This window comes from Malaclemys terrapin, chromosome 3, assembly GCF_027887155.1.
Source record: "Malaclemys terrapin pileata isolate rMalTer1 chromosome 3, rMalTer1.hap1, whole genome shotgun sequence".
Lineage (NCBI taxonomy): Eukaryota > Metazoa > Chordata > Testudines > Emydidae > Malaclemys > Malaclemys terrapin.
Genome location: NC_071507.1, coordinates 162,175,883 through 162,464,240, shown reverse-complemented (window position 1 = coordinate 162,464,240; position 288,358 = coordinate 162,175,883). Strand labels below are relative to the sequence as shown.

General features: G+C 42.6%; 3 protein-coding genes across 4 annotated transcripts; 2 read left to right on the top strand and 1 right to left on the bottom strand.

Annotated features, from left to right (window-relative positions):
* Nucleotides 1-75,959: 75,959 nt before the first annotated feature.
* HCRTR2 (hypocretin receptor 2) lies at nucleotides 75,960-132,576 on the top strand. Its single transcript, XM_054023795.1, has 8 exons — nucleotides 75,960-76,202; nucleotides 105,534-105,712; nucleotides 107,241-107,484; nucleotides 114,362-114,477; nucleotides 122,175-122,395; nucleotides 124,143-124,264; nucleotides 128,666-128,866; nucleotides 131,347-132,576. The coding sequence occupies exons 1-8, from the start codon at nucleotides 75,977-75,979 to the stop codon at nucleotides 131,538-131,540; spliced, it is 1,503 nt and encodes a 500-aa protein (XP_053879770.1). The 5' UTR covers nucleotides 75,960-75,976; the 3' UTR covers nucleotides 131,541-132,576.
* Nucleotides 132,577-139,504: 6,928 nt separating this feature from the next.
* GFRAL (GDNF family receptor alpha like) lies at nucleotides 139,505-176,740 on the top strand. Its single transcript, XM_054022602.1, is given in 12 exon segments — nucleotides 139,505-139,589; nucleotides 144,501-144,635; nucleotides 147,884-148,036; nucleotides 149,521-149,934; nucleotides 151,403-151,459; nucleotides 154,055-154,385; nucleotides 157,392-157,642; nucleotides 162,003-162,098; nucleotides 170,004-170,085; nucleotides 175,603-175,627; nucleotides 175,629-175,661; nucleotides 175,663-176,740. Coding segments are annotated over 12 exon segments (2,100 nt in total). The 5' UTR covers nucleotides 139,505-139,567; the 3' UTR covers nucleotides 176,164-176,740.
* A 98-nt stretch (nucleotides 176,741-176,838) lies between these two features.
* On the bottom strand, nucleotides 176,839-282,461 carry HMGCLL1 (3-hydroxymethyl-3-methylglutaryl-CoA lyase like 1). Of its 2 annotated transcripts, none has more exons than XM_054022601.1 (9): nucleotides 282,203-282,461; nucleotides 255,019-255,096; nucleotides 253,911-254,018; nucleotides 244,511-244,606; nucleotides 241,676-241,824; nucleotides 227,746-227,809; nucleotides 221,951-222,139; nucleotides 185,274-185,399; nucleotides 176,839-180,982 (listed from the first exon to the last, which is right to left on the bottom strand). In XM_054022601.1, the coding sequence occupies exons 4-9, from the start codon at nucleotides 244,604-244,606 to the stop codon at nucleotides 180,881-180,883; spliced, it is 726 nt and encodes a 241-aa protein (XP_053878576.1). In that variant the 5' UTR covers nucleotides 253,911-254,018; nucleotides 255,019-255,096; nucleotides 282,203-282,461; the 3' UTR covers nucleotides 176,839-180,880. The 2 variants fall into 2 exon arrangements, with proteins under 2 accessions (XP_053878576.1, XP_053878575.1); XM_054022600.1 differs by having other exon boundaries at nucleotides 282,199-282,403.
* Nucleotides 282,462-288,358: the final 5,897 nt, after the last annotated feature.

Here is a 288,358-nt window from a genome sequence, read left to right as displayed (position 1 = left end):
GTAGGCTTTTCTCAGCTGCATTATTTTGGCTAAGTCTCTTCTACTTTCTCTGCTGATGTAGGGATGAAACTTAATGTTGGAGCTCACATCCCCCTTTCCCTCCCTCCCTCCCCCCAACTACCTCCACGGTCATTTTCTTTTAAACCAGCTGTATTGAAGTGGTGGTCCTCCGTTCATTTTAGAGAAACAGAAAGGAGAAAAAAGTAACAGAAAAACAAAAAAGGCCTTTCTGCATTGGTGAGAAAATGTCAGGTGGAAAAAACAGTAAAAGCGTGATGCTCCTGTGTTAGTAGTGTTCAAAGATGGTAAGGTCAAAGGAAGAATGACAGCAACACCTGCTCTTATGAACTGGCAGCCAATGGAAATGGAGTCACTAGTGACGTCTGCATAATAAAGACAGCATATCTCAAGAAGTTACATTTTCATTTGCCTTAACACTGTGGAGCAAAGAAAAAATGATTCAGCTGCTCATGGCACTCCTCAGTTGGTATTTCAAAACCTTGGATGAAAGCCCTGGTCTATTATGTTTTTTCCCCGTCTATAGTCCAGTTTTTAGGGCAGGGGGCTAGGAGTCTGGACTAAGACTCAGTGAAGATTTTGAGTGTATGGAAAAGCTTCCGACTAACCCCATATGGACCCAAATCCAGAAGTGATTATAACACAGGACTAGGAGGCAAGAGATTTTTTCCTGCTCTGACAGAGACTTATTGTGTGACTTCAGACACGTTTCAAAAGAGCTATCTAAATGTGGTTGCCTGAATGTGTACACATCTAGCCTGATTTTAAAGGTGCTGAGCACCTGCAGCTTCTGTTTACTTTAACTAGAATTGTATCATTCAGGATTTCATGAGGCCTTAAATGTCTCAAGCTAGAAACCCAAAATTCAATGGCTGCTTTGGAGACTTTTTTTTTTTTTTTTTTTTTTTTAATTTAATCCCTATGTGCCTTAGTTTACCAAGTCTATAAAATGATTGATATTGCTGTAGAACGGGTATATTTGTACTATATCCAAGGAGTTACTCTGCATTTAGACTCATAGACATTAAGGTCGGAAGGGACCATCAAGTCTGACCCCCTGCATCTTTCAGGCCAGAGAAGCTCACTCTCCCACTCCTGTAATAGACCCCTAACGCAAGGCCGGTGCAAGAAAATTTCACGCCCTAGGCGAAACTTCCACCTTGCGCCCCACCCCACCCCCCCCGCGGCAGCTAACCCAGCCACCCACCCGGGGAGCCCCCCGTCCCCCGGGAAGCCCCCCCTGCGGCAGCTAACCCCACTAGGGGAGATCCTTCCCCCGCGGCAGCTGACCCCGCCCGGGGAGACCTCTCCCCCGCGGCAACTAACCCCGCCTGGGGAGCCCGCCCCAGCTCACCTCGGCTCCGCCTCCTCCTCTGAGCACGCCGGCATTGCTCTAATTCTCCTCCCCTCCCAGGCTTGTGGCGCCGATTGGAGGAGACTTAGAGCGGGGGCTGTGTGCTCAGCAGAGGAGGCAGAGTGGAGGTGATCTGGAGCGGGGAGCTGTTCCCCTGTGCACCTCCCCCCCCGTTACTGCGGGCGGCCCTCCCCGCCCCCCCGCCCCAGCTCGCCTCCATTCCACCTCCTCGCCTGAGTGGGCTTTTAGGTGCCCCCAACCACTAGGCGCCCTAGGCGGCCACCTAGTTTGCCTAAATGGTTGCACCGGCCCTGCCCTAACCTCTGGCTGAGTTACTGAAGTCCTCAAATCATGATTTAAAGACTTCAAGTTACGCAGAATCCACCATTTACACTAGTTTAAACTGCAAGTGGCCCAGGCCGCATGCTGCAGAGGAAGGCAAAAACCCCAGGGTCTCTGTCAATCTGACTTACGGGAAACTTCCTTCCCGTCTCCAAATATGGTGATCAGTTAGATCCTGAGCATGTGGGAATATTGGTATAACTGAAGCTGTCAGGGTCTTCAGCCTGTGTTAGAAGCTCTTCCTGTTTACGTACTTAGATAGCCCTCATCACCATAGTAAAAGATGGTCTAGAGTGCTAAGTTTATCATCCCCCATATACAACGGTGGTCCTTGGGGTATGTAATTGTGTTCTCTGAATATTGAGTAACTCAAAAAGTTGTTATTCTGACACCAAACTCATAGGCGCCAACTCCGTGGGTGCTCAGGGGCTCAAGCACCCATGAGCCACCAGTAGGTGGTAGGAGCAAATACATGGCATACAGAAGTCCATGGGCAGCAGGCATAGGAGGTTTGGGGAGGCTAGCCCTCCCCAAACAGGGCAAGAAATGCCAGATGCGACACACCTTCCTTTGGAGGCATGCTGGCCTGCTGCCTTTGGAGTGCCGCCACTGGAAGCATGCTCTGCCTCTTCCACCCCTACTCCATCTCTTTCCCAGGGCCCTCCCCCCGCCACTCGCTCCTCTCTACCCTCTCCCCCTCCCCCTAGGCTCCCCACTGCCCGCCAATGCAGGGGGCCCAGGGGGTCATGTGGTTTAAAAGTGGTTCTGCCTCTCACTGGTTGGTCCAGTTGTGGGACTCCTGTTGTGCTGATGCTGGAGCAACTCAGGTCAGGGGTTAGAGATGGGTTGGAAGGGGTGGACAGGAGTGAGTGGCAAGTAAAGGGACCTTGTGGGAGGAGGCGAAGAGGAGCAGGAAGGCCCCGGGGAAGGGGCAGAGTGGGGCAGGGCCTCAGGGGAAGAGACCGAGTGGGAGCAGGGTCTCAGGGTGAAGTGGGAACAGGCCACGCTGGTGTCCTTCCCATTCTACATAGCTTCTGGATCTCATGCCTAGCCTCCCCAAATGCAAGAATCACACACTGCCTATGCAGAAGGCAGAAAGCACCCAGTAGGCTAAACCAAATGTCAGCGCTGATCAATGAACAGAAGAATATGTGGTAGTCATATGTATTCTACTGGTTCATTTATTGCAGCAAAATATTAAGAACCAGAACCAATAACATGCCAACTTTATAAACTTCAGAATTCTTATTATATTTTGGTGATAACTTCTTATAGTCATAACTGTGAAAAACCTGCATTGCAGAATGAATATCTATATTGATTAAACAGGAGCATGAGAATTTCAAGCCCACCTAATCTTAATTAAAGGTTGATATTTCCATTTTCTATAAAGACCTTTTCATAATGAAATCTATTCTGGAAAGAATTGCTGTCTCTCTTTTTTATACAATGACTCATTTTTATTTTTTGTTTCTTAAAAAAAAAAAACAAAAAAAAAACAAGGAGACTCCTACTTCCTGGGAAAGTTAAAGATATTACTCCAAATGTGATTTTGAATATTTAGCACTCATATAGTACAGTGCTTTTCATCCATAGATCTTGAAACACTTCACAAATGTTGGTAGGCATCTTTTTCATACATATACAAATGTCACATATTGGCCCCGTTGTAGAGGATTATGAAGAATTGATAGCCTCTCTGTACTTAAGGATGTAATGATTATTTTATTAGAAGCACATTTCCCCACTCCTTGTCTTACCTAAATTCACCAGAAGTTCACCAATTTGCCTGACATTTCTTATTATGTGTTCTTCTGTCAGAGGATTTTTTTTGTTTTGTTAGCAGCTTAGGAGAGGGATATGATAAAGTATTTGTGAGATGACATTATTTTCTTCTTTGACAGGGTACTGGCCTAGTGGATGGGGAGAAGCAGTGATGTGATATATGTTGATTTTAGTAAGTCTTTAGGCAGAGTACCACATGACATTCTCATAAGCAAACTAGGGAAATGTGGTTTAGATGAAGTTACTATAAGGTCAGTACACAGCTGGTTGAGAGACTGTACTCAAAGGCTTATGTGTATGCTTATAACAGTGTGTAGAGTGAAGACATGCTGGATATAGCTACATGCCGCAATGAAAGGTGGCTGCATCCACATTTGTTGTTGTGATGTGTAGCTAGACACCACAGTGAAAGGCTCTGGCAGTGGGGAGATAGCAGGAAAGGCTGACAGCGGGGAACTACCAGAGCCTTTCCCCACTATCTCTCCCCTGCTGTAGCCTTTCCCCACTGTTGGAGCCTTTCACTGCAGCAGGGAAAGGCTCTGGCAGTGGGAAGGCAGCAGGATGCTAAAATTAGCAGTGTAGACATGGAAGGCACTGCTTGGCCATGTAGAGGGCTCATGAAGAGTATATATCTTGGGGGTTCAAAGTGTAGGGCACTCTACTCAGGGCTTGTCTACACTTACCGGAGGATTGATGCTATGGCGATCGATTCATTGGCGGTCAATTTAGCGGGTCTGGTGGAGACCCCTAAATGACCACTGATTGCTCTCCCATCGACTCCTGTATTCCACCTGATTGAGAAGAATAAGGGGAGTCGATCGGAGAGCATCGCCCATTGACATCGCATAGTGTGGACCCTGCATTAAGTAGATCTAAGCTACGTCAATTTGAGTTACGCTATTCCCGTAACTCAAATTGCATACCTTAGATCGACTTTTCCCTTTAATATAGACAAGGTGTTGTGTCTCACCACCTATGCTGTTCTTTATACCCATCCTGGGTGAACACTCAGTGCCTGTACTACACACCACCGTTAAGTGTAGACGTAGCTGAAGAGTAATTGTAATCATCACTATTCACTGTCAAACTGAGAAGAGGTATCTAATGGGGTGCCATAGGGGTCTGTCCTGGGTCTGGTACTATTCAATATTTTCATTAATGACTTGAATAATAGAGTGGAAAGTATGCTTGTAAAATTTTCAGGTGACACCAAATTGGCAAGAGTTTCTAGCACTTTAGAGGACAGGTTTAGAATTCAAAATGACCTTGACGAATTGGTCCGAATTCAACAAGATGAAATTCAGTAATGACAGTACACTTGGGAAGGAAAAAATCAAATGTAGAACTACAAAATGGGGAATAACTGGCTAGGTAGTAGTTACTGCTGAAAGGATCTGGTGGGTTTTTTATTCATATTCAAGTTGTGATCCAGTTGCAAAAAAAATTAATATTCTGGGATGTATTAACAGGCTTGACGTGTCATATGTTAGAGACTGAAGGTAATTGTCCCACTCTGCTTAGCCCTGGAGAGGCCTCACCTGGAGTACAGTGTCCAATTCTGGGCACATCACTTTAGGGAAGATTTGGACAAATTGTAAAGAGTTCAGAAGAGGGCAACAAAAATGGTAAAGGTTTAGCAAACATGACCAATGAGGAACGGTTAAAAAAAACTTAGCATGTTTAGTCTTAAGAAAAGAAGATGCGGTAACAGTCTTCAGCTATGTTAAGGACTATTATGAATGTGAACAGTAGTTTTCCATGTCCTCTGAAGGTAGGACAAATAGTAATGGGCTTACTTTGCAGTAAGGGAGATTTAGGTTAGATATTATGAAAAACTTTCTAATTGTAAGGGTAGTTAAGCTGTGGCATAGGCTTCCAAGGGGTTTTTAAGAACAAGTTGGCAAATTCCTGTCAGGGATGGTCTAGGTTTATTTGGTTCTGCTTCAGCACAGGAGGCTGGACTTGAGGTCCCTTCCAGCCCTACACATCTATGATTATTAAAAAAATGTAGTTTCTTATTGAAAATTATTCTTGATTTCCAAATGCCAGACCTCAAGACTAGGTGGGCCTAGAAACTCAAATTTTGATTTATTTAGTTGGCCACAATAAGGATTATCTTTGATTATTTTGGGGATTATTGTATTGTTATTTCTTTGTAGATATTCAGTTCAGATTTAATAACCAAAAAAGCATGACACATGGTCCACTGGGGGCATTACAGTCCTTTCTGGATCCTGTGTCTGTGCCTCCAAACCTTGTAAGCTCTGCCACAGATCCTAGCGAGTGCCCCTTCCTGGCTGCCCTCTAGGCCTGCTGTGAGGGAAATCCTCACAGCCTCTGTGCTCTGCATCCCTAGGGTGTTTCAAGCTCTTGGAGCCTGAGCAGAGACCATCTCAGGGTCCCTAAGCACCCTGTCAAAGCACAGACCTTCAGTCTAGCACCCGCTGCTGAGTGTCAGAACCCACTGTCCAGCCACCTAGCTCTGCTGGGTGCAGCGCTGACCCTTCAAACTCCCCAGTTACTTAATCACACCACTCTCTCAGAACTCCACCCAAAAGCTGTGAAGCTTTTGTTTTACCATTTCTCTCTCAGGCATATGCAGCAGTTTTACACACACACACACACACTTTGTACTGTCTAACATCTTTATGCTCTTTATATTTAATCCTGTAAATCACAGGTGAGTACAGGTCATATAAAACAATGAAACATCCTAAACACAATGTTCCTCATTAGTTCAATGTTCCTTTGGGAGTCCTTGGGGATCACCTGTGTTCCATCAGGCATACAAGGTCCTCTGCCCCCTTGCCAACTGGCCTCTGCAACATCTTCATCTGAGCCTAAAAAGAGCCTCCCTCATCTTAATCTGCTGTAAAAGGGCTCTTTCCCCAGTTGGAGGTTTCGCCCTGTGAGTTCCTTTATAGACAACTGCTGCAATCACATGCTTCTTTTGTGCAGACTTTCAGTAATTTTCCACTGCACTCAAATGCCCCGCCCCCTTCCGCCCACACACTTCAGACAAGAGGACGAAGTGTCTTCTCCCAGGCAGGGAAACCTATTGTCTCAACCAAGCTGTTTTACTTTGAATAGGTGATTGCTGAGTGCTGATTATTCACCCTTGTCTTCTGAGAGCTTTTCCCGCCGACATAGCTACTGCTGCTCTTGGGGGCTGGAGCAGTTAAACTAATGGGGGAAGCTCTCTCCCGTTGGCTTAGAGTGGCTACTTTAGAGAGCTTACAGTGGCACAGCTGCACCGATGTAAACGCTCTAGGGTAACTGTGCCCACAGAGGTATGACACAGCCCTGCTAACTCATGGGGACTCCACATACATACAGCTTTTCCATGACACACTGATTTCATGATATAATTTCATAAAATCACCCAAATCATCACAATCTCCAGTAGAGAGGCATCCAGCATGCTGAGCAAGGGATAGGATTCAGGAACTCCTGAGTTTTGTCTGGCTCTGCCTCACTGTGTGTTCTAAATCATAAATGCAAAATATTTATTTTATTTGATAATGCCAAGAGTGTGTTAGGTGCTTGAGAGGCATGAAGACAAGGTCCCTGATTTGAAGAGCTTATTATCTAAGCAATCAACCTACAGACAAGGCCTGTGTGAGTGATCTTGGAAGCTGAGCATTTTAGCATGTGGTTCCTTTTAAAAAAATTGTACAGTTGTGTTTATGCTGTACGTTTGGGTGCCATCTCAATTCTGATGGAAGGAGGGCACGTGATGGACATTGGATAAGGCTAAAAAGTACATGTGGCTTAGGCAGAGTGGAAAGAGAAGTTATAGGAAGCAAAAGGAGACGAGAGAAAGGTGGGAACTAGGTTATGCAGAGCCATGAATGCAAATATAAATACCTTCAAATCCTCTCATTTCCCTCTCTCTGTATCACTGACTTTGTGTTTTGTATAATCAGAGATGATCATATCTTCATTTATTGCCTTTTGAAGCAGTCACAGATCATGTGTCACACTGAATTGTGTTTCTTCAGATTTAGCTTTCTGACTCTATTCTGATTCTTCTGGAATATTTACTTTTCATCAGTTTCTGGGCTCTCTAAATCAGTCTTATCTGTGATATTATTTCTCAAAGTCTTTCCAAGGATTTGGCTAGAGTTAGATCAGGTTATTTGTTGAGCTGAATTGTTGGGTGAGCTACAGAAGCTGTGCTTAGCTGAAATTATTTGTTCTGTGAATGTGAAGATATCTTGCTAAGAAAAATCAGTTCTATCTCAGTGCTATTTCTCGCATTAACGGTTCTTCTCTTAATCTACTGCACTTACCGTTCCACAGGGAAATTGTTCGGTTTGAAGAACTTGTTCTATTTTCTGAACCACACTCAGATTCACTTTCAGCTGGGGTAATTGGGGCGGACATGGTTAAACTGCATCCTTAAATGGATTTTTTCTTCCTCTACCAACAGATGAAAAGTTGAAGTCAATGGGATTTAAATACATACTTAAGTCCTTTGATGAATAGGGTTGGATTTAAGTATGGGCTTAATGTTAAGCATATGTATAAATACTTTGCTACATCAGTACCTATTTGAACTTCCATTAACAAAACAAATGTCAACAAACTCCCACAAAATGCAACCCCATCCCTGCGTTTTTGGTTCACAAAGTCTGCTCTTCTTGAAAAAGATCCATAGAATCAAGACAAAAATCAAAGCTCAATGCCCCAAAAGTCCCACCACTGAGAGTATTCTATCAGATGACTCGACAGAATTCAGTCTGCCTGACAGGGATGGTTGTGTTCCTAAACTCCATGCAGTCCAGTCCCAATGGGGGGTAAACGGTAGAAAACCCACCCTTTGGTTATGCTCTCCCTGCCTTTATTTTCTGTTTTGTTTTATTATTAACAAAAACAAAACCAACAAAAACCCAGACAAACAACAAAAAACTGCACCGGTACAGGGTGGCAATAAATTTAATTATTCTAATAAATCTACTTCCTAAATGTTTATAATCTAATATATTGCCTTTATACTGATTAATCTATTTAAAAAAAATCTCCCTTTATTGCTGATTTCTGAATCAACTTGCAGCACTAGACTAATGCACCAATCTTCAGATCTTATGTTTTCCTTTAATATGATGTAACTTTTTTCTGCTACAGTGGTCCACTTGCATTAGATCCTTTAAAATAACAAAATAATCCAAGTCATTCCCCTTAAGCATATTCTTATAATTTCAACATTCATAACCACATAAAATTAACATGTATTTATACTCATGTTTTTCTAGTCATCTTAGTTTCTGCTTCACTAATTAGTTTCCCTTCCTCTTAACACCTCAGCTGAAGCAGTACAAATATAATATTCATTCATGAGAAACAATCAAGTTTAGATGTCTTTCAATTCAAAGCTCTAGTTTCCCCAAAACTTAATGGGTAGGATGTTGTTGTTTTTTTTCAACTCACAGATCTGTGCTATGAATCTCATTCAAACAAAATGACTGCTCCATCTGTGAACTTTCTTGCTCCACCCCCGCATCTTCCTGTATGAGTGATTATCCATAAACTTCAAATGCCTGCTTAGGAAATATCTTTAAAGAAGGAAACCTTTCAAGAGTTACATATGGAAATGCATAGTCTACGAGCTATTTAAACTATAACCCAAACTACTTCAACTAAAACCTTGTAGTCCTGAGAAAATTCCACCTCAAAATTGAGACAAGCCTGCACACCAACTATTGTCAACGTATGCAACACCTCCACTAGGCCATTCTAGTTTTAACATCTGAATGTATATGATGTCACATCTATTATGTATGTGTCACCAGCTTGACTTTGCTAGAAAAGACATCAATATTTCTTGCACTTTGTATTCATTTGTAGCCAAGATCTATCCAGTTCTCATTCTTCTTTTCCTAAAATGCTTTCCTTACACTGAGCATTACATTTTTCACTACCATTTTTACCTGTTATTGTGATCAGGAATCCGTTTCCTTAAGGCCATGGAGATCTGAAACATTGTACATCCTTGGGATTAGAGCCCTGTGCAGGACTAGTGTAGAGTCAGGCAGTAGGACCAGGATCCCCCGGATCCCACAGGACCAGCTGCCATAATAGTAGGAATGGATGGGAATGGGAGTGGGCATTATGGGGTGGGATTAAAAATAGTCCTACACAGTGCTTTGCTTGGGGTTATGCTACATATAGTGGTTCCCATGAAAAAGTCAGCCTTAACCAAGTGTAACCATGCTTTGGTAATGGCCATATCACAGTTTTCTTCTGTTCATGTATTTAGTTAAATAAGGTAGCATTTCACAGGAGCCAGACATGGGGGGGCAACATTTTCAGTAGGACAGCCTTGCTTTGTACAGACACTTGCCCCCATAAATTGTTTTGCTTGCAGTTCAGTTGTGCATGCTTTTTAGCCCTGGAGCCTTAATTATGCACCAGCAATTCATTTTTAAAGTCACAAATTGTCGTCCCTCCCAATACCTAGACTCAGCAATCAAGTTTCTAAAGGACTTAAAGTTAGTTAAAGGTACCTCAAGTCTGCGTTACTCAGCTTTCCCACTTTTTGTTGTTGTTTTTTCCTTCTCAATAGTAGAAGTTTTCATTTTAATTTTCTGACTTTTGTTGTTTGTTTAACCATAACATTCTATTAAGGTTTATTTCCTCACACTGGATTTAGGGTTGCAGATATGTATAATATTTTTTTCTATAAATAGCTATATTATTTCTTCTGTTGTAATTTTGTATAAAATACAATAGTATTCTGGGTTATGGAAAAAACGTGTATTTGCTCTTGGTAAATCTTTAGGCCTATTCACACATAATAACGCGGGGATTGTTTCCTACCAGGAGCAAATTGTGCTTTTAGTTTCATCCATTGGGGTTTTCACTGCGGTCAGAATTTGTGTCTATGAATTAAGTAATCTAACAGCTAATCTGAAACAATGATCCAAACTTCTGAATTGTAAATGTGTTCCTTTATTGCCAGTTCTTCTTAAAATCCAAGTAGACAGAGGCATCTAAGATAGGGACAAAATGATAAACTCACTTCATGCCCCATGAAATTTCTATAGATTAGCCCAACCCTAATACAATTTGCACAAAAAACACAGTTATTTAATGTAGCAAAATTGAGGGTGACCTGTTCAATTAGTACGGAATGGGTGCTCTCAGAATTATTAGCGCACAAGTGGTAATTATTAAAAATAATACAGTAGTGAGAGCAAAAGACCCAGACTATTAAGCCATTGGCATGGTTTCAAAAAACACTATTCATAGGCCATAGTTATGAATGTTGCTAACAATGTAAATTATACAGGTCCCATACCATTTAAAAAGCTCTCTGAAAAGCTACAATATTAAAAAAAGGAAAAAGTACATAGGTCGAATACCACTACAGTTAAACTAAATTGATCTAAAATGGTTGGCCCATAATCATTAATGATTAAATAGTAACATATAGCATAAAACTGCTGGAGCCAGTTAATCTGATACTATTTATTGGCAAAAGAGATAGGGTGACCATATGTCCCATTTTGGCCAGGACAGTCTCCTTTTTAAGCCCTATTATGGACGTCCTGACTTTTTTGGCAAAAATGAGCATTTGAGCCATTTGCTTTTAGCAACTGATCATCGCAGAGAAATGTTAGGGGTTGGGGGAGTAATGATGCAAGCCACTGAGTGGCGGAGCTCAGGCTGTCAGCTCCTGGGCGATCATCCCAGTCCTGGGCGGTGTGGGGCTCAGGCGAGTGGCAATCCCAGGTGTCTCGGACCAGCCCCACACGGTGTCTGGTTTTTACTTTGGGAAATATGGGCACCGTAAGAGGAGGGAGATAAAAATATGACCTATAGAATCTAACAATGCATGTGTTAAAGATGAACTTGAGGACCTAGGGAACTGTTTCACCTTTTCCATGCAAACCCCCTCACCAAACAATATTCATGAATTCACTGGAATTTAGGAGCCTTGTGGACAAGGAGTCGAGAGGTCATTCTACTTTGCTGAAGGAACCGGTCTAAGTTAATTACTAAAGATAATGCAATGAATTTAATGCCCTCCGCGCCAAGAATCAGTACCTCCTATCAATTTGCTTTCAGGAAAGGACAGTCTGCAAAAGGATTTGTAACGGAAAGGTTAATGGGATGCTAATAATGGTATGTTATTAAATGAACTAAGCTCTGTTACTTGCTGCCCAACAGTAACAAGAAAATTATTGTACAAATGATAAGGTTCATATTATCCAAATTTATGATGAATTAAATCTGCAGTCCTTACTCAGGCACAAAGCTAGCATGTAAGTCAATGGGTAGATTAGTGCCATGACTCAAGTGGGATTTTTGTCTGATTAAAGAGTAAGGGATTTAGTTCTTTTGACATAGTTGGGTCATTGATGATCTGCATTCATGGAAACAATTAAATTTTCACTGGTGCAGGGCCTTGAACCTCAGTGTCCCTATTCCTAGGTGAGTGCCCTACCTACCAGGCTGTAGAATCTTTTTCTTTGGCCTAGTGATTATTCAAATATTTTATACAAGGTGAAACAGCCTCAACAGGAGAAACTGAGTGTGATCCACCCCTGTAGGCTGGTGGTTAAGGCATTCAGTTAGGATAGGGGAGACCCAGGTTTGAATTCTCCCTCTAGAGCAGGGACCTAAACTGACGTCTTATCCTTCCAGATGAGTGTATTAGGCATAAGAATAGCAATCCCATTATCTTCTCCCCGGTGTTTGAGAATCTAGACTTTCATTTCCTTTGCTTTCATTAAAAGAAAACTTTGAGTTGACTGAAATGTTTTGTTTGACTTGAAACCAAAAAAATTCTGACTTTTTCTATTAATTGAAAAGTTTTTATTTTGGTTCAACTCAAACTAGATTTTTTTTCTGATTTTTTTTGGAATTGCCAATGAACCAAAAAAAAATCAGTTTTTCTCACAGCTCTTCATATAATCTCATTTATATTAAGTATGCATCCAGCAAAACAGGAAAAATCATACTTGGAGATGTGAAACCTTCCCCATGCCCCTTAATGTAAGGTGGAGGAGACATTAAATGTGAAGTTTAATGTGGATAGAATCCAATTAGTGAATCAGAACGTGAATTTCATGCAGGGTTCTAATATGATGACTTTGAAGGAGAGATCAGATATGGCAGCCTGACCCACCTGACATCCTCTCCTCTACTGCTGTCCCTCTGGTGTGCTGAGACCACTGCCTATCTGACCAGCAGTCTCGCTGTTTCCTTGTACTTCCCTGTCTGTCTGTATCCACCTGTTCTCTCTTGTTTTATACTTAGATTGTAAGCTCTTTGGGTGGGGAACATATTTTTATTCTGTGGACAGCACCTAGCATTATGGGGTCCTGGTCCATGACTATAACCATAAATAACACACACAATCTGCTCCCTCCCCAGTCCTGTTGTTGTTTGCTTCTAGAGCCTGGCTTGACCTCCAGAAAACCCATCTTTTCCCCCCATAATCCCGAAGGCTTCCTACTTCACTTCTCTATTGCCTGTGGGGAAGTAAGAACATGATTAAATATAATGTCACCATTGTGTTGCTAATGGGGCATGTGGCTGCCTCAGGCATAACCTAAATACTATGGTTTTCTTCTTTAAATGTCTTAGTAGGAAATTGGAAAAGGAGATGGTGCTGCGGAGTGGAAGGGGATATGGGTTCACCTGAAGAACAAGCTGTAATGGAAGAATGTCTATCTATTCTGTTCCAAGAAGGAGAAGTGCTAGGCAGAGACGGGCTCCACCTAATGAGAGGGAAGAGTATCTTTGCAAGCAGGCTGGCTAACCTAGTGAGGAGGGCTTTAAACTAGGTTCTCCGGGGGAAGGAGACCAAAGCCCTGAGGTAAGTGGGGAAATGGGATACCGGGAGGAAGCACGAACAGGAGAGTGCAAGAGGGAGGACTCCTGTCTCATACCGAGAAAGCGGGACGATCAGCGAATGCCTATACACAACTGCAAGAAACCTAGGAAACAAGCAGGGAGAAATGGAAGTCCTGGCACAGTCAAGGAACTATGATGTGATTGGAATAACAGTGACGGGGTGGGATAACTCTCAGGGTACATCTACACTACAGCGGGGAGTCGATTTAAGATACGCAAATTCAGCTACGTGAATAGCGTAGCTGAATTCGACGTATTGCAGCCGACTTACCCCGTTGTGAGGACGGCGGCAAAATCGACTTCTGCGGCTTTTTGTCGGCGGCGCTTACTACCACCTCCACTGGTGGAGTTAGAGCGCCGATTCGGGGATCGATTGTCGCGTCCCGACGGGACTCGATAAATCGATCCCCGAGAGGTCGATTTCTACCCGCCGATTCAGGCGGGTAGTATAGACCAGACCTCATAGATGGATATAAACTGTTCAGGAAGGACAGGCAGGGCAGAAAAGGTGGGGGAGTTGCATTGTATGTAAGAGAGTAGTATGACTGCTCAGAGCTCTGATATGGAACTGCAGAAAAACCTGAGAGTCTCTGGATTAAGTTTAGAAGTGTGAGGAACAAGGGTGATGTCATGGTGGGAATCTGCTATAGACCACCAGACCAGGGGGTAAGGTGGACAAGGCTTTCTTCCAGCAACTAACAGAAGTTACTAGATAACAGGCCCTGGTTCTCATGAGAGACTTCAATCACCCTGATATCTGCTGGGAGAGCAATACAGCGGTGCACAGACAATCCAGGAAGTTTTTGGAAAGTGTAGGGGACAATTTCCTGGTGCAAGTGCTGGACGCACTAACTGGGGGCAGAGCTCTTCTTGACCTGCTGCTTACAAACTGGGAAGAATTAGTAGGGGAAGCAAAAGTGGATGGGAACCTGGGAGGTAGTAATCATGAGATGGTCGAGTTCAGGATCCTGACACAAGGAAGAAAGGAGAGCAGCAGAATATGGAAACTGGACTTCAGAAAAGCAGACTTTGACTCCCTCAGGGAACTGATGGGCAGGATCCCCTGGGAGAATAACATGAGGGGGAAAGGAGTCCAGAAATGCTGGCTGTATTTTAAAGAATCCTTATTGAGATTGCAGGAACAAACCATCCCGATGTGTAGAAAGAATAGTAAATCTGGCAGGTGACCAGCTTGGCTTAACAGTGAAATCCTTGCTTATCTTAAACACAAAAAAGCAGCTTACAAGAAGTGGAAGATTGCACAAATGACCAGAGAGGAGTATAAAAATATTACTCAGGCATGCAGGAGTGAAATCAGGAAGGCCAAATCACACTTGGAGTTGCAGCTAGCAAGGGCTGTTAAGAGTAACAAGAAGGGTTTCTTCAGGTATGTTAGCGACAAGAAGAAAGTCAAGGAAAGTGTGGGCCCTTTACTGAATGAGGGAGGCAACCTAGTGACCGAGGATGTGGAAAAAGCTAATATACTCAATGCTTTTTTTGCCTTTGTCTTCACGAACAAGGTCATCTCCCAGACTACTACACTGGGCAGCACAGTATGGGGAGGAGGTGACTAGCCCTCTGTGGAGGAAGAAGTGGTTCAGGACTATTTAGAAAAGCTGGATGAGCACAAGTCCATGAGGCCGGATGCGCTGCATCTGAGGGTGCTAAAGGAGTTGGCGGATGTGATTGCAGAGCCATTGGCCGTTATCTTTGAAAACTCATAGCGATCGGGGGTGGTCCCGGATGACTGGAAAAAAGCTAATGTAGTGCCCATCTTTAAAAAAGGGAAGAAGGAGGATCCAGGGAACTACAGGCCAGTCAGCCTCACCTCAGTCCCTGGAAAAATCATGGAGCAGGTCTTCAAGAAATCAATTCTGAAGCACTTAGAGGAGAGGAAAGTGATCAGAAACAGTCAGCATGGATTCACCAAGGGCAAGTCATGCCTGACTAACCTAATTGCCTTCTATGATGAGATAACTTGCTCTGTGGATGAGGGGAAAGCAGTGGATGTGTTATTCCTTGACTTTAGCAAAGCTTTTGATACGGTCTCCCACAGTATTCTTGCCAGCAAGTTAAAGAAGTATGGGCTGGATGAATGGAATAAGGTGGATAGAAAGCTGGCTAGATCGTTGGGCTCAACAGGTAGTGATCAATGGCTCCATGTCTAGTGGAGTGCCCCAAGGGTCGGTCCTGGGGCCGGTTTTGTTCAATATCTTCATTAATGATCTGGAGGATGGCGTGGACTGCACCTTCAGCAAGTTTGCAGATGACACTAAACTGGGAGGAGTGGTAGATATGCTGGACGGTAGGGATAGCATACAGAGGGACCTAGACAAATTAGAGGATTGGGCCAAAAAAAGTCTGATGAGGTTCAGCAAGGACAAGTGCAGAGTCCTGCACTTAGGATGAAAGAATCCCATGCACTGCTACAAACTAGGGACCAAATAGTTAGGCAGCAGTTCTGCAAAAAAGGACCTAGGGGTTACAGTGGACAAGAAGCTGGATATGAGTTGATAGTGTGCCCTTGTTGCCAAGAAGGCTAACGGCATTTTGGACTGTATAAGTAGGGACATTGCCAGCAGATCGAGGGATGTGATCATTCCCCTCTATTCGACATTGGTGAGGCCTCATCTGAAGTACTGTGTCCAGTTTTGGGCCCCACACTACAAGAAGGATGTGGAAAAATTGGAAAGAATCCAGCGGAGGGCAACAAAAATGATTAGGTGGCTGGAGCACATGACTTATGAGGAGAGGCTGAGGGAACTGGCATTGTTTAGTCTACAGAAGAAAAGAATGAGGGGGGATTTGATAGCTGCTTTCAACTACCTGAAAGGGGGTTCCAAAGAGGGTGGATCTAGACTGTTCTCAGTGGTGGCAGATGACAGAACAAGGAGTAATGGTCTCAAGTTGTAGTGGGGGAGGTTTAGGTTGGATATTAGGAAAAACTTTTTCACTAGGAGGGTGGTGAAGCACTAGAATGGGTTACCTAGGGAGGTGGTGGAATCTCCTTCCTTAGAGGTTTTTAAGGTCAGGCTTGACAAAGCCCTGGCTGGGATGATTTAGTTGGGAATTGGTCCTGCTTTGAGCAGGGGGTTGGATTAGGTGACTAGGGCCGACGAGAGGTGTGGGGGGGAAGCCGGTACAAATTACCAGGGCTTGGCGGTCCAGAAGGGGGCCCGGGGCCCGGCTTCCCCCCCCCCCATCACCGTACCGGGGTCTGGGAGTTCGGAAGGGGGCCCGGCTTCCCCAGCTTCCTCCCCGCCCCCCATCGGCCCTGTTTAGCTGGTCTGCCCTTGCTGGGGGGCCCGAAAACTTTTTTTCAATGGGGCCCAAACCTGCTCTCAGCAGCTCTCTAGATGACCTCCTGAGGTCCCTTCCAACCCTGATATTCTATAATTCTATGATTCGGTGTCATGCTTGCTGAATCATTGTACACTAATTAGATTGTAGAAAATTAAGGGCTTCCACTGCTAAATAAGCCAAATCTAGTTAAATAGTATTGTGCTTTGAAAGAAGGGTCCTGTTAACTTTTGGGCCTCTAGGAATGAGATTCTCTTGTCATTAAAAATAATTATTAATTCCAAATAATGTGTTTTCTATTGACATGAGACCAAATGATATCTGTGTGTGATGAGAAACCACTTGTAAAACGATTTACAGGGAACCAAAGGGCATACTTTTTATTGTAACTGAATGTACGTCTGCTCTGCTTTGCTGACCTTTCTACTGTACATATATTAGATTTGTATTGAAAGATTGAGACCAGCTTGACTCAGCTATTGGCTGCTAACTGGTCATTAAGGGCCAGATCCTGGTCCCACTGATGTCAATGAGAGTTATGAATGCTTACCATGTCTGATCATCAGAATCACTACTGTTGTCAGATGCTACCGGTGTGGTGCTCTGGTTGCTCCTATGTTGATATCACTTGGCTGCGTGCGTGTGTTCCCTCTGTGTGCTGTCCCAGCTCTGCAGATAGCTGACACCGCAAACCTGAAGAGAACCCACAATGACTACAAACTCTAGTAAGGTACGAAGGCACCTTGGCCATGTTTATTGCGATCTCGGACACAATTGCAGTTCCCCGTAGATTACTTAGTCTACCGGGCATCGTACGAGAAAGTGCCTCTTGGCAAGGACCCGGCTCAGTGGCGGGACTTTCCACTGCCCCCGTGGCCGGACAAAGACACCACCCCAGGGATACATTCTTATACACAGGTACAAACAAGTTACACATCACTCCTGACGTATTGAGGTGCAACCCCTCTACGTAGTAAGGTGCCGCCTCTCACCTTGTACATGTTGGTTCGATCAAAACAACTCTATTCATCATTTTACCCTTTTGCCCCTGTCATTGGGATGGGTCAGCCTGTTCCATGTTATCTGTGGAATGTTCCCTTATGGTATGTCTTGGTACCATGTTTATACTTTAACTTTGCTAGGTGAATATATATTTATGCAAATCAGCCCTTTCCTTGCCTGCTTCTGTGGCAGGGCCTGCCTCTGGCTCACAGCTTAACTTTGCTTTATATTAGCAAAGTCTTGACCATTACTTTAGTTTGGTTCAGGCCTCAGGCCTCATACTTGGCCTTTCTCAGGGCCTTCACTTACCACAACTACTGAGGTGCCTGATTTGAAGAATCTGAGTGTGAATATTGTGGCATCAGCTGTTTGAAGGTGGGAGTATTTCTCTGATAAACTCTGGCTGAGAGAACAGCACTGGTGGGCTCCAGAAAGCTGGGGGTGTTTTTTTCTTTCCCATCTCTGTACCCAAATTGTTTGGAGCAATAGTTATACAATGGCTGATGATGGTCAGAGGAAAAAGCAATAAAAAAGAATTTAGTTGTTTGGATTACATTAGGCACCCCAGAAAGGCAAGGAGAACTCAGGACCAAGGCCTACCCTGCTCCTGGTAGCAGAGTGGCCGCAGGGGTGTGTGAATTCTGCACACCCGCAAAAGATGTAGTAGCAGTATGTCTCTGTCATAGAATATCAGGGTTGGAAGGGACCTCAGGAGGTCATCTAGTCCAACCCCCAACTAAATCAGACAGATTTTTGCCCCAGATCCCTAAATGGCCCCCTGAAGGATTGAGCTCAGAACCCTGGGTTTAGGAGGCTAATGCTCAAACCACTGAGCTAACCCTCCCCTCAAAGAGTTGTGGAAGGTACTATGATTGATTGTGTCTTCGACTGCGGAGGGCTAACTGCTAACCACCCACAATGTGGTTAAGTGCTCTATACGCACAATGTGGCCATGTGTTGGTGCTGCTGTGCTCTTCTGCAGTAGGGCTGTACGGTTAGAGACACTCTCTTTATAGTGCTGCTGTGTGTGATTTGATCATAATTTTAATTCCATCCTCTTCTGCATATACATTATGACCTAGATATGTTATTTTTCAAATAATATAGTATGTCATGGTTCTCAGGTGCAGTAGTCTGGGAACCATGACAGTGATATACTATATTTATCATAATTTGGCACCTTCCTTGGACCAATGGGTGCAGTGATAGCAGATAGAAAGAAAGGCAAAACGAATTATGATCCCCACAAGTGGATCAGGGGCCCCTCTCCAGGCCACAGAGATCAGGTAAGGGGTTCCTGGTATGGTTCAGGGGCTGTGCCAAGAGCCCCTGAGGGGTCGAGTTCACAGGCCCCACACAGGGTCCTAGGGGCCATACTAGGGATGTTAAAGAAACAATATCTGCCAGGGATAAACATTTTAAAATCAGCAGGCCATGTGAAAAGAAGTTTAGTGCAGCATAGAGCATGATGGCTCATTGTCATTCTAGGCCAGACCCCGAATAAGTGCAATACCTGGTGTTTGTGAAAATGACCTTGATTCTGTTGAATTTCAAACACCAGATGTAGGTAAAAGCTGCTTGAGCAAGACAACATTGTCATAAGATGTGGGATGGATAAAACTCATTTAATTTCTCTTCTGTGTTTTTCCAATCAGTTTGGTGACCCCAAAACTGGGCTCAGCTTGCATATACAATCTGCCTTGCAAATTTACATTTCTCACATCCTCCACTTAACCAGCCTAAAATAAAAAAAAAATCACACCCCACTTATTCTTTCTTATTTTCCTGGATTTTATGTTTGTTGTAAAGCTTTTTATCTCTGTAAATATTATTTACCAGAAAGGTGCTAATATGGAACAGTGTCTTTAAGGCACAGACCAGAATTGACAAAGATTTGGAAAAAGCAACAGCAGGTCCTGTGGCACCTTTAAGACTAACAGAAGTTTTGGGAGCATAAGCTTTCGTGGGTAAGAACCTCACTTCTTGCATCTGAAGAAGTGAGGTTCTTACCCACGAAAGCTTATGCTCCCAATACTTCTGTTAGTCTTAAAGGTGCCACAGGACTCTGTGTTGCTTTTTACAGATTCAGACTAACACGGCTACCCCTCTGATACAAAGATTTGGAGGAGCACCACCTGAGTGGGAGTATCAGGAAACATTATGATCAGTGTCTGTTGGTAGAATAAATCTGATGACATCTGAGAGATCTTATTTCCTGGCAGCTAACTGTAGGCCTTTAAATTGACAAACTTATCCTGCCACATGTGTCCATTGTCATTGCTATGGAGTGAACAATAGACCTAATTTTCCAGGGTAGGTGCTTTAAAGATCTTCCTGTTCCAGGCACTGAAGTTCAGCCCATAAATATTTTACATTCAAGGATAAGCAATGATACATATTCTAAAGAATGACTGAAAGAATGGCAATGAATGAACATGCTGTCAAAAAGGGTCTGGATGAAAGAATGAACTGCACAACCTGCAGTGTATTTTCTAAATGTTCCAATTCTATTATTGCGCTTTAACAGAAAACACTTACCATTCACTCACTTGGCCTTGAAGTCTGTCATTTACGTAAAATGCAATAGGCAAGCCACAGGCCAAAAGAAAATGATTCAGTGTTTTCTTGGCTACATGCCATTTTCTAAATGAGTCAATACATATATTAGCCAAACATTTGTCAAAACAGATAAAGGAGCTTCTGGTGTGATAGTCACAATTAATAAATCAACATTTTACCACAAAGCTATGTAAGATACACCAGTTTATTCCTATTCTCTCTTTTATTTTTATTTTTTAATAGATAAATAGCAATTTGAGTTATTCACTTAGCTGTTGTGGTAACTGATTTTTTATTGGCAATCACTGAACTTCTGAAGATGGGATTTGCATCCAACTGTAAGGCAGGATATAAGATAAGTAACACCCATCCTGTCAGGGTTTGAAGGCTATGTAGAGAGGTAAAATGGTAGATTGGGCAGAGACAAGCTGGTGGATTGAGCAGACACATGGCTAAATGCTGTCCAGAACAATGCCCAGTAGTAATAGGAAAATTACCTTTGATCTTTTTCTTTGAATGTCCTGCCTTCGGATAGCAAGTATATTCTTCTTTTCCTCGTTTTGATTTCTTGCTGACCTGCTGCCATGCCAGGTGGAAAGCAAAGGGTATTCTTGGGAGCCCAGCTGAAACAGTCTATAACTGGCTCTCAGGAAGGCCTAATTTAGTGATTCTGCCCTCCATTCTTGATTTTCCTTCAGAGGCTGCTAAAACTGCGATCAACTGGACTAGTGTCTACACAATCTAAGCTGCTAAAAGTAGAATTTTAAAAAATCCAGTTTGAAAAGAAGGTGATTCAAGATTATCATGCAAAATTTTGGCACAAACAAATGTGTGATGCTATTTCCATGCTATTTCCACCATGGAACAAGAAATTGAGACCTGTAGAAATGATAAGAAAAAGACTGGGTCCTTGAGAGTCATAGATTCCTACATTCCAAGGCCAGAAGGAACCTCATCTAGTGATCGTCTAGTTTGAAAAGGAAGCAGTCAGGGTGTAGCAGAAGATGCTACTTGCTTTGGCCACAAAAATGACATTCACTTCCTCAACAAAAGCTTTCTTTCCTTTCCTTAAAATGAACGGGACACCTTTTGCTAATTAGCATCTACCAAATTGGCTGCCATGTTCCTTCAATAGCTTTTTGTAAAAAAAGCACTAGTTTTCGATTCCTGATACTTCTTGGTTTCAAGGAAAACTGGAGACTACTGTCTGAATCTCATCATATGTCAATGAAACAAATATATTCAGAAGACCAACTCTAAGTCTGATGTAAAAGGACAGTCTATATTTTTCCAACATTTCTCAGAAATTAGACAAAGTCTGATTATTGTCTGATTATTGTCCCTCCCCATGAATTTAAGAGCATGTAAAATGTTGTTTTACATGTATTACTATTTGGATACAATAGTTACAACTTAGTTTATAGGGATTTAATTCCTCTGGGATATATACATTCACTGTATATCACTGTCACCTATCCAGTTTAAGAATAGTTTTAATACCCTTGTAAACTGGTGAAGTGAGTTAGTATAAGTAAGATAGCAGTAAGAGGTCTCTTAGGGTACGTCTGTACTTACCTCTGGATCTGGCGGTAAGCAATCGATCTTCTGGGATCGATCCCAGAAGTGCTTGCCGTCGACACCGGTACTTCTGCTCCACGAGAGGAGTACGCGGAGTCGACGGGGGAGCCTGCCTGCCACGTGTGGACCCGCGGTAAGTTCGAACTAAATTTGACTTCAGCTATGTGAATAACGTAGCTGAAGTTGCGTATCTTAGTTCGAAGTGGGGGGTTAGTGTGGACCAGCCCTTATTTAGAGTACATTTTTTATAAGAGGTATTCAAAGGAAGCTATTAGAAGTCACTCCTCAGCATAAAGTCCAACCTAGCACTCTTTAGCCCTCTGAACCTGGACCATGTATCCTTGTCTTTCTTCAGCATTCTCCCTATTCTAGCTTCCCAGCAGCCATTCTTATTGCTTCCCCACTGAACATCTGTGCAAGGGTGTGGAGTAACAGAAGCCAGATTTAACTCTTAACTTACTGGGGACATCAAATTGCTCCTGCAGCCTGTCACAGGACATTGCGGGAGGGATTGAACAGCTAATGATGATTGTAAATATGTGGTGAGATTGCCTCATAGCAAAAATATATTTTGCATCTACATGTGTGCAGATACACAAACCATGACCTTAAATCATTTTCATTTTTAGCCTACATCTTCAGAAAGTTGAGACATACTTAAGACAGAGTTTGAATGAATGAGTTAAGTTAGAGAAGTGCCTGGGCCAAACCCCTGGACACAAACAGTCCAAGTGTGGGCTGATCAAAATCCAGGTCCAGAAGAGAATTCTGTGGCTTGAACCTATCATTAATTTAAATTGATCTCAATGAAGATTTAAGAGGAAAAGGCCAGTGTGACTAATTAAAAAGTAAAGAGGAGTAAGATCAATAACAGAAAATGCCCATATACCAAAAACTACTCAGTAAGGAAGGGAGATAGTGTGATCTCTACAAAGAGAGAATGAATTTTAAAGGATGGTTAGAAGAGTTAAATAGAATCTTTTAAACAGACACTACTAATCTATATTTCAAAGCTTTAAAAAAATGTTGGTTTTGATTAATATCCCCTGGGGCGGTGGTTCACAGCCTGTACTCTTTGCATCACTGGTAAATCACAGAGCTGTCTCTGTCACAATGCTGAAAAATCTCAGTGTTGCTTTCTGACAATTAAAGTGTAGTCCTGGACTGTTTTAGGGTTTCCAGTAGATTTTTGACATATTAAACCCTGAAAATCTAACCTTTCTCTGTACTCTGTGAATCTACTTTCTTGGGTTTTTATTTGATATCAGTTGAACCATGATTATGTTTGTGGGTCATGCCAAAATTGGAATAGATAACAAAAAGAAAAGAAGACTGAACTAGAAAGTGACCTGGAGCGATTAGACAAATAGGCGCAGAGGGCAAAAAAGAGAGATTTGGTACCAATTAATGTAATTCTTTACACAGAGAGAATACATAAAAGTTACAGATACAAAATGGGGGACATAATGAAGCCAGTTCACCCATCGCATTCAAATGAATTAACTTTTATAACTTTTTCATAGATTCCGAGGCTACGAGGCACCACTGTAAAAAAAAAAAAAAAAAAAAAAAAAAAAAAAGATGAAAGGTCTAGAAAACATGACCTATGAGGGAAGATTGAAAAAACTGGGTTTGTTTAGTCTGGAAAAGAGAAGCGTGAGAGGGACATAATAGTTCTCAAGTATGTAAAACATTGTTACAAGGAGGAGGGAGAAAAATGTTCTTAACCTTTGAGAATAGGACAAGAAGCAATGGGCTTAAATTGCAGCAAAGGAGATTGAGGTTGGACATTAGGAAAAACTTCCTAACTGTCAGGGTGGTTAAACACTGGAATAAATTGCCTAGGGAGGTTGTGGAATCCCCATCATTGGAGATTTTTAAGAGTAGGTTAAACAAATACTTGTCAGGGATGGTCTAGATCAGTGCTTCTCAGAGTAGGGCCGCCGCTTGTTCAGGGAAAGCCCCTGGTGGTCTGGGCCGGTTTGTTTACCTGCCGCATCCACAGGTTCGGTGGATCGTGGCTCCCGCTGGCCGCGGTTCGCCGCTCCAGGCCGGCCGCGGTTCGCCGCTCCAGGCCAATGGGGGCTGCGGGAAGCGGCACAGGCCGAGGGATGTGCTGGCCGCCCTTCCCGCAACCCCCATTGGCCTGGGACGGTGAACAGTGGCCAGTGGGAGCTGTGATCGGCCGAACCTGCGGACGCAGCAGGTAAACAAACCGGCCCGGACCGCCAGGGGCTTTCCCTAAACAAGCAGAGGAACAGTTTTGAGAAGCACTGATCTGGATAATACTTAGTCCTGCCATGAGTGCAGGGGACTGGACTAGATGACCTCTTGAGGTCCCTTCCAGTTCTGTGATTCCATGATTCTATGATTGTGATCATCTAGTCTGACCTCCTGTGTAACACGGGCCATAGAACTTCCCCAAAATAACTCCTTGTACTAGATCATCTCTTTTAGAAAAAACATCCAATCCATTTAGGATTTAAAAATTGCCAGTGATGGAGAATTCACCGTGACCCTTCTTCTTCCAATTGTTCCAATAGTTAATTACCCTCACTGTTAAAAAAATCATACCTTATTGCCAGTCTGAATTTGTCTAGCTTCAACTTCTAGCCCATTGGTTCTTGATGTACTTTTGCTAGATTAAAGAGCCCATTATAAAATATTTGTTTCCTGTGAAGTCACTTACAGACTGTGATCAAATCAATCCTTAGCTTTCTCTTTGTCAAACTAAACAGATTGAGCTCACTGAGTATCTCACTATAAGTCAAGTTTTCTAATCCTTTAATCATTCTTGTAGATCTTCTATGAACCCAGGTCAAAGTCACAGAAGAAGACTGCCAATGGCTGGAATTATACTCAGATTTCCCATTTCTCAGTCTAGAGCCTAAACCACAAGACAATTTTTATCTTCCTATAACCTAGAGAAAAAGATGTGGAAAAAGCCAAAAACAACTTGTCCAAAAAGTTTTGGGAATATGCGATTGATGGCAAAGAAGAACCAGTGATCACACTTAGGCCATCATTAACATGAATTGGAAGAAAAATGTTTTAAGTGACTAATATTCTATTGAAGTCTGAATGATGTGGAGCCATTTCTCCATATTACCATAAATTCCTATGGAGCATGTCATTCCAAAAGGGTTTCCAAATCTGCTCCCACGTACATGAATTGTCAGTTCTTGTAAAGGTAACTTTTTCAGAATTTGCTATTTCCATGGTGTACACGTTGATGCTATTTATTTATATGTCCATGTAACTAGAAACATTTCTTTCTAGTGAGAGAGATGTGTCAGTGTACTACAAATTCCTCATGGTGCTGGGAAGGGAACTTAACAGCAGCGTGGGAAGAAGAGTTATGTAAGAGTCCCTAATGCAGTCTGTGTATATGGAAGAGTTGCATTCATAGTGGCCACAGAATGAGAGGAGAACATAGATGATATTGCTGCAACTGTCTTTCCCCTCCTGAACATTGTTTTCTCAACAAAGAAGAGGAAGATTGTGGTTTTGCAATTATTTCAACTTCTGAGTCCCTGAAAATAGGATCTGAAAATGGGCACTAAAATCTTAGAGAAGGGGCTTCTTTTTACTTCTTTTCAGACTAATAAATAACTGTTTAATAATTTAGTTGTGTTAATTCCCATTTGGTGTATGAAGAACTGTATCCAAGTTCAATTCATCTAGACAAAATTGAATGTGTATCCCTGAGTCAGATATTTATTGGAATTCCTGCCAGGACTAAGGCACACTGAAATAGTGCTTGGAGAGTAGAAGTTGGTAACTATTCTGTGATAAAGTAGTATTTGATCAATCTTCATTCCAGAGCGGTCTCTTCAAAAATGTCTGCAGCTTGTTTTGAATTTCCTTTTTATTGGAAAATCTTTGATGTTCATGCTTTTACAGACTCATGGCAGCCAACTGCAGACACAACCTCTCTCCTTGAAGCAATTGATATTTACACTTTAAATAATCTTATCTGGAGTCTTGGTGACTTAAACTATTTCTGGGTTATAGTGTAGGTTTCATTGGCAAATTAGCTCATTAAGGAAATGCTCCTATATTTGTCCTGCAAATGAATAAAGAGGGTCAGGACTAGAACATAAAGCAGCAAATTTCCTGAATATTCACTCAAACTTAAAATGAATTCACCTTGGCCATGCTCAGGCACTTTCTGTGTTCACATTTGGTAAACATTCATACAGTCAGGACTTATTTGCCCACATAATTGGTCACTGCAAGTGATTTTTGAGCTGCACATTAGTTGTCTGTAACAAATTAATTTTACATGGGTTTGGATACTGCTTGACTTAGCAATGAACAGAGCCCTGGGAATTAAACAAACCTCATCAGGCTCTGATTACTACATTTGCAACTACGGTATGACTTCACATACCATTTCTCTGGGTAAAAGCTAGAAGAGCAAGTACGTTTAAACCCTACAGTCAGCCAATAAATATCACTGTAGCCTGATTTTACAAGAATAATACTTTGGGCAAGGCTTGCATAGTCCAGAAAGGAAAAAAGTTTCAAATAATATTTTTATTCTTAATTTTTTGTATTTGGCAGTACCTAGAAACCACAGCCAAGATCAGGGCCTCATTGTTCTAGGTGTTGTACAAACATATATAATAATACAGTCCCTGCCTTGTTGTCTAAACCGGTAAAACAGACAAAAGGAGAAAGGAAGTGTCCACCATCTGTAAAAAGAATACTGAGACAGAGAGAGATTGAGTAGGATTTTTCAAAAGTGCCTAAATTAATGGGACTTGTGCTCCTAAATCACTTGGGGACTTATGTAAATCTCACCTTAAGTGATGTGACTAAGGACCCACAAGAAATTCCTTGATGACATACATTTTTTTTGCAAATCTGATGCCTCCTCTTGAGAAATTCACAGAGCAACATCTTTAGTCCTGTTACTGATTATAAATTACTGTCATACAGTCAGCAAACAGGAACAACACCATGGGACTTGTGGCGCATGAACAGAGTTAAGATTTCAAATAGCAACTTCAAATACTTGCTGCTCATTGATGATTTGGAGAATAAACAAACTACTCGATTTTTTTTTTGTGTGTGTGCTAAGTACAAATGGTGACTAAAAATAATGTTTGAAGACATCGAAATGCAGAAAGAGGCTAAGGGCATTGAATAAATTACTTTCTCATTATCAAGACTCTCCATTCCCTCTGGAATTCCAACAATACCTACATTATTTGTTTAATTTTAGTCTGACAGACCATCAGTTTTCTGCAGGGTGGTTGAAAGAGTTACCATGTCAGATTGTTTCTGGCTGACTGTGGCCTGGATTCTGCAGTGCTCTATTGCTGCTCTTGGCAAGGCTGAAACAAAGGTGGATTTATCTCCAATTCTAGGCTATGCCAGGGGCCTGCTTGGCGCTCAGCACTATTTAGAGCAGTCCTAAGGCTGCAGTAAATTAGGCTAGCTCTAGGCCTGCACTCAATTTGGTGGCTAGTAATGGCTGTCTTTACTATAACATCAGCACAGAAGAGCTAGAGCTCAGTACATTCCAGGCACACCCCAGTCTTTGTCTCCTCACCCGTCAGATGGGGTCAGGGAAGAGGCCTGACAGAGCCATTATGCCCACTAACAACTTTGGTAAGGTCAGTAACTATCCTATATGATTTTCTGGTACTCACATTTTAGCCAGTTTTAGCACCTGCAGATGTCAATTACATTTCCCTTCCATTGCCTTATTTTCTAAAGTAAAGTAGCTATTTCTTTTTTAAAAAGCACTTTGCGAACAAGAATAGATTTACATTTCCTACAGGGAGTCCCTCATGCTAAAGTATTGAAGCTTCTTTTGGGTCATTCTCTGTACAGTGTGGGACATGAGAACAACAAAGTGGTCAGGAAGTCAAGACTTAAAAATATAAGGAAGAAGGTTCTGAATGGGGTAGGAGATACAATCAACGTGTATGCCATCCATGTCACTTGCACAGGTTCAGTGACTAAAACACTAGGGAGAAAGATAGGTTGGGTTGGAGGTAGGACTGGTGATGAGTTCAAAGCCAAAAGACAAGACATATTTATTTATTTTTAGCAAAATACTAAGTTTTAAAGCATTACTTATGAACATCTGGAAAAGCGGTTGTCACACTTTCTCATATTACAGATCACTACTTAATATAGAGCTTCAGAGTGAAGATCACTACTTATTCCAAGATCCTGACATGGACCAAGCCTCCTATTCCTATGATGATTATAGTGACTGCTTACATTAAGGTAATATTAGGCAACTATTAAAGAGACGAGATGACATTAGCTGCTAGGACAGTGTTCTCTTCTCCACCTTCTGTGGGGTTGTATTCTGTAGGCTGTCCTTTACTTTAATGTGAGCTACTTATGAGCATAATAGGGTTCTGAAGTGAGTGTTGAGACTGCAATATATCCCCTGTGTGCCACAGAGGAATTCATGTAGCAGCCTCAGTAGATATACACCCTCTATTCCCAGTCCTGATGCTTCCTGTCCCCTGCAGACTGGTACGTGCAGCCCATGCAGAGCTGTGTTATGAACTGTGTAGTAGGCACACATCTAGGCAGGCAGAAAAATTTTCATTCTTCACATAGACAAACTGCACTGTTTCTGCTGCTGGGCATAGTCTGCACCCACAGAGATGAGAGCAGAATCTGCCACTTAGGGGAATTGTTTCCTTTTGCTCCCTTGCAGTGCTAATTTCATTGCCTGGATATGGGCCCAATTAAACCAGCTTGGTCCTTACATTTCGCTACAGTAATAAAGGATATTTGAATGACATTCTTCCCAATCCTCTAATTGAGGACCATTTGAACATTCAAACTTGACTGCAAAAGCATTTCTGTAGCTGATGTACGCCACTAAATATAAACCACTTTTGTTAGTCAGAAAGGCATCTTTTAAATAGCAACCTTTTTTTACATATTTAAATATGCTAAATGCTGAAATGTCTGTTCAATCACTACACTGAAAATTAAATTCAAAAATGTATATTAATGTGATGTGAGCACAAACATCAGGAAATGGAAAAATAAATTTCTTATGGCAGCATTAAATGAGCGAAATTGCATATATTTTGCTTTTTAGGCTTTCTGCATGGCCAAGTTAATATTGCTAAATCAACATTAATTTTTCACTTACTGATACGTCTTTATATTTAATTTACTTGGTGTTGCATAGACCGAAGCATTGCATTCAACTCCCTTTTCATTTTTAAATGAAACGGGCAAAATGTGTGTTACAAGATGAAAAGTCAACATTTTTCAAACAGAATGTTGATTCAAGTTGACATTTCATTTTCAAAATGTCATCTTGAAACAAAATGTCAAAACAGTTTGTTTTGAAAATGTCACAACAATTCCCCCCCCCTTTTTTCATCCAAAACGATTTGCAAAATTTGACTTGAATTCATGAATACTTTCAGAGCCCCCCAAAATGCATTTTTTGGCAAAAATTTTATCTGCCAATTTTTTTTTGCCTAGCTTTATAGCAGACACCACTGTGGTCTAGCCAGTAGTGTGTGACAAAGAACCACTATCAGGGTGGAGTACCACATATATATATTTACACAGTGTCTGTCCACCCATGCACTGAAGATGATTTTTTTTTTAATATAGCCTTAACCAGCCTTCCCTTCTGCTCTCATAAGGGCAGCCTGAGAGGAATTACTGTCTGTGGAGAGGAATGTGAATTGTGAAGGGAAAACTCAATGCTGCTCAAAAGTGATTTTATATAAAACTAACAGGAGTACTTGTGGCACCTTAGAGACTAACAAATTTATTAGAGCATAAGCTTTCATGGACTACAGCCCACTTCTTCGGATGCATACAGAGTGGAATAAATATTGAGGAGATATATATACACACATACAGAGAGCATAAACAGGTGGGAGTTGTCTTACCAACTCTGAGAGGCCAATTAAGTAAGAGAAAAAAAACGTTTGAAGTGATAATCAAGATAGCCCAGTACAGATAGTTTGATAAGTGTGAGAATACTTACAAGGGGAGATAGATTCAATGTTTGTAATGGCTCAGCCATTCCCAGTCCTTATTCAATCCTGAGTTGATTGTGTCTAGTTTGCATATCAATTCCAACTCAGCAGTCTCTCACTGGAGTCTGTTTTTGAAGTTTTTCTGTTGTAATATAGCCACCCGCAGGTCTGTCATTGAATGACCAGACAGGTTAAAGTGTTCTCCAACTGGTTTTTGAGTATTATGATTCCTGATGTCAGGTTTGTGTCCATTAATTCTTTTGCGGAGAGACTGTCCGGTTTGGCCAATGTACATGGCAGAGGGGCATTGCTGGCACATGATGGCATATATCACATTGGTAGATGTGCAGGTTAACGAGCCCCTGATGGTATGGCTGATGTGATTAGGTCCTATGATGATGTCACTTGAATAGATATGTGGACAGAGTTGGCATCGGGTTTTGTTACAAGGATAGGTTCCTGGGTCAGTGGTTTTGTTCAGTGATGTGTGGTTGCTGGTGAGTATTTACTTTAGGTTGGGGGGTTGTCTGTAAGCAAGGACAGGTCTGTCTCCCAAGATCTGTGAGAGTAAAGGATCATCTTTCAGGATAGGTTGTAGATCTCTGATGATGCGCTGGAGAGATTTTAGTTGGGGGCTGAAGGTGACAGCTAGTGGTGTTCTGTTATTTTCTTTGTTGGGCCTGTCTTGTAGGAGGTGACTTCTGGGTACTCGTCTGGCTCTGTCAATCTGTTTTTTCACTTCAGCAGGTGGGTATTGTAGTTTTAAGAATGCTTGATAGAGCTCTTGTAGGTGCTTGTCTCTATCTGAGGGATTGGAGCAAATGCAGTTATATCTTAGAGCTTGGCTGTAGACAATGGATCGTGTGGTGTGTCCTGGATGGAAGCTGGAGGCATGTAGGTAAGTGTAACGGTCAGTAGGTTTCCGGTATAGGGTGGTATTTTTGTGACCATCGCTTATTAGCACAGTAGTGTCCAGGAAATGGACCGCTTGTGTGGATTGATCTAGGCTGAGGTTGATTGTGGGATGGAAATTACTGAAATCATGGTGAAATTCCTCAAGGGCTTCTTTTCCATGGGTCCAGATGATGAAGATGTCATCAATGTAGCGCAAGTAGAGTAGGGGCGTTAGGGGACGAGAGCTAAGGAAGCGTTGTTCTAAGTCAGCCATAAAAATGTTGGCATATTGTGGGGCCATGCGGGTACCCATAGCAGTGCCGCTGACTTGAAGGTATATATTGTCCCCAAATGTGAAATAGTTGTGGGTGAGGACAAAGTCACAAAGTTCAGCCACCAGGTTAGCTGTGACATTATCGGGGATACTGTCCACATATCTATTCAAGTGACATCATCATAGGACCTAATCACATCAGCCATACCATCAGGGGCTCGTTCACCTGCACATCTACCAATGTGATATATGCCATCATGTTTCAGAGTAACAGCCGTGTTAGTCTGTATCCGCAAAAAGAAGAACAGGAGTACTTGTGGCACCTTAGAGACTAACAAATTTATTAGAGCATAAGCTTTCGTGGACTACAGCCCACTTCTTCGGATGCATATAGAATGGAACATATAATGAGGAGATATATATACACACATACAGAGAGCATAAACAGGTGGGAGTTGTCTTACCAACTCTGAGAGGCCAATTAATTAAGAGAAAAAAAACTTTTGAAGTGATAATCAAGCTAGCCGAGTACAGACAGTGTGATAAGAAGTGTAAGTCACACTTCTTATCACACTGTCTGTACTCGGCTAGCTTGATTATCACTTCAAAAGTTTTTTTTCTCTTAATTAATTGGCCTCTCAGAGTTGGTAAGACAACTCCCACCTGTTTATGCTCTCTGTATGTGTGTATATATATCTCCTCATTATATGTTCCATTCTATATGCATCCGAAGAAGTGGGCTGTAGTCCACGAAAGCTTATGCTCTAATAAATTTGTTAGTCTCTAAGGTGCCAAAGTACTCCTGTTCTTCTTTATGCCATCATGTGCCAGCAGTGCCGCTCTGCCATGTACATTGGCCAAACCGGACAGTCTCTCCGCAAAAGAATTAATGGACACAAAACTGACATCAGGAATCATAATACTCAAAAACCAGTTGGAGAACACTTTAACCTGTCTGGTCATTCAATGACAGACCTGCGCGTGGCTATATTACAACAGAAAAACTTCAAAAACAGACTCCAACGAGAGACTGCTTAGCTGGAATTGATATGCAAACTAGACACAATCAACTCAGGATTGAATAAGGACTGGGAATGGCTGAGCCATTACAAACATTGAATCTATCTCCCCTTGTAAGTATTCTCACACTTATCAAACTATCTGTACTGGGCTATCTTGATTATCACTTCAAAAGTTTTTTTTTCTCTTACTTAATTGGCCTCTCAGAGTTGGTAAGACAACTCCCACCTGTTTATGCTCTCTGTATGTGTGTATATATATCTCCTCATTATTTATTCCACTCTGTATGCATCCGAAGAAGTGGGCTGTAGTCCACGAAAGCTTATGCTCTAATAAATTTGTTAGTCTCTAAGGTGCCACAAGTACTCCTGTTCTTTTTGCGGATACAGATTAACACGGCTGCTACTCTGAAACTTATATAAAACTAACTGTTATGCTTTTTGATAAAAAGAGAAAGTGTACCATAGATACAATATTTTTATATGTGAATACCTTTAGAAGTGGTCAAAATTTTTCATATTTTGAAATTTTAAATATTTTTTTGAAATTTTGACAAGAAAAGGAGGGAGGGTCAGAATCTGCCAATAGTGCTATGTTGATAAAATTTGCTTTCACCCACTGACCTTTATGTAAATGCACAGATGTAAAAGAGTGCCCAGATTGGGTCTGTGCTTATCTTTGGTGAATTGTTTCACTCATGTGTGCTCCTTTCAGATATTTTACCATGAAAGAAGAGCGTGTGGTCCAAAGTCTATTCTTTCAGACGCAACAGCTCTGAACTGCCTTTTCAGAATGCAGCAGGAGATTCTAGCTGGAGAAGGGCTAATTTAGCCCCAGGGCCGGATTAAGATAGGGGCTTCAGGGGCTGCAGCCCAGGGCCCTGGCTCAGGGGGGCCCCGCAAAATTAAATCACTGGCAGCAATCTCCAACTCCAGAGCGCTAAAAGTCCCACGGCACAGCGGGGTGCTCAGGCAGGCTGCCTGACTGCTGTGGCCCCATGCCAGTCCCAGAAGCGGCCGCCTGCTAGCACGTCTCTGCGGCCCCGGCGGGGTGGGGGGGAGTGGAGCGGGAGAGGCAGCACCGCACACTGCCCCCACCCCCAGCACCATCCACGCAGCTCCCATTGGCCATCTACGGGGATGGCACTTGCGGGCGAGGGCAGCGCACGGAGACACACTGTCCCTCTACCCCCGGGGTCGCAGAGATGTGCTAGCAGCTGGCCGCTTCCAGGAGCAGCGTGGGGCTATGGCAGGCAGCCAGCTGTCTGAGTCCTGCTGCGCCGCCGGCCTAGAACCGCCTGTGGTAAGCGCGTCCCAGCCACAGCCTGCATCTCGCACCACTCCCGCACCCCAACCCCGTGCCCTACCCCAAATCCCCCTCCTGCACCAAACTCCCTCCCAGATCCTGCACCCCCTCCTGCACCCCAATCCCTTGCCCCAGCCCAGAGCCCCCTCCTGCACCCAAACTCCCTCCCAGACCCTGCACCCCCCCCTGCATCCCAACCCCCCTGCCCCAGCCCCACCCTGCATCAAACTCCCTCCCAGGAAAAAGACTTGTATACAGGGACCCCACAAAATCTAATAGCCCCGGACCCACAGGAGAGTTAATACAGCCCTGCTTAGCCCTCCCATGGACAAGAATGGCTCAAATACAGCAGCATAAGTAAGGAGGGTGAGTTTTACACACACACTTTATATATATATAAAAAATGTGAGGAGTTGATCTTATTCACTTAGCCCCATTGTGTTACCTGTCTAAAAGATTCAAATAGCATAACACATGCTAAATCACATTAGATGCTCATTATCTGACTAGTGTCTAGAATACATTTACCATTATCATATTTTATACCCTGCTTTTGAAAATATTAAAGGGTGCTATGAACATATTGTTTGTACTATATTTTCTAAAGCTGCATGCATAGTTCGCTGCCAGCTACCTATGGGTGCCACCTTTGATTCATTGTGCTAATGAAGTACTTCAGGAAATGCACTCTGCCCATTGCAACTGGCAAAGACATTTTTTTTTTTTTTTTAGCATTTTATCTGAGCAGCAGCTGTTTCTTGGTATGAAAATCCTCGTGGCAAAGCACAAGTCTTTACTTCTGGTGATAAGCCAGGCAGGAGTCCTGCTACTCTAATGACTGAAAATAATCAGAGATTTGCAGGCAAATGAGAAGTATTTCCAATATTTTCTCAGCTGCTCATTTTGCAGCTACTTTATTTTATCTTCATTTGCACTTTCCTTTTTTTGGATGAGGCTTTCATTTTTGATACCTCTCTACCTTCAATGTATTTGACAAATCACAGAGCACCGCTATCTGCTACCGATGTTCAGTTTGTGCAAATTCAAATTATTGACCATTCCACCCATCTGCTTACATTAAGTGGTCTTGTGACTCAGAAGTAAAGCTCTGCAAATATATATGTGGATATATCTTCAAATTTTATAACAATTTGCTTTGATTTTGTCTGCATCTATTTATGTTCAGTTTCAAATATATCATATCATATATATATCATATCTCATATTTAATTACCAGTAGGAATATTGCAAAAACAGATTGAAAGGAAATAATGGTGTAAGCACATTTCAAATTCTTAACCTGATGAATTAGTCATCTAATCAGGAAATAGAAACATACTGTGTGACATGAATTTCAGATTTCATACACTCACAATGAACTGCCTGTGAACAAGCTATGAACCAAGAATTAGTGATAGAGATTAATTTACCATTTTAAAGAATTAATATATTTGAAAAAAAAATTACAATCTGTTCAGACAGTCCACTAATAAAGAGGTATCTAGATTTGTCAAACAATTTAATAAGGACTATTCACCCTGCTCTGCTCAGAGGTCATTCCTTCATTAAAAAGAAAAAAAAATCCCAGTAGCTACGGCATAAGTAAAAACTAAATATGTTAATGTAGTATATTTTGTATGGTATTTAGAAGATTATATGCCTAACACCATCCTCCGTTGTAATTAGTCAACTTCTTAAAGAAGGTGAGGAATATTAGAATGAAACAGTAAAAACAAAATTAATAAATTTCTCTTCAATGTTGGAGAACCCCAGTGTGGAATATAAAAGACTAATTACTACTTCTAATTACGAAGAAGTTTTGCCTTCCCTTATATTTGAAACCTACCTCTCTAGAAACATGGCTCTCAGATTTAAATCTTGCAGTAGGCAGGAACATAGCAAAAGGCAATTCCTTTAAACATAAGTAAAAAGACGTTAATGAGGAAGATGGCACCTTGGCAGACTATATACTAGAATGGAGAGAGTGTGTGTGAATGTATGGGAAAATAGGGACTTACACTGTTGGTGCAAAGATAAATTCTCTTGGGTTTTTATTAAAGATTCATTTAAATTAATGAAGTTGTTAACAATGGTAACTGACCTTATTACATCTGAAAATCCCAGGTCTTATCATGCATTCAAACAGGAAATGAATTGTGTGTGCCTAGTCCAGGCTGGAATCTGGTAATTACAATAAAGCTACAAACACCAGAGAGTGCACATTTTTATGCCAGAAATTGCACCCATCATGGTCTTCACTCTATCTGCACAACAGTGTCTTCTCAACCTGGGCATCCTTTACGAAGTTGTCATTTTGGTGGGATTGTTTGGAGGCAACATAGCTTCTGTAAACTATATGGCAAGTATCCAGAGCAGACCATCCTGCAAACAGAATCTCGAAGCTGTGGTCAATCTTTCTGGCTATTCCTGATGAATAAGTCTCCCATAGGTACAGATTTGACTCTGCAAACATCCTAAATCTCTGTGAGGAGTTTGAGAATGTGGAGAGTCACACACATTGGACCATCTCTTTATTTATGGTGCTAATAATCACCACGGATTTCTGGCAACAGGATCCTGCAAGGGCCAACCCAGGGTTCAGCCAGTCTTCCAGCTCCATCGGGCAGCTTCTGTATGTTTTTCTCAGAAAGGTTAATAAATCTATTGACTTCCCCTGAGACTAACACCACCAATAGCAGATCACAATAAAGCTAGAAGATTGCCCCCATCCTGTCACCCTTGAGTGCAGTAATTCTTATTCCACTAGGTGGCCTGCAGGAACAGGAAAGGGGGTTCCATGCTTTCAATGTGCAGATAGTTTGTAATGCAAATCTACACCTGATGTGGTATGCATGCTAATGAGGAAATTAGACATGCTGCTCTTTGCTTATGCCCTTAGACATTCTTTCTCTTGGTAACCGAAAATGATGAAACCTTAATGAGTAATGCCAATTAGCATATGATTTGCCACTTGTGGATGCAACACTTGTGGCCGTGCTACTGGTTAGCAATGTCTGATTTATGCTGTTAGGAACTTGGGCACAATTAGGCCCACTAAAAGTACCAATAGGGCCTTCCTACCACAATAACAGGATCTCATGGGCAGAATTTCTAACTATCAGATGGTGTAGAATTGTCTGAATCCAGCTTTCATCAGACAATTTTCAATGTCTGTCTCAGATCATGGCAAATTATGGAAAATAATAAGAGGCTGCAGTTGTTATGCTGGAAGGTGTTAATGGCTGCCATCAAGTGGATCTTTGATCTGTAGACAAGTAAAAACTTTGTTAAAGCTGATGGGTGTGCTATGCAGCCTTCTTTCAGACTAAATGTAAGAAGCAATTAAATGCCCCATTATGTAGTGATAAATAAAAAGGAATTCACTGAAGAATATACCTGATTTCAATAATCCATATTTCTTCCTAATGGAAATAATCCTGCAGGGCCCTGTATATTGGCCAAAGGGACAACATGCTAATGAATATTGGAAACTGCCTATATTCTCACTAGCTGATTTCCAAGAGAAGCTTTGTCACTTGTCTAGTTGAATATTTGTGTGTCATGAGGACTTTTACTTTTTGTCCTTTTTTTAAATCAGTGCTTTACCAATATGAGTGGTGGATTAGCCACTGGGCTCACGGGACCCGTGCCCAGGAACTCCAGACAACTAGGGGGCCCACTGCTTCCACCACCTGGTGGGTGCATCGGGGATAGCCTCTGCACCCGTCCCTGTCAGAAGCCACAGGGCAGGGGAAACCGCCCCAGCGGCCTCCCCTACCCTGTGCCCGGCAGAAGCCGCGGGAAAGGGGGAAGCCCCCCAGCAGGTCTCCTGCCATTGTCCCGGGCAGAAGCCATGGGACAGGAGAAGCCCAACCCAGCGGCCTCCCCTACCACATCCCAGGTAGAAACTGCGGGGCAGAGGAAGACCCCAGTGCCACAACCCATCCCCGTCAGAAGCCATGGGGCAGCAAGGGAAGCCCCCGTGCCTGACCTCACTCTCCAGCAGAAGCACCAGGTAGGTGAGGTAGGAGAATCCCCAGTGCTCCAATCCTGGTCCCCTGCAGAAGCCCGGTGGGTGACAGGGGAAGCCCTATTACCCGGACCCCCACTGTGACCCTGGGATGGGAGGAGCTCTCACTCCCTGCTGAAGCCTGGGGGCTGCAGCATGGAAACAGAGCTCTGTGTCTTGGGGACGCAGTGGCGGGGGGGCAGAAAGGAGCAAACAGGTTATGGGGGGACTCTGGGTGGAACAAGGTGAGGCCCCGGGGAAGTGTCAAAAAGAGTTGGGGCTGTGGGCCGGGCCGCAGGTGAAAGGGGCAGAATGGGGGCGGGGCCTCAGGTTGAAGGGGTGGGGAGGGGCCCACCACTTGCTCTGGCCCTGGTCTCTAGGAAACCTTAATCCACCTCTAGAGTTAGTAAATAATGTATAGAATACTTCCTTTTATGAAATGAAGTAGGAGGCTATTGCCTGTGGAACATGCCTGCAGTCAGCAGCTTTGGAAACCTGTATTTTTGTGGCACCAAGAAATTATTCTAAAACAGTAGCACTTTGTATAGATCACTAGTGAACTGGTTGTATTCCCTGGCATCTTTTCCTAGGTTGTTGTTGTATCCACCAAGCAAAGTATTAACAACTCCAACAGAACTTTATTTACAGTGGAAGTCTTTTTTCCAAGCTGTAGCTGCACACTCTGTAACTCTCTCAGCCTCCTCAACTCCTCCTCCCCTTCCTGTTTCCTGTCCTTTCAGACTCCCAACAGCCAGTACTCCCAGTTCTAATAATACAAGCAGCATCTAAACCCCACATTCCCTCCTCTCTTAAGAAACTTTCCAAATTAAAATAAACATTGTTCTAACCACAGGAACAAATATGAAACAAGACACTATACTGTTGGCAGGAATATTACACTGAAAACACTGTAGATACTACATAACATAGTCTTTAGTCCAGGCAGGTGGTCGTCTGAATCTGACCGGCCGTCTCTCAAGCCCCGGTTCCAGTGCAATGTCTTGTTGTGTTGGTTCTACAGTGAAGTCATCCAATGCAGACTGAGTGTTGGCATAATCTCCTCTTGGTGCATAGGCAGGTGCAAGATAAGAAGCATTCCATACCTGCCCATCAGAAAGTCGATAGGTGTAAGGTCCCTTCTTCTCTATGATTTTAAGAGGAGCTGTGAATTTATGGTCTCCTTTGTGTAAGATTCCAGGTTTTCGTATTCTAACAAAGGAACCACACTAAGTTTGAACTTCTCCGTAGTAATTCTCGTAACGGTTCAATGACAGAAGCATAATTGGGAATGAATTTTGCATACCAGGAGGTAAGACCCAAGAAGGAACGTAAGGTTTACAAATCTGTTGGAGGAGGAGCCATTTGAAATTGCCAGGATATGATCTGGATCAGGTTTTAATCCAACCTGTGAAATTGTATGTCCCAGAAAGGAGAGTTCAGTTTGTCTAAATTTGCATTTGAACCTATTGAGCTTGAGGCCTCTTTGCTGATGCAGTTTAGTACAGACTGCAGGTTATTGTCATGCTCCTCAGTAGTATTTCCAAACACAATAATATCATCCAAATAGCACTGAACTCCATGTTGATTCTTCAGAATCAATGACATCATTTTTTGAAAGGCACTTGGGGCTGATGTGAGACCGTATGGAACACGTTTAAAACGAAATAGTCCCTCGTGTAATAAATGCTGTGAGGTCTCTGCTATCTTCATGCAACATAACCTGGTGGTATGCGCTCTGCAAATCAAGAGTAGAAAACATCTTTGCTCCACGGAGTTCTGCAAATACTTCCTCTATGTGAGGAAGAGGAAGGCTGTCAATTACAATAGCTTTATTTGGCTCCCTTAAGTCCACACAAAGGCGAATGTCTCCACCCTTCTTCTGCATCACTACTATAGGTGAAACCCATTCCGAGGAGTTAATCTCTTCAATAATGTCCTTTTGAACAAGTTTTCTAAGTTCCTCTGAAACAGCTTCCCTGACTGAAAATGGTAATTTCTGTCGTACAGGCAACACATTATTCCACATTTTAACTTTATGCAGAAACCCATAAGCACAGCCGAGTTTCTCCTCAACCTAGAGTTGGGTCCCAGCTGAAACTGGTGTGTGTACCGCAAGAGTGCTTTGCTGAGGAAGATCAATTCGTCCATTAACTACCCTGAGATTTAAATCAGCTAATAAATCTCTGCCAAGGATAGGAGTGCCTTTGTGAACAATGTAGAATTCCACAGTTACACAGCGATCACCAAAAGTAACTATTGCTGGCAAGCAGCCATGTACTGGAATATGGTTTTTCAAATAGCATACCAAGTGAAGTTTGGGTTCAGTAAGAGGCACATCTTTAAAGTAATGCAAATAGATGGAATCAGGTAGTATAGATACTGCTGAGCCAGTGTCCAACATTAGCTGAATAGAGTGTGATTTGTCTGAGGGTATGGCAGAAACATTTACAGTGCACTTTATCTGTTCTGGAATATGTGCAGTAGTGATTTTGTCTACACTCAGCAGAGTAACATCTGGTATTGTAACTGCATGCACCTGTTGATTGAACTGGCTACTGCGACATACTTTAGCAAAATGCCCAATCTTTTTGCAATGATTGCACTGAGCTACTTTTGCTGGTCATCCTGTGTAGCTTGCAAGCTGTTGTGGGGATCCACAGCGAAAGCATGCTTTTACTGTATTTTGCATTTGCTGATTCAGTGGCTTTTCATTAGTTTTCCTTTTGCAATTGTTTGTCTGCAGTGATAGTGAACTTTTCTGCAAAGGAGTCACAGCCTGGACTGGGCCTCCTGTACCCTGGCTCATTATTTTGGCTTCAGCTGTAGCTGACTCAATCTGAGTAGCAATGGTTATTGCTTTTTCTAGTGTAAGTTGTGGTTCTAGAAGTAAGCGTTCTCTTATGCGAAACATGGTTGTTTTCTCAATGAGCTGGTCTCTAATCATTTCATCTGCCATATTCCCAAAGTCACAAGTTACAATCAGACTCCTCAGGGAAGTCATATACTGCATTATAGTCTCCCCTGGTTTCTGCTCACGCTGGCGAAATCTGTAGCGATTAGCTATTACATTCACTTTTGGCATAAAAAAGTTCTTTAATGCAGTGAGTGCAGTCTCATATTTATCAACTGCTTAAATTCCATACAGTTATCAGGCCTGTATATCCATCCTTTCAGAATATCCATCTGTTCATTTGGCACCTTTTGGTTTATCTGCAGAGCAAGAGAGAAGACATGATCATTCCGCTTAATATATTGTTTTCAAATTATATGTCTGTTAATGCACCAGGAATATTTTGGCTTATGCACACGTCTACAAAGGCAGCTTTGTACATTGGAGTATGGAGCCCTAAGCATTTACTCTCCTGTGATCTGTCATAACACATTGTGGTTTTTGTTTAAATGCAGCTTTCTGGAGGGAAGACAAAGCAGTTTGATTAACCGTTGATTTCTATGACTTATTTCCTGTTCTGTCTGATTTCATTTAAGTAAGAGCTCAGTCTAGGCATAACACATACAGCACTTGTCACACACAGCTTCACAAAGCACTTCTCAACAGGAACGTACATCTTCTCTGAGTAAATAGAATGAAGTACACCCAACGGAAAAACATTAAAGACACAAACTGTGTGTGTGCCTCCAGGGACACAGCAGGGATTGATCATCAGGAGAGGTCACCGACTGCTCAGTGTTCACAGGATCTTTAGGCAGCTATACGTCACACGCCCTCTCTAGAGAGGTAGGGAACTTGAATCTTGGCTTGAAGCGCCGATTGGCTAGTGACATCCTGGCACGAGGAGTAAGGAGGGAATTTAGTGCTTCAGGCACTTTTCAGTGTGAGCAGGGCCAGCTCTAGGATTTTTGCTGCCCTAAGCAAAAACAATTTTGGCCGCCCCCCCCCCTGTTTTTTTCTTACCCCACCCCCCCAGCCCCACCTCAACTCCGCCCCTTCCCCAAATCCCCAGCCCTGCCTCCTCTCCCCAGGCTCTCAAGCTTAGGAGGGAGGGAGGGAGGGAGAGGGAGAAGCTGCGCGTGCGCCGCAGCCACTCGGGGTCTCCCCCTCCCTCCCAGGCTCTCAAACCTAGGAGGGAGGGGGAGCAGCGGCGTGCGAATCAGCTGTTTCGCGCGCCACGGCCACTTGGGATCTCCCCCTCCCTCCCGGGTTTGAGAGCCTGAGAGGGAGGGCGAGCAGCGGCACGCAAACGGCAGCAGTGGAGGTGAGTTAGGGCGGCCGGGGCACATTTTTAGGGGCGGCATGGCCCGTGCCAGAATGCCGCCCCTAAAAATGTGCCGCTCCAAGGCACCAGCTTGTTTTGCTGGTGCCTAGAGCCGGCCCTGGCTCTGGGGCCTTGACAATTTGTCCCTTATGGACTAAACTCACTCCTTGGATTTAAGCAATTTATGTTAAATGGTCAGATTAATTTACATTTTGATAAAACAGCTAAAGTTTTATAGGTGGGGTAAAATAGGAGTACTGTTAACTTTGTATAGCACTTTATTGCTCTAAAAAAGTTGGTGCCTAACTCCCTTAGGCTATACCACTTTTTCACAGAGGCTTACACATGCTTTATTTGGTTATGTTGACTGAACTGTAAAACCCAGCTCAGCCCTTTGGCCCCCACACCAGTCAGCTGACTCCTGGGACCCGGCTGGATCAGAGGTGCTGGAACAATTTTTATAGTGGGGTGCTGAGAGTCAGTGAACCAATCTGTAAACCATAGGATGGAAACCACTTCAAGCCAGGGGGTGCACTTCAGCACTATGGGCTGGAATGGTAGTGGTGGAGGGTCTGGCTGGGGCGGCACATGACTACCATGATGGGGTGAGAGGCTGAAGATCCTCACTGGAGTGAGAGAAGATAGGAGCCCAAATGACTGGACAACAGAGTATACGATTCACATAGAGTAGAATAAAAAATAGAAAAAATAATACATTTATAAAAAGTGCAAAATAAATTTAAAATAGTAATGAATAAAATACAAAAATATTAACAGACTTAAAAAAGTGAAATAATAACTGAAAAAAGAATTGTAAAATACATAAAAAAAACATAAAAGGGGAAATAAAATAAAATGAAACTTAAAATATATATAAACAATAAAATCAAAAAGGAAATACAAGTAAAATATATTAAAAAGGTAAAAAAATAACTTAAGAAAAAACACACATACAAAGAAAGAAAAAAGAAGTACAATTGTAAAACTGAGGGCGAGAGTCCATGGGGCTTGTGCTCCTTTATCACAGGTGAGGAGCTTTGGTGTGTGTCCTCCCGTGTCCCCCCTCTATCCCCCATGTGGACAGGGCTAGACAGCAGTCTCACTCTGGCCATGTGGCCACCCCAGCCTGGGAGTGAGGGGCGGCGCCCTCCCGGGCTTCTGGACCCACAGACAAAGCCCGGGGGGAACCACTCCCATTTATACTTGCTGGACACAAGGCTCTTGCTCATGTTGTACAGGAGGCAAGCGACACCCCTGTTATACACTGAGCAATGAGGGCTCCCTCCGTGTGGGGCAGAGGCGAGACCCTGTGCTCCAGGGATGAGGTAGCTGGTGGACAGACCCCGCTGGAGCGGGGAATGTCGGCAGGTGCCACTCTGCCTTGGACGGAGTCATCTCCACTTGAGCAAGCGAGACTCCCCGCAACCACCAGGCACCTCGTCCGTCAGTGGACAGTGACCCTGACTCTAGGAGAGACCCCCGAGACAGCGAGAGAGAGACAGGGTGTCCCTCGGCTGGGTCCCCTGGGGCGAGATTCAGCCCAGCCACAGCGGGGTACACAAGGTACTAGGTGGAGAGGGGAAGTAGAGAGAGAGCCAGGCTGGAGGCCTCCGGGCTCTGCTCCCCTCTCTGCACCAGCCTGAGTCCCCCCACTCAGGGCTTTTCCCAGCGTGTACTCAGCTCACACAACCTTGTGTCATGGCTCCGGGCCAAGCCTTCGGAATGAGGGGAGAGAAAAGGGCAACGCTGCCTCTCCCTGGGCTGTGCAGGGAATCACCCCGCCCACCTGGAACTGCCCTCTGGGGACACAGCTGGGATTGTAGCTCATTAAGACTTCCAGAGCCTGGCCCCATTGCGGTCACACCATGAGGAAGAACAGAAACACCTGCCTTTAAAATTCAACTGTATCTAGGGTGACCCCCACCTGTATTTCAAGTTCCCTAATAGAGGACACTGCTGTGTGGGGGGGTGAGCTCGAGGGAGTATTTCGGGGTGCTGGAGGGGTGTGTGTGAGTCCTGGGAGATGGTATTTGGGAGGTACTAGACAGAGTATTTGGGGTGTGTAAGAGCAGGGGCGCCTCTCGGGACCCGGGGACCTCCCGCAGGCATGCCGCCGAAGGCAGCCTGACTGCCGCCCTCAGGGTGACCAGCAGGCCACCCCCCGCGGCTTGCCACCCCAGGCAGGCGCTTGCTGCGCTGGTGCCTGGAGCCGCCCCTGAGTGTGAGGGAAGCTAGTTTTTTATTTAGCCTATTCTGAGCATTTGTGTGATTAAAAATGACTTTGTATCTTGGTTTCATTCCTGTTTCCATTCCTCCCCTTGCATTTGGAACTCCTTCCCTGATGGTGGCTGTGAATCACCATCTGTCCTTTTCAGGAAGGCACTTAAACACACGGTAAGTCCCATTGCCTTCAATGGGAATGGTTTTAAGCACCTTCTAAACATTCTGATCGGCTGGAGCCATTGCACTCCAGCTACCCTCCTTAAACTGCAACACTTCTCTGAACCTAACCAGCAGTTATTCAATAGAGCAAATAATTCATAACTGAACAATTGAAAGGGAAAATTATACTACTGCTTTGGGATGTCATCACTATCTAAAATATTATGAGTCCCAACTATTATGTCAAAGGTGCAGCTTCACTGCTGTTGTTATTTGAGCCAGGTTTGATCTAGTAGGCTCAAATAACAATAGCCAAGAAGCTGCAGCAGCAACAAGCCTGCCCCAGACCTTCACTGCTATTGGTAGAGATAGCTAGATCAAAGCTAGGTTGGGTATGTCTACACGTGCTGCAGTCAGACCTCTGATTGCAGTGTGGACATACCCCGAGTCTCAAAATGCAGAAAAATATTCTAATCCAAAGTGAAACCTCCCCAGAGTCCATATTCAATGTAGCAGTTTAACTCCTCGCTGTAGCATAGGAGTCACAGTAAAAAAAAGTAGCACCTCCCCAAATGACATATGCTTTACTGTCAAAAGGACTCTTGCCAGTATTAGCTGCTTCTACAGTATGGATGTTGCCAGCATAGCTATGTTGATTAGGGGTGTGATTTTGACAAACATTGTAGTGTAGGCCTGGCTTGAGTGGCTAGCAAAGGACTGGTTGTATTAGTCACAGAGCAGATCCAAAAAATTTTGGTCAAAAGCAATGGCTCACCAAAGAGAAACTCAGCATGTACATAACATAGCAGGTAATGACTGTGAATTACACAGACAAGAGGAGTGTAATGGCTAAGCTCAGTTTCTTTTGCTATAGGTACTGACAGGGATTATATTTGAGGACGATATGGGATCAACAAATCACTTATATAGGAAGAGGCTCTAGAAGTTGAGTAATTGACAGTATGTATAATTGCTAGCTAGTGCAATGCTTTCAAAGGCAAAGTAAAATTACCAAGTTAAAAAATTTAGCAGCAAAGCATCAGCGTTTAGTTCTACCTCTAACTGGTCAAACTCGGTTTTAGTACATGAAACATCACGGTCTCACAAGCTAAACAGTTAGGAAGGCTGTATCTGTCTTTTTACTGCTCATACAAGCCAAAACTACTGGAAGCCAGGACATTTTCCAAAGAAGTGTAAAAGGCCTTTAGTTTTCCTTTCTTAACTTCATAGCTTCCCTGATTAGGAGATATAGATATATATGTAGCTTATGATACAGAAAGTCCCCCTTAAATAAGGCATGCTAAGGGGTTATGACACTGTGGTGCAGACATATTAACATCAACAGCAAAAGGAAGCATTTGAGTTGTTGTGTAGATTGTGGATAACCATAGCTTCTTTTGTTCACATGGAGCGTAGAAATATTATCACACAAGCTTGTCACTTGTTCAGAATAATATCAGGATGAACAACCTACAGGTTTCCCAAAGTGCTAAAGGTACTGGGAATTAAATTCAGTCCTGTTCTTTGTAAGATATGCTTACTATCCAATGTGTACTCAAAGTACCACACTAAGGGCTTTTAGTGGGACGGTGAAAGAGTAAGGAACACTGTGTTGTGCATCCATTGAATAGCTTGGTGTCTTGTAAATTAACTTGGAAAAGTTCCTAGGTAATAAAGCTCTGCCTCTAATGTAGTCTGCAGAGGGCTAGGCTGAATAAGAACAAAGTGAGCATTAGTGGATAACTGTGTGACAGACTCTGTGGGGTCCCTTTGCCCACTCAACACCCACATAAAATTTGTTTGCTGCGTACCATGCAAATGCGAGTTGAACTTTCTGTGAATTAATGCTCTGGAACTTTATAGGCAGCTATCAATTCAACAGAAAAACAAACCAGATGCCAGATGCTTTCTTGGGGATCCACAGGGGAAACAGTGAAAAGTACATTCAAGAACCAACATAATGTTCTTATTCCTTCCATTTGAACTCCTCTCCTTCTAAAAGTGGTGATACATGACTTTGACAAAAGGCTTAGTTCAACTTCAGCCTTCCATTTTGACCTGATTTTGTTAGGGTACTAGATGGGAAGATATCTGAGAGTAAGTTACATACAGGTTTTGTTTTGAACATAGGAATTGCCTCAGTGGATCAGAAACAGGGTTCTTCTAATTATATATTATCTACCATCTTTTTATTGGTTGTTATTTTATATACTTTTATGAGGTCCTCTCTTATTTGCTTCCTTTATAAGGTAAACAATCACAGGTTTTTAAAGTCTTTCTTCATGTGAGACTTTCACCTTAATCAGTATTCTCACCCTTCTCTGAACCCCTCTCATTCTACAATATCCTTTTTGAAATGGGTCAACCAGTATTGCACACAATAAATTCCAGATGAGGCATGATATAAAGGCATTATAATATTTTCTGTATTATTTTCCATCTCATTCCCTATGTATCCTAAACTCCTCTTTGGTTTTCTGACTGCAGCTGCATACTGAATCAAGGTCTTCATTGAACTTTAAACACAAAGCAAGTGACAGTTTGGGACATGTATTTTTTTAAACCCTTCATCTCATGCAAATTTCTAATCTCACTGTCTAAACTACTCTTACTCTCTGGCCTAGGGACTAGAAGGGGAAGAAGTAATTCCTTTACTGTTCTCTTATCCTTCAAGGGCAACTAATAGCAAGATCCTCACTTCCAATAAGTTAAGACCAGCCATGTTGAGTTCCATGTGCATGTTAATAAGTATTTTAAGCTCTGGCCCATCTCTGTTTACTTTTGATAAAACAAAACCTGTTTATTAAATCAGTTACTGGAAAAGGTGACAATACATTAGATAGGAGAAAGGATCTGTCGTGCCAGGGATATGTGATGTGACAATTCTTTCAAGTGCCACCATTTACTTTTGACTGTTGGAAAGCACTGAAGCAAATGCCAGAATTTCAATGTACAGGATGTTATAAGAAATGTAGATCTTAACAATCATCCTTACTCCCTTCATTTGAGACACAAGCCACATATTAAGATAATTAATTTTCTTAAAAGGATCCCTAAAGGCACCAAATAAGGTACATGCTTAACAACTGGCATATTTAATAACTATTGCTAAAGGTGGTGGTTTTATTTATTATTGTCTTCATGTAGGTCCGATGAGCCCTTGTGGTGGATCAAGATTCCATTGAACTAGCCTTATTCCTTTTCTTCATGTATTGTCATCCCCTGCTAGGCTAAGTCTAAATTCAACTATAAGTTTGTAAGGCAGAAGCTGACATTTTATTTAAAATACTGAGCACAGCTTTCATGCTATGAAACTAATAACAAAGGTAGCAGATTATTTTGCACTTGAGATTTTACCTGGACTGTGTTTTCTTCATCCCAGTTACAACTTTACAATTGTCCATTTGTATTGTACAAACTATCAACACTCAGAAAGCTATCTTTGAAAATCTTTTATTGTTTCTGTCAGGGCAGGCTCCAGGCACCAGCCCACCAAGCTTGTGCTTGGATCGGCACCTGGAGGGGGGCGGCGCGGTGCTCCGGCTCCGGCCGCCAGGGAGAGCGGGGCCACGGCCGGGGCTCGCCGCCCTCCCCCCGGTGCTCTGGCCGCCGGGGACAGCGGAGCCACGGCGGGCTCGCCGCCTTCCCCCCGGCGCTCTGGCCGCCGGGGACAGCGGAGCCCTGGCCGGGGCACGCCGCCCTCCCCCCGGTGCTCTGGCCACCGGGGAGAGAGGAGCCCCGACCAGGACTCGCCACCTTCCCCCCGGCGCTCTGGCCGCCGGGGACAGCGGAGCCCCGGCCAGGGCTCGCCGCCCTCCCCCCGGGGCTCCGGCCGCCCTCCCCTGCCGTGCTGGGGGGGGGGCGCGGCCGGAAGCTTTTTTGCCTGGGGCGGCAAAAAAGCCAGAGCCGGCCCTGGTTTCTGTTTAAGCCCCTAGGCTACAAAATGTTACACTTTGTTGGCCACCTGAGTGCAGGAACAAAAGCAGCAGTTCTCAAACTGTGGGTCATGACCCCAAAGTGGTTCATGACTCCTTTTTAATGGGGTCGCCAGGGCTGGCATTAGACTTGCCGAAGCCCGAGCCCCACTGCCCGGGGCAGTGAGGCTTGGGGTTTGGCTTCGGTCACCCCACCAGAGCTGGTGGGGCTCGGGCAAGCTCAGGCTTCTGTCTCCCAACCTGGGGTCGTGTAGTAATTTTTGTTATCAGTAAGGGGTCGCGATGCTATGAGGTTTGAGACCCCCTGATCTAATGGAATGCCTAATAGCATCTGAGTGAGCCTGTCTTAGCGAGGAAAACAGAAGTAGTTTCACAAGTGTGAACATTTTACTGTACGTTTAAACCTGCCCACATCCTATTCTGCATTCACCTAGATCTTTTTCATTTCTTTCTTTTCATTCTGAGTCACATTCTGAGTCAAAGCTGAACAATGTCAGGCATAGTTAAAAGAAAAATGTCATGATTTCCTCATGATATTGTTAGTGAATCAGGCCCTGTAATACTAAAGGGTTCAAAATAGAACTAGGTAAGCTCAAGGAAGATAGGTCCATCAATGGCTATCAGCCAGGGTGGGCAGGGATGGTGTCCCTAGCCTCTGTTGGCCAGAAGCTGGAAAGGGTGGGGATTAATCACTTCATGATTACCTGTCCTGTTCATTCCCTCTGGGGCACCTGGCATTGGCCACTGTTGGAAGACAGGATACTAGATAGACCTTTGGTCAGACCCAGTATGGCCATTCTTATGTTCTTAAAGGAGTGGAAGCCCCTTTCTCCTGTCGTTTGGTTTGTACTCTGTACATAGAGTTAGAGAGATATAGGAAGACTAGGGGCATTACCCCTAGAGTAATGGCTAGGTCAACGGAAGAATTCTGCTATCAGCCTAGCTTCCACTGCTCAGAGAAATGGATTACCAATAATGATGAAAAAAACCCTTCCATCGCTGCAGGAAGCATCTACACTACAGTGCCACAGCAACACAGTCACTGTAGTGTTTAGTTCAAGTTCACACAGGCAGGTTAGCATGATTGGAAACTGCATCTAAATATTCCAAGTCGCAGTTTAGTACCTTAAACACAATCTGACCTGCCCACCAGTAACTTCTCTCAGAGGTGGTGATAGGAGGTCAGCTGAGCTTCTCCTGAACTGTGCGCCATCATGAATTAAGAGCAATAGACGAAGGAAGCCACTGAGGGAACAAAGGCTGGCTGGCTAAGGGGAATGAAGCATTTAGAGGAGCCGAGTCAGAGTCAGAAGGGAGCAAGAGTACCCTGCTCTCAGGCCCAGATTACAACCCAATCTCTGCATTCATCTTTGAACAGTGTTGGTGCAAAACCCTAAGTACGCAGTAACTAGCTTTTGGACTTAAATGTGTCAGGACCCCTTTGTTTCCATTCAATTTTGGTACAGTAATATGAAAAATCTGCAGCAGATTTAGCTATAATTTTAAAATTTGAGGAGCTTAGTGAATTCAGTATGAAGTTTAACAACCGTTTGTTGTTTGTTAAACTTGTGCTGAAATTCCATTTATTTTTAACCTGCCCCCACATTATCAATTTTCAATGGACCACAGCTTTTTATTCTGAAAGTAGAGAGCTGTATTGTAGAAGTTGCTGGAGGTTTTAAGACCTGGATAGGGAGCAGCTGGGGCTTTTGGTTCCCAGGAAGGTTTGGGAAGTAGTTTGTGTTCGTGACACCCAAAAGACAATGCGGTATACCTATAACACTGACAGACCCTGGTCGTTGTCAGGCAGGATCGGACCTGGGGCCACTGGAGCTTAGCGCATGAGCTAAAAGTCAACTGGCTGTTAGCTAAGGCTGTAGAGCACACGCAATCTCTCTCTTTCTCTCTAAGTGGTCTCGGTGCCAATAGATGGGACAGAACACCACACCCAGGAGGTGTGTGGGTTACATACTTCTCCTAGCTGAGGAAGCACGTCCTGAGCTTCAGAGACTTCTGAGCTGAAATCCTGGACGAGCTCCCACTTGTAACGCCAAAAGACCCCGGTCATCAGCTGGGGTCTCTGGAGCTTAGTGCACGAGCACTTAACTTCAATTGGATTTGGGGGCCTAACTGCCTTAGGTGCTTTTAAAAATCCCAGCCTTCATTTTCGTAGGGCTTCATGGAAGAACGAGAAGTTACTGGTGGCATCTGGCTGTTGTTCTAATTTATTCTGCAACCCAAGAGTGCTGAAAAACTGATCATTTACCTTCACAAATTATCTAGAAGGTCACACAGGCTTAGACAAGGCTAGTAAGAAGCCTTGTGCATAGAAAAACTATTTTATAATTCACTTCTACTTTAACTCTCAATTTGGAATGTACTTCTCTATTTGTACCCACTAGTATCATTTCCATATGAGAATTCATTATTAAATGAGGCAAACTGCTGAATTCCACAGACAGATGATCAAAACAAGCAAATTAAGTGTTTGTCATGTTGGTGTCCCAAAATGTAATAACAGTGAGAAGGATTACTTACTTATCTTTTCTAGGTGCTGTATGATCATGTAGAAAGGTATGGTTGTTGCTTGGAAAAACTTAAAATCTTGTAATCATGTCTGCAATGGTGGACTCCTCAGACCAACCAGCATCCCACTGACTTCAGTGGGATTCTGGACAGCACAGGGTCAGTCCATGCACATCTGGTTGCAGGATTTGGGGCCCAGGGGCTTGATCTTTCACCACTGATTTCTGTGGGAATAAAGCTGATCCTTAAATAGCTTTTTACAGCCTAATAGTATTAGATGTACCTGACAAGGTTTGTCCTACAAAGTGTCTGGGAAATCTCAGATTAACATTTTGCATGGCTTTTTTTTTTATTTTACATCATTGATATAAGAAGATTTAAAAAGTAGACAGAAATTGAATTATTTAGAACTCAAAGGCTTTCCACTGAGAAAGCAGAGAGAAAAATCTGTCTCTAATGCTAAGGACTGGTATTCGGGCATGAGTAGTAACCAGATTTGATTCATAAAATGCAAGGTGACTTGAATGAAAGAGAGCAATTTGGCATTAATTCATTAAATTAAAGTCTCCTCTGGTATTCAAGTTGGGCTAGATCAGAGGGATGACTGTATTCAGGTTCCATAGTTTTTCCTCCATTCTGTTATAGTGTCTATTTATTTGGAGTATTGTTGCCTTCTTTTGTTTGATCATCTTTTTTCTCTTCTCTTTTTGTGAGCTTGAATCCTCGGTTCACAACGTAGGCAGGCAGAATTAATATCTAAGCCAGCAGCTCTCTAATTGGGTTGTGATTACGAATAGCAATGACAATATTATCTGTTGCACAACCGTGCCAGTTAAAGGTTTATTGAAATGTGTTACTAATGGTTACAGATGAATACAAAATATAATTTTCAATATTTGAGGAGCTGGAGAAGATTAGTAAAGACTCAAGCTTTGAAGTAGGTTATTTAGAAGAGGGCAGTTTTTTCTTCTATCATCATTAATCTGAGCAACTAGATACCCACCTAGGCATGGTTTCCAGACCTCCAGCCAGTGACTTTCTTTAATAAACACACCTTTAGATTTTCAGCATAAACCCCTGTTTCTGCAACTGATGGTTCACTGGGAATTTGTGTGTGATCAGCAGTCTGCCACTGAAATTGATGAAGTGGGGGCAGGCAGAGCAATCCTCCTGGATGCTATCAGTTGTAGGACTGGAATCCAATCCATGAGGACTCCAACCAAATAATGTGAAAAATGCATATCTTTGGCTTTCCTTGGGGATTGTTTGAGCATCTCTTCAAATTCTAATGTACTTGGCAGAACCTTCTTCCGTCACAAGGAGCATAAGAACAGTTATGCAAATTGCTTGAAAAGTTTTGTTCATTACAGAGACAAGCGGTTTCTGGCAGCTTAAATGCTTTTCATCCATATTTCATGGAAAGATTTTATGACTTTTAAAATGTGCAAACAGCACTACATTAAAAATAGGGGGAAAGCAAGATAAGGCAACTCTATTGCATTAGGTGACTTAACTTTTTTACTAGTCAGGAAAAGATGTAAACAAGTCTGAAAATAAACGATCTATGTAGTATTAATGCTTTTAAGTGTCATCTGAAAATACAAGCACACAAATAAAAATATAACATCATATGTAACAAAATAAAATAGCAGTGTACTTAAACCGTGGTGCCAGATTTAGATGCTTGGTGTGGCAAGCACATGACAAAATTGTTTCATGTATTATTTTCCTGTGATGAACTGTATTACCCAAAATGGAAATCAAAGAGGGCCATCAACAAGAGAATAGGTGGGGAAGTATCATAATACAAATCATATGAGAGACTGGAGTATAAAATGAGAAATAGTTTTTTAAAACTCTAGGAAAAATCTGGTATCCCTGGAAAGACCTTATGTCATAAACACAAAGAGGAAGCATGGTCCAGTAGGCAGAACACAAGTCAACAGACATGGGTTCTAGTTTTGGTTCTGCCACTGACCTGTTGTATGACCTTGGACATGTCACTTCAACTTCTGTACTTCTTTTTTTCTTCCCACCCTTGATCTGCCCTGTCTGTTTAGAGTGTAAGCTATTCTAGGCAGGAATTGCGTTTTTCTATGTGTTTGTACAGTGTCTAGCACCATGGGGCTCTAGGCATTCTGTACAACTGTAACACGCTGCTAGGGATACCTAGAGCAGTTAGCCACTGTGATACCTCACTACCTCAATAAAAGTGAGTTTTGCTGGCAACAAGACTGCGTGTCAGCTCCCTGCCATGCCAATCTTTCTTCCTCACCAGCAAACTCCTGAAAGCTCTCCCGGTCCAGACTTTGGCCAAAAGGTAATAATCAGTGAACAGAGTCCTTACCACTGGACATTCACAGAAGATAGTAAGTTACTGCTTTGGTAAAGAGTCAGTACATCATAGCTTATTAATGTAACAGAGGCAAATACAGGGCCGGATTTCCAATTAGGCACAGTAGGCATGTGTCTACGGGTTCCAGTGTTCAAGGGGGCACCTAAAACTTAAAAGTGGGTTAAAAGTTTCATTATTTTATGGAAAAGACGAAGGTCAGCTGTAGGGTGGGGGAGTGCTGAAGATGCTGAGCCTCAGGGCGTGTAAGGTGTAAATCTGCTCCTGGGTAAAAACACCCTTCCCTTCAAACACCGCACTGAATTAGTTTACAGTAAGAGTAAAACCAGTTTATTAAAGAAGAGCGTGGATTAAGTGATACCAAGTCAAAGATAAAGGTAGAAATGGTTACAAATAAATAAAAGTGAAAATGCATATCTAATAGTCTAACACTTAATCTAGCAAGATAGTCTTTTTTTTTCAAGATGGTGTGTCACTCCAGGTTAATTTTTGTCTCTCAAGTTCAGGCTGAAGATAACCCCTGCTGGTTTAGTTTTATGGCTAATATGTAAATTGTCTTGGATAGACCTGTTTACCACCTTTACCTAAGCTAGGCTGTCTTTCTCTTAAACATGTTCTAGTAACATTATCCAAAGGGAATTCATAACATCACATACAAGATTCACACAATGATATTGATATCCAGCATGTTATTAGTTTTTATATGATACCTCACAATGCATACTTTATACAATTATTATAGCAGTACTGTGTAGGGTATGAATACAGGGTGCCTAGGGTCACAAATACAAATAACATATCTATTTTAGAGTAGTAGATATGGTGCCAAAGTCGTCCCAGAGGTTCCTTTTAAATAGCAGAGAGACTTTAGCAATGACAATTCAGTACACACTGTGACAGATGTGAGACTTGGGAAATGTAAAGTGCTCAAATGACTATTCTGAAATGTGCTAGACAAGCGTGGACTTCTGGGACAATATGTATTAAATGGGCTTCCTGGGGAATCCCTGGATAGTGCGTAACATGACAACTCTGTCATGAAAAAAAACCCAACCTTTTAAAGTTACACCCTGAGGAGAGGCTACACCCTGAGAGGACCATTGACTGGTGATTACCTGTTCCCAGAGATTGGAGATCAAAAGGTCAAACTGTATAAAGAAAGGTCCACTCTACCCAGCCTTCCTTCTGGTTCCTGATCTAAAGACTGATATGAATGTCTAACCACGAGAAAAACCCATTTGTGGGGTTTGAAGGACTGACACCTACCAGAGCCCCTTTGTTGGAGTTGTGGGTGACCTTTGGTAAGCTTTTGAGCATGTGTGTAAGTTCTTTCATTGCTTTATATGTATATGCTTTCTCTGTGTGACTTTTACCTTAAGAATAAATAGGCTTCCTTAAAAGGAGCGGTGTGATAATTTGTAACTGCTGGCAATACACTGTTCATAGCTCTTAGAGAGAAAGCAAAGCACAGACTCTGGCTTTTAGGCAGATTGGCTTGATGGGAATCTCGCAGTGTAAGGCAGGGAGCTGCGCAGCCCTCAAAACCCCAGTCAAAAGACTGTGAGATACATCTCCTCCCAAGAGAGGGGCTGTCTGGGAGCTGGAAATCTTAAGTGGGCGCTCTCAAGAGACCACAGAAGGGGAAATACAGGTGCAGTTAACCTGAAACTGTGACACACACCTTCCTAGTGGAAAGCAAAAGAGGGTCCTGTGGCACCTTTGAGACTAACAGAAGTATTGGAAGCATAAGCTTTCGTGGGTAAGAACCTCACTTCTTCAGATGCAAGCCTGCATTCTTACCCACGAAAGCTTATGCTCCCAATACTTCTGTTAGTCTTAAAGGTGCCACAGGAGCCTCTGTTGCTTTTTACAGATTCAGACTAACACGATTACCCCTCTGATACTTGACACTTTCCTAGTGGGTACTCCTCAAAGGAACTGCGGAGATACCCTTGGGAAAGGTGTATCTTAATTTGCTATAACCTGTTTGCTAAACTCACATTTAACTCCAAATGTATTTAGGCAAGTATTTCTAGAGATCCTAACCTCTGGACTATAGTAGGGTTACCATATTTAATAAAGAAAAAAAGAGGACCCTCCACGGGGCCCTGGGCCTGCCCATTTCCCACCCCCAGCCCCGCCCCAACTCCGCCCCTTCCCTGTCCCAACCCCTCCCCCTCCTCCCTCCCACTCCCAGCCACGTGGAAAGGGCTGCCCGAGCAATACCAGCTTCACGGTTTGCTGGGCAGCCCCCAGACCCTGCGCCCCCAGCCGGCGCTTCCCCAGCGCAGCTGGAGCCCGGGAGGGGAAGCGCCCAGCCGGGGGCACAGGGTCTGGAGGCTGCCCGGCAAATCGTGAAGCTGGTAGCGCTTGGGCTTCGGGCAGCCCCTATGCCTCCGGACCCTGCGCCCCCTCCCGGGCTCCGGCGGCGCAGGGTCCGGAGGCATGGGGGCTGCCCAAAGCCCGTAGCGCTTGGCTCTTAAACAGAGCCAAAGAGTCAGGGGAGGAGCAGAGCCGCCACGGCCGGAGTCTCTGCTCCTCCCCTGACTCTTCGGTTCTGTTTAAGAGCCGAGCTGCCCAAGCGCTACCGGCTTCGGGCAGCCCCCATGCTCCGGACCCTGCGCCGCCGGAGCCCGGGAGGGGAAGTGCCCGGCCGGCGGCTGGGGTCCGGAGGCAAGGGGGCTGCCTGAAGCCCATAGCGCTCGGGCAGCTCAGCTCTTAAACAGAGCCGAAGAGTCAGGGGAGGAGCAGAGCAGCCGCTGGAGGGGAAGTGCCAGGCCGGCATTTTCCCAGACATGTTTGGCTTTTTGGCAATTCCCCCCGGACGGGGGTTTGATTGCCGAAAAGCCGGACATGTCCGGGAAAAACCGGACATATGGTAACCCTAGACTATAGCAACAATGGCTCCAGAGTCTCCAGACACCATTTCTTAGCCTGCTTATGGTCCAGGGTAGGGACTTATAGGGTGGAAACTCCTGCAAAAGCCAGTGGGGAACTTTGGATGGAGTGATTTATATAGACAGTTTGCTGAGCCAATGAGGAGCTAGGACTGCTCAGTCCTCAGTGACAGGGGACAGGCTGCCTCAGAGACAAAGGGGTTAGTTTTGGTTTCACTTTGGGGCTGTTTGACTATTGACCGAGTTTGGAGCTGAGAGAGGAGCAGTGCAGTCTGGGGAGTCTCTAATCAACTCCCACTCCCCACACAAAGAGAGATTTTGAACTACTGTGGGATTTAGTACTCGGCTCTCTATGAGCTAAGATCAAGTGTAATCAGGGAGTGCCAGCAATCAGGAAGGCAGAGAACCAGCCCAGTGCTGGCTACCTACAGCCATCCGAGACCTGCACAAAAATATTTGTTTTTAATTAAAAAATGAAAATGTTCACAGAATATTTTAAATGAAAGAAAAAACGTTTTCTCTCAAATTGATTTTACATAACATTCTTACCATTTTTCTCCAGCTCTGTTCACAGCCTGTTATATCAATATATAAATGTTATTAATTTGCTTTTTGGAATTTTGAGTAGAGGATAATCCATCATTATAATAAAGTAATTATTATTGTACTTTCTTTATTTCTCATCAGCTTTGCCCTCTTCCTTAAATATAAGGCAGAATGAATCTAAGCAGTTTAGAGACTGTTAATGTTAGTGTGACGTACACCACCTTCTGGCTGCCTGAGTATACATGTTAAACCAGCTACAGCTTTGTTTACACTAGCACTTTTGTTGGCAAAACTTGTCAGTCAGGGGTGTGAAAAAAACAAAAGTGCTGGTGTGAACAGTGCTATGTTGGCAGGAGAGGCTCTCCTGCCAACATAGCTAATGCCGCTCAGTGGTTTAATTATGCCCGCAGGAAAGCTCTCTCCCACCCGCAAAGAGCAGTTTCGCAGGAGACCTTAGAACGGCACAGCTGTTGCGGTACAGCTGTGCTGCTGGAAGGTCCGTAGTGGAGACATAACTTTAGAGTACGTCTACATTTTGGGCTTGTGAATACTTAAACCTCTGTAGCTCTTCAGTGAAGAGGCTATGCCAACAGGTGGGGATCTCCCATCAGTGTAGGTACTCCATCTCCCCGAGAGGCAGCAGCTAGGTAGACAGGAGAATTCACCCATTCGCCTAGAGTTAGGTCAGTTTAACTGCATTGCTTGGGGGGTGGATTTTTCACACCTTTAAGCAACCTAGTTATACTGACCTAATTTCCCACTATAAACCAGGCCTGAAAATGCTACAGCAGCATAGCTACAGTGCTGTAACTGTGCTGCTGTAGCACTTCAGTGTAGACAATACCGACCCCAGGAGGAGGGGTTCTCCACTGGTGTACGTAATTCATTTCCCCGAGAGGCAGCAGCTAGGTCATCAACCGAGCACTGTCTACATCAACAGTGGGCAAACTTTTTGGCCCAATAGCCACATCTGGGTGGGGAAATTTGTATGCGGGGCCATGAATGTTGGGCTGGGGCAGGGGATTGGGGGCAGGAGGGGTGTGGAGTGCGGGAGAGGCCTCACAGAAGAGGGTTGAGGTGCAGCAGGGGGCTCAAGGCCGGAGGTTAGGGGGCTTGGGGCAGGGGATTGGGGGCAGGAGGCGTGTGGAGTGCGGGAGAGGCCTCACAGAAGGGGGTTGAGGTGCAGCAGAGGGCTCAAGGCCGGAGGTTAGGGGGCTTGGGGCAGGAGGGGTGTGGAGTGCCGGAGAGGCCTCACAGAAGGGGGTTGAGGTGCAGCAGAGGGCTCAAGGCCGGAGGTTAGGGGGCTTGGGGCAGGGGATTGGGGGCAGGAGGGGTGTGGAGTGCGGGAGAGGCCTCACAGAAGGGGGTTGAGGTGCAGCAGAGGGCTCAAGGCCGGAGGTTAGGGGGCTTGGGGCAGGGGATTGGGGGCAGGAGGGGTGTGGAGTGCGGGAGAGGCCTCACAGAAGGGGGTTGAGGTGCAGCAGGGGGCTCAAGGCAGGAGGTTAGGGGGCTCAGGGCAGGGGGTTGGTGTGCGGGGTGCAGGAGGAGTTCGGGGTGCGGGCACTGGCCAGACGCTGCTTACCTCGAGCGGCTCTGGGGTGACAGAGGCACGCAGTGCAGCTAAGGCAGGCTCCCTGCCTGCCCTGGCCCCGTGCCACTCCCAGAAGTGGCCAGCATGTCCAGCAGTGGCTCCTCGGGGCAGGCGGCTCCACTGTGCTCTGCCCTCGACTGCAGGTACTACCCCCGAAGCTCCCATTAGCCACGGTTCCCAGTCCCTGGCCAATGGGAGCTGCGGGAGGTGGTGCCTGCAGGTGAGGGCACCGTAGGGAGCCCTCTGCCCTCCCCTCCCCCATGGTGCCGGCCAGTTCTGGGAGCGGAGTGGGGCCAGGGCAGGCAGGGAGCCTGCCTTAGCCCCACTGCGCCATGGGGCTGGCAATCCCGTGGGCCGGATTGAAAGCCCTGATGGGCCGGATCCAGCCCGCAGGCCATAGTTTTCCCTCCCCTGGTCTATATCCAGGGTTAGGTTGGTATAGCTGAGAGTTGAACCTGTACCAATGTAAGTTTCTAGTACAGACCAGCCATTAGAATCTCTCTGGGCTGCCTTAGACCAACTGAATTAGACTCACTTGATCTTACCAACAAGAAACTCGCACCCACTCTTTGCCATCACCCCTGAGCGATGCAGTTATACTGTCCTAACCTCCGGTGTAGACAATGCTATGCCAATAGGAGAGTTTCTCCCGCCGACATAGCGACTACCTCTCACGGAGGTGGATTACTCCAATAGGGGAAGCTCTTCCAGTGGTGTAGTAGCATCTTCACTAAGACCTGGTCTACATTACAGAGTTAGGTTGATAAAAGGCAGCTGAGGTTGACCTTAGTGTCTACACTATAATTTGGCTCCTACCAATGTAGCTGCCTTGCTATGCCAATTTAGGCCTTGTCTACACTACAGTTAGGTCGACGTAAGGCAGCTTACATCAACCAAACACTAAATTGTAGCTCCGACTGATGTAATTCACCGACTATACTGTCAATAGCACTTAGGTCGATGAAGTTAGGTCAATGCAGTGTCAGTATAGACCCTGCGTTGCTTTCATTGACTATTACTGGTTTTCAGAAGCTGTGCCACAATGCCTCACACTGACAGTTAAATCGATGGAAGTGCTCCTGGTGAGGATGCACACCACTGACACAAGGAGCGTAGTGTGGACACGCAAAAGTGATTTAATTACTGCAGCACCTGTATGCAGACATAACTAAAATAAAAATTCTTTACACAATATTTTAAAATTCTGCAAATTTTATTCGTCAAAATAATACTACATAATCATGCCAGTTTCAATTATTTTGGTAATTTATTACAAAATGCCTCTCAGCAAGTATGTCTGTAACAATACAGACACACACAAATTTTCCCCTAGGAGTAGACAGTTAAAGAAACCCCTATGACAACCCAGTTCCTGTTTCTCTGCCCTCCCCCACCTGGGGGGCCAGACACTCAGAACCCCTCCCCCCAAGTCCAGCTGTGGGGCCCTCCTAACTGAGATACCTGCACTCCCTCCCCTCCAGAGCCCAGCCATGCCCCCACAGCCCAGACACCAGCCCCCTCCCTCTCAGAACCCAGCTGTGGCCCCCCCAGCCAATACTCCTGTCACCCTACTGTGCAGGGATCCAGAAGGAGAAACAGCCTGCTTGTGTGGAGTTTCCTGCATGCCGCTGTCTCCTTCCCTCAGGGCGTGCTGGGAACTGCAACTGTGAGGAACCCTCTAGCTCCCTCTCCCCAGCCCACCTCTCAGAGTCTTCTATGTATAAGCTGGGCTCTGCCGGCTCAGCACTGCAGACCATTTCTGTGGGGGAAAGGAAATTATGCTAAAAAAACATTAATTTCTGCAAAATTCTGCATTGTGAAGTGGTGCAGAATTCCCCCAGGAGTAAAAAGACTGTTGTTCTGCATTCCTCACTATGAAGATTAGTCATGCAAATGGATTCCTCCCATCACTTGAGTTTGCACCTCAGAGCATGTAGCAAGAGGGAGATAAAAATCCCAAATAAAAGGAAGTAGGGCTCTCTATGCTGCTTGGACTCTGGGGAAAAGGGTTTTCTAGACATAAGTAAGAGATCTCCAGCTGCTTATCCTGGGTTAGCCCTAAAGGACATATAAAGCTTCCTTATTATAAAAGCTTCTACTACCATTTGAAAATTAAGATTATAACTTATTTGTATATATGTTTACATGCTTTAACCTTCTAAATAACTCTTGTTTCCCTTTCCTATTTAATAAATCTTTATATAATTTCCTATAGAATTGGCTACAACTGTTGTCTTTGGAGTGAGGTTTAAGGTGCAATTTACCTAGGGTAATAGACTCATCCTTTGGGACAAGAAGTAAACTGAGTATTACTGCAATCTTGGTGTAAGGGACAGACCAGGGAGCCAGGAGAGGACCCTGTCCCACACAGGGGTGAAGACACCATAAGGGAACTCTTCTCTTTTTGTTTAAACTGGCCAGCATTCACAGCCCTGCAGAACTCATTGCAGGACTTATCTGCAAGGAAGGGTGCTGGGGGTTGTGTGCAGTGCTGAATGCAGAAAGGTGAGGAGCACGTTATATTGTTGATGTTTTAGTATTTTTGTTAGTCTTAATCCTCTCCTTCCCTAGAGCCTCTGTGTCCTGTCCTCAGTTGAGTCCCCTGTGTAATATTGTTCTGTGTATGGCTTTTCATTGGTTGATGCTGATATTAATCTGTTGTGTTGTTCATGTACTGGGTTATGTTCCTGGTGAATAGGATAGTAGTATTTTCCCAAGGGAGGGCACCCCTTGTGTCCCAGGCACAGAGAGGAGTCACTTTGGGTGTGGGCATCAGGTGCTGAAATAAAGAACCAAGGACCCAACCCACGTGAGGAGGGGAGAGAAGCCACGGGTTTCTGATTAGCAAGTACCAGGGGAGAAGGCTTGTGGCATGCCTTGGGAGAGAGGCTACATTTAAATTACAAAGCAACATGAATTCATGCTGCAACAAGTGGGAGGCTGAAACAGATGGCAGCCTGCTGAATGGGTTGTTCATCTGTGCATCGTCCATTGTTCCATTTTAAGGTGTACAGATTATCACATTCTTTTCTCTAAAAATCACTATGTTGGCTATTTTATTTTTAATATAGTGCCCTAATCACACAGGAAGTCGCAGCTATTATTACTCTCCCTTCATTTAATATTAATGGCTGTAGGGATTTACAGCCTGCCTCTTTTGTCAGCCTTTCTCCTCTGCATTCCCTCTTCCTCACAATTCATTTATCTTCTTCCCTCTCCGTTTTCTCCCTCTTCCACAGTATATTTTACTTGAGGACAGCCCGGCTGCTTCTCAGAAACTGCTCAGTACTGCTGCCAAAGAAGCCGTGGGATCTGTTTGACACATCTCTTGAAGATAAGTGCTACCAGTGGTGCTTCCTTGCAGCTTGGCCATGGTATTAAATGGCAACTGCAAAGCAGCCAGGCTGTTGAGAGGTACATAGAGTAGGAGAAAGAAAAGGGGCAGGAGAAGAGGGTGAAATTAGAGCAATGGAAAGAAGGAGAGGGGCAGGTTTCCATGGCCGCCTCCACTGTGGTCCCAATTCAGCAGTCCATCCTTATTCAGCAGCATGAGCTTAAATGCTTTGCTGAATAGGGATGGAGCTAAATACATGTTCAGATGCTTTGCTGAATTGGTGTCCATGAGTTCATATGACATTTAAGCAGCAGTTTGTGGACTTCTAACAACTTGAAACTTGCTTTCTGTTGTGAAAAATCAAATCTGGTGCCTCATTCAATATGCTGTCAAGTTAGTACAGAACTAAATCTTTCAGTTCTTTGTCATATAGATTTAAAAAATGAAGAGGCTGATCTGTACTGTAGGAAGAGATGTTGCTTATTTGTGTGATAAATATATGTCTGTCATAAAATTTATACTAGCAGGGGGAAAATGTACTTGAAAAAACAATAAACCCTGGACCCTGAAGTGGGGCTAGATTGTCTTATTTCCCAGTGAATGATGGCAATTTCTTTGAGATATCAGAAGCTATAAAACATAAATTGATGTGGATTCATATTTATATGGTGTAATGTCATATTGTGTGCGTAACATCATAAATTGAAAGCTACAAAGCATTTTACTAGGAATGATAGATTTATTTCAAAATTGGTGGAAATTTAAATGAATGGTTATGGGTTAGGTTTGCATAAATCAGTGTCTTTTCTTTCACCTAAATGAGGTACCAGACATTAGCCTCACTGGGGGAAAAGGTTGACAGATATAAATTGGAATTTAAGCTTCTTAATGCAGATTCGATATATTCTCTGTAGGCTTATAAATTTGAAAATTTCACTTGTTACAGAAATTTTGTACTGATAAATAAGAAACTGAGAGTTAAATGCATCAGGCATTTACAGTTCACATGAATGTACAAGAAGAATAGGGTTTAAATCACATTTGTCTTGATAGAAATGGTGTAATAAAATAGATAAATAAACATGCAAATGCAGCAGGTTAAGCTATTATGCTGATATGATTTGGGAATGTCCTAAAATGTAATAACTGGGGCTGTAACAAAAAAGTGTGTGCTTCCCCCCCCCCCCAGACTATTGAAATGAAAATTAACAATTTTCCATGGAAAATTTTAATGGGACAATACATATTAAATAGATTTCCTGGTGAATCCCTGGGGATTGGGTAATTCTACAATTCCAGTTATGCAAAAAATCCAGTCTTTTGAAGCTACATCTTGAGGAGGTGCTACAGCCTGATAAAGCCATTGTCTGATGAATACCATTTAGGAGCTGCGCCTGGAGTCAAACTGCGAGATTGGGTTGACGTGTCTGACCAGCATGCTGAGACAACAGATGTAACTGATTGGAAGTTTCATTGGTGGATGAAATGCAAGTTTAATGAAGTAAGGATTCTAAGCTTATCTTGGCCAAGTAGGTGCAATTAAAATGACCCCTGCCTTGTCCAAAAAATAAGAAAGGCACCCCCTAGTGCTAGACTGAACTCATTTTATAACCCTGTAAACGTCCGGTGCGGGGGTCGGGCCCTCTCAGGGGCCGTCGGGGGCCAGGCCGCCTCACTACACGGCCTGGATCGGTCTCAGGGTTCCGCCCCTCTGGCAGGGACTAGGCCAAAGGTACACGGCCTCTGCAATGAGCTCCTGCTCTCCGTCAGGGTCCGGCAGTAACTCAGGCCCGGGCTCCGGTCCTCACTGCCGGAGCTGGGGATTACAAAGTCAGTCAAGCCCCCGCGCTAGCTCAGGGCGGGGCAATAAACAGTAGTTCGGGCGCTCAGCTCCGTGGATCCGGAGCTGCGCCCTGACAAACTCAGGACGTCCCAGGCCCTTATTCAGGGGAGGGCAACCCCCAATAGTCCAGGGCGCTCAGAACCTTCCTTCAGGCTGAGCAGTAAAGTCAGGAGTTCAGGCCCGGCCCTCAATCAGGGCGGGGCAGCACACAATAGTCCAGGGGGCTCAGAACCTTCCTTCAGGCTGAGCAGTAAAGTCAGGGGTTCAGGCCCGGCCCTCAATCAGGGCGGGGCAACAAACAATAGTCCAGGGGGCTCAGGACCTTCCTTCAGGCTGAGCAGTAAAGTCAGGGGTTCAGGCCCGGCCCTCAATCAGGGCGGGGCAGCACACAATAGTCCAGGGGGCTCAGAACCTTCCTTCAGGCTGAGCAGTAAAGTCAGGGGTTCAGGCCCGGCCCTCAGTCAGGGCGGGGCAGCACACAATAGTCCAGGGGCTCAGGACCTTCCTTCAGGCTGAGCCCAGGCAGGGTTAGTAGCCCCAGGCCCTCAGTCAGGGCGGGGCAACAAACAATAGTTCAGGGGCTCAGGACCTTCCTTCAGGCTGAGCCCAGACAAAGTTAGTAGGCCCAGGCCCTCAGTCAGGGCGGGGCAACAAACAATAGTTCAGGGGTTCGGGTTCAGGTCTGGGTATCAGGAGCTGAGCACGGACAAACTCGGGACGCCCCAGACCCTCAGTCAGGGTGGGGCAACAAGCACTCGTTCAGGGCAGCAAGCAATAGCTCAGTGGCGGTGCCAGAGCGCTGGCTGGAGGGGGAGACTGCCACCCGTTAAGTGGGGTGGCAGGGGGGACACAGGCCCACCCACTCCACTGTGTCCCAGCCCGGGGCCCTAAGAGCGGCAGTCAGTCTGCCGCTGTGTTGGTGGGGTCCTGACCGCAACACACCAACATGGGTTCGCTCTCTGTTGTAGCTAGACTGGGGTCAGCTACCCCCGGGCTGATTTCCATTTCCTCCTCCATTTGTACCTGCTCCCCGCTGGGCTCGGCAACGGGGTCCCACACCATGGGTTCCTCACTTCGCAGAGGGTCGTCCGGGTCGGGTTGCTCCTCCGGTCTCCGGTCAGGGGGGCGCTCGGGCCCCTCCTCGGGGTACCGTGCTCGGGGCAAGGGTGGCCAGTCTACCTCGGGGTACCTTGCTTGGGGAAGGCTTGGCCAATCCACGTCGGGGTACCTGGCTCTGGGGAGGTCCGGTCGGTCGGTGTCCGGGTATCTGGCTCTGGGGCAGCTCGGTCCGTCCGTGTCCGGGTACCTGGCTCTGGGAAGCCTTGGTCTCGCCGGAGCTCGCACCGGCACGTCTGGCCTCTCCGGCTGCTGGGCTCTAACTGAGGGCTGGGGCCTGGCTCTTATACTTCCTGTCCCGCCCCTTGACTTCCGGGGGGCGGGAACAGGTGGCGGTGGCTCCGCCCACTTGGGTGCCAATTCAGGCTCCTCTCCCTCAGGGGCCGTCGGGAGCCGGCTGGAGTTTTCTGTGCTCCCTTCTCCCTCCGTCCTCCCTGGCCCCTTTCTGCTGCTGCTGTTGCTGCTTTTGCTGCCGCTGCTGCTGCTGCGTGCGTGAGTGAGGAGTGCGGAGGGGGGGGCCTTGCCGGCCTGCCCCCCCCCCTCGCCCTCGCCTCCGGAGGGAGAAGCATCGGCCCCCCAACGCCAACACCGATACCATCTGGGGGCCCACCCGCCTGCTTGCTTGCCTGCCTGGCCGGTTGCCCGGCCGGCTGACTGCCGCTCGCTGCTGCTGCTGTTCCTGTGTGGGAGCCGCTGCCTCCGTCGCGGAGTGCGAAGAGACTGCGTCCCTGGTTCGGGAGATTGTGGAGGGGGTTGTTTGAGGACTGTGTTTTGAGTGACTTTGCCATCTTTGCTCCTGGGGTGGTGGTGCCCCCAGTCGCGTTAGGAGTGTGGACGGTACTGAGCCTCTCGTTTGTAATTCCTCGGACTGGAAGCCGTCGCTTGCCAGGAAGCTCCGAGGTCGACTTGGGATCCTGCTGTCCCGTCCCCCGTAGCGGACTGTTGAAGGGGGTGCGGGGGGGGTGCGGTGCCCCCCCCTTCGTTCATCTACTCCCCCTCTACCACCACCCCCACCGCCGACAGCTGCCGACAACCCCTCCACCGCCCCGCGTGCCACCTGGACCTGCTTTTCGCCCCTCGGCAGGGCTGTTTGCTCCCCCCGCCATTTCCATCGTCCGGGACTGTTTACTTGCAGCAGTGAACGGCGGAGCCTGCGCTTCGCGAACGCTGTGGGTGCACCTTTTCCTTCGCCCTGGACTTCTCCTGCCCCCCAACTACGTTTCGCTGGTGGGGTCCCCTCCCTGTAGCCCCCTTTGTATTAGTTGGCCCTACCCTACCCCCCTCCTTTTGAGCCCCTTCGGTTTATTTTGTTTGGTGCCCATTCCCCCCCCCCTCGGTTCCTAGCCTGCTGGCTGTGTTCCCGGCCCTGTCCTTGGGCTGCGGCTGGCTGGAGTTTTTCCTCCTACCCCTCCTTGTCCTTGGGCTGCAGCTGGCTGGACATTCCATTCTGTTTCCGAGCCGCTGCTCCGGTGCACCCCCCCCTTCGCCCCCCCCGCGCGCGCTTGTGCCCCCGTTTTGTTGCCCCCTCCCCTTTTGCACTGTTCACCCCCCCCCCTTTGTGTTGTCTTTTGCCTAGAGGGGAGGAGCGGCTGCAGGTTGTGATGGCGGGGGACTCTGCCCCTGCCCCTGCCCCTGCCCCGTCGTCCCCGCCCACCCCAGTGGCCGGCCCCTCGGCTGGCCCTGTCCCGGATACCGCCGCTGCCACGGCTGCCCCCTCCACCGGCAGGAAGGGCCAAGGGAGGAAGAAGGGCAAGGGCCCCGCCCGTGGAGCCAGACCTCCTGCGGGCAGGGCTACGGTCCCCGCTGCGGCCCCAACACCGGCCGCGGCCCCTCCCTCTCCTGCCGTCCCTTCCACCAGCTCTGGTGGCGCTCCACCTCCGGCCCCCAGAGCATACGCCCAGGTGGCCGCCGCCTCTTTGCGTGCCGCCCCGTCGTCCGCCCCGACCGCCGCCTTTGGGCCTGTCCCTGGTGACCACGGCCCCTTCCCCTCGCTGACTAGGAGGCATGGCGTCCGTTGCCATTTGGTGCCTGCCTCGCCCCACATTGAGACCTATGTGCGGGCCTTGGCGAGGGTGGTGGGGCCTACGGCCATCGTGGCGGCCTCCAAGATGTACGGGAAGGCCGTGTTCTTCCTGGCGTCGGTGGCCGCTGCGCAGGAGGCGGTGGAACGAGGCCTGGCGGTGGGAGGCGTGTTTGTGCCCTTGGAACCCCTGGAGGACCTGGGCGTACGGGTGCTCTTGACCTCCGTCCCGCCCTACCTCCCCAACGCCGCCCTGTTGCCGGCCCTCTCCACCCTGGGGAAGCCCATTTCCATTCTGAGCTCTCTCTCATTGGGCTGTAAGGACCCTGCCCTCCGGCACATCCTGTCTTTCCGCCGGCAGGTCCAGCTTCAGCTGCCACCGGCGGCGGGTGCCGGAGTGGCGCTCGAGGGGTCCTTCCTGGTGCCCTACCGGGGGGTCCATTATCGGGTCCACTATTCGACGGGGGAGGCCCGGTGCTTCCTCTGCCGGGCGCCGGGGCATGTCCGGAGGGACTGTCCCCTGGCCCGGCCTGGAGGGGCGTCCGAGACCCCCGGGGCCCGGGAGGGTGCCGGCCCTGTCATCGCCGGCAACCCTGGCGGTTCGGACACTGCTGCTGCCGCCGCCCCTCCTCCTTCTGCCGCGGTTCCCGCTCTGGCCGCGGAGACGGCCGGGCGGGCGGGCCTTGCCGTCGCCGACCCTGGATCGGCGGGGCATGTGGAGGAGAGGGCGGGGCGGCTTCCGCCGGCCGCGGGGAAGGGCCCGCCCCAGGGGGAGGTTTCCCTCGCCCCTGCTGTCCCTCCGACCCTGCCGCCCCGAGCCCCGGAGCCATCGCCCTTGCCCTCTGGCCCTGCCCCTGCTGACCGGCCCTCCACCTCCTCTTCCACCTCGGGGGGCTGGGTGACCGTCCGGGGGAAGCGCGGTGCCCGCAGGTCGCGGGCTCTCTCCCTCCCCTCTGATGAGGAGGGAGAGCAGGCCCCCCGAAAGATGCCGCGGGGGGCCGACGTTGTTAGTTCTGTTTCCGCGCCCCCGGACGGTGCCCAGCAGGAGGTGCCGGCCATGGAGACCGTGGATGCCGTGGCAGTGGCTGGGGAAACTTCTGTCCCCTTTGTTGAGCCCACACCTGAGGAGGCTTCCGTAGCGGTTCTCCCGGCCCTTGCTCCATCCGTGCCCCCCGCCGCCGCCGCCGATGCCGGGGCGGCCTTTGTCTCCGTGACTGGCGGGGAGGTCGCCGGGGCCGAGGGGACCGCTTTCGCCTCCATTTTCGATGAGATCGAGGCCCTGGGTCTGACCCCGGTTACCCAAGGGGAGGACGACCCTCTGCCAGCGGGCCCCGATCCGGGTGCTGGCTTAGTCCCGCCCCCTTCTCCTGCTCCCGGTTCCTCGCCCCACTCTGCCGCTCCCGACTTAGTCCTGGGAGAACCCTTAGCCCTACCCGCCAGCCCGGCCGCGACTACCATCTCGTGCACGGCCGCCGAGCCCCTCGGGGCGACGGCCGTTGCTGAGCGGCCGGTTCCTATCCCCGATCCTGCCCCTTCCATCCTTCCTGCCCCTGAGGCTTCCCCTGCCCCTGCTGCCTCCGTCCCCTCGGATGCTGACCTTGGCCGAGGGGAGCCGCAGTCTAGCGGCTTGGCAGCGGGAGATGGGGAGCCCGTTCCCGTTCCCGTCCCTGATCCTGTCCCCTCTCCTGCCCAAGTCCCTGTTCCCGTCTCGAGCCCCGCCCCTACTCCCGCCCTTGCCCCAGATCCTGTCCCCGAGGTGTCTCCTTTTGCCACCTCTGGTGTTACTGCCGCCCCCGGGGTTGTCGCATCTCCGTTGCCTGCAGACAACCCTCAGGGGGCGGTTTTCGTGTCTCCCCTTCCTGCTACTGTTGGGGCTGCGTTGTTCCCTCAGCCGCTCTCTCCTTTGCCGGGGATGGGGACGGGCTGCCCAGCGCAGCAGCGCCGGAGCTCGGCCCCTTGTTTGTCCGTCACCGTGGGCCGCGAGGACCCTTCAGGGGCCCCGCCGGAGGATGGCGGCGGCTTGGCCGCTGCCTCCCCCTCCGCGCTGCGGGATGAGCTGAGCCTCTTTCTATCGGATTCCCGTGGTTCCCAGGGTAAGGTGCAGCTCGCCCTTCAGCGCTGGGGGGACTTCCATCTCGTCCTCCGGGCCGTGAAGGCGCTTTTGGGGGAGGGGCGGGGGTCCGGTCGGCGGGACATCGCGGCCTATCGGCGGGCCCGCAGATTCCGCGACTCCCTTTTGACCTTCGGAGTCGAAACCGGGATCTTGCGGGGCCCGCTGGGGGCCGATGATCCCTCCGCCCGTGAGGATCTGCCCCAGCCCTCCGTATGACAGCTACCACCTTTGCGTCGTTGAACACCCGGGGCTGTAGGGTGGGTTTCCGCAGGAGCCAGGTGCTCTCCTTCCTTCGGGAGGGGGGGTACTCTGTGATTTTCCTGCAGGAGACCCACACGGCTCCGGCCGTCGAGGCTAGCTGGCGGCTGGAGTGGGGAGACGGGGTTTATTTTAGCCACCTCAGCGCCCATTCGGCTGGAGTGGCCACCCTGTTCTCCCCGGGGCTGCGGCCTGAGGTGCTGGGGGTCGCCGAGGTCGTGCCAGGCCGCCTGCTGCACGTCCGGGCCCGTGTGGAGGGGCTGGTTCTGAACTTGGTCAACGTCTATGCCCCGACCACGGGCTCGGAACGCGTGCCTTTCTATCAGCGGGCGGCGGCCTTCCTCGGCACTCTGGATTCTCGCGAGTGCCTGGTCCTGGGCGGGGACTTTAACACCACCCTCGAGGACCGGGACCGCTCCGGGCCTGAGTCTTCCCAGGCAGCCGCGGGCGTCCTCAGGGAGATCGTAGACCATCACTCCCTGGTGGACGTCTGGCGCGACCACCACCCGGACGACGACACCACCTTCACCTATGTCCGGGTGGAGGACGACCGGTCGCGCCACTCCCGGTTGGACCGCATTTATTTGTCCCGTTTTCATCTGGCGCGGGCCCATGCCTCCAGCGTCCGGCCGGCCCCGTTCTCAGATCACCACCTGGTGACCGTGACGGCCTCTCTCAGTTCCGAGCGGCCGGGGCCGGCCTATTGGCATTTTAATAATAGTTTGCTGGAGGACGTGGGCTTCGTGGCATCCTTCCGGGAGTTCTGGCTGGCCTGGCGGGGGCAGCGACGCGCCTTTCCCTCGGCGCGGCGGTGGTGGGATGTGGGGAAGGTCCGCGCGCGGCTCTTCTGCCGGAACTACACCCGGGGCGCCAGCCGGCGGCGGGATGCGTTGTTAGGGCAGTTGGAGCGGGAGGTTTTGGAGCTGGAGAGGCGTCTGGCCTCCGGCCCCGAGGATCCACCCCTCCGCGCGGCGTACCGGGAGAAGCGGGAGGAGCTCCGGGCCCTGGAAGACCACCGGGCCCGGGGCGCGTTTGTTCGATCCCGCATCCGTCTCCTTCGGGAGATGGATCGCGGCTCCCGCTTCTTCTACGCTCTGGAGAAACGGAGGGGGGCCAAACAGCATGTCACCTGCCTCCTGGCGGAGGACGGCGCCCCCCTCACGGATCCGGAGGAGATGCGTGGCAGGGCCAGGGCCTTCTACGCCGCTCTTTTCTCCCCAGATCCGACCGACGCCGAGGCCTGCAGGGTGCTCTGGACCGAGCTCCCGACGGTCAGCGCGGGCGGCCGAGACCGGCTGGAGCTGCCTCTTTCTCTGGCTGAGTTCTCGGCGGCCCTCCGGCTCATGCCCACTAACAAATCTCCAGGCATGGACGGGCTGACCGTGGAGTTTTACCGCGTGTTCTGGGACGTCCTCGGCCCAGACCTCGTCACCGTCTGGGCCGAGTCCTTGCAGAGCGGGGTCCTCCCTCTCTCGTGCAGGCGAGCAGTGCTCGCCCTGTTGCCGAAGAAGGGGGACCTCCGCGATTTACGAAACTGGCGTCCCATCTCGCTCCTCAGCACGGACTATAAGGTCGTAGCGAAGGCCATCTCGCTGCGGCTGGGGTCCGTGCTGGCGGACGTGGTCCACCCCGACCAGACCTGCGCCGTCCCGGGCCGGAGCATCTTTAACAACCTGTACTTGGTCCGGGACCTATTAGAGCTGGGGCGTAGGGATGGTCTGTCGTTCGCCCTCCTGTCTCTGGACCAGGAGAAGGCGTTCGACAGGATGGACCACGGGTACCTCCTGGGCACTCTGCGGGCATTCGGCTTCGGGCCCCAGTTTGTGGGCTTTCTCCAGGTGCTGTACGCTGAGGCGGAGTGTCTGGTCAGGCTCAACTGGACCCTGACCGAGCCGGTCAGCTTTGGGCGGGGAGTACGGCAGGGGTGCCCCCTCTCGGGCCAGCTGTACGCTCTGGCGATCGAGCCCTTCCTCTGCCTCCTCCGCCGGAGGTTAGCAGGGTTGGTGCTCCGGGAGCCGGAGCTGCGGCTGGTCCTGTCGGCGTACGCCGACGACGTGCTCCTCGTGGTCCAGGACCCTGAGGATCTGGTGCGGGTGGAGGCCTGCCAGGCCGTTTATTCGACCGCCTCCTCCGCCCGGGTCAACTGGGCCAAGAGCTCTGGCCTGGTGGTCGGGGACGGTTGGCAGGCGGGCTCCCTCCCACCCGCGCTTCAAGCCATTCGGTGGAGCGCGGGCCCGCTGCTCTATCTGGGCGTTTATCTTTCCGCCACGCATCCCTCTCCGCCGGAGAACTGGCTAGATTTGGAGGCCAGGGTGCGTGAGCGGTTGCGGAGATGGACGGGACTGCTCCGGTGTCTCTCCCTGCGGGGGAGGGCGCTGGTGCTGAACCAGCTTGTCCTGTCCATGCTCTGGCACCGGCTCAACACCCTGAGCCCGACCCCGGGACTCCTGGCCAGGCTCCAGAGGATAGCCCTGGAGTTCTTCTGGCCTGGACTGCACTGGGTCTCTGCGGGGGTTCTGAGTCTTCCCCTGGAGGAGGGGGGACAGGGCCTGGTCTGCCTTCGTAGCAAGGTCCATGTCTTCCGCCTCCAGGCCCTGCAGAGGCTCCTTTATGGTGAAGGTAGTCCGGCATGGAGCACGTTAGCGCACGCCTTCCTCCGCCGCCTCCGAGGGCTCCGATACGACCGGCAGCTCCTTTTTCTTCATCCGAGAGGTCTTCCGCGAGACCTCTCGGAGCTGCCGGTCTTCTACCAGGACCTTCTCCGGACCTGGAAGCTTTTCTCGGCGACCAGGTCCATTGTGGCCACCGAGGGCGCGGATCTCCTCGCGGAGCCCCTGCTGCACAATCCCGATCTTCGTGTGCAGGTGGCGGAGTCGCCCTCGGTGAGCCGGAGGTTGGTCCTGGCGGAAACCACCAGGGTCGGAGACCTCCTGGACTACACCAGAGGGGACTGGGTGGATCCCCGCGCGCTTGGTCGGCGCATGGGGCTCTCCACCCTCGTGACCCCTCTGCGTGTACTCCAGGAGGTGGGCGCTGCATTGTCACCTCCTGCTCTCAGCTTCCTGTGGCGGGCCCTGCGGGAGGGTGTTCCCCGCCCACCCCTCACCCCGGGCCCTCCGGACCTTCTTCTCGGGCCCCTGTTCCATGAGCCCCCCCGGCTCTCCCGCTCCCATAACCCGAGCCGGCTGCGCGCTTTGAAGCCGGTCCAGTTTCGAACCGCGCCTAGGGACTATCTGTACGCGCTCGTGCTTCACACGTTGCATCACCTCACCCTCGTGTCCCGCCCCGACACCAAGTGGAGGGACTATCTGTTACCTGTGGAGGGTGAGGAGCCCCGGTGGACCAGCCTTTATTCCACCTTAGTTCCAAGGCCCGCCGGGGACATTGGTTGGCGGCTCCTTCATGGGGCCGTGAGCACGGGCGTGTACTTGGCGCGGTTCACCCCTATTCCTGAGGCCTGCCCATTTTGTGGCATTAGGGAGACCCTGGCGCACGCTTATCTTGAGTGCGCCAGGCTGCAGCCCCTTTTCCGGCTTCTCCAGAACCTCTTGTTGAGGTTCTGGCTACATTTTTCCCCGCACTTGTTTATTTATGCACACCCTGTCCATGGCCCCACTAAGTCGCGAGACCTCCTCGTCAACCTCTTCCTGGCCCTGGCCAAACTTACCATCTATAATACCAGGGAGAAGATGTTGGACGAGGGGGTGCTTTGCGACTGTGGGGCCTACTTTCACACCTCTTTGGTTTCACGTCTCCGTGCGGAGTTTCACTGGGCAGCGTCCGCTGGCTCCCTTGCCACCTTCGAGGAGCAGTGGGCGCTGTCCGGGGTTCTCTGCTCGGTGTCCCCATTTGGTTCCCTGATTTTGAACCTTTGACCGTCACCTTGTTCCCTGTTTTTTTATTGGTTGTCCCACGTAATCATTTGGTACTGGGTTCAGTGGTCCCTCCCGCTAGGCTGGGGGAGGGGCTTTTAGTAGTGGGCGGCTAAGCCCGCCCACTTCCCGGTTTGCCAATACGGCCTCACTACAAACCCCTACATGTAGAAGAGTAGTGACTTCCTATCTCAGCAAATGACTGTGAGAGGAATCCCTGACAAGGGATGAGGAAAGGGGTTGGGAGGGAGAACTGGAGGCAAAATGGATGAATAACTGGATGTTATTACTTCCAAAGCCCATTTGTTGGATGTTATTCTCTCCCATGCAGGCTGGGAATGGGAAAGACTGTATCTAGAGTGTTGGGGAGGGGAGGATAGTACAGAAGGTGGTTCAGGCTCTCAACCAAGCCATCAAAATTGTCATTTAGCTGACATGGATGGCTGGGATGAAGTAGCTGTCGCAGTTGGTTGGCTTCTTGGTCTCCTGGCTGGTGGTTCATGTGGCCTGTGGAAATTCGAGAAATGAATTGGGAAGATCAATGGGCTATTTGAGACTTGCTACATTTTCTTTTATTTGCAGGTGTATAAATTTTAGTGGCTCTAAGGGTAACTCATCAGTCAATTTGGAGAATAACTTGTGGCCATCCAAAGTGGGATCCTCAGCAGTATTCTGTGATTCCCTAGGGAAACTGGACGCCTAGGGCCAAGATGATCGTCACATTATGATCATGGTGGAAATGGACCAGGCTGCCATATCAGCTGCATGTAAGGAGAACTGTAATAACGCTCTCATTAAGAGTTGCCCTTCATTGTTGATGTCCTTAAATTGTTTGAAGTGCTCCTCCAGCAAATGCACAATAAAGGTGTTGAATTTATTGTAATTCTGATAGCCATATTTTGATGTGAGCACTTGGTGGTTTGAAATGCAATGTTACAGAGGAGTAACTCTTGCAACTGAAGAGATGAAGTCACTTCTGCTCCTTGTTGTAATGAGAAGACTTTGTTTTGTGCTGATTATCACACTTGTTTACTGTTTCCACAACCAGGGAATTCAGTAAAAACTCTGAGTACTTGGCTAGAACATAATAGTTTTGTTGGTACATTTACAGGTAGTGGAAGGTGTAGCTGGAGTCTGCCAGATGGTCTTAGCAAGTTCTAATAAAGCCAGATTCACAAGAAGGGCTGCAGGTGCAGAAGCTGAAGCATCTAAAATATCCAGGAGCTTATGATGAGAGTCTTGGACCTTCACTATAGTGATTTGAAACATATATCCACTATGCACTTCATCAGCTCCTGAAATTATCTAAAGTTATTTGCCATAAAAGGTGGTAGAGGCATTAGAGACTCATCCAGAGATGAGGAGATATTCATGTGAGATGTTATCTCCTTGTCAGCCCTTGCCTTCTGCTCCTCAAAAATTTCCTCTGCTGGCTCTGGTTGGTGGGGTGTGAGTAAGAGTTCAGGGGAATGGGTCTGCCTATTTGCCCTGCAAGAGTGACTCAGAACACTTAGGAATTGTTGGCAGTACATGGCCCAGGGGGTGCAATAAAGACCCTGGGAGAACCCATAAGGTGAAGGAGGAGCCATCCACCATTGGTAACACCAGGGAGACAGAGGACGAGGTCATCAGAATAGGTAAAAGAATGGTGTCTTGAAGACTATACCATTGAACTGAAATCTGAGAATCAGAAAACTCATCAACATTTTTGGCGGGGGAGAGGATGATAACTGTTTGCTCTGGATTGTCAACACTGGGGTAAAAGAGGTTTTAGAGAAAAGTGGAGAGTCTGGGACCTAGAAGCTCTCAGTTACTTCTGGGGGAATTCTGCGCCACTGTGCAATGCAGAATTTTGCAGAAATTAGTGGGTTTTGCGCATAATTTTCTTTCCCCCACAGAAATGGGCTGCAGTGCTGCTGGCTGCTACTAGGCCACTGGACCCGGCAGAGCCCAGATTGCACATAGAAGACACTGCTCAGGGGAGATGGAGAGTGTAGAGAGTTTCAGGCAGTTGCAGTTCCCCACACACCCTGAGGTAAGGAGATGGCAGTGCACCAGGAAACTCCATACAAGCCTGGGGTCCCAGAAGCAGATTGTTTCTCCTTCTGGATCCCTGGGCAGTAAGGGGGCAGGTGTCTGGGCTGGGGGAGCCACACCTGGGTTTGGGGAGGGAAGGTGTGGGTGTCTGGGCTGGGGGAGGCCATGGCTGGGATCTGGAGGGAAACAGGGTGCTAGGGGGGCCCTCATAGCTGGAGTTGGGGGGAGGGGTTATGGGTGTCTGGCCCCCTAGCACGCTTTGTGAGGTGAGGGGGCAGAGAGTTTCTTTAACTCTCTACTCCTGAGGGAATTTTCATGTGTGTCTGTATTGTTAGAGACATACATGCTGACAGGTATTTTGAAATAAACTACCAAAATAATTGAAACTGGTGTGATTGTGGCTATGATTATGTAGTTTTATTTTGACAAATAAAATTTGCAGCATTTGACAGTATTTTAAAATATTGTGTGCAGAATTATTAATTTTCCCCCAGCATACTCCAGATACTGAAATCATCCAGAAAAAACCCTCAAAAGGCAGAAACAACAAATTCCAACTAAACTAACTACAAGTAAACTGTCTAAACTAACTATGACTTGGCAAAAGGGAAGTAGGCATGCTTGACTTTCCATCTCAGGCTGAAGGCGGTTGAGGGTGGTTCACCTGTGCAATCCTATATATCCTTGGTATGGGGCACGAGGATATGTAGGACGCATGCACAGGTTGAACGGGCACTACTAGCAAAATCTCACATCAAAGGTGCAGGAATGCATGTGCCGTTGAAGTAGAGCACCCATTGGGACACTGTGCAAAGAATAATTCCACATCTACTTTAGCCACTTACCCAGCAGGAATTGAAGGGCTTTCCAAGTCACCAGCCACTGATTTCAATAGCTCCCCCATTCCATCTCTCTTCCACTGCTACTGCTCTTTTCTCTCCAAAATTGAAGTTTAATTTAGTGATGTTTAAAGCTGGAACAGGACAGGGGAGACGTGGTGGGGATATGGAGAGCAGACTGCAAGGGAAACTTGGGAGGAAAGAAAACTGGGGTCACAGAGAGGGGCATGAGAAGGGGAAGCAGAGGGGAGGGGCAGTAGCATAGGGAAGGAGCCATGGAGCTAGGGAGGGCAGTTTTGGAGTAACAAGGACAGGTGTAAGTGTACGTCTAAGGATTTCTAAATGTGAGACACACGTTGCATGAGCACACTTGTATACACAGGCAGTGAGGCAAGTATGCTCTTGCTTACAGGTTGGATCACATATACTCTCACATTTGGATGCAAACTGCCCATTCCTCCTTCTCCCCCCAAGGATTTGCTGTGTATTGCAAATGCTGTGCCAGAATGATGCATTCGTAAGCATGTGCTGTGCCGGCTCCCGTGTCACTGCAGCCTCTGATGCCGAGTCCTCATTCCCTCTCCCAGAGCTGCTGTGCGTGCATCTTTGCTGGGAAGTGCTGCAAAGGTAGTAGGAAAAGTTGCAGAGTAAAAGCCTTGGTCATCATTGGCTCTGTAACTTTTCATTCTTTTTCTCCTTCTCTCCCCACTCTGGGTTTTTCATTGCACATCACAAGTGTAAATGGATGGGCTTCACAGAAGCTCGAAGTACTGAGAGGTTTTGATCCAGACCCAGGCTACAACCAGTGATGTCTGAGACCAAACTGGATGATCTCCCTTCTTGCAGGAACTGGTCTTCTGTTCCAGAACTGAATGATACTCAGGAGCCTTTTTCAATCCCCTCTGCTGACTATAATGATGAGGAATTTCTGCAATACCTTTGGAGGGAATATTTACATCCCAAAGAATATGAATGGGTCCTGATTGCAGGGTATATTGTTGTGTTCATTGTGGCTCTCATTGGAAACATCCTGGGTAAGTATTGCTCTGCATTCCTCCTCAGAAGAGTTGTAATATAACCTGTTTGGATTGATTTTCAAACTGCTTAAACTGTGAAGTGCTTAAACTGTCAGCAATGTAGTGGTGGCATTTGGGAACATTGTTTCTTGCATCTGAGAGTGAACATTAGATTTAGACAAACAGATGAGATGAATGTGTTTGTACCTGACAGTTTATTTTGAAATGAAAATTGCTAACTCTTCATGCCATTTGTCATGCTTGTGGTATTTAACAGGCTGGTAGCATCATGTGCTATAATCATTTGAGACGGCTAAAAGCAGCTTTTATGAGTGTTTTAATTTAGAGAGCAACACTAAGACATCCAGGTTTTTTTAGCTGTTTACTAACAATTAGTTGCAGTTGTAATTAGAATCCCAAAGTAAAGAGCTCATCCAAGCTAGGAAGGTTGTGTCAATGAAATGCTAATTCTCTAATCTCTGTCCAGCTGGCAGGGGTGCTGAAATTCTCAAGCCCTATTCAGATCTTTACAGACAGATGTTTTCCCTCATACAGTGCTGACAGCTGCTCTTTCACAGCACTTCTCTGCCTGGTCATCATGCTGCTTTTTTCATTCAGATATTCTCAACCGAGTTGGCAGAGTTTAACTTTGACATTTAAAGGCATAGGTGGTCATTACTCACCTGACAGGAGTTACTCTTGGCACTGATAAATGTGGAAAACAAATTAGATTGATAACTTGTTCTCATATCTACAGTTTGAATCGATTTCTATGCATAGAATGAATGCTAGGATCTAAGGGTGTAACTATGGAGAGTGGGGCACTCCCAACTTTCAGCCAGGGAGGGAGAGGAGACAGAAATATTTGTGTCTGTCTCTCCACACATCCCCACCCACATTTCATTCATCTGTGAAGGAGGAGAGGAGGTAGCACAGTAGAAAGCAAAGAACACTGGCTGCTGCTTCATGCAGAATTGCTCAGCAGACACCTATCAGGAAAAAGGTGAAGACGGTGCTGTTCGGGGGGCGGGGAGTGGGACTTGGAGGCAGGCACCATGGGTAATTTCTGGGAGGTGAATTGGAGAGCAGGGGAAGGCAGACAAAAGAGGGGGAAGATATAAGGCTCTAGAAGGGAAGGAAGGGAAGGCAGAGCAAAGGGGGAGGTTGGAGGTACTTTACTAGACAGAGTGACTGAGGGAGGCAAGGAGGATGTGAAGAAAGGGATGGAGAAAAGCAACATCACAAGTGAAAGTTTTAGTAAACCTTAGGGCACAGAGTAATGGGGACCTTAAAATAGTAAAGACAGGGGAAGCTGGGGAGGGAGAAAAAACTGTGAAGATTTGGGATTGGAATAACTGGGGGAGATAATGGCCTTTGGGAGGAGGAGGTGACTGAAGGGATGTGAAAAGAGGGGGGGTATGGGAATAAGAAGAAGTTTTGAGGTAGGGAGGGGAGAAGAGGGGTTTGAGGAGAGAAGTGTATATTAGAGAGAATGAGGAGTTTGGGAAAAGAGACTGAAAAGGTGAAGAGTGGAAAGAGGAGAAGGTTGACTGAAGGGCATGGGGGTCAGGAAGAGATGTTTGGTGAGAGGTTTAAGATAATATGGGGTTGGGAAAGAGGAGAGATTGGAGATTTGGAAGTAGAGGGAATATTCGGGGAGAGGGAGGGAGGTTTTGCAGAGCAATTGGGAGGAGGACCATGTAAGGTGTTTGAGACGGATGGGTATTGGGGAGCAGTGGAGTAGGGCAGGGGGCTTTGTAGAAAGGGGGTAAAGTGAGATTCAGAGACTTGGGTTTGCCAAGAGGAAAGTGAAGAGAGCCTGGGGAATGAGGAGGTTGGGGGAAGAGGTAGCACAGGCTGATAAATTTGAGGTGGAGGGAGGTAGGGGAAGTGCAGAGACATGGTGTGGAGGGAGCAGAAAGTAAGACAGGCAGGAGTCGGGAGGTAGAGAGAACAGCGAAAGTGGTTGGAAAGTAAAGGCAGAGAGGAAATTTGGGGGGATAGGAAGGATGAAGGAAGAGGAGCTTGTGCACAGCTAGCAGATTTGAAGATAGAGGAGAGAGAAGAATGATGGGGAAGCAGGAAGATGGTTTTGGAATAAGGAGAAGCAGCTGGGGAGCATGAGGAGGTTTATGGGGAGCTGGTAGTGACTGAAGAGAAAGAATGTGAAGGGATTTATGAGGACCCAACATCCTTGGAAACTAAAAGTACCAGCCAAAGGGTAGCTCTCAGGTGAAATTATTGAATAATATCAAGGAAAATATATATATAACTCTTTAGAATCTAATGTAAGCATAGGTTTATAAAGAAACAAGCCAGCAGTTATGTCCAGGGCTTAATTACTAGGATAAGCAAAACATGCCACACAATTGGAGGAGAATTAAGGATGCATTCAGGGACCGATGCTCTAAGTACTTGAAATCACAGGACACCGGATTCCTGGGGGGAATTAAAATACCCAGATGTCTGTTGGGTGTCAGTTACAACCAAACATACACCATCAGCAAGTATCCTGAGTTACACACAGGAAAGGATTATAATCCATGAGCTAAAAGATGCAGCCATAAGAAAAATCATCTTGGACTGACTTGCTATTGATCAGGAGGAACTGATTGAAAATGTGAGGCAAATAGAGGAACGATAAGGAGTGTTCACAAGCTACTTAAATTTAACAGAGTAACAAAGGGGTTAATAAAAGCTAGCACTACAAAGGGATTAGATTTCAAAAAAAGCAGTTTCAAAAAAGAACAGAGTGAAATGGGAGGAATTAGTCAAATCATACTGTGGAAGAAGGCAGAACAATCTGAACATACTGCAATAAAGGCACAACTTCTCAGGTGGAGAGTGGGGGAAGAGAAGAAAGGAGGACTGCCAGAAACAAGAAGTTGCTAGGGTAATGAGAATGGAAAGGGGAGGAAGCCACCCAAACAAAACTGCCTAATTAAGAGTTGTAGGAAAAAATTATGGACAGAAAAAATGGTGCTAGGCATAGGAGTTAAGAATCTGAAAGGTTTTTGTATTGTTACTAATATATTAGAGGTAATGTAAAAGGGGAGAAAATTTCCATACTGAATCTCATTTTAATTTCTCCTCATGGTTTCAATTTTTCTAGGTCCCTTTGTGTAATTTCTCACTGGTAATTCAGATAACATGGTAAATTTTAAGTAACTTCCATTCCAAGTATGGGAAATTCCATCACGGATAATTGACTTTTTCATTCTGTAGTCCACTTTATAAAATAAATCCTTTTATGGATCCAGTGCATTTCCCAATAGCCACATCCCTCACATGTGGTATCCACTAAAAAAGCCCACTAAGATGTTCCTGCATTAAGCATTAAAATGATGTCCTATATTCACCCTGTATTGTAGCTGCTAGTGGTTAGCAAACTTCTGCATAAGTAACTTGTCCTTCTGGCATTTAAAATTGTTTTTCCTCACCTTAGCATGAGTGTCTCTTGGCCCATTTCATAAGGACATAAGATGTCATTGACAGAAATGATGTTTTGTAGTGGGAATTAGAGAATTGCAGCAACAACTGAAGAGACACTGGATCTCTTCTGAGGGCACTCAAAAGGGGTGCTTGAAAGCTGTGTGAGACCCAGATTAATAACCAGGAAGTGTTAGAAAGTTTGAATAGTAATGTACAGACTTAAGGGTGCCTGGATCTGAAGGTCTGAGTATCTGAAGTAGGAATGCCCAGGGAAGCCTGAGATTTGGTGAATCTCACACTAACTAAATTTTCCATCTTAAGTAAAGCTAGTTTGTAAAGCTATTTTCCCTGTAATTTAAGAGTTATTTTAATGCTTTAATTATATTACATTTTTTCTCTCTAAAGAAGAACTTGTACTGTATATTAGGGATTGTAGAGAAAAAAATTGTATCCACAAAAGTTAGGCTGTCACATGTGATCTGCAGCGACATATATTTGGCCCAGTCTTTAGCTGATATATGTTGGCATAGTTCTCTTGTCTTCGATGGAGCTACCACCAGATTACACCATTTGAAAGTATGCCAATAGTTCATTCATGTTCTTATTAAAAATTGTTTTTTTTCTTTTCTGTTTCTTTATGATCTTCTTAACCTGAATAGAAACCCAATAAAATTTCAGTTGAACTTTTGTTCATGGTGTTAGCTATGGAGCTAGGAGTGGCAGAGAATTAGAGAGACTCCTAAGATCTGATTCCCCTCTCATCTAAACTACTTTTACATTGATTTAACTCTTTGGGCTTCAGGACAGTTACCTTGGTGCACATGAGATCAGAATCTGGCCTGTAATCTTGGGATGATTTGACGTATTTTGAGATGTGGTGCTGGCAAAGACTCCTGTGTATCTCCTGAATGGGAAAAAAGACAAGTACCTATGTTAGAAATATTGTTGGAGAGAAGCGGACTCTGATGTTGGAAATTAGCAGACATAAACTTAAGTATTTGGTTATGCTAGGTGCAGAGATGGAAATGCCCTTGAGAAAATTATTATAGAAGGAATGATGGAGGGTCATCATAGAAAGGGATGACCAGCGATGAAATGGGTGGATGGTGTGCAGCAGACCCCTGGAAGATCAGTTGCTGAGTGCTCAAAGTTAGTTATGGATCATGAAGCCTTTAGAATATTCTGCTATCATGTCACTGATATTCAGACATGAATAAATGGATTTATTTACTAGAGCCAGAGTGAGAACATGAATATGAAGGGTATCATACTATGAAGCATATTTCAGATAGCTCTAGCATTGTTATTTATATTGCAGTTGTGCTCAGAGGAACCAACCAAGATCAGGGACCCACAGTGCTAGGTGCTGTACAAACATACATGAAAGTTCAGACCTGGTCCTAAAGATATTTTGGTCTAAAAAAGACAAATAACATGGCAATGGAGGGGGAAGGGCAATACAATCAAACATATACAATTTGTTTATGTGTTTGCATTTTATAATTATTTTTATTATCATGAAGACTTAGTTGCAGATGTCCCCTTTGCCCCTCAATCTAGCCATCATTAACTGCCAGGTTTTTTTGTAGTGCTGCAATGTGAAGGAGGAGAAGGTGGATTTATAATGCTATAGGACTGTTTTTAACTCCTACACTAAATTTCCATGGGCACTGATCACTGCTACAGCTAGACTGTTCCCTGCCATTAAGTTAAAAAGTTCATCTCCTGTATGATATGTTTAAATTGAGCAGACCATCTGCAAAGGACATTCTGATCATGCTGTGGTGTTGTATTTCTGTAGCCCCTCCCCCCCCCCCCCACAGTGTGGCATGAGTCTCCTCCCTGGTGCTTGCTACTTGGAGTCGCTTCTCCCTTCTCGTGGGTGTCTCAGGCAGGGCCGGCTCCAGGCACCAGCTTCTCAAGCAGGTGCTTGGGGCGGCCGTTCCGGACAGGGGCGGCAGTTCCAGGTATTCGGCCGCAATTCGGCAGAGGGTCCGTCACTCTTCCTGGGAGTGAAGGACCTCCCGCCAAATTGCCACCGCAGATCGCGATCGCGGCTTTTTTTAGATCGCGATCGCGGCTTTTTTTTTTGGTTTTGGCTGCTTGGGGCGGCCAAAACCCTGGAGCCGGCCCTGGTCTCAGGAATCAGAGCCTGCAGCAGATCCAGTCTCTGGGCAAACTGTCAAGTGCAGCTAGCCTGTAGCAGGCTGCCTAATTGGCTACACAACCTGATAGGTTGGAAGAGTCAGAAGACCAGCTCTTAAGCCAGCAGCAGTGGCAGCCCAGCAGCTGCTCAAAGCAGTCTCCCGCTTTGTTCCAGCCTTGGCTCCAGCCCTGCACCTGCCTTGCCTCACTCCCAGTGACCCAGTTCTTACCCTCAGCTCTGATTCCTCACTTCTGACTTCGGCTCTGAACTCTTGCTCTGACCCTAGACTCCACCTCCTGGCTCCTGACTCCGCCTCTGACCCTGGGCTCCAATCTCTGGCTGCCTGATGCCTGCTTCAACCACTATGCATCGCCACCCACAACCCGGTCACTGGCTCTTTTTTGTGACACTTGGTGGCTCCATGCAAGATGACTCTTCACTGTGCCCGAGACACAAGGGGTGCTACCCTTTGGGGAAATGAATAATGCTACCACTGCTGGCAAGGAGTATAAAACCAGTACACAAGAAACAATAAAGTACATTAACACAAATCCCATCAAAGAAATTACACACCCAAAACCAACAGTATAACAAAGGGAGATTTTATTGGGAGCAGGAAAATAGGATCTGAGGAAGGAAAGGGTTATGGTTAACTGAGTACTAAAACATCAACAAATTTCCCACCTCCCTTCAATCACAGCTCTTTCTCAGCTCCCTCCCTGCCCCCTTGCCAGGCAGGGAGGAAACTGGGGATGTCTGAAGATGAGTGCTGCAGCAACTGTGAATGCTGGCTGGCTTAAACAAAACCTCTTACATGGGTTTGCCCCTAGGTGGGGCAGGGTCCTCTCCTGGCTTCCTGGTCTGGAGTCCTGTGTAGGTCTCAGCTGACTCTTGGTAGTCCTTGCCTGGTCAGTGCTCTACCTCTCTGAACACTGCTCTCCACAGGGCTGGAACTGTCTGATGCACCAGATCCCACAGCAGTTCAAAGACTCTCTTTGTGGGAAGGGGAATTAATCAGAGGCTCCCTGAGATGTTCTGCTTCTCTCTCAGCTCTCAAATTCAAAACTCAAAACTGAAATGAAAATGATCCTCTGCCTCTGAGCCAGGCTGGCCCCGACCCCTTGGGGGTATGTCTGCACTGCATCTGGGAGTGGGCCTCCCAGCCTGGGAAGACTCCCAGACTTGTGCTCACAGGGCTCATGCTAGTGCACTGCAAATAGCTGTGTAGACACAGGGGTTTTGGCTGGAACTCAGGCTCTCAAGCTTTCTAGACCTGCAACAACAAAGCAACATCCACCCTGCTATTTTTAGTGCGCTAGCGTGAGCCCTGCTAACACAAATCCGGACCCGGGCTGGGAGGCTCGCTCCCAGATGCACTGTGGACATACCCTGAGAGCCTGAAAAGCCCAGGCTCATCATTGGGCCAGCATACTGCTTGTCCATATCAACCCATGCAGAAGCCTCCCTATTGGCCACAGCAGTAGTTTCTAGTCCATTCTGTTGCCACCTGTTACACCAAGTGTGCTGGGAAATGATGTCAGAGGACTCTGGTAGCCATTATTATCATAATTCATAGGGTAGGCCCCCTAGTGGCTCAGTCCAGAATTCCAGAGAGTGGCAAACTCCAGATGGGGTTACATTTGAAGGCCAACAAGTTTGTATTTCAAATAATTTAATAACAACTGTTTCCCATATTTTTCTTCTAAGGAGTAAGGCCTTACATTCTTCCTTCATTGACCAATACTATGATGATTATTTTCTATCTTCCGCTACTGTAGTTCAGATCAGAGACTTAATTAAATTCATGTTTCACCATCACTACCAATTTGATTATTTCTCAGGGATTGTAATAATTTATACACACTCTCTAGGGCATCTGTGTCTTGATTAATTTCTTCAGTAGTTTAGACTCCTTCTCCATTTTACTTTTACAGTTAGATCAACTGATAATAAATTAGTCTTAATAAATTATATATTTATAAATGAGCACAATTGCAACATGAATGCCAGAGACCCAATTAGGCTCTGAGGATCAATTCACTTTGAGGCATGTCTATCTGGATTTTCATTTACTCAACAGCAGCAGTATTGGGGAACAGTGGAGAAGTAGTTTATCTTTTTGACTCTTCTTACATTTTGCATGTGGCTTCTTTTTTCAGCTCTGTCTTTGCAGGGATTTGTGTGTCACCATTGTTTGTTATCATTGTGATATACCATCCTATGTAGATTTATCTAGCTTGGGCTGCAATCAAAAGGCAGAATTTGGCTCTGAATTTTTTAATTGACTGGTATGGCTTTTAATTGGTTTCTAATACCATATGTTTATCATGTGCTAATTATTGATGAAGATTCAACAGTCATATTGATGCAAACAATGAACAATGATTCTTTAGCCAAAAAGTTTGCATTATAATTACTTAGCAGTATCTGAATCTGGTTATCTCATCTATTGCTCATTGTTAAGTTGGCAGATAGAGCAAAAATTATATATAATCTTCTCAAAGAGGATTAAATAAATTAAACCAAAAAGAAAAGTATCATTTACTCTGATCCTGAGCAATAAGAGACTAGTAGTGTTGTGTGTGATACATGGTTCTTATTCACTTTCACATGCTCTGTAGAAAAGGTGGCGATAGCCTTCTTAAAGGGAGAGCTGATCATGGTGGAATCCTATGTATTGTATTGCAGGATGTTTTTCTCTGAAAGCTGTTTCAAAAATAGTGTTGCCCCTTTCTGCATTAAGAATGCAGCTTATGTTGGTGCCAGTGTGGGGTTGTTGCTCCTTGTTATTTTACAGGGCATGCAAGGGATGCATGATGGGATTCCCACTGTCCAGCCATCTTCTACCCTTGAACAATGAGTGTCTGCTCCTGCTGATGTGGTTTGCTGCTTTATGCTTCCTCTGTGTTTAGCATAACAGGAACCTCACACACCAGAAATGATTACTGTTTACAGGCAATAAGCTTTTGGCTGGATCTCCAGGTGCAGATGCTTTAACAGTAATTAAATAATCATTGCCTCAGCTTTATATGACACATCCATATACAAGATGCATCTTTACAGATTACAGACTTGCATGGTTTTAAAATTGATTTTGCTGAAACCTCAAGATGGGCAGAAACACTCAGCTCTAGGGGAGCTCCAAAATCCCCCAGTGCTTTAGGGTGCCATCTTAAAGGAATCATCTATTAGGAAGTTGTAGTGTGCCCTCTTCCTCTCCCCCATGCCTAGATGTTTTTGCTGGGCTAGTGTGGAGCAGGAAGATCAAAGCTTTGGTCCCGCCTCCCTCCACCCATTCAGGGTTGCATGTATCCCCTAGGGTACCATGAGAGAGCCATCCCCGCTACCCCTGGAGTGCAGGGATTAAAGTCATGCCTTACTTTCTATACTTTCTCAAGAGTGCAAAGAGGTTCATTGTACCTACCCTCAACACTTGCACAAGTAGAAGGCACAATGTATCCCTCAGAGACTAGCACTAGACTGGATTGAATAATCCTCATGGTTCATTACCAATCAAGTGTAAAGTCAGAGACTTGAACTGTGATTGACTTCTACTGGGTTCCTTGCTGACCTGTGCCACAGTTCTTGGACTTCTCATCTTTAACATTAGAACAGGACATAGTCTGCATTGCCATCCATCACTAATTCTAATAAGGAGGGATGATAAAGACATTCCACAGTACTGAAAATACTAAATCATTTGAAATTGCCATCAAGTCATTGTGTTGGAATGCAAATCTGGTTATGAAATTTAAATGATTGAATCTACTAAAGCACAGAACTCCTAGTATGTGAATCTGTGATCACCATGAGATCATTAACATGTTGTGTGTTAACTTCTTATTTTCACCTCCAGGCAGTTACTGTTTATCACCTGCTACCCTTTAGAGGCAAGAGAACAATTTTGATACACTCAGTTAGAACCCCTGAATTCTATAAGTTGCCAATGAAAGCATAGCAGAACCAGTAGGGCAATTCTACCCTATCAAATGCCTATTCTGCATTGTTATAGGGCATGTAGGCTTGTTTCTATGATGATTCTATCTGGTGAGTTAGGTGGTTATCTGCAGAAGAATGAACCTTGGGCCTCCATTTAAAACATGATCTTCTAGTATTTGAGCTAAAGGAGCAGACTCATAAACCCTCAATATGTGGTGTAGGCACTACAAAGGGACACAAAGCCAAACAGGGTTAGTATGGTCAGATAAGATTTCCAGTAGAGGAGAAGATTCAGGGCACTTTGTAATAATTGTTGCATCTTACAGTGGTGGAGAACAAAATCGGGTCAAGGTATTAAATGTTGACAATACTTGGGGATACTTTAGCAGAAGTTGTCATTGTTATTCCCCACTGGCCCTGGCTGTCAGAGGCAGAGAAGGGCTCAGTCTCCTGAATGGGGAATCAAATATTTATGCCCCCACGTCAACTTTCCCCCAAGCCATTTCACCCTAAACCCTTCTTCCTGCAGCAAATTGATGAGTCTCATTAGGCTTACCAGGTGTTAGTGATACAGGAGGAATGGTGTGAGAGAGTGAGTTAGGACTTTCACCCAAAACCTCAACAGTGACTTCAACAATGTCAAAGCTGAATCAGTTTCCAAATGAATCCACTATGTTACATTCAGGTGTGTCAAATTGTTGATGCAAAAGAATGTGATGTCACCATCAGGGTTTTGCATTTGGGATTAATTGTTTTTTGGTATGTGTGGGAGATGGAAGTAAATGTTCTTTTATTCAATGGCAGATGCAGTACCCATCCACATCAAATACCCAAATTGAAAGGTAAGGGTTGTGTGACCAGGTGCTTGGAATGGACCACACTGAGAACACCACCTCAGGGCAAACAATCCCCCCAAACAAGTGGTTAATTCTACAATTAGGTTCACCAAGCCAGTAACAAAAGAGTTTCTATAGCATCACACTGGTTAACAAGAAGACAAACACAGTTTCCTTTAGGCACTCCAGCCCTTGGGTCCCATCCAGAAAAATTGATCTAATATAGTGAGAGGTTACTGAAAACCCAATTCATTGTATGTGAGGTTCTAGTGATCCCAAAGGATAAGACACTTACCCCCCGGTCAATATGTACTTCGGATCTTACCCAAATATTATGCTGTCAGCCAGTCCTGACAGTAAACTAACTAAAGATTTATTAATAAAAGAAAAGAAGAGTGTTATTGAATGATTAAAAGATTATATACGTTACAAATGCTTGCGAGGTCCTTGTAGCATTTACATTGGTAAATTTCTTAAAGGATACAGATACACAAACACATTTAGCATCTACCCTTGATTTCTATTATTAAAATGAATGGGTTAGTGATTGCTGGTCTAGTACAGCTCTTTGATATTCACATAGAAGTGAATTGTCCTGATACAATTATAATGCCCCTTGTTGTCATGGGTCATACACAGGTTAGCTGGCTTGCCAGTGTCTCAGGTTGTACATTAGTTAACTTTTTGGGCCATTACTTCTGCAACAGATGTGTCCTATTTGAAAGTAAGGTTCAGGAAAATAAAATTTTAAACAAACCTACTGTATTTTCATATGTTTACACCTGAAGCCTATTAAAACGTATGAATTTCAGCACATCTTTCAGTACTGCAGAAGGCATAATAATAGGTGAGGTATAATCTGCCTGCTGGCGTACCTGGAAAATAAAATATTTGTGTATGGAAAGCCAGTTCTTCCACTTCAGCAATTAGACACTGCCTATAGTTGTATTTTTTTCTGGGACACTACTTCAAGCTGTGGTCTAGGAGGTTAATTAATGTACAGTCCTGCCTTTTTACTGGGTATTTGGTGTGAGATCATATCACAAAAAAAGTCAACTTATGAAAATCTCTGTAAATCAAGAACATGTCACTTCCCACATTTGTAAATAACACCATTTGAAGATGGTATCTGTCCACCCAAATAAGCAAGTGGCTTTTGTAACTTTGACAGTGGTTGCTGGTATTATTAAACTGAAAGTGAAATGTCAGAAAAGACAAGCATGCATTCAACTACTGCAGTGAACATGTCATACAAAAGAAAATGACTATATCATAACAGGATTCTTTTTTATAGGAGTAGGATGGTAAACAATTTGGCTAGTCATCCTCTAATGTCGTTCTGAAAGTCGTTCGTTCTGCTGGAAATATGGTCAATGTCAAACGAAGAAAACTGAATCCTGAACAAGTTGAAAAGATCACATTCCTAAAGGTTACAAGTCCATGGGCTACAATTACATTTTGACTCTTCTCATAGTTTGGGTTACATATATGTTGCCAATGTTTAGCAATGTGGGACTTCTCTGACAGTACTTATGAAAAGTGTTGGAGTGACAGTTCTAGTGACCAAATCCTCCATTTACCCCTTGAACAGATAAAGCATTGACAAGGGCAGTGTAAGCTCCCTTATAGCAGCTTTATGATGTACCTGAACCTCGTACCTTGTTCTGGAGGAACCAGTTCGGCCGGTAACAAGGTAGCTAATTCTCCATGCCTGTTCAGTCATTGGGCCTCTCTGTTGAGATTGCTAAAACCATTATATGCTGGTGGCTTTGTGGTGTGGATCCCTGTCCAACAGGAACTGAACAGAAACACCCCTCTCTATCCAGACTCATCAGCTTTTCAAAATATACCTCAGTTCTAGATCCTTGTACAGTTCTTACTATCTATACAACTTTTTGAAATCAAGTGAAACAAGACTTTTGTTGGGTAGTAATCTGTTCATTTACACCTCTTCATTTTCTATGTTTCTCAGATCTGGAATAGCCTCCTGGGTGCTGCTTCCCAAGGAGGGTTTTCAATCTAATTCTGGGAGCATGTTTTTTGGCTTGTTTAATCTTCATTGTCAGAGGAGTAGTCATGATGTTGAACAGTGATGTGGTTTGTGATTCATAGCTTGAAATGCTTTATGCAAAGCTTTGTGCATGGATATATCTGCAGTAGCACTCAGCTTGTGTGGAGAAGTGTACCTTCCTTTGTATGGTCCATCTGGCTACACTTAAATACACATTTGAGTATTGCCCCATTATCCACCTCCTATGCCTCTACATCGACGTATTTTGAAGGATACAGTTTCAAAGGTGAATCTTTGTTTACTGCCCATGTCCTGTCCATGACTTTTACTAAAAATACCTGTGACTAAAACATAGCCTTAGCCAAAAGGCTATGAGTAGATTTAACTTAGCCAGTATTCATTCTACAACAGGTCCCACGTGCCATTACTAATCTGCCATTAACCTTCCTACCTTTACTAAATCCAAGGATAATCTCTGTTGTATTAATATAAGATTTTTTCCATACCTTTTCTTTATCCTAAAAGACTGCGTTCATCATATTTGAAAGCTTGTTTGAAAGCTGAAATTCAATCTCTGAGTGCACCAATTCATTACACAGAAGTCACTGAACAACAGTGAAATGGTAACAACTTTCAGTTTCTACAAACCTGACCATCATATGAATCTTTGGGAGGCTCCATATTACATAACCAATCCCCTGATACATTCAGCCTTGCTCATAGCCAAAGATTATCCAGTTGACCGATTAACAAACTAGTTTTATGCAGAAAGATCATTATCCCATTACTCTAATTTCTAATTAACAGAGGAGGACTTCCACCATGTAGAATTTGGTTTTTGTCTCTAAGCTCTCACGTAGCATACTTCTGAGGCACTATATAAGAACCTAGTATAGATAGATAAGAGAACATTGGAGCAGCTAGCAACATCTCAAATCAGATTTTTCTTTAAAAGTTATAGATTTATACACATTAGTTGATGGAAAACACTGAAGGAGTTATCTTGCCAAGGACCACCAATGCAGGATTGTTCCTGCATCTATATTTTTGAATGTAAGTGGGAATTCCACTGTGTCACATCAGGGACTATTCCACACTAATAAATTTCAGTTAGCTTGGCAATCAAAAATAGATCCCTAAATTTCCCTTCATTCATTTTAATTCAGTCTTACCATTCCATTAATCCTATAAGTAGCTATCAAGTACCAGAAGCAGGCAGTGGTTCCTTCACATCTGGACTTGGCTGAGAACTCTTGGGAATACTTATATTAAAATGTTTTAATGTTCTCTCTGGCACAAAGGGAGCATAATCTAGCTACTTACTCCTTTGTCACCCTTCTATGAATTTTCTCCAATTTGCTGACATTTTTCTAGCATTGAGAACCCCAGAGCAGGGTGTGCCCATATAAAAAAAAAAGTGATCACCTCCATGGTTGATGATGTGATGCTTTTGTATATGTAGCCCAAAATTGCATCAACCTTTTTTGCCAGCATGTCATATTACAAGGTTATCATATCCTGTCTATTGTGGATTTCAGCATTATTGTTTTTCAACTATCTTATTCCTTTTGCATATCTGTGTTTTTATTACTTTTCTGAGTTGTCTCTCATTTTATTTTGCACTCCTATTTTAGATAAGTTTAGTTATTTAAAAAGTTGAGTGCTCATTACTCATAAAAGGTGACAGATTGACAGCCCCAGAAGTCGATATCCTTTTTCTCCTTAGTAGAGGTCTCTCTGTTATCTCTTTTGTCCTCAGTGCTGTTTGCAAAACCTCCCAATTTACTGTCCTCTACAAATTTAATTAACGTGCTCTTCATCCTTTTTTCCATATCATTAGTAAAAATATTGAAAAAATCACGGATGGCTTTCCTGAAATAAATATAGAGTAAAACTGCTCTTTACTGACCTTATCATGCTACTGATACTTTGTAACCCATTTTCAACTTATCTTATTCCATTATTTCAGGGAGGAAAATTGTTCACTGATACCATCAACAAAATGAGAGAAGTTGAAATGGGTTATGAAGTACTAACAGCATTACAAGCTCAAGAAAGAGCAGACCCTGCTTTTGGTTTTTTTGGCTTTTTGTTTTTTTGGGAAAAAAATCTTGAAATGATTCATAAGCTGCTGGACCTCAATTCTACCTACACCCTCCTCTTCCCTTCCCCGCAGTTCCCTCTTTACTTCCTCTGCCTATTCATGTATTTCTTCTCCTATTTTACTATTGTTGCCCCCCCCACTCTAATATGTTAGGTCTATAAAGCATTGTCTGTTTTTTTAGTATCTGGTTTTTCAGCTTTGACAAGTTGTGAAATTGTGTAATTGCATAATTCTGTTAGAGAGCCTGTGAAACATGCAATATTTGGAGACATACAGGCTGTAAGATACTTACCTTTTTGTACTTTTCATTGTCTGTTTCTTTTTGAAAATCAGTAAAAACACAGTGTGACGGGTTCAGTCACAGAGACCCTTGGGATTGTTACCTGATGTGCTGAAATTACCTCTGAGCCCATTTACTCTGCCAGCTTGGGACTTCCAGAACCCTGTCTTATTGAGCCAGACACACTAGTCTGCTGCAACACAGACCCAGCTGTCCACGCCCCCAAAGCTGCAGACTAAACTGAAAACAGCTCAGCAGGTTACCTGTCTCCAGTACCCAGACACCCAGTTCCCAATGGGATCCAAACCCCAAATAAAACTCTTTTACTCTGTATAAAGTTTATACAGGGTAAATTCATAAATTGTCCACCCTCTATTACACTGATAGAGAGAGATGCACAACTGTTTGCTCCCCCAGGTTTAATCACTTATTCTGTGCTTATTAATAAACAAAAGTATAAAAAATAGGATGTAAGTGGTTTCAAGTAATAACAGACAGAACAAAGTAAGGCACCAAGGAAAATAAAACAAAAAACATACAAGTTTAAGCCTAATACATTAAGAAACTGATTACAGGTAATATCTCACCCTCAGAGATGTTCCAATAAGCTTTTTTTACAGACTAGACTCCTTCCTAGTCTAGGCCCAATCCTTTCCCCTGGTACAGTCCTTGTTAGTTCCAGCAGACATCTCAGGTGGTAATCAGGGGTTTTCTCATGACTGGCAGCCCTTTGTCCTGCTTCACTCCCTTTTTATAGCTTTTGCACAAATCCTTTGTCTGTGCTTGGCACCCACCACTCCCTCTGACTGGAAAAGTACAAGGATTAAGATGGATGCCAGTATCAGGTGACATGGTCACATGTCCTGTGAGAACCCAGCCTCCATTCTTTCTGTGCTGGCCCATACGTACACAGGAAGGTCTGTAAACAGAGCCATTTATAGTTCATTGATTCTGAAGCACCCTTAATGGCTTCCACATAATATGTTTACATCAGTAATACAAGTTTATATCTTATTCTCCTAACTCCAGACATAGAATAATACATTCAAACAAGTAGGATGAACACACTCAGTAGGTTATAAACTTTGTAATGATACCTTACACGAGACCTTTTGCATAAAGCATATTCCAGTTACATCATATTCATAAGCAAACTGGACAGTTTTTACGTAAAAGGATAAATGGACACAAATCAGACATCAGGTATGGTAACATACAAAAGCCAGTAGGAGAACACTTCAATCTCCCTGGACATTCAATAACAGATTTAAAAGTAGCCATTCTTCAACAAAAAAACCCCTCAAAAACAGACTTCAAAGAGAAACTGCAGAGCTACAATTCATTTGAAAACTTAACACCATCAATTTGGGCTTGACTAGAGATTGGGAGTGGCTGGCTCACTACAAAAGCATTTTTTCCTCTCTTGGTATTGACACCTCCTCATCAATTATTGGGAATGGACCACATCCACCCTGACTGAATTGGCCTTCAACACTAGTTCTCCGCTTGTAAGGTAACTCCCTTCTCTTCATGTGCCAATATAGATTTATGCTTATATCTGTCATTTTTACTCCATGCATCTGAAGAAGTGGGTTTTTTACCCATGAAGCTTATGCCCAAATAAATCTGTTAGTCTTTAAGGTGCCACTGGACTCCAAAGAATATAAGCCATAAACAGGTTGGGGGGCTATACCTGGGAAGCAGGGATTCTGAAAAAAATTTAGGGGTTGTGTTGGATAATGAGCTCTCGGTGTGATGCTGTGGCCAAAAGAGCAAATGTGATCTTGGAATGCAAAAACTGGGGAATTTTGAGGCGGACTAGAGACATCTATTTATGTCTGTATTTGGCAATGGTGTGGTAGCTACTGGGATACTTTGTCCAGTTCTAGTGTTCCACAGTTCAAACTGGATAGGGTTTAAAGAAGAGTCATGGGAATGATTAAAAGATTAGAAAACGTGTTTTACTGTGATAGACTCAAGGAGCTCAATCTATTTTGCATAACAAAGAGAAGATTAAGAAGTAACTTGATTAGTCTATAAGTACCCACAGAGGGAACAAATATTTAATAATGGGCTTGTCAGGCTAATAGAGAAAGGTATAACCTGATCCAATGACTGAAGTAGAAGCTACACAAATTCAGGCTGAAAATAAGGTATACATTTTTAACAGAGACAGTAATTAACCATTGAAACAATTTACCATGGGTTGTGGTGGATTCTCCATCACTGACTGTTTTTAAATCTAGGTTGGATATTTTTGTAAAAGATCTGCTCTAGGAACTATTTGGGGGAAGTTCTCTGGTGTGTGTTATACAGTAGGTCACACTAGATCAGGGGTCGGCAACCTTTCAGACGTGGTGTGCCGAGTCTTCATTTATTCACTCTGATTTAAGGTTTCACGTGTCAGTAATACATTTTAATGTTTTTAGAAGGTCTCTTTCTATAAGTCTATAATATATAACTAAACTATTGTTGTATGTAAAGTAAATAAGTTTTTTTAAATGTTTAAGAAGCTTCATTTAAAAGTAAATTAAAATGCAGAGCCCCCTGGACCGGTGGCCAGGACCCGGGCAGTGAGAGTGCCACGAAAATCAGCTCGCGTTCTGCCTTCGGCACACATGCCATAGGTTGTCTACTTCTGCATTAGATGATTACAATGGTACCTTCTGGCCTTGGAATAAATTTCAAGTGAATTTGCAAATATCTGTGTGCCATTTGGCTGTGAGGATGCCCTGTTTAATTAGCACACAGTATTTCTTTTACATTGCTTTGAATGAGATGGTCAAATTTTGTAAAATGAGCTTTTGTAATATCTGTCGCTGGCACCAGCTCCAGATATAACAATCTTGTTATTACTGCCCCGAGGTATTTTGGGTACCTTTACTTAAACATGCCTTTATTTTTAATTATTTGTACTTCTTGACATACATAAATTGGACTACATGTTTCATCAATTTTAAGTTCATGGATAAGTCATGGAGTGGCGTAACTAGCTGTATGTTTACACAGCAATGTAAGCCTCAGCTTAGTGGGACTCGAGTCAGCTGACCTGTGTCAGGGAACCCTGGGCTTGAGTATCTACATTGCATATTAATCCTAGGTAAAGGATTTTCTGACCCATGCTCAAACCTAGGGCTCTGGCATCCACACTGCAGTGCACAGACCTAAGTCAAAGTAAACATATTGGAAAAAAAAAAGCTGCGATCGGCAGCGGTAGTTCAGCGGCAGGTCCTTCGCTCCTAGAGGGAGTGAGGGACCTGCCGCCCCCGAATTGCCGCAGGTGCCGCCCCTCTCCCTTGGCCGCCCCAAGCACCTGCTTGTTAAGCTGGTGCCTGGAGCCGGCCCTGCCTCCCACCAATGTTTACACTCTACCCCTAGGAGCATGGTGCACTGTGGGAAAACTCTGCTGTCCACCTGCTTCCTAACTATGACAGTGCTATTGATGGGACTCATGTGTCCATAAGGAGAACATGAGAACATAAACTGCATAATTAGCTCCATTGCTGGCTGTCTCAGTAGAACGACTGCGGTTTGAGAAGGCTTTACACCGAATTACCATCTAATCCAGTGGTAGGCAACCTGCGACCCGTGGGCCGCACATGGCCCATCAGGGTAATCCGCTGGCAGGCCACGAGACAGTGTTTACAGTGACCGTCCACAGGCATGGTTGCCCACAGCTCCCAGTGGCCATGGTTCACTGTTCCCTCTGAACGCCACTGATCTAATCTGAGAATTGGGATCTCCACCTCTAGGTTGAGTCACATTGGCAGAAAGATGCCCGTGTGCACCTGTTCTGAGGACAATCAGGACATTAGTCTCCAGGGCTGTTAAACTATTAAAAATGAACCTTTTCAATTCTTCATTTTTAAAATGGGACGTTCAATGAAGGAGTTTTTGTTTGGCTGTTTTTTTATGTGTTGTTGTCTGTCCGTTTTGAAGCGTGACATAAGATGTAAGTTTCAGAGGAAAAACGCACACTCCCCAGGGTGGCTGTTACTGGCTGCAGAGCAGTGATGTGCATCCCCAGGGCTTGGGGTGCAGTGTACGCCAGTGCCCCCCAAAGAGCCATTATCCCTGCACTGTGGCAGGCAGGGATAAGGAATCCCCAGGAGGTTATAGGGAAGTTTTGCCCAGACACCTCTGCGCACACAGTCCCGGGCAGCCCAGGAGCAAGGGACACAGATTGGAGTGGGGATCAAGTGGCTGCCCCGCAGGGAGAGGAAGTGGCAGAACTCCTGGCTCAGCATGGCCGGGGGAGGGATGATCACCAACATCCTGGAAGCTGGGAACCACCTCCTGCCTGTCAGCTTTATTCCATGGTCTGGGCAAGCTCTGTATAGCAGTAAGGAGGACCTGGAGCCGCCACCACAGGAGGTTTTGGGGATGGTTCCCACTTGTCACTATGACATTGCATGCTGCGCTGGAACCCCTGCACATGCAGCCCCAGGGAAGACAGGGGGGCCAGAGAGCAGAGAGGGGGGGCAGTTGGCGTGCTGGGGGGCCACCCTTGCCTGGCCATGCTGAGCTAGGAGCTCCGCTGCTCCCCCTCCCTGCAGGGCAGCTGCTTAGTTCTGGCTCTGCTCTCTGGCACCTGAGCAGCATGCACCAAAATCAGGCTGTGCTCTTTTGACCAGGAAGCAGCTCTCGTTGCAAAAAGTTTCTTCTGATCGGTCTCAGTTGAAAACCCTGCAGGCTCTCTGAGTGTGTGCTTGCAGACCTGTGTTCAGCAGACAATGGGCTAACACTGATCTGAGCTGCTGCTGTTTGCAATAGCATGCAACAGTCTGTACCACAGATTGTTAGCACAGTGAGGACTAAGGAAGTTGCCCCAAGGAATTCTGGGATACAAGACTTCCAGGACCGGAGTCAAGCTGGGGTCGTGTGGCACACAGGAAAGCAATAGGGCTCAGACCTTAGGTCCCAGCTTATCATGGTCTTGGACCCTTCAGGCCTGCTGGTCCTGGAACCCTAGGTTCAAGCCTTAGGTTAACACAATTAGTGTGTAGACTCAAGGGGGGTTAGGGTTGAGTCCAGGCTCAAGCCTGCACTTACATTGTTGTGTAGACATATCCTAGGTGGTGTCTGTCTCAACTGGATTTCCTGGTGCCAGAGGGTGAGGCTCCTGCTGTAGTACATTCATTTGGCTAGTATGGTGAGTACTATATCGAACACTTGTGCACACTGTCTACTATTGCCCTTTGCATATGCACATGTGTATGTAGGAGGGACAAGGGAAATTGAGCAAAGCGGTGGTTGCTTATTTTTGGTGCAAAAGATTTGGTCCTATGGTGAAGCTACCTAGTATATTCTCACTCCACCCTCCCTTTTAATGTGAGCAGTGGGTTGTCTGACAAGTGAAGGCGGGGAGCTCTCAAGGGGTCTACTACTCACTGCTCCACAGAGCCTCCTTATGGCTCACCTGGGGAATTAGCTTGCCACTCTTTGTGCCTCTCTGGTGGTTGTCAACCTGTTGCCCCAGGCACTTGTTCTGCAGCTGCTCTCCCGCTAGTCCAGAGCTGCAGCACCTCTCCTTCATGGCTTAAACCTCCAACCAAATCACAATTGTCTTTCCCTTCCCGGGTCTCATCAGAGTCTCCTTCCTCAAAGTCCAGGAAGTCTCCATCTCTACTGTGCTGACTGTGGCACTCCCGCAGCAGCTGCTAGGGGAACCCGATCCTACCCTCTACACTGGGTTCCAATCCAAACCCGCAATTCAGGTCTGTCCCTCTCAGACCTGACTGCTTCCTACCCTGCCTTTTTCAGGATCCAACTCTCCCCCCTTGTATCAGGGAGTGTGACCGCAGGATCACTTCACTGCAGCCCCCTCTACTGCCAACCTTCACTCTTTATAAACCCTGTCCAGCTCCTCTCCCAGCTGGATTTCATCAACAATTAGGCCTTAGCACTCCCTGGCTTTCCTCCAAGCGCAGGGCTTGCGTGGGGCATCACAGGTACCTAATACAACTCACTTCAACAGAATTTTCTAATGTTAAGGACCAGAATTGGACCAAATATCTTTAACCATGACCAACGGCCCTCTGTATATTGCAATTCTGTGGCCATAAACTTTGCCATATAGACTGTCCCTTGCCATAGAATTGTCTAGTATCTAAACTTTCATTTTTTAAAGTTTCTAGCCTTTAAAACATGAGCCAAATGTTACCACAGCAGTATTATCTCTATGCAGACAGCCAGGATGCACTGGGAAAGAAGGGACAGGTTACAGTTTCATTGGCTCCCTGTGACTTGTGATCCTTTTACTTCCTTTCCTGACTTGCATGAAAGCATGCATCACCGGGAGTTTGGCCCTGACCACACCGCTCTTATTTCCAGCATCAAGTCCACTTTTGTTGTGTTATAGTCCATATACAACTGCTTCTGCACATCGTCACGGTCCATTGCAGCATAACATCTGTCAAAGCTGTATCCCCACTTTGAACTTTAGGGTACAAATGTAGGGGCCTGCATGAAAACTTCTAAGCTTAACTACCAGCTTAGCTCTGGTCCCGCTGCCTCCATTCCCAATGGATTCCCTCCCTGGGAAGCCTTGAGAAACTTTCACCAATTCCCTGGTGAATACAGATCCAAACCCCTTGGATCTTAAAACAAGGAGAAATCAATCAGGTTCTTTAAAAAGAAGGCTTTTAATTAAAGAAAAAGGTAAAAATCATCTCTGTAAAATCAGTATGGAAATTAACCTTACAGGGTAATCAAACTTAAAGAGCTCAGAGGACTTCCCTCTAGTCTTGGGTTCAAAGTACAGCAAACAAAGATAAACACTCTAGTAAAAGGTACATTTACAAGTTGAGAAAACAAAGGAAAACTAACACGCCTTGCCTGGCTATTTACGTACAAGTTTGAAATAGGAGAGACTTGTTTAGAAAGATGTGGAGAACCTGGATTGATGTCTGGTCCCTCTCAGTCCCGAGAGCGAACGCCCTCCCAAAACAAAAAGCACAAACAAAAGCCTTCCCCCCCCCCCCAAGATTTGAAAGTATCTTGTCCCCTTATTGGTCCTTTAGGTCAGATGCCAGCCAGGTTACCTGAGCTTCTTAACCCTTTACAGGGAAAAGGATTTTGGAGTCTCTGGCCAGGAGGGATTTTATAGTACTGTACACAGGACAGCTGTTACCCTTCCCTTTATAGTTATGACAACATCACATAATTTTTGTTGTACTTTATAACACTTTGCATCTTAAGACATAGAATCATAGGACTGGAAGGGACCTCAAGAGATTATTTAGTCCTGTCCCCTGCACTCATGGCAGGGTTGAGTATTATCTAGACCAGGGGTTTGTCTAACTTGCTCTTAAAAATCTCCAATGATGGAGATTCCACAACCTCCCTAGGCAATTTATTCCAGTGCTTAACCACCCTGACAATTAGGAAGTTTTTCCTAATGTCCAACCTTAACCTCCCTTGCTGCAATTAAAGCCAATTGCTTCGTTTCCTATCCTCAAAGGTTGATAAGAACAATTTTTCTCTCTCCTCCTGTAACTTTTGCTCCCTCCACATGTAACTTTTGGTTTTTTTTCCTGTTGTGTCATTGTATGGGATGAAAAGGCCATAGAAATTATTTTTAGAAGAGAATATAAGAGCATTTTAAAGCTTGGTAATGTGTGGGTGTGGGTGTGTCTCATGCGCTCTTTCTCTCTCTCTCTCACTCTCTCTCTCTCTCTCTTTCTCCCTGTCTTCATACATTCTACTACAGGAACATGAATGTTTTTTACATTGTAGCACTTTCTGTATATCTGATGATTTCATTGGGGGGAAAAAAATACATTTTGCAAAGTTAACCTAAAGATGATGATGAGCATACCTCAAAATTTGGATGTTCACTTTGGCTAAGCATAGAAAATTTGGTAGTAAAACTACCAAAATGTTCATATGGAAATCTCATTGGAGAAGACTTTCTTGTAGTGTTTCTTGATTCAACTTGTTTTGATAAATGGTGAGAGTGACATTCTACTATCACCCCAACCCACATCAGGAAATGCAAAAACTTATAATTTTTATGGTTCAGCAAATGTTTGTGAATAAACACAGCTTTGGTCTGTTTTGAGGTTTGAGCTATGGTTCTCGATTTAATGCTATTTTTTCCTTTATAATTTTGTACCAGCAAGAAGCATTTCATAGTCACTGATTCTTATTACAATGAATGGAAAGGGTTCTTTCCTTAAAACAACCCACTAATTAACTGCCTTTTGAATACTCTTTTTTAGATAAATAGACATAGGTGAAACTATGGAAGGGGCCTCAATCCAAAATCTCATTTTGTTTTTGTAATCAATTTCAGAAACACTTTGTTTCATTTAGACAGCTAGCTAACTTGTGCTGTCTAAAAACAATCATTTGCACCTATAATTATGCCCACAGTGTATAATGGGCACAATATTATAGACTTTTTAAAAAATGTATCCCGATTTATGCTGAGCTGTTGTTATATAAATATTTGCACACAATATATAGAGTTGTGTAAGAATCTGAAAAATCATACTATAGCTTTCAAAAAAGGTGGTAAAATATTATATGTATGAGATATATGCACTAACAACACTTAAAATGATTTTAGGTAATGATACAATCTTTCCAAATAATCTTTCATAGGTAATATTACTTGGGTATTAGCAGTGTTCTCTATATCCTGCAAATATTGACATAGTGTTATTTAGTTACTACAGCAGATGACCAGTTAAGTGTGACCATTATTAAAGCTTGTGGGTTGTTTTTTAATTAAGCATTGCCTAGACTGCAGCCATGCCACCTTGTGATGTGATTTGTTAGATCTCACAAGCAGAACAAGCTTGAGCTAGAAAATTACTAAGCCATGAAACTTACAAGGGGTCCCTAGAGTAGAGCACCAGGAAGTGGTGTGGTGGTAATGTATCACTAAAGGCATTCTTCCTCTAACAGAATGCATTTATCCCATTGTTGCTGATTATCAAAATGTACGTGTGTAAAATTGAAGCTTTTCCTCTTTTCTTCCTAACGGATACATTTGGAGATGCCACATCAGAATCACTTCCATGGGAGTTTATTGTAAAATCTCAACCAGTGAATGTGATGTCACTGAATAAATTGGATAGGAGGAAGTAAAGGAAGCATGTGATAAAGAAAGAAGAAAATAATAATTCTTTGTATGTATCCAGATTTGTACATCGCATCGGTCAACAAAATAACTCAGCACTGCACCTTTCATTATATAAACTGTGGCAATTCTGGTAAAAATATGCCAAAGCGGTTATGGTTTTATTTGGGTTTAGAGGTCAAATTGGAAGGAAACACATTGAATGAGAGGTTAGCTGGACCCTTCTGAAGTGTTACTGAACTGGTTTAGGATTAGTGTCTAGATCACACACTAACAGCAGAAGCATAGTAGAAGTCAATGGAGGGACTATAGCCCGTACTCTGTGTAATGATAGCAGTCTAAACCTTGGCGGAGCAGGCAGCTGCATTTTACGTTAGCCTGGAGTCTTCATTTTGTTTTCAAATTCAACTTCATATACAATGTACTACAGTAATCAAGTATGTAGCATTGCACAACTATCATTAAAATATCCCAGGACATTTAAAACTTCTGGGAGCACATCTCTTGTGGTAGAACACAGGATCTAAAAGCCCCACTTTACTGTCACATCTGAGATTTTGTAATAGAATGTAATGAAGTATCTGAAGCCTTTTTTACTCACACAATATGGACTTCAGACTATCTTTCTCAAATTTAATCTTTGAGATGGATTTGTTGTGCACTTGTAAATTCTAGTCAAATTCCTCATGAGATTTCCCTGTAAGCCATTTTCTCTGTACTCATAAATATTTTCTGGCAAAATTTGCATTCATCCCGAGTAATCTATTTCCCTTCATTGTGCTCCCCTTGAAGACAGTGAAGTTTTTTGCATTCTGTGTGAATTATGGCTGGAATCCATAATGTATCTCCTCACCAAACTTCAAACTCAGTGCAATCAACCCTCTTCAAAACAGTCTTATGATGGATTCATTTGATAGAGCTACAGCGCATCTTCTAAACAGGGCACAGCATGGTAACTCATTATAGTTTCCAAGCTTTTACTGACACGATGTGGCAAAGATAAGAACAGCAGTCACTTTGAATTGAGTTCCTTTTAGATCTTGTTTCTTTTTGTAAAATCAAAACTAAAACAGAGCAAAAAAAAATTGCAAGGGAGATTCGAGTGGAGTAGCACTGAGATGTTTACAGATTGGGTAGGATTGTGGTTTCAAAGGGAACTTCTCTCATTTACTTATTCCTTTTCCTACCTTTTTTCTCTCCTTTTTGAATCTCTTCTCCTCTTGTCTTTTTTCCCCATCTGAAACTCTCTTCCCTCTCCACTTTCTCTGTCTCTCCCAACTTTTTCTTTTACACTGCAATATGTCTAGGGCTGTTTGAAAGGCTTGTATATAACATTAAATCATGGTTTGTTCAGGGATCCTTTTATTGTTTCAATCATCATCAGGGATCCTAGTTTTGCATGATAAAAAACTCTAATTTCTCTGATTAAAAAAACCCCATAAAAATCCATGTTTTTCTGCAATTAAAATGAAATGCTTAACTTTAGTTTCCCTGGCCAGAGTATCTATAGTGTGACAAAGTTCCTCCTCTATCTTGGCGGGTCCTGCGCTTATTGGCAGATTTTCTTGCCTCAGAGATTCACCATATGGGTTGGGGAACAGCCCAGAGACCTTCCCCTCTGGAAGAACCCACAGTCCAGGTTAACTGGGAGGTTTGGGGGGGAACCCGGGCCCACCCTCTAATCCGGGTTCCAGCCCAGGGCCCTGTGGACTGCAGCTGTCTATAGTACCTCCTGTAACAGCTGCATGACAGCTACAACTCCCTGGGCTACTTCCCCATGGCCTCCTCCAAACACCTTCCTTAGTCTCACCACCAGACCTTCCTCCGGTGTCTACTAACACTTGTGCTCCTCAGTCCTCCAGCAGTACACCCTCTCAGCTCCTTGCACCTCTTGCTCCCAGTTCCTCACACACACAAACTGAAGTGGCTCCATTTTAAAGCTCCGGTGCCCTGATTAGCCTGCCTTAATTGTTTCTAGCAGCTTCTTCTTAATTGACTCCAGGTGTCCTAATTAGCCTGCCTGCCGTAACTGGTTCTAGCAGGTTCCTGATTACTCTAGTGCAGCCCCTGCTCTGGTCACTCAGGGAACAGAAAACTACTCATCCAGTGACCAGTATATTTGCCCTCTACCAGACTCCTTTACCCCAGTGGTCTGGGTCTGTCACAATAGGTATAAGTTGAAGAGAATGTTTTATTGATATACAGTAGAACCCCATTTATCTGAGCTTCCATTATCCTGCTTTCCGTATTAACCAAACCACCTGCTGCCTGCGTACTAACCCCACCCCCACCCCCGCCTTCCTCCACATCTTAAAATAAGGGATAGATTATCCCAATTTTGATTAGCAGATCTGATCCTGGTCCTAATTCAATTGAATAAATGAGGCTCCACTGTAAATTTAAAGCACATTCAAAAATCAACCTCAAGAGGAGGTTGCACGCATTGAATAAATGTAAATTCCAGTAAAATTTAGTGAATAGTCAATATATGTTTTTATTGTTTCACAAAATGTAAAAACAAAAGATTCTCTGTAAAAATGCAAATTCCATGTTTTCCTATGGCAAATAGATTTCTAGGATCCTTGATCATCATCAGCCAAAGTCCAAACAAGTTTGGTAGAGTTGGATGGATTCTTATTGTATAGCTGGTGCCCCCGTCTCCCCAAACAGGACTCTTCCAAATCTTCACTCATTTACAGGCCTCATATTCCTTTCATCTTCGTACTATGTGGCTTGGTGCTCTGTGCCCCTACCTAGAGATTGCTCTCCCAGAGGCTTCAGGGAGGCCGGATGGTCACTTTGTCTGTCTTGTACTTTGGGGTTGCTACAGAGTAAGATCCATTCTCTTCCAACTCCAGAATCCTCGGGGACAGAAGCCACTGCTTTCCCCACCCCACTCCCCAATTGGGAAGGGTGACAAAGATATACCCTCTCAGCTGTACAGCCAGCTGTACACTGCAGTAAGGTCAGATAGCATTACCTAATTCATACCATTCTAGCTTTGAAGTTTCCAAGGGCTTCACTTCCCTAGCATACTACTTTGAGGATTATATGGGTGCTAAGTGCCCCAGTCTCCTTGTAGATCTGGCTGCAGTGGAAGTGGGAAGAAGTTCCCCTATCTATTGGTTAGAGCCTGTTCAGTGGCATACTGATGTTCCTTTTCGCCTCCCCAGACAAATATTTGTTGGACTGTAAGGCAGAGGCTCTTTCCTGGTAGCCGCACTGAAGCTGTAAGATGGCTGGAGACTCTACCCAGCACTCCTTGAAGACCTTGGGCATGGCAGATACCAAGAATGGGGGGGGGAGGCAGTGTACCTGATACACTTATTAAAGCAGTCAAATTCAGTAAGAAGTAATCTAGAATCCCAGTGCTCAGATTAATGTGCTGGGATTAGTCTTCTCCTCCAAATAGCAGGGTCCAGTTAATGTAACTCTCACAAGCAAAATTCTGGAGGGTATATGTGTCCAGACTTACTCTTCTCTAGGGCACATCTAACAGAGAACATCATCATACACTTGAGCAGGTGGGCAATGGCAGCATTTAGAACAGACACCAGTTTAGTGTATTGCTATGTAGATGTAATATATATATTTTTCCAGAAGCTTTTCATTACAACCTCCTGTCAGACATACTAGTTTCCTTTGCACATTTACAAGGGTAGGTTGTTGGGGATCTTGTTAATTATTATGGTAATGCCTGAAGGCTCCAGTCAGGGTCCCATCAGGCTAGACACCACACAAACATAGAAAGGAAGAGGATCTTTGCCCAAAGAACTTACAGGTTAAAAAGACAAGACAGACAAATAGACAAACAACTACTAATCAATTTGTCAGAAGTTTGGTCCTTGTAGAGTGCAATTTCTCCCCACTTTGCTGGGTTACTTCTATTTTTGTTTAAGGGAAATAACAAAACGAAAGTAAAATTCATATAGCCTGGAGCAGAGGTTCACAATCTTTTTCTTTCTGAGCTCCCCCTCCCCCCAACATGCTATAAAAACTCCATGGCCCACCTGTGCCACAACAACTGGTTTTCTGCATATAAAAGCCAGGGCCAGCGTTAGGGGATAAGCAGGGCAATTGCCTGGTACCCCATACCACAGGGCCCCCGTGAAGCTATGTTGCTCAGGGTTTGGCTTCAGTCCCGGGTGGCAGGGCTCAGAGCCCCAGGCTTCAGCCCCATCTGGTGGGACTTTGGCTTTCTGCCCTGGGCCCCAGCGTGTCTAACACTGGCCATGCTTGGAGGACCCTCTGAAACCTGCTTGCAGCCCTCCAGGGGGCCCCAGATTCCTGATTGAGAACCACTGACCTACAATACCTTGAGCCTCGGTGTTAACATCAGTTAATCTAAAGTGGTGTCAGCAACAATCTTATAAATTTGCATAATTTCTTTAGTGTGAATAAGGCTCATGAGAGAGCATAGTGTGCATTTGCCCTGTAACCTGTTGCATCTCCTCTGCCATAATCTTCATGGTTACCAGCTACAGATACCACAAATACATTGGTAGTATGTATCAACTGTTTTTAACCCTACTATTTTTACTTATTTTTGTAATTTAAATTACAAAATACTCTCACTCAAGACTGTGTTCTCCTTAAACCTGAGGTCTGAATGTGTGTTTTAGTGAGCTCAGGACCAGAGCTGTCTCCAGACTAAAACTTTGAAATCCTGCTTTGATTATTGGGAGAGTTCAGATTCAGATCTGCACTTCTCATCTAGCTAATATATCTAAATTGGGCCAAACACTGAATCCCTGAAATTAAGGAAAGTTTGGATCCAGCTTGACATTTGAAGACATGACCCATCTCTGCTCAAGACAGAAGGACATTCTGTGACCAAAGGATTAATACATTTGCGGTGGTGGTAAAATTGTTGAGGTGGTGGATTGGGGACTGTAGGAGTCAGTTTTAAAAGAGGGAATGGAAATCTTTTTAACACTTGAGAAATCAAAAATATTCAGAAACCCAGTCTCTTAGGGTTTTATGTCCTAGGTTATTACACAAAGCTATTTTTTCTCAAGCTGGTTTCCACAACCTCAATTTTTATTTTGCTAGCTTACTGATTTATTGATTTACTGCACTCAGATGTAGTCAGAGTGATTTACCTGGTTTATAAAGCTTTACAGTTTGGATCAATAGGAAAAACAAACTAATTTCTGGGAGCCTTATACTGTATAAAATTTACTGCATGCTGTTGTACCTGTAATAACATAAATAAAATAAACTGATCTACAGATCAAACCAACAATTCCTAAATTCTAGTCTGTGGACAATTGATTGGTCACATGACTTTGGCTCCTCCTTGTTTCTAGCTATTTCTCCATGCTTCCAGGCTGTTCACTATAAATGAAAATTAACTGTCCCTACATATTTATATTATTTGACATATTTAAAACCTTCTTCAGAAAATGTTTCTGCATCCTCCGATTACTTGTTGCTCCTGTAAAGTGTTGTCCCATTGAAGTGTTCCTTCCACATGTTGTTTCAAATGTACTAACCCTTCTTTGCAAATTCAGTTTGTATTGCAGTGTGGAAGAACCATCACATGCGGACAGTTACCAACTACTTCATAGTAAACCTCTCCCTGGCTGATGTTCTTGTCACAATCACTTGTCTTCCAGCCACGTTAGTAGTGGATATCACAGAAACTTGGTTCTTTGGGCAGACCCTCTGCAAGGTGATCCCCTATTTACAGGTATTGTTCTCCATACCACTGTTGTTGTCAAAAAGGAACAGTACAGTAGAATCTGCTTAATTGGGACTTGTGACATTGTGATTTAAGAGCTACTCCACTTTCAATGTCCAACTACATAACATTAAATAAAATACTTTGCTGAATAAATATTATTCTCAGTATTTTTTCTCTTTTTTTTTTAGGCAATAAACACACAGGGACAGATTCTGTGATTCTCTTCACCTTGTATAGTCATTTACATCAATGCAAAGTGGACATAAAATATTAAAATATCAGAACAGTGATATTTTGTGCCCACTTTGCATGAACATAATGACTACCCAAGGTGCCGGGTGACAGAGCATCTGGACCTCTGTAGTTAGAAAGTGGAGTTCAGAATTCCATACGCCTTACTATGTGCTATGTAGAAATAACCAAATGTCCCTATGGGCAGCGGAATTTGCTCATACTCTCCCAGTTAAGCATCAGTTATTGCCATTCACAATTATTAAGTTAAATCAATTCTGAGGCCCTTTCCAGTGAAGTGATTAACAACTGTGCCTTCCTTTTCTCATCAGACTAAATGGCCAATGGGACGTTCCAGTATGGTAAATCTTTGGACCTTTTCACTGGTGTAAATCCAAAGTAACTCAATGGAAATTTAGGTTTACAGTGGTGTAACTGAGGTCAGAATCAAGCCCTCTAGTGCACACAACATTCCAAAGGGTGCAGCACGGGCCATAGTATTGGTCGTGTATAATAGTACCATGAATTGATCCATGGATATGTGTTACCCTCTGCTCCACTGCATAGAATCAAAATTGCCCAACTTATTTCAGAGCCCACAACACTACTACATGAGATTGTTGTTGGTACTTTAACTGTTGGCCTGCACCTGGTTTGGAAGACCCCACTGAATGCAGAAAGGACGTGAAACTGTCACCCAGTGTATTGAGCGGAAGAAAATGAGCAATTGTTTATTGTTTGTAGCCAGTGGAAAAATCCAATGATCCTATTTTTATCAACTACAAATGGATTATTTTTTATGTGACTGTGATTGCCCATTGCCTTTGTGAAAATTGGGAAGACACAATGAAGATACAGGTTCATAGCACATCAAACGAGATAATGTCTCCTACAAAGCAAGATGTAGCTAGTGGGTTTAAAGCTTTACTTTCATATTGCAAAAATATACGCTTTTACAAATAATGCTTTCAAAGTATAAGACAGATGAGTTTATTCTTATGAGGCCTGATTCTGCCACACTTATTCAAACTGAGTGGTCTGTGAGTTGTCCTGTTGATTCCAATGGGATTACACACAGATTAATGTACTTCTGAAAATGAGTTAAGCTGGCAGACTCAGGCCTATATTAATTTTGTATCAAGTGATATAAAAAGGGATTTGTTTTTCTTGGAAGAATCACTGTCCAACAGCCCCTGATCATGGGATATCAACTCTAAATAGATTTCTGATGGTGTTGAAAATATAAATTGTATTCAAGGTTAAAAATCAGAAAAGTTTACACAATGTTTCCTTGTTTCCTTAGACTGTGTCAGTCTCTGTGTCTGTACTAACACTTAGCTGCATCGCTTTGGATCGCTGGTATGCAATTTGTCACCCTTTGATGTTTAAAAGCACAGCCAAGAGGGCAAGGAATAGCATTATCGTTATCTGGATTGTGTCCTGCATTATAATGATTCCTCAGGCTATTGTTATGGAGTGCAGCAGTATGTTCCCAGGATTAGCTAACAAAACTATCTTATTCACAGTTTGTGATGAGCAGTGGGGAGGTAAGTGTGTTATTGATCATAAGAATGGAACTTATACTGCCAGGAGATAATGAAAATAGCTTGGCATGTTAATATACAGTAGGGCTGTATCCGCATATCGCAATGCTTTAAGCTCTTTCTTAATTATATGGTGGTTCTTGAAACTACTGGTTTTTAGAGACAGTTACATTCCATCTTCCTCTGCCTTGCTAATGTTCAAAGTAAATTGGAAGCCAAGTTCAAATGGATGTGCAATAAGAGGCTCTCTGTGTCTTGGCCATGTTAATGTTCCCCATTGGAACAAATGTTCCCATCCTGTAATGCTTATCTTTATATAACTCTTATTGATCAAAGGAAGGTAGAAGTGTACAAGGACTGCAGAAATCAGGCCTGCAGAATTTATCTCCAGAGAATAGACCGTTGGTCCATTTTCCTGGGATCCTGACTTTTGCAGTTGTCTGCATTATATAAATTCCTCAGAAATCTCCCAGAATTACAATTCAAATTGCATACAACTACAGAATTTATAAACCTGCCAGCAATATAGAAAGCAGTTCATTCCACAGTTTGGAATTTGGCCTGGACAGCATTACTAACATTATTTGGAAAATATGATCTATTACAAATGATTGCATCCAAAAAGTATAAATCAGTCCTTCCAGATTACTCTTACATTGAGCAGTGTTGGAATTTGGGCTACTTTCATGTAGTCCAACTTCCTGTTGCAGTTAGTCCTGGCCACTTCCTGGAACTATTGGGGTTCAACTCAGGTGGGCCCTGAAATAATTCCAGCACTAATAGTGCATGTGAGTTGCGCACTGAGACTCTGACACTGCATACAGTCACTACCATAATAATACAATTATTCACACTTGGGAAAGTAATGGCAGGATTGCCAAGACATAGCTAAAATAAACTTGGTTAACATCTTCAAGTCAGACTAAAATACAATCAGATTGTCTCTCAAGGTTGTAATTTTTTTTTAAAAAGTCGTCCATCACTGTGATCAGTTTTGTTACATTGTAATCAGATTGTGTTTTCATGTATTATTGTAATTGGTTACTTTAAGCAACTTTGGACATTAACTGATGAGGGCTCTCTGATGTGATGTTTTGAAGGTTCCATCTTGGTCCTGGTGTAATAATTGAGCCTAATTGTAAACTCAAATTGTAAAAAGTGTGTAACAATTCATAAGATATCACAGTAACCTATAACAATAAATGTTAATGGAAAAGGTACAAAAAGATGTCTCAAAGACTGGATTAGACTAGACCACCGGTGGGCAACCTGCAGCCCACGGACTGCATGCAGCCCATCAGGATAAGCTGATTGTGGGGCACAAGACATTTTGCTGACATTGACCATCCGCAGGCATGGCTCCCCACAGCTCCCAGAGGCCACGGTTCGCCATTCCTGGCCAATGGGAGCTGTGGGAAGTGGTGAGCTGGAGGGATGTGCTGGCCGCTGCTTCCCGCAGCTCCCATTGTGGGGGGCCGTGCCTGCAGATGGTCAATGTCAGCAAAATGTTTTGTGGCCCACAATCAATCAGCTTATTCTGATGGGCCGCAGGTTGCCCACCACTGGTCTAGACAGAAAAGTCTTTTAATATAACCCAGGGAGTGTATTAAAATCATGCCAGTGTAAGCCAAATGTGGAACTGATAATTAATAAACCAAAGTTGGAATGTAGGAAATTAGGCCTAACTGGTGGACAAAATAATATGGGGATGGGCTATTCTACCCATCACTCCCTTTGGAGTCCTAAAAAAAAAGACTTTGGTGGATGAATAACAAGCTGTTTAATAGCAACTATTGGCTGAAGGACAAGTAAACTAGAAGAGCAAGCTTTACCATTATGGCTGCCACCCCCACCATCTCCTGGGACCCATGTAACATAGTTGAACCTTTATTGTCCTAATTCTGAAAAATGTCCTAACTAGACCAGGCCAAAGAGAGAGACCCAGATGACATCATGACCTCCACTGGCTCCAGCTAAATCCCAACCGCCACCTGGAATGCAGGATTTTGTCATCCTTCCCCCTTATGCATCCGAAGAAGTGGGCTGTAGCCCACGAAAGCTTATGCTCTAATAAATTTGTTAGTCTCTAAGTACTCCTGTTCTTTTTGCGGATACAGACTAACACGGCTGCTACTCTGAAACCTTCCACCTTGTGTGTCCATTTCCTTCCCCACCTTATTTCTTCTCTTTCCTTCCCCTCTCTGCATTCTGGCTGGGAAGTGTGTAGTTTAGTTGGCCAAGACTGCATATTGTGCAACACTGCTGTAATCCTGTGACCAAAAAGATGCCTAGAAGCAATGCCCTAAATAACACAATAACACAATAAGTTGGCCAAGTCAGGATGGGATTTTAGCAACAGCAGCAATGACAGCTCCAGCGCATCTCAACTAACTTCTTCCCTTTCCCCCACAAGGACAGTTGTTACCATCTTTAACACCAAAGACTCTCAGATAGAGGTGGAGGTGTTTCATGTTCCTTATGAACATTCTCTACAGCTAAAGGGAAGAGGGAACAAGGGGCACTGCTAAAATAAAAGCCTTATTCAACACTTTACATTTAATGTTTGCCATGGTACTAAGCAGACTGAGGTCTCTGTATACCAAATCCTGCACCTTGTTTGAAACTGTTTAATGTTGGACAGTGGCAGGGTCAAGTTAACACCTCTGACTCTTTGGGCCCATTCATTCCATCAAAATTAATTCAATGGTCCCCCTCTCTCGTGTATGCAGGGCCATTGGAGGGCCATGGTGTTTTCAGTATGTTGATGATACCAACTCCAGTTCTCTATCTCTTCCAACCCAGCCACTTCTCTTCAACTCGTTAGCCAGAGGGGCAGAGATGAGAGATGGCTGACTCAATCCAGATAAAACTGCAGTGAGTTTCATAGGAGGAGAGAAACGTCAGCAGATGTGGCATGAATGATACCAGCACTTTTAACTGAGGGAGCACGCTTGTCATTTGTTACTAGCTTTCTCCATCTGAGGACATTTTTGGAAATATTCATCTCCCCTGGAGATCCTAATTGTTGCTTATAATTGCAGACCTGACTATCATAATCCATGACTTTGGCTCTTCAAGTTTAGATCTACACATTAAATCAACCCAGAAATAGAAAATGATAAAAAAAAAATGCAGCAGCTCAATAATTATCTAGGGTATCTTGCCAGCAGCACGTAATTCTGTGTTCCAGGATCTGCACTGGCAGCCTGTTGGTTTCTAAGAGAAATGTGAAGTGTTGATATTAATCTGTAGGGCCCTAAATGGCTCAGGAGCAGCCTACTCTAGAGACTGCTTCTCACCCCATGCCTGGCTGCTGCGCTGCAGATGTAATCCACAGAGACCCGTGAGCTGCAGCCCCCTCAGTAGAAATGATAGGGAGCTGCCTGGAGAGCATTCGCCAAAAAGGGCCTCATAGTATGTAATTAACTCCCTCCTTTGATCCAAAATATCCAGAATCTGCTGACCTTCGTGGTATGTTCCAAAGCCTGCCACATTTCGCAGGCTTGGAGAAAGGTAGGAAGGGGCTTGACAATGGCTGGTACTTGTGCATAGATCAAGGTTTGGTTTGTGTCTGAATAATTTCTGATAGTTGTTTTCAGGTTTGGGGTGAGGAGAAGTTGCTATCTTTATTTCTTATGCAATTGTACTGTTCATGATGTCAAAGGTGCCTCATCTCCAAAACAGGTATTTTCTTCTGGGTATAAAATATAAAACATGCCTGGAAGTTTTTTGAAACCAGAAGCTTTTTTCATTCCACCTGAAGATCACACAATCCTAGTTTGTACTGCTGTCTTTTCCATGAAATTATACATCTAACCATAGGACATTCACTTCCATCAAACAAAAGTCATACACCACTGAAATTTGATGATGTCATCTCAGTGCTAATTAGTCTACTGGCAAACAGTAGATACCATAAAATAATAATCCTCTCACTACTCTATTTTGGTCAGCACCTTCCCACAATGGCTTGAACTCCTTCACAATGGACAATGAGTGGCAACTTCTATTAATAGATCTCTGTGTGTGCCTATTGGAGTATTGCTAGTAACTGCAAGGGCCGCAGTAGCTCAGCCTCTGTCAACATCCAAGTTTTTTCTAATTGCTTCGGGCTTTCACTCCAGAAAAAGAGGAACATTCACGGCCAACTCTAGGCTGAGGATTTTTCAGGCCTAGCCCAGACTAATAATAATAATTTATTTGGGAATGCAAAAGAGTCCCACCTATGAACTGTGTGGAGTCACTTAAGGAACCTGTTTTGACCATGGATTTTATAACAGTCCATAGTTACATATGGGTTTACACACACACACACATGCACGCAACTTGGCCATGTCAGCTGAGGGCACACCTCTGTCACTGATCTGCTGCAATTATGAATACACAACAAGGGCGCATTGCTTTAGATTTGAATATGCATGCTGTAAATTCTGCAGTGGAGTACCAGGTACCCCTAGAATTATGTGTCACAGAGTTAAAGTTGTTGACTAAAGACTATATGTTTGATAATTCCAGAAATGATAATGTGTGGGGCAAACTTACCAAAAGTTCATGAAAAGCTGATAAATCAGAGAGCTGAGCCACGTCCTCTGTAATATCACTGCTAGATCATCACCATTTCTATCCCACTACTTTTGTTCTAACCTTTCCTTTCAGACCCTTCCTCCATTCCCATCCAACAGGCTGTCCATCTCTCATTCCTCAAATCCAAAGATCTTTCATTCCATTTCTCTCTCTCTCTCTCTCTCTCTCTCTCTCTCTCACACACACACACACACACACGCCAGTTGAGTGATAGGTGGAGTGGGGTGAGACTCTGCATCTGTCATCAAGGATCTCAGGTGTGGGATAAGCACATTGGCAAGTACCATCTCCTCATTCTACCCCCATGAATGCTTTTGAGTTTTCCCCTCTCTTTTCAGCAAAGGGGGTTAGATATGGTGATCTTCCCGTTCTCCTTGGAGAGAGGACCACCACACCTGTGTATCCCGCCTTCCTGTATGAAAGCCCATGTAGTGGGCCATCTAAGATTAGGACTTTTCTCTCCCCCTGGCCATTCCCTACCCCTGGCTTGTGTGGGAAGGATCGGTGTTTTCAGTTAGGCAGCTGAAATGTCACCACTGATCTTTATTCAGAACACTGATGGATGTTCCCATTCAGCACCAGTCTGAGTATGGTGGCAGGGACTAAACCATCTGATAAATGACCAGCATCCCAGACCAGTCCCTCCTCCTGCCTGCTGCAATAATTACTAGGCAGCTTGAAAGCTTTATTTTAGCTTGAGAAGCTAAACAGATTCAAGCTTCTTAAGTAAAAGTTCTGCAAAGCACATTGCCCTGGGTGGAGGAGTAACACAGGTTTCCTTTGATGTTCAGCCGCTAGCACTTTGCAGGTGGCTGAACTTCAAAGGAGAACGCTGGCTTCTTCCTCCAACCTCACCCATCAGTGCTTTGTATTTAGCTAGCCTGCTTTAATGTTTCCATTTTACTCAGACTGCTAAATTGGAAGCCATAAACTCCTGATGATACCTTGCTGCCTGCAGAGCTCTGATGAGGCAGGTGACAATGCCTTGGGAGTAGGAAGAATCTATTCTCAGCTTTCTCATTCACCTCCTGTGGTCTCAATAAATCACATAAACTTAATTTCTCCGGCTGTGAAAGGCGAATGAGGGTATTTCCCTGTCTCACAGGAGTATTGTGAGGCTTAATTCATTTAAATTCATCATGTGTAAAGCATTTTTGAGATCATGGCAGCTAAACAAGTGCAAATTATCATTAACAATAAAATAAATGTTCAAACTACTAGAGAAAAGGTGTTGATGGTATCATTGATGTGAGCGCCACAAACCAAAACATGCAGGGTACACTTACAAGACTTGACAGCTGGTAATAAAGGATACTCAAGAAAGGGTGTGCAGCACTAAAGTGGCACCATTATATACTTAACACCTAAGTGCCACAATTCAGAGTATATCTTATAAATTTATCTCGGGAGCAGAAAGACATCCTTATCTGTCAACCTTAAGTACTTATATGCCCTCATCGCCATCTCAGTACCTGAACACCTTACAGTCTTGAATGTATTTATCCTCACAATATGCCTGTGTGGTAGGAAAATTCTGTTATCCCCATTTTACAGATGGAGAACTGTGGCAGAGAGTTCTATAGAATACTATGTGGTGTAGTATTGCACTCAAGGGGGATGTGATTTCTAAAGCATGCTAACATGTTAGTGCATTAACAGGGTCTGTGGAGACCCTGCTGGTGCTGTTTGAAAAAAATGCTACGTTAAAGAGCCTTTGGTGTGTACCATCAAGGGCTACACAGACCAGTTAATACACAACATGTTAGTGCACTTTAGAAACCACACGCCCATAGGGTGTGTAGATAAGCCCTAAGTGACATCCCACAGTCGCACATGATGTCTGTGGCAGCGCAGGGACTTGAGCATGGGTCTCCCGTGGCCCAAGCTAGCACCCGAGCATTAGACCATGCTTCCTCTCAATGATGTATTAAATTACAATATTCAGTGCAGACAGAGCATTGTAACAAACTGACAGAGTTTGAATACCTGGATAACAGCTTTTAGATAATAGCGTCCTGTATTGATTAAAAATTAACACACATGTAACAAAGGAATGTGACATAGCACTTCACACACCAATGTGACATATTACTATGCAGCAAAAGCCTGTTTAAAATATATGAATAGAATGAATCTAAAGGCAATGGACTAATTTCTGCCATCAGATGCATGTATATATCTCCCATTATAATCAATGCGGCCTGCACTTGAGTATCTGCAGGCATAATGTGACTTAAAGTAATTTTTAAACTATATTTGTATGTACATTCTTTTTCTATTTTGATTCTCTTTCCAGGTGAGGTCTACCCCAAAATGTATCACACCTGTTTTTTTCTGGTGACATACGTGGCACCGCTGTGTCTTATGGTGTTGGCCTATTTACAAATATTTCGAAAACTATGGTGTCGCCAGGTAAGTCATTGATTTATATGGCTTATTATGTTTGTCTATTTGAATAGACAACCTTTTTCTCCATAAATTCAATAATGCCACTCAGGGCCTGATCAATACACCCTTTTGTACCCAACAAACTTCAATAGCAGTTTTGGGTGTGCAATTATGGAAGACTAGGATGTGGACTATTTCATTTATTAATGATGGCAGCCAAGCAGAATGAAAAACTATTTGTGCTCGACTCTAGGGGAGCCATCTAGGACATGGAGGATTTAGGGGACAGAGGAAGCAAAAAGATCAATTAAGGGAAGAAGATGGATCCCCAGTTGTCCTGATTGAAGGTTCCTATTGCGAGAGAATAGCTATTGAGCTCTGAGGTTGATTTTACAGATGTTTTATATCTCCTTGAGCTGCAGAGGTGTATGAAAATTGCCATTTTTTCTCATTTTGTTACAAACTCAAAACTGAGCTGAAATTTTTGTAACAGCTCATGTATTTGTTGCTGAAAAATGTGCCACCATTTTCCAGCAATAATGGGCCCAGTCTGAGAAAAGGTTGCCTTAAAAATCTAAAGTTTGCAAATGTGGCCATTTTCTCAAATTTTGCATTGGAGTGATTGGAAAACGGAATAACAGCAACAAAATCACCTGAATAATGGTGTGAAAATTTTCAGAAACATTTTCACACTTTCATCTAACACATGTTGGAGCATCATTTTCAGCACATGAGTACACTGTGCAGATTAGCAGAGGCTTCTTCGCCTGCTGCTGCAATGCTTTACATAGGACCTGCTAGATCCCTATCCAGCCCCTGCTGCTACCCCATAAAAGACCAATAAAAGAGAGCATTTTGAAGACGTAGGGTGTGAGGTGACCCATATTTGGGGTCGGGAAGGAATTTTCCTCCAGGGTAGATTGGCTGAGGCCCTGGAGGTTTTTCTCCTTCCTCCGCAGCATGGGGCAGGGATCTCTAGCAGGAGGGTTCTCTGCCAATTGAAGTCACTAAAACACAGGATTTGGGGACTTCATCAGCAGAGTCAAGGAAAGGGTAGGGACGGTTTTGTGGCCTGCAGCATGCAGGGGGTCAGACCAGATGATCATAATGGTCCCTTCTGACCTTAAAGTCTATGAGTCTATGAGAGACTCCATATTCCAGACTTTTATGTGGGAATCTACCATTTACATCACCACTTAACCATGAATCATTTCCCTCCTGTGATTACTTCTGATGAGCTCTGGAGATGGGATGTCCTGTTACAGATATAATATCAGATCAGGGACATAGTACATGCAGCTCCATCTGGATCTATCACGTGTAGACTTAAAATTTTCGAGTGTATCCATGTCAAAACAAAAAATGCATAAAAATCAATTTTTTCACATATCCCATGACATATATTACCTGCAAGGGTTGATGAAATCACAAAAGCACAGCACAGAGGTTTGTGATGTCATTGGTACCTGGATTATCCTGGACTCAGATGTTGTTAGGTTTTGGTTTTTTTAACCTTTCGGTTTACAAATGTGTTATCTGTAGTTTTAAGTCTAGCCATGTTCAATGTTCATAATTTAAGATCCTAAAACTTTTTAAATATTTTTTTCAAGTATTTGGGTATTTAATCTTTAGAATAAGAGTGAATCATGTGGACTCCATCAACAAAGAAATGTTTTTTTACGAGTTGGCCCTGTTGTTTAAATCAGGTTAACACATTTTTCAGATGCTTTACCTTGTCCACACTGAAAACACATGTGAGGATGATCCTGATTTGAAAATTGATTATGTAGCAAAAAGAAAGCATCTTTTTTTTTTGTTGCTACTACTGATGGAGAATTACAGATGTAAGTTTTCCAAGTGTAGATGTAGTCAAAGTGTACAAGGGGTCATATTAAGGGAAATTAACACCACTCACATCTATTAATGACTGAATTGGCTTGCAAACATCAGGCATCCTTCTAAGTGAGGTAGGTATGCCACAATCTATTTTTAGTGTAATTGAAATGCATTGTTCTGAATTAGGGCTGTCAAGCGATTAAAAAAAATTATCACGATTAATTGCGCAATTAAACAATAAGAGAATACCATTTATTTAAATAGTTTGGGGTGTTTTGTACATTTTCAAATATATTGATTTCAGTTAAAACACTGAATACAAAGTATGCAGTGCTCACTTTATATTTATTTTTATTACAAATATTTGCACTGTAAAAAAACAAAAGAAATAGTATTTTTCAATTCACCTAATACAAGTACTGTAGTGCAATCTCTTTATCATGAAAGTTGAACCTAGAAATGTAGAATTATGTACAAAATAATAACTGGATTCAAAAATAAAACAATGTAAAACTTTAGAGTCTACAAGTCCAGTCAGTCCTACTTCTTGTGCAGCCAATCACTCAGACAAAAAAGTTTGTTTACATTTGCAGGAGATAGTGTTTTCTGCTTCTTGTTTACAATGTCACTTGAAAGTGAGAACAAGCGTTCACATGGCAGTGTTGTAGCTGGTGTCACAAGATATTTATGTGCCAGATGAGCTAAAGATTGATATGTCCCTTCATGCTTCGATCACCATTCCAGAGAACATGCGTCCATACTGATAACGGGTTCTACTTGATAACGATCCAAAGCAGTGCAGACTGACGGATGTTCCTTTTTCATCATCTGAGTCAGGTGCCACCAGCAGAAGATTGATTTTCTTTTTGTTGTTGTTCGGGTTGTGTAGTTTCTGCATCGGCGTGTTGCTCTCTTAAGACTTCTGAAAGCATGCTCCACACCTCATCCCTCTCAGATTTTTAAACCTTGGGTCAAGTGTTGTTACTATCTTTAGAAATTTCACATTGGTACCTTCTTTGCATTTTGTCAAATCTGCAATGAAAGTGTTCTTAAAATGAAAAACGTGCTGGGTCATCATCCAAGACTGCTATAACATTAAGTATATGGCAGAATGTGGGTGAAACAGATAAGGAAACATACAATTCTTCCCCCGAGGAGTTCAATCACAAATTTAATTAATGCATTATTTTTTTAACGAGCATCATCAGCATAGAAGCATGTCCTCTGGAATGGTATTCGAAGCATGAAGGGTCATATGAACGTTTAGCATATCCGGCATGTAAATACCTTGCAATGCTGGTTACAAAAGTGCCATGCGAACACCTGTTCTCACTGTCAGGTGACATTATAAATAAGAAGCGGCCAGTAATATATCCCGTAAATGTAAACAAACTTCTTTGTCATAGCAATTGGCTGAACAAGAGTGGACTTATAGGCTCGAAAGTTTAACATTGTTTTGTTTTTGAGTGTAGTTACGTAACAAAAAAAATCTACATTTGTAAGTTGCACTTTCATGATAAAGAGATTGCACTACAGTACTTGTATGAGGTGAATTAAAAATACTATTTCTTTTATTTATCATTTACAGTGCAAATATTTGTAATAAAAATGATAATATAAAGTGAGCACTTTACACTTTGAATTCTGTGTTGTAATTAAAATCAATATATTTGAAAATGTAGCAAAACATCCAAAAATATTTAATAAATTTCAATTGGTTTAATAGTGCAATTAAAGCTGCGATTAATTGTGATTAATTTTTTTAGTTAATCACGTGATTTAACTGCGATTAATCGACAGCCCTATTCTAAATCTTTGGTAACAGCCCCAAGTAAGGAATCATGCTGTTTATCAGAATGCCATCTAAATATTCTGAGTACTGCAACGTACCAATGATCTTGCTAGACATACATGATGAAATTCAAAGTACTAACAGCCATGCCATTCCCAGGCCTTGACAGAAAACTTCTTGAAGCAGTTTGTTTTAAAATGAGGGCTGTTTCTAAAGTGAATCTTCGGGTGGTTAAAAGTTAGCCTCCATGACTCCCATGACATTCCTATTGTGTTTTGCCCTCTGTCTGCTCTCCAAGCTATCGATCATGGCTTTGCTCCCAGTCTTTGCAAACATGGTTTTATCATCTCAGAATTAGGAGCTTTATGGAAGACAAAGAGCAACAGCATCAGAGGCCTGGCTTTCAGATTAACCTACATTGATTACTAATAGGCAGGCATCCCTCCTGTTCAAAAGGATTTTGTTCCTTTTTGAATCATGGAGAAGAGATAAAGCAAGAGCTGAACAATCTCCATAGGACTGAATGGCTTTATGCTGGACATGCTGACACACATTCAATAATTAGAGAGTCACATACATGTGCTTAGATTTATTGGGCCTATTGTGGTTTTGTTTTCAAAAATTTTCCGAGTTTTAAAAGCAAGATTATGATGCTTGGCTTTCCAGCTTGATACACATGGGATGAAAACAGCAGTTTTACAACTTCTAGCGCCAGTTCTGACCATTCTAAATGCTGATGTAAAGCTTATTTGTGTTCTGCAAATTGTCTCAGCTAAATGTGTCTCTATAATTCATTGGATAGTAATAATTGGGAAAAGTGTGTGTTGTGCTGGTATGTATGTGATTAAAATGTGCATCAGTAGTACATATGTAAGCCTAGCTTTATTCTCTTCAGGCCATAGTACTTTAGCAACCCGACTGTGAGTATGTATTTTATTTTATTTTATTTTATTTTATTTTTTGCCTGCAACATCTTATGAATTATTTGCTTATCTCCAAAGTGGACATAGAACAGGAACAGGTTTCTTTAGGTAAGTTCTCAGTAGTAACTCCTAGAACACCGGGCAGCTTTATAGGATGTACAAGGAGATCAACTTTGTACCACAATCTGTATCTATGATCCCCTCTTGCTATTAGAAGCATTTGAAAAGCAGATTGGTCATCTCTAACCACAGACTCATCAGTCATGTCTCATGTTTCATTAGAAACAAGCGATACAAAGTCTTGAGGCAAGATTCCATTTCTTTGTATCCAAATTGGATGCAAATATCAATAAAGCTTGTCAGAAAAATTTTGTTGAAATGAAATTTTAATAAAATCAAGAGGAGAGGAAATTGCCAACATATTTGGGGTTTTTTTTGTTTGTTTTCTGATCAGTTCTTGCTATTAATATGATAACTCAGAAAACAAGATAAGATTGAAGTAGAAGGAAAAGCTTCCGTTTTGGAATTAGAAGAACATAACATCAAAATACTTCCCAAAGCCCAAATTCAGGTTTTTGTGTAGCACCTCTCTGTGTAGTTTCTCTGCAGTGAGATGGAAAAGACCCAGTACAATAAATCAGAGTCAATTCTGCCATTAGAGTAGGATAAGTCTCCGGAAATAGGACATACTGATTTCGGATACTAAATTGACAAGACTGTGGATCTTGGCCAAAAGGCTCCGAATCCTCAGTGGTGTGATGTCAGAGTTCAGATTTTATTTCTTGTGTTTATAAAAGCACCTGTAATATATTATCATGTGTCCCATAGTTCCTACAACCAGCTTCACTGCTTTCCTGTTTGTCATTATGGATCTTCACTGGAAGATTAGAGCGAACTTGAATCAAGTTTAAAAAAATAAATAAATCCTAAATTAAGAGCTTGTCTACACAGGGAAATTTTCCAGCGTAAGGTCGGGTTGAAGCATGATAACTATTCCTCAATAACTCCCCCCATGGAGTTATTAGAAGTGGATTAAATTAACCTGGAAAAAAGGCACTCTGATTCCAGAATAGGTATGTGTATACAGGGAGCTATTCTTAAATAATTATTGCAGAATAATGATGCTGGGCACTTTCCCTGTGTAGAAAAAACTTAACTTTTGAAATGTGTATAACAAAGGACTGGATCTTGCAAGCTCTTAAACATGTGCATAACTTTATTCATGTCACTAGTCCCGTTGAAGCTGATGGCACTGCTCACAAGTAAAGCCATGCACGTGCATAACACGAACCAGGGTGTAATATTGCCCTCATATTATAAACCCTCACAGTTCTCAGAAAAAGTCGACCTTTTCATGTGTAGCCTTTCATACTTGGTCTCACCCCTGGAGTATTTTGGGGAAGTTGAAGCAAAATCCTTTTACATGTTTGAATTATGTGAGGGTGAAAAAAAAGAAAAAAAAAGCCTTTTGGTACACGACAAATTAACTAGTTGGGGGAAATAAACCCAGAAACTCTCTTGCTGAACTTAACAGAATTAGTTGAAACTTTCCAAGTGACCAAGTGACAGGGCAGTCAAAGTTTTTAGTTGTGGGGGGATCAGAGAGGGAGAATGTGAGGGGCGGGACGCTATAAAGGAAAGAGTGAGAAGTAAGGAAGCAGGTGTTGGAAAGGACACTGTGGGGAAGCAGAGAGGAAGAATGGGAGAAGGCTGAGCAGCTGGAAGCTGGAGAGTAGCCATGCTTTGTGTGTGTTTTCAACCCAGAAGGATGACACACAAATTGGGGGGGGGGACTAGCTTTGCCCTAAGTCTCAGAAAGGAGAAGGCCGACACAAACAAGGATTTTTTTAATCTCATGATCAGCCCAGTTTTATGATTTTTGGAGTCCGCCTCATGGATTTTTAATACTTTCGGAGCAATTCTTCTTCTAGGCAGGGACCAACACCTCCTTCACAGGAGACATTAACAAATGCTGAGGAGTTTCTGATGCCCTGCTGCAGGAAATTAAAGCAATGAGACATGTGGGCTGCCTGGTCTGAAGGAGAACTGGGGAAATAGCGAACTGGGCCCACATGAGTGCTAGGCAGCAGTGGGGAGTTGACCCAGTGTACTGTGACAGCGGCCCTGACCAGTGTAGCTGTGTCTCTGCAAGAGCTCTTTGCAGTTAGTCAGCTGCTTACTCAGAAGTTAGATGTCCAAGCTTCACCTGGCACAGCACCCACTCCTGAGGGATTCAGTGAGTCCATGTCTGCATTGGTGTTGGGACCACGGACCCCCGGCTAGCTGCTCTGACTAAGGAAATGCAATCTGTTCCAACCCCACCCACCACAGGAAGTGAGAGAGCCAAGCTCCCATTCAGTCTCCATGGGGTGTCTGTACATGACGAGGTGCCCAACAGATGTACTTTCAGTAAGTCCCATCAAGGCATCAGTCAGAAACCTGAGGAGGCCAAAATGAGCATCTCTTGCCCCACAGATCACCTTTATACTCACTGAGAAGCCTTTAACCTGGTGCCCCTTTCCTTTATTCTGTAACCCGTTCTTAGCTAAAATGTCCTTTTTTCACCACACTGACTGGGTTTTCTACCACTGGCCCTCCTTCCTCCATGAGCAGCTTCTCCACCAGCAGGCTCTCTGTGCTTGCCAATCTCCAGAGAGCAATGGTGGGCCAGCACCTACCCATTTAGACATGTCGTGGGATAGCCTAACATGTCATACATCCTGTTATGATTCCCCCACTCCCCCCAACACACACACACCATTTGCAAATCTCTGTAAGGAATACTCTGGGCAATGACCACAGTGCAGAAAAAATAAGTTCATGCCCCCCAATAAATAGAGAGAGCACAGCTGCCTTATGGACACTTAGGACACATCTTTGAAAATGCTATGAGCATATAAAGCCCTGTATGCACACAGTTATGTGCATAGTTCTATACTTATACAGACAATCCCAGCCATGACTTAGTAATACCTTTTAAAACCTGTTTCTCTTAAATGAACAGCAGTGTTTGTTTGACAAGTTACTAAACTGTACTGTGTTATTATGGAGCTTTATTTCAGCCTGTCTTCTTTTTTTGTATTAACTCCCTACAATGCTTCTTTTTACATGGTGATGAATTTCCCTTAAACAGCATTAACAAAGATTCCATTGACTATTTACTCTTTTAGATCCCAGGAACTTCCTCAGTAGTTCAAAGAAAATGGAAGCCTCTGCCCTCTTTAGCACAGCCCCGGGGGCTGGGACAATCAACCAAGTCAAGGATTGGTGGGGTAGCAGCTGAAATAAAACAGATTCGAGCCAGGAGGAAAACAGCGCGTATGCTAATGGTGGTTCTCTTGGTTTTTGCACTTTGCTATCTACCAATCAGTATCCTCAATGTCTTAAAAAGGTAAAGTTGTCCACAAGCAGTAAAGAGTTTGGGGAAAGTTTTCTGTCTAAAAGCATTTCTCTATGACATGGTTTGCTATATTCTTTTTTTGTTGTTTTTAGTTTTGAAATAGATACCGACATATTTTACAATAGAGAAACTGAAGCTCAGTGTGCAGCTGTAAGCAAATTGTTAGCTAAACAATTATCAGGGCAGAAATTTGGGGCCAGATTGTAAAACCCATGTTCATGTTGGCGGTTACTTACTCATGCAAGAAATCTCATTGACCTACACATTCAAACATATTTTTGCGTGAATAGACTCCAGGAGTGCAGTATCTGATGGAGAACACTAGGTGGGTTAGTATTCAGTGGGACTGCCCTGGTGTATGGCATGACTCAGTGTGAGCATGTGTAGCAGAATTAAGCCCAAAGGATTGTGTTCTGGTGTTTTACATATTAATAACTGCTCTGTATATAACTATGCAGAAATTTACCAAAATCGGGGAAGCAAGCAAGCTTTTATTGTTTAACAAACGCAAAAATATAAAGTGTTTCAATTCTTCCAAGCTTGGACGATGCTCCTAGAATATAATAAAAGTCAAAGGAGAATTTTTATGAAGACTTATTATATTGATATCAGAGTAAACAATGAATCAGTAAATAACAGGCAAATCAATGAATTATATGTGTGATTATGTCTGTCAAACAGTATATTCAGTAAACACTCTGTGTTCTATCAGCTCTCTCTCTCTCACTCACACTCATGTACACACACAGAGTGACAAACTGGGGAGAAATTATACTGTCTGACCTCCAATAACATTTATAGTTGCGAAGGTGATGAACATAGTGTCACTGTCTTGGCAGGATTACATTAAGTAAAATGTAACCAAAGAGAACTGATTGTATTGCCCTGATGAAAGATAGACATACAAGGTGGATTAGTAATATCTTTTATGGGACCAACCTCTGTTGGTGAAAGGGACAAGTTTTCGATCTTACACAGAGCTCTTCTTCAGCTCTGTGGAAGCTCAAAAGCTTGTTTCTCTCACCAAAAGAAGTTGATCCAATAAAAGATATTACCTCACCCACCTTGTCTCTATAATATACTAGGATCAACACAGCTACAACAACACTGTCTACCTGAAAGTCCTTTGGCAAATGCCATGTGGATGGTGCCACTTCTCTATTTTCAGTGTATTCCTATAGTCATACTGCAATATATTGGAGGGAAGCTTGTAATCAGAGAGTTAACATGGACATTTCTTATATAATCCATAGTGGTTAAATGCAGCAGCCTCCTGCACAAGGACATGAGAGGATGCTGCTGGAGCCACTGCAGTCCAGCTATTTTGGGCCAGCAGAGAATCCATAGGCAGCCAGTCAATGCCACCCTAACTCTACAGCAGCCCCGTTGCACTAGGAGCTGGGCCCAGAATTGAGAGGCTGGATCCAGAATTGGGAGATTGTCATATTGGCTTAAAGACACCTTTTCCCACCCTTGCCTTGGATGATATAAATTGCCCTTTTGTTATCTAGCTGGATGACATGTGTGCATTAAAGACAAAACTGCTTGTGGCTTCTGCGCTGTGCAAAACCCTCATGGAAGCTGGTTGTTAGGTGGGAAGAGGTTTGTATTTTCTTGGGAAAGCTGGATGTGTTGAATCAGGGCTTTATGTGATATCACAGATAGAATAATAGTACAGCATTTATATTCAGTCTTATGCGCTGTCTTTCAGACTGGCTTTTTCCTCTTTATTTTGCAGGGTTTTGGGGATGTTTAACTATGCTGATGACAGAGAGACTGTGTATGCCTGGTTTACATTCTCGCACTGGCTTGTGTATGCCAACAGTGCAGTGAACCCTATCATTTATAACTTTCTCAGTGGTGAGTTTCCAGATGATCACTGTGTTACATATTAAAAATATGTAGTTAAAGTGTAATGCATAGTAACCAATTAGGTTAAAGCCTGACCTGAAAATTGAGCAGCAGCACAACTGAATCACTGGGCTCTAGGTGCAGGTCCTGATCACAGTCCCTCTATCCTCCCGATCTCCTACACTTCTTGAGTAGCACTTTGCCTTCTCAAGTATCCACATTAATTTTATCGGGAGTGCTCATTTATATATATATGGAGATATACCTATCTCATAGAACTGGAAGGGACCTTGAAAGGTCATCGAGTCCAGTCCCCTGCCTTTACTAGCAGGACCAAGTACTATCCCTGACAGGTTTTTTTGCCCCAGATCCCTAAATAGCCCCCTCAAGGATTGAACTCACAACCCTGGGTTTAGTAGGCCAATGCTCAAAACACAGGGTAGGTCTAAATTTCAAGCTGAAGGTGTCATCCCAGCTCGAGGAGACATACCTGCACTAGCTCTAATCGAACTAGCAAGCTAAAAATGGAGCATAGCCACAGTAGTGGGAGCAATGGGAAGGAATTGCCGGCCTGAGAATGTACCCATCCAAGACTCTAGGCACATACATAGGGTGGCTGTCCCGTCCTGCTGCTCATGCTATTTTTAACATGCTCGTGCTATTTTTAGCAGGCTAGCTTGATCAGGGCTAAGGTGAGTATGTCTCCTCAAGCTGGAATTTAACCCACTATTTTGAAGTGTAGATTTTGGGGTGCAATGATGAGGGATGGAGTCAGGGGCCTAGCCCTCCTTTGGTGCCTGTTTGGAGCTGGAAATTTGACCCAGCTTCCCCCATATGATGGGAGGCAAACACGCCAAATTTGAGTGGTGTTGCAACCCCATGCACTGCATCGCAATGCCACTCCCTCTCAGGGCAGTGGGGCCAAATTTGAGCAGAGCTGTGACCCCATGCAGAGAGGAGAGCTGGAAGGTGGGTGTGGGGCAATGTGTGGGGAGTACCATAGGACTAGGGGCATCAGGAGGGCAAGGAGGAGAGCGCGAGTCCGGGTGCAGAGCAGTGGGTAATGTGTGGGGCTGGAAGCAGCAGGAGAGTGGTGGGGGAGAGCTTGGGGCTGGGTTCAGGGCAGAGGAGGGTGCCTAAGGGTGGCAGAATCTGGCTCTGAGTAAGGACTACAAGTATTGTGAGGACCGCACAATTAAGGGGGAAATTATCTGTTACTTTCAGTTAATCCTTTCCAGGCCTCAAATGGCAGGAATCCCCCTGCAAGTCATGGCCTTGGGTGAGGGAGATAAAGGAGGGGAAGTTGCTGAATCTCAGAAAATTCTCTACCTAGATGAAAAAAAAAAAACCAATGTGTTTTTATTGTTTTACTGCTGGGGATTTTTGAGTCTGTGGTGAAAGAGCTATTTTCTAAAGATAAATGAAGCAGTAGAAAAATATTACAAATTACAATTTTATATTTTTAATATCTACCTGCTTGTTTGTGTAATGATACTGTGCCTTTGTAAAAATATAATAATGTATAAATAGTCTGAAAATATTCCTAAATGATATTTATTTACCAGTCTCTCTTCTATTACCTTTGATCCTTCCGTATTATTTGTATCAGACTGTTTTCAGTAGAAATAGAGCACGTAAAAAAAAAAATCACCAAACATTTCTTCAGCCCTCTTACCATTTAGTTTGGTTTGTTGCAGGTTTGGTCACAGCTAGTGATGAATGAAGTTTAAAGGTGTGGTTCAGATAAGCTTTGGATAAACATTTGGATGCTCATCTGGGTATCCAAGGTCTGCAAAACTGTTCAGGAAATCTAATGAAAATAGGATTTGCTGTTCTTATTATTTCCAGTCAATTCAATGATATCTAGCAAACAATGGCCTGTTAACCAAGATTTCTGGCTAGTGTTGTGACAATTGGGCCTACAAATTTACCCTAATTGTGAGCTCAACTGTGAAAAGGGAATGGAAGTTCATAAAATGTCACAATAACCTATAACAACAACTGTTAATGGGAAAAGGTGCAAATGGAAGACAGACTGAATTAGTACAAACGAAAAAGACCGACTGATATAATTCAAGAACGGTGTTAAGATCATGTCTGGTAAACTAGAGAAGTGTGGGACTGGAAATCAGTGAACCAAAATTGTTAGAGTTTAGGCCTAATTGGTGGACAGAATAATGAAGGGATGGGCTATTCCATCCATTACTCACTTGGGGCAGGGCCGGCTCCAGGCACCAGCTCAGCAAGCAGGTGCTTGGCGCGGCCCAGGGGAAGGGAAAGGGGCGGCACATCGGGCTCTTCAGTGGCAATTTGGCGGCCGGTCCCTCGGTCCCTCTGAGAGGGAAGAACCTGCTGCCGAATTGCTGCCAAAGAAGAAAATGAGAGAAAATCAATGCTGGCTGACCAAAAGCAGGGAATGTGAATGCTTGCTGACAGAAAAACGAGAGAAGGGGAGGGAATGAGCTTCACCACCATGCTGCCACCCCCCACCATCTCTTGGGACCTAATCCTGAGGTGGATCAGGCCAGAGAGAGGGACCCAAATGACATCTTCCCCCACACCACACCCCAACTTGTCCTTTTCCTTCCCTACCTTATTTTTCTTTCCTATCCATTTCCTTATTCTTTCTGTCTAATAAGAGTCTGGCTTACCAGCCAGAACTGTCTTTTCTGCAACAATGCTGTAACTGTGACTAGAAAAGCACCTAAAAGCAATGCCCTAAACAGCTCAATGCTGGTAAACATTTGCCAGGTCTTGGAGTGGCTAATAAGACTATGCTGTGCCTGCAGTGAGGTTGCAAGCAGTTTCCCAGCAATGAAGTGTGTGTGTGTGTGTGTGTTGTTTTGTCTTTTAGGAAACAGAATCAGACTTTAACAACAGCAGCAATATCTCTAGCCCATCTCTACTAAGGTCTTCTCTTTTTCCTGAAAGGACAATTATTACCATCTCTATTACCGTCTCAAAAACAGTCAATCAAGCAGTTTTCCTTCTAAAACTCATTACAGCCAAAAGGAAAGGGAATAAGAGATGCTGTTAAAATGAAACCCTTACTTAAGACTTCACATTTCAAATGATTGAATTTGTTTTCCTCTGCATCTTTTATATAAAAGATTTAAAAATTTTAAAGGCATCTTTGTCCTGGCACTGAGGAGGCTGTGGTCTCTATATACTAAATCCCAAGCTTTGTTTTAAACCTGTTAATGTTGGACAGTTTCAGGATCATGATAACACCTTATCTCTTAGGGCCATTTATTCAATCTAAATTAACACAACATCAGTTATGGGTTCAAGCCTCAAAATTTGGATCTAGAGGCTTAGAACACTAACATTCAGGGTATTTGGATGTGGGACACTCTTATTCCAAAACATCTGTTTCTTCTCCTAGCTTAAACTTATTAACACAGAGACCACATCAAAAAAAAAATGTGTACAAGAGTTAGCCAAACTTTTCCGAATGTGTTTGGGGTTTAAATTAAAGTTTTTACATGGAAGTCTGGGAGCTCTTATGCTATCCAAATGGCTTCATACCAAGCATCTCAATTCTGTTTCACCAGGTGTTTACTTATACTGTGCCATCTCTTTGGTATCTGAGCACAAGCATTCATTTATTTAGCCTGTTAGGAAAGTAAGTTTTAATATCCCCTTTTTACAGATGAGAAAACTGAGACACAGAGAGATTAAGAGTGTGATTCTGATCTCATTTTACATGGGTGTAAATCGAGTCCCCATTGAAGCAACTGTGAAACTGGTGGGAGATGTGAATCTGAGGTGTGAATAATTTGTCCAAGGAAATCTGGCAGAATGGGGAATAGAACCTAGGACTCCTGACTTCCAGCCCTGTTCTTTAAATATAGACCATCTTTCTTGTAGTGAAATTCATTGTAGTAACAATTTCAATGTGCCCCCAATTATTTCAAAGGTCCTGAAAATGGAGAGAAAAGGAGCTTCTTTAAATGATCACTGTAATATACAGAAGATCAGATATTTCTTTATCTTTTTACATCTGGTTTTCTTTGTAAAATGTGCAAGGTAAAACAAAAATTAGTTGTGTCCTCGTATTTCACACATCAAGTAATAGCCCAATCAACCTACTCAATTATTTGTTTTCATGTGTTTTATTTACTCAGCAAACAAACTGGAACATTGCCTTAAGAGCCATTCTAGTCTGCCTTGTAAAAATTAGTTTAGTATAACTGCTGCACCTACTATAAATCCTTATTAAAAGGTGGAATTTTGTTGCCTTTTCCTGAATCACTAAAACTATTCTTTCCTGCTTTTGTCATGTTAGAAGAGTACTTGATTATTTTGGATTCACTTTGGCACTAGCTAACCATGTCTCTTCCATATGCTAGCTTTATTGTAACATGGCTTGTATAATAATGTTTTCATGCATTCTTTTTCTATTGACAGGAAAATTTAGAGAAGAATTTAAAGCAGCATTTTCTTGCTGCTGGCTTGACATTCACCATCACCAGGATGAACGACTCACCAGGGGCCGTGCAAGCACTGAAAGTCGGAAATCCTTGACCACCCAGATCAGCAATTTTGATAATGTTTCAAAACTTTCAGAACATGTTGTGCTGACCAACATGAGCACACTCCCCGCAAATGGTACTGGACCTATTCAGAACTGGTAGTATACTTGTCCCTGTCTTTTGATGCCTTTGTAAATTAAAATTTGATTTTACATCGAACAGTCTTTTAACCAGTGACCACAAGATTGCAGGCAAAGAATATAGGACAAATTGACCCACAACTTTGTTTATAAACTTAAAGAGTTATAATTTCATATCATTTGCTTTGAAACTGTATAAATTGTAATTTCAGGGGAGGGTAATATGTTATTTAAATATTTTCATTGGATTTCTACTTGTTTTGATCTTGCAGTAAAGAGCAAGTATCTGTAGATATATACAGTATTTGCCTTAGAGTTGGGATGTGTGCATGAAATCAGCCTGGATTCAGCTTCGTGTTGATTCTCCGACTATGCCAGGGTATAACAGAAAATGTTTAGAACAGATATTCTCACCAAACTTGGATGGAAATCTTTTGCATTCCCTGAATGTCAATGAAAATTTCAAAGTATCTTTTCATAAACGGCTTTGAATCTGAGCTGGCTGAGTCATGTGGAGAAGTCATATGGTATTTTCTTCTCTTTCTCAGATTGTCTGAGACTACCCTAGGTGCTGAGGAGGACTGGCAAAGACATTATCATTCAGTTTCTCAGAGAGAGGGTGCTTTTAAGTACCCCCTAATTCCCTCATACAATGGACTCTGCTATATATTTTGTTATCTGTCTTATATCCCATTGTAGCTTTGAAAGGGAAATCAAGTGTCTAGGTCTGTGGGATGAGGTTTAAGGAAGGACTTTTGTCCACTAGTCTAATAGTCCTACTGGCAGGTATCACTATTGTTCGTACTTGGACACTGCATTATAGATTTTATTTTACTGGAACTATCTATGCCTCACATGATTAAGTTTTGTTCAGTGAAGGGATATTTCACTGCAAAAAAATCAGAATTTTTCTCTGGAGTCACACTCAGATTCCTGTCTGCTCCTACAGAAACTCCTCAAACTATTAGACCTACTGTCTGAAATTCTTTTAGTGCCTGATACTGCAGCCGTTGAAGACAGCAGATATAGGATGAAGCCTCTAGTTGTTACTGCCTGGGATATCTTTTGTTATTTGATATTATCTTAAACTGCGCTATATAGGTTTTTATACTGAGCTCCTCCTCGTGGTATCTGAGCACCCTCCAGTAATGCATTAAGCAATGTGACTAACATCTGCCATGTGTCATTTGTTCCCCGTGTCATGTTGTTTTTGATACGAGACCTCCTCAAAAATGGAAGAGCAGAGTTGATTTCTTATTTCAGAACAAAGCTCCAAACACAATGAGGCAGTAGCATCAAAAAGAGGGATATAGTTCCGTGATCCCAAACATAGGCATAGGCTGAGCTATGTATGTCAATACCACCTGCAAGCATTACAAACCTATTGTGCACATGTATATCATAAATTTCCCAGATCTACCTAGTATCAAACAACATGTAGGGTGGTGACTCAAACACTGGTCCTCTGGAAAAAAATTGCTGGATTCTTGAGGAAAAGCAGATATGGAAAAGGCTAATTTATTTGTTGCTCCTACCAGAGTTTATTATTTTATTAAGCTTTAATTTTCCCATCTTCAGTCCTGTGGCTGTTTCTACATATGTGGCACGGGTGGGGTTCATCGATGCTACACATTTACACCAGTGAGATCTGGTTGGGGAAGCCTGTCTAACTGTGTCGCTGCAGATGCGGCTCCTGCCTGTGTTCATTATTTTTCATCATTCTCAACTCTGTGCCTGTGTCTGAATGCCACACACTTAATAAAAGTCAGAAGTGCTTTGGGTACACTATGGAATCCTGATAAGGACCAGGCCAGTGTATCTACTGATGAATCCACTTATTGGCTGAATGTTAAATAAGTAGCAACTAACATGTAACAATTGGGAGAGTGGCCGGCTTGAGCAAAGGTAATATTTCATCCCACCTTTTTGAAGTTCTTACAATGCACCCATCGTCTAGGGATCTGAATATTGGATATTTTCAAGTAAAATATAACACTGTAAGAGCAAATCAGGGTTCTAAATCAACAGCCATTACTTGTCAATATCATCATTCAAATGTTTTAAATGTTTGAAAATTCAGAGAGAAATATTGTGACATGAGTTTTTAAGCAGAATTCCCCATAGACTTCAATGGAGGAGGATGCTTAAAAAATGATGGTAGTGTTTACAAACTTTTCTCCAAAGTGATGTTTGGGGGAAGGGATAGCTCAGTGGTTTGAGCATTGGCTTGCTAAACCCAGGGTTGTGAGTTCAATCCTTGAGGGGGCCACTTAGGGATTTGGGGCAAAATCAGTACTTGGTCCTGCTAGTGAAGGCAGGGGGCTGGACTCAATGACCCTTTGGGGTCCCTTCCAGTTCTAGGAGATAGGATATCTCCATATATTATTATTATATGTCAATAGACCTTTGATTGCCTTTATACTATCGACTGAAGACTCCAGTATATAAGCAATAAAATCCATATTATATGTTACAGGTGTCACAGCCAAACTCAGCCCATTGAAGTCAGTGGAATTGCACCTGCGTACACCAGGGATGAACACGACCTCAAGTTTAGATGAAGCAGAAGGAGTTTCTGTGGAAGGCAGTGGCACAACAGAGAATACAGAGTGGGCCAAATTCATTCCTGCTGTAACCAAACTGACCTTACTGGAGTTACATCAGGGATGAGTTTTGCCCTGTACATTTAAAACAACCCGTGAATGGCACTCCAGTGATAACACAACAGTTGGACAAAGGGATTCCTCCAAAATGACTGCTGCTTCAATTCCCAGTCTTATGGAAACTTACTTACCTCATGATGAGCTAAAGATACAGAATTCACATCTTTGCAAGACTTTTTAAAGAATATATTGCATCACACTTTGTAAATACTGTATATATTTATTTTTAATATATTCCAGATGCCATGTAACATTCTCAAATGCATCATGTAAAGAACTGAGTATTTCAAAGCAAGGAGTCATTAACATTTCTTTTATGTACTAATACCATTAATGACTTTAATTTAATTGCAAAGAACACTTGCTCCTCCTATGCATTAGTGGAATTTTGGAATTACCTTTACACATGATACACAAATGCACAGAGTCTGAGCAATAAAATGGAGGATCTGGAATACTAGTGCAGGAGATTAAACCAGACGTAGGGATTACAGAAACATGGTGAAACAGCACCCATGACTGGTATTGAAAGGTATGTCTGTTTAGGAGAGCTAGAAATAAAGACATTGTACACCAATGTAAACTGTAAAGAAAAAAAAAGTGGCAGTATAGACAAAACAGAAGCTATTTGGGTCAAAATCACTTTGGGGAAGGTTTGAAAAAGAGCTTCTGTTGGGACAGCAATAAGGGTCTGCTATAGATCCCCAGGGTCAGACTCAGATCTGGATAGTAGTATGTCTCTTTCTAATAATATTACCATTTTTGAGGATGACAATAAATATTAGAGAGGAAAACACGACTGGGAATTGTGTCATAATAGGAGACTTTATCTTTCCAGATATAGATTAGAGAATAAATGCTTCTTAATACTGGTAGGGCCCAGTTGTTCCTGGCTATGATAGATGACAGTTTTCTTCATCAAATTGTTGCTTAACCAGCAAGGGGTGATGCAGTTTTAAACTTGGTTTTTGTAAGTAGTGAGGAAATCATAGATGAGATGGTCGTAGGAAATTACCGTGGACTGAGTGATCACAAGTTTAAATTAAATGCAAGGATAAATAAAACAAAGTTGTCAGCTATGTCTTTTTATTTCAAAAGGGTGACCTTTGGGAAATCCAGGGAATTAGTTAAAGAAGTCAACTGGCTTGGAATTTCTTTAAATCAGCTATACAAAAGCTATCTGTAACTTGCATCCCATGTAAGGGGGAAAAAAATCAAAGGGAAATACTCCAGCCCCAGCTGAACGACTAACCACCTCAAGAAGGTTAATAGGAGTAAACAGAGAGCCTATAAGGAATGGTAAAGGGAACTAATGAGCAAAGAAAGGTACATCTTGGAGGTTAGACTATGCAGAAATTGCTAAAAGTCAAAATGTATTAGCTCTTACCAAGGAAATTAAAAATAAATCATATGAGTTTTTTAGTTACATAAATAAAAGGGGAATAAGGAAGGATGAGGTTGGGCTGCTATGAGTGAGGCTGGGGAGGTGATTCAAACTAATTTTGGTATGGCCCAAAAACTAAATAAATACTTTGCCTTGTATCAGGGGGTAGCCGTGTTAGTCTGTATCTACAAAAACAACAAGGAGTCTGGTGGCACCTTAAAGACTAAGGGTACATCTACACTACAGGGGGGGTCGATTTAAGATACGCAAATTCAGCTATGTGAATAGCGTAGCTGAATTTGACGTATCACAGCCGACTTACCCCGCTGTGAGGACGGCGGCAAAATCGACTTCTGCGGCTTTCTGTCGACGGCGCTTACTCCCACCTCCGCTGGTGGAGTAAGAGCGCCGATTCGGGGATCGATTGTCGCGTCCCAACGGGACGCGATAAATCGATCCCCGCGAAGTCGATTTCTACCCGCCGATTCAGGCGGGTAGTGTAGACCTAGCCTATCAGATTTATTTGGGCATAAGCTTTCATGGGTAAAAACCTCACTTCTTCAGATGCATAGAGACATCAGGGAGGGAGAAGAACTATTTAAGATAAAGGACAATGTTGGCACAAGAACCAATTGGTATGAACTGGCCATGAACAATTCAGGCTGGAAATTAGAAGATTTCTGACCATCAAAGGAGTGAGGTTCTGGAACACCCTCTCAATAGGAGTTGTGGGGGCAACCAACTTAATTAGTTTTAAGAGACAATTCAATAAATTTGAATGGGATTGTATGATCGAGTTGGTTGTGATGGTAGGGGGCAGGGTTCGGCAGCACTGGGTCATCCCTTCTGGTTTATGTCTTGTGTTCCGAAAGCTCATGCTTCAGGACTTCAGTCAGGCACCTGCAGGAGTCAGGAAGAGATTAGTTTACTCCCAATGTGTTCTGCCATCTTTTTGGTTTCCTTCCTTTGACGTATCGGGGATGGTTACAGCTAGGAAACTGGACAGGTGGGCCAGCGCTCTCAGGTGGCACCAAGCATTCTACCTCTCATGTGTTTAGCTGGCTGGTTCTTGCTTAGGGTCTAGCTGATTTTCTAGACAGAAGACATGCAGTAAATCTAATCTAGCTGGATTTAAGTAAAGTATTTGATACAGTTCCACATTTAGAAATTATTAGTTAAATTGGAGAAGGTGGGGATTAATTTGAGAATTAAAAGGCAGAAAAGGAACTGGTTAAAGGGGAGACTACAGTAGGTCATGCTGAAAGGTGAACTGTCAGGCTGGAAAGAGGTTACTAGTGGAGTTCCTCTGGAGTTGGTCTTGGGACCAGTTTTATGTAACATTTTCATTGATGACCTTGGCACAAAAAGTGGGATTGTACTAACAAAATTTCCAGATTTCACAAAGTTGGGAGGTATTGCCAATATGCAGGAGCCTTCAATATCATATTGGAAGATTTGGACATCTTGAAAACTCGAGTAATAGAAATGGGATGAAATTTAATAGTATTTTTAGGGGCTAACAAGAATATTTGCTATAAGGAAGGGACTTAGCAGTTGGAAGTGATAGAGGAGGAGAAAGATGTTGGCGTACCTATTATAGGACTGAGTTAATTGGTTAAGTGGTGTGCAATTTGCAGGACGTCAGACTAGATGATTATGATGGTCCCTTCTGGCCTTAAAGTCTATGAAGTCTGTGATCACCATATGCAGGGTCAGAAAGGAATTCCCCCCAGCCTCCTCCCTGGTCAAATTAGCAGTGACTTTGGGGGTTTGGCCTTCCTCTGGAGCAGGGAGCATGCATCACTTGCTGGGATTATTTGAGGTGTATCTCACTTAATCAGTTCCCTGCCATTGCAGGAGCTTCAGGCATCTGTGCACCTCAGTCCCGCTTATTCTCTGCCTGTGGCACATAATAGTTTAATCTCCTGTGGCCTGTAAAACTTTGGTCTGGTTTTGGTTGTTGGCTTTAGTGCTGGTACTGAGTGGTATTGGGAGCCTGTGATACAGAAGAAGTCAGACTAGATGATCTGGTGGTCCCTTCTGGCTTTAAACTCAGATGTAATTTTCTGCTGTTAAAACCAGAATAAATTCTGTTTCACATTTTTGCAATTTCTGTTCGGATTGTGATATGTACAGTTATGTTTCTAAGCATGGCTAAGTTCCTCAAACATGAACGCAAAGCACAGTATGTGATGCTTGCTTTTTGCAATGTAATTCTAAATTGAGAATTTGGGGCCAGATTTTTCAAACTCGGGTGCCTAATGTTGGCTACCCCAATAAAAGTGACCTGATTTTCAGAAGTGCTGACAACTCCCATGCAAGTCCAGGGAAGCTGCAAGGGCTCAGTGCTCTGAAAATCAGGCTGCTTTAATTTCAGTGGCAAACTTTAGTCCACAATGTTTGAAAATACTGGCCTTCATCAGGTCTTCTGTGATCTTATGATTAAGTTTAAAATGTTGGTTGGCTTGTTTGTTTGTTTTTACAATTTGCTGTCTTTTACCACTGTACAGGACTTAGATCTTAGTAGTATTAGAGCTGGACAGAAAAAAAAATCATGGAAAATTTTGTTTTCAGCAAAAATCAAAAACCAAAACCTAAATATTTCAGTTTGGAAATGCTGATGAGGTATTTCATGTGCATTGTAGCTCAGGTGCCTTAAACTCTCATTCTCATCTCTGGGAGGGGCTCGTTGGTCTGATGTCTCCCTGCTTGGTCCTAGAAAGTAGTATATCATGACAATTGTATGCCTGCAGTGCATCATGGGAGATTTTGTCTAGCTGGGGAGCCTGGCCCATAGAGGAGAATGGGAGTATAAGACATCCAAACTACAATATCCATAAGACACCATGGCAGCATTTCAGAATCAAAATATTTCAGTTGTCAGATGAAAACTGATTTTGTTTTGTTTTGTTTTATTTGGGGGCATTCAGGTTTTCAGTGAAAAATCAAAAGTGAACACAGAAAGCAGACACTTTTCACAAAAACATTCATTTTGTCAAAAACCCACTTTTCCATTGAAAAACAGGGGAAATTTTAAACCAGCCCTACTCCTGATAATCAATATTTCTAGCCAGGGTTCTGAACAGAGGCACTGATAATGTGGTGCACTCGCTCTCTCTCTCTCGCTGTGTGTGTGTGTGTGTGTATATATCATATGTGTGTGAGTATTTATAAAGTGCCTATCACATTGGGCTTGGCCAGCCTCTTATTTACATCAGTGCTACAATTGTGTAAATTAGTTGTCTTCAGTGCAGTTCCTCCTGATTTACACTGCAACTCCACCATAACTTAAAGCCAATACACTCTCTAGCTCTTTTCTCTCCCCTCAGAGATTACAGCCTGATCGTGGGAAGTGCTGCACACTCCCAGTAGATGTGAAGTGTGCTGAGCTCGTTGTGCTGCTCAGCACCTGGCAGTCCCGGAGCCCAGTAATTAACAAGTTGTTAATATTTTGATATTGCTTTATTGGATCACATTTTGCTCCAGGCAGATATGCCATTGTGTATATAGGTCTGTAATCACCAATGCCTGCAGTGGTAACATGAAACTGTAATATACAGGATACTCTTCTAAGAGTTGTTTAGGTATAGAAAACATGAGTGGCAACGTAATAAAGCCAAAAAAAGATGGAAAGCTGAGAATATTTCCTCACAAACATATGCTGAACTTGGAGTTTAAAACACAATTGGTAATAAAATCTCTATCAGGATAAATCAGAATGAATAGAGTGAAGAGATTAAATATAATCTGGAGTTCTCAAGTGCATACAAAATGGATGAACTCTTGGTCCCATTGAAGTCAATAGGAAAATTCCCATTGATTTCGTTGGGGACTGTACATCTACATCTGCTCTAGGTGTTTTCGAGCATCCTCTATCATAGCATCTGAGCACTAAATCCAATCAAAACATGTAGTATAGGAAAACAAAACTGGCCCCATGCATCGATATTGTAATTGCAACTATGTACTAAGTTTACAAATTTAGAATTTTACTTTGATGTCCTTTTGATGCATTGCCAAATGGCTATGTTGTCTGAGGATTGTGCATGCAGCTGTGTATATATGTCGTAATGTTCCTTTGACCTAGTCTTTTCAGGGAATACATTAAACATGGGAAGAGGAAAACATCTTTTATTTTGAACCTAGTCAACATTGGAAGAGGAAAATATCTTTTGTTGACCTCATTTCTTTACAGCTGTATTCATCTACAGAAGAACAGCCCAGGCTAATGTGTTGTCAATAACATGTTTGTCTTTTTGTTTTGTACCCTAGGAAATCCTCAGTTGTCTGCTCGTTAGGCCAAATTCATTCCTGGTGTAACTCCATCAAACCTCACACTAATGTCAGATTGGTTTCATTTGTTTATATCTGCTCATAATGCTGCCCTTTAACTCCTATTGTTCACTCCTGGTTGATAGGCCAAGAGGGATATTCCAAGATGATGAGAACTGATTTCAGTCCCTAACATATGCAAATTGCTGACAGAAGATTACCAAAGACTATATTCAAGCAGGAGTGGAGGGTTGGAGGGGCTTCTACAAATTACATGATGTGAAACAAGACCCTGTACTAATAATATCATATGAAAGGGCTATGGAAAACTACTCAGAGATTTTCCAAAATGTGACTAAACACAGGTAAGAACCACTTCCCCCAATCCTTCACCCCTCCAGGATAAAAATCAAATTAAAGGGCTGTGGAAGAAAGGAGCAGGAAAGTAGTAACAAAAAATGGGAAAATGAATAAAGAATGGATCAGGTTAACAAAGGGAAAAATGAGAAGACAAAAATACTAAGGCAAGGCACAAGACTTTAGCAAAGCTCTTGTGTATAGCGGTAGACTGGACTAAGCCCCAGAGCTTAGCAGAGCCCCAGAGGTGCTGGACCAGGGAAAAGAGTAAGAAACTAGGCTGTGAACTGCCTTCCTCTTTTATGCTGCAGCTATTGGGAAGATCTGGGAGCAAGCATTCAGCCTACAGCTGTCAGAGAAGGGAAATTCTGTTGTGTAGAGGGATTTCAAATTTTGTTTTTTGTTCTGATTCAGAACAAAATTTCCATGAAAGAAAATTCAGTGTGTGTGTGGGGGTGGGGGGTGGGGCGGAAAATCACATTAAGCGTTTGATTTAGACAGAATTGCATTCTTTGATGGAAAATGGTTCAATGAAAGTTTTTCTTACCCATTCTAATCCAATTTCTCCTGTCCCATTGTTCCAAGGGAAGATCAGGAATCTCCCATGCATTAAAGAGCCTCTCTTAAGTATGGGGCTGGTGGTATGTGCCCAGGAACAACCCAAGAGAGCTCAGATACAAGAGCTGCCATAGCACTGGGATTAGCTGGCATGTGTTATGCTGCATTAGATTTAAAATTGAGTTTATTTGGTGCAATAATTGGCTTTTCACTGTTAATTTATAATAATTCCAGACATTGAATCCTTAATATCTGATATGTTGCCTGGAAGTGTATTCAGTGCATTTCAAGTTTTATCAGTACAGCACACTAGCTTAAGGGGAAACTAACCAAGCTAAAAGAACAGGAGTACTTGTGGCACCTTAGAGACTAACAAATTTATTAGAGCATAAACTTTCGTGGACTACAGCCCACTTCTTCAGATACAAGAAGTGGGCTATAGACCACGAAAGCTTATGCTCTAATAAATTTGTTAGTCTCTAAGGTGCCACAAGTACTCCTGTTCTTTTTGCGGATACAAACTAACACGGCTGCTACTCTGTAACCAAGCTAAATTATCATTCTTTTTCCTCTTCCTCTTTTCCAAGTCCCTTCCTTCCAGGTCGGATGTTCTTTGTGCAGATATCAAAAAAAGCAGATGTAAAGTAAAAGATGAAATCTTTATAGTCAAGCTCTAAGGTTTGCGCTATACTAGCCACCCTGGAAAAGTGTATCCCTCCACTGTGTAGAAGTCCTGTGGGCACAATACAACCGCTACACTACAACCTGCACCTTTCAATATGTGCTGCTGTGGGGGATTCCCTAATCCGCTTCTATGTCAGAGCTCAAATTGCTGCAAGTCTTTCCCTTTAGCACCCGCAGTCATTTCTTTCAGCGCCATTCAGCATGTTTCTTTCCTAAAACTTGTTCTCCGCTAGGGACTAGTGTCAGGAGGTTCTTTTTCAAACACCACCACAGCAGAATATTATCTAAAGCACGTGCAGCATTTGTTCTTAAGTGGCAAACGGACTTGACTTTGGTTTTCACGGTTTGCAACTGTAGAAAGTAACTTGGGCTTTTTGCATCCAAGAGCCATTTCCCTTTGCTGGATCAAGCCGCCCACATTATCATTCGCTATCTCCTTGGCACAGGATTTGATCTGATTAAAAACCCATCCTCACCAGCGTGTCCCTAGCGGGGGAAGGGGCGCATAGATCCAGAGGAAGGGGCAGCAAGGTGCTTAGCGATCCGCCCCCCACCCACACCTGTTGAGCTGGGCAGCTGGAGTCCAAAGGGGGGTGGGATCTCCTGGTGCGCTCTGCTGGGCTGAGCGCTGCGCCCTGCTGCCCAATCGCCGCCCTGGGCTGGCAGCCGAGCGCTGTTCCACCACCAGCAGTGCTGAAAACAGCCTGAGACCTGAGCCGGTGCCTGGCGTCCACCTGTAATCGACCCCGCTCAGTCCCTGCAGCCACGACAACCGCACAATGAGCTCTCTCCTGTTCCTAGGTAAGTTCGCCCCGTTTGTAAGTGCTTGGGAGGAGACAAAACCTGCTAACAGCCAACTTATTTCTGCAGCTCATCTGCATGCACCTACCGGTACCTCTCCTGCCCCGTCTCACCTGGATGGAGCTCACCTGCAGGCTCCCGAGCTTTCTGCATCGCGCCAGGATGCACAGCTGGTTCGTGTGCATGGCTAGCCCATGAATTAACCTCCTCCGTGGGCCTGCCTCTCACCTGTGAGGCACCCACGGGTGTATGCACCTCATTTGGGTGCATCAGCTCCTATCTAGTCATCTCATCCGTATCCATCTGTTCTGTCAGAATCTCCCCTTGGTGCATGCATCCGCCCGGGATGGTAACAGCTCACCTGTGTGCGTGGCTAGCCTTTAGAAGGGAGAAGATTTGCTCTCTTGTAAAAAGTAGTTTTACCTTTGTGTTCCAAAGTCCTCACTCTGATTGCATGTAGCTTTTCAAACCATTATTACTAGTATCATGCCTTGTGGCTGCCTTTGAATGAAATAACATAACGTAGAAATAGCATCTTAAAAACGGGGCATGGGCGCGAACTGAACACAGAGATGTGTTTTTCCCTGGCTCGTATAGATTTGTATTTTATCCTTTCCAGTTTAAGAAGTCTATTCAAATTCTCTCTGTGTTGAACATGGGATTTGTGAACTGTGCTACTAGCCGTCAGTGAAGTGAGCTTAATTCTCTACACACCATTATTAATGCTTCATGTGTTAGATGAATTTCCCTTTCCTGGAGCTCATGCCTGATTTGATCCCTATTTATTTATTCTTGCTGCTGCTGGAAAACTGCAAGGTGTGGATGATGAGCAGGTGCTCACTTCACACTCAAGTGTGATCTCTAGGGCTGTACTTTGCTGAATAGGGCACCTAACAAACTTATTCAAACGAGTCCCTGGTAATATGTTCAAGTCTGTAAACACCACACAGGAACAAGAGTGTTGTTTTGTGACCTAGCATGAGCATTGATAAGAAACTCAGCCATCAAGAAGACCTGCAAATGGGATGCCTTGTCTAAACAAACAGTCACTTGTTTGCTGAGTGGAAAGCATAAGTGCAGGTAGTACCATAAGAAGAGTTATTGACATTTCCCTTTGGTTTTGAATGGAAAAAAAGAAATCAATAAAGCAGGTATATAGGAAGCTGATTGAAGAGAATAAGATGAAATGTTGTTCCTATACATTTAACTCTTTGTTCCTGCTCATTTTTATCCTTCATTTTCCCACTATGTTCTGCATATCAGTACTCTCAAAGCCATTAACTTTCTATTCTGCTGTTTAAAACAACATTCCAGTTAGTTACTTCTGGCCTTAGATCTACTAGCTTCAAGATTCCCGCTAACATTTTTATGTCCGCAATATACAGCACATCACTCCCTTTTGTAGCCTATCCTTACTTTTTTCTATCTGTCTAGATGTTTGTATAGCTAACGCACTGGACCAGGATTCAGGAGATCCAGGTTCTATTTCTAGCTCTGCCAGAGATATCTTATGTGACCTTGGGCAAATAATTTAATTTCACCGTGCCTCAGTTTCCCATCTATAAGATGGAGATGATACTATTTCCTTTCTCTTGCCCTTTGTCTGTTTAAATTATAAGTTCTTCAGGGCATGGACAGTCTCTTACTTCATGCATGCACAATACCAGGCACAATGAAATATGAATTTTGTTTGAGGATTTTATGTGCTACTGTAATACAAATAATATTAATTGTATTAGTTGTAATCTAGCTCCAGCTAGATTCCCCTCAAGTTACTAAGAGAGGAGGTTGTGGTGGGACTTTATCCCTGAATATCCAAAAAATCTGGAGTTCACTACTTACTATAACAATGACAACAGGCTGGGAAAATGTTTAGGGAAATTAACAAAATTAGGTGGGTCTATTGCACATCAGAAAGTTACAGTTACTGGCCCTAACGTTGCATAGCACAGTGGAGTCAAGAGATAATCTAGAGCCACTGTCGTGTCATTAGACATGGAGAAGCCCTGTGATAGGTTTAATGGCTTTATAGATTTTGATAAGGCAGCTCAGTTTAGTAGGAACCAGAACGGGCTGGCAACGGGCTGGATTCTGAAGGGCTAGGTCAGCAGGAGGGAGGTTAAAGATACATTGGCCATGTTCACAGAGCTTTGGAGGCGTGGAACCCAGTTGGAGTCTTAATTCCCCCCACTCCCCACTGCAGGAGGAGCAGGGTAATGTCTGAATTGTCCACTCAGTTAGGCCCCCTTCCCAGAGAAGTTTCTGTGATCCTGATTCTCCACTGGCTTACCCCATCAAAGTGTGTGCAAAATGCTTTCAAATCAGAAGTAGGTCTAAATGCACAGGTGTAAATGACTTCACAAGCAGAAGACCATAAACAGACCCCTGACCCACAGCTGGTATATATGGCAGTTGGGTTATCCCTCAGGGGAGGTGGTATCATCCGCCTTGTCCCAGGGACAGGCTTGGGTTCCTTCTGGCTGAATGCAAGCTGCAGAAAGACGACTGAATGGGTGGTACCAAGCAGAGGTAGCTGTCCTGGCTATGAACTCAGATTGGATCCAGCAGCTGGGAAGGATCTACATGAATTCCTTTTCTCAATACCAGGTCTGTTAGCTTAAGGTAAATGTATGTGACGTCACTAACGAGATATTAAATATTGGTGCACCTGCCAGTGATGGAAAGTTAAATGTTAATACACTTGTAAACCCAAACATTCCCTACAGTAATAACATTGCCTCACAACACAGCACCATTTCCACAATACATGATATCAGTGCTAAACAGTAGCAGTTGTTTAAAATTGTTCTCTTATAGAACCATGTTAAATGTGAGAAAGTCATCCCAGTGCAGAGGGCCTTGGTAAGCCCCTAGAAAGCATTAATTGTCCTTTTCAGTCTTGGATTAAGGAGCACAGAGCATTCTTCGAATGCGCACATAGAATTCCATGAATGTCACCTGGAATGAACAGTAATCTCTGATCCTCTGAGGAACTGCCAATGAAACCACTTCCATGAAGTGCTCAGCTACTTGCCCAATCTGGCCCTAAATTAATGTCTGAAAGTTAATTTAACAGAAAAATTAAAATAACATGTTATCATAGTAAAGGTAGTTTTATCATAGGAATGCTGATTAAAGCGTTAACTCAGACGTGTCTCTTCTCCTCCAGCAAGGCCAATCTAATTTCCTGCTGATAAGATAAGCAACAGGAGACATTTAGATATAAGTCTCTACCACGCGACTGACACCTCAGTCTTCAGTTTTTCATGCTAGGTATGCAGTTCAAAAACAGGCTTTAAGTTCAGTATATTTGGTAACGCTGAAAAATTATTGGAAATTTTATTTTTGACCCAAAATTCATGCATTTCCCCCCCTCCCCAAAATGTAAATAGAAAGAAACTTTTTATGTAATAAGAAGTACAGTGTATCATCGTTCAGTTCTACAGCTGACAAAAAATCTTTAATATTGCTTGATATGAGTGAGTATCCTGTAGCATCTGGCTTTAGCAAACTGCAGGGGAAGTTTCAGAGTGGTAGCCGTGTTAGTCTGTATCAGCAAAAACAATGAGGAGTCCTTGTGGCACCTTAGGCTACGTCTACACTACGGGGGGGAGGGATCAATTTCAGATATGCAAATTCAGCTATGGGAATAGCGTAGCTGAATTAGACGTATCTGATCCGACTTACCCCGCTGTGAGGACGGCAGCAAATCGTCCACTACGGCTCCCCCATCGATGGCGCTTACTCCTACCTGGGCTGGTGGAGTATGCGCGTCAATTCGGGGATCGATTATCGTGTCCCGACGGGACGCGATAAATCGATCCCTGAGAGATCGATTTCTACCCACTGATCCGGGCGGGTAGTGAAGACAAGCCCTTAGAGACTAATACATTTATTTGGGCATAAGCTTTCATGGGCTAAAACCCACTTCAACAGATGCATGGAGTGAAAAATACAGTAAGCAGTATATATATATATCAGCACATGAAAAGATGGGAGTTGTCTTACCAAGTGGGGGGTCAGTGCTAACAAGGCCAATTTAATTAAGGTGGAAGTGGCCTATTCTCAACAGTTGACAAGAAGGGGTGAATATCAAGAGAGGGAAAATTACTTTTCTAGAGCTAACGAGGCCAATGCAATCAAGATGGACATTGCCCATTTCCAACAGTTGACAAGAATTGAATTGACCTTTATTAAATTGGTCTTGTTAGCACTCACCCCCCTCTCCCCCCACACACACACTTGGTAAGGCAACTCCCATCTTTTCATGTGCTCTGATATATATACTGCTTACTGTATTTTTCACTCCATGCATATGATGAAGTGGGTTTTAGCCCATGAAAGCTTATGCCCAAATACATTTGTTAATCTCTATGGTGCCACAAGGACTCCTCGTTGTTTTTGCAGTGGAAGTGAAATCCAGTGTTCCTCTGACTTTAATACTTCCCTTTTACTTTAACCCTTTGTTTAAAGACTGCAATGACCTTACATTTCTGTATTGCCACGAACTGATGAAGAAAGTGGGTCTTGAAAGCTTGTATAACATTATTTTTTTCCATTAGGTCAGACAGAAGATCCTGGGTCAAATTCTGGGCTCACTTATGCCAACACTAATCTGAAATGACACAACTGAATACAATGATGTTACTCTGGATTTACCCTGAGAGCTCACATTGGAACAAAGTTAAGACACTGGCGTTGCATCAGTGCAAAGTCTGCCTAATCACAATTGTTTTGTGATTGGAAAAATAATAGGAAATGTTGTATATTGCTAAGTAATAAAAAGCTACCTTGTTCATTTGTCATTACATGCAAGCTACAATAAATTGCATTGTACAATTCATAGCATGAATACAAGGAGGCAGATGGTTACCTGTAGTACTAACTAATCATTATTATCTACTTTTACAGTATTAGTTGTATACTTCAAAAACACATCTGCTTCCCAGACCACTGACTGTCTGCACCTGAGAGAGCAATGCATTCGTGCTGCAAATGGATGTGAAAGTGTCTGGAATGTAATTGAAGATGCCTGTAATATTTCAGGTAACAGTTACAGTGTATACTGCAATGATTTTTTGATTGATATAAATACAACAAAATTCTTTGCCCATTTATTTTATATCATATTCTGGTCTCACATGAGTGTAGAACTGGAGTGACTCCACAGGTGTAAAAACTGTGCATGTGACAGCAGAATCAAAGATAATTACATGCCTAGGAATTTCAGGACCAGGCCTACAATTGTGAAGTCCTTAGTCGGGATCAAATTCTGCCCTCAGTTTCACTCATGCAAACTCATTTTCAATGCAGTGAATGAGGTTTCAGAGATCAGAATGTGAACCCGTCAACAAGTTCAATCCAAAGGGAATTTTGATACCATATAAGAGCTGAGTAAAAACAAAGTAGCGATTCCAGAATTTAGCCCTCAACATTCTAAACTTGAGAATCATTTTCCAATAAAATACCATCTTCTGTAATTCAGCAATAATGCAGTAGTACACTTCAGGCAATGTAATTGTTAGAATTTTGAAGTAATATTAGCATATGAAATAAATAAATTCTGATATGCCTGAAAGAAATATGCAGAGGTGTCATATTAATGCTGTTCAGTTAACTTGCACCAATATGTCAGAATGAATCATTTCTAGGGAATGATAATACAATAAATTGCAGGTGCTGATTATGACTGATCTCCCTTCAATTGTTTAATGCATAACACAGATTTTCACCTACACGAGAGCAGGAAATCAGTCTCACTGTCTCTGCTTATTACCTTATGGAATAGGAAAATCGTTTTTTATAAACAGTTTAATACTTTCTACAGTATTGTTTATATACATAAAACACTCATTAGAGCCAGTCGCAAGATTGTTTGAAAACATTTTCAATGAAGAATGAAGAATGATGTTTTAAATCAAAATTTTGGTGGAATCATTGAGAATCTTTGGTTTTCAATAAAAAGCCAAACAATTTTCATTTTAAAAAAATTGGGGAGAACTATTTTGGTGCAAAACAATCACCATTTTTGACTAATTCTAATATATATGATTAGTGCATCCAAAGGCTCATGGAGCTTTGCTCCAGGTACATCTTATCTTAATAAAATATGATTAATTTGTAATTGGGGATGAATCAAGTAATACTTGTCTGACTACTACCAGTAATAGAATTGGCCTGAAACTCAGCCTAATCTCTTTTGTAAAGCAAACATGAAACTTTTAAATAGTTCAGTTCAAAAAGTTCTCCCCTCTTGCTGCTTATTGACTTCTTGAACCTACCACATAAAATCCCTTCTGAGTCAGTCAACAATGCATTTCTTTGTAAATCTATCCTAAAAACTCACTTCTTCTGTGAGGACATTCAGTGTTAGCTCCCCAAATAGAGTGGATATGGAAAAAGAGAGAATAAATGATGGGGAGGTGTGCTATTAAGGCTTTATTGGCATGAGTTTGGATTGACCTTCATTGCTGATAAATGGTAAAGCCATGAGTGAGTGCAAACACAGCCCTACCAGTGGAGTAGCACATCACATGTCAGGGAATTTCTTTGTGAACTAGATTTAGGACTGTATTTTGTCCTTCATCTTCAGATTAAACTCCCATTGACAATGATATTCTGCTTGTGGCTGGGGAACAGATGATGACCTAGAAAGTGTCAGTCTCATCTATTTTGCAGTCATATTTACACAAAGTGTGTGTGTGTGTGTGTGTGTGTGTGTATATATAGTTTTTGTGTTATATATATATATATAAATCATTTGTAGGTGCCAAATCTGAAATTATGCTTAGATTTTAAATCAGAGGGCATTTTTGTAAGTGCCCTTGTAATTTTTATATATATATTTAAAGTCTAAGCATAATTTCAGCTTTGGCACCTACTAATGATATATATATATATATAATTCCAACTTTTATATAATAGTTATATATAATAGTTGGAATTATATAATAGTTGGAATGTGTTATCTTCTGCTAATCAGTAATAAAAGGAACAAGAATGGAAAAACAGCTTCAAAAATATTTTTGCATACTTATCACACAGCTGAATCAATACTCTGTATAAACACAACAGTACTGATAATAGAAATATACTTGTTTAGTACATGGTCTAACTTGTTATACAAAGCCTGCTTAATCCTTTTGTGCCACATGATTTTTGACTTCATTGGAGCCAGGATTTCACCCTGGTATCTGATATTTCTATCTATGTCATGGTAGCTGAATGCCTTACAGAAATTACCCTTGGGCAAAAATGTCCCAAGTGCTCTAATAAGAACATAAGAATGGTCATACTGGGTCAGACCAAATGTCCATCTAGCCCAGTATCCTATCTTCCGACAGTGGCCAATGCCAGGTGCCCCAGAGGGAATGAACAGAACAGGAAATCACCAAGTGATCCATCCCCTGTCGCTCATTCCCAGCTTCTGGCCAACAGAGGCTAGGGACACCATCCCTGCCCATCCTGGCTAATAGCCATTGATGGACCTATCCTCCATGAATTTAGCTAGTTCTTTTTTGAACCCTGTTATAGTCTTGGCCTTCACAACATGCTCTGGTAAGGAGTTCCACAGGTTGACTATACATAGTGTGAAAAAATACTTCCTTTTGTTTGTTTTAAACCTGCTGCCTATTAATTTCATTTGGTGGCCCCTAGTTTTTGTGTTATGAGAAGAAATAAATAGCACTTCCTTATTTACTTTCTCCACACCAGTCATGATTTAACTCTCTCCCTGCTTCCCAAGAGCACAGATTTTGGAGCTATTTTATCTTCATCATCAGTATTCCTAAATGTGGCAATGACATACTAACATGCTTAGTACTTGTAGTAGGGAGTTTTATAGTTGCGGGTCAGCTAGTGAGAAGTCTGTGCCTTCTTCTCCTGCAAATCCCACCTTTGTCACTCACTCTTCAGTTGTTCCTGATAAGCACAACTGGCATGCTAAGCCGCCAGTGAAACTGACCCAATAAGTGTACTACATTTATAAGCCAAAAATATAGTAAAGTATGCACAATTTTTGTCAAAAGTAATTGTTACAAAGAGATTATATGCCCACAAAATGAGAATTTAAAATAGACATTTTGGCGATGGGTCAAAAATATGCATCAATATAAATGAAGATAGAATTGTACCCACACCTTCATCATGTCATCCCAAAGATGATGTTAAATTTGTGAATTATGATATATTTAGAAACAAAACCATCTTCTCTCTTATTGTACTGCAATTGACTTGTTTTATGTAGCCTTATTGAATAAGTATTAACAAAATTATATTCTTGATGACAAACCTAGGTAACAGCTGCAAGGCAAAAGATTCAGTTGGCTGTAATACAACCATCCAATTCCTGGCTGACCAGTATCCACAATTTAAAGACTGTATCTGCACCAAAGATGATTTTTGTAGCATCAGACTGTTGCTTGGGAAACAATGTGCCATTAAAAAAGGTAACTTAGGTACCTAATGCCTTAATAATACAAAATAATGGAAATGGAATTTTAATTATGTCTGAAGATAGAATGTAATCCCTCATCATAAGGAAGTCTTATAGATTCCAATTCCTGGATGTGAGTCTCAAATCTAAAAATCTCCCAACAGACTTTTTAATGTTATTTTGCCTTTTCTGAAATACAGTAGAACCTCAGAGTTATGAATACCAGAGTTATGAACTGACCAGTCAACCACACACCTCATTTGGAACTGGAAGTGCACAATTAGGCAGCGGCAGAGACAGAAGAAAAAATACAGTACAGTACTGTGTGAAACGCAAACAACTAAAAAAAAAAAATGAAAAGCAGCATTTTTCTTCTGCACAGTAAAGTTTCAAAGCTGTATTAAGTCAATATTCACTTGTAACATTTTAAAAGAACAACCATAATGTTTTGTTCAGAGTTACAAATGTTTCAGAGTTACAAACAACATCCTTTCCCAAGGTGTTGTATTCACATCCCTAAGTATATATGAAAATTATGTTAAATAGCTATTTTAAAATCAATAATACCAAGGAAAGTCAGAGAAAAACCAGGAAATTCAAATGTAAGGCTGATAACTCTTCATTTAACCTGTTCGGATATGCCTAAACATTGAAGAACATATAACAACATATAGAATCAGATCCTGCAGTCCTTGTTGAACTCCCATTGAAGTCAATGGGCTCAATTTAGCAATCCTTGTTTGTGATGAGTAATCCCTTAAATTTCAACTGGACTACTTGTGAGAGTAAGTACTATTCAATATGAGTAAGATTTGGAGACTCTGGCCCAAGAAGTCTCCTTAAATAAAGACTATAGGATTTGACAAGTGGTGTGTCAAATCAAATCAAATCAGATAATAAAGTAAATGCTAAGGACCTGATCTTGCATTCCTTACCCAAGATGGCAGGATTGGAAATCTAAGACCTGAAACTGACTACTTTGAAACTGATGATTGTTTTGCCTCAGTCAAATGGGACGATGATTGTACCCCTCTGGATTAATTATTTGGGGCCAAAGGGACAAATTGCTCTCTGGTGCAATTTAAATGAAATTAGCAGAGTTGCATCTGGGCTGAATTTTGCCCATATACCATAATTCTATCATGACTACGCAGTAATTTCAATCAGAGCTCTGAGTATATTACCTAAGGCCCATTTATGTGCTAAACTAGAGCACAGGCTATATTACACAGACTTTTGGGAACATACTAAACTTAAAGTAATCTGCAAGAACCTGAAATGAGTATGTAGTTACTTGCTATTGACCAGCTTCCATAGGAATCATCCAAATTAGTTAAGCCATAATCAGTGTTGTATAATTCAGTTAATTGTACTGATTCTTAGGAGAATTAACTTTGTCACCAAATTTGTTTAGATATGACTATAAAAGAAATTGTAGGATTCAGCCTTACAGATGGTCTTTCCAACATAGGTCTTTGTCAAAATCTATCTGTACAGGGCATTTGGAGCCTTCACTAAGCCCAGATATCCAATTAAATTTCATGTCGCACTCGAAACCCAAAGGCATGCAACGCACCGGGGAATCAGAAAATGACTGCAGTACTGCAAAGCAAAACTGTCGAGAAGACCATAACTGCTTTATGATGTATAAGAACTTTCAAAGAGTTTGCAGAGCAGAGGTGGCAAAATGCAGCGTCCAAATGGTTGGGCAACAATGTTTGGCAGCGTGGAAGGAGCTGAGGAAAACAGTGCTGTGGAACTGCAAGTGTTCAGAACCAATTCAAAAAAGATGTGCTAAAATATGGCAGAGTATCTTTAATAACACTTGTTTACAGTACATGCAGGAGAATCAAGCTTTTGCCATGAGGGAAGAAGACTATGATGATGAGAGAAATCCAGGCATTCATCCAGGTTAGTGCTATTCAGAGATACCTTTAAAGTTGAAATTATATTTTATTACAATTCAAAAGCTGTGTAAAACCGTGTCTTTATATACGTACTTGAATCCAGTATTATCACATCTGTGGGACTGTTTGTATATTTTATTACTTACTTGCAATTGAATGTTGGGAACAGGAGAATTTTAGGAAGCTGATTACATGCATGTGAATAATTTCAACAGATTATCAAGTGGTAGGTGAAATTGTAGTTTGAATGATTGGAATAATTTCCTAATATGTGTTTGTATGGCACCTAGCACAGGGGAATTCTGGTCCTGAGTGGTGCCTTTCAGAGCCACTGATAGTACTAGAACTAAGTGAGTAATTGTTTTTTTGGTTGGGAGTCTGGACCAAAAACTGAGGACAAAATATTCAGTTCAGGTCAGCCTGAAACTGCTTTTTTTTTTTTTTTTTTTTTGGTCACTGAAATGAGAAACCTAAAACATCATTTCAGAAACATTTCTGCATGATGTTTCCAAACAAACTTTGCTCCCCTGATCAATCCTGGCTGAGTGAAATTGACATTCTTGCAATAGCTGCAATGAAACTGACAAGAAAGTCAATTTCACTCAGCAGCTGCTGGGTTCCCAGAGCCTGTGGCTCCAAGGAAGCCCCCTGAGTAAGGACTGCCCTGGAAGTCAGGGGTTCTAGGGCTTCAAGTATACAACAGGGTTCCTGGAAGCCCTGGCATGGGGGAGCTGCCCCGGAGCCATGGACCCTGGTATCACTGTTGCCCTCAGCCCTGGGTAGTCCACCTTTGAGATCTGCTCTGAAGTGTCAGAGTCAATCAGCTCCAAGACACTCAGGGCTGTCCCAGCTTGCAGGCTCTCTTTCGTGGAGCTGTGCACCCTGGAACACTGTGTTTCAGTAAAAGTTTCATGAAATCTGCAACAGACTCAGTGAAACATTTCAGTTCAGAGAATCAGCATTTACTGGTGAACCTGTAACAATCATCTCTAACTACGAATACATAATAATAATTAATTATTGATATAGTTTTGCATGGAAATACATGTATTATTAATGGGCAATATTTTTAAAAATTGCAGTATATATTCATACATTTTGGCTACCATATTTATATATAGCCATAAAGGGCCTGGTTTTCAGAGGTGCTAAGCACCCAACAGTTCTCAATGAGGTCCCACGCTTTTAGGCCACATATTCAGAGAGAAGAGTGATATTCTCAATAGCAATGAAGAAAGATCATGTGCAGATTTGTTTTACTAGATCTAAATAAACACAATGAATCTTTTAGAGCTTGTAAACAAATTGGCAAGTCTATTTGACTAACCTAATTTATTTTTTTCTCTTTACTTTTATTTGAAAGGTTTTGCTAGCTTTAGAGTCAATAAAGTTTTACATTAAAGCTCACAACAAAGCTGACATGTAATTTATCAATGTTACATATATTCTCTGTGTGTATCTTTTTCTTCTAGATAATATTAACATGGAAACTAAGTTACAATGGAACTTATCTGCTCTTTCCAAACATGGTAAATTTGAATTTATTTTATTAATTTATAAATCATATTTATTGTTTTTCTTTCAGTCTGTGATAGTGGGCAATGTAGCCGCATATAGATTAAATAATAATAGCATTTAACAAACATACTTAAAATTTGAGATTTAGTGAACCCCAAAGATTTGCAGATAGATTTCTGTTTAGATAAGGATATAGAAGTTCATAATAAAAAATCCTGATCCCATTTAAGCCAATGGCAATTCTTCTGATTTTGTCCCATTCAAAAATTTTAAATTAAAAAAAAAATGATCTGAACATTTCAGAACATAAAGGTTTAGGTTCAGATCTGTCTAAGAATAGATGCAAGTTCCACTAACAGGGGATTGTTCTAATTTTATCTGAATTAGCTTCCCCATCCATTAAATATCATGGTTAGAACTAGGTGCATAAGTAGTAGTTAAGATAGATATCTCACTGTTACAGAAGTCACCACTAAAATGACAGCATACTGGACTATTGTAATAAAAATACATGAATAATATTTATTTATCAACAGTCACAACACTATGGCATGTCCCTATACTTTGCATTGCAAATAAAGACCAAATCCTGTAAGGACCTGGGTGCCCTTTATGAGGTGCTGGGGGCTCTGAAATAATACTAAACTCAACAGGAGACAATCAGGACCTTGCCGGATTGGACCCTAACTGTGATATTACGATTTATAAAGATAGTATGAGAAGAGCACTGGGCGTTCACAGATGGATACATAAACAAAGGCTCTGAAATGAAGAGTTTACTTTCTATGGCTGCAGTTCTGGCTCCGTTGAAGTCAACAGCAAAGTATCCATTAACTTAATGGAGACAGGATTTCACCCTCAATGTTTCAGATAACAAAAAATTTCATTAAGGCAGAGTTAAGGTTGCCCAGCAGGTTTCAGAGTAGTAGCCGTGTTAGTCTGTATCCGCAAAAAGAACAGGAGTACTTGTGGCACCTTAGAGACTAACAAATTTATTAGAGCATAAGCTTTCGTGGGCTACAGCCCACTTCTTCGGATGCATATAGAGTGGAACATATATTGAGGAGATATATATACACACATACAGAGAGCATGAACAGGTGGGAGTTGTCTTACCAACTCTGAGAGGCCAATTAAGTAAGAGAAAAAAACTTCTGAAGTGATAATCAAGCTAGCCCAGTACAGACAGTTTGATAAAAAGTGTGAGAATACTTACAAGGGGAGATAGATTCAACGTTTGTAATGGCTCAGCCATTCCCAGTCCTTATTCAATCCTGAGTTGATTGTATCTAGTTTGCATATCAATTCCAGCTCAGCAGTCTCTCGTTGGAGTCTGTTTTTGAAGTTTTTCTGTTGTAAGATAGCCACCTGCAGGTCTGTCATTGAATGGCCAGACAGGTTAAAGTGTTCTCCCACTGGTTTTTGAGTATTATGATTCCTGATGTCAGATTTGTGTCCATTAATTCTTTTGCGGAGAGACTGTCCAGTTTGGCCAATGTACATGGCAGAGGGGCATTGCTGGCACATGATGGCATATATCACATTGTTAGATGTGCAGGTGAACGAGCCCCTGATGGTATGGCTGATGTGATTAGGTCCTATGATGATGTCACTTGAATAGATATGTGGACAGAGTTGGCATCGGGCTTTGTTACAAGGATAGGTTCCTGGGTCAGTGGTTTTGTTCAGTGATTTGTGGTTGCTGGTGAGTATTTGCTTTAGGTTGGGGGGTTGTCTGTAAGCGAGGACTGGTCTGTCTCCCAAGATCTGTGAGAGTAAAGGATCATCTTTCAGGATAGGTTGTAGATCTCTGATGATGCGCTGGAGAGGTTTTAGTTGGGGGCTGAAGGTGACAGCTAGTGGTTGCCCAGCAGTGTCTCATGCTCTTCCAGTAGGTTGAGGTCAGCAAAGCTCAGATCTCTGAAAACAGGGAAATAAAGAGATGAGGTCATTCAAACTTAAATTTCTGAAAAACGGTTACAGTACACGCCAATAATTAGTGAAAATGCCATATGTCCTTCAGACTTCTTGATGGGTTGGGATTTTTAATTATTCAGCTCTATAAAGTAACCTTAACTCCTGTGTATCCTGCCCAACAGCAGGTCTAAATTAGGAAAAGAATGCTTTCAGTGTCAAATTCTAACCCTGAGGAATCAATGGCAAACTTGCCTTGATTGCAAAAGGATGGGCATTTGACCCTTAGGCTGAAATGGACATTTCTGTAGAGAAACCTTACAAGGCCCTCTGGATCTCACCTTCCCAATCTTCACATCCCCATTATACATTTCCAGCATTTTATTATTAACGAATAGTGAGATGAGTTGTATTTATGTCCTAATCAGTCATCTCTACAGCTGGTAGAGAAGTTTTAGTTCCCCCCCCCCCCCCAAAAAAAATTACAAATAAAAATGGGGTACGGAGGAGGGGGGAAATATTGCACTAATGTGTATCAATTTTTTGGACCAGCTCTAATTTTTATAAATCTTTCTTGTATAGTTAAGACTTGATCCTGCAACTGCTTTCAGAATCCAGAAGCACAAAAAACAACCACTAGATTGGTCTTTATATTTATCTTCATTTTTTTTTAAATGTATTATTCTTTTTAGAATACACAGAGAATGGAACCTGTTTTGATGTAAACAAGGAATGTATTGAAGATGAAGTATGTAATAAACAGTTATCTCTGTACCTTAAAGTTTGTTCAGTAACTAGAAAGCAGTGCAACATGGAACAATGCCAAGCAGCCATAAGGTTCTTCTATCAAAATATGCCTTTTAATGTTGCCCAGATGTTGACATTTTGTGACTGCACCCAGCCTGATGAATCTTGTCAGCAAGCCAAAGAACTTCTTCATGGCAAGCCATGTGCAGTCAACATAGTTCCCCCTCCTTCATGTCTAAATGTAATTCACAGGTGCCAAGACAATGAATTGTGCAGGTAAGTAAAATAATTATTACTTTATTTACCTTTTGCCTGGTAACGTGTATGTCAATAACAATGAAAAAAGGTGATAAATATAATAGCTCTTTACACACACACACACCACAGAATGATTTTCTTCATTATAGTTACTTGATGGCATGGTATCTGAGAACAAGTATACCTTCAAAGAAATATTTCTCTAAACCTTATAAGCAACAACAATGGAAGAGCTTGCGATCTTTTAACTTTCCTATTAAAATAAATCCCTGGACAGCTGAGCACTTCCTGAGTGTTACTATACAACAATGGACACTCAAAACTTCACAATTACAGTAGGTTTAGAACTCAGATAATCCTACTAAAAATCACATGAACATAAGGGAAATCTCAGTTAGTAATATAAGGACTATGACACACAGCTGAGCAGTTCTGATTCTGTCCAGGAAAGGAAAGTACAAAACATATAGATTAACCAGTTCACTACAACATTTATCTGAATTGTTTTCACTTTCTTCCCTAAAAAGGAATATTCATATTTTCTTTATCACATGACACAGGCTTTAGCAATTCCTGAAAACATGGATCTGTTCTGAAAAGTGATTGTAAAAATGGCATTGCAGGTTCTATTCCTTATGATTCTCGAAGACTTCCATATCAGCTGCATTCATTTTGCAAGTAAAATGCAGGGTTCTTTCTAACTGTGAGTTCTAAAAACTCAGTCTGGGTTTTATATTTCCTGTCTATCATCACTCATAGCAAAGTTTCCGACAGACAAATTATGCGCTCAGAGATTTTCAACCCCACTCGCTCCAGTTTTTGTCCTGGGGAATGCCCCTTTGCCTTCAAATGGTTTGCACGAAGCATGCAGCTGACTGGGCAAAGTTTGTTTGGTGAAATCAATTATCCATTAATCCAGTAATCTGACCCTTTGCACACAATTGTTGCATAAGGAAAATGATCTAAATAAGAAAACATTTTCACTTATTTATTTTTGTCCTTTTCTCCTTCAAACAGACTATGTGATGATAACCCTCTGTATGTGATAAAAACCCGGTGTGTCCATAAACAATCAATCACGTAGAGTGAGCCACCTTTTGGATTTTATTTCATATTATTTTACAAAATAGCTAAGTGAGAAACAGCTGTAGGATTGGTCTGTACATACAGCGCCACTTAAATATGACCATAACTTGGTGGGCAACTGGCTCACTTTAGATTTCAATGTGGTCATTCTAGCACTATGGGACAAAACCTGAAATTCATCTAATAAATTAAGTATGCTGTAAATTAACCTTCAATAAAGAGACCAAGGATCACATTCAGCTCTGCCATAAGCAAGTTTAATTCAAATTGACGTCACTGGGGGTTGCACTTTTTTATGCCAGGTTGAATTGTGTGTGTAGGAGTCTAACTGGAAACCATATTTAGCAGAAACTTGTTGAATTACCCATTACCCTTGAACATTAATGTTTGCTAACATTAACAATCAGTAGAGATAAATATCAGAATTACGCTGTGAATTATATTTAGCTGTTCCTATAAATTATGAGCCTGAACAAAAAATTGTGCCATTAGCACAGAAATGACAGCTCCTTTGACTGAAACCTTGAATTGTGTAACTTAAGTGCTGTGTAATTGGGTCCTACATTGATCCTTATAAGGTATCATCTTACAGACATGCTATTTTTTAACAGCCCTGTGAAATCAGTACTTAATTCATACAATAGTCTCCAGCTGTATGGGGTGCCATATTTTAATGGGTCAATGCCCAACACTTTAGAGTCTGATCCAATAACCCATCACCCCTCCAATCCACTAATATTTAATATAATAGATATTGATTAGAAAGATATTTATCAAAGGTTTTACAACAGTCCTGTTAAGAAAATAGATAAACTATAATTGTTAAGCATTGGCACATCAAGGACTATTTTTATTCTACCCAACATATAAATAAACTGTCATATGGTATCATTGAACTGAAAAAGAGGAACCAAGTTAGTCCTACTTATTCCTCATTTAATCTGATCACTGCTAACCCTCTTCCAATGCAGTTTTATAGTTATGGTTAACTTGTTTTTAGGTTGTTTTCTTTTTTAGCCTGTAAAATGTTTTGCTGTGTGGATTAGATAGTCTTTATCTTATATCACTCCAATTCAGTGTTCTGCCCAGACGTATGATTTTACACACCTGCCACATCCATTAGAAATTTACTTGCTTTGGTTTCATTATGATGTCCAGTCTGATTATTCTACTTTCCTGCAAGCTGTCCTCTCTGCGTGTCTCCTTAGATGATTGTTACTTTCACCACGTATTGTTGAATCCTGGAAAATCTCTGCTGTTTATAAATTGATCAAAATTGATTTTCTTCAAAGAAATTCATTTCTGAAGCCCAGATTCTTCCCTCAGTTACAATTATGCAACACCACTGATGTCAATGAAATTGGACAGATTTAAGGAGGGCAGAATTTGGACCTATTGACGCATCTCTCTATCATTATACCTTTATGACGTGATAGATTTTTTTTACTCTCAATTGAGATGGGGGACTATTGTGCCCTACCAAGCCTACTGATACCATGGCTTCCCAAGGATGGAATCAGAGGACCAGGAGGGCTTTTGAACCAACTGTCAGCCTGCTCCTACCATTTGAAATTTTACAGGATCTGACAGGAAAGGGACTTCGGGAGACATCAAATCCTGAAGAGTGCCCGAATGAATGACAGATGTCTTCTCTGGGAGAGCCTTTCATGCCATGAAAACACTCTTTCCTTTATTCTCCTCTCCTCTTGATTTTGTATAGAAAGCTACTGCCCTACAGGACCCATAGTCAGCATTCATAGAGAAATTTCTGATTAAAAATTAATTTTACCAACATATTTCTGGTCATCGTTAAGTTAGCTTCTCTTGTGTTCGTGGGTTTGGGTTTTTTTTTTTTTTTTTTTTGTGTCTCTCCATGTCAAGTTGTCTTAATCATAATATAGCAAAGCTTTTCTTGTATGTTTCCTATGTTTCCTCCAGGAAAAAATATGAAGTGTTTCGGTCAAAGTGCTGGAGACATGTGACAAAAAGATGCTATGATGATAAAGCTTGCCTTGAAACTTTAATTGAGGATGATCTGATTTGCTCTGGAAGTGCTGACTGCAGAGCAGCTTACATTGACAACTGGGGGACCATGCTTCGGGTGGAATGCACCTGTAATACTGTCCCACTAGCTGAACAGTCTTTGTGCAAGCTCTTCCATCACCTGCTTCACAGCAAGTCCTGCTTCAGTAAGTTATGTGAGAAAAAATGCACTGTAAAATATTAACATGCTTGTTTTATACAAGAAAATCTATTACGTGAATTAGATCGTGAGATCGATAAAATATTTCACTTTGCTAAATTTATCTCTAGTGTAACACTGTTGGCTTCAGTAAAGTTATACCCAGGATGCATTTGAACTGCATATGCAATGTGGTGATCTTTGGTGTCTGCAAACATTTTATATTCCTACTAAGAGTCATTAGTTAAGTTGTGAATTGAAATGGTTAAATGAAGTCAGTGGAATCACCGTGAAGGCAATAGCTTCTAATCATACATGACACTCCAAGTATCAGCAGGGCTCTAAATCATTTCTGCTAGCAGTCAGTCAGTATGTTTCTGTACATGCTTTTCAGTGCTATGGTAGATTACCTTTTCTCCTTCTGTTGTTTCATCAGAGTTTACAGATTTTTGTGAAAGTGCTAGGGATAGCTTCAGATTGGCTAGAAGTGCATTGTTTAAAACATTTACTTATGGGAATCTAGATGGGGATTTTAAGTATAGTTCAAGTAGCCTGTGAAACTATATAATTCCACAGAGAGCTTCTACGATCTCTGTCTATCACCATCTATCTTCAAATAGTTTCTCAACAGAAATGAAGGAAGAGTCCAATATGTGATATCTTTTTGAATCAGGACCTTTACAAATGTTCTTCTTATTTCTGAGCACAGATCTAAGAACAAAAAAATGGACATACTGAGTCAGACCAGCGGTGTGTCTAGCCCACTAGTGGCCAGTGCCAGATGCTTCAGAAGAAATGAACAGAGCAGGGCAATTATCAAGTGATCCATCCTCTGTTGTTCACTATCAGCTTCTGGCAGTCAGAGGTTTAGGGACACCAAGACCATGGAGTTGCATCCCTGACTATCTTGGCTATTAGCCATTGATGGACCTGTCCTACATGAATCTATCTAATTCTTTTCTGAATCCAGTTATACTTTTGGCCTTCACAACATCCCCTGCCAATTAGTTCCACAGGTTGACTGTGTGTTCTGTGAAGAAGTGCTTCCTTATGTTTGTTTTCAACCTGCTGCTTATTAATTTCATTGAGTGAATCCTGATTCTTTTGTTATGTGAAGGGGTAAATAATACTTCCTTATTCACTTTTTCTACAACATTCATGATTTTATAGACCTCTGTTGTATCCCCCCCTTAATCATTTGTCCTAGTCTTTTTGATCTCTCCTCATATGGAAGCTGTTCCATACCCCTAATCAGTTTTATTGTCCTTCTCTGTACTTTTTCCAATTCTAATACATCTGCATGCAATATTCAAGGTATGAGCATGCTATGGATTTATATAGAGGCAATGTGATATTTTCCATCTTATTATCTCTCCCTTTCCTAATGATTCCTAATATTCTGTTAGCTTTTTTGACTGCCACTGCACATTGATTAGATGTTTCCAAAGAACTATCCACAATGACTCCAAGATCTCTTTCTTGGGTGGCGGCAGCTAATTTAGACCCCATCATTTTGTATGTGTAGTTGGGATTATATTTCCCAACGTGCATTATTTTGCACTTATCAGCATTTCATCTGCCATTTCATCACCCGGTCACCCAGTTTAGTGAGATCCCTTTGTAACACTTTGCAATCTGCTTTGGACTTAACTATCTTGAGTAATTTTGTATCATTTGCAAATTTTGCCACCTCACTGTTTACCCCCTTTTCCAGATCAGTTATGAATATATCAAACAGCACAAGTCCCAATACAGAACCTGAGTGCCACTATGTGTGACAGCAAAGGGCCTGCACTGGTCAGAATTTAGTTCAGTGGCAATTTAGCCTAGTACTTAATGAGTAAAAATGAAGGGCCAGATTCTGATACCCTTTCTCACATTGAACAGTGAAGTAAATTCATTCCATAAGAAGAAAATTCATTGTTTCAAATGGGACTTCTAGAAGAGTAAGATCCCACACAACATGAGGAAAGGCATCAGAATCTGGTCATAAGTAAGAATTTCAGGATTTAGCTCAATGTACTGTATGAATTCCCTCAGAGCCATAAGACCATGTGACCAGCCATTTATATATTTTTAAATATAAAAAATTATTGCTCCAGTATACCTTAGCTGGAGAATTAAGGTACACTGAACCAAAATCCATTGGCCCAGCTTTGGTACATACATGCATACAATCTAGCCCCATGTACTAACAGACCTTGTAAAATAAAATATTTATAACATATTTAATGAGAAGTAGTGACTCTTCTGCATTTTGAACTGAAGGGGCGTCTTTTCTAATGGAAAAGAAGGTAATTTAAAAAAATTGGCTAGTTGGATACAAAAATTTCATTTAAACTGTTGGCTGATATTGAGTTATATCAGCAGAGATTATAATGCTGAAAACTACAAAACGTTTGTTTTTAATTTGCACTCATACGACTTACAGGCTACCTAACAAAATAAAATTGTGGAAACACTGCCCCAAGGCGTAGACTTTCATTGCTAAGTTTCAGACTGTAGCAAGATTTTACAATGAGTTATATACCCCCTGGAAAAGAAGTGTTGATAACGCTAACAAATTCATAATTATAGCAGTGGTTCTTAGTATAATAATAATAATTACTGATAATTTGTTTTGTGGTAGCACCCAAAGGCTCCAGGCAATGATTATAGCCACATTGCGCTAGCCACTTGGCGTGCACACAGACACAGACACACACACACATATACACACACACACACAAAGACAGTCCCTGGCTCACAATAATAATCAAATAACACCTCATCAGCTTTTGCCATTCCCTGCAGCATTTCCTTTAGCATCAGGATAAAACCTCCATGGAAACTTGATTAACCAAATTGATAGGACATGAAGAGTCACCACCTTGGTGCTATATTATAACAACATTTTCATGTTAGCTAGGCTGAAATGGCTTCTTTGGGATTTGATCTGGTATTGTTGCTGATTGATTTCTCCCTTTTTCATTTTTCTATACCTCTAGCAGTTGTAGTATTAAATCAAAGAGGGATATTTTTATGATTATATTTTAAATTGTTAGGCAACCATGTTAAAACCCTCAGCGGTGGGGGAATTATGGAGATATTGATTGTTAAAGCTCATGTTGCTGTCTGTTCGGAGTCTGGTCAGTGTGCGGGTTTTAAACAACTTTCATTATTATTGATTATTTACAGTGAGGATTTTTTTAAATAAACAAATGCATAGGGCCAACAAAAGAAATCTCAGGCTTTAGATTTAGTGAGAATGAACATAAGATCATAAGCTGGAAAACATAAGGAGGAGAAGGTGGATGGAGGAGACGGTAGATGCTAGCATGGCCCTATTGCTGTAAAAGGGGCCTGCACAGATGGCTAAGCAGCCCACATGGTGTCCTACTAGTTTATGAGACTGTGCCTGGCCATACATGTCTGCCCATGGGATCCATCTGCAGGATTATAGCCTCTGTAAGCATCAGGATCAGGATTGGGAGGAAAGGGGCAGGGGCTGAAAATGACCACTTCAGTGTTATAGGAACCTCTCCACATCAATTAGTACCAGTACAGAATCAGAATCATAAACTGATCTGAGAGAATGCATATCTCAATGCCAAAATTGAAAAATTAGAAAAGTATCATAAATATTCTAAACTTTAAATGTTTATGTTTCTTATTAATTGCATCTGATGGAGATAAAATGCCAGTGCTGGATTTATTTAAATGATATTTGAATGATTTTCTAGACCGTGACAAAGATTCTCCTCCTCATGCCATTCAGACTCTTTGCATTCCTCCCAGGAAAATTAGTTTGGTTTCTCAGCCTACTCCGGTATCTCCTTTAGAGACTGTTGGTTACCTTAGCCTCTGACTCTGTAAACTGATGCACTCTGGTGCACCTCTGTGCTTGCACTGAGCCCATTAACTCTGATATACATATTTTCTGCTCTATTTGTGAAATTGCTCCTTCCAAGACTGCGAGTTTTGAGCTGGTGCAAGAGTCTGGAGATGGGTTTGGAGAGCAGAATTTGGCCTTGGGAAGCTGCTTAAAAACCAACTCCCATTCCTGATCTCCTCTGACTGTATGCTCCCACTCACATGCATAACCCTAAAATTGTTTGTCTTGTTTCTATCCAAATGGAATGTAAGCACCTTGGAGGCAGAGAACTTTTCTATTTCTGTTTCCATAAAGCCCTGTAAGTCATCTATAATAATCTATGATTGAGACATAAAAATATCAATAATTTATATTTACCAAACTATTTAGTTCATGTGTTCACTGCCGGGACAATATTATTTAACAGCTATCTCTTATAAATAGTGGCTACTTTCAGTTTGATCTACTGTACAAAAAAGTATACTTGTATCAAAATATTTTTTCCTGTTTTCAGGTCAGATTTCAAGAGGAAAGACAGACCTTCAACTGATACATACTGATATGCCAGGAGAAAAGCTTCCCATAACAAGGTTGCATTCTTTAGTTAATGGTGAGTTTGGTCAATAACTTCATGATTTTCACAGAAATAGTCTTTGAAATTTCATCCATGAGACACCATGCAGTGTGGCCCAATGGATGGTGCCCTGGAATGCTATCAGGAGACCTGAGCTTTATTTCTGGTTCTGGCACTGGCATGCTGTGTATCCTTGGTTAAGCCACTACACTTTTCTATACCTCAGTTTGCCCCTCTATAAGACAGACCTCAGGGCTTGTCTTCACTACTGGGGAGATCAACGCTGCTGCAATTGATCCAGCGGGTGTAGATTTAGAGGGTTTAGTGAAGACCCGTTAAATTGATGGCAAGTGCTCTCCAGTCGACTCCTGTACTCCAGCTCCCCAAGAAGAGTAAGGTAAGTCGACCGGAGAGCACAGTGAAGACACTGGGGTAAGTTGACCTAAGCTATGTTGACTCCGGCTACGTTATTCACATAGCTGAAGTGCCATAACTTAGGTCAACTTACCCCAATAGTGAAGAGAAGCCCTAATACTCAGCTACTTTGTTAAGTCTTTAAAGATTCATGGATGAAAAGAATTCTATAATAACTAGGCATTGTTGTTGTTGTCATGGGTTCCAGGAGATGAGATAGGCATAAATTAAAGGTTGTATTTTTTTTAAAAATAACTCATAGGGTGGAATAGGTAGCCAAGTTACAGTGGACATTCTTGCAAGTTCTTTTGGCCAGGGATCTGGTCCTATTTCGACATCTGGAAAGCACCATGCACACCTTTGATTCTGTCAGAGATATTAATCAAACATCATGGATACGTTTGTATTTATTTTTATGTAGACTAGTGGTAATGACAAATGACTGTCTAAATGTGAGTTCAAAACAACTATGTGGACTGAAATAAGAAAATAAGAAAATCTGATTACAATGAAGTATGGGTCACGAATCCATGTCTGGTAGAGATTAGACACAATTGCTATATAAATCACATCTTTGGAGCAGAGACAAGAACCCTGCTCCTTCTGCTGATAAAAATGGACACAGACCTTTACCACTTGATCTGCAAGAAATCTGCCCTAGCAGGTGTGAGCTGTTCCCTTCTCCTTTCTGTGGTACAGCAACGAGAGAAGGCAATCAGTAACCAACCAAAGGCCTGATCAAAAGCTGACTGAAGTCAATGGAAGTCTTGCAAACTGCAAGGGGCTCTGTATGATACCTTGAATAGTAACACTTAGCTCATTCATCTCTGTTTCACTACAAACTGTAAAATGGAAAGGTGATTCAGTCTAGAGAGAGGGAATCAGTGAATGTTTTCCCTATGAAGTAAGAGATGGACTTTAAAATCACAGGGTGTCTTTTAAAACTTTTGTTATTAAAATACTTCCCTATCACCAGGATTTATCCTGTTTAATTCAAGGAACACTTTTCTTTTAACCTAATCCCCATACGTAAGTGAGAAATTAAGTGAGAACGTACCTCAGCTGCTTCCCAATAACATATCTAGTCAATAAATCTGGTGGCAATCAGATAAACAGCTTTGTTACAGGACTTTATAAATAAGGCTGGGACCACTTCTGCCCATAGAATCCCACAGTTTGGCAGCTTTTGCCTTTCCCCATCCATCCATTGGGATGACTGGAACTCCTGCAGACTGCTTGACACTGCTTCAGTTTTCACCCTCCAGCGATGATGTTGGTTCTAATGCTAACTGAACAGCAAATACCCTATGCACGTAAAATATGAGAGGGAGATCAGGGAAGGACCCAGGAAGAGGAAGAATCGCATCTGAGGCCGTCTACCCTGCACTTTCGTTGGTAAAACCCTCGTTGGGCGTGGTTTTATTTTGTCGGAGGGAGAGCTCTCTCCCACCAACAAAGAGCAGCTACGCTGCTTAACTTATGGCACAGCTGTGCCGCTGTAAGGTGCGCAGTGTAGACACAGCCTGAGTTAGGTTAAATAAATTTGAAAGCTACTCTTGGACTGTCTGGGCACAGTTGCCAATGGTTCTGGTTATGTTGGGACTGCCCTAGCATCTACAGTCCCAATTGACTGCACTTTAAAATTAATATATTCTGGCTTCCTTCGAGCCAGAATAGGAAAGAGTTGGGTGGCCTGAGTTGTTTTCCCCTGCCACAGCAACTCTGCTGAGATCTCTGAAAACTGAGTGAGAATAACGGAAGATGCAGTGGGAGTGCCTGGGCAGGCAATAGTCAAGTGCCGAAACCCTGATTGTTGACCAAAGGTACATCTATATGGGGAAAAAAAATCCAAAAAACAACCATGGCAGTGAGTCTCAGGGTATGGCTACACTGCAGCAGAAGTCAGGTCAATTGACTTGGGCTCACAGGGCTGAGGCTGTGGGGCTAAGAATTGCAGTGTAGATGCTCAAGCTTGGACTGGAGCCTGGGCTCTGAGACCCAGCCCCTCGCTAGATTCCAGAGCCTTGGCTTCAGCCTGAGCCTGAATGTCTATGTAGCCCACACACCTCCTGGGTGTGGTGCTCTGTCCCATCAAGTGGCACGGAGACCACCTAGAGAGAGATTAATGAGTCTGCTCTATGGCCTTAGCTAACAGCCATATGGATTCCAAAAGTCCCAGGTTCAATTCCGCCTGCCGACGACCAGGGTCTGTCAGCATTACATATACACTATAACTTTTAGTCCCGCAGCCTGAGCCCTGTGAGCCTGAATCAGCTGACCCAGACCAGGTGAGGCCATGCCACGGGTCTTTTATTGCAGTGTAGCGGTACCCTCAGACCCTGGGTCAACTGTCTCGAGCTCACGCTGACGGGATAAAAATAAGTGCGTAGGTGGTTGGGCTCAGCCTGGAGCCTGGGCTCTGAGACCCTCTCGTCTTGCTGGGTTTCAGAGCCTGGACTCTAGCCTAGCCAGGCACAACTACGCTGCTATTTCTAGCCCTGCAGCGCAAGCCCAAGTAAATCGAGCCAGACTGTATGGCAGGGATTGGCAACCTTTGGCCCACGGCCTACCAGGGTAAGCACCCTGGAGGGCCGGGTCAGTTTGTTTACCTGCCGCGTCCACAGGTTCGGTCGATTGCGGCTCCCACTGGCCGCGGTTCGCCACTCCAGGCCAATGGGTGCTGCGAGAAGCAGCGCAGGCCGAGGGATGTGCTGGTCACCACTTCCCGCAGCCCCCATTGGTCTGGAGCAACAAATCTTTCCATTTATAACCACAGGAAATTTAGGTGTGAAACAGAACATAATCCAATTAAATAACACTCCCTGGGTCCATATTAGAAGTGGTGCTCATCAGCCACCACACAATACTTATCACCAGCATGGACAGTTTTTAATTTACCAGCATTTCAACCATACTGTGCAATTTGGAGACTGTTTCCCTACAGTGACTCCACAAGTGGGCAACTATGTTTGAGACGTTACACCTGCACACATAAGTGTCCCCTCAGGTGCAAACAGCAGTACAAGTCTGGGGCTTTCCAAACCCTGCATTGTCTAGCAACAGTATTTAAGGATGGTAAAGAAAATTCTTTCACGCCGTATGAGTTGCAGTAATTTCACATTTAACTTCATGGTACTGGAACCTTGTTAATTTTCTTACCTGTCTTGTACTGAATTTTTAACTTTTCTGTGGTGATAAAAGAGGGCAAGTTTTCTTGCTCCATATATACTACGCATGTTATTAAAACATATTGACTTAATCCCATACTTCCTTAAAACCAATTACAACATTATGTATATTATATACAGTTAACAAAACTTCAAAATGAGTCTCTACCCCATTATCATGGTACATACTGGGTGAAATCATTGCCCCACTGAAGTCAATGGGAGTTTTTCTATTGATCTCAATGGAGCCAGGAATTCACCCATTGTATCTGAATTTAAAACATTCCCCCAAAAAAACAATTTATGAAAGGTTGTTACTGTCACCAGCAGACACACTTTGTTGAAATACAGTTCACTGGCATGGCTGATACATTAACCTATGCAAATTGTCCTCCACAGTTTTGTAGATCCAGATCATTTAAGAGATTAGCGATTACTGTTTAATCTGAAAAAATATTCATGTGTGAAGATAAAATTTTACTTTGCTCGATCCAGAGCTTTGGGTGCAAAGGATATTTTGTAAAGAGGGGAAGTTAAGAATGCAGAAATTTGATCTATCTGGGAAACAATAAAAACGGTGCTTGGCAAATTAATATTATTTTGCTATTAGTATACAGAGATATCAGTTGTTTCCTAATATGTAGCTCTGCAGTAGTGAGTGTCCAGATAAACAAGCAATTGACATGGTTTATAAGTAGAATAGATGTTGTGGGAACTGAGATTAGTTCAGCTTCACTGACTTTAATTTGTAAATTATAAAACTGTAAACTTCATTCTTTATAAATGGGGGGAGGGCGACCCTGAGACAGCTTGTTGTGAGGAACCCTCAGAAACACTAATTTGTCCAATGAATAGTCAAGATCATCCTCTCATGTACACAAATATAAGCAGCTTTACACACACTAATAATACCATTGAGGATTGGTTCCATGCACTAGAAAAACTCATTTCCTCTTTCTGCAGTCAGATGTCTTCTTACATCTATACAACTAACTCCTCCTATACAGTCTACATACTGCCACTATTCTCTCCCACACTACAAACAGGAAGTGTGCAAGGGGATGGCTAGTGAAGGTATGTAGCCCATGCCTAGGGTGACCAGACAGCAAATGTGAAAAATCAGGATGGGGGTGGGGGGTAATAGGAGCCTATATAAGAAGACGACCCCAAAATCAGGACTGTCCCTATAAAATCAGGACATCTGGTCACCCTACTCATGCTGGAAGTGCCCTGAGAATTACCACACAACCACAGTAAGGGAGCTACAGACCAGATTCTCTGCCACTTCACCAGCCTATTGTGGTTAGAGATACCAACATTTCACAGGGCAGCAGACACATGTCATTCACAACCCTGCCTCCTGTAATGACTCAGGAAACGGTCAATCTATGTAAAGCGGTGCAAATAATGTATTTTTTTGGTTTGCTGGCTGTGCTGAAAAGTCTAAAAAGAATCATATGAGGTCAAACAAAACTGTTTTGACTCAGAAAATTGCAGTGTTTCCTTTCAAAAATGTTGAAATGAAACAGTCAGATTTTTCAGAATCTCTTTCAGCTGAAACAATTCAGCAAATTTGACATTAATTCTGCATTTTTTGGCCAAAAAGAGTCACTCAGCACTAGGTCTATGTAGGTACTTACATTACTCCAAACACCCCCAACCTAAAGCAAATACTCACCAGCAACCACACATCACTGAACAAAACCACTAACCCAGGAACCTATCCTTGTAACAAAGCCCGATGCCAACTCTGTCCACATATCTATTCAAGTGACATCATCATAGGACCTAATCACATCAGCCATACCATCAGGGGCTCGTTCACCTGCACATCTAACAATGTGATATATGCCATCATGTGCCAGCAATGCCCCTCTGCCATGTACATTGGCCAAACCGGACAGTCTCTACGCAAAAGAATTAATGGACACAAATCTGACATCAGGAATCAAAATACTCAAAAACCAGTGGGAGAACACTTTAACCTGTCTGGTCATTCAGTGACAGACCTGCGCGTGGCTATATTACAACAGAAAAACTTCAAAAACAGACTCCAAAGAGAGACTGCTGAGCTAGAATTGATATGCAAACTAGACACAATCAACTCCGGTTTGAATAAGGACTGGGAATGGCTGAGCCATTACAAACATTGAATCTATCTCCCCTTGTAAGTACTCTCACACTTATTATCAAACTGTCTGTACTGGGCTAGCTTGATTATCACTTCAAAAGTTTTTTTTTCTCTTTTTTTTCTCTTAATTAATTGGCCTTTCAGAGTTGGTAAGACAACTCCCACCTGTTTATGCTCTCTGTATGTGTGTATATATATCTCCTCAATATATGGTCGATTCTATATGCATCTGAAGAAGTGGGCTGTAGTCCACGAAAGCTTATGCTCTAATAAATTTGTTAGTCTCTAAGGTGCCACAAGTACTCCTGTTCTTCTTTTTACTGTAATAGCTGAGATCAGAACAGCTAACGTTTTACCCTCCCCTATCCACCATTCAACTATGAACGAGTAAATGCAATCTATTCCATTCACTTTCCACATACAGAATAGAAATCCCTGTACTTACTTCACTCATCCTCCTAGTATGGCTGGCAACACCAACCTACAGACACAAACCAGATTTACAACTTTATCCCAGCTATACTACACATACAAGGTTGAAGATACCAGTGTATAATATAATATATGGAGATATACCTATTTAATAGAACTGGAAGGGATCCTGAAAAGTCATTGAGTCCAGCCCCCTGCCTTCACTAGCAGGACCAAGTACTGATTTTGCCCCAGATCCCTAAGTGGCCCCCTCAAGGATTGAACTCACAATACTGAGTTTAGCAGGCCAATGCTCAAACCACTGAGCTATCCCTCCCCCCAATATTTATTGAAACGGAGACTATTATTTCTTCATGGAGTAGGGGCTGGAACCAGCACGTATGCATAATCTATGACATTTTCATTTGCTGTTCATGATGTGAAAAGTTCCATAACTTGTTTTAATTCCAATGATATACCTGACTGCCCATTAGTAGACAGTGAGTGGGGACATTGCATGAGAGCTCTGTGTGGAAACTTAACCACATATTTCTTTAATCTCAATTTGTTTCCCCTCTTATTGTGCTTTTTTGTTTGTTAATTGCACATATATTTCGAATCTGACTTCTCTGTAAAGTATATTTATGGAGGGAGGGTAACTGTGTATATATAATAGATATATTCTTTCAAAAGAATGTCTATCGCAGGCTCTGGGCACCCTTGACGACTTTTTATAAAAGCCGCAATTAACCCAGTATAACACCCAAGCCACAGCAAACATATAGAACCAAGTTTAAGCTCTTCAACCACCCCTCTGCCCCACTGAAGAGTACCCTGCCACTACCCAGACTCCCAAATCCCCCATTTCTTGGAAACCCAGGAGAACAGCTAGGCCTTGCAGTATGACCTCAAGGTTAACAACTATGCCGTTTTGCCAGTAGAGCTAACTGAACATTTTTAACCAAATCTTTTTGTCCACATTTTTTGTACCAGAATTGAACTATTCCATGAAAACGGTTCAGTTATGACTAATTTTTGGATTTCTTTGACAAAAAAGTGCATTTTTTTTTAATTTTTTCATTCAAAAAATCAAAATTGGCTATGAAAGCAGAAAGCAAATAAGAAAAACGCAAAATGGATTATTTTCTTAAATCTCATTATTTTTGAGCAATCTTATGATTTGGGAGGTGGTCTGATGTGTTCTCTTTGAATGCTTGGGTTTAGCAATATTGAACGTAGGCTTTTACAGACCCAGGCCCTGATCCAAGCAAATCTCTTATGCACATATTTAATTTTCAGCACATAAGGAGTCACATTAAATACATGTTTATGGGATTTGTTGGATAGAGGCTCATGGGAAGGAGAGAATGCCAAAGGCACGGGGCCTGAATAGAGAATACCCTGCCAGCCGCCCATGAATTCTTTATACCAATGAGGCTCCTGCTCTGGTGCCCCTGCAACTGTGGTAATATGCCATGGTGAGTTGCGGGGTGTCTATTAGATAGGTAGGTCCCAGGCCATTTGTGGTTTTTAGGTTAAAACCAACATCTTAACAACAACCTGGAATCAAACAGATAGCCAAGTGTAATGTGCTCATGGAAAAACACCACTTACCTAGCAGGATGTCAAATGCTGCACCACCATAAACTTCCACGTGGGATAGAGTGTAGCCCTATATATATGAAATTCTGTTGGAGTGGATATTTGCCAACTGACTGCAGGGTGGATGTGAAAGCTTTTGCAACAGCAGGAGAGGGAAGAATCCTTACTACTAAAACAATACAGTTCTTGTGTAATTTTCTATTTTTTTATTCGCAGGTGAAACAATCTATATTATTGCGTATACCTCTTGCGTAGCACTCATCTTGGGAATAGTCCTGGTGGCTCTTCTAAAGACCAGGTAATTTGACAAAGTTACAAATCTTTGGTATTAGGAAATTGGAGTTCATGAGAGTTATTTTCCTCACATTTTGACTTTACCTTTGTAGTTGTGTTTAAAATGCAGTAAAGTGTATCCCAGTGATAGAATGAATTAGTCCTTCTGGTACCCACCTGGTCCACCCTGTCAGAGGTAGAAGACTCAGCATGGAAAGCTGTTTTATGCACATCAATAATGCACTGTGCTTAGCAAAAGGGACTCCATTTTCCAGCTTCCCTTTCCATCTCACGTGAGGGTGAAACCTGTGTGCAAAATGTTGGGGGAGAGCAGGAATATTTCCCTAGTCTTCTGGCAAACAGGGGATGAACAGGTTGAATACTCACCTTGGGATAAGTTCACAAACCCATGAGTGGAGTTTTTTATCAATGCAGGTCCCATTATTGTTAATGGGGGTTCTGAGGCAAATTGTCAGAGTGAAGGATGTACCACATTGTATCTTACAACGTGGCAACAAACCAAAAAATACACATTAACTTTGTCAAGTGCACAAACGTTTGTTGTTTAAATACACAAGTTAAATATGATGCATTTTATTGGGCCACATTAAATGGCCAGATTTCAAGACACACAATGTCAAAGGATGGGGAACAGAATTAAGGTGGCAAGAGATATAGTGGTAGAGTTTGCATGAAATTTCATTATTAAATTCTGAGACAGAGAGCAAAGAGGAATTTTGTAGAAAGCTGCAAAAGACAAGTCAAGGATATGTGGAATACAGTTTATTTATTTTCATATCTCTGGTTTGCAGTGACTGGAGACTGTCAATGAGAGTATAAATAAAATGGGATTAAACACGGGTACAAACAATATAAAATAAAGTACATTAATTACTGTGAAGGGAATGATTTTATTCCACAATGCTCATTGCAAATACAAGTGTTGAAATCCTGGTTCCATTGAACTCGAGTGGGAGTTTTGTGAATGACTTCAAAGGAACCAAGATTCCACCCAAAAGCCGTATAACTGCACTATTAAATAAACGTACACTCTCTGTTTTCAGAGCCTGCAGAGCAACGTATCCATCAAGAAATCCCTCACCAGTTCATTCATCTGAGATTCTTATGGTCCATTAACAGTCATAGATAATCAACATTGTGGCAAACTCTCTTTAAGGCTATTCTTGGTAGTCAGACTGTTGTGGATATGTCATAATAAAATGTATGTTATAAAGTCTAGTTTGTGATGAGATTTTTGTGGTTGAGAGTATGAGTTTTATATTTACTTACATGTACAAAATCTTTCCCAAATGGAAAAATTTTAAAACTGCACTCACGCAATCCCCTGTGCATGCTCATTGATTTATATGGTCTATGTCTATTTGTCATAGTTCTGGACAGTCAGTATATGATTGTAAAATATTCTTCTTCTTCGTATGGCTGGTGGAAAGGTAGAACAGCAATTATAATTTTAGATTCAGATGGTTAATCCAGATAAGTGCGTCTAGAGTAGCAGAGTGTATAGCTGTTTGTATTTGTGACTGAGGCATTGAGTTATTATATGTTACATGGTCTGTTGTGGGTGACCACAGTTGCACACTGGAGAATCTTTAATGTTTAATTTTCCATTTGAGCATCTACCATGGTTTGTGGTAAAAATATTATATCAGCATGAATCTGGGCTAGCTACATAGCTGAGAGTGGCAAAAAGAAGGTTAAGGGGTTACTTGATTGCAGTCTAAAAGTACCTAAATGTTGAACAAATATTTACCAATGAGCTATTCAATCTAGTACAGAAACATGTAACATGACCCAATGGTTGGGCATTGAAGTGAGGCAAATTCACACTAGAAATAAGATGTACATTTTTAACAGTGATAATAATTAACCATTAGAACAATTTACCAAGGATGGGTTCTCCAACACTGACCATTTTAAATCAAGATTGGATTTTTTTCTAAAAGATCTGCTCCAGGAATTATGTAGGAGATGTTCTTATGGTCTGTGTTATACAGGACATTGGACTAGATGATCACAATGGTACCTTCTGACCTTGGAATCTATGAATGTTACTGGTACTATTTTTTGTATCCCCACACCCAGACAACCTTAGCACTATGAGTGCAAATGTCCAGCCCTTGAGAAAGAAATTAATCACAAATACACATTAGAAATGTCTAAACTTTTTAAATTAGTTATTCTGTACATAATAATATCAAGATTGTAAGGTCTACTCCACTCATAGGAGTAGAACCTGGAAATCTTTGTTATCAGGTACTCCTGTTTCTGGCACACCTGGGAAACAAGCTATCACACCTTAAACCGCTCACTGACTGCAAACTGAATAATGGCATAGGCCTCGGGCCAAGATAATTTGTTTAATAATTGGTGGTAATTTTATTTTTAAATGGCAGTTCCTTGACATTGCTAACGTAAATTTAACTAGTTTTTGCAAAGATGGATTAGTAAGCAGAGTGTAGATAAGGTGTTCAAAGTTGCATGATAAATACAGTTTATCACATCTCTCTACAACTTACCACATAGATAAATAGAGCTGAACAGTAATTTTATGTTGAAATGTTTTTTTTAATGTGGTTTCCACAAAATCAAATTTTTCTGGAGTTCCTGTGTTTCTATGACACTGCCACCACATATGTAGTCTATGTGGCCATGATATACATGTGGTAAATTAAGTGTATTTATCATGCATTTTGACTTTCTCTGCTTCCCACTACAACAATATACAGTGACAAGTTTAACATCTGGATTGAAATACTGGCCCCATTGAATTCAATGCAAGTGTTGCCATTAACTACACTGGAGCCAGGATTTTATGCCCGATATCTTGCAACCCATCAGGGCTAGGAATGAGAGCTTTCTACCATTATTAGAAAGCCAGGAATCCTTCCTTTCAAACACACTTTTGTTTCTGGCTTTAGTGGATTGTGAAATGACTGGCCAGAAGACTGCAAAATTATTATGTATGCAAAACCTATGTTAGGTAACTGTAGAAGTTTCACTAATTATTAGCCATCCTTTTTTTCTCTCTTTGAGGCCTGTATAGTTAGAGTAATTTCCTTCCTATTTTATTAGTTTGAATTAAATACAATCATATTATTAAATCAACACTAGTACAGATACACAAACAGAAACACAAATTGATAGGAAAGGTAGTTAATTTGCTAATTAAAAGACAGTTCTAGATCAATCCATCAATTACCAGCATTTACGAAGAGGGCATTACATATTAGAATATCACTGTTGCCTTAAAATTATAGTGTAAAAAGACCAAGCTCAGAACTATGCTACCACTAGTATTAGCATATTTAATATTTCCATACTTTAGAAAAGAAATGATGCATTAATGGAGTCACATATGGAAAGACACATATCTCAGTTTTGTTTCCAATCTGACTGTCTGCCTCCCATCCACTAGTTATACAGGACATTGGACTTCAGGACATGCTTAAGAGCATGTATCCAAAAACTTGCAGGGCTACATTTAAATTCAGATTGTAAAAATCTCTTTTTATTCAGACAAAAGAACCATGTAAATATTTCTGCTAAGCTTTAGGTTTGTAATTTTTTTAAAATTTAAAACCACCTAATTTTAGGGCCTTAAGCAACCTGAATATGTTCCTTTATTTGCCTTCCCTCCCCCCCCTCCCCCCAGTTTATTTAGAATGGATACCAAAAGTTTAGTGGATATTGTGTTACTTTGATAACTTGATTGGCTATGTTAACTAGTGCTGTCACAAATGCTTAATAGTAGACTACAGTATCTTCATGAGATGCGTATGAAATTTCTGTATCATGCTTCTTTTGGCTTTGTAATTTAGCCTGATGCTTTGTTAGGGTAATTGTACCTTTTCTGGTTGTAAACTTCTGAAGAGTAGGATAAATTATTAAATAAACAAATGTCTGCTGTATACACAGGTATTCCAGTAGCTTAATCATCATTTCAATCCATTCTCTAGCGCATAATAGTCCTTTAGGGTCAGCTTGTGATTGCTGTTTGATTGTGAGTAGGGGATAGGCTGGTCATGATTACAGTGAATGCAATGCTCCAAGGGCATGGTAACAATAATCAGATCCTTTTTATCATGTGTCCCCTATTTTGGCCATCAGATCCCTGATATTCAGCACTTAAAGCATGAGCCTATAAAAACTGAGTGAAAGTTGTAACTTCATTAGTAGACTTTTATCCTGGCATGTAGACCATTGCAGGTGCAGCTGTAGAGTAGCTTAAATCTGAAAACTGCCACTGGGCAGTTTAAACTCAGAATCAAGTTTTCCTAAAGTGAAAATGTGGTTGCAGAGCCACACCAAGCAAATACTACTTTCAGGGACTTCATAATTCTGATAGATGTTCAGACAGCACAATGGTGAGCTTGGTATAAAACCTAGGCAGCCATAGCCTGAAAATATCTCGGTTAGATCCCTTTAAACATTCCTGCTTTTCAGGCATTGCATGTTTTCCATATTGGACGCATTTGTTGCTTTTCTCCAGGCCTTTTCAAAATTTGCATTTCAGATACAATTTCTGTTCCTTCTGGGTTGTACATTTTTACCAGTTCTACAAGTACTTATATGGATAGAAAACATCCCTCAGCCAAGAAAGTTTTTCAAATGAATAGAAGCATTTTAAGTTTGACTTCCAGACACAATACTCTAAGTATGGGTATATGGTTGTTTGCAATCTTATTACAATAGTCTTTGTATTGCTTTGGATCCTTTTTTCGAATATTACCAGGCATTGGATGGTTTTTTAACTTGTCCCACAATGACTCAAATATTTTCCCTGAAAATTCAAGTCTATTAAGGCATTCAAATATCACAGTGATGGTTGACCTTATAAAACCCTAGATCAGTGATACTCAGACTGTAGCTCTCAAGCCATAAGTGGCTTTTTGATGTCTCTTTGCAGCACATGATATTAAAATACAGTGATTTAATTATTAACCAATCTAAGTTTATATATATAAACTAAATATTTTCCCTGTCATTCACACTACTGTGGCTCTTTTGGGTAATGTTGATCACTACTTTGACTCCTGAACTGCTGGGGTCTGAGTATCACTGCCCTAGATAGATTAATAAATATATTAAGTTGATCATTGCCCACTATTAATTTCTCTCCACTGTGAGGACTAGCCATTCACTATGACTTTTTATTTCCTATTATGTAGCATGTTTTTACTCAATAAGACTTTTTTCCTTTTATCTGTCATAGTCCCTCTTTAAAGAATATTATCAAAAGTGTTTTGAAAATTAGCATTACATTATGTCTATTGGGTCACCTATGTTAAAATTTTGTTTTAGTAACACTTTCAAAGAACAGGTGAGAGAAGCATGATTTTCCATTAGAGAAGTGAAGGGAGATCGTCGTTGTAAGCTGTCACAGCTTTGTTGAATTAAATGGAATGATGACCATTTACACCAACTGGGGATCCAGGCCACCATATTTGTTTGGCCATGGCAGAGCTTATTTATCCAAGTAGTCTACTATTCTCTCCTTAATTAGATGCTCATTAGTTTCCAGGACTCTAGGGCCTCCTCTGTCTTTCACTGAAGTCAGTGGAAACCTTCCTGTTGAATGCAAAGGTGGCAAGATACAGTCTGTTTTTACAGTCCTGTGATGTCTTTTAGTTGCCTTCTAAAGATATATTTCTATCCTTGTAACAAACCCCGATGCCAACTCTGTCCACATATCTATTCAAGTGACATCATCATAGGACCTAATCACATCGGCCATACCATCAGGGGCTCGTTCACCTGCACATCTACCAATGTGATATATGCCATCATGTGCCAGCAATGCCCCTCTGCCATGTACATTGGCCAAACCGGACAGTCTCTACGCAAAAGAATTAATAGACACAAATCTGACATCAGGAATCAAAATACTCAAAAACCGGTGGGAGAACACTTTAACCTGTCTGGTCATTCAGTGGCAGACCTGCGGGTGGCTATATTACAACAGAAAAACTTCAAAAACAGACTCCAACGAGAGACTGCTGAGCTAGAATTGATATGCAAACTAGACACAATCAACTCCGGTTTGAATAAGGACTGGGAATGGCTGAGCCATTACAAACATTGAATCTATCTCCCCTTGTAAGTATTCTCACACTTCTTATCAAACTGTCTGTACTGGGCTATCTTGATTATCACTTCAAAAGTTTTTTTTCTCTTAATTAATTGGCCTCTCAGAGTTGGTAAGACAACTCCCACCTGTTTATGCTCTCTGTATGTGTGTATATATATCTCCTCAATATATGGTCGATTCTATATGCATCTGAAGAAGTGGGCTGTAGTCCACGAAAGCTTATGCTCTAATAAATTTGTTAGTCTCTAAGGTGCCACAAGTACTCCTGTTCTTCTTTTTTCTAAAGATATAGACCATTTTAGAGATTTTCCAGTCTTCAAGGCTGGGGGCCCTACATACCACTTAGGCCCATCTGATATGAAAAATTTATCCTTTCCATCATGGATTTTACATGTTCTACAGGGCCCTGTTCAAGCCCTATGGACTGAGGTGCATTTCACTACATTGTATAATTCTTGTCCTTTGTTTTCTTTAGAATTATTTCCTGTGCTTTTCATATATTATTTTCCTAAGAACCCCTTAGGTGAAAACCATCTGGCCCTGATGATTTCCTGAAAATGGGTTCCTTGCTAACTTGCTTCTTGGAGATTTTAATGATTCCTATGACAAGTGCCATTAAAATGTGCATTTTTCTATTGTCTTCTACAATAAAGACATATGCAAAACATAAATAATTATTCATTTTATTGGGAATTATGAATGCATCAACAGGAGAATACACTGATTAGGCATTTACCATGCTACTGATTCCTAATGCCACTTCTTCTAGTTTAAATATATTAAATATCTATTATATTAAATACATTAGTAATAGATAATCAACTGAGAATCCCAGCGAGCAGCAATTTCAGTTTTAAAGGTATTAAAGTCCCTTAGACACCTGAAGTACCTTTGCAATTTATTATGTACTGGTACATTTTTATTTTCTGTACTATAGTGTACTATAAAATGTGGTAGGTGTTTTACAGTCATACAGGAAACCACACTCCCTGCCCCAATGAGCTTACAGTGTGAAAAACAGATGAAGAGTGAGGGACAGGGATGTAACACATGAGCACAGCGGTCAGAGTGATGGCTAATAAACATATTGTTAGATTTGGTTTTGTACATAGTTGTACATATTTTAAAATGTTATAATATGTGGTATATGTAATCTGTCACCAACTGCTCTTTTATCTAATAATGATTAGCTGGCTACTGTCTTTTAGACATTACAGCAAAAGTGGGTCTCCAGGAAGGATTTGAAAGAGAAGTTGATAGTGACTTTTGCAGATCGGCTCAGGAAAGGCATTCTATGTGTATGGGGCATGGAGTGTCTGCACCTTACTATCCTTATGTGCAGCTGTTCATCATGCAGTTTTTGGAGCATGCAATTTTGGAGTAATTGCAAAAAATACAGTAAGAAGGTCACACGTGTGATCCAGAACATATTTTCCACCTCAGTGTATAGTATAAAGTATTAGGATGTGTTCAGACACCCACTGCAATGTACAATTGTTTTACCATTGATGACACTGGGTACAGGCTCCGATGGTAATTTGGGTGATTTTAGCTTATATAAAAACAGGAATGAAAATGTTTGCTCTGCATTTGTGATATAGAGAGAAGCTCAAAAATAAAAATTGAAAAGAAAATTTAAATGATCTGAGAGTGGTACTCTGAATCAACTTTGATTACCAGAACTTGAATATTTCTTTACAGAGGAATATTCTGAGTTATCAAAGATCTCATAGTTAATGCTTAGTTAATGGAGGGAAGAAATATGTTTCTATGGTAACGTAGAAGAGATTCATCAGTTACGTATCATTTTCCATTAAAGCAGATTGGAACAACTGATAATAAAGGTAATCACAAGCAAATGCACTCAGAATGGATTACACCTTAACGGCATAAACATTAGAGTATGTGATGGAGTGACAGCTGATATTTACTAACGCCTTACGTGTGACTTAGTTAACTGGAGTTGCTGAATCTAGCATGTCGTAATACATCAGGATATCTGTTTCAACAAACATTTAGATATGTTTTATTTCACCTTTAAGATTAATGCCATGCACTGCAAAATAATAGGTGCATTTAACCAGTACAACCACGCTGGTGACAGTTCTTCAGCAAATATACCGTGTCTCTGGAGGATGACCCAAAGGGCTACATTAACATTAGTTTTAATCATGCCCTCCTGCTAGAACATTAGGATCATGATGGCAGATGTTAACTGAAACAGGAAATGGGAGATTTGAAGAAAAAATGTTTCCATTTAGTAAATATAGTATAAATAAATGCGTAAATAAAAATAATTAACAAGCCAAGCATGGGAAATGTTGCTGGGACAGTTCTCAGATTGGATACTTTTTTTAATTCTGTGCTCTGAACATTCCAACTGGCTTTACAAATATTAATTAATGAAAACCGCACAGCACTAGGTGAGCAACCTTATAAGTCACACAGTGAGCCAGTGAGCCAGCTGGGAACAGAATCCTAGCTCCCAGACCACAGATCTGATCACTAGGCCACACTCCCTCCCCTTAAAATAACCCTCTGAGAAAATAGTCGAATCTTACATAAACTATCCCTTTGCCGTAGAAGTGGTTCATTTCTATAGCATGGAGCAAAATAGTAGTAATTCTACCTCAGTGATTCTCAAGCTGCATTCCATGATCCCATATTACAATGGTGAGCAAATGTTATCAACCTCTCCCATCTAGCAATAAAGTAAGGAAAGATGATCACAACCACCCCCAGCCCTGTTCATGAGCCCATGTGTTGGGGGTGGGGCGGGGGGGTGTTGTTGGTTTTGCAACCCTTGGATTGAGCACTCATATTACAGCTCCTTCCTGAATCTTATTTTCAATGATGTCTGGTTAGATTTTAAACTAACACATAAATGTGCCAACTCAAGGCCAATTTCCAGCCACCTGTAAAGACTGAACTGTATCTGATGCCAAAGCAGGGTAGCCCTGAAAAATATTAAAGCCACAGTCTGTGAAATGGATCCAGGAGACTCCAGGCTGGTAAAAGATAGTGAAGAAGAACTATGTGAACTACTAATGGAAATAATCTATGCCTGCTTCAGAGAAGCACAGCTACCAAACTCCTGGAAAAAAGTAATAGTTCACCCAGTCCTCAGGAAGCCAACACTTGCCAGAAAGACCTCTCCAAAGAAGACCTCTCCAATCACTACCCTGTCTCCAACCCCAATCCAAAATAATTTGGAGAGTAGTAGCCACCAAACTCCAACCATATGTGACATCAGCCGACAACCTGGATGTCTCATAATCAAGTTGGTTCGGACCATGGCACAACCCCAGAACATGCGATAATGGCACAAGGGTGCTGTAGTCTGACAGAGTTGGGCTGCACACAACTGTGAGCCTACCTTCTTCTTTCTTTTCGTGTAAATCTTTCACTTTTCTAAAATCTCATCCTTCTCCAAATTTTCATGTTTCTGAGAAGAGCTAAGTATATATCAATGTGAAAAAATCATAGCCCAGGTTTTTGGGTTTTGTGTTAAGAGCTTGCTTTCTAACAAAATTCAGATCAAGAGCAGATACATAATGAAGATACAGAAGAAGGCTGTGTAGACAGACACAGTAAAAGAACTGATGTTTCAGGCAAGAAGATTACAGTAGTTTCATGGATGATTTGAACAGGTTACAGAAACAATGAGGCGGTTATTTTAAATTGTCCGTTGCTGATTTACTGATGATGGTGCAGTTTACTGGCATTTTGTTTCACTCAGACATTTACAGGTACAGTACCAAATTCACAAAAGCTTACAGGGAGGCTGTGGATGGCTCACTCTGTGTAAACTAGTCAGTCATAGGTGTCAACATCCCCAGAAAGACAGGTTCTGTGATAATGAGTGAGAATGATAATCTGGGGATCATAAAATAAAATGTCAACTGGTGCATGAGGCTTTTGCACAAAAATCTAATTACCCCCAGTGTGCTACACTAAAGAGTATATCCTGTCTTCTTTTCATTGTTTGATATAATTAATCAGCTTTTTAAAACAGCTGATGAAAAAGGCAACTACAGTGAATTTAATGTATGTAACAAATAAGAGAGGTTGCACTAGATTTGCAGGATATGGCAGGCTGCTATTCATCACAAACTCTTGGAACAAGATAAAATCATTCATATATTTAACAGATGTTAACCGTTGTAAAAATACAAAAGTGCTATTGCTAGAAAGTACTTACAGTAAATTTAGATTGGGCTCCACGTTCATAACATAATTGACTTGGCAAATGAAAAGTGGAGATTCAGAGAAATAAAACACATAATAGCCAGGCCACACACAATGTGGGATCTCATAAACTACTTCAAATATTTGTACTGTACTAAAAGTCAGCTTGATTAAGAATTACCAATGTATTCACTTTTTGTGGAACTCTGTAATGAATTTTTTCTAAAGCAAGCTAAAAGGCCATTTAAATAGACAGTAAGTTGCTGATTTGCTTACTTTTAAAAGTATCGAGTACATGAATTTGTATTGATAGACATTATATTTATTATTTGCAATGCTGTATTATTTCCCCATAATAACATTTGGCAAGATGTAGTATTCTAACACACAGTTACTCTTTCCATAAAGAACAGCTATAGCATGCTTTCTTTTTTTCTTGACTGAAAAGGTTTTGCACTTGATTTTCTTTATGTAAATGCTCTTTGACAATGTGTATTGCAGAAAGAACATTTTAATATACAGTTCAAACATTGAAGGAAGCTTGTGCAACTTTAGAATTTGTTTTCTTGTTCAAAGCCGTGCAGATGAAGTTACCAGCTTCCATCACCTTGTAAAGATTCACTCCCTAAAACATGGGGGGAGAAAAGAAGTTAATTTAATTTATAGTATTAAAATATGTATATTGATAATACTTATGTCACTGGTGAACTGCTCTCCAGGGCTGTAATTTCTAGAAGAAACCCACTTCGTTCTTCATTGCAATCCATTCTTTTATTTTGAAGAAAAAAGGTTAGATCTTTAGTTGGAGTAAACTGAGGTCAGTAGAGCTATGCCAACTTACACTAGGTGACGCTCTGCCTCATAATGCTTACTACAATAGTTACACAAATTATTTTTCCCATTTTAAAAGATTCTCCTTTGCAAAAAATTCCCCATACTAAAGAAAATGGGGATTAGCGAAGGATGCTAGTAATACATCTCAAAATGAAATTGCTGAATAATTCATATAAACATGTCTTTGTTTACCTCTCATAGTACTCTTTGAAGGATCAAATTTGTAAGAAAAGTATCCCACTGACAGATTTGGAAAATGGCATGGAGTTACAGAAAGTGGGATTCCATAACATAACATATACATTCCAATACATATATAATAACTGTCAGCTCTTCCCTGGAGATTCTCTCTTCTATAGAAAATTACCATTTATATTACTATTACAATTGTATGGAGAATCACAACTGACTAATCTCTCCTTGCTAAGACACATTCTTTCTTGTATAAGCAACTCATTTTACATAGGCTAAAAAAAAAAACCCCAGCAAACAAACAAAAATACCCCAAACCAAACAAAAAGAAAGAGCCCATAAAACATTGGTGATTTTGGTTACTATTCAGTTAGGGTAGAATAAAATCACTGACCTAGAAGTAAAATGTTTCCTGCCTCATTACCAGTCCCTTAAACCATGCACATCCCGTTTTAGCCTATTTACTTGCATGCTTTGCATTAACCTTTGCCTTAAATAGTCAATTCGATGAGTGAAAATTTTCAACAAAAATGGAAATTTTCTCATAGAAATTTCCATTTAATCAAAAAGCCATTTTTTAACTGGAATAAAGTTTCAATCAGCCTTGCACCATCTGTCTTTGTTATATGTGATAGAAATAAGAAACATGTCATCATAGATAGACTTGGTAGGCAGGTTTCTGTGGAGACCAACAACATACCAAATTCACAACATTGTAATGAATATTTAATAGTACAGTAGGTGTTGACAAGAAACACATGCTTAGATGTGTTAAATAAAACAACATGCACATTTTGCATGGGGTGTCTAAGCTAGTGCCTGTGCTGTTCAAATGGTCTCTTTTCTGTTTTACATTTATATTGTAAGACATTCATGAACAATAATACTTCATAAGAGATGGTTTACACACAGAGGGCAAAACTCTGACCTTACTCTCATGAGTCACATAAAGGAGTGTGAGTGTGTGAGGGTCAGAGGGGAGAGAAAGGGCAGGGATAGATGCATGTCAGATCTCTGAGCTAGGACAATATAGCTCAGGGCAGATACAGAAGAATTCATATATGTATGCTTGCTGACCATGCCATGTGTGCAGGAGGATTGTGGGACCGGCCATATGCCTAAACTAGATGACTGTATACCTTGAGAGGGCTGAAGTACCAGCCAGTCTGCTGCTTTTCCATGATCTTTCGGTGTGACTTTGGGCAGTGACATAGAGCCTGATCCTTCAAGAAGCGAAACATCTCCGCCCAGATGCCAAACTCCTACAACTCCCATTGACTCCAGTAAATCAGTTCTTATTCAGCACTTGTTAGGACCAGGACTATAATCTCTCTGAGTTTCAGCTTCATCATCTATAAAATGGCAATAATGGTACTTATCTCTTCTCAGAAGTTTTTTAAGGCTTACTGGTTGTTAAGCATGGGGAAGGCATCATAAGAGCAGGTACTATTATTATAATTATATCTGAACCATATAAAAACTGTTTCTTTGCATAAGGTGTGTGTCTCACTGGAAACCTTTGTGACCATTAATCACGTGTGACATTGAACTGCCCATTTATCATTGTACTACCAAGTAATGTGTTTGCGGACAAACTCTTACAGATTCACTTCATATTATCATGTTGTTTAATCGTTCTGGAGAACACTATAAAACGAGCATTAATTATTATTCTGATGCACATGGCCAATGAGAGAGCACTAATGAAGCCTCAAATAGCCATTCATCCATTGGCTCACATTTTAGTCAACAAAATGAGAGCATGAGGACACAGCTGAAATGAAAACAGAGCATTTCTTTGCACAGAGAAACATTTGGTTATACATAATGGCAATATGTGCTGTCATAAAAATAGTGAAATATTAGCAGACTATTAGGGTGATGAGCCCACACCACAGAATAGGTACTGTGAAACAAATGCAACTATGTACTCGGTGGGGACTAGAATCTTTACACATTAAGATGAGAGCCTATCCGAGCAATGGTTTTTCAACCTGGGCCTATAACCGTCCTCTCTTTCTTTACGGCTAAGGTGGAAGGGCAATGGACTTTTTTCTGTTGCAGCAGGGGTTGCAATATGGAAAAGGCTTAGAGGGATGTTTGAGAAACTTGGAAATTTTGCTTCACAGGATTCCATGTAAATATTTCAGGCCAAATACAAAGACGGTGCCAGTTAAACTCCCTTAAGATGACTCAGACTTACTTACTGATACATTTGCTCAAAAGGTTTGTGACCAATTTCATACGGTCATGGGCTTTGCTGAATATTTTTGCTTGAATAATTCCCCTGGCAGAGCTATAATAAAATATTATATGGGCAAAATCTGAAGTCAATGGGCATTTTGCCCAGGAAGTGTAGAAATGAAGCCAAGGACTTTGATGTTTTAGAACATTAGTCAAGACACATCTGTAGTGCAAAACTGCCCCAAAGACTAACCACCACGCCCTCTTTTAAACCAGGGTATTCTTAGTGTGAGCATCTCCACAGATTACAAATGGAAAGCAGGTTGTAAGATCCCAAACCATTTAGGGCTTTATAGATAAAAATCAGCATCTTCAACTTCTTCTGGAAACCAACTGAGAGGCACTGCAGTTCATTAAGGACATGTGTAATGTGCTTTTTGTATGCACAGGGCCAGCTCCAGGCACGAGCATTCCAAGCAGGTGCTTGGGGCGGCAATCTGCAAGGGGGCAGCAGTCCATGTGTTTTTGCCATCCCAAGCAGCGCGCTGAATTGCCACCATGGACGGCGGGGACTGTCCGTGTGCCGTTAGGGTGGCATGTGCATTTCCGCGGCGGCGGCAATTCGGCAGCAGCTTCTATGTTCAGCTGCCCGCGGCGGCAATTCGGCGGCTTCTGTCTTCTGGCTGAACATAGAAGCTGCTGCCGAATTGCCGTCGTGGAAACGCATGTGCCACCCTAACGGCACACAGACTGCCCCCGCTGTCCGCGGCAGCAATTCGGCGCACTGCTTGGGGCAGCAAAAACAGTAGAGCCAGCCCTGTGTGTGCACCACTACTTAATAAACAGAAAGCTGCATTCTTCCCTGACTTCAATTTCTGAATGGTCCCAAGACATGGCCCTATGCAAGGGCCCCCATGTAGTTTAATCTGGAGGTGACAAAGGCATGGATAGGCATATAAAGCCGGGGTCTCAAAGAAAACTTTGTAACTCTTTTTCCTGCATATAGACAGAAATAAAAGAGACAGCCTTGAACCACAGACGGAGGCAGTTAGGACAGTTTGTGTACCATACTAGATCTGAAACCACAGTGACTGTGTTTTTTATGCTACCATTTACATCTGTGTTCCAAAGTCAAATTGTGTGTCCTATTGCTCCAGTTAGTAGAAACTCAGTGTCACACACAACATACTGGGTCTTCAGCTGGGGAGTAAGTTAATCTCACCATCACATAACTCACCTTTGTGAACAATAATGTGATAGTTTTACAGTGGCTTGAAGGGATATTGAATTAGTCCGGGTGGTAAATGTTTGACAGGTCAGTCCCAAATATTGTGTAAAACACAATTGTATTTTTCACATCTGAAGCCAGATGAAGGAAACTACTCCCTAGTCCCATAATCACGATGGGCCTGATCCATAGCTCAGTAAAGTCAGTAGAAAGACTCCAATTGCTATCAGTCAACGTTGGATCAGCCTCCTGAGCGGTTAAGCCTGCCTGTTCAGCAGTTTCTCTCTCACCGGTCTATTGCACGTCATATTCAAGGGCTTTTCAGCTACAAATCTCAGTGTATTGTAATCAAATATAATCTTCGGAAATGATACAACAAATAGCTCCCTGACAGCAACACTATTATGGTATTCAAACATACTGTGACTGACAGTATTTAGAAATGTAGCTATGCTAACATAAATGTGCAAGAGTTTACCGTATTTATCCCTAACCCATTAAGCATGTATAGCACATCCTCCGTGGCTACGTTTCCAGTAGCACCTTTCGCATATGGACAGCCACCTAATCCAGCAACAGCAGAGTCCACAACACCAACTCCCATCTGGAAAACAATAACATACAAATGCAACATTATCACATAGTGCTATTCATAAATTACAATGTTAACCAGCACACAGTAGTTACAATTGGTAATACAAGATAAGGATACATTTTCAACCAATGGACTTTATTCTTTATTTGACATTCCATATACTGGGCCTTATGGGATAGTATTCAGGAGGTCCTGACTAGAGAACAGCCTACTGCATGATTCTGGCAGATATGAAAGTTATTTTTATGGGGGAGGGGGATGTTCAATTTCACTTTTTTTTTACTTTTTTATATCTTCAAAAACAACACAGTAACCTGCATCTGAGCTGTGGTGGTTTTGTGAATGTCAGTGGGCCTAAATGTTGGACTTAGGTGCCTATAGGTGGCTTAAGGTTTCCTGAGGCCCTGGGTCAGAGCAAGTGGGGGGGGCCCTCCCTACCCCTTCAGCCTATGGTCCCGCCCTCATTCTGTCTCTTCCATCTGTGGCTCTGCTTACAGCCCCACCCCTTTCTGCCCCTTCCTGGGGCCATGCCCCTGTTCCACACATGGTCTCCTCCCTTCCGCCCCCCCCCCCACTGTGGCCCCAAGACCAGAGAAGCTCTGTCCCCCCGCCATGGCCCCGAGCCGTAGCAGGTGGTGAGAGCTCCCCGACTCTGAGGCCGCAGCAGGTAACGAGACTCCTCCAGTCCCACGGCTGCAGCGGCGGATCTGGGTGCTGGGACTTCCCCTGCTGCCCTGTAGCTTCTGCCGGGGACAGGGCACTGGGGACTTCCCCCACTCTGCCCACCCAGCGCTTCTGCTGGGGAGAGGTGTCGGGGCACGAGGGCTTCCTCCATCCCACCCTGCCCTTCCTGCCCATCCAGCAGCCAGGCTCTGGGCTTCCACCACCTGGCAGCAGATTTTTTTTCTGGGTCTGCCCCAGTTGGCCGGGGCCCCTGGGCATGGGGCCTCATTGACCCAGTGGCTAATCCACCACTGCTGTAGAGGCAGTTAGGTGACTAAGTCCTTAGTGAATTTAGCCCTCCCCATGCCAATTATAAAGATAGTATATGGAAATTTTAAACAGCAGTTAGAAAAGTCAAGATCTGAACTCCTACATTTTTCTTTCTTACTCACAGAGGTGTCCCTAGCCTACAGGAGAAATGTCAAATGCTCTTCCACAAGTTCACCATAGGACTTGAAGCAGCCATTGAGCATATGGATGTCACATCTGCCATGCTTCCATGCTTCATTTAGTGTCATTGGTAGGGTTACCATATTTTGAGTGTCCAAAAGGAGGACACTCCACAGGGCCCCAGCCCTGCCCCTGCCCCAACTCCACCCCTTCCCCAAAGTCCCCGCCCCAACTCCGCCCCCTCCCCTGCTTCCCGCGAACATTTGATTCGCGGGAAGCCTGAAGCAGGTAATGGGGGGGTGGGGAGAGGAGGCGCAGCCCAGTTTGGCCCCCCCGGCGTCTCCAGCCTGGGTCGGCTCGGGCCCTGGGGTGCTGGCCCCGGGCCAGCCCCTGGCCGAGCACCCCCGGTTCCCGGCCCGGCCCCCGGCTCAGCACCCCCGACCCGGCCCCAGCCCCGGCCCGGCCCCCGGGCCTGGCCCCCGGCTCGGCACCACCGGCCCGGCTCCCGGCCCCCGGCTTGGCACTGCTGGCCCGGCTCCCAGCCCCAGGCTCGGCACCGCCGGCCCAGCCCCGGCCCCGCATGTCCCGATTTTCCCGGACATGTCTGGCTTTTGGGGATTTCCCCCCGGACGGGGATTTGGAGCCCAAAGAGCCGGACATGTCCGGGAGAATCCGGACGTATGGTAACCCTAGTCATTGGGATTCACGCCTGTGAACCCCACTCCTGGAGTTAGGCCCCAAGGCCTTTTTCACAAAAAGCCAAGGGAGAGACACACCCTCTTTCCCCCTCCCCCCAAATAACAACAACCACTTTTAGTCCAGAGTTAGAGCACTTTCCTGGCACATGGGAAGCCTGATTCAATTCTCCCTCTCCCCATCTGAGTTAAACCTCCATGTCCCACCTTTCAGGTGCATGCCCTAGTCACTGGGCTATTCTTGCCTAGATGCTCTCAGTTTCGCCTGCTGAAATTGTTCCAATATTTATAAATAATTAAAGTCGTTAGGAATGGAGTTGAACTGGGATACTCCAACCTTACATAAGTTCTCTAGCCACTGAACTACAGAGACAAGGTGGGTGGGTTAATCTCTCTTATTGGAACAATTTATTTAGGTGAAAGAGACAAGCTTTCAAACTACACAGAGCTCTTCTTCAAATCTGAACTGCAAAGTCCTTCTCACTATTTTCTGTGGCCCAATGTCTGTTTAATGATTTATACAAAGTGACGCAGCATCAACAGATAAGATAGAGGGAGAACACCCCCATAACCCAGCGTTTGGTGCACTTCACTGGACAGTGAGAGATGTGCATTCAACTCCTTGCTCCAAATCAAACATAGAGGGGAAATTGAACCTGGGCTTCCTACAGTCTTGATGTGTGCTTTAATTACTGGGCTAATGGTTATTTAGGGGTGTGGGGGAGGGGACACACATCACCACCTCCTTCAGTGGACATGCTCTGTGGCAACCTCTGACAAGACCTCATGGATTGGGCTTCATGGGTGAGCTAGTAAGGGAATTGTAACCTAGTCTACACTTAAAATGTTTGGCAGCATAACTTAGTCAGTAAGAGGTATGATGTTTTTCCAACATAGTTATGCCAGCAAACTCCCTAGTGTGGATGCAGTTATACTAGTGTAAGGCACTTTATAAATGTATAGCTTATTTTGCCTCACAAACTGGAATAAGCTATAGCAGTGTAATCATTTTTATGCTTTATACTATGCAAGCATAGTTAAAGGAGCACATCTTTCATGTGTAGATGCAAATTTAAACATTTGGAGAGAGCAATTATGTCAGTTTAGACCAGGGGTCTCAAACTCAGATGACCTCGAGGGCCACATGAGGACTAGTGCATTGGCCCAAGGGCCACATCACTGACACCCCCCCCTTGTTGCCCCCGGCCCCGCCTCCACTCCACCCCTTCCATGAGGCCTCGCCCCTGCCCCACCTCACCTCTTCTCGCCTCTTCCCTGCCCCCATTCCAACCCCTTCCCTGAAGTCCTCACCCCAGAGGGTGCAGGAGGGGGCTCAGGGTAGGGAGTTGAGGTGCAGAAAGTGTGCAGGGTACGGCAGGGAATTGGGGTGTGGGGTGCAGGAGGGGTGAGGGGTGCAGCGGGGCTCAGGGCAGGGAGTGCAGGAGGTGTGCAGGGTGCGGCAGGGGGCTCAGGGCAGGGAGTTGGGGTGCAGGAGGGATGAGGGGTGCAGCAGGGGGTTGGGGTGCAGTGTGTGGCAGGGAGCTCCAGGCAGGGGGTTGGGGTGCAGGAGGGTTGAGGGGTGCAGGGTATGTCGGGGGGGTCAGGGTAGGGAGTTGAGGTGTGGGAGGGATGAGGGGTGCAGCAGGGGGTTGGGGTGCAGTGTGTAGCAGGGGGCTCCAGGCAGGGGGTTGGGGTGCAGGAGGGGTGAGGGGTGCAGGGTGTGGCGGGGGGTCAGGGGAGGGAATTGGGTGCAGGAGGGGTGTGGGATGTGGCAGGGGGCTCTGGGCAGGGGGTTGTGGTGCAGAAGGGGTGCGGGGTACGGGCTCTAGCCCGGCGCCACTTATCTAGAGTGGGGTGGTAGCGCCGTGCCCCTCGGCCAGGGCAGGCTCCCTGTCTGCCTGCCCTGTCCCCACTCTGCTCCAGGAAGCAGCCGGAGTCCCGGGGGGGGGGGGGGGAAATGGCTCCATGTGCTGCTCTTGCTGCTCCTCCAGGTACCTCCCCCAAAGCTCCCATTGGCCGCGGTTCCCAGTTCCCGGCCAATGGGAACTGCAAGAGCATGGAGCCCTCTACGTGCCTTCCACCCCCCTGCTCAGACTGCAGGGACATACAGTAGTTCAGCTGCTTCAGGGAGCAGCACGGGGCTTGCGGCAACACGGGATAGGTAGGGGGCGGGGAGCACAGGGAGCTTGGCGGTCTGCACGAAAAAACCCCATGGGCCGCATGTTTGAGATCCCTGGCTTAGACTAACTGCTGAATTTGACGCAAGTCTTTAAATCAGTGCACTAAATTTATAGTGAGGATGTGGTTCCTGGTCTTCAATGTATTATGTATAAAGATCCTTTATAAATAGGCTTGGCAGAATTAGATTTTTATTTTTTTTAAATAATTTTGATGGATAATCTTTTTAGGCTTTTTTGTTTTTATCAATTTAAATTTTCACAGTTGTGGGAAGTTATGGGGAGGTCAGACAATAATTATTTAATGACAGTAGACATAAAATTTAAAAAGTTAATGCTTTATACTTGTTAAAACAGAAACTGTTAGCATCACATGTCAAAATATACCAAGTAACTATCCTTAAATCAAACTCTAATAAGTTCTCAAGCACCATTATTCTTATTTTGCCTATCTGTACATTTGTGTTATGATGGATGCAAATATTTTTTCATCGGTTTGTGTATGGTGAAATTGAAGTTTACTAACATTTACAAATAAAAATGTAATCCTTCAAAACCTATTTATAAACATCTCTAACAAGATGTCTGTAAAATTAACAACAGTAGAATCAGCAGCTGCATCCATCCATCTGCTCTTGCATATGTTTTTTCTTTTTAAAGGCAAGTACATCAGATGAATTTTCTGGCTTCCACACAGAATCACTGCAGCTCATGACTTGAGGGCTTTCTACACAGTAATTAAATACCCTGTGTCAGCTGGCCCATGTCAGCTGACTCGGGCTGCAGGGCTAGATGATCCAGCAGCTCTGGGACCATATGATGGGTCCAAGCCCTAATGTCTACACTGCAATTTTACAGCCCCAGAGCCCAAGCCCTGCGAGCCTGAGTCAGCTGACAGGGGCCAGCCACAGGCGTTTAATTGCTGTGTAGACATACCCTGAGTGGCCCATTCACAAGCTCCTGAGACAAAACATAGATATAATTTTCACTCTGATAGTGTTAAAAACCAAAGGCTATTTTTGGGGTTAGCATAGCTGCAAACACTGTCCACGTACAGAGAGGCTAAAATTATACTCAATCAGTAACTTCTTAGTAAACTTCAGCCACTGCAAAACTGTTTTGCTTTTGATGCTCTTGTAAGGCATATTGGGTTCCAAAAGAAGGGCTAAAAGTGGATGTCAAGTGTTTAAAACAAGGCCTTTTTCTTCATTGCATGAAAAATATTTACCCTGTTCATAGAAGAGATCATGAGTTAAGGAACTCAGCAATCTGAACATGCAGTTTTTGAAACATATTCACTGCCAACAGCAGACCTTTAAAAGGTGCACATGCTATGTATGGGTCACTTGCTGACAGGCATTAAATTGTGCTAGGGAATCATGAGAGTTTGAATTGTGTCTATTTCGTGGCAAATATTTGTAACAAGCACTCACTGAGCTGTGTATAGCCAAACATGCATGTGTGTAACCAAGAGTTTGTCCTGTAGTGAAAATGTACATGATCCAGTCTTTTTGATGATTGTTTGATGCTTGAACAAGTTTGAAGGTTTCTGAATGATTGACTGTAGTGTCCCAACACCTTACAAATATTAATATGTTGCTGTAAGGTAGAGATGTATTGTTATCTCACATTTCAAGATGGTGAATGCAGTATCCTCAATTCCGAGTGTTGAAAAATCATTAGTTTGGCCTTTACTAAATAAAGATTTAAAACCATGAGATTTTGAAAATATTTTCAAGCTTATCACTGCAACCACAGCAGCTACTAAAATTTTAAATGAAAGCTGAGATTCATAATTACGTGGGTCCAGAAATAGGCCTTTAAGAAAAATATCAAATATTAAAAAACTATCAATAATATAATGATGCGTGTTGGCAACACTGTTTGAGGCGCAGTGTGAGATGCCAAAAAATTGCACATGAACTCTGTGGCAGAGCCAGTAATTGAACTCTCACATGCTAGTCCAGTGCTCTATCCATTTGCCACTTGGGAAATGCATAGCCCATCAGGTACGGCAAGTGTTTGGCCTGTACAAAAATAAAAGGAAACACAGGTCCACTGCCAGCATTTTCACCAAATTAGAATTTAACACGTGAACACCAAGATGGGTTTTGCCCTTGGTGGAGTTCCAACATAATGTGGGGCTCCTCTGGCTTTGGGGGACAAGAGCATATCTTGCGGAAGGCAGAACTGGGAGCAGCTGCTATTATATGGCATGTTTCCATCTATCAGTGGAGTACTTCCAAGCATAAGCCTTTCCAGTAATTAATCTTCCTATAACCAGTTATAGCTCCCTTCCATTGTTTCAGAGTAGTCATTGAGGAGAGCCAGTTTGTAGGGCCCCCAAACAAGCTAGGGTGTCAGAATGGCCCAGGTTACAGCACAAAGGGAATCACTCTGCATGCTGACATTATAGATTTAGAAGGATCTTGATTATTCATCTGACCCCTGGGCTACCCAAGGTTTCTAGAATGCCCCCTCTGTGAGCTTCTTCCCTAAGAAGAGACCTTGCCATGACTGAGCCTTATGGAATTGTCTAGCTAATTTTGTTTCCCTGCCATGTATTTTGTTTCAACAGAAGAGTAATTAGACAACAGATAGTATTTTAGCATTTCAGCACTTTAAACATTTTTTTTTTAAAGTGCAAAGCAATAAAATAGGACTCTTTGCATCTCTTTTCATGGCAAAAGTTGTCATTTGCTGGTTTTTCCTTCTGCTGGGATACTAATGCTTACATTTGACCAAGAAAATAAGTTTTGAAATGCAAAATCCAATATGCCACTGGCCACATGGTGTCACTGTTACATTAAAATCTACAAAGCTCCTGTTTCAGTCACTTATGAGAAATTAATACATTCAGAAACAAATTGTTTTTGCTCCCGAAGGAAACTTAATATTCAACCAAGCCACGGGAAACAGTACTGCAAAACATTGGTCAATATGGCACTTTCTTTTTAACTTCTTGCACACATCTTTTCACATAGCCTCTGACCCATTATTATAGGCGAATCTGGCAGTGACACTTATAGTTAAGGTTGCCTCGTGCTTTAAATCATAAGACCTTATTTTCAGTTGCTTTTTACTTTTCAAACTTTAAACACCTGATCCAACATTTTTCACACTAGGTCTCTGCCTCAGGCTGAAGTCTTTTGGATAGGTTCAGTAAAAATAGGTTCAATCATATCTGAGAATGAGTTGCTGAAAAAATATGAGGTTTTGCTAATATAAAATATTTCTTAAAGGAATGATTTGAGAAGGAACTTGAAACTTGGGGAACCCCTGAGATCAGAGAGATGCCTTTTATTTTCTCAATGAAAATCCACAGAGCTTGGGCCAAGTTATAAGCCTTTGAAAATTACCATTTGATGATTACAGGTTACTTACATACAGTCTGGCAGCTCTCTGTAGATGCTATCTGCACTGAGCACATCCAGCCCAGGACAGTAAGGACTTGGCAAGTATTTCCTGGCAATTGCTGTAGAGCAAATGATTGTGAGACCCACTGGTAAAGTGTGTGTCTCATCCCCCTTAAATGGCTGGTCCACCTGGAGGAGAAGTGCCTACTCAGGGACGGCTCCAGGCACCAGCGCAGCAAGCGCGTGCCTGGGGCGGCAAGCCGCGGGGGGTGGCGTGCCGGTCGCCATGAGGGAGGTCTGCCGGTCCCACGGCTTCGGCGGCAATTCGGCAGTGGGTACACCAAAGGCACGAGACCAGCAGATCACCTGCAGAAATGCCGCCGAATCCATGTGACCAGCGGACAGCCGCCAAAAGCCGCCTGACTGCCGTGCTTGGGGTGGCAAAAAACATAGAGACGCCCTGTGCCTACTATTACTCCATAGCGCCAGTGGTAGAGGTCTGTGCTGTGGATATAAAGGTTCCAACTCTGCTGATATCCCATGGGTAGGGATGGGGATCAGTATGATTCTATATGATGGAGTTTGGGGAGGTTTCAGTTTGCTTTTTTTTTAATCTTGAAAATGACATACAAAAAGCCACACTACAGGAGCATTAAACTGGCAAAGTCAAGCACTCAGAAATGAGGAAATGCCAATATTAAGGTTGCAAGTGCAGATGTAATGTGTCCCCCTTTGTGAGTGTGCACTGTGATACAGTCTTTAATTACAATGTGGCAGACTCTTTTGTCCAGAAGACCCTGTCTTATTCACCTGCTACCTTCCTATTGTGGAGGAGAGAACAGTTATGGCTGCTCCTCTGCCAGGCAATCAGAAAACTAGGAAGCCTACAGGAGGAGCAGGAGATACCATGGCTTAGGCACAGCTAGTAGAGTGTAAAAGATATACACCCCAAGATGTTTCCCTTCCCTAAAGAGCAACTAAGGACAACCATGGGGCCCATTCCTCCCCCTCACCCCCAGTCTCATGTCAACCAAAGAAATCAAGCCCTGAAGATAAGTTTGAGGGCTGGGAATTTAAACTCATTTAAATGCTGGTGATGATCAATTTGCTGAGGATAGCCTTGGTAGAGGATAACTTTGCTGAGTCAGCAGCAGGAGGAGGAACAACTGGGGTTGGTGGTGATCAAATTGCTGGTGGAAACAGAATCAGCTGACTGAAGGGTCTTGCAGATGGACTGAGTAGAAGGGCATGGGTGTCAGTCCGATATAACAGAACAAGGGTGTTGGTCATGCAGGATGGATTAAGGGATGTTTGCAGAGAATGGACTGAGTGGGGACTAGGGCCACAGGGATGAGTTGAGTGGGAAGTAGATTGAAGAGGATGGACTGAGTTGTGAGGCTAGGAAGTTTACAGTGAACTGCAGTGGATGTGGCAGGCTCGAAGATGGGAGATGGTGAGGGGTGAGAACTGGAATGAGCGGGTGAGAATTGGAATGAGTGGTGGGGCAGACTATGACCTGTTAAAGAAGGTGGGATGTGGGGCGAACTGGAGGCCTGATTATTGGTAAATTTCAGTTTGGGGGCAAATATTTGATTAGGAGCCTATGGGGGGATGTAGGTAGAGAAGAAACTGTATGGGAACCTTGGGGAGCAGCTACAGAGAAGTGATTAATTAGGGGCCAAGAGCTAGAGCCAGAGGATGTATTGGGGAGTGTTGGTGGGCAGAGGGTGGACTGACTGGGATTGTTGGCAGAGGAGAGGTAGGGGCAGCTAATTTATTCTATGACAAAAATACAGAGATTTTTTCTGGAGATCGGGGTGACAGCAGGGAATTAATAAGGGTCAGTGAATTGATTGGGCTGTGGCAGAGAAGAGGAGAGAATGGATGGAGAGTTCAAATTGTGGATTATGGACAGAGACATAACTGGAGAGGCTTTGATAGGGAGTAAGTGATCAATATCTCGCTATAAGAATGGTATACCAGCTGCCTACAGATTATATTCACACACACAAACAAAATACTTCTTCACACAATACACAGTCAACCTGTGGAACTCATTGCCAGGAGATGTTGTGAAAGCCAAAAGTATAACTGGGTTAAAAAAGAATTAGGTACGTTCATGGAAGATAGGTGCATCAATGGCTATTAGCCAAGATGGTCAGGGATGCAACCCCATGCTCTGGGTGTCCCTAGCCTCCGATTGCCAGAAGCTGGGAGTGAATGACAAGGGGTGGATTACTCAATAATTGCCCTGTTCTGTTCATTCCCTCTGAAGCATCTGGCATAGACCACTGTTGGAAAACAAGATACGGGTGATATAGGTGGTCCATTGGTCTGACCCAGTATGGCCATTTTTATGTTCTTATATTACGTGGTGCCAAAAGATCACATACATTTCATTCCTCACGATCACACCATAACCCCGAACTTTAATGCTAAACTCATCATCATACATATGCATTTGGCATCCATGCATCACTGAACTATGTGATGTGTTAGTTTCCCAGGAGGAGGTTTGAGGCCAAAGCTAAGGTTTTATGTTGTAGTGTGACTGTGAGGAATGTGGTGTCGGGGAGTTAAGGTGTATTAAAGAAAGGATGTCTTAACTGGACATTTCCTTGCTTTTAAGGGTTTATGTGGATGGATGTTTCCTTAAGCATTCCTAATGATGGGAATTTCCTTGTTTTTTAAATGGTATATACTGGTTAAATATGACATATAGACAATTCCTTGACAATACTGTTATTTACACTTGCACATAGGATATTAATTTCAAGATGCAAACAATGCCAAATTAATATTTTTAGTTTATAATTGTATATTAAAGAGAAGAAACTTTTTCCTATGAATTGCTTTAGCGAGGTGAAAAAAAATCTATTTAGTAGAATAGATTCTGAAAGTTTAAATACATTGCAAGCATTGTGTAAAAACGGACTGAAAAGCACAGCAGTACTCTTTCATTCCATATTACTATTATTACAATATTGTACCATCATAATATCCAAAAGAATGAGGTGAGACTACACTGCAGCCAGAGACCTCACATAGCAGCACCTGCCACCCTTAGAGATTGTGCCAGCACCACCACACACACCACAAAAACACTTCCTGATTTTCACTCCCTCCCCCCTCCCCGTGCACCAAGTTTCTCTCAAACTTCGCCACCTGCCATATAGCCAGTGGGGAGAGGAAGACTCCCCCCTCCCCCCGCCCCAGACACATTTGGCTCTGACTGTGGTGTGCTGGCCTCCCACAGTAGAACCAGTAGTTCCATATGGCTAGGCATGGCCCTGAGAACCCACAAAACACAGGTACGCCTTGGGTGGCCTGCAAATCCTCTGGGTGTGGCCTGAGGGCCAGGGATTGCTCAGCAGGTGTCCATTTGTTGAGGGAACTGGAAGTAGGACTTCAGGAACAATACTGGATTCCTCAGTAGCCTGATGACTCAAATTGGCTCCAGTCCCTCTTCTTCCATGTTATTTCCCCGTTGTAGATCTCATGCCAAGTCCCCTGTTGGATTGATATGGTGCTAATCAGTCCTCCAGCAACTCAGCTCCACTCAATGCACCACATCCAATAGTTTCTCTAGCATGGTGCAACGACCTTCCCAGGCAGTCATGAGATTTGGAAGTCGTCCCCTCTTTCTCTTGGGTGAACAGTCACCTGGAGCAAACTGTGTCTCCCCAAGACCTGTACATTGTACTGCCATTTCTGCCACTTCCACTTCTCCTGGATGTGTTAATGGATCAGCTCCATTCAGTCCTGCAGCTGGTGAAGGTACCCAAGTTCTGTCTTATCCTCCCCAGGTGGTGTCCCTAGCAGTTGGTCTGTTGAGGTTCTTAAGCTCCCTCCCTGACATGAAAGGAGCAGAGGTACACCAGTGGTCTGATGTCACAAAAGCAGGTGACTAGCTCAGTCCTGCTGCTGGTTTTCTAACATGAGTGTAACATCACAGGTAACCGAAGGAATGAGGCAAGACCACATTGTCTAAAAAGCCAGCTAACTTTAACACAGTCAGAACTCTCCCCTAGAGCTGGTGACAGGTGGCACAACCCACCAAAAGAACATTTTGTTTTGATTCTCCGATCCCCTAGCCTCTCTCTCAAACTACACCCACCTGCAGCTCAGCCAGTGGGGGATGTGAAGCCCATTACCGTATATTTTAAAAATGCTAATTACTGTTTCCATTGATATTCATTTTCTTTTCTAATTTTAGTTGCAAATGTGAATTAAAGAGGATATTACATTAATTTCATCATTTTTAAGATAGTGCATATTATAAAAATAAGTAAAGATGTAACATTCAGTGGTCACGTCTAACATCTTTGGTTTTAATGACTTTCTCAGCATCATACATGAAGTCTGTGGCAGAAGTAAGGATAGAATTCACTTCACTGTTTGTGATGCCCAAGTTGAGACACCATAAAGGTTTCCAGAAAGCGGATGCTCAGCATTTTCTGAAAATCAGGCCCCTTTAAAGGTGTCTCAAATTGGGTTCCCAAAAGCTGAAGCGTACAAAATTATGGGTTAATTTTCAAAATCTCATACTTGCTCCTTCATAGTGAAACACAGGCAGCTTCCTGTAAATAGCTGTCATGGTTAGAGACAGCAATGTTGATGATCTTTCTTTCCCAGAGAAGTCACAGGGCTGCTTGAAGGTGGGGAGCTATATCCCTTTCCTTGTGGACAGCTGCCTGAGAAACCAGCAGCCAGTTGTAATGTGAGAAGGTGTCTGATGATCAGGCCTGCTGCAGCAACAGATTGATAGCTGCTGAGCCACAGCTATCTGCAGAATGGTCACTCTTTGTGCATATTATTGTGCAATCTGATGTTTTAATGTATGCCAACACCCTTTCTCTCTTGCTGAGGAGCCAAGAACACGCTGATGGCGAAACCTCTCATGCTTCCCAGATTGCAACATCCCTTCTTCCCACCTCAGGCTATGCTCAGAGAATTAGATTTTCTTCTGTTCTCTGTTGGGCTACATGACAGTCCTCCCTGAAGCCACCCTTCTCCCTCAGTTGTTGCAGCACAGCTCATCTTACTATTGAAAGACCATTTTAAAAAATGCCACCAATACTTTACAGAAATATTACAGGAAATAAATAATACTGGATTGGTGACCCAACCATAGGGCCCGCTAGATAATGTCTTGGACTGAGGAAGTCATTTAATTTTCTGTCACTATATTGTCTGTGTATCAATGAGGCAACTGTAAATTACATGGTTATTAACTCGGTCACAGTTTTGTAGAGATGACAAGCCATAAGAACTAAACTCAAGCATTTTCTCTGCTCTCTAATTTAAAACAGGTCTGTTTTTATTATAACAGTATCTCCCCTCAGCCCCCAGCTCATCTCTTTTGCTCCTGCACTTCTCATTCCTGCAAATATCTGCTTCTGAAGCAGCTAGATTTAAAGCACCACCAACCTGGATTAGCTCATTCACAGAATCTGTTCGTTCACCAGTGCTACCTTAACACTCATTAATTATCAGAATCTGGGTTGATCCTGCTCTACTTACTCAGCTAAAGTTAACATTCATTAGGATTTTTTCCTGAGTAACAACTGCAGATTGGGCCTGATGAACATGACAATATGAACTGATTGTTTAAATAGTGCCCAAACTGGAAGTTGATGCTGGACAAATATCATTCCTCTTGCTCTTATTAGCAGATCAACACTAATGAAATACCAGGATGCACTAGCGAGCAGAGAAGTATTAAATCACTCTCATTAATAGTCAGATTCTCTTCTGTATAAGAGACAATTTGCTGACCTAGCAAAACTTCAGTTGGTTGCTGTTGGTTTCAGTCAGCAACTAAGTTTTGGAAAAAAGAACAGGACTATTAGTTCCTGGAGCTACTTGTTCTACAACCAAAACCAATAGAGGCTCCATTAAGTATGCCAAAGGAGCCTACTGATATTTCCACTAGGAAACGTATTATAACCATATAACTCACTACTTAGAATTTGGGAACCACTTTAAACTCAATTTAATCCATACATTCGTTATTTTTTGTTTATTTTCCGACTTTTTTCAGATGAATACAAATATACTGCCGGAATCTGCAAGAGTCTGAACTCCAGTTTAATACTTTTCCATTTTGCATGGTATCATCCACTTATTTTTAATTAAAAGATATACTGTATGCTTTGTATTCACCATATACAGTATATGCTCACATTTTTCTTCATAAGTGATTTATTATTCCTTTCCTCATTTATGAAGATAAATGTCATGCCAGAAACCAAACATCATATATTCTATCTGTACCCATATAAAATATATATCCCCATTATTCATCATAATTATATATTTACATGCAAGAATTATTTTCAGTCTTAGCTAAACAAACTATGTAATGAATTACATATGTCAACTAAAAGGCATCTTAGAAGGTTTTTTTGTACAATTGTTATTTTTAGGCCCTTGTTTAATTACATTTTCGTACTCCTTTGATTGTGTGAAACTGTGCATTAGAGTAGTCTGTTCTGTCACTCAGGATGTAAGAAGAAATTAAACTATTGCTCACTGATATTCATTGATAAAACATATTCACTATAAAGAGAAGTAAATTGCCAAAGAATATGCTCAAACAAAAATAACTCTTGGCGTTTATTACATCATGTCGATTATACAGGTGCATATTTATCTTCTGCCATATTTGAGAAACAAGGACTGCATTCTCCAGTCAGATGCTGTTAACTTATTTACAACTAGATCTGGAGACTTAATACTTATCAGTACAAAGTATAAAACCAAATGTCTTTTCTTCAGAAGCACCAAAGATTAACAGATTAGAATGTTTTCCACATGTCCATTTTACTGTCAAGAGAATATTAAAGAAATTTCCCAGATTCCGCAGCTCAGCCAGATGTCAATGGATCCCACAGTGAAGCAAAATTGGCAGAGTAGCCTTCTTGTGACCCCAGCATTGTTTTATCAAGGAGCAGTTTAAAAGTATAAATGGCCATTTCTTGCTGGGATCTGAAATGTTCCCCCCCCCCCCCCCCCCCCTCCCGCAATTACACAAAAGTGCTGACTTTGTTGAACTACTGATACGCAGTAGTATTTCTTACGACTCCTCTCACACTGTGCTGTAATTGCTGTTTGTGTTGGCACAAGAAAAGTACCAGGTCTTGTTTCCACCGTACTTTTCTGGACTCTGGTTTCAGTAACATCAGTGTAGGATATTGTACTGGGCATATGTTTTGTTGTGTAAATATTAACTTCTAATTTACCCTGTCAATCTCCACAGTATGGCCTCTAATTACCAAAGGTCGAGGGACTTCAGATGGACAATTTCTAAAATATTTTCAATAGTTACATTTATTGATTTTTCTCCACTGATACTTGGTGTTCTGAAAATCATGGCAAAAACCCAAACACATTTATGATAGAATACTTCATTTTATAGGGGAACTGTAGACTAGATTTCTATTTTGTTAACCAAAAAACATGGCAATATTGTAACAGACATTATATTATGTTCAAATATTGGAGAACATACAATCAGGTATTTCTGTTTTACATATCCAAGTATGAATATTGGATTCTATTCTGCAATGTACAGTATCTTATGAAATGAAATCAACAGATTATTCTATCAGTACACAAATGCTATCTCTAGTACTCTACATATTTACTAACATAGGCCCTGATCCTGCAGACACTTATGCACGTGCTTAAGTCTATTACAAGTAACATCTACATTTTCTATAACTGAAGGGATTAGAAAAAACATTTTTCTCATATTATTTTTGTTATATTGCACATTGACAGAATTTTGTGATAAATTAGATACACTATTTCTATTTACAGTCAGTTTCTCACATTTGTGTGACTTTTTCACATAAAAACAAGGGAGAGAAAAGCATTTTTTATTAAACAAGGTGGGTGGGGGGGATCAAACCCAGATCTCCCACATCCCAGCTAAGTGCTCTAACTACTGTGTTAGAAGTTACAAGCTGGGCCTCACTACCACCATTTGGTGTGGAGTGAGTGTGAGCTTAAGAACCTCTTTATGTCAACTGGCAAGGGGCACATGCAATATATTGTTTTCAGAATATTTAGCCAAACAATGTGCTGTATGATATCTCATAAAAACTGGTGACATACTGGGTCATTAATATTATTGTATGATATATATATATGGTTAATGTAAAGAATTATGTATGTACACTGGAAATATGTTCATAAAATATGTTCAGACCAAGCAATATGAGTAGAGTGGATAAACAAGTTTGTCATAGACAAAGATTGTTGTTACACCTGTTTGCATGTGTTTCCAATGTAAATTAAACAAGTTGAGGCCAGAGACAATGGAAGTTCATTTACAACTAAGGTTAACAAAGTGATTAAACCAACTGAAAAAGCAAATCAACTAGAATGGGTGGAAGATGGCATGGCATCTACATGCTAGTCAGGAGAGGAACTTTGGAGATATACCTATCTCATAGAACTGGAAGGGACCCTGAAAGGTCATTGAGTCCAGCCCCCTGCCTTCACTAGCAGGACCAAGTACTGATTTTGCCCCAGATCCCTAAGTGGCCCCCTCAAGGATTGAACTCACAACCATGGGTTTAGCAGGCCAATGCTCAAACCACTGAGCTATCCCTCCCCCGGTTTAATTTTCAAAGAATAAATTTCAGAAGTTTACTGGACTATAAAAAGAAAACGAGAGAAGCCCTTAATTATCAATCACTTAGTGAACAAAGGAGACAGCACCCTCTCATTCTGTGAAGATTGGATTCTCTGGCCTAGAGGTCTGGTAACTGGATGTAAGAGTGAAATCATCTTAGGCAAAGCTTGTAACTGCAAAAATTGAGTTTTAGTCACTGGAAAGCATGTTTTGTTGTCTGTTGTTTGTAACCACATCTGTCCCTTTTTCTCTTAGTATCATTCAAATCTCTGTTCTTTATTAATAAACTTATTCTTCATTTTACTATAAACCATCTCAGTGCTGTTATTCTGAAGTATAGAGTGAGTCTTCAGCTAACCTAACAGGCTGGTGTGTGTATTGTATCTCTTGTGGCAGTGAACTTAATTTCAGTGAGTGTCCAGTGAGAGGGACTAGACACAGCAGAGAGACGTCTTTGGGAAACGTGGGAAATGAGGTTCACTGATTGTTACCTGCAATGGAAGGTTAAGACTCGCAGATTCTTGAGTTTGATGGTGTGGTGGACAGACTGGTGTGGCAGGAACCTGACACACAGTTTAAGTCTCAGCAAAGCTCTCCCTTGCTGAGGCAGAGGGGTAACACAGTGGCTTATGGCTCTAGGTGTCCTGAGGGGAATGATGGGGTGAGGCAGGCACCAAACTCATTCTCACATCTTAGGCATCTAAGCAGACTGACTCCAGGAGAAGGATTCCTAGTTATGAATGGCTAGTAGAGATAGGCACCTTCCTGCAGTAGCCTGGATTTAGGCATCTATCTCGATGAAAGGGGCAAGGCTTAGGACACACCCCTCACCTCAGCATCACCCACTGGCTAGATTAAGCAGCTCCTCACCTAGCATGAAGGAGAAATTGCCTGATTTGAATGCTGAGCGGTAAGTGTTGGCTGTGGAGGGGTGGGAGGGAGTAGATTGGAATAAGGAGCTGGGAAAGGGCGCACACAACTGGGAATGGAGGCTGGTGGGGTAACACCAACCAAACATTTCAGAGATGGTTACTAACTCTGATTCTCATTTTCTGGGTGCCCAACTTGATATCCTGGGGTTTGATTGCAGAAGTGGTGCTAAGCATTCTCAGCTGCATCTGAAGTCAATAGGAACTGTGCTTTGAAGATATCAAGTGCTGTTTAATGCTAAGGACTCTGAAAAGCCAGTTCCTAGGTGTCTCAAATTGGGTGTCCATAATTAGTAGATACTTCGGACTTTAATTTCTCTGTGGCTCAATTCTCCATTCCTAAAATGGAAATTATAATACCCCCTCGTCTCAAAGGGGTCTGGTGAAAATAAATTTATATTTGTGTAGCACTGAGCTATTATAATGAAAATCCCATGAGGAAATTAATGATTCTGTCTTCAGAGAAGGGTTTGAATAGTAAATAAGGCATAGGGCCACACACTGAGGAGAAAACAAAATACGGAATTGCTGCTTGTTAAGTGAGCAACATCCATTCTCCGCACTGGATGAGGACGGGGTTCTGTGGAAAAAACAGTATGTGATCATATAATTAAGGCTGTGAGTTTGTCACAGAGGTCACAGAAGTCACAGATTCCATGACTTTTCGTGACCTTTGTGACTTCTGCCGTGGCTGGTGCGCCTGGCCCAGGGGCTGCCTGAGTAGCTCAGGCAGCCCCTGGGCCAGTCGCACTGGCCACTACTGGAGCCGCACCCCCCATCCCCAGCAGGAGTTTGGGTGTGGGAGGGGGCAGGAGGTTGGGGCATGGGGTGAGGGCTCTGGGCAGTGCTTACATCGGGAGGCTCCCTGGAAGCGGCAACATCTCCGTCCCTTGGTTCTTAGGCGGAAGCATGGCTAGCAAGCTTTTCGTGATGCCTCCACCTACAGGCACCGCCTCACCAGCTCTCATTGGCCACAGTTCCCGGCCAATGGGAGCTCTGGAGCCTGCGATCTTGGTGGAGGCAGCGCACAGAGTGCCTGGCCATGCTTCTGCCTAGGAGCTGAAGGAGGGGGATGTCGTTGCTTCCGAAGAGGTGTGGAGCCAGGTAGGGAGCCTGCCAATCCCCCTTCCCCCAGCATCAGCGGGGGTCCTGGGCTGCGTGCCGCTGCCTGCCAACCCCCCCAGCACCCGTGGGGGTCCCGAGCCGCCCTCTCTACACCCACGGGGGTCCCAAGTTGCCACTCCCTGCCCCCAAGATTTAGTCAGGGGTATATAGTACATGTCATGGTGTGAATTTTTGTTTACTGCCTGTGACCTGTCCATGACTTTTACTAAAAATACCTGTGACACAAGCATCATCACTTTGTAGAAAAACAAAAGCGAAAAGGGCGACTGCAACAACTACATGGGTACATGCACTGCTACAGACTAGGGACTGAATGGCTAGGCAGCAGTTCTGCAGAAAAGGACCTAGGGGTTACAATGGATGAGAAGCTGGATATGAGTCAACAGTGTGCCCTTGTTGCCAAGAAGGCTAACGGCATTTTGGGCTGTGTAAGTAGGGGCATTGCCAGGAGATCGAGGGACGTGATCATTCCCCTCTATTCGACATCTGGAGTACTGTGTCCAGCTTTGGGCCCCACACTTCAAGGAGGATGTGGAAAAATTGGAAAGAGTCCAGCGGAGGGCAACAAAAATTATTAGGGGGCTGGAGCACATGACTTATGAGGAGAGGCTGAGGGAACTGGGATTGTTTAGTCTGCAGAAAAGAAGAATGAGGGGGGATTTGATAGCTGCTTTCAACTACCTGAAAGGGGGTTCCAAAGAGGATGGATCTAGACTGTTCTCAGTGGTAGCAGATGACAGAACAAGGAGTATGGTCTCAAGTTGCAGTGGCGGGGGGTTTAGGTTAGATATTAGGAAAAACTTTTTCACTAGGCGGATTCGGAAGCACTGGAATGGGTTACCTAGGGAGGTGGTGGAATCTCCTTCCTTAGAGGTTTTTAAGGTCAAGCTTGACAAAGCCCTGGCTGGGATGATTTAGTTGGGGGATTGGTCCTGCTTTCAGCAGGGGGTTGTACTAGATGACCTCCTGAGGTCCCTTCCAACCCTAATATTCTATGATTCTATGATCTTGCTACTAAGTGTAGCAGGAAAAGCTTTAGCAAATGTCATATTAGTGCGCCTACAGCAACTGGTGAATCATGTCTACCCTGAATCACAGTTCAGATTCAGGGCTGGAAGATCAACTATAGACATGAAATTTTCTCTGCGTCAACTCCGAGTGCACAGAGCAAAACCAACCATTGTAGATTGCCTTTGTGGACCTAACCAAAGCATTCAACACAGTCAGCAAAGCAGATCTATTTGCAATACTAGAAAAGACAGGATGCCCACCGACCTTATTAACTGTTAAACTTTCATTCCACAACATCATGATAGAATCTGTCCAGTTTGATGGGTCTACATTGGACAACTCTGAGATGAAATGAGGAGTGAAGCAAGAATGTGTTCTTGCCCCTATATTCTTTGGAATCTTCTTCTCAGTACTCTTGAACTGTGTGTTTAAGGACATGAAAGCTGGACTGTATCTCCACACAAGATCAGATGGGAAAGTCTTCAACCTGTCTCAACTTAAGTCAAAGACCAAAGTAAAAAAGGTGCAATTCAGGGAACTTCTATTCACTGATGATGCTGCCCTTATAGCTCACAATGAACATCTACAACAAGAACTCATGGACTGCCTTTCAAGTGGTTGTCAGGCATTTGTTCTCACCAACGGCATCAAGAAAATGGTTGATTTGGACAGGGGGTTCCACAAGATCCTTCAATTACCTTAAATGCAAACCAGCTAGAAGTAGTCCAAAAGTTCAGCTATTTAGGTTCTACAGTGACCACCAACCTCTCACTGGATAAAGAACTAAATGTTTATGTTGGAAAGACTGCCACCACCTAACTAAAAGAGCATGTAACAACTCAAAGCTTACCATCAACACCAAAATGCTAGTGTACCAAGCTTATGTTCTCAGCACTCTCATGTATGGTGGGGAAACATGGACAATTTATGCTCATCAGGAGAAAAGGTTAAATAGTTTCCACCTACGTTATTTACGCCGCATACGCCACACCAAATGGCAAGATAAAGTCAACACTGCATAGGTTCTTCAAAGGGAAAATTTATCAGATGTGATAGCTCTGCTCAAGCAAAGACGACTGCACTCGCTGAGCCATCTGAGTAAGTGGAAAATGGACGCATACCCAAGGACATGCTATATGGGGAGCTATCAAAGGGAACAAGAACAACAGTGTTCACTATAAGGACGCATGCAAGCAAGATATGAAGGAATTTGGAATTGACCCTGACCAATAGGAAATCTTGGCAAGTGATTGTAAGAAGTGGCACCATCGTCTGCATCAGGGTATCAAAGTCCATGACAGAAGCTGGCTCCTACAGCTTGAAGAGAAAAGAGCTGTAGGAAGCAAGCAGCCCCCAACCAAGATACATACATTTGCAATAACTGCCAAAGATCATGCAAATCTCACATTGGACTATTCAGTCACATGAGACATTGCAAACCATCTACATCATAGGTTGCAACTCCCACCATCTCTTGCATATGAAAGAATGGCAACAAACCCTTGACTAAAACTAACACTAAATAATTAAAGACTGAATCATAATGCACATGCACAAGGGGGCTGAATTAAGGTTGCATAGGCAACCTTAATTCTGGCATTTCCTAACTTTTGAATATTTGACTTTGCAACCTGAATAATATTATTTTAACTATATGTGTGCATGTGTGTGTGTGTAATATATACACAATATGTCAAAACAATACATTTTTGTTCACTTGATTCAGGAAGTGAGTGAAGCCCAAGATAAAACAAATACATGTATCTTGGTAATACACAGACTATCCCCCACCATCTGCTTTCTGGTTAATCTAACCAAGATGCCCTTGATTAAAAGTTTTAAAATAAATAGTCCAATTACGTGTCCCCAAATCTACCATCAGCCATGTTGTTAATCTCAGTTGAGAAGCCAGTCAAGTACCCTTTCACCTCTGCAAGATCAGTTAAGTCTCAATAGCAAAGTGGCATGCAGAGAAGCTGACCCTACCATTCCCTATTCTTTAACTATTCTGTGCATATTGGACTTCAGTTTTTTTAATTTTGGCACCTTCTGTAAATACTAAAGAGTTAATTTTTAAATATTTTTGAAGTGATTAAGTTACATTCTGAAAACTTTTCAAATTAACTTGATTCTATAAGCACCCGATCAACTTTTTAAAAAGGCTTTCTGCATTTTTAGCATTTGGAAGTAATTAATTTCTAGTCCAAAAAATGAATATCTGTCCCTAAGAGAAAGAGCTGGATTACTGCCCATCCCACTTCAGAACTGGATTATACTGACTCTTAGTCATTTAAATAGTCAAGTTTAACAAGATACAGTTTAAATGATAAAAGGAGGTCTCTACAAAAGCCATTGCTGTGGGCACATGGGATTACAACTACCAAATGGTGACTAGGAAGACAACAATGGAAGAGAGAAAATTCACACAAGTGCCATGCAAAATAGAGTGGAGGGAATGAATGTATGGGAAAGACATCTGCTTACTATGATTTCCCTACCTCCCTGTGGAGTTGCTGGCATCCTCTCCACTCCACTTACATGTTGACGGAGGCAATATAAGGCAAAAAGGGATTGGAGGTGGCCAGCAGAAAGGAAGAGGCACAGAATGTGGTATTCTATGGAGCATGTTGCCCTCAAAAAGGCAAAAAATCTGCTGGTAAAACATACATAAATTACTCTAAGGCCCATATGAATCCTAACAGAGAAACCAAAAAGCGTTAGATGGAAATGGTGCAAACATTGGCTGCACCAGCAACTTCGCAAGACATGTAACTAATGCTAGAGTGAGGAAAAAGGGATAAGGAGCCAGGAATCTTGAGTGTGGACTGACCAAGGTCGACAGGTTTGTCCTCTGATAATACTATGAGTCCATGGTTTCTGTTCCTTTCACTAGCTACCTGCCCAGAACTGTATCTCAAAAAAGGATGTAGCAGAAGAGAATCTGCCTGGAAGCTAAATACCATTTGACGTACATTGTCTCATTCTTTATGCTTTTTTCATGGGAAGAGATGGAAGGAAGGAAGCAAGTTAATGGAAGTAGTACAAGATTGCTTAATTACATATTAGCTGAAAAGCCAACTAGATCAGAATGACCTGAGTGTTCTGGATCTAATAACTAGAAACACACCAGAAAGTTATAAATGAAGTTGAAGAACATATTATCAGGTTTTAAATGCTGATACGTGGCTGCTGACCAGACAACTGCACAAAAATACTGGAATTCAGAAAAGAAGACCTCGCAAAATGTGAGACATGCTACTTGATGGCACTTAATGCATGGGAAATTCACAGTAGGGAAAGAGTAGATATTTAATATGGAACCGGGGGTACAATAAAAATTTAATTCCAGGAGAAAACAATTTAACCAGATATGAAGAAAACGAAGAGAGAAAGAGCCAAATTCATCCTTTGTGTAAATCTGTTGACTTCAGTGAAATTACAGCAGGGAGGTATTTGACCTCTAGCCTTTAAATCCCCTAAACACTACAGATTTGACCTCCCAGTTGCCACTGTAATTCCCCTGGGTGCATTCTGTGTGTGTGTCTCTCTCTCATATATTAGAATGAGAAATTCTAGAATGAGAAAAACCATTAGACAAACAGTTGAGGTTTGAACTTAAGCCAAAGAGAGTTGCAGTTCCGCCTACAGCTCAAAGTAAAGTCTAGTGAGGGGAATTTGAAGATCAGGATAATCCATAATGGCTGCAGAATCTCTTTGTCCGAATAGTACACTGAAACCGAACTAGTCAGCAGGTCTGTTGGCTCAGTAACTGCCAGGGCTCCAAATTTCTGAGACACAATCATTAAACTGTGGGTGGTGTTGGAAGAAAAAGGGCTTGTTATTACTTTTTAAGTGCTAACAAGGTGCTGGGCACTGAACCAGAAGCATGTTATTTAGATTGTATGTTCTTTGGGATTGGGGGTGGGAGAAGGGGTTGCATCTTGCTATGTGTATGTACAATAGGGCTTCAGTCTCAGTTCAGACCTCTGGAGGCTACTTTAATACAAATAAACAACCTTCCCCTGAAGAGCTCACAATTTCACCTCTCTGAATCTACATAATTAGTTTTAGGGATAAGTTTGTGCTTATAGCAATAAGCAATGGATGTGTGTATTAGAAGGTTATTGGTATGCTCTGAAGCACAGGGGCCAAAGGCTTTGACCACTTGAGAAGAGCACCAATTGCCTACTAATACATACCTGCAGTGACTTATTGCTATAATCACAAATTTTATTTAAAAACAAACAAACAAACAGGTGAAAGGCTGTTTCCCTTTCTTTACAGAGTTTTGTGGCAACATATTCTTCCATTTTAAAAAGTAGTTCCTACAAAAAAGAACAACACACAAATAGCAGGAGAAAGGTTGCAAACATCTCTACTATTGTGAATATGAACACCTGTGTTTTCCATATTTCCCAATCTTTTCCATAATTAAGTCTGCTTTGCTCATTGCTTTAGTGTGGGTTTTTTCACTTATAAAAGTAGCTGCCTGGTTAGGTATTACTAGGTCTCCTGGTACCAGTGGTTTTCTGGTTTCCTGCACTCCATCCCCTCTTTTTGGTTTTCTTCACTGGAACCTTATGATCTGGAGCCTTTTCTTCATTTCACAGTTCACCTGCCATTTCTTGTCTGTCTTGTCTGTTTTCCTCTCAATTTCCACTTTCACTGGATATAGTCTTACTCTTCTTTGCTTAGTTAACTACTGGTGTTAAGAAACCTTAAGGATGCTTTCCCTATCTCATGTTACTTATTGATTTCAGCTCAAGTTTCTAAACCAAATAAACTCCTAGCTTATTATATAATTGCTGAAAGGTAGGAAAAAAAGTTGTTTCCCTCATGTTCTCTGAGAAATGCTGTTATCTTGCTAATTACGTCTTCAATCTGCTAGCAAAAATGTAAAGGCGTAGTCCGTGTTCATAAGCTTTATCTTTTTTAAGCTGATTCTTAAGGCAATTTCAAATTTAGGCTGGGCCTTACAAGGCACCTATGCGAGATCATTTCCTGGAGAAGAAAGCTAAAAAGCAGAAAGGTGAGGGTGAGATACAATTTTTAAATGACAAGCGTGTTGGACTAAATGGTCTTTTACTGATTCTAAAACGGCATATGTTCCTATTCTTATGTTTTTGCTCCAAAATTGGTTTTATTTGGCATACTGCAGAATACTAACCGTCTATGTACTTAAGTGTCCAACTCTCTCATTTCTCATTATGATTATTCACAGTTTAATGGCTGAAAACTTGCCCTCTATACCAGCATCAATGATACTGTAAGTCATTTGTTTAAGTAATAAAACCTGGGATCCACAGACTGAGCCCTCCACTACCCTGCTGGTATGTTCTTTTCAGCTTGAAAAAATTCCATTTTACAGCTCCCATTTGTTTCCTGCCATTTAGCCAACTTTCCACTTATTACATGTTTCCACGCCTTAACATTGACTTCCAGTAAAGAACACTGTAAACTGTTTTCTGAAAAATCAAAGCAGACGATGGTCACTACATATCCTTTGTCTGCTTTGGCAGTAACCATCTCAAAGAATTCCAGTGAAATAGTGAAGCATGACCATCCCTTCCTGAATCCCATATTGGCTATTCTTACTCAAGCTGTGCTTTTCCGTTTTAAATAGCAGTTTACTGAACAAAGTGGAATTGTGATACTGTCTATTAAAACCTGTCCATCTTCCATACTTATTTTTCCAAAGCAGATATACTATTGTATTTTTTCAAGCACCCTACAATGAGCTAGATGCTTTACAAAACAAGCATCTGAAGAAGTGAGGTTCTTACCCACGAAAACGTATGCTCCCAATACTTCTGTTAGTCTTAAAGGTGCCACAGGACCCCTCTGTTGCTTTTTACAGATTCAGACTAACACGGCTACACCTCTGATACTTTACAAAACAAGATGCCCTCCCCCCAAAATTGTACAACTTACATTCAACACAACACTGGCGAAGGTCAGAAACAAACAAGAATGTGGAGGGGAAAGGAGGGCAAGAGTGACGATAATTAGGTCACTTGGCATGTTTACACAACTTAATAGTTCTGTTGCTTTTTATTGCCCTTCCTCCTCTCATTCTTTCCTCTTTTCATCATAAAATTACATTTATTCAAAAAAACACCCCCCGTAAGTTTCAGAAAAGTTTGTCCTATAGTTTCCACATTATGCATTGAAAATAGCCTTTGAATTGGTACTGCACTAATAATAATAATTTGCACATCTACAGTGCTCTACATCCATAGATTTAATGGCACTTTACAAGGGAAGATGTGTATCAATTCTATTTTACACAGGGGGAAATGGAGAAGTAATTTCCCGATGGCCACACAGCAAGTCAGTGGCAGAGCCAGAAATAGAAGCCAGCTCTTATGACTGCTTGTGCCTCATGCATTGGGCATAATGCCTCCCTGCTGGTGTAAAAACCTACGTGTAACATAATGCCAATAGTTTCACTAAACCTACTCTAATTATTTTTGCTTTTTAACATTTAATAATTTTAAAAGATGCCTATACAAGGTTTCAGGCTGCCTAATCCCAGGATTAGGTTTATCATTCAAACAGGAATATAGGCAGCCACCTACCTATAAAACCTTCTTTCCCCCTACAGCATTGTGAGAAACATTGCCCTCAACCGTCCCGAGGACTCCCTGATTGCCCATTTTGGGGATCAGGAACATTTTTCCTTCTGAGCAAGATTGACGAAGTTTTTTGGCTTCCTTGCAACATCCTGGAGGTCCAGTTTAAGGTTAATAAGGAGTAAAGACAGTTTAGAAAACCCGTAAATTTAAGTGAGTTTGTATTTTCATTGCAACTTGTGCCTAGTGTCTAGTGCAGATGAGAGGCTTGGGGGGGCATTTCCTGTAGGTGAACATGAGAGCTGGTAGACGACTGCTGGGCCCTATCAGCCTGAAGGAAGAAGGAGAGAATTTAAGTCTTTGCAGAATTTATCCTTCATGTCTACCCTCACACCTGCCCCCACCCCTTTCAGACACAGAGGGAGAGGGAGAAGATAAGAGGTGGACTGAATCCCAGGGCTGAAGCGGGCCAAACCTGAATATCGGTTATTTGGAATGAAGGCCATTTAACACCACACTAGACCACAAAACCTCCTGGTATTTTGGGGGGTTAGCTCTCCATTAACGATAAACATTTTGAATCCACTCCTACCTTTGAATCCATCCCAGTGTCAGTGTTTCATTTTCTTTTATGTTCTGATCAAACAGCTGTTGTGGGATGTCAAGATCACACAGGGTGATGCAGTCCCTCAAGCAAATTGGGACAGTCCCATGGTTGACTCTGGTAACTGGGACCAAAACTTTTAATTTTACTCTGTATTTTGCATATGTAGTGCAGAGGTGGGCAAACTGAGGCCCGCGGGCCACATCCGGCCCGTGGGACTGTCCTGCCCTGCCCTTAAGCTCCTGGCCAGGGAGACTAGCTCTCAGCCTCTCTCCTGCTGACCTTCTCCCCTGCAGCCACGCCACTGCGTGGGCAGCGCTCTGGGTGGCGGAGTGGTGTGCTCCTGCAGAGCAGAGTGGCAGTCTGTCTAGCTCTGGCCAGGCGGCGCGGCTGCCAGACATGCTGCTTTGAGCGGCACGGTAAGGGGGCTGGGGCTGGGGTCAGGGGGTTGGATAAGGGGCAGGGAGTCCCGGGGGGCAGTCAGGGGACAGGGAGCAGGGGGGGTTGGATGGGTCGGGAGTTCTGAGGGGGGCAGTTAGGGGGCGGGAAGTGGGAGGGGGCGGATAGCGGGTGGGGGCCAGGCTGTTTGGGGAGGCACAGCCTTCCCTACCCGGCCCTCTATACAGTTTTACAACCCCAACGTGGCCCTCAGCAGGGGCAGCTCTATGTTTTTTGCTGCCCCAAGTATGGCAGTCAGGCGGCCATCGGCGGCATGCCTGCGGGCAGTCCGCTGGTCACGCGGATTCGGCGGTGTTTCTGCGGGTGATCTGCCAGTCTCGCGCTTCGGCGTACTTGCCACCGAATTGCTGCTGAAGCCACGGGACCGGCGGAGCTCCCGCAGGCATGCCACTGAAGGCTGCCTGACTGCCGCCCTCATGGTGACCGGCACCCCGCCCCCTGCGGCTTGCCGCCCCAGGCATGTGCTTGCTGCACTGGTGCCTGGAGCTGCCCCTGGCCCTCGGGCCAAAAAGTTTGCCCACCCCTGATTAGGGTTACCATATTTGAACATTAAAAAAAGAGGACACTCCCTGGGGGGTGTTGGCCTTGCCCACAGTCCACCCCCGCTCCTCCCACGCTCCGCCACCACTCTGCCCCAGGTCCGGCCTCCTCCCTGCTCGGCCCCACCACTGCACCTGTCCTCACCCCTGGCCCGCTGCTAGCTTGCTGCGTCCCTCCTCAGTCCCCCACCCACTGCTCGCCTCCTCCCACCTGCCACTCACCTCCTCACACCCCTGCCAGAAACCCCCATGCCCGCCCCGAGAACCCCCGCCTGCTGCTGGCTTGCCATTTCTTGCCTCCTCACCCCCGCCAGCTCACCCACCGCTGGCTCACACGCCGCTCGCCTCTTCAACCCCTGCTGCCCACTGCTGGCCTTTTCACACCCCCCGCCCCGCTCACCTATTCACCCTTCACCTACTCAACCCCCGCTGCTGACCGCTCACCTCTTCGCCCCGCCCCGCTCGCCTATTCACCCCTCCTGCCGCAGGTCCCTCTGGCTCCTAGGATCAGGGGCAGATGAGAGGTCTCCACGTGCTGCGCCTGCCACAAGCGCAAGCTCCGTGGCTCCCATTGGCTGGAAAATGCACCAATGGGAGCTGCTGGCACTGCGGAGCAGGGCTTACAGGCGCTGGCAACATGCAGAGAGCCCTCCGCTCCCCCCGACCCGACTCTAAGAGCCAGAGGGACCTGCTGAGGGGCAAGGTGGGGAGTCCCAGCGGTTCTTACCTGGGGCGGCTCCCGGGAAGCATCCGGCAGGTCCCTCTGGCTCCTAGGGTTGGGTCAGGGGGAGGAGAGGCGGAGGGCTCTCTGCCCGCTGCCAGCGCCTGCAAGCCCCGTCCCCGCAGCTCTGATTGGGCAGGAGGGAGCTGGTGCAGCACGCAGAGACCCCCTCCACTTCTGTGCCTAGGGGCCGCCCGCACTGCAGGCTCCTGCTGGCGGGCGGGCGCCGGGAGCTGCCACAGAAAGAGCCGCCAGCCCCGGGACTTTGGACTTAGGGTTACCATACGTCCGTATTTTCCCAGACGTTTTTAGATATTTAAAAATTCCTCCCGGACGGCGATTTAAGAACTAAAAAGCTGGACATGTCCAGGAAAATACGGACGTATGGTAACCCTACCCCCGATGTAGTGTCTTACAATGCTTTCCTATTAAAGCTGTGTGACAAGTTTGCAACAAACTCACCTGGTTTGAAAGATTTCACTTTGGGTCATGAACCCTTTCAAGCAAACATAGGCAAAGTTTACAGAGACTATGTAAAGTTTTGCATTGAAATAATGCAAAATTTGTGGTTTGCATGATTTTAATACAAAACCAGGAAAAACCTGCTGGCTTTACCATAGATTGTGTATCTGAAACTGAAACTAAGGGGGGAGGGGGGAAATCCAGGAGGTGTAAAACTCATGAAAACTAAAACTAAAGAAAGTGTTCACATGAATCTAGGACAACTGCAAGTTTCATCAAGGTCTACTTTTTAAAAAATATATAGCATTTTTAAATAGATTTAAGAAGATAAATTTATGAACTCACATATACAATTCATTAAAAACACAAACCATCAATTTACAAATGCAAAATACAAGAAAAGGTAAAGAGAAATTATAGTTGTGAGTCCCACATATAGACATACAGAGAGAGCGAGAGAGAAACTTGGAAGGATTAGATTTTTATTGGTAAATGTCATGAGAGGTCAATTTCACCACACACGCAAACAGAGAAAAAAATATTTCCATTGATGGTAATCAAAAATTTACAGATAGGCAAAGAAAGAAGAATGCTTCTTGAGAACTTAGAGTTTAATTTAAAGTATTTACTTATTTATATTTTTACATATTATGTTGAATCTTAACATCTACTGTCATTAAATAGTTATTTTCTTAGCCCCCCACTATCTAGCCTCCCCAAATTTCCCACAACTGCAAAAATTTAAATAGATAAAAAAAATGCTTAAATGCTTAAAACCCATAATTTTGCACAATTGTGAATATTTTTTAAAAAATCAATAATAAATGCTTAAAATAAACATTGAAATTGGCCATCAATTATAAAAAAGTAACAATTGAATTTGGCCAATCCTACTTATATATGCTTTAGCCCATCCACCTCCACTCTTCCCCACTATCTGTAATCATGCATTCAGATCTATTAGCATGGCTCATGCAGCTTGGTACACAACCACATGCAGGGATACAAGTCTGCAGATTCCAGTGCAGAATACCAGCCTTGCATAAGTGGATTTTCTAGTCTATTTTTCATTGTAAAAAAGTATCTTCCCTTTGTTCCACATCCCATCAAAATTCAGCGGTTTTAGGTCTACCTCTTTTTTGTTGTTTTGGCTTCTTCTTTCACTCATCTTCAACAGAGGCACACATTTATCAATGTTAGTTATTTGAAAATGAGTGACTACAGTTTTATTTTTAAAAATACTCAAACTGGTGTTAACAAGATTAACTCATGCAGCCGTTCATTATTGACCCAAGTGTGAATTTACAGGACCAAATCCCTATTTAGTTCAAATTACACTGGTCTACAATTTTTGAGAAGTCGTCTGCTTCAGAGATAAAATGTGCTATTTATTATGTATTTTGATGTGCTGAATTCAAATATGACAATTAAAACAATTGATTGGCTACTGTTTCTAAGATATTTAAGTTTTACATTTTATGTCTATGTATATTGTGTAGATAGTAGAGTTTTAATCATAAATTGTAAACCTAGGTCTTTTCATGTGTTTATGGTTGCTTTACATGATAATATTTCACCTGTCCTGTTTATGTAACACTTTAAAAATCAGGAAAAGGGTTATATAAATAAAATTTATTATGAAACAAAAGGCAAAAAACTATTATGTACATAGTTTAGTCCTATTCAGTGTCTACTTGGCGCTTCTTGGCTTGTCTCTTGTATTCATTAAATGGAGCATCTCTTGTCACTGTCCAGCAATAGTCTGCAAGCATTGATGGGCTCCATTTGCCCTGATAGCGTTTCTCCATTGTTGCAATGTCCTGCTGAAATCACTCGCCGTGCTCGTCGCTCACTGCTCCGCAGTTCGGTGGAAAAAAATCTAGATGAGAGTGCAAAAAATGTATCTTTAGTGACACGTTGCAACCAAGGCTTTTGTATGCCTTGAAGAGGTTTTCCACCAACAACCTGTAGTTGTCTGCTTGTTGTTTCCGAGAAAATTTATTGCCACTAACTGGAAGGCTTTCCATGCCATCTTTTCCTTGCCACGCAGTGCATGGTCAAATGCATCATCTCGAAGAAGTTCATGAATCTGAGGACCAACAAAGACACCTTCCTTTATCTTAGCTTCACTTAACCTTGGAAATTTTCCATGGAGGTACTTGAAAGCTGCTTGTGTTTTGTCAATGGCCTTGACAAAGTTCTTCATCAGACCCAGCTTGATGTGTAACGGTGGTAACAAAATCTTCCTTGATTCAACAAGTGGTGGATGCTGAACACTTTTCCTCCCAGGCTCCAATGACTGTGGGAGTGGCCAATCTTTCTTGATGTAGTGGGATCTCTTGCACGACTATCCCATTCGCAGAGAAAACAGCAGTACTTTGTGTATCCAGTCTGCAGATCAAGCAAAAGAGCAACAACCTTCAAATTGCCACAAAGCTGCCACTGATGTTGGTCATAGTTTATGCACCTCAAAAGTTGTTTCATGTTGTCATAGGTTTCCTTCATATGGACTCCATGACAAACTGGAATTGATGGCAAAACATTGTCATTATGCAGTAAAACAGCTTTAAGACTCGTCTTCAATGAATCAATGAACAGTCTCCACTCATCTGGATCGTGAACGATGCTGAGGGCTGCCATCACACCATCGATGTTGTTGCAGGCTACAAGATCACCTTCCATGAAGAAGAATGGGACAAGATTCCTTTTGACAGTCACGGAACATGGAAACCCTAACATCACCTGCCAGGAGATTCCACTGCTGCTGGAGCCCAACAGCTCTGCCTTACTCTTGGGTAGTTCCAAATCCCTGACAAGGTCATTCAGTTCACCTTGTGTTATGAGGTGTGGTTCAGAGGAGGAGGATGGGAGAAAATGTGGGTCCTGTGACACTGATGGTTCAGGACCAGAAGTTTCATCCTCTTCCTCTTTCTCGTCTGACTCAAGTGAGAATGACTCTGGTGCATCAAGAACCGGCAGTCCTTCTCCGTGGGGTACTGGGCGTATAGCCGATGGAATGTTTGGATAATGCACAGTCCACTTTTTCTTCTTTGACACACCTTTCCCAACTGGAGGCACCATGCAGAAGTAACAATTGATGGTATGATCTGTTGGCTCTCTCCAAATCATTGGCACTGCAAAAGGCATAGATTTCCTTTTCCTGTTCAACCACTGGCGAAGATTTGTTGCACAAGTGTTGCAGCATATGTGTGGGGCCCATCTCTTGTCCTGATCTCCAATTTTGCAGCCAAAATAAAGGTGATAGGCTTTCTTAACTATAGTGGTTATACTGCGCTTTTGTGATGCAAAAGTCACTTCACCACAAACATAGCAGAAGTTATCTGCACTGTTCACACAAGTACAAGGCATCTCTGCTCACTTTGGCTAAACAGAAATGTGTCCCTTTGCAAAATGAAACACTGACAAATAAGAGCACGACACTGTATGATTTCTAGAGCTGATATAGGGCAATTTGTTCAGCCGAGTGATGTAAGCTTCGTTATGATTGCATCATCCATGACTTCTAGGAATAACATGATGCAATTCATATCATGTATGACGCAATACCAGTTTCAGATTGCATCATTCATTGTTTTGCCTAAAAAGCAAGTACTGTCCAAACCCAGTCATAGATTTATTCATAGATCCAGTCAAAGATGTATTTTAGTCATTTCTGGTTTAAATTGAGATCCCTTCCCTTTATAATCACTTATCCTCCGCCATTCCCAAGTCAAGGGTCATATATACTGACCCAATAGCATATCTTGAAAACTAGAGCCAATCAACAATTTTAAGCATCATTTTCGTTTTCAGTGACCCAGAATTAGTAAAGTTTGACTATATTTATTTCAGAAGCATTTTGGCTGTAGAGCAGTGTTATTAATGCATAAATCATGCATTTAGTATTTCCCCACACCCAACTTATTCATTTCCAATATGCTGAAAAGTGTTTACTTATTTACCCTTAAGTTTATTTAAGTGTTTATAGTACTGTGCTATGTGTATAAAAACACACTCCCTGTCTTAGTGTTCTTCAAATCCTTTGCAAGTTAATTTCAAGGTAACTAAAATCAACAGCAATCAGTGTTCTAACTTTACTGGACCTCTCCTACACAGAAGTTTCCTGATCTTTTTATTCTCCCTTAGAGGTTGATAGTTTCCTATAAATATGTTTCACTGTTTCTTTCAGCTAAATTTTCTCTTTGTCACATTATCCAGCCTACATACGTAATTTTACTCAAAAATATTGTATTTGCCTAACAAAGTAGCCATACCCCATACAGTCTTGCTGAGTTTGTTACTTCTATACATTCTATATTCTGATATTTTAATTTCCTCCTTCAGCCAAGTTTCAGCTAGTCAGTCAACAGTCAGTCTATTTAAAATCTTTTATTTATTCTTTTGAAATATTGCTTCATATGTCCTTTACATTTGTACAGAAAAATCTCTTTAAAAAAAGAAATATCATCTTTCTAGTCTAGGGGTCGGCAACGTTCGGCACGCGGCTCGCCAGGGTAAGCACCCTGGCGGGCCGGGCCAGTTTTATTTATCTGCTGATGTGGCAGGTTCAGCCAATCGCAGCCCCCACTGGCCGCGGTTCGCCGTCCCGGGCCAATGGGGACGGCGAGAAGCGGCGCGGGCAAGCGATGTGTTGGCTGCGGCTTCTCGCTGCCCCCATTGGCCCGGGACAGTGAATCGCGGCCAGTGGGGGCCGCGATCGGCCGAACCTGCCGCGTCAGCAGGTAAATAAAACTGGCCCGGCCCACCAGGGTGCTTACCATGGCGAGCCGCGTGCCGAACGTTGCCGACCCCTGTTCTAGTCAATGCTTTTCATCTTTATTATTCCGCTCAACAACTTAAAAAAATACTTACCTTTTAAAGGTTGGCTAATTTCTGTCATGTATCACTACCTACCCTTTTGTTAAAATAACACACATAAAACCCACTACTTAAATAGCAAAGCTACTTGCCCGCTAATTTCTTATGCACATTCATTCAGTCAGTCCTATAGTATTTTGGATCAACCCCAACCAAAAGAAAATGTCCTGGAATTGTATAAACTTGCATGACACAATGCGATCAGTACAAAAAATTACTTCTGAAATCACCAACACCTCTTCCTGCCCCACGTACGAGGTACCCCAAGAGAGATCACATCCAAGCACTGACTAAATTAGTGTAGAGTGATCTGTGGCTTTCCTGCTGTCATTTATTGGTTTTTAGGAAATACAATAGTTCTTAGTCTGGGGTTTTAGTCTGCAGTAGCGCAGGAAGAGTGGAATTTGCTGCTCAACAGTTTTTTTTCTAATTAATTTCATTGCATAATACTACACCCACACTGTACTTCATAAAGAGGCCAATATGTCACACAGGCCCAGATCCAGGTCTCCACTCCCCTGTGGGCACATCTGGTCTGAAAGGCCGCAGAACTGATGCAAGTGAAGAGCGAAGGCACAGGGAATCACAATCCATGGAGAACCTGGACAGTGGGCCACACCACAGAACTGAGGTACCATGGTGTACATGGAAATTAGCATGGAAGGAGCATTTGTGGTGGGGGATTTATGGGATGGTGGGGATGAAGGAGCCACTAGCCAATGGAACCATTCTTCCATGTAAATAGTGCTATAGCAGAAGCCACACACATTATCTCCTAGCACTGTAAGACCTGTCTCTACCCCGGCATCTGCAGTGAACTTCTGCAGAAGGGATGAGTGTACAACATTTGGTCTTTAATACTGCCTTTCCAAACTAGAACTCACCTAAAAAATGCCTTGACCACTCACTTGTCCGAAAGACAAATGTTTGATCTGACCTGCTTCCCACAAGCAAAAACTCTTCCAAATAGGAATATGAAAAATAAATAAATACATTTGGAAGAAAACTGTACCCAGAACTGCAGAATTAGGTTCCATTACAAACAGCAACTACAGTCTGGTGTATACAAAATAATGTGTCAATATCTGTACAGCTGCAAGGTAGTGACTGCATTTATTTTATTCAATGACAAGATTTGGAATTAAACAGCAGCCACCCACATAATATCCCAAAGCACTATCCTTTGTACACCAGGAAAAATATGTACTATATAGTGACAAGTTTCAGAGTAACAGCCGTGTTAGTCTGTATCCGCAAAAAGAAGAACAGGAGTACTTGTGGCACCTTAGAGACTAACAAATTTATTAGAGCATAAGTTTTCGTGGACTACAGTCCACTTCTTCGGATGCATCCGAAGAAGTGGGCTGTAGTCCACGAAAGCTTATGCTCTAATAAATTTGTTAGTCTCTAAGGTGCCACAAGTACTCCTGTACTATATAGTGTCTTTCAAAATGAAATTATACGTGTTTTTAATCACTAAAGTTATCCAACTACTAATTAGGTACAAACACATTTAGTACTGAAGATGAGACAAACTCAGGCTGATTCAAGATCAGTGAGACAATCTGTTTTCTCTTTTCTTTTTTTTTTTTTTAACTATTTGTATCATGATATAACCAAGAAACCCCAATTAGGGATCAGGACCTGTGGTGCTGGGCACACTACACACATCATAAAAAGGCAATCCCTACTGCAAAGAAATTACTATTTTAGCATATGAGAAAAGACAACCAAAAGAGAAAACAAACAAAGGTGGGTAGGGAGGACCAGGTAACAGTGAAACAAATTTGGTCATTAAGTAGCAGTTTTAATACATCAGCTGCCTAGTCATTGTTAAGTGTTTTGTAGGCATCATAAGAGCAATGAATTTTAAGGAGGGATTTGAAAGACGAAGAAGGTTTATTTAAGTCTTAACTATAAAGTCAATATATCTGTTATCCAAAATTATTAGTATAGAAAGGGAACAATTTTTAAAAAACTGAAGTCTTTTTGCCAACTAAAATCACATTTTAAAGGGAACTAAACATGTTAGAAAGGTGTTTGATTTAATTTGTTTTACCATCTCGATGTACATAAATAGATAATAGAAAGAGAACACCAAAGCCATGTTAACAGTAGAAGAATAATCCAAAATAATTACTACCTGTGTGGAATAGATAACCAATAAGCCTTAGGTTAATGCCATCTGAGCAGTTCAAAATAAGTTGTTATGGCTGGTGTAAAAACTCAAAATCCATTCACCTAAGGAGTAATAGTGCATCATTCTATTTGATATTTAGGCACTTTCTAAATTAGATGGTGCTAGACAGTTGGTCACTTTGGTAACCTATGGACATACAACATGCTTCCAACAAAGTGGTACCCAAGAGTTCATTAATATTTAATTTATATTCTTGTTTTCCACTAAAACCAAAGCCACATAGTATCATCATGACTGTGTCTTGGTGTGGTTTTTTTTGTGTGTCATTGAAGACATTAAGTGAATAAGAATATATAACTGATAATGACTTATGAAATATGTAGTGTAGTTGTAGCCGTGTCAGTCCCAGGATATTAGCGAGACAAGGTGGGTAAGGTGATATCTTTTACTGGACCAACTTCTGTTGGTGAGAGAGAAACTTTTGATGCACACTGAGCTCTTCTTCAGGTCTGGGAAAGGTCCTCCAAGCATCACAGCTAAATGCAAGGTGGAACAGGTTGTTTAACATAAGTAGTTAGCACATATTCTAAGGGATCATTGTTGTAATAAACTATAAATCCAGTGTCTGGAACAGCCTCCCAGTAGGAATTACGCTAGAAACTAAAAAAGTATAGACTGAACAGAAACACTGGATTTAGCTTATTACAACAATCTGTAACCCAGTAACCCCCCTTCTTTTTGTCCTATGACTGCACAGGTGGTAACAGGCCACTCTACCTTGAATGGTCATTTAGATTTTAATATGTGCTAACAACTTATGCTAAACAATCTGTTCCACCTTGCATTTAGCTGTGATGCTCAGAGGACCTTTCCCAGACCTGAAGAAGAGCTCTCTGTGGCTCAAAAGCTTGTCTCTCTCACCAACAGAAGTTGGTCTAATAAAAGTTATTACCTCACCCACCTTGTGTCTCTACTGGTTTATGAAATGACACAATCAGGGTTCACCCTTAGCATGTGCAAAAATTGTAATAACTATAGAAAATGCAGAAAGTAACTGGCACTTCATAGACGTTTAGCAAATGAATTAAAGTGCAATCATTACTGAAAATATCTGTAAAGAGAGAGTCTGAATTACCTGTAAGGCTGTGAGGATATTGGCTAAAGCCTGGCCATATGTGTCATGGCAGTGAACAGCAAGAGCACTCACTGGGATTTCCTTCATAACAGCTTCCAACATTCTTTTCATGCTGCCGGGGGTTCCCACACCAATTGTGTCCCCCAGAGAGATCTCATAGCAGCCCATGCTATACAGTTGTTTAGACACCTGATTAAAAAACAGAAAAGCATTCTAAAATGGTGAGATGTAACCAGAGCAAAAAATAATACTTAGAATATACAGTAAAAAATGATTGCCATCTAAGTAAAACACACTGTTCCTCTCCTCTTCATATGCTGCCCCCATGCATGGAATAATCTCCCAAGCCAAATTCATCAAGTCACAACACTCTCCCTCATTCTCCCATTACACCCAAAATTTTGTTATATTTATGGATTAACCTCCCTCAGCCTTTCCCCAAAGTTATCCACTTCCCTGGGGACAGAACCGTCCCTAGGGTACAGCAAATCAGGGCGACCGCCCCGGGCCCTGCGCTTTGGTGGCCCTGTACTTCGTGATGAGGCAAGCGGGGAGCTGAGGCAAGGGGGCAGGCGGGGAGGAGCCCCCCCTACCAACCTCCCCCTTCCCCTGTGTCCCCTGCCCGCTGGCGGGCCCTGACAATCAGCGCTTCCCCCTCCCTCCCTCCCACCTCCTACCACCGATCAGCTGTTTCGCTGCGTCTGGAGGTGCTGAGGGGGAGGGGAGAAGAGCAAGGGTGCAGCGCACTCAGGGGAGGGGGTGGATTTGGGCCAAGAAGGGGCAGGGCGGGGGTGGGAAGGGGGAGTGGGGGGTGGCACCTTGGGGGAAGGGGTGAAGTGGGGGCAAGGTTTGGGCAGAGCCAGGGGGAGCACACACACACCCCCGCCGCAGGTAGAAACTTGATGCCTATGTCCGGGGCCCCGCACCCCCTTAGGGACGGCCATGCCTGGGGATCCCCCAGCTGGTCTGTCTTCCCTGTGTATTTTTTTAGTAAAGACTTGCCTTTAGGTTTGCATATTTCACGGGAACAAGCAGACTGAGTGTGCTAAGCCAATAAATGGTAAACTAGAGGCCTGATTTTTCTTTCCTTGGAAATCAAAGGTCTAATGCAAACCAAAGGAATTTTAGTCCCTAGATTGCTTGATTTTTAGGAAACTGGACACTAATAAAAAAATTGTAGTGAAAAAAATTCAAAACTGTTACACAATTAAAAGTATACAAGGTTCCTTTACTCCTAACATAGAGACCAATTTTACATACCCTTTCTCTCATGAATAGTTCTTACTCATGTAAGCAGTACCATAAACTTCACTAGAACTACTCATATGAGTAACTTAGTGCAAATAAGGGAATGCAGGACTAAGCTCATACTTTTTATTAGGAGGCATTTCCAACTACCATCATAGTCTCTTTGAATTTGTTGGGAAATGGTCAAAAAAATTATTTTCAGTTGCTGAACAGGTTTATTCCTTACAGCATTCCCACCTGTGCATCAAACATACCGAAAAGGACACCCTACAGAGACAGAATCCCAGTCCGTAAATCTACTATTACAGAACAAAAAATACATGCTTTGCAAGATAGTTTCATTTGTACTGCACGGTACTGTTAAAGCAATTGAAGGACATCATCAGCAGGATTGCTATATATATATATATATATGTTGGAGGAGGTTGACAAAGTGCTTTGCCACCAGTCCCGGAAGTACTGGAGCAATGCTGTTATTTGCTTAATTCAAAGAACAGATGAAAAAGGACTCAAGTGGATTGAATTGTTCTGTTCAAAGCTTGTAAGGCGGATATGAGCACTAGGACTATGGCAAATGTAGTAAAACCATTCTTGCTTTCAGATCCAAGATCCACGTTCCAATCAAAATAAATTTCACACACTTAATATAAAATAAAATAAAATAAAATAAAATAAAATAAAATAGAAGGACATTCATTTGATTGTAAGCACCTTGGTGTAAGGAAGGCCCATGTCTTGCTGCACATCTATACATCAAACACACTGCAGGTGCCTGAATAGACCATAGCTGCAAGAAAGGTACTGTTACTCTGTGAGGATTTCTGCCCATAAACCTCAATCTTTTTTTTTTTTTTATTTCAACATGAGTTTATAATATTAGATTGCATCTTTTTTTCTAGACCCGCCTTTTAATTATCTGCTGAAGATATTGTCTGGAGGTGCACTTTCGGGATGACAAGATGAGCAGAGGCATCTCTATCCCTCGCTTCCCCTATAAGTTGCTGGAAACCACCTTCCTTCCATCAACTGCTGGGTCTTTGGGTCCCCCTTCCTCCCAAAGAGAGAGCCCTAAAGGGTCAGGTAGAAGAAGGAAAAATTCTGCTCTGCTCCTGCTCCTCTCTTCATCAACTGAGTGCCCTCACATACCTTTCTAACTATCGAGGTGAGGTTCTGGAACAGCCTTCCAATAGGAGTTGTGAGGGCAAACAACTTAATTAGTTTTAAGAGATTTGGGCAAATTTAGGAGTGGGATTATGTGAGGGGGCTTGTGATGATGGGGGCAGGACAGGGGTTGGCAGCCCTGGCAGTCCCTTCTGCTTTACGTCTGATATTCCCAAAGCTCATGCTTCAGGGCTTCAGCTGGCCACCTGGAGGAATCAGGAAGGGATTTTTCCCCAAACTGTATTCTAGTTTTTATCTATGTATTTGGGTCTCCTTTCTCTGAAGCATCAAAGATGGACACAGCTGGAGATGGGACACTGGACGGGGCAGGCCAATGCTCTGAGGTGGCACCCAGCATTCTCTCTCCCTCACATGCTCAGCTGTTTGGTTCTTGCTCACATGCTCAAAGTCTAACTGTAAGGGGAAAATTCCTTCCAAGCCCCACAATGTCACATTGGCAGTGACTGGGTGTTTTTCACCTTCCTCTGCAGTGCCGGGTGCAGGTCACTTGCTGGGTTAATTAGGTAATCTCACTTAATTCTCTGCCATGCAGGATCTCAGGCACTGGTGTATCTCAGTCCCTCCTATTTTCTGCCTTTGGCACATGATAGGTTAGGCCCCTTTGGCCTGTAATATTTTGGTCTAATTTTGATTGTTGAGAGGTGTGTGTGGGTGCTAGATGGTGTTCGTGGTCTGGGATATACAGGAGGTCAGACTAGTTGATATGATGGTCCCTTCTGGACTTTAACTCTATTACCTTGCTATGATCAAAAGTTAAATTCTTAAATTGAGTTTTGAAAAAAAGCCAACAATTTTTTTCTTTTAACTACAGAGAAACCTCATGGATTGGAAAGATGAGTAGGCAAGTACTCTCACACTGTCATACAACTACTGCATCCTAATATTCTAGGACAAGGCTGATGAATTACATTCTTCAAAATTCCAGGAGTTTGGGAATTACCAAGCCAGTATGTTAGCAGTGTGGGGGTTTTTATCTTCAAGAGGAGCAACTTCATTAACATTATCAAAATAAAACCTTTTTCTATGCTACCCATACTATTTTACTAGGCTATCCTACTCCAAATAGTGACTTGGTGCTAAAGGTGGACTGAAAAATGAATTGATGGCCCAATCCTGCAAACACTTACTCACATGAGTAGCCCTTACCCAGAGGGAGAGAGAAATGTCTTGTGAATTAAGGAAACAGACTATGAGTAGAAGATGGTTAGAAATCTGGTAAGCTAGACATGCGTTTTGTCTGTTTTATTATTTTAAGATCTGATGTATTACTCATCAGAACAAAAGCATTTCAGAAAACTTTGCTGTTATTGCTCCTGGAGGGAACAGAATTGCAGGGTAAGGACATAAAGTCAGATCTCCTGAGATAAATCATGTTGAGACACAGAAGACTAATCCAGGGCCTGTTCTGAGAATGGGAGAATAGTGTGACTCCATCCTGAGAAAAGTGATGGCTTGAGGGCTGAGGCCTGAGAGGGGGTGTGCTCAAAGAGATCAGGAGGTATGAGATGAGCATTTAGCCCCGTAACTGTGACAGCTCTGACCCAGCAAATTACATAAGCAGATGTGTCTGTGTGCCACCCACCCAGGTTTGCTTACATGCTTCTAGTGACATATGTGCTGAATCAGAGCCTAAATTAGTTACTTTAAGATGCTATTTTATTTTGATCACTCACAATGTGCTCATAGGTGTATGGCTATTGAAGAAGACATTGAATGAGTTTAAGGTACAGTATGCAATACTTATACGAGTAAAGGTTTATGGGATAGGGCCATTAAAGAGTACTCCTACTGTAACTCTGTAAGGGACTAGTTTTGTGCAAGGAAGGTAAGTGGTCCTTAAATAAGCAACACATTGAAAGAAGCCTTCTTGGGGAAATGTCTGCAATAAGCAATTCATTACAGCACAGCTGAATCTGTCATTATCACTATATCTAAAGCTGTGCCACTTAACTTTCACTTCTTCTTAAAACCAGTTAATTCAGAAATACTGAATGCCTTCCAATCTAGCAAATTTTCCAGAGAGCATAAGTGTGTGGCTGCTGTGGGAGCATTATCACAAGCTCCAACTGGCACCAGTATGGAGAGAAGATGTGGAGAGAGAGGACATGCCTTGCAAGCTCCCCACGCTGAATACAAATGTTGACTGGCTGCAAAAGCAATTGGGCAAAAAAAAAAAAAAAAAGGGAGTATTGCCAAAGGCCAAGAGTGTGATGTGTCTTTCCCCAGAATGACAATCTTTACAGCTGTTACCTCTGTTTTATTGTGCCTCTTGATTTCTCTTTCCCCTCTCATTTCCACAGTTCCCCCCCCCCTCTGCTGGAGGCCTATCCAGCTGTTTCTTAGGCCATGTCTATACTACAAAATTATGTCAACCTAACTTATGTCAGGATAGAGCCACCGCAGTTATTAAATTGCTTGTGTGTGTGTGTGTGTGCGCACGCTTGGCTCCTGTCAGTGGTGCATGTCCTCACCAGGAGCATCTTTATCAATTGTATTGTCAGTGTGGAACAAGGGATGGCTCCAGAGGCCAGCAAGTCAACGTAAGCAACGCAGTGTCTACACTGACACTGCGTTGACCTAATTACATTGACCGTGACTCTACACCGCTCGGGGAGGTGGTGTTACTAAATCAGCATAGAGAGGTACTTAGCAAGCGGGAGCCAAATTTCAGTGAAGACACTTCCACAGCTAAGTCAATGCAAGGCAGCTTATGTCGACCTAACTGTGTAGTGCAGACCAGGCCTTACTTTCCTGTCAGCTTTGCCTCTTGTCTCTTCCCCTACTTGGGAAGGCAGCCTCTTTTAACCGCGTTCATCAGTCTCCCCTTCCTTATGTATTTACGCCCCCCAACAGCTTTGTAGTAGGAAAGTATTTTGTGGGTGGGTCCTTGGTCCATTCTCTCAATTAGTGCAGCTACTGCAGATGCCAGCACTTGGGTGCTGTATGCCCAGAGGACCACGATTCAATGGCAAGTTTGACTGTAGGGGAGCAGCAAACTGGTGTCGGCACATAGTGAATTTAACAGCAGCTGCTGCTTACAGGGGATCATGCTGGAAAAAAATCTCATGCAACATGGTCTATTCTCATGTGCGTTTGAGTCTATTTTCCAAAGTATTTCCTTGCCCTTCTGTTTGAAGGAAATAACTCCTCATTTTTTGCTTTGTGATGGATTACCACCAAAGCACATTATTTTCTTTACATCTAAGCGGATAGTGCTGAGCAAAATTATTCACCCAAGTCTAGAGTTTGTTTGGTTTTTGTGTTCCTTTTACATTAATTTTGATTCATTATTGACCCTTCTAGGATTAAACAGAGAAAATAATTCAAGCGTGTTTAGAACATATGAAAGACAGATGCATTCTTACTTCTGCCACTTTAGCTGGTATGATGTTTCCTTCATACGGGCATCCCAGTGCACAAGATACATACCTACATTCAAAAGGACAGACATAGATAAGTGTATACAATGTACGCATATATATTATGCATATCTACTTATTAAATGCAACAAAATGTTAATGCAAGAATAAGGTTGCACAATTAGGTCAAGACATGCAAAATAAAGGTTGCAAATAGAGAACTACTATTTTTCTTTTAACTCTAAACATGTAGTTTGATATACTTCTCTTCATGCTCAATGCATATCATCAAATATAAAGGACAGGGAACATGGCCAAGATAATGCTGTTGCTGGAAACTTCACTTAACGTTTCCAAAGTCAGACTTTTTTGTTTTATACTTATCTGTATGAAAAAAGTAGCCATTTTTTTAACAGTGAGATGGGATTATAATCTATAATCAGTATAAAAGTGGTAATTTTTACATAATATACAGGATATATTTACACATTAATGAAACATATTTTACATACGCATGTACATAACAGTACATCAGAGCAAGAAGAATTGCATCTGATTGGGATGTGGTATGAACGACCCCTGAAGCAGAGTGGGGAAAACATGTGCTTAAAGGGCAATGATGTACTCCTACCCCTTCACACAAGCTAGTAGAAGCGCTGCCCTGCTAGGCTTACATAACACAGATGGGCATGGAGGTATGGGAGGGCATGGCAAGGTAGAAGGTGGAAAGTAAACATAGGCAGCACTTACTCTACTCAGACATTCCCCTCAAATGCCAATGGACTTCCAAGCAGAAATTCTTACTGGCATTAACATTCTTCTGAGGATCTTCCCCTCACCTCATGGAAAGTCTTAGGGCTTGATCCAAAGCCCACTGAAGTCAATGGGAGCCTTTCCATTGACTTAAAAATAGGTTTTGATCATATCCCTAGGACTTAATCCTGCAGGGTACTCAGCACTCTGGCCATGATCCACTGAAGCACACAGCTATCTTTAAGCATGTGCTTATGATCTTCATTGAATCAGGACTAGAGTGCCAGCAGTTTGCAAGACAGAGTCCTTTGTATACAATCAAGGAAACAGCAGAACGTACCCAAAACCATGGATCCAGAGGTGAGGAGAAGGCCAGCCAGGAATGTGAGGGGATCCATATGCTTCAGGAATCATGCAGCTGTAACTTTATTTCACCATAGAATCCCAGGTTCTGCAAGATTGGGGGAATTCCCACGAGATTAGAATCCCTCTTAGTCTTCAGTACAAGAACGAAAAAAGAGAAACTCTGCAAGGTTCACCTTGTTGAGTTTCCCCAAGCCCTTTTCCCCTGCTCAGAGTTTCACTGAAGGTGGGTATCATTTGGCCCTATCCTAGTTATATCCAACCCCTCCCGCTCCCCCAAATTTCTTGTATAATATTTTGAACGGAAATGTTGAATGGTCACAACGGGTCAGCAGGGGGAAGGAAGATTGTTCAACGTTCCCCAACAACCAAAACCAAATGGCAAATGATCCACAAATGGCGTGTACACTATGTGGTCCCTGCAACTAAAGCACATTGGGAACAGGAGCCAAGTTCTATCACTACACAGGCCTTGCAAAAGACTCTCACGTGCCGGACATTAGCTACACACAGAATAACTGAGCAAATTTATCACAACCAAAGTGCATTAAAAGCAAAATAAATCCAAGAAGAAACTAAATTCTACAATGCTATCAGCTCTTTGTCAGCTTGTTTCAGAGATAGTTCCAGAGCCAGATCCACCCCTGCTATCACCTGTGGAAGTGTGCAGCCTCTAGAGAAGCCAGTTGCAGATTCATATGCTGCTGTTTCCTGTTTAGTATTATAGTGCAAGGCAGCATATAGTATACCATGTTCGCTGCAGATGTATTTATTTTTATTGGCTAATCGTGCTAAAATGTATATGCCCATCAGTAGGTGAATTCATAATAAGTTGATATACTAGGTCCTCTTGGAGGAAGCCGGCCAAGGAAAAGGAGGGCCAGTGAGGGGGGAATAGAACTCAGGAACAGGTTCGGGTGTTTGGATAACGAGGTGGAGGGGCAGCAGGTGGTGACGGAAGGTGGGACGGTGAGGAAGAAGAGAAGAGCAGCTAGTCCAATAGAGAGAGGGGAGGTGATGATGGAGACAGCGAAAAACCTGGGCCCCCAGAGGATAGAGGAAGGCACAAGGGGGAGCATAAGAGAAGATAGGAACAGACACAGGTCAGGACTAGAGGGATCAGAGACTAGATTACTAGATCGCACTGTTGCCAGGCGACGGCAGGTGTATGTAATTGGAGACTCTTTACTGAGGAGATTGGACAGGCCTGTGACCAGGGCAGACCCGGAGAACAGAAGGGTGTGCTGTCTACCGGGCGCAAAGATACGCGATGTGGACCTGCGGATGAAAAGGATCCTAAAAGGAGCAGGTAAGAACCCCTTGATAATCCTTCACGTAGGAACGAATGACACGGCTAGGTTCTCGTTAGAGAGAATCAAGGGAGATTATGCCAGGCTGGGGAAGACACTTAAGGAGATAGAGGCTCAGATTATCTTTAGTGGGATTCTGCCTGTTCCTAGGGAAGGGCAGCAAAGGGCTGATAGGATTGTTAGAATAAATAGTTGGCTAAGAGAGTGGTGCTATAAGGAGGGCTTTGGGATGTATGGCCACTGGGAGGCTTTCGGGGACAGACAGCTGTTCTCGCGGGATGGACTTCACCTGAGTAGGGAAGGAAATAGACTTCTGGGAGGGAGGCTGGCTCATCTTATCAAAAGAGCTTTAAACTAGGAAGTTTGGGGAGACGGTTGGGAGATGTACAGTTAATCTCCACGCCAGATTCCAACATTGAAAAGGTGAGTGAGATAAGAGGAGATATAGCCGGGGAGATGAGATTGGACACAAGAAGGATACGGGGGAAGGACACGAAGAGGCCTGTAACACATAGTGTTACTAATGGGAGACGGGATAAACAACATACATTAGGGTGCTTATACACCAATGCAAGAAGCCTAGGTAATAAAATGGAGGAATTGGAGCTCTTGGTCCGAGAATTGCAACCGGATATCATAGGAATAACTGAAACGTGGTGGAACGGCAGTCACGACTGGAATACGGGTATGGAGGGGTATGCGCTGTTTAGGAAAGACCGGAACAAAGGTAAAGGTGGCGGGGTGGCATTGTATGTCAATAGTGAGAGAAGCTGTAAAGAAATAATAGTTGATGGAATAGATAACACAGAATCCGTCTGGGCAATAATCACACTGGGTAAAAGGACTACTAGAGTCTCCCCAGGGATAGTGCTTGGGGTGTGCTATAGACCGCCAGGATCGACCCAGGATATGGATAAAGAACTATTTAATGTGTTTAGAGAAGTAAATACTAATAGGAACTGTGTAATTATGGGGGACTTTAACTTCCCAGATATATATTGGGGAACAAACGCTAGTAGCAATAATAGGGCTCAGATGTTCCTAGATGTGCTTGCTGATCATTTCTTTCATCAAGTGGTAGCCGAACCAACTAGGGGGGAGGCCATTTTAGATTTGATTTTGGTGAGTAGTGAGGACCTCGTTGAGGAAGTGGTAGTAGGAGACAACTTGGGCTCCAGTGATCATGAGCTAATTAAACTAAATGGAAGGAGTAACAGAATTAAATCAAAGACTAGGGTTTATAATTTTAAAAAGGCTAATTTTAATAAATTAAGGGGACTGGTAAGGGAAGTGGATTGGGCAAACATATTAATGAATCTTAAGGCAGATAAAGCCTGGGATTACTTTAAGTTAAAGATGCATGAGCTGTCAGAGGCCTGTATCCCAAAAAAGGGAAAAAGATTACTAAGCAAGAGATTTAGACCGAGCTGGATGAGCGACCGACTCAAAGGGGCAATTAGGAAGAAACAGAAAGCGTACAAAGACTGGAAGAGGGGAGTGATCAGTAAGGAAACTTACCTTAGTGAAGTCAGAGAATGTAGAGATAGAGTGAGAAAGGCCAAAAGCCGTGTAGAGTTGGACCTAGCGAGGGGAATTAAAAGCAATAGTAAGAGGTTTTACAGCCATATAAATAGGAAGAAAGCAAAGAAGGAAGAAGTAGGACCGCTGAAGACTATAGCCGGAGAGGAGATTAAAGATAATCTAGGCATGGCGCAATATCTCAACGAATATTTTGCATCGGTGTTTAATGAGGCCAATGAAGATATTAGGGATACTAGCACCGTGACAGAGGGGCAAACAGAATGGGGGATTACCATTTCTGAGGTAGAAACAAAACTCGAACGCCTTAATGGGGCTAAGTCGGGAGGACCGGACGATCTTCATCCGAGAATATTGAAGGAATTGGCGCGGGAAATAGCAGGCCCATTAGCGATAATATTTAATGAATCAGTAAACTCGGGGGTGGTTCCGTTAGACTGGAGAATAGCTAATGTGGTTCCTATTTTCAAGAAAGGGAAAAAAAGTGATCCGGGTAACTACAGGCCTGTTAGTTTAACATCTGTAGTGTGCAAGGTGCTGGAGAAAATTCTGAAAGAGAAAGTAGTTGAGGACCTCGAAGTTAATGGCAAGTGCGATAAATTACAACATGGTTTTACAAAGGGCAGATCGTGCCAAACAAATCTGATCTCCTTCTTCGAGAAAGTAACAGACTTATTAGATAAGGGAAATGCGGTGGACCTAATATACCTGGATTTCAGTAAAGCATTTGATACTGTACCCCATGAGGAATTATTGGTTAAACTGGAAAAGATGGGGATCCATATGAAAATTCAGAGGTGGATAAGGAATTGGTTAATGGGGAGAATGCAGCGGGTGGTATTGAAGGGTGAACTGTCAAGTTGGAGGGAGGTTACCAGTGGAGTTCCTCAGGGTTCGGTTTTGGGACCCATTTTATTTAATCTATTTATAACTGACCTCGGAACCGATTGCAGGAGTGGACTGATAAAGTTTGCGGATGATACGAAGGTGGGAGGCGTTGCCAATTCAGAGGAGGATAGGGATATTCTGCAGGGAGACTTGGATGAGCTTGTGAATTGGAGTATCAGAAATAGGATGAAATTTAATAGTGAAAAGTGTAAGGTGATGCATTTAGGGATGACTAACAACAATTTTAGTTACAAGCTGGGGACGCATTGGTTAGAAGTAACGGAAGAGGAGAAGGACCTAGGGGTTCTTGTAGACCGGAGGATGACTATGAGTCGACAATGTGACGTGGCGGTGAAAAAAGCCAATGCGGTCTTGGGATGCATTAGGCGAGGTATATCTAGTAGGGAAAAGGAGGTGCTGCTTCTGTTGTATAAGGCGCTGGTGAGACCTCATTTGGAGTACTGTGTGCAGTTCTGGTCTCCCATGTTTAAAAAAGATGAACTCAAATTGGAACGGGTGCAGAGAAGGGCCACTAAGATGATCAGAGGAATGGAAAACCTGTCGTACGAAAGGAGACTGGAGGAGCTCGGGTTGTTTAGTCTGACAAAACGAAGGCTGAGGGGGGATATGATTGCTCTCTTTAAATATATCAGAGGGATAAATACAAGGGAAGGAGACGAATTATTCCAGCTTAGTACTAATGTGGACACGAGAACGAATGGATATAAACTGGCCGTGGGGAAGTTTAGGCTTGAAATTAGACGAAGGTTTCTGACCGTCAGAGGGGTGAAATATTGGAACGGCCTTCCGAGGGAAACGGTGGGGGCGAGGGACCTGTCTAGTTTTAAGATTAAGTTAGACAAGTTTATGGAGGGAATGGTTTAATGGTAAAACATATTAGCTGAGGAATACCGAGCAATGGTAGGTAAATAGTATAATGGCTAACAAGGGTCAGGCTGGAGACTCTTGCCTACATGCTCGGGGTCTTACTGATCGCCATATTTGGGGTCGGGAAGGAATTTTCCTCCAGGGTAGATTGGCTGAGGCCCTGGAGGTTTTTCGCCTTCCTTCGCAGCATGGGGCAGGGATCTCTAGCAGGAGGGTTCTCTGCCAATTGAAGTCACTAAAACACAGGATTTGGGGACTTCATTAGCAGAGTCAAGGAAAGGGTAGGGACGGTTTTGTGGCCTGCAGCATGCAGGAGGTCAGACCAGATGATCATAATGGTCCTTTCTGACCTTAAAGTCTATGAGTCTATGAAGCCATTTGTCAGAAACAACCAGCCTTTACTACAAGAAGGGATGTGTGGGAGGGTGTGACAGTAGATTCCCCCAGAAAGAGATTCTCCAAGCCAAGACCAAAATGTATCAATCAGAACAGGATTGTTTTATTCACATTTTAGTTTTCCTTATTAAAAAAGTAACAAAATTACATTTATATAGTGCTCATTTGCAAATGGCATTAAACAGACTATTCAAATCTACTATTATTATATTGCAGTAGTACCTTAGAGCCACTGTCATGCACCAGGACCCCATTGTGCTAGGTGCTGTACAAGACAGAATAAATATCTCCTTTAAAAAACAACTCTTTTAAAGATATGAACAAAAAATATATAAAGCACATAATACTGAAACATAGGTTAGTTAGTTTAGACCAGGGGTCGGCAACGTTTGGCATGCGGCTCGCCAGGGTAAGCACCCTGGCGGGCCGGGCCAGTTTTATTTACCTGCTGACGCGGCAAGTTCGGCCGATCGCGGCCCCCACTGGCCGCAGTTCGCCGTCCCGGGCCAATGGGGGCGGCGAAAAGCGGCGCGGGCGAGCAATGTGCAGGGATATCTCTTATTCAAAAGATGAGCTAGATCCTCTGTCCCATTAAGGCTATTTTTTACCTTTCTGGTGGCATAAAGCATCCTGCATTTCACAGAGTTTAAAGGGCTCCATGTGGATTCCCTCTGCACAGGGGGTTTGGTATAGGGCCACCATCATGGCTGAACCTTCTTCTTAACCCTCCCCAGTGCTGGTGTTTGGTCATGGCAAAGGGAACAGGCTTGGGGTATCCCATTTCCCACTGATCCATGGCTGCCAAAACTTCTCCTTGGGACTATGGGTAGCTGACCTAATATAGAGCAAGAATATAGATCAATTTACCACTCAAGTGCTAAAATGTTTTCTTCCAATTACTATTAAGGGCTTGTCTATACCATTTTTGTGCAATTTCAAGTGTGGATACAGTTATATCCATAAAGAGTATTTATATCAAAACAGCTGTTTTTGTTAAATTTACTAAATATAAATATGCTACAGTAAATATGTAACTGCATCCACAGTAAGGAGTTACACAAAGCATTACAAAATTTTGTGTAGACCAGCCCTCAAGGATCCTAGCATGCAAGAAAAATAATCACGAGACCAAAGTTTCTATTTGTATTAATAAAAAAAAATACACTGCTTTGAAAAGTATTGATTTGCACCAAGTTAGGCTGTTGGTGTTTAGTTCGTAGTATAATAAACAGTTTTATATGTGAAGAAAATGAAGCACTTTAAACCCAGACGTGGCTTAAACAAAATTGCTGAAATCAGGGAAGCTGAGCTGAGCCATAATAGAAGGGAAAGAGACATTACTGAGCTGGATTAACAAGAAAATTGTGCTTGAAACAGAGAAAGGTTTAGTGTGATGTTGTATCAATACAGATTAGCGTATTTTGGTAATTGAAACGTCTTAATTATTTTTTAAATGAAGAGCGGTCTATTAATTTTTAACACTCCTTATTGTGAAAATATTTACTGAAGTAAAAAAAAAAAAAACCCTCCTGCTATAAAAAACTAAATATTGTGGAGATAACAAGTTTTCCAAATATTTTATTTCAAATAAGTTCAAACATGACCACAACAAATAACAGAATAGAACACCTAAAATAAATAGTGATTCTGCAATCCCTCCTCCATCCCCATTATTTTGCATCCTATTGTGTGTGTTATCATGGAAGGAAAAACAATACCTTTTTCCCCCATATATTTAACAGTGGAAGATTCTTTTTAGTACACTGGAGCTTTTTCTTTAACATAAATGAGAAAATAGTCTTGGAGTCTTACATGTACTAAACAATGATTTACAAAAGGCTTAGTGTTATAACATCCATATACCATGGCATAAAATAAGTAACAAAATAAACAAAGAGTATACTGTATTTATATATCTCAAGCTTTGAATAAGTCAACTGGTGGTCAAATGATGCTCAAACCTAGAGATAAACTAAATCATGTCAGACATTCCAATGTTCTTTTGCGGTACTGAGAAATCCATAATACTGGTCATTTTTAAAATCTAAGGATTCAAAAAGAAAACATATTTGAAAGAATAATATATAATAATTTTGAATTGCATGCTTAAAAAGTGGAAGCTTTTACAAGGACATATTTTAGAATTAGAGCAGTTTTTTTTATTATGTTGAGTATTTCTTTGTATTTTCCAGTTTTATGGCCCTGATCCTGAAGACACTTGCACAAATGAGTGACTTTACACATGTGGGTCTCCCCAATGCCCTCAGAGACTACTCACATGCAGAAGCATTTTCAGGATGGGAGCATACATTTATAATACAGCTATCCAGTGGTGCTGGTTGTTTTGTTTTGTTTTTAAGTTAAAGTAGAAACACATACTTCTGTCATTTTTACTGTTATATTTGCATATCAATTTCTGACCCAGAGAGACAGTCCTAAAGAACTTACACATGCATTGGAGCATTTACAATTTACGTGTGTCTTTTGAAGTTTTTGAATATATTAATGTGAAAGGAATCTAGCCTAACCAAAATTTACTTAACATTTTCTTCTTATGCTACATTTAGATTTACTAATAAAACACAAGTGAATACTTGCAATTATCATGTGCCATGGTTTTCCATTAACCCCATCTGTTTTGCTTCATTTTAATCACTGGGAAAATATGTCATATTTTCAATGTTACCTGAATTACACATTAAAGAGCAAAATTGTAAAGGCAGAAGTTTTAATGCCATTTCACATGCAAAATATACACAGGAGTCATTAGATGACCACAGATTTGGCACAGTGTCCTCACAGAATGTGTCCCAGATGTTATTGTAAAGTTTTGTGCACATTTAAAAAAAAAAAAAAACCTTTATGACACCAATAAATGGCACAATATTTTAGACCATATGCAAGTTTTCTATTTTTCATAAACATTTGAACTATTTCAGTAAACATTTAGAAGACTGTATACTGCATTACCGACTTTCAGTGTGACAGCTGACAGCATAAATTTTCTGGATGATCGTGTAAATGTTGGTGCAGCTGCAGCAACAGTAAGACATGCTGAAGCTTAAACTGTTTGAATACATTTTTCATCAGATTCACAAATTGCCAATGATTTACACTCACTATGTTAATTCTAGATGGCCAGTAAAAATAGAAAATAAAATTTGAACCCTTTAAAATTATTTTTGGAAGTATTTTTCAACTGTACAAATAAGAAATTAGGGCAAGGTATCAAATTATCCGTTTCCTGCAAATAAATAACACATTAAACAACAATAGTGCTTTAGAAGAGGAAATCTCTGTGTTGAAAAAATATATAAATACAACTTATGCACATTAATACACAAATCTGTTTTTACTACCTAGGTAATTCAAGTAAAATATTTAGCCTACAAAATTAGAGGCCAAATCCTGTGGACTCGTAGGAGTTTCTGAAGTAAAGGCTGCAGGGTTTGGCCCGAGTTCAGGATTGATTTTCACTGCACTGCAGTCACAAAAACAAAATCATTTCAGCATAATCTTAATTCTGATTTATCTGTATTAACAGACCTATCAACAAAAGCTATTTCATTGCATTTTATTTATTGCAATATATAATAAATTCCAAAGTACCTCTCCCAAGCTCTATTCATTATTATATTAATCATTAAAATTGCAAGTCAGAACAAAACCGAACCAGCACTACTGCTTGCCAGATAACAAAGATAAATCAGCCAAACAACAGGTACCAATTGAAAATACCTCAAGTATTTGCTATTCTCTCAGATACAAACACTCAAATTTCCCTTCACACTCATAGCCCACAAAAAACTTGGGGGAAAGGATGGGCTTTGCAATGTGCCCAGAATTTCAATAGATCTGTATTGTTTTGGACCAAAGGGGAAGTGCATTCAAACTGTAAATACCCCTCCTTCTGCCTATGAAATATTGAGTTCCAGGGATTTCTATGGGTTTCCAAACTGCCAGTTAACTGCTCCTACTTCTGTGGCTCCTTGACTTGACATGCAACTCCCACAGGAGGGCTCTGTGGAAGCAATGACATGAAGAAGAACAATTTGTCACTGGGCCCTGCCCAAAGAGTATTGAATTTAGACTATAAATGATATCTGAAGCTCTCAGCCGTTCTCTGTCATCAATCAAAGTACCTAAGTCTGCTCTCTCAGAACACCGAATTCCAACTGAAAATTATAAAGTCTTCAGCCATGCCACCATCATGTAATTCCTTAATGAGTTTCCACAGGTCAGAGACTTTGTCTCTGTATGGGATCTTAGCTCAGTGCTGATAAAGTTAATGGATGCACATGCTGACCTGCTGGGAGAGTGCGCTTTATTTCACCTGACACTAAAAAAAAAAAAAAAAAATCACAATTACATATGTGAACAGACTGAGTGAGGCTTTGATGACTGATCCTTCTTTCACTGTATTCCACGGGGACAAAGTTGTCTTTGTATTTGCATAGATTCTTTTTCACAAAATGAGTTGCACTTAAATCAGAGCATTCACCTTCTGGCTATCCTTCCAAAACCTCATTTCACCTGGGAAAAACTAGGCTTCATATACTTGATGTTAAGGGGATGTTATATTCTATTTTAATGGGATGACTCCATTTAGGAAGCCTCCTAATATAAGCTTTTTGTAACATTGGGAACCAGTGTAAGGGAAATGCCATTTCCACTCTAAGCCTGTTGAAATGGATTAGATTAGGCATTGAGATGTGTCATGCTTCAGCTAGGGTGATATTATGAGAGAGCCTTAGATCTCACTCTGCTATGGATAGCCTGCTTCCATAGTGTTTCCATTACAACTATATGCAGCAATTCTACTTGGAGTTTTGGACACACATTTACCAAGACTGTCTCCAGTCATCTGGCATCTAGATATGATAGTCTACATTGGGAAGAAATTCTTTGATCCTTGTTTAGTTAGAAATTTTCAGCCCACCCTTCCTGAAGTTTGTACTGCTAGCTAGACTCCCATAATTGATAACCTGAAAAGGCTTCCAGTAATTGTGGTGGTTCTAGAGAGTTTTGACTTTGTGTGCTGATGCTACCCACTCACACATTCTCGTATTCCTCAGAGCTCCACTCTCTCACCGGATTCTGGAATTTAGCAGAGGGAACTGAAGTGGGGAGCTGAAAAGCCCTTTCTACCTCATTTATAAATACTGAATGCTATGACTGCGCTCATACAGTCCCAATGATCCCCAGAAGGGTCCCAAAATCGTGCAGCACCAGGGAAATTGTGCAGCACGTGCTGCTTACAAACAGGGAAGGACTGGTAGCGGAAGTGGAAGTGGGTGGCAACCTGGGCAGCAGTGACCATGAGATGGTTGAGTTCAGGATCCTCACAAAAGGAAGAAAGGAGAGTTGCAAAATACGGACCCTGGACTTCAAAAAAGCAGACTTTGACTCCTTAGGGGACTGATGGGCAGGATCCCCTGGGAGGCTAATATGATAGGGAAAGGAATCCAGGAAAGCTGGCTGTATTGAAGCCTTATTGAGGGCGCAGGAACAAACCATCCTGATGTACAGAAAGAATAGCAAATATGGCAGGCAACCAGCTTGGCTTAACAGAGAAATCTTCGGTGAGCTTAAACACAGAAAGGAAGCTTACAAGAAGTGGAAACTTGGTCAAATGACTAGGGAGGAGTATAAAAATATTGCTCGAGCATGCAGGGGTGTAATCAGGAGGGCCAAAACACAACTAGAGTTGCAGCTGGCAAGGGATGTGAAATGTAACAAGAAGGGTTTCTACAGGTATGTTAGCAACAAGAAAAAGGTCAGGGAAAATGTGGGACGCTTACTGAATGGGGGAGGCAACCTAGTGACAGATGTGTGGAAAAAGCTGAAGTACTCAATGCTTTTATTGCCTCAGTCTTCACAAACAAGGTCAGCTCCCAGACTGCTGCACTGGGCAGCACAGTATGGGGAGGAGGTGAGCAGCCCTCAGTGGTGAAAGAACAGGTTAAAGACTATTTAGAAAAACTGAACATGCACAAGTCCATGGGGCCAGATACTCATTTCATATTCAGGCTTACCCTGACATTATTAGTTTTCCAGGTATCCCAATTCCATAAGAGATTTTTGGAAGCAAGCCTCCTCACTCTACCAAGATTGTGACTACCCCCCTTAAGATAGTCCAGGAGTCACAAGGAAAAAGCCTTATGGAAAGAATAGCAACTTAACATGGCAACATAGAAATTAATAGAATTATAAGCAATTGATATCTAAAGAAGATGGTACAAATATTTAGGTTACAAAAATAACACAACAAGATAGCAACTGCAATAAAATCCACAAGCTAGTATAATATAAAATAGGCTTGGAAGGATTAGATTTGTTGGTAAATGTTGATATCATCATATGCACAAACCAACAAACAGTATTTCCATTGATAATTGAAATTTACAGACAGGAAAATTAAGAAAAATGCTGCTTGAGAACTTAGAGTTTGATTTAAGGCTATTTACTTCATATATTTTGCATGTGATGTTAACAATTTGTATGTTAATGGTTATAAACCTTTAACTTTTTGCATCTCAACATCTACCAGTTATTAAATAATGATTATATGACCTACATTGTCTAACTTCCAATCATTTCCAGCAATTGCATAAATTTAAATCAAATCTTAAAATAAACATTGATACCTATCAAAAATAGTTTTTTAAATTGAATTCTGCCATGCCTACATATAAACAATATAGCAAGAATCAATGGCATTGGTGACTATGTGGTCTACTTGTTCTAGCACAGGGCTGGGAATTAGGAGTTTTGGCGTGCATTCCCAATTCATCACTAACTCTGTGTAACCTTGGGCAAATCACATCCTCGATTTCAATTTCTCCATCTATAAAATAGGAAAAATAATTCCTAACAAGGCTTGGAAGCCTCTCACAAGCTAGTACGGTATTCTCTATTTGGGATTTAAAGTCTTGCTATATATATTGCATTCAGTGACTGAATATAATAGTGGAATATAGACACAGGACAGGAAACAGGTCACCATCTGTGTCAGGTATATATGAATGAGTGTGTTGGGTGGGGTGGTTATGGTTAATTTCTCTGACCAGTAGACTTGCTTTGTTTTGGGGTGGACTGGGAAAATCCTGAAACATGTAACTCTTTACAGTGAGACAGGAGATGTAACGGGGAAACAAGAATGGTTAAGAAGCCTGTAACTTTATACTCAAAATTTCCCTGAAAAGGAGATATTCTGGAGAAATTAATATACTTGAGAGGTCAAGAGCATGATGCACTGGAAACTCTGCAAGTTTCAACCCCTGGAGTTTCCAGAGTAACTTTTCTCCCTCTCATGGTTTTTCTGCTGGAGGAAATTTATCATATAATTTCTATGTATTGATTCACTGCCTCCAAGTAATAAAAATGTAAAAGCCCACCTACTTTATTTTCATGACTCAGAAAAAAAACAATATTGTGAGTTCTTACTACTGGTCACTGTACATAACAGCACATACCAAACGTTATTCTCAGACTTGTGGCAACAGCATTGATAAAAACAGTGCATAAAAAAAGGATATAAACTAATACGTAGAAATTAGTTTTTGCATTTTGGAACAAAGCAACATCTATCAATAGTTGCTAAAACGTAGAGAGCAAAAATATGTTTGAGCTTTTAGAAAATATTGTTACAGAATGGACACTATTAATAAAAATTATTTAAAATGTATGGAATTTGATCATGTCAATTTCTGTTGGTTAACCAACAGCAACATGACTATGAAGTTACATTGCAAACTGAAGTTCATAAATTGAGATTACAAATGAAGCTTTATAATTACCCTCGCACTGGAATATTCATATTTCGTGCTGATTTAGTAACTTCTTCAAATTTTTCTATGCTTTTTTCTATAGAACAATTAATATTCATTTTGTTGAAAGATTCAGATGCTGCACCAAATACTGATACCTCTGTAGCTCCTGCTGCAATCTGTAAAATGTAATTCAATAAAACAGAACTGTAAAGATGTATAAATATAAGTTAATTATCTGTAATTAAAGAAGAAATTCTAGATCCTTAGTTTTAAACAAATTTAACAATATATTAGTCAATATAGTATACAGTATATAACTCTATCTGAAGTTATAATAATTGCAACTTTAACTAAATTTTCTTCAGTCTATTTGCAACCATAACGATTTTGTATCATTTGCTCTCTTAATTAACTCAAATCGCCAGGATATACTTCCTTCCCTTTGTTATTAAATGGGATAAGGCCAGTTACTGCTTTATCAATTAATACACGAGTTTTTAAAATGATAAGCTTAGGTATTAAATTGTAAGAAATGAGGCAAAATATGATAATAAAATAAACTATTAACTGCAGTGATTCGGGCATATTACATGCCATTTATGCTATTGACACATGCTGTTTAAATATCATTAATAGAGCAAATAAAAAACAATCTAAAATGTCAATTGGCTCCACACAATCTGTTCTCCATACCTTTAATGGGACTTATCCACATACATCCCTGATCCTTGGGGAGAGGGGGGAAATCCCTCAAGAATTCTGGGCTTGTCCACACCCAGTTTTTGTATCACTTTAATCTTATCTGTTTCAAAACAGATTCGTTAAATTGGTACAACCTCTAGTGTAGACAGAGGTAGGAGGTGCTTATGTCAGTATAGTTTATTTCCCTAACTGTAGGAGCATCTTTATCTACACAGATAGCTAAAGCAGTACAAAACTGGGAGAAAGGCAAGCCAACCCCTTTACACCATTCTCCTAAAAAACCCAGGCTCTGGGTTAGGTCCCAATCTGGCTGTGCACAAGCAGTCCCCACTTACATCACAGGAGGATGGAGAGGGTCAGACTGACTTTCTCCTATGTTCTTGATGGTGTTATTTTCTTTCCCTCTGGTTCTAAATGGTTTGGGGTATGTCTACACTGCAATTAAAAGCTGACTCGGGCTAAACAGTTGTTTAACTGAGGTATAGATGTTTGGGATGGGAGGGTCCCAAAGCATGGGCTGCAGCCCGAACCCAAACGTCTACACTGGAATTAAACAGCCCCTTAGACCAAGCCCCACAAGCCTACATCAGCTGGCATGGGCCAACCACAGGTTTTTAATTGTAGTGTAGACATACCCTTAGTCTCCATCATGCAGCTCAAACACAATCTGTTCTGAGATTAAACTGCTGACAGCAATAAGGGGAAGAAGGTAAAATAAATTTGAGGGAGAAGGGAACAGCATTCCATGAGAAAAAAGTACTGTTTGATTGGGAAGGTTTGTTTCCCATTGGAAGGGAACCAGGGCAAAGACAGTGTGATATAGCCATCACAGCTCGCCTAGCACAATACAGTAGTCAGCAAGCTAGTCTCAGAATAAACACTGGATCCCAGTTCAACAGACGAGTTAGGGTCAGAGTCAGGCCAGGGTGAGAGACCAGAGGTTGTGGCCTGGCTGGAGTCCCAGGGCAGGGGCAGAGTCAGGTTACTAGATCACAGGCAGGGTCACAGATGACTATTAGGCTGAAATTAGGAGGCAATACTCAGGCTCAGAACCAGCCTTGGGTCAGAGACCAAAAATCAGCAAGTCAGGTCACAGCAAGCCTGAAGTCTGCATAGTTGCCCAGACAACTTCCTGGGCCATACACCATGGTTAAATAGTGATCATGGGCCAATCAGAAGGCCACTGTCACTCTGGACCATTTGGGTGGTATGTCTTGCTGTGCCTAATCTCCACAGTACTCCTTGGAGAGGTCTTGACATGACAAGGTAGGCATGTCAGCTTCCCCAGCTCCACAGCCCTGGGTTCTAATCCTGAAGATTCTTATGCCTGTTCTCCTAAGCCCCTGTGTTTTCTTCTCCTATCCACCACCCTATCTCATGGCTCTCAGCATGCTGATCTGCAGCCTCATCCTAACAGCCGAAGAGCAAGTCAGCAGGTTCTGCTGATGCTGAACTATAAATTCAACAGGTCAACAGGATTGGTGCCTAAACTCCCAGCTTTGGTAAAAAAAATTAAATTGCCATCTCACAAGAATTTCCAAATTTCATTTGGTCCCCATTCAGAAAAAAAGTAGAAATCTTGACATTTTTCACAAAATGAAATTTTCTAAAATATTTTAACCTTATTGATACATTTCTTTTCAGTAATGTTGAAACTGTTAGTTTTGACTTTACCCTTTTGACTATTACAATATAACATAAGATAAAATAATAGTCAAAACAAAACATTTTGACCTTACAGAAAAGGTCTGACAAAAATCAGTATTTCACAAAAACTTTTCAATTTGGCTGAATCTGCATTTTCTGATGGAAAAGCATTTTATTGGGAAATTTTCAACCGGCTATAGCATCAACAAGCTAAAGAATGAAAAGGAATTATTTGTTTATTTCTTAGGGTATGTACTACAACATTTACGGCATCTTTCAAAGGACTGTGTGGTTGATACTGACCACTAAAATTACATTTATGGAATTTAATCTCACTCTGTAAAATTTGCGAGTTTGCTTCATGAAAACTGACATTTTTTCAGAAAAAAAAAATACAGCCTAATTCTAACAGGACTGGGTGAATGATATGAAATAACTGGTTTAAGGTACTGTGCATAAAGTGTTTGAAACATGAAGAACTCAACTGTAGACACACTCTAGCAATCCACTTACAGCAGAATGAAAACCTTGAAGATTAGGTGTGAGTACAGGATATTGGACCCCAGGATGCCGCTCGATCCTTCTCATTACTTCTGTGTGATCTGCCATCTTAAATACATAAATATTTTGCATTTATTTTTCAGTTATGCTAATTAACAATTATCTGACTATTTTAAAAAAAGGTAGATATGAATTTAAGGATGGATGCAATTCTGCTTTGTCATAAGGTCATATAATAGCAGAAATAATACACTATAACAGAGCATTGCCTGCATTACACCATGCTTTGTCTTGTTTATGCATATAGTTAATGAAAAAAGTATGATCTATAGCTAGAGAGTTGAAAAACGTGCAATATGTGTGAGAAAAAAAATAATAAGATTCTATGGAGTATAAAAGTTTCTGTGTTCATTTCTATTTTGATAATCCAGAAAATACAATTTTCAAGCAAATAAGGAAGCCATGATTTAAGAGAGACATTGGTGGTGACGTGCCATATAATTTAGGGTTCATTAAATTTATGAAGAATGCTACTTCGTTATATAGAATTATCATAAATACTACAAAAAAGCCTGTAATTTTCAAGCTAGTATATAAATGTTAACCCCTCTGTTTTACTAAGGCATTCATCATGAGAATGGGATCTGTCTGTGGGTTTAAACTTTTCCTGCAGTTTCCACATGTCATAATCTTCTCCTTATTAGAGCAATTTATTACTATGTAAATTATTCTAGTTTAATAAACAGAGGATTACGATGTCAGGTGTAGACAAGGTGCAGTAGCAGATGAAGCCTAAGGAACAAAGATTCTATTGTCAAACAAAAGCCTTTGGGTAAAATTTTCAAAAGCACCTAAGTGACACAGGAGCCCAAATCTCATCGAAAGTCCATGGTCCTTGTGCACTTCTGAAAATGTATCCCCTTAATAATAAAGAAGTTAAGAGAGTTATAGAATATAGAAATGTATGCAGAATTAATCCTAAATATTATTAATTCAAATATCTAAAACTAATTCAGTTCTTGGCTCCATTCTCTTTGTGCCCTAACAGTTCAGCAAGGAATTTCTTGAGTGGTGTAAAGGCTATATAACAGCCTCTACAGCAATTTTTCCTCCTGTTCCCCCACATAAAAGGTGTTTCTGGGCAAGCCAAGGGCAGACGGAAGCATGACAGGACTGTTCAGTGTGATTAGGAACATCCCTTACATTGTTCTAAATTAGACTGAGACCTGGATTGGCCGCTGGTCAACCCCAGGATCAGGGGAGAGGAAAGATAAGTTTGGACAGACCTAAGGCCCAATAGGCTTACAGTCAAAAGATTCACAGTCATTCATTTGCCGGTTTCTTGTTTGCAGAAATAAGGCACAAACTAAGGAATTATTCTGTAAATCTAAGTAAAACATTTTGGTATACATTGAGCTAAATTCTGGTTTAAGATGCTCAAGTACAATTCCCATTTTGACACAACTCTAATGAGAGCTGCAATGAGAATCTAGAGACAGAACTGGCTCCCTTAAGGGACAATTAATTCTTTTACCTACATTGATTACGTTACCCTTTCTGTCCTCTATGTCAGTGGTCTCCAAAGTGGGGTGCGCGCACCTCAGGGGGTGCACCAGATCCTTGGGGGTGGGCAGCAGAAGGAGCACTTTTTTTGTTTTGTTTGCGCTTTGGCAAAATTGGTAGAGCCGGCGCGGCAGGGGGTGCGTGCTCAAAATTTTTTTTTACTGATAGGGCTGCGCAATCAAAAAGTTTGGAGACCACTGCTCTATGTCACTATTCACTCCAAGTCAGCCCAAATGCCAGGAGAGAAAGGTGACTTTTAGTAATCTAAGTCCAGTACTGGCATACAGCAGTTGCTGAATTCTTAGCCTAGCTCTACCCCTGACTCAGTGTATAACAATTAGAGCTAGTCGGAAAACTTATGCCAGAAGGTTTTTTCATTAGTATTTGTTGATTTGTCAAAAAGTAAACATTTTGTGCAGACAGTTCTAATTTTGATCAAGTTCTAACAGAACCCAGACAGAGTTATGGCAGAAACTTGCTGCTTTTCCTGCCAGATTGCCTGCCCTGCTCCTTGGCAGCCCATCTGAATGACTGCTGGGGAGCTGGACTTTCAGGGTCCATGGTTTCCACCATGCATACTGGCTCGGAATCCAGGGCTTCCAGAGTCCCAGGTCCTGAGGCAGCTGCCAGGTGGACCAGCCTGGAGCCAGGGCTCCATTCCTTTTCATGGAGAATTTCAAAATTTTGGTTTTTATTCCAAATAAAAATTAAACCAAATTTTAACATACTGAAATCCTCCATGAAATGGAATACCTTTCTCCACCCTGCTCTACTGGCAAGTCACTTAATCACAGCAAGCCAAGTTCTACAATGGGAGCCAGAGTGATTAGAAATGTGAGTAAAAAATAAAATTAGCTTGCATTTTTCAATTTGAATCTCATCAAACTGGCACACATGTCTTCACCATTTTGTCCTTTTTCCATTTGGAAATCATTTCCCCCTCTAATGTTAGGAATGGAAAAATTAATAGGTCTGTTTTTACTTTCTTGCTTTTACAACATCCATTAGAAAGAGTAACAAATAGTGGCAGTAGTGTTAGATAGATGATTGCCACAGTGCAAACATTATTTTTGTGAACGACAGTGGTCATTATACCTCATTATTATCTTTTCCAAGATACACAGATGTGGTGGGGTATGTCTGACATTCAAACCTTTTCTGTTAGAATGGAGAGAGAAATTCTTCCTTCAAATTAAGATAGGCTTACAGCATTCCTTTGTTCATATTAGCATGAAGATTTCTAACTATATACTTTCGAAAATCCTATTTACACCGAAATCATAGCTTATCGCTCCAAAAACACAGTCAGTCAAGATCTGGTGTTATCAGATATGTTATTGGGGAATACTGTGCCCCACTATTATCACTTATCTCGAATAGCTCCCCATGGGTACAGGATGTTGACAGAGGGCACTATATCACTTCAACTGTTGACTAGGCTCTCACATTTGGGGTCATTCTTCAGTTTCCACTTGGTCATATTGTCACCAGTCGTTGCCATCCCAACTCTCACTCCATTAAGAGTACACCAGGGTTTTCATTTGAGCTCAGAGCCTGGAGAGAGTTGTTCTGAAGGAACCAGATTCTCCAAGATCAATGGCATTTCCTGCCATTTTATTTCTCTGTAACCTTCCATAGTGGTATTTTGTGATCAGGGATTTTCAGAAGTAAAGCTCTTTCTGGACTTCAGCCTTTTGGGTGGTATAATGTGTCCATACAAGTGGGTGTCTTTGATGATGCACCTGTTTTTGTCTCCTCTTATTACTAAACATATCCTGCTTCACTGATGGCAGTGCAATCCTTTTGGGGCAGGATAGCAACAGTGTGGAAGTCAGTATCACACTCCCTGAGATGACCTTGCAGGATTAAGTTCAGTATCGATTTTGTGAGTATGGCTTGAGCGTGACCATACTGGGGCGCAGTACTCTGCAGTAGAGTAACTGAGCAAGACTGGCTGCTTGGAGTTTTTATGGGTCAGAGCTCCATTTTGTGTTGGCCAGTTTCTAGAGTACACAATTCCTGGAGCTCACTTTCTTTTTCAGCTTCTTGATGTGGTCTTTGAAAATCAGCATTTGATCTAATGTGACCCCACGGTAGTCCAGATGTTCATAAGGCTCAAGGATTGTGCCATCTCATAACATATGGGGTTTTTACTTGGCCTTACAGTGTTTCAGGTGGAAGACACACACCTAATTGTAACATCATGGAAAGTTCTGTTCTGACTGCAGGGTACATGTTGTGCATAGATGCTAATGAGAATAAGAGGAACTAAGAACTAAGAGGAACACCCCTATGAAAAATGGGGCACCCCAAAATTCATGGGGTATGGAAGTACAGATAAGGAAAAGAGGGTTTCAACCCTCATGCTTATACATAAGATGTTAAGTGTGGTCAGAACAACAAGATAAAAGAGTTAAATGTGGGAAGACCCAAGGGACAACTCCAACGGATGACCCTATGGGAAACCCTAGCAGGGACCCTCCCTCTATCGATGATCATCTATTAAGAGGGCCATCACACCCTAAAATATCTTTGAGGATGTGAGTATGACTTAGTCATTGCATGGGTTTTTGTAGGATTTGTATATGCATGGGTAATTGTGACTTTACTTATTGCTTTAATGAAACTTGTAGTACAGATAAGACTTTGTACTTATGATTATGTCTGTGGTCGCTATTCTTGGACTTCAAATATTTCTAGTCTCTCCAAATTTGAGACAAGCACCAGAGGTAATATTGACTCTATTGAGCTTGAAACTGTAGCAGCAGGAGCTAAATCCATGGTAGTTTAATACAAAATTACTAAATTCAATTTAAATAAATAATAAGGTTACAGTAAGGATAGTGGTCAGTAACTTTTTGTACAGTTAGGGTATTTATGTAGTTTGAGCAGTGCAACCACTTGGGCCGCTTTGGGTATCTGCACTGTCTCGTGAAAGAATTAAAGAAGTCAAGAAGCCACTCCTGTGCTCTTGTCCTAAAGTGACCCAATAGTTAATTAGATATACATCAAGTCCTGCTGCCTTTCCACTTTTCAGGGATTTCATGACAACAGTCAGCTCCCCAGTGTTGAGCTGCTCATTGTGGACTTTGCCGTCTTTGAGAAGTGAGCAAAGTTCCTGCTTAACTTGTTTTGCTTTGTGGACTGGTTTACCATTTAGGATGAAATGGTTTGTGACATGGTTGGGAGAGACTTTGGCAATGAGCTTTGGTTGTTGTCCATCAGGGTTCAGCTTGAGAATGGTGGCTCATACTTCTATACAATTACGGCACAGGTTTGTTCTTTCAATCAGCTCCCTTCAAGAGTAGCATCCCTCCTTTCTGATCTATCTCAGAAACATTTCCCCAAGCCCAATTTTTTCTTCACCAAAGGGATCCGAGTCAAACAGTTCTGAATATCTTTTCTATTTTGGCTTGTGTTTTTCTAAAAGACCAGGTATATTTAGTGTCCTACAGCCCCTAGGGATGTGCTTTTGGGCAGTTTTCAACATGAGGGAGACATAGTCTCCATAGTAGTTGTGTGACAAAGAAATATTACAGCTGGATCCATCCAATTCAGAGGAAAAGACTTCCCACTCAGCCTTTACCATAATGATGAAAGCAATTTCCATATCTCCGGAAATACTTTGCTGTTATCACACTCTGACTGACTGGGAGATGTGCAAAATAGCTGAGTATTGTAAAATTCTAGAAGGTATTTGGCGAGGGTGATGATGTTTTCATAATATCAAAATGGATAATTCTTTGAGAAATAAAATGTGCTCACTCTATATTTCTAAAGCCAGATGTTCAGATTGTGGGTCTCTGTTGGCTCAGACTCTTTGCAGCATCTGGCTGTCATGCTTCAGTTTTCCCCTCTTCCAGCTGGGGGGCCACAATCAATCAGTGATGTAGGGTTCAGTCCTTCATACTAACCTCGATAAAACAGTCCTTCTTCTTCCAAGGATCAACAAAACATGTCCAAACTAAACAAACTAGTTCATCCAGCCCTTTCAAAGCTTGCTGGTCTTTTTTTGCCCAGTTAATGCAGGGTTCTCCATTTTAGCCATCCTTTTCCAAACCCTCTTTGTAGGCTTTATAACTCAACAGCCCTTTTTTCCCCTACAAGGCTGGGTGTCAGTCCGTCCCTTCTCTGGTGGAGCAGCGATGGTGTATGGGATCACAGTACTTCCCTTAACACTGTTGGTTTAAAACAGGGTTCAGAGTATGTGTTGCAAGTCAAACGGTAGCTAGATTTAAATGGCACCAAAATCTTAAAAGTTGTTGTGCGATTTCATCTAAAATGGAAGAACTCTCATTATACTGGCTGTTCTCACAAAATGTGCTGATTGCATCTGAACAGGCTCTTTACTGGTTTGGAATCTGAAGGACTTCTGAGATTCAAGCGAAGCAGGGTCAAATTTGAAATTCCAGTTCCGACCATCTCTAATTTTAACACTAGAAACACAAATTGTAGTTTCTAAAAATTGCCAAAATTTATGTTACTTCTTTAATAAAGGATGAATTAAGGATATGATCCAGGCAGGTGCAGAGGAAGTTGAGTGTACACAGCACATTGCAGGAGGCTCTCAGCACTTTCCACATCACATCCTTAGTCTGTATGAAAACCAGGATAGATGAGATATTTATTTCATAGCTTCACAAATTTGTAAGGCAAAAGCAGTACTAGTGGGGCCCTATACAGTAAGTGGCATGAATGCATAGATCCAACTTTAATCCACTGATTATGATTAATGAAGCACAATCATTAGTCCCCACAACATCCTCTTCTCAAAATTCATTTGTTGCACAAGACCCATATCCATTAGCTCCATCAAATTTTGCTTTGGTAAAGAAAATGAGATATAAAAAAAGAGACACATATTTTTGGTTTCCCATTGGGAAAATATATCCTGAAAAATGTGGCGCAAACACATGGAACAATAGCCTCCCCAAATTTAACCCTAAATATATGCCTTTGCAGAAGTAGATATAGGGCTCCAAAGTGTTTAATAGATACACACACCATTTTCATGTACTCATGCCCGTAATTTATACCATGTCAGGGACAGGATGTTGGTGCTAGGCAATCTATTTATAATAGCTTCTACATGAAGTCAATCAGTATAACAACCTAACATATGTGATAATCACCTAAAAATACACTTAGTAATTTCTTATTGCTTTAAGAACAAATTTTCAGTCCTTAATTAAATAAAACAAGATCTTCATTTTTCAGACCTTTGAAGCCAAATGTTTAATGCTAAATGCTTGAACTAATTCCACACTTTAAAAATCATTGCATGATTTAAAATATATTTAACAAAATGAAATGACGCTGTGATTCAAGCTGTACAAAACTGCTTGTTCCAAATAATGATTCATGTATTATATTTGTCCCCTTGCTATTTTTCCTGTAAGAAGAGTCTTATTTTAACAAATTGCATTTTATTACATTTAACATTTTAATACAATATTTTCCAGATTTTATTTTAAAATATGCTTTTTAATGGGAGTATTTATCATTTTTGGCCATTTAGATTATAGGTATGGGATCCTGGTTTATATGGCATCTTGCTACTGTGGAACTTTTTCTTTTGGCTTTTTTCAGTCATAAATTCCCTGCCAAACAAAACCGTAGGAGGGAAATCATAAAAGAGCTTTAAAATACTAAAAAAAGAAATAAGTGAATGAGTGATCTAAACATAACCGGGAGTTCTATTCCCATGACCTATGAGAAGAAAAAAGAAAGGGGAGAAAGAAAAGACATAATCAAGACTGCACTCCATCTCCAAGCAATACAACTTTATCATTTAAACCAAAACTATTTTAAACATCATATAAGCCATTAAAAGAAAATATTCAGACTTGAATTTGAGATAAGAAGGAATTTTTCTTTTTTCTGAACCTGACAAGTCTGAGCTAACTTTGCTATTCTAAAGGTCTCATGGGAAAAGGAAAGAATTAAACACACACAAGAAAAAGAAATAGACCTATGTTTGCCTTAGGCTTTGCAGGCTAACATTAAAACCCTCTGTTATTGTCTGACGCTGTAACTATCAACGTGTGATGGTATAGTGCATGGTGAGTTACAATAAAAGCTTTTAATGTGAACAATTAAGAAAGCATACTGCAAATTTGAGCTAGATTATGTAACTGGCAGGCTACCCAGAAGAACGCATCGCAGTGGAGAAGACCAGGAGGCATTATGCCAATGTTCCCTGGGCTCTCCTGTTGTTCTGGCATGGAGGGAATAATTTGTGACACACCTTTAGAAGTACAACATACTCCCTGCTGCACAGCCAGCCTGATCTGCTGGCCAGCACACAGGGGTAGAACCATAGCCACACCAAGTTTCTCCCAGAGGAATATCTGGCATGAAACCCCTGTACTTCCTGGCACACTCACAGCTGTGATGTGGATAGCTCTTACATGGCATGGCCTTCCAAGGCAGGGGAGAATCCTTACTCCCACCAACTCCCCTACTGGGATACTTAATGGCCAGGCACAATCTAAATGGAAATATTTTTCACACATTTTAACAGACAATATGCAGCAAAAACAATATATCAAAACTTACAATCCTCTCCCTCTCACTTTGATGATCTTCAAGTATTTATCATTCTAGTGCAATGTAAAATACCCCTGGTTAAAATGCTCTGTGTACTGTCCTTCACTAAATTCTGTTTGCATGGATGATGAATGTTGCACTAGTTGCAATGCTATTTCTGTTCTGTTTAAATTTGTAGAATGAAATAAAGGTTAATTAAAATAATAATAATATTAAACATTTTAGACTTAGAAAGTTTTAAAAAATGCTTGATATACCTATGCATTTATTTAATTTACATAAGCATAAACTTATTTAATTAAATGCACAAGGTCTGATTACCATGAACAATCAAACGATCACAGATGCAAAAATACAAGTGTATTTCTATATGGAATGACTGGGATTGCATGTGTCAAATAGGTGAGTGCATTCACAAATGGCTAGACACATAATTGATCATTTGTACATGCAATTACTTGACATGTGTATGCAATCAGATTAATTGCACCCAGAAATTATAAATTCAAATGTGCCTGCATTTCTTGGCATGCAAGTGTGTAATTAAGTTTCTGTAAATAAGTTTAAGAAATATAAATCATAATTGATTTTCTTCAGCTTTAACTGCAACAGCAATCAACTGTAGTGGGAGCTGAGGATGCTTAGTATCTTTTGGAAGGTACTCAGTGCCCCTCAAGATCAGGACTTAATCTACAATATCAAACCTTGGGCAAAATCCTGCCGCCATTGAAGTCAACTGGAGTTTTTAAACTGACTTTAGCAAGGCCAAGATTTCACGCCTTCTTTCTGCTGGTACATAGCAAAAGTAGCATATAACATACATATTATAACTGCTGTTGAATAACCTCCATATGGCCATAGACAGATACCAAACATCTATAATGATACCAATAGATCCTCAGTTCTGGAGCCTTACAGTTCCATCCATCTGAGAAAAACAAGTGTCTGCTTTAAAAGATCTCAGCATGATTCATTGGCATTCACCCTGCATGCCAGACAGGAAGGGACAGATTTTTATAGGTAGTTGCATCTTTAGCCACGTAAATACCTTTAAATAATTAGCTCGAAATTCCCTATTGACCAGTTAGAATTTAAGGCTTTAGAACTACAGAAGGGATCTCACTGCAGCAACTAATTTTACAAAACACAGTAGATACGCTCATTTGTACTCTCTTACATGTAATTATTAGCTAGGGTGTGAGAAAACTCAACTGCTTTGACTCTTCTGATAATTAATTTCATTTCTGAATAGTGTGTCACGTAAACTGAAACAGTTCTCAATTGTGTGCATTTTACCTACCTGAGGTACCCACTTTGATGAAACAAAACTGGTTGCTTCTATTACAGACAAGCCTGCTTTGGAAAGTCGGTTGATTAACTCAATTTTGATATCTGTGGGAACTGTAACCTATGGATATGGAAGCATTTCATTGTAAAATATCTGTCATACAATAAGTACCTTTTGCAAATAAAATGCCCACAGTACAAAATAAGCATCCACACTTTGTTTAAAATAGTTAACCATGACCACATACTCTTCCCCTTATGTGCAGGCAGTGGGTAGCAAACACACAATGGCCCAGGAAGCAGTGGGCATGCACCCACTCCATTCTCCACCCCTTCCCTGGAGTCTGAAGAAGCCGTTCCATGAGAATGCGGTACACAGATGGCTTCACAAGAGATGACAGAGGTGGGGATAAAGCATCCCACAGATGAGTGGGGACCCAGGAAGCAATCACTGTATACAGCCTGGTCCACTGGGAGGAAGAATGCCAAAAATACCTACAGTAATTAATTTTCCCATTGTCATATTAATGCTCCAGCCACGATGAGGTACATGAATCTGCCTTGCTGCCTATTTAAAGGGGTGTTTTATTCTGGGATATGGTTGGGAACCATGGCATTGGGGTCCAATTTTACATGGCCCAGCTTTATTCCCACTATATTAGGCCATCATCCAGTTCCCATCCCAGCCACCAGGTGGAAGATAGGGTAGAAACAGAAATCTTGCACAATTTATGGCAATTTATTTTTCTTCTCCCATCGGCCACTCCTCAAGAAGGATGATAGAACCTTAATTTATTAATGTAGAATTTAAGGTGCTGATCAGGGATTAGTGCCACAGAGTGCTAGGCATTTCCTGCACCAAAGAGTTTTCAATCTAGGTTATGACATCATAAAGCTGATGGACACAACAAATGGGAGGAGTAGAGATGGAGGATGGTGCAATAGTAAAGCAAGCATATCTCAACACAACAAAACAGTCATGTCTTGCTATTTATTTTAAATATCCAATTTAAAAACCAATTAATTAGGTAGAAAAGGATTAAAAATTATGACATGTAAACTGTACATAATGATAAGCATACACATGAAACTATGCAAAAATGTATGGTGACAGAAATTACCTTTTCATTTTGTAATCCGTCTCTTGGCCCAACTTCTACAATTTTAACATAGTCAGGAAATCCAGATATTTGAAATTCCTGAAACACAAGATGATAGATTCAATATTAAATAAAAATACATGTTTAACATATTATCAGCTTTACCATTGCTTCTTGTAAACGCGGATATGAAGTCATTTTATCAACAGCAAAGGAAACGTGCCTGCAGAATGCCTTTAAAAAACTTCTGTGGGGCCACATGTTGCACACCTTGGATGGGGGAAGATGTGAAGGAGCAGAGTTTATTTGCATGAATTTTCCATTTTTCTATCAGGGTCATAAATTATTATTAATTATTATTATTATTATTAAACAGAATGTATTTATTTAAATGAACATTGTACTTTATGGCACAAGACATATTTCCTATGTCAAAAAACTTACAAAACTAAGGGCCCAATCCTGCAAACATTTATGTATGTGAGTCCAACTGAATAATGTGTGTAAATGTTTGCAAGATTGAGCCATACATCAGACAAGACTGAGGCACACAAATCAAGGGGAGGTGGGGTGAAGAGATTATTAATGATGACATAGAAGGAGGACATGCTGGAAGAAGTAGACTTTCAATAGGATTTAAAAGAGAATAGGAAAGGTACTTGCCAGACAAGAAGAAAAAGTTTACAGGTGTAAGAGCAGATTAAAAAGGTGGGAAGCTGAGGTGGGAAGAGGAGAGGAAGGCAGCAATATGGTCAAAAGACTAAGGAAAGTATAAGGAGTAAAATGGGAAGTAAAGAGAATGTGGGGCACAAAAGCAGATGGAGGGAAATGAAATTTCCCTTGTTTGTTATTTGGCTGGTCTGATATTGAATCAACTGGAAAGGTGAGGAGCTATTGTAATTAAGGCCCTATGTAACTAAATTCACAGGACATTTTGAAATGGTTTTACAGCAATTTAGAAATAAAAGCTGTATGTCTTTAAAAACAATTTGAATGGTTAAATTGGGCATAAAACTACAGACCCATTTGGGGCAGGGATAGTGTGGAAGCACATGGTACTGTCAAGAGATCTGGAAGACACTGTGCTCTCTGCACTTCATTGAATGCAGTCCAATTCAAAGTCTTCATTTCCACAGTTAAAGCCCTCTATGAGATTAATTCTTGCTACTTGAGAGAATGCCACTCCCTCCATGACCTCCCATGACCGCTAAGTTCCACTAAACTAGAACAATGAAACTGTGGACCAATAGGGGAAGTCTCATGAATACAGGAGACACGGCTTTCACAGAAACCAGATCTAGACTTGAGAAGTCACTTTTGCAAAGAATAAAAAAACCCTAACTTCACAGCATTCAGTACTAAACATAAAACCCATCTTTCAACCAAGTCTTATTTGCATTGTCACTGCAGTTTCAACCTAGTGGCTGGAGAACTTCTATTTTCCAGTGAAGTATTGGAAAGTGACACAGAAATATACCTTTATAGCATCATCATATTGTCTCCCACTGACATCAGTGGATACTGTGTGCATATGTGGCCCACAGATTATATTAAATTCACTGTAGTAATATGCACAATCATACTAAAAGTACAATAAAAAAATCAATGCAGTTAGTGTACATTTATCTGAGCACTGTAAAAAAAGAAAAGGAAAAAAGCTGTATAGCATCTATGAGATCACATTCAACATCTGGTGAGCTAAAACTTTGTTGGCCCATTCTGAGCTCACACTCACTGAGAATATAAACCTATTTAAATTTGAAGGTAAAACTTTCACATCTGCTGCATATTGTTTTTCTTTTTAAAAAAAAGTTCTTTTCACAAATATGGCAAGACTTCAGCAAAAAGGGCATACATCTGGGTATTTTCATGATTATCAGGTAATTGTTGTTACATGACAAATGCCACAGCTGAGCTATGAATAAAACTGTGACTATAGCTGAAAATAAGAGCTAAAATGAATTAAATGAACTGAACCTTATATTTGGTGCATGAAAATTTTTCATAAAACTTTGCTTGCCATATTTTTTTCATTCTATGGGCCAAATCCTGTAAAACCTTATTCAGTTCTTATTGTGGCAAGACTTCCACGGAAATCAATGGGCCAAATCCTCAGATCAGTTTAAATAGCCCCACACTACTTTGTACTGGGTCAACCATTTCAGAGGATGATGGGAGGGTGGAGAGGACAACAGTTCTGTGGTGGCCGTTTTAAGGCAGCAACCAAGCAGTGGTGCATAGAGGATACAGTAGTATAAATGGATCCAAGCAGACAAGAGGAAGATAAAGAAGCAGCTGTCTGGCCAGCATGTATTTAACAGCTGTGAAAAGAAAGGGTTGCCACACAGTGGAAGAGCTGTAGCCTTTCAAACTAAATGGCATGCCAGAACCGTTTTGAATATTATGAAGGACCTTTGGGTCTATGAATACTCATTGGGTAGATAGGACACTGGATAGTTAAGTTCAGTGAAGGAGGAAAAGAGGAGATCTACTTCTGTTTGGGGACAGCGAATACATGCAAAGATCAGAACCTAAGAGCATATGCTGACCCTTTTCGTCCCTTCCTCCCACTGGGGCTTAGGAGTTACTGCAAGTGCATGGCTTCCATGGGAACATATGTCCAACTTTGTTTCACAACTTTACCTGTAAATTTATGGGAAACAAATCTGTTCAATTCAACCTCCACTTTCCCAGTCACAGGGAACCATATGAAGCGGAAGTTATTCAACGCAGCTCTGATACTGCACATTAAAAAATGTAAGATTTGAAGAAGACACGTAAAGTTCCCCAGCAGTCAATCCACATAATATAAAAAAAATCACCGCAAAATAGAAACAAAAAATGAAATCACACTGTACATTCTGACAGGGTAAAAGAAAGAGGAAGAGTTTTATAAAACTATACAATCATTTATGTTATACATATTATTAAATATGTAAATGATTTTGTTTCAAGAGCAAATGTTGACCTAATCATTTTATATGAAATACTTCTATGGAATCAAATGCAACAAAATATAAGTAGCTATTATAGATTTGAGTAGCTACTATTTATTGAACTATGTATTGGCTATATTAAATAGAAACAACTACTCAAAGTACATTGTTTGAAATATCAAAAAGGAAATGGTTGACATAAAAGATTAAAAGCCTGGAAAATTTGTTTCCCTATCCCCATGTATAACGCTTTGCCGAGAGAACAAAATGCATATAAAACCACTAAAAAAATGTTTGCCTTCTTCAAAACACAAAGCAGCCAAAGGTCCCCCCCCCCAAATTTTAGAAAAAGAGAAAAGGACTGACTACCCATCCTGGGACACTGTATGCCAAATTTCAGCATAGAAACATTTTTCTCCGAATTATAAATAGTTGAGAATAGAGGTTTAAACTAAGCCTTAAACATAGCATTATAATCCTCTTAAAATAACCATAATTGTAAACAAATCAAATAATAAACCTTCAAATTAAATAAACAGCTCCAGAGCCGCCACAGAATTTCCTGACGTGAGTATTGGTTTCTATGGACTTCAGCAGCAAGTATATCATTCTGATGATTATCTGAATGTCACCCGCTGCTCAGCCAGTATCCCTGGCCTTCTGCTGCCTGTGTGGCACAGAAAATCATACAAACCTGTTGCTGATTTAGGCCTTTAGCTTTATTTAGCCAACTAAATTGGTAAGGAGGAACACATTCCAGCTACACATTAGCAATAAATTCCAGTTTCATATGTTTTATATTTCCAGGCAGTTGTCTTGTGCAATCACAGGCTTCAACTTTGCCATTTAGTCACAGAGCTGCATTGGGGCATGACGTGAAGGCACTACACTCCAGAAAGAGCACTAGGAACCATCTTGCAGCTTCCAATTGCAATTTTGCCTGACTCTTAAGTGGGCTGCACAAGAAGGGTTTGAGGCTCCTTAACTCCGTCCATTCCCATTGTACCACAAGAGCCAGGCAGATTCCAGCTGTTAGATATTTAGTTGTGGCAGGTTGTGAAATTATGGTCCCCAGCATACGTCCCCTAATTCTATGTCCCCCCAGGGTCATTTACTCATCCCTCACTTCTCTCTAAAACTTCAAAGCAGTCTCCGGAGAATGAAGCTTCAAGATCCTTAATAAAGTTAATTCAAGTGTTCAAACTCTATTAAGGTCCTGTTGGAAAATCCCAGTTGAGTTGCCTAAAAGCAAGAGCCTATCTAGCTAACACTGTAGTTATTCAAGACTAGATTGGTAAATTTGACACTGGGGACTGTAAATTTATACATTTCCTGCATCTATTTATATCAATATATCAGTTCTATACCAATTTATATCTAGCTACATTCAAAATTTTCTATATGTCATCACTAAATATCAGGGCAACCCAACATATCCTTCTAACGAGTGGCAAAAGCAGAGTTATATGGTACCCCCTCAATTCCTTTTTTAATTAAAGGAGCTTGCTTTCTTCACAGGCCACAAAATGTGACTCCGATACAAACAGACCACAACAAGGCCACCTAAACAAATATTGCTGACGTTGTTTGATACTGAGCAGCCCAGAAAAATGTAAGGTTATGATTATGGAGGGTAAATAGTTGACTAATGAGCTAATGAAGTTGACACAAATAAGCCTATATTTATTACTTTTGTCCAGATTTCTTATTGATTTCCTATTGTCCTATTGAAAATGGTTAGAAGTTTTACATTAATATTTATGTATCAAGAGCCTGTGTGAGCTCATGAAAACGTATTAAATTAGATATTTCAGGGCATTATTGGAAGAAATGAAGTGTATTCAACTCTTCACAGACTGGATATTTGCTAAGGGGATTTCCAGCAGTACTGAAAAGTTCTAAGACTTCCATAGTCATTTCCATTCATCACTCAACTATAACTTCATACATGACAACAATTACTAGACTGCAGCAAGACAGTTTAAAACAAAAAGACAAACCAGATCAAACATGATATCATTAAATGGCTAATTCATTCAACAGATTCACAGTTGTAACCTCAAAATGTAAAATACCAATGCTGGGTTAACATCCTAAAAGACACTGGTTAGTTGATTTAGTTATATTCATATATACATAGTAGGGCTTCAACAAAGTCAACACAAGCAAGTTAAAAACACAAATGATAATGTATAAATAATCAGGAAGATTGACAATTTAGATTTAAAAGCTACAATTGAATCTGCTAATTGAAAACCCAGAGGATACAATTCCATTACAAAGCCTTCAATGGGCAAAAGTCTGACATGCTGAGAGACCAAATGGCAGAGATTGACAAAGTGACTGCAAGTCAGAGGTTTAATGCACTGGAGCACTTATGAGAATCAGTTCTTAATGATAATATGATGCTGAAGAGTTAAGAACCTTAATAATCTGGATCAAAACTATAAACTTCAAGCCATACATTTAGCCTACATTTTTGGTGGAGCGGATGTAAGTAACTAGAAGACTGGACGGGGGGATGAAGACCCAGCAAACCAACACCTGCCACCCATCTCAACTCAGATCCAGTCCCGCAGCTCAGCTCCTGCCACCACACAACTGCAGCCACCATCAACTCTCCACATGTGAGAAGGGCAACAAGTCAAATGCCAGCATTTAAGCAACAGGTCCTAAGGGTTAGTGCAATGCACTTGATTGTAATTCCTGTTCCTTGTCTTTTTTCTGGGGCAATGAACATACTTCTGATCGCCTTTCAGAGCAATACAAATCAGAAAAGAACTCTGATAAGGTGGATTCTTGGCCACCCATAGCCTATCAATTTTTGCTGACTGAAGCCTGGATTTTCAGCAGATATTCCTTACACTGAAAACTCAGTTTGTTCTGAAGGTGATCTCATGGTGTCGGACACCATCAGGTGGTTGAGGGACATCTACATAGAACACATCACCAGACATTGGCAATACCAGGAGGGATGAGCTGGAGTGCCGATGAGAAGCACAGTCAGGAAAGTAACAAATACTTTCCTCGTGGATTGTATTTTCTAAATGGACAACCTACTTAATTCTCAATTACTGAGGCACAATCTCCACTCACTGTTATATTTTGCTTTCCACAACCAAATCTCTGTACAGCTTTTCATGAGTGATGTACCCGAGTATTCGGATTCTAATATCTAAACTGTATTGTAAAATCTATTCACCTAAATTTGGGTTATTGCTGATTATGTACTCTATGTATCATATAACTTTAAAAACAAACTTTGTATTTGTGGATAATCTAAGCACTATACACAGATGTACAGACACTTTTCTCAACCTATATATTATATAATGTTTTTAACATTAGCTTTAATACATTTTTAAAATCTATCATAAGGCTAAGATTGCATTTTTATTTACTAGGTAATCTGCTTTGATCTGTTTGCTATCACTTATAATCACTTAAAATCTATTTTTCTGTAGTTAATAAACTTGTTTGATGTTTTATCTTAACCAGTGTGTTTTTGAGTGAAGTGTTAAGGAATCTTAGCTCTCTTCACAAAGGCTGTTGCATATCTTCCCCACATCGAGAGGGGAGAGAACTAATTTAATGAGCTTGCACTGTTCTGATCCCTTTGCAGTGCAAGATGGTATAATTCTGGGTTTATACTCCAATAGGGGTGCAAGGCTGGGGAGCTGGGAAATTGGCTGGTGTCTTCATTGTCACTCCATGAGTGGCTTAGGTAAACCACTCAGGTGACTCAGTTGGGTGTGTGGCGCCACCTGCTGTTGTGTTGGATGATAACAAGACTCAGAAGGGGCTGGCTGTGAGTCACCGGCAGAGCAGGGAGAGAGGCCAACCCAGCTGAATAGTTAGGGGGCACAGTGGTTCAACAGCTTCCAGGCTTCACTCCATTTTGTGTGGAGAGACGCAAGCACCTAACTCCTTCCCACAAGAAATGCATTAGGTGCCTAAGCAACCTATCTCCAGGTGGATTTCTGAGTAGAACTAGGTGCCTTCCTGAAGTAAACAAACCAGCCCAGCCCGCAAGGGTGCTTACCCTGACGGGCCACGTGCCACAGGTTGCCGATTCCTGCGTTAGGCCCTGCGGCACTCAGCTTTGTAATGCCTCAGTCCATTTGTGGAGCCTACCCTAAATAAGTGAAGACTATTTCTTAACTTCTCACTCTAGAAAAACTGTAATGAAAAACATGAGGTTTAATTTCACTTTTACAAGCCTCAGAACATCCTACTTTTTAAAATCCTTTACTTGTTTCTATAAACTATCTAAAGCCTCAATCTCTGATTGCAGTATATAATGAGCCCCACACCACAAACTATAAATGTTACATTTCAGAGCTGCCTATAATGTCAGCATCAGGTGAAGAATAAATCATGATTTGAATCCCTCCCCCATGTTTAATTAAAAGGATAAAAATGAGTTCTAATGATGCTTAGGCTTAGCATAATTATAAGCTCTACCAAATCCTTATTCATTTTTTTAAATAAGCGAAGTGTTGAACGTGCTTCTCTGACACTCTGCAAAACAGAATGCTTTTCCCACAGCCCCAAAGATTAAACAGATGTTCATTCTTGTTTCCTCATCCGTCACCTCCCTTTTCCTTAGTAATGGGCAAGTTCAGAAGAAATGAACCAGGTTAAGAATTCTGGCATTATTTTCTACTATATTATTGCTATGTGAAGTCATATGTTGGATGTGACTCAGAAACAATTATTTTAGCTGCACACTTTATACAGGCTACACTTTTATTTATACCATGGTGACCTCACAACATCACATCCCTTTCTGACCAAAAGGCACAACTATCACCACTCCTTTGTAAACAGAGTTTTCAATTGGGCTTCTTCACTGCATACATCTGGTGCAGAATGCAGCAACACCTGCTCACAGGACCATATTATACCTGATATATACTCTTTAAAGTAGTTGCATGTAAAGTGGTAGGCTGACTTTAAGCTGTCCCTATTTTTTTTGTTTCTTAAAAACTTTAAATAGGGACAGACCAGGGGGACATATCAACTTAGATACTTTCCTTTGTAGGTATCTGTATTGTGATAGTATTGCCATTTTCAGAGCTTCCAACATCATAACTCAGAAGACGACTAAACATTTGCTGCAGCTGCTCCTTGAACTAGCTTCCAGTGGATATCTGCCTCTACCCATCCTTTACTATTTTAAAAGTTAAAAAGTAAAACAACAAGCTGTAATTCCAGGATACACCCCTGATAAAGTATTTGCTTCAGACCGTATTGAGAAAAAATGTTATTTCATGCTTTACCTCCCAATTCCAAAGCACACACAAGTAGTAATGTAATACAAGTACACTCTGACTGATGGTCACACCTGAGACCTAGACCAGTAGAAATTTATTTACTGGAGACTTTTTGTTCAGATGAACTAGTTTAAAGTTAAATTTCTAGGCTAATTTATTGTGGCTAGCAGCTTGTATAAGGACTTAGTTAAGAAACAGTAAATATTCATAGATTTGATATAAATGTAGAGTAGTTATTTTATGTATTTACATTAATGTTTTAGAGCCTGATTCTCCTCTCACATACAGTGATGTACATCAAGAGTAACTCAACTGAAGTCAATGGAGTTACACTGGAATAAATGTATAAAGAGCTTCAGGCCTTACAACATCTTTCTCTGGGGTAAGCAGATGCTTATTTACAAATTTCAACAATGTAAATTACACAAAGCTTCCCATAGCAAGTAATATTAATCAAAGCCACTACGGCATGTGCTAGAAATATTAGCAACCACATTGTCAGGGTACACAAAATATATCCACTAACAGCTATTCAAATCAATTCATTTTATGATTGTGCCCTAAAATTTGCTAAATGCAAGCTCTGGTATACCACCAAGAGAAGAAAGAGTCAAAGGTGCATGCCTTCCACTGACTTCCCTGCTACCTGTCTTCAAAGTCAGTCCACAGGAACTGACCATGGGCAGCTGGTGAACTGGCCATTTGGGAAGGCTAGCCCTCGGCCCCTCCCCTTCTGCCCAAGGCCCCTCCACTTCCCCTCTCGCTCCCCCTTCTGTTCTGCCCCTCCTCTCCCGAAGGAGCCCATAGCATCCCTACTGTGGCTCCCAGTCCCAGCGCTGTGCGGCACAGCCGCAGCACACCAGTGTGCCGGGCAGCCAGGCGGCGTGGCCACAGCGCCAGGCAAGCAGAATGGCCTGAGCACCAGCAGCCCCATTCCCCACAGCAGGCTGGCCAGCTCCAGCCCCAGCCCCATCCAGCCTGGGCCAGGGCAGAACACGGAGAATAGCAGGAGGAGCCTGAGGGTGGAGCATGGGTGGGGCCACGCCCAGCTGTTTGGGGAGGTACAGCCTCCCCCAGCCTATGATACCTGCTGCCCATGGAACTGACAGCAAGAACATTCCAGCCCCCATTAGTCATGACAAGACAGAGAATGAAGACCAGCTCTTAAGGGCTTTCAAAATTATCACCAATACTTTAAATTTAACACAAGTTAGCTGCTTTTAGTAGCCCATGCTCCACAGGAAACAGGCATCTGTGTTCTATAGTCATGGATGCACTTGGATTGTTTTCAAGAGAATGATTGAGTAAATGTATTACTGAAGTTTAGCCTGGGGGTGACAAAGACATAGATAACCCTAACAAGGTCTGCATTAGAAAGGACTCATAGATGATATAAGGGACTACAGACTGTAGTAAAATTGAAATATATATTTTCAGTAGTTGGTGCATTACCTCTTCCTACTCCACTAATTTTTTTCCCCTCACTAATAAGCCGCATTTCTTCCTTAACCAAGTTGAGCTGCAGCCAGTTCACTTTCATCCACATCCCTATCTTGGTCAGAGACTGGAAAAGTTATTAGATTCTGCCATCTGGGTTTGATTAAAAGGATATATAAAACTGAGAATCAACAGCATACTGATGACACTTAGCCAAAATCTCCCACAATCTCCCCTACTGTTATTTACAGTATGTAATGCTATTGGAGTGCATTGTGCTTTACAGGCAAGAAAGACGACAAAGATCTAGAAGATGGAAGGAATAGTGCCCTTCCATACGCATTGGAAAGGAGATCGATTTCACAAGCTCTCACATGAGAGCCCTGAAAGAAGATGACCAATTGCCAAGCACCCCCCTTGATATCTCAAAGGGAAAAATTAACACACTGAAGAGCCACTCCATCCACCCCATCAGATCCCAGAGATGAGTCAATTACATCTCGCGGTCAATGGCACTGAAAGTTGTTGATACATCTAATGAATTCAGCATGGACACCTTACTTTAGTACATCACTCACGTTAATATCCAAAGATAGCAAAAGTCTAATGTCCATTTACTTAAGCATGTTTGGCACCTTGTCTGCCAGCATAGCCTGTAAGATGTACAGGTCACCATTAAAAAAACAATTCACATTTGCCAACTGTTACCACAGTTATTTCCTAGTCTAAGCCCTGGTCTACACTATGAGTTTAGGTCGACTTTAGCAGGGTTAAATCGAATTAAGCCTGGAGACATCCACACGACGAAGCCCTTTCTTTCAACATAAAGGGCCCTTTAAACCGGTTTCTTTACTCCACCTCCGACGAGGGGATTAGCACTAAAATCAGCCTTTGCGGGTTGGAATTGGGGTAGTGTGGACGGAATTTGACATTATTGGCCTCCGGGAGCTATCCCCCAGTGCTTCATTGTGACCGCTCTGGACAGCACTCTCAACTCAGATGCACTGACCAGGTAGACAGGAAAAGCCCGGTGAACTTTTGAATTTCATTTCCTGTTTGCCCAGTGAGGAGAGCACAGGTGACCACGCAGAGCTCATCAGCACAGGTAACCATGATGGAGTCCCAGGATCGCAAAAGAGCTCCAGCATGGACCAAAAGGGAGGTACGGGATCTGCTCGCCTTATGGGGAGATGAATCAGTGCTAGCTGAACTCCGTAGCAGTAAATGAAATGGTAAAATATTAGAAAAGGTCTCAAAGGCCATGAAGGACAGAGGCCATAACAGGGACGCACAGCAGTGCCCCGTGAAAATTAAGGAGCTAAGGCAAGCCTACCACAAAGCCAGAGAGGCAAACGGAAGGTCTGGGGCAGAGCCGCAAACATGCCGCTTCTACGCAGAGCTGCATGCAATCCTAGGGGGTGCAGCCACTACCCTAACCGTGTGCTATAACTCCGTCAATGGAGAAACACGCAACAGGGAAGCGGGTTCGGGGTATGAGGAAGATGAGGATGAAGATAATGTAGATAGCTCACAGCAGCAAGGAAGCGGAGAAATTGGTTTCCCCAACAGCTAGGATATGTTTATCACCCTGGACCTGGAACCAGTAACCCCCGAACTCACCCAAGGCATGCTCCCAGACCCTGAGGGCACACAGGGGACCTCTGGTGAGTGTACCTTTGTAAATATTACACATGGTTTAAAAGCAAGCGTGTTTAATGATTAATGATTAATTTGCCCTAGCAATCGCGGCCAGTACAGCTACTGGAAAAGTCTGTTAACGTGTATGGGGATGGAGCGGAAATCCTCCAGGGACATCTCCAGAAAGCTCTCCTTCATGTACTCCTAAAGCCTTTGCAAAAGGTTTCTGGGGAGGGCTGCCTTATCCCGTCTGCCATGGTAGGACACTTTACCACACCAGGCCAGTAGCACGTAGTCTGGAATCATTGCATAACAAAGCATGGCATCGTATGGTCCCGGTGTTTGCTGGCATGCAGACAATATCCATTCCTTATCTCTCTTTGTTATCCTCAGGAGAGTGATATCATTCACGGTCACCTGGTTGAAATGGGGTGATTTTATTAAGGGGACATTCAGAGGTGCCCGTTCCTGCTCGGCTGAACAGAAATGTTCCCCGCTGTTAGCCACGAGGTAGGGGGGAGGGGTGAAGTGATCATCCCAGGGAATTGTCTGTGTGTGGGGGGGGGTAGTTGGGTTTGTGCTGCATGTTAACCCGGAAACCGCAGCCCCTCCTTTTACATTGCAAACCCATTTTAAGTGGCCAACCCAAGGGGTGCTTGGTATGGGAAATGAGGGCGCTACTGTTTGAAACCATTCCCACATATTAAGAAGGTTTAAAAAGCCAAAAGATTGTCGCTTACCATGGCTGCCTGCAAGCCGAAATCTGTTGCCTGGCACTGTGTGAGTGATCTCTCACACCAAACCGGCAGGCCCTCAATATAAGAGGAAAAATGTGACCTTGTAACAAAAGCACATGTGCTGTGTAATGTGAACAGCAAAATGTAACATGAAAGAGTGTACCCATTGTTCTCTAAAATGTGTCTTTTTTAACCACCTCTCCCTTCTCCTCCACCTGCTGCAAATGTTTCTCCTTCACAGAGGCTAGCGAAGATTAGAAGGAGAAAACGGCGGACTCGGGATGATATGTTCTCGGAGCTCCAGATGACCTCCCACGCTGACAGAGCACAGCAGAATCCGTGGAGGCAGTCAATGTCAGACTACAGAAAAGCACAATATGAACGAGAGGAGAGGTGGCGGGCTGAATCTCGGGATGAACAGAGCAAGTGGCGGGCTGAAGATGATAGGTGGCATCAGCTTGCAGACAAAAGGCAAGAGTCGATGCTCCGGCTGCTGGAGCATCAAACTGATATGCTCCAGCGTATGGTTGAGCTGCAGGAAAGGCAGCAGGAGCAGAGACCGCCGCTACAGCCCCTGTGTAACCAACAGCCCTCCTCCCCAAGTTCCATAGCCTCCTCACCCAGATGCCCAAGAACACGGTGGGGGGGCCTCCGGCCACTCAGTCACTCCACCCCAGATGATTGCCCGAGCATCTGAAGGCTGGCCTTCAATAAGAGTTAAAGTTTTAAACTGCAGTGTGTCCTTTTCCTTCCCTCCTCCCCCACCCATCCTGGGCTACCTTGGCAATTATCCCCCTAGTTGTGTGATGAATTAATAAAGAATGCATGAATGTGAAGTAACAATAACTTTATTGCCTCTGCAAGTGGTGCTCGAAGGGGGAGGGGAAGGTGGGGTGGTTTGTTTACAGGGAAGTAGAGTGAACCGGGTGGGGGGGCGGAGGGTTCATCAAGGAGAAACAAACAGAAGTTTCACACCGTAGCCTGGCCAGTCACAAAACTCGTTTTCAAAGCTTCTCTGATGCGCACCATGCCCTGCTGTGCTCTTCTAACCACCCTGGTGTCTGGCTGCGCGTAATCAGTGGCCAGGTGATTTGCCTCAACCTCCCACCCCGCCATAAATGTCTCCCCCTTACTCTCACAGATATTGTGGAGCGCACAGCAAGCAGCAATAACAATGGGGATATTCTTTTCGCTGAGGTCTGAGCGAGTCAGTAAGCTGCGCCAGTGCGCTTTTAAACGTCCAAATGCACATTCCACCACCATTCGGCACTTGCTCAGCCTGTAGTTGAACAGATCCTTACTACTGTCCAGGCTGCCTGTGTACGGCTTCATGAGCCATGGCATTAAGGGGTAGGCTGGGTCCCCAAGAATCACGATAGGCATTTCAACATCCCCAATGGTTATTTTCTGATCCGGGAAGAAAGTCCCTTCCTCCAGCTTTTGAAACAGACCAGAGTGCCTGAAGACGCGAGCATCATGTACCTTTCCCGGCCATCCCACGTTGATGTTGGTGAAACGTCCCTTGTGATCCACCAGGGCTTGCAGCAGCATTGAAAAGTACCCCTTGCAGTTTATGTACTCAGTGGCTTGGTGCTCCAGTGACAAGATAGGGATATGGGTTCCGTCTATCGCCCGACCAGTTTGGGAATCCCATTGCAGCAAAGCCATCCACTATGGCCTACACGTTTCCCAGAGTCACTATCCTTGATATCACCAGGTCTTTGATTGCCCTGGCAACTTGGATCACAGCAGCCCCCACAGTAGATTTGCCCACTCCAAATTGATTCCCGACTGACCGGTAGCTGTATGGCGTTGCAAGCTTCCACAGGACTATTGCCACTCGCTTCTCAACTGTGAGGGCTGCTCTCATCCTGGTATTCTGGCGCTTCAGGGCAGGGGAAAGCAAGTCACAAAGTTTCATGAAAGTGCCCTTACCCATGCGAAAGTTTTCCAGCCACTGGGAATCGTCCCACACCTGCAACACGATGCGGTTCCACCAGTCTGTGCTTGTTTCCCGGGCCCATGGCATGAACCTGCCCCAGTAACACCATGATTTGCACATTGCTGGGGCCTGTATTTTGTGCGAGGTCTATATCCATGTCAATTTCCTCATCACTCTCGTCGCCGTGCTGCAATCACCTCATTGGCTGGTCCTGGTTTTGCTTTGGCATGTCCTGGCTCTGCATATACTCTAGGACAATGCGCGTGGTGTTCATAGTGCTCATAATTGCCGCGGTGATCTGAGCGGGCTCCATGACCCCAGTGCTATGGCGTCTGGTCTGAAAAAAGGCGCAAAACTATTGTCTGACGGAGGGAGGGGTGAGTGACGGCATGGCGTACAGGTACAGGGAATTAAAATCAACAAACTTGGCTGTACATCAGGGAGAAACACAAACAACTGTCACACAGAATGCCCCCCCCAAAGATTGAACTCAAAACCCTGGGTTTAGCAGGCCATTGATTTCACGGCGGGAGGGGGAAGCAAATGAATAAAGAACAAATCTATTTTTTACATCTTAAGCTGGCAGCCGACGGTGCAGCATGACTGATAGCCCTCGGCATCTTCTGGATGCTTGGCAGAAAATACTGGGCACTTGGCAGAAAATAGTGTACTACGACTGATAGCTGCCGTAATCATTGGGAAGGCAGCAGAATATGACTGGGGGACATATGGAGTTTCAGCCATCATCTGATCGAACCAATCGTAATACACCATCTACTGCCAAAAGGCAAGGGGCTGCTGCTGAATAGCAATGCAGCCCTACGTCTGCCAGCCCCACGTCTGCCAGCACCCAGATCGCCGATGAAGACTACCAGTCATACTGCACCGTCTACTGCCAAAAGGCAATTAGCTGCTGCTGTGTAGTAATGCAGTACCACGTCTGCCGGCACCCAGATGACATATGGTGACGGTGAGCTGAGCTGAGCGGGCTCCATGCTTGGCATGGTATGTTGTCTGCACAGGTAACCCAGGTAAAAAGGCGCGAATCGATTGTCTGCCGTTGCTCTGACGGAGGGGGAGGGGCCTGACGACATGTACCCAGAACCCCCCGTGACACTGTTTTGCATCATTCAGGCATTGGGATCTCAACCCAGAATTCCAATGGGCGGCGGAGACTGCGGGAACTGTGGGATAGCTACCCATAGTGCAACGCTCCGGAAGTCAACGCTAGCCTCGGTACTGTGGACGCGGTCCGCCGACTTAATGCACTTAGAGCATTTTATGTGGGGACACACACAATCAGCTGTATACAACTGATTTCTATAAAACCGGCTTCTTTAAATTCGACCTAATTTCGTAGTGTAGACATACCCTAAATGTAGGGAGGAAACAGCGGTATCTTGAACACCATAATGTTCTCAGAACAGAAGAATGATGACATTTTTAAATGGTGACTCTGCGAGCCACCAATATGAGTCAACTATGTGATGTGGTTGTGAAAAAGGGAAATATCATTCTGAGGTGTATTAACAGGAGAGTTGTATGTAACGCATGGGAGGTAATTGTCCTGATCTACTCGGCACTGGTGAGGCCTCAGCTGGAGTACTGTGGCCAGTTCTGGATACTACACTTTAGGAAAGATGTGGACAAGTTGAAGAGAGTCCAGAGGAGAGCAATAAAAACAATATGAGGAACGGTTAAAAAAACAGGGCATGTTTAGTCTTGAGAAAAGAAGACTGAGAGGGGACCCGACAACAGTCTTCAAGCGCATTAAAGACTGTTTTAAAGAAGACTGTAATCAACTATTCTCCATGCCCACTCCAGGTAGGACAAGGAGAAATGTGCTCAATCTGCATCAAGGGAGATTTAGATTACATATTAGAAACAAATTTCTAACGAAGAGTAGTTCAGCTCTGGAACAGGCTTCCAAGGAAGGATGTAGAATTCCCATCACTGCAGGTTTTAAAAAACAGGTTGGACCAACACCTGACAGGAATGGTCCAGGTCCACAGTGCAGGAAGCTGGAATTTAGGACTTCGCAAAGTGCCTTCCAGCCCTTCATTTCTATGATTCTATGGTTCTATGTGTAGTGAAAATGTTTTGCTGCCTTTTTAATTGTTAATAATTAGGGTTAGTTGCAATTTTAATGATTTTCTGCAGATATCTGAATAAAAAGACAACACTTCAAAAAAAATTGTGAAAAGTATATTGAATATTTTGCTCAGCTCTACTAACAATTATCCATTTTACATCATATTGATTGGTAAATAGATTCATAATTGTATTTGAGATTACTGTTGCACTGGGTAAATTATTGTATTGTTAAAGAAAATAACACAACATTTAAAAAATGACCTGTAACATTTTTAATCAGCTAAACCTGGGTGAATCAGGGGGGAAAGGAGCCCAGAGAGGGGTAGGGGTGGCAGGGAGAGGCTGGGACTGGAGGCTGGGGAGGGAAACTGAGGCTGTGATTTTCATGGAAGACTGGAACTGGCTTTGAAGGGAGATTGGGACTGGTAGCCAGGAGGGGCAGAGAAATCTAGGAATGGTTGCACCAGGAGACTGGGACCGGGAAACAGGTGTGGGGAGACTGAAACTGGCTAGAAACATATGTGGTCATATAATTAAAGATTATACCATAATGCATTTGCAGAAGGGTACTGAATTAAGGTTGCATAGGCAACCTTAAACTTGGGCAGCAAAGCCAAGTCATTACTAAAGATCTTTGGCTGGGTTCTCATGTACACCATGATGTGCACCGCGGGGTGGGGGGGATCCAAAGATGGAATTATGCCATCTTTCCATTCCCTGCAGTCCTGGTAGCCAAGAGTCCACTTGACGCTAACATTGTTCTAAATTCTGCTGGTTGGTAACAGCAGTTACACCAGCAGGGATCAGTAGAGCACATGGCACTCCAACCATGCCCTGTGCTACTTTCAAAATGCCCTGAAATTCCCCTTATGCCAGGAGATGGGAGAGGAGCCAAGAGACAGCTTCACATTGTCTGGAGATTCCTCTATGCATGGGGGATTGCCAGCTGGCTGTTTGTACCTTTCAGGCGCAAAAGAGACAGAGCAGGGCCAAGGAAATTCCCAATCCTATCTTTCTCTCTCATACTAATAAATTCGTCACCCAAGCTGATTTTCTTTATATGAAGCCAACATGCAGTTCTCAATTCCCACTATGTTTTCATGTTTTTATAAATTCTGCTATGATCAGCTATGAATTCTGTTATATCTTTTTCCTAATCCTTATGTTTCACATAATATACCTTCATCACTTATCTTCCTCACCCTGATTTCTCACGTACTAACACCTATAGTTAATCACATTTTGAATACTTGCATTAAAATTAAACCCTAAAGCCACTTATAGTTCCTTTCCAGATGCTGCTGTTGATTATTTCCCTATGGGTTCCACCTAACATTCCACAAATGTCCTCTGGCACATCAGACCACATCTCTTGTATTCAAAAGTTTTTAAGCTTTTCCCCCCTAAGAAACTCATAAAATAACACCTTTATTTCCATACAAAACAGCTAACATCTGTGGCCAAAAACATCCAAACAAAGAAGAAATTTCTACCCAGCATAGTTTCATGTTGATATACCTTTTAGCGATTTTTCGTATGCAATTAATCAATTTCTTTCTCACCAGAACTATTAAGAACCAGTCTCTTTCATGTGAATAGTTAATATGGACAATAACTTCAGATGCAGCATAACAATTCAAGTAGATTTCAATAATTCTCCTCCCCATATAAAGTAAATCTCTACTTAGCAAGGGAATCATCTAAAGAGATGTATAAGCTACCACAAAATACTTTCATGAAGTACAATTTCTCTTCATATCAACTGCAGTTTCTTTGGTAGCTTGTGTATCAGCACCAGAATTTTCTCTGTGTACAGCACTGAAATCTTAATCAAATATCAATTACTATGTTTGACCCCAGTCCAAGTTTTAAAAGTCAGTAGTTGATCACTCCCAACTATATGACCTTATGATTAAAAATTAACCTTTAAAAATCACCCTTGAAATCATTTTTATTGAAATGTTTATCATGCAAAGTTCCTCAAGTTTTCAGGACAAAAGATTGATATTACTTTTGAGGGAGAAACTGGTGTTCAGATCTGTACTCTGTACCAAACCGCTGGAAAATAAATACTCAGATGCTGCCTCAGAATCTCATATTTAATACACTGTTGATTATCTATTCACAAAGTGCTTTGCCACCCTCATATTGTAAGATAGAAAATACAATGTTCCACTATTGACTTTTTAAATGTAATGCCTTCACAGCACTTTGAGACCCCTGAATAAAAGGCACTATACAAATGGGAAGCCATAATAAATACATATTTTCCCTTTTACTCTATAGCCAACATGCTAAATAAGCTTTACTGTTATTTAACAGAACATAAAACAGTCTGATTTTATCATAGAATTACTGGTCTATAGAGACTATTATCTCACAAGAATGGCCAAATAAGCCCATAAATTAATCAAAGCATAGATATTTTACTGATTTTTTTCTATCCAATTAGATGTTCTGATAGAACCTTTCCATATAAATTCAGATGTGATGGACTGTCTCTATGATTCTCCAAACCAGTATTTTCTTGTTCCATTATTTCCTCCAGATTAGTAGAGTTACTTTCAGTAAACTAAACAGTACTACTTCTAATACTTAAGTATTAGTATTGAAAAATGTTCTTTCATTATAACGCAGACTTGTCAATGTCCTCATGAGCATTGTGATGAGTACATGGGCACTGTCTACTATTTCAAATATACTTTTTAAATCCTCCTGAGCAAATATACAAAATCCCACACCCTCTTTAATACAGATCGTCTGTCTCTTAGTATTTTTTTTCAACTTACACCTGGGAGAAAAAGAATGTTAAAGAAAATAGTGGACCTTTCTTAAATGAGGAAGGGAACTAAATGACGGAGGACCCAATAAGGCTTGAAGTTCTAAATTACTACTTCTCTGAAGACCCCTGCAGTTTCCTTAAACTTAACTCCTTCCATAGTAGACAAACTGTGACAGAATGCTAGCTGTAGAACCCTGATCACTAAGGGAAATGCAAACAAAGCCAATTACAGGATTAATTGGAGACAATTAAGATGTTATGGTGAGATTGGTGACACTTGTGGACAATGAGGTAATTAGCCCAATAAGGGAAAATATACAATTATCAGGACCAGGAAGTAAGGGGGGAGCTCAGAAAGTGAGCTGGGTGTAGTAAAGAAAGCTGGGTGGAAGGCTCCTTATGACCACAAAGAGGGTAAGGGTCGGATGTGGGGGAGGGCACCCTCCCCCAGGAGGCAATAAAAGGTCTCAAACAAAATAAGGGGGGAAGATATGTGACAGAGTGCTACTGTAGCACCCTGGTCATTTAGGGAATTGCATAACAGAAGATTACAGGCTTAATTGGAGGCAATTAACCTGTTATGGTGAGATTGTTGACACTTGGTGCAATGACTGGGCTAATGAGGTAATTAGCTCAATAAGGGAAGAGCTGGGTGTAGGAGAGAAAGCTGGGTGGAAGGCCTGTACTAGGTTCTGTGATGGTAGGAATCTAAAGATTAAGGATACACATGGGGAAAAGAAGTGGACTATGTGATATTTTGAGTAAGAGAAAATCCAAACAGGTCAGGCAGCATGGCACACCAGGTAGCTGAAGGAGCGCCCTGTGACACACAAAGACTCTAGATTACTCTCAGCTTCTACAGTTGGCTACTTCAGAGCACCACCAACTTGATAGAAAATATTTATGGTGTGAAACAGAAAGAAAAAGGGGGGGGGGAACAAGCACTCATTTCAGCTTTAACTTTAGATTGTATCTAAAATCCATTTTCTACCTGTTCACATGAAAACTGAAATTTAGCCACAAGGTCTAGATATAGAATGAATCCTTGAGCCTGCACAGCCAACCAGTTGCATCGCCAAAAAAGTGGAGTCACCCTACTTCCTCCAATGGCTGCAAAACCTTTTAGCAATAAAACCTAGGGGAAAATGAGTCAGTGACCTCAATCACTTTGGGATTTCCTACCTCGTTTGCCATGCATCAAAGGCTCCATCTCTTATGAATCAAGTTCATTAGAACGAGAGAGGCAGGTCATTAATAGTGATCTTTATTATTACTATTTTGAGTCACCTACTTGTCATTGCCATTTAAAATACAGTACCAAATGGTGATTTAGCAAAATTTCTTTCTCATAAGATAAATAAGACATAACAAAATGTTGCTTGAAGACACCTCTCTGTCTGGACAGTTGGCAATTCTTACTGTAGAGAATGTAGCTTATAAACTTTCCCAGTTGAACCCATAGCTATTCTCATTCATAGGAAGAAGAGGAGTGGACACCAGGAGAATCATGGCTTATCATCACTTCTGAAACACTCATATGGGACCAAATATGGCTGCTTTAGAATTCAGTGGCAAAACTTACATTTACTTCAATGATAATCCAATTTGGCTGTGGATGACTGTGGGCAGGTCACTTAATTTCAATGTGCCTCAGTCAACCCACATAGAAAATTGAGTGAAAAGGAAGATTTCAAGCTGCCCCAATGTTTTAGTGCAATGAATTGCCATGGGGGCAATCAGTCTCTTTCTCCTTGAGCTGGAAAGAGAGAAAACGAAGATCACTTTGCCTGTGTGTACTCTTAGAGCAAGGCGGAGGTGCAACAGATCACAAGACAGGATATCATCAAAAATACAGATGATGTGTCTGAGTAGAAATTTCCTGTGTGTTTTTTTTAATTCCCAAATTTACAAAGCAATATCTATAAAATGCTTTACAGTGTTTCTAGCTATATTATATAGCCCTGAAGCCAGCTAATAATCTCTATGTAATATAAATCTGTAACTGCTAAAATGTTTCAGTTATCTTTCCTCTATTTCCAACAAACTAGCATAAAAGAGCTAAACTGATGACTCCACTGAGGCAAACTTTCTTGCAATTTATTATCAGGCTTTTAATATCCCACATCCTGTTTGGCATCTTCAGCCTCCTTGTTCCTTAGTTTTTCCAAGTCTTATTCTCTCCCTCTTTACCCCTACCCCATCCACGAACATTATTAGCTCTTATTTCACAGCATGAAATCTATCACGCTTGGTCTACTGGCTTGAGCCTGAAATTATGCAGACAAAATTTCATTGGTTTCTAGGGGAGTTTTGCCTGAATAAGGAGGGATTAAAGTAAGGGAGAGTGGAGAAAAGCATAGCTCCCCCATCTTTGCATAAAGCAGAAAGAAGCTCCTTCTCTTCTCCTTTCTTGGGTCCCAATTCTAGAAAACACCTAAGCATGTACTTAAATCCATTCCTATCCAGGAAAGTAGTATAGGTGGGATTTTCAAAAGCATTCAGCATTGGCCTAACCTTACTACAACTGAAATCTAAAGGAGTCTTTAAAATGTAGTATTTGAGTGTCAGGATGAGTTAAAGGCATGAATGAAATTATTCCACTTATCAATTCAGAAGTCATCCAGAGACATTTAAGAAGATATGGGACCCTAATCTGAGTTTGAATTGGGTTACAATTTCATTTTTAAATGTTATGTTGTTTACTAAAATGTTTATATGGTAGTCCATTGTAAAGGTTTTATTTGGTTTACCTATGTATTAACATTGTTTGATGCTTTTATAGGTACTTCTACGATTCTATATTTTTTAAAAACTGTGCAGAAATGATCATGCTTTGAAATCTGCAACAAACCAAGGCCCCAAACTGACACATCACCCGATTGACTTCATAAGGGCCTCAGAAGGGTGCAAGAGTCCACCTGTGCAGGGGGACTTGCAGGGTCGGAGCCCAAATCTGGTCGAGGTTTCTTAATGGTCAATCCATCAATTTTACTGTAGACAAAATTCACTTGGAAGTCAACAGAAGTTCTGCCTGCTTTGGGAATTTAGAACTGGTATATAAGATGAAAGAACTTTGACCTACGAAATTAATATCCTCTATAAAATATTGAGCTCATTAAACGATTGGAAATATGGTTGCCTTTAAAAATATGCAAGAACAAAAAGAATTTTTTGGTATTAAGACAAAGACATCTGGCTTCTTTTCTCTCTCATGGAAACATGTTTATTATGCAATTTTCAGCAGATCAAATCATCTGAATGCAAAGGATGATGTATTGTGTATAATAACTGTCAAAAATAATTACTGTGTTTGTAGTAGCTTTGACAGCATTATTTTATAATTCTTCTTAAAATAAATAAATAAATGTACAAATCCCAAAACAATCTAAATAAATACTCACAATTACAGGCTACTTTAGATCTGAGCTGTTGTGATCTTACATGTCACCTCTCCAGCACTTCAAGGAGAAGTTAGTAAAATTTTGGTTAATTTTGGTTTCCACCTATAGGAAAAACTCCTATAGGTAAAGGTGGTAAACCCTAATCCAACTCTGCATGCTGTTCCTGAGAAAAGGCAAATCATACAAACATATCTTGCAATCACAGAGCTCTTATTATTGTTATGTTATTATTCTTATTATTGTTATTATGTTATTATTGACAGAAAGACTCAATAAACCTGGGCACCCCAATCTATTTGATTAGATGATGGCCCCAAATCTGTGATAACATCTCTCAACAACAGCCCCTATAAGGAGTCTTTAGATATGGGTAGTTACTCCTGGTCTGGAGGAGAAGTAAACTGTAAGCCAATCAAATGGTCACAGAACAGTATGGAGTACACCATATGGAGTTCTGTATTTGGCCCTGACTCACCTTTGCTGTTTCTTGGGCACATCCCCCTTTCCTCCAAGGCAAAATGTATACAGCCCCTACCTGCTACGAACCAAACAAATCCTAGTCAAGCCATCACAGCACACAAAGTAGTCATAGGTTTGTATTTGCCCATCAGAAATAAGAGACAAAGTGAGTGAAGTAATATATTTTATTGGACCAAATTCTGTTGGCGACAGAGACAAGCTCTTCAGTTCTGTATGTGCTAAAACATCACTCCATACATCAGAAATAAATAAGTGGCCTACTCTTATGTAAGCACTAGCATTGTAGTACAAGATGCATTGACTTAAACTGACAGAACCTGAAAATTCATATTAAAGTTCAAACTTTGTTTTCAACAAATTCTAATTTGCCAGTCTATTGTAGGTAGGTATAACAATTTAATCAAAACATGGATCCGGAATTGACTTAAATTTTGTCAATTTCAAATTATTCAAATGTCCAGCTTTTCCTATAAATGTAAATTCTCACGTACCTAATTTTGTAAAATCTGCATCAGAACCATTAATAATAATTTATATTAAGGTAGTGCTCAGGGGCCTCAATCTAGATTGGGGCCCCATGGTAGGTGATAGTACCTCACTTGAAGAGATTACAATCTAAATCAACAGAAAATGCAACAAGTGGGGGGTAACAAACAAAGGAAGGGAACAGGAGGTAACTGTAACAGGAACATGGAGTTATGTAAACTAGCTATGTGTGCAATAGATTGTTCTGAGTAAATTAATATTTATGTATAAGATACAAGTAAACAAATAAAACAGATATTAGTAAACTCTATGGGCCCTATAACTAGCCATTAATCCATTCACTCTCCCTCCCTCCCCAGATTTTAGTTCCTCTAACAAGACTATGTTACTCTAGTTCAGAAATGGCTGCAGGGATATTTGAAACAAGTAACTACATAGGGCAACAAGACAAATGGAAAATTATAGATGCAAACCCTTCAGGCCTCTCAAATTAGACACTATTATATGCTTTAGATATAGCCCTGGAAACTCTACACTAAGCATTTATTAAGTAGTCAGCCCAGAAAATCATATACAGTAACTCCTCACTTAAGGTCCTCCTGCTTAACGCTGTTTCGAAGTTACGTCGCTGCTTCATTAGGGAACATACTCATTTAAAGTTGTGCAATGCTCCCTTATAAGGTTGTTTGGCTGACTTTACAAGGGAGCACTGCACAAGTTACTCTTCTCCGACTCCTCCCCTTCCCCCCTCTCTCCCAGGGCTTCCCTTACCGCCAAACAGCTGTTTGGCGGCGCTTAGGACTTTCTGGGAGGGAGCAAGTGGGGAAGCTCCCCCACTCAGGCAGGGCCACCTGGAACGCAGGGGCTTTAGGGGCTGCAGGGCCCTGGGATAAGGGGGCCCCGGGGCTCTGGCCTGCAGCTCTAAAGCCCCTTTCAGAATGTGGACCTGCGAGCACGGGCTGGAGGACTCAGGAGGAGCAGGGGCAGCCGCGCAGCCAGCGGCTGGAGAGAAGCAGCGCTTTCCCCTTCAAAGCCAGCCGGAGAGAAGCGGCACTTTGAAGGGGAAAGCACCGCTTCTCTCTGGCCGTTGGCTGCGTGGCTGCCCCTGCTCCTCCTGAGTCCTTCTCCAGCGCCCGTGCTCGCAAGGCTGCATTCTGAAGGGGGCTTTAGAGCTGCAGGCCAGGGCCCCGGGGCTCCCTTATCCCAGGACCCTGCAGCCCCTAAAGCCCCTGCATTCTGGGTGGCCCTGCCTGCTGGGGGGAGCTCCCAGAATTGCGGCTCCGAGAATCGCGGCCATGGGGGCGGTGCTGTAATGCACAGAGCCATCTGCACACCCCCTGCACCAAACTGGAGCTACCCCAGATAAGTGCTCTGCACCTCCTGACTGTCCCAGCCCTGAGCCTCCTCCTGCACCCCCACCCTGAGTGCTCTCCCGCACCCTATCTCCCTCCCAGACCCCGCACCCCACAGAGCGCCCTCCCGCACCCTAACTCCCTCCCACACCCCGCACCCTAACTCCCTCCCAGACCCCGCACCCCACCCTGAGCGCCCTCCCGCACCCTAACTCCCTCCCACACCCCGCACCCTAACTCCCTCCCACACCCCGCACCCCCACCCTGAGCGCCCTCCCACACCCTAACTCCCTCCCAGACCCCGCAACCCCACCCTGAGCGCCCTCTCACACCCTGACTCCCTCCCAGACCCTGCACTCCCAGCCCTGAGCTCCAGGGGTAAGCCAGGGGCACCTCCCCACCACAGTACAGTACTGTACAGTATATAACGCCTTTTGTGTGCCCCAAAAAAGTTTCCTTGGAACCTAACCCCCGCATTTACATTAAATCTTATGGGAAAATTGGATTCATTTAACATTGTTTCACTTAAAGTTACATTTTTCAGGAACATAACTACAACATTAAGTGAGGAGTTACTGTAGATGTAGTACTGGAAGGGACCTTGATAGGTCATCTAGTCCAGTTGCCTGCACTGAGGTAGGACAAAGTATTATCTAAACCAGGGCTTCTCAAAGCCGGTCCACCGCTTGTTCAGGGAAAGCCCCTGGCGGTCCGGGCCGGTTTGTTTACCTGCTGCGTCCGCGGTTCGCCATCCCAGGCCAATGGGGGCTGTGGGAAGTGGCGCAGGCCGAGGGATGTGCTGGCTGTCCTTTCTGAAGCCTCCAGTGGCCTGGGATGGCGAACTGCGGCCAGTGGGAGCCGCAATCGGGTGAACCTGCGGACGCGGCAGGTAAACAAACCGGCCCGGACCGCCAGGGGCTTTCCCTGAACAAGCGGCGGACGGACTTTAAAAAGCACTGATCTAGACCATCCCTGAAAGGCATTTGTCTAACTTGTTTTTTAACTCCTTTAGGTAATTTGTTCCAGTGCTTAACTATCCTTACAGTTAGGAAGTTTTTCCTAATGTCTAACCTAAATATCCCCTGCCTAAATCCCTACTCAAACACCACTGCACAGGCCAAACAGTGAGGAAAAGCAGCTCATACAGGACTCCAGCCACCACTTAGGGCAAGTCTATGCTACAAAATTAAGTTGACATTAGTTACGTCGAATTACAGCCACCGCAGTAATTAGACTGCTTTTGCATGTCCACATTATGCTCCTTGTGTCAGCAGTGCACAGCCTCACCAGGAGCACTTGCACTGATTTCACTGTCAGCGTGGGGCACTGTGGGATAGCTTCTGAAAGGCAGCAACAGTCGATGTAAGCAACACAGTGCCTGCACTGACACTGCGTCGACCTAACTACAACGACTTAAGTGCTATACCTCATGTGGAGGTGGAGTTATTAAGTCAGTGTAGTAGGCAAGTTAATCGGTGGGAGCTACGTTTTAATGTAGCTACTTACAGAGTAAGGTCGATGTAAGCTGCTTACATGCAAGTCTGAACAAATGTAGCTATAGAAATTAAAACTAGGGTTGCCAACCCTCCAGGATTGCCCTGGAGTCTCCGGGAATTAAAGATTAATCTTTAATTAAAGGTAATATCATGTGATGAAACCTCCAGGAATTCATCCAGCCAAAGTTGGTAACACTAACTAAAACTGAAAGGGCAAAATTGGTAGCATGGCTCCTCAAAAGTGGTTGCCATAGTAGATGTCTTCCACCTATAGTTTTACAGGAATTCTTCCACTTTGGGGGCAGTCTATAAATGGAGGGCAGGGATTTTTTTAAAAAAGGAAATCCTCATGGATAGTCTTTTCCTCCTATATAGTGCCACCACCGCCCTGAAAGGACACTGCATATGTTTAGCAGTGATGTTAATAAAAGGACCGTAGTTTAAAATACCAAATCAATAATAAACAAATGACCAAACAATCTTCTATATGTGCTTCCCTGGCAGGCAGTCTGGGACTACTAATAGGCACATTTATAGGGGCCTTCAATGTCTCACCTATTGAATTTAATTTTCCTCTTTTGATTACTTAAAACTTTGCTATGAGGGTTGAAATGCTGCAGGCTGAGTGAGGTAGATAGGATAGGTGGGACCACTAGAGAGGGGATAGGAAGGGCAGCAGGAGAGTAATCAGAAGGCAAGGGGGGTGGGGTGGGAGCAGGTGTAATAGCAGCTGGCTGGGGCGGGGACAGCAGGGGAGTACCCAGAGGACAGGGAGGGAAGAACACACAGGAGAGGCAGCAGGCAGGGGAGCGGGGATAGGAGGAGAAGCAGGCTGAGGAGTGGGGGTGGAAGGAGGCAGCGGTGGGGGTGGTCAGGAGTCACACAGGTGAGTGGGTGTTAGGTAAGCAAGGCAAAGGAGTGGGCATGGAAGAAGGCAGCAGGCAGATGGGTGGGTGTTGGAAGGGGCTGCAGGGTAGGGAGTGGGGGCGAGAGGCGGCAACTGTCAGGTGGGAGGGGGCGGCAGGCAGGTACGGGATGGGGGCTGTTGCTGGAGATCGCGCCCTGGTAGCCCATGGATACTGCAGCTCGTCCTGCCCCGGCTCCTTCCCTCCCTGCCCGCCTCAGGCCCGGCTGGTGGCGGTACCTGCCCGGGATGCAGAGCAGGCGGCGGCGCGGCCGGCTCCCCGATCCAGAGCTGCTCCTTGAGGAGGTGCTGATAGCTGAGGCAGTGCTTCAGCGCGGACGGCACCGTGCCCATGGCCCGGCCCCGGGGCGCTCGTTCTGCGCCTGCCGCCCAGCAGCAAGGTCACCGCATCCCCCCACGCCGCCGCCGCCCGGAGCCCTACCGGGCCCGGCGCCCGCCGCAGCCAGTGGCTGGAGCCCGGGCCTGGGGAGCCCGTGTGATTGGCGGAGAGCGGGGGAATCCTGCATCCCCGCCTCGCCCGCTCCCGACGCTGCTACGGCAACAGCCTCCTGCGCTTGGCCGCAGCGCCACCAGGGAGCAGGCTCCGGCCAGCCGCGCCGCTCCCTGCAGCACGGCGCAGGGGGGAGCTGCTGCAGTCCCGGCGGCTCTAGCAATCGCCCCTGCTGCTCGCGCTGCCCAGGAGCATAGGACAGCTGGAATCCGCCCGCCTACACCGTCCCACGCCTCAAGTCCCTCATTGTGCAGCCTGCGGGCAGGGAGACCCAGCGTTTCCATCCAGGCGCACGGGAACTGCCACCGCCCCCGGTCTTCACAGCCTTGCGGCCTTAGTCCACACATTGTATAGGAGCCAGCTGCGACCTTCAGATAGTTTTGGGGGTGCTCAGTGCTAGGACTTTTGGTACAGACCCATCGCTCTTCCATATCAGGCATGGAAACAAGGGATGGGAACAGGCCTGTGAGATATTAGGCCAGGCCTCTAGAGCTGTAATAATAAGAATACAACAGAGAACCTGATTAGTCAGGGCCCAAGTCTGCATTCCTTGCACACCCGACATTTCAAATGAGATCACGGAACTTGGGCTGTGCAAAGGACCTCAGGAATCAGGCACTGAAGGACATATGTAGAAACAGGGCAACCAGCTACACTTAATTATACAATTAATTATAACATTTTAAAAATTACCTGGAGATTTTCTTTGACAAGTTACAATACAATAGCATGGGAACTGGGAGATGAGCAGGAACATATTATAGCTAAAGAAGGAGAAAACTGATATTATAATAAGAAGCTACTAGCACAAGTTGTTCATACTTTAAAATACATATCTGCATCTTGAATATTCAACATGGTGGTTGGATTGTGGTTGTTGGGTTTGGGTTGGGTTTTTCCCCAGTAAAACCAAATTGTATGTATATATTTTGGTTTTGGATTACAGAACTACAAGAAAGGTTCTGAATAAGACATTTTAACATCATTTGGTCCTTCATGTGGCAGTGAATCATTTACAAGCATTTAAAAAAAACTTTTGTATTTATTCTTTTCATTTGTTGGAGCAACAAAAGGCAAAAAACTATTATGTACATAGTTTAGTCTTATTCAGTGTCTACTCAGCGCTTCTTGGCTTGTCTCTTGTATTCATTAAATGGAGCATCTCTTGTCACTGTCCAGCAATAGTCTGCAAGCATTGATGGGCTCCATTTGCCCTGATAGCGTTTCTCCATTGTTGCCATGTCCTGGTGAAATCGCTCACCGTGCTCGTCGCTCACTGCTCCGCAGTTCGGTGGAAAAAAATCTAGATATGAGTGCAAAAAATTTATCTTTAGTGACACGTTGCAACCAAGGCTTTTGTATGCCTTGAGGAGGTTTTCCACCAACAACCTGTAGTTGTCTGCCTTGTTGTTTCCGAGAAAATTTATTGCCACTAACTGGAAGGCTTTCCATGCCGTCTTTTCCTTGCCACACAGTGCATGGTCAAATGCGTCATCTCGAAGAAGTTCACAAATCTGAGGACCAACAAAGACACCTTCCTTTATCTTAGCTTCACTTAACCTTGGAAATTTTCCACGGAGGTACTTGAAAGCTGCTTGTGTTTTGTCAATGGCCTTGACAAAGTTCTTCATCAGACCCAGCTTGATGTGTAAGGATGGTAACAAAATCTTCCTTGATTCAACAAGTGGTGGATGCTGAACACTTTTCCTCCCAGGCTCCAATGACTGTGGGAGTGGCCAATCTTTCTTGATGTAGTGGGAATCTCTTGCACGACTATCCCATTTGCAGAGAAAACAGCACTACTTTGTGTATCCAGTCTGCAGACCAAGCAAGAGAGCAACAACCTTCAAATCGCCACAAAGCTGCCACTGATGTTGGTCATAGTTTATGCACCTCAAAAGTTGTTTCATGTTGTCATAGGTTTCCTTCATATGGACTGCATGACCAACTGGAATTGATGGCAAAACATTGCCATTATGCAGTAAAACAGCTTTAAGACTCGTCTTCGATGAATCAATGAACAGTCTCCACCCATCTGGATCGTGAACGATGTTGAGGGCTGCCATCACACCATCGATGTTGTTGCAGGCTACAAGATCACCTTCCATGAAGAAGAATGGGACAAGATCCTTTTGACAGTCACGGAACATGGAAACCCTAACATCATCTCCTCACAGATTCCACTGCTGTAGTCTGGAGCCCAACAGCTCTGCCTTACTCTTGGGTTGTTCCAAATTCCTGACAAGGTCATTCAGTTCACCTTGTGTTATGAGGTGTGGTTCAGAGGAGGAGGATGGGAGAAAATGTGGATCCTGTGACATTAATGGTTCAGGACCAGAAGTTTCATCCTCTTCCTCTTCCTCGTCTGACTCAAGTGAGAATGATTCTGGTGCATCAGGAACCGGCAGTCCTTCTCTGTGGGGTACTGGGCGTATAGCTGATGGAATGTTTGGATAATGCACAGTCCACTTTTCTTCTTTGACATACCTTTCCCAACTGGAGGCACCATGCAGAAGTAACAATTGCTGGTATGATCTGTTGGCTCTCTCCAAATCATTGGCACTGCAAAAGGCATAAATTTCCTTTTCCTGTTCAACCACTGGCGAAGATTTGTTGCACAAGTGTTGCAGCGTATGTGTGAGGCCCACCTCTTGTCCTGATCTCCAATTTTGCAGCCAAAATAAAGGTGATAGGCTTTCTTAACCATAGTGGTTATGCTGCGCTTTTGTGATGCAAAAGTCACTTCACCACAAACATAGCAGAAGTTATCTGCACTGTTCACACAAGTACGAGGCATCTCTGCTCACTTTGACTAAACAGAAATGTGTCCCTTTGCAAAATCAAACCCTGACAAATAAGAGAGCACAACACTGTATGATTTCTAGAGCTGATATAGGGCAATTTGTTCATCAGAGTGATGTCAGCTTCGTTATGATTACATCATCCATGACTTCTAGGAATATCATGTATGACGCAATTCATATCGTTTATGACGCAATACCAGCTTCAGATTGCATCATTCATTGTTTTGCCTAAAAAGCAAGTACTGTCCAAACCCAGTCATAGATTTATTCATAGATCCAGTCAAAGATGTTTTTTAGTCATTTCTGGTTTAAATTGAGATCCCTTCCCTTTATAACTCACTTATCCTCCGCCATTCCCAAGTCAAGGGTTGTATATACTGACCCAATAGCATAGCTTGAAAACTAGAGCAAATCAACAATTTTAAGCATCATTTTCATTCTCAGTGACCCAAAATTAGTAAAGTTTGCCTACATTTATTTCAGAAGCATTTTGGCTGTAGAGCAGTGTAATTACATTTTGCAATAATCTTAATTTACCAGAACACATGGAATAACTCATATGTTTAATACATCAGAATAGAGAGCATGTATTACATATGACTGACTTTTGGCTTTCAATCTGTTTGTAAAACTGTATATCATTGTAATACTTCTCTGAATCTATCATTTAATTGGAACACTGTATTCTGGTCAAAGGTTTTAAAATGTTTATTAAAAGGAATGCCTTTAAAAAAACTTACAGCAAATTATACTGAAATTCAGCAAAATTGGAAGAGCATGTCTATCATGTCTGTTTGTATAATGTACAGCAAGACTACTACTAAGAAGTAGTAAACTAAAAAGTGATGTTTCTATACTGCTTAGCAGAGCCCTATGCTGAACTATTTTTAATCCCACTCCCATCTGGACCCGCAGTACCGACTCCCACTCCCACCTGCTCCTGTATTATGGCAATGGGTCCTGTGGGACCCGCAGGATCCCGGTTCTGCTGCAGGATTCTACACAAGTCCCACACAAGGCTCTACTGCTTACTCTCCTAATGCAAGACATAGATAGTTGTCAGGAAGATCAATATAAGTGGAATGATCTAACTCTTGGATTTTCCACTCTGTGGTGCAGGACATTGGCCAAGAAAGGCATGGTAAAAATAGGTTGATAGTTTACAAGCAGCTTTGCATTAAAAAAAAAAGAATTAAAAAACGGTTGCTTGAAGAGTAGTTTGAAGACAGAACAGCAAGGACAGAATCAGAAGCAAGGGAGTTATTCATACCACTGATAGTAGTAAGTGCCAAACTGGCAAGCAGCCAAAGTGCCTACTAGGCAGGAATAAAAGACACATATGGTGAGCCTCAAACAACAAATAAGCCATAGAATTTTGGCAAGCATTACAGGAGTAATGTGCTCCAGCCTCAACAAAGAAGACAACGACTAAAGAGAAAACAATTGTGCTACCAATAGTAGATAATAGCTAAGGAGAAACAAAGCTTTCATCATCTCAGTTTTATTGGCAAAAAAACATAGATGACTTCTCACATATGGTAGGTCTGGATGTCCTAAAATGATGGCAAGTGTAACAACATGTTTAAAAATATTCTAAAAAGTCGTGGCAGTAAATTAGAGTTCCATTAGCAACAGCATCATTCACCATTCTTTGCAGAGTTAGTAATAGATTTACTTTGCCAAAGAAAGACTCCACCCCAGGCGATAGACACCTGGCATTCAAAGCAGACAAAATCAGCAGAAAAGTCCAAATTACATCTCCCCAGATGTTGGATTCTATACTTTCACTAACTCAGTCAGATAGCTATTTTTTGCCAATTAGATCACAGTGTAAAACATAAGAAGCATGGAATGTCATTTAACCAAATAATTCAAACTACAGTTCTAGGGCATTTTATTTTGCAAAAACAATACAAACTTTCTCATATTATTCTCGTATAAGCTGTTGGTACACTTACCAAAAATGGCTATTCTTCTAGGTTAGTCCTAGTTTCATAGTCACAAGAATTAGCCCATAGCTATACCTTAAAATAATATAGTCATATAGAAAAGAACTTCTACATTATATTTAAACACAGAGAGATTATCTGTTGTGTTTGTAACGGTGATATCTTGCAGCCCTTTGAATGGTCCTATGAGTGCTATGGTGAGTAACAAAGAAAACAGAAGCTGTGGTGGGAAGCATTTGTTTAGGCATTTTTTTTCCATTTGGGACATTTACATAACTTACATTAATGTTAATGGGCCAAATGTGTCCCTTGTCTGATTCTACCGTAGAATGTATACTCTTTAAGTCTGTGATCATGTCTACTTCTATCCAGCATCCACCATGAATGATGTCCCAATCATGATTGGGACATATAGGTGCTACCATAATTCTCATGGCAGTTTTCCACTTTGAGGCAAGTACGCTATCCACCCTACTCACAGACTCTGCTTTTGTCTTTGTTTTACTCACTAACATACATGCTCACACGCACACCTCTCTAACATTCCTCTCCCCATACAAAGCCTTTTCTACAAATAAATGCTACTCTGTCCTTTTATAAGATGAAATATGCAGTGTTTTCTGATGCCCCCATTAATACTGCCTATTGATCCAACAGAAAAGATCAGTACTAGCAGTAGATGCAGCCATCTCTCTGTTCTACTAAGCCCCATTTACACCATAAGGCAGCATAAAGAGAGTACAAATGTCCCCCAGGGAATACAGGGTGAAGAGATTCCTCACAGGCTTGGAGGGGTTAGAGCAACTCCATGTCGACTCCTTGTCAGCCCCACATATAGCGGGAATATCAGGGTGTAGAAGTGTTGGGCCAGAACAGAGAGCCAGCTCATACTGCATTCTGCCTGTTCCCTGCTTCTTAGAGAAGAAGAGTAAATTAGAGTAGCTTCACTATGAGACAAAAAGGCCTCTGAACAAGCCCAGAATAGAGGGAGCATGAATATTAAAACAACCTTTGATCCCCCATTCTCATTCCATTCTGAAAACAGATGTGGAGTAACGGAATTCAGTCCATTATGTCAGCTGCCATTGTCCAAAAATCAAAGAGCAGCACTTCCACTCTGCCGCTGGTTTCTATTT

Excerpts from the sequence above, each read along its gene's own strand:
- HCRTR2 (XM_054023795.1), top strand. The coding sequence starts at position 75,977 with ATGTCTGAGACCAAACTGGATGATCTCCCTTCTTGCAGGAACTGGTCT. Across the intron at positions 76,203-105,533 it reads TCTCATTGGAAACATCCTGG|TTTGTATTGCAGTGTGGAAG; the intron begins GTAAGTATTGCT and ends TTGCAAATTCAG. Across the intron at positions 128,867-131,346 it reads GAGCACACTCCCCGCAAATG|GTGTCACAGCCAAACTCAGC; the intron begins GTACTGGACCTA and ends TATATGTTACAG.
- HMGCLL1 (XM_054022600.1), bottom strand. The coding sequence starts at position 282,312 with ATGGGCACGGTGCCGTCCGCGCTGAAGCACTGCCTCAGCTATCAGCAC. Across the intron at positions 255,097-282,198 it reads CTGCTCTGCATCCCGGGCAG|GAATTTCAAATATCTGGATT; the intron begins GTACCGCCACCA and ends CTTGTGTTTCAG. Across the intron at positions 227,810-241,675 it reads ATGAATATTCCAGTGCGAGG|GTATGTATCTTGTGCACTGG; the intron begins GTAATTATAAAG and ends TTTTGAATGTAG.